Source organism: Excalfactoria chinensis, chromosome 1 (assembly GCF_039878825.1).
Source record: "Excalfactoria chinensis isolate bCotChi1 chromosome 1, bCotChi1.hap2, whole genome shotgun sequence".
Classification (NCBI taxonomy): Eukaryota; Metazoa; Chordata; class Aves; order Galliformes; family Phasianidae; genus Excalfactoria; species Excalfactoria chinensis.
This window is the reverse complement of record NC_092825.1, coordinates 61,169,031-61,457,388: the sequence shown is the minus strand read 5'-3', so window position 1 is coordinate 61,457,388 and position 288,358 is coordinate 61,169,031. Positions and strand designations below refer to the sequence as shown.

The 288,358-nt window shown below is 38.6% G+C and overlaps 2 protein-coding genes across 15 annotated transcripts; both read right to left on the bottom strand.

Moving 5' to 3' along the window:
• Nucleotides 1-37,407: 37,407 nt before the first annotated feature.
• On the bottom strand, nucleotides 37,408-87,100 carry AEBP2 (AE binding protein 2). 2 transcript variants are annotated; one of them, XM_072361421.1, is made up of 9 exons: nucleotides 86,338-87,100; nucleotides 68,612-68,819; nucleotides 65,728-65,835; nucleotides 57,763-57,949; nucleotides 50,599-50,723; nucleotides 44,909-44,976; nucleotides 41,132-41,245; nucleotides 40,803-40,869; nucleotides 37,441-39,533 (listed from the first exon to the last, which is right to left on the bottom strand). In XM_072361421.1, the coding sequence occupies exons 1-8, from the start codon at nucleotides 86,961-86,963 to the stop codon at nucleotides 40,815-40,817; spliced, it is 1,491 nt and encodes a 496-aa protein (XP_072217522.1). In that variant the 5' UTR covers nucleotides 86,964-87,100; the 3' UTR covers nucleotides 37,441-39,533; nucleotides 40,803-40,814. The 2 variants fall into 2 exon arrangements, with proteins under 2 accessions (XP_072217523.1, XP_072217522.1); XM_072361422.1 differs by lacking the exon at nucleotides 40,803-40,869 and having other exon boundaries at nucleotides 37,408-39,533.
• Nucleotides 87,101-101,929: 14,829 nt separating this feature from the next.
• Nucleotides 101,930-264,271, bottom strand: PLEKHA5 (pleckstrin homology domain containing A5). 13 transcript variants are annotated; one of them, XM_072326737.1, is made up of 31 exons: nucleotides 264,084-264,271; nucleotides 263,897-263,973; nucleotides 261,229-261,286; nucleotides 171,050-171,133; nucleotides 169,688-169,808; nucleotides 163,124-163,228; nucleotides 159,821-159,893; nucleotides 155,521-155,621; nucleotides 154,461-154,576; nucleotides 146,737-147,204; nucleotides 142,313-142,781; nucleotides 140,796-140,879; nucleotides 138,126-138,245; nucleotides 137,403-137,456; nucleotides 131,957-132,037; nucleotides 125,541-125,603; nucleotides 124,407-124,487; nucleotides 124,123-124,272; nucleotides 122,053-122,154; nucleotides 120,846-120,957; nucleotides 120,579-120,625; nucleotides 119,749-119,796; nucleotides 119,474-119,662; nucleotides 118,819-118,936; nucleotides 114,921-115,036; nucleotides 113,444-113,653; nucleotides 111,435-111,593; nucleotides 109,994-110,121; nucleotides 109,004-109,149; nucleotides 107,740-107,844; nucleotides 101,930-104,851 (listed from the first exon to the last, which is right to left on the bottom strand). In XM_072326737.1, exons 1-30 carry the CDS (start codon nucleotides 264,179-264,181, stop codon nucleotides 107,750-107,752), a joined length of 3,873 nt encoding a protein of 1,290 aa, XP_072182838.1. In that variant the 5' UTR covers nucleotides 264,182-264,271; the 3' UTR covers nucleotides 101,930-104,851; nucleotides 107,740-107,749. The 13 variants fall into 13 exon arrangements, 12 of the variants coding, with proteins under 12 accessions (XP_072182838.1, XP_072182855.1, XP_072182871.1 ...); XM_072326754.1 differs by lacking the exon at nucleotides 107,740-107,844; XM_072326770.1 differs by lacking the exon at nucleotides 111,435-111,593.
• Nucleotides 264,272-288,358: the final 24,087 nt, after the last annotated feature.

Sequence of the window (288,358 nt, the reverse complement as noted above, 5' to 3'; positions counted from 1 at the left end):
CCAGTAAAATCTTCCTCAGTCTGTGTGTTTAATCTCAGCAATTTCATCTTCCAGAACTATTTTTTATTCATCTGGCAGAAGGCAGAGTTCCTGGTTTGTACACATGCATGGATCCACAGCCTTCGAAAACTAAAAGTAGTCCCATCTTCAGAATTAAGTGGAAAAAAAAATGTTTAAGAAACCTACAGATTCTTTTACAAATAACTGCAGGCTCTGAATGAAATTTTTTCACCTTTATCTAGATGTTAGTGGTTTCCATGACAACATTCTGTCAGTTTTTTACTATTTCCAGTGGTCTTCTGCATTAAAGTTACATATGTTATTATTCAAATATTAGCTTTGGATTTTGCAGAACCCGAAATCCTTGTTAACAAAGGCTGCTGTACCTGTTTAAAAAGCGTTGAGAGTCAACTTTGATAAAAATATCACATCCCTTTTGATAGAAGCATAGATAAAGAAACAGCAGTGACCTCTTATGTCAGCATACCTGTAGCCTCAGCCACCTATTCATAATCTAGCCTGCTGTATGTCAATAAGAGAAATACTTTGAAGAAAATCAAGCAAAAAAGATAATTGATGACAATCTGAGCTGCAACAATCGCAGCTGCACCTGCAGCAGTTTCTCTTCTTCATATCCAAAAGCCCATACGATCCTCTAAGTTTCTTGAGGCCTCCCTCCAGCACTAAAATCAGCTGCAGTTCTCCCAAGTTCATAATGGTGTTGGTTCACAAAAGAGCTCGATTTCCAAATAACAATAAATAAACTAATGATAAATAATACAGAAAAGACTTCATAGGAGACAGAAAACTAGGACCATTCAACATGGGAAAAAAAGTTATGAAATATCCACAATATTATTCATCACAAAAGACATTCAATTTTCCTTTGTACAGAAGGTGGCTGGAAGAGATTTGTCGCCACAGCAAACAGCATTTTAAGACTGCAAAGGTCATGAATGAGGTAAAGAATGTGCCATAGAAGAATAGATGATGTACTCAAGAAGGAATACTACAAGGCAGCCACTCAGTGTCTCAAAAGGGACCCAGTCTTTCTCTTGACAGACACATCGTTCTATGATGAGCAATATGAGGGGAAAAAAGAAAGCAAGCCATCTAATGATTTGTGGGTATGTTTTTTGTTGTTGTTGTTGATGGGTTATTGTCTTTTTTTTTTTTTTTTTGGGGGGGGGGGGGGGGGCGCATTTGTTTAATCTTTTTTGTTGGTTTTTTTTGGTTTTTTTAAAGTGGGACATTTGACATGATGCATCATTCAGATCAGCTTGAATAGATCCATGAGCTTGAAGAGCATTTAGAATTGGCAAGTAGGTTGGAGTGAGAATTCAGACAGCTCAGCTGGGTGCTGCAAGAGGGAGAATCCAAGCAGCAGAAACTGCACATACATAAATCCACACTGCTAAGAGCAGGGAAAACCTTGGACTGACCCCCAGGAGGAAGAGCAGTGAAATTCAGTTATACAAATATGAAAGGGCAAAACACTTTCTTATGTTTGGTGCTTGATTTCTCTCAAGAAACATCTGAATCCATGAACTGGAGGAAGGAATGAAGGCACATTTGGGAAAGCCTCAGATAGAACCCAGCAATGCATATCTGTGAGTATGCACACAGCTATGTAGTGTGTCATACAGCTAAACCTCCTTTCAAAACTTTTCAAGCACGAAGACCAAACACGACAAACTGAGAGCTTCAAGCACCATAAAGGCCTGAAACAACAATTCCAAAGCTCTTCTAATGCTATGTTCTGCAAAGAACAGCAACACAGGAAGATCTTCCTTGTTCTTCTGAACTCAACTGCAGAGTTTCTTCTCAGTAACAGCCTGTCTGTGAATATCTAATTTATTTCTGAAGCAAATAAAAGGTCGCTGTAATAATCCATTGCTGATTTTGGTTTAACTACACTGATTTTAACTACCATACAGTGAACTACTAGCTACTGAGTTCCCCTCTGCACTGTACACAATGAAATTTGTTCCCTTCTGTAAAAGGGATTTATTTTAAAAGTCTGTTTCACTTCATTATCCAACATGACATATTTATTGCACTCTAAGAGATTTTAAGGCCAGGTGTCTTGATCTGGAAAAGCAAATAACTTGAGGACAGATCCAGTGGCAGGCTGCAACCTCATTAGCATAACAATAGGAAGGTCTGCTTCTCAACTGGGTTCACACATAACACAGATCTCTTTTCTTCATTATTCTCCACATTCTCTTCTACTGATGGGCCTGCAGCTGGAGATGAACCTTAATTTGCAAAAGTTTGCAGCTTTCTCCCCAGTTTCAGACTGTATAAAGATGTATGCCATAGTGCAACGCACTAGAAGTCCTTACTATTGATTTCCAATATAATCACTTAACTTGATAAATATGGACCTCTATAGCTGGAATAATACAAATTCATACTTATAATTACTGAGTAAAGGGATAGCCAGAGGATAACTAAGGAAAGACTCACCAGTGCTGAGGATTTCAGTCAAGATGGATGCTCACTAATGTCAAGGCTCATCACAAAATCTCCACAAAGGATCAATCTCCTGGAAGAGATACTACCTCAGTGGTGGTCAGCCCTTAAATGGGATCTAGGAGAGGTGGAGTTGAATTACCTTCACCTGTACTCCCGTATCTGACTCGTCGTTTGTCTCAGTTGGTTAATCAGAGGTTCAGGCTATGATTAACAGTTTCCCTTACAGGACCAAATACCTTCATGTCTCCAAATATGAATGAAGCCTAAATATATAAACATATATATCTTTTGCATGCTACATTAAAAAGAATGACCTTTAATAAGAATAAATAAATAAATAAATAACACCACCTTTCGACTTGGAAACAAAACAGCACCTTCGGTTGTAGTATGTAACCTTTTTTTGAAGAACCATGCTTGGAGTTCACATAGCAGAAATGTTTCTAGGTATGTTTGCTTTCACGAGCTGTAGATACATACTGAAATTTGCTGAATTAACATGTGTAAGATCTCAGACCATATTACCACATATTCTAAATATAATTGGAAATTAAAATGATGTCATTTGAAACTAATTCTGGCCCCTTCACAGCAAGGCCACATTTTGAACTCACATCATATTGGCCATGTACATTCCAATCTGTCCTTATCTCCTGTCTTCTTCTTCAAAGCCACACGGGTGCCTATGCATTACCTTCCATGCTGCCCCTTCTGCACAAGATGTGCTGTCCAAGACCACATGCCAAGGTACCTTCCTTGTCAACGCTTGCTTTTCATGCTGCCTGTAGGAATGAAGATGGTTAAAATATGATGTCAAATCCACATCGGAAACATGCACCTCCCTGAGCTGACTATGAGATCTTTCTTCTATGACCCTTGTTATTCCTGTCTGCTTTGTACTGTTCTGGTTTGTGCTTTTCTTTATTCCTTTATACATTCTTTTAAATTACTATTTTGTTTGTGTTTGTCTTTCTATTATTTCTCTTTTATCATAGTAGGCATATTAGGGTCATAATCTACAGACTGAATTCTTGGCATGCTTCTGACCACATACACACATACTCAGGACAAAACAAACTTAAGGAGTGTGGAACCACTTTAGCAGTTTTCTTTGCTGCTGATTCTGCTCATGTTAACAGCTGATAAGCACTAGAGATTTTTGATAAAGTTATTTTCCTTATTCAGTTACTAAACACTGAGTGAGGAGCCTATCTTTAGGCACATGTTTGTTTTAAGCCTCAGCCTTTCACTGATTGCTTCAGTTTTTTCAAGATAAATAAATGAACTTCAAGTATTATCCCACCATCAATATCTGCACTACTAAAGATAGCTTCCACTGATGAGTGGTACTTGGGTTTCCCTCCCTTCCCTAAATATGCAATTGAAAACAATAGCACTATAAACTTCCCTCCATGTCACAGATAATTAGCTCCGGGCATCTTATTTGGTAAGGTTTTGAGCCTTTTCTGCAGTTGCCACCTCAAATCAATGAAAATGTCCTTTTCATTCAAGAATCACTGCAAACAATCATGACAAGCAGTAACAAATGTCATGACAGCCCCACAACTCTTAAGTATCCCAAGCATAACTGCAGGTTGAAATTGATTAAAAAAAAACTCCATGTTACTCAGTCAAAGCTTACACAAAGCTTGTGTCAATGGCTAAACAAAATATGTAGTTTTGCTATATGATCAAAAGCAAACTGTACTGATGCTTTAGGACCTTTGCGTTCCATCCTGAAAATGCTCTGGGAACATCAGAGTATGCAGGTAAAAATAAAAATAAAATTAACAAAAAAAAAGAGAGAGAGAGAGAGAGAGAGAGAGAGAGAGCAAATTAGAGCATTTTTACTTTATTTGTAGAATAACACCTGTTCAGAGACAATATTCACAACAAGACAAAGACTTTCACCCACACAGGTTACTCCGAACTTAAATGAGACAAAGTTTCTGAGAAAAAAATATGATGATGATTTTACAGGTGAGCAAAGTGACACATGACCACCAGTTAAGCTGAGCAATTTCAAACATGGAAAGTTAGCCTCGATATTATATATATGGGCACTAATTCAATCCATGGAAGTGCCTGTTACCTTTTTGGAAAATCCGTCACCTATGCGCCTGAAAAAACAATTAAGTCAATGACTTCCTCAGCATGACAGATGGCGTCCATGACTGACGAAAGGGTGCTGGCCGGATTTTGTGGTTATGACATGCACAAAGTCATTTCTGCTCCCTAGAGTATGTCCATTATGTTTATTTGTGCACAGACAAAAAGTCCTCGTCCTTCTACTAACAGTTCCTCAAACCCTGCTGTCCTACTGTTCACAACTTCTATTTCAGCATGTGTTAATGGAAAAGATAAGGAATCTGATTTCAAGATGTTGGCAGAAAACAAATCCATATTTTGTTGCTCCAGTTTCTCCTGGAACAGATTGAAAACAACTATTTAAATCCTATCCTGAGGACTGTAACAGCAGCCAAAAAATGCTTAAAAGAGGTTCCCTATCAAGATGCTGTTTTTCTTAGGCAGTGACTCATTATTATGAATCACAGTATGTTCATCATTATGAACACTTGAAGTCTGGTAATCTTTTTTTCATTTGATTTCAAATTATTAAAATCTTTCAAAGGAAGCACATATGCAACAAAAACCATGCTAACGAGTAGCAGGCTTTGGCAAATATACTAAAGACAAGGTGATAACATTAATCATCATGCTACTGTGAATGTAAATAACTGTAATTATTAATGCTATTTGTTAAGCATAGAAAGTGTGATTTGTAAGACACATATCTGTACAAATTACTCTTTAACTTGAAACTGATTTCAGACATCACTAATGCTATGAAGACTCACGTTGACCCTAGCAGTCATGATTGCTCAAAGCACAGGTGGAAATCAAAGGTAGACTCACTATCATTGGAAGCCCCTGACAGAACAGAGATATGGCAGGTAGTTCTTTTTCTTCTGTTTATTACTAACTCTGTTCTCAGGAAGACAATGAATGTGGGCAGAATGATCATGGCTCAGATACCTAAAAATAGCAAATTTGTAGAAAGAAATTGAATGACCTTATTGCTCTTTATAACTACCCAAAGGGAGGTTGTTGTGAGCTCAGCCTCATCTCTTGTGTAACTGGTGATAGGACTAGAGGGAATGGCTTCAAGGTGTGCCAGGGGAGGTTCAGGCTGGGTGTTAGGAAATACTACTTCTCTGCAAGAGTGGTCAGGCAGTGGAATGGGCTGCCCAGGGAGGTGGTGGAGTCACTGACCCTCGAGGTGTTCAAGGAATGTTTGGACCTTGTGCTGAGGGACATTTAGTGAGAGCTATTGCTGATGGGTGGATGGTTGGACTGGATGATCTTGTAGGTCTTTTCCAACTTCGGTGATTCTGCGATTCTGTGAAGTAGAGGCACTTAGGTTACAAATGTAGTCATCTGAAGTAACAGCACTGTCACATGTGGGAATATAATTCCATGCATGGAGAGAACCTACTCACTGCAAAGGGGAACACATTTCAAAGTGATTGAGAATGGATGATGCCTTTGATAGAAGAATATGGCTGAAGGTCAGGAAGTACAGGAAAGGGAAGGTCCATATCTGTAGTATCCATTTCACAACAAAGAATTCCGAAGCCTAGAAAGCAGCAGCAGAGAACATTATGCTCAGTAGAACAGTCCTCTGGGATTTCTGGAAAATATTGGTGAGTTTATCTAAAATGAGAAGAGTTGACAGTGAATATACACCATTTATAACTGCCACAGTACCAGAAAAAATGAATCAAAAGCGTTATCGTTCTGTGACTACGTAAAGCAATATCTGAGAGAGTAACAGTGAACCCCAGGAAATGACTTGTTGATGGGAAACCAGTGGAAAAAACTTCTCTACCTCTAAAAAAATATGTTTTCCTGTATGCAAATAAATTTCAAACAAGACTGACCTAAAATAAATAAATAAATAAATAAAAATAAAAATATATTTAAGAAAGAAGATGACATCCAAGACAAAGCAAAAGCACATCCAGTAAGAGACTGAGAGGAATTTTACGGAGTGTAAATATTGCCAGTCTCTAAAACAAGTGAAATCATAAATAAATAAATAAATAAATAGAAGTGAAAAGGCAAGCGAAAGCAAATTAGAGGACAAAAAGAATATCCAGATCAGTTACCTCTATTATATTACTTCTTATTTTATGGGGAAGCGTAATGGAGAACTAGTAGAATATTCTTGTGGAAGGCTGTCAAAACTATTTTAGTAATAATATTTATTATGGTATGCCATTAGTCGTGAAGTCAAGGATACACACAATATACAGACACAAAACACAGCATAATGTCTCTGGAACAAACCATCAGATGGAGAGATTGGTAAAATTCAGGACTTGCTTTAAAGATTAATCTTGGCAGTCCAGAGTGCAACTGACAGAGACAAGCACACAGTTATAATAGATTAGAGCCTTCTAACACCAGTGCTTATGATGTATCAGAAGAGGCTTACAAGCATATCAGGAGGAAAGGAAAAAGGAAAACTTCACTGCAGTCGAAGGATCTTTTAATAAAAGTCAGAAGGATGTGTAATGAAACAGGATGGTGTTACCACCAGTGAAATGAAAAAGAGCTGACAAACATCTGAGCCAGTGGCAGTAGTTTAGGGATAGCCAAAGGAACGGTTGCGTAAATTTGGTATTAAGCTTGAAAGGAAATCCTGCAGTTTGTTGAGGGACTGTTGAGTCTGGCACAATCAAACATGGATCGATTTCCACAATTACTGAGCCTACAAAAGGCTCCTGTACAGCTCTGTAATAGCACTCCCCTGCCTCAGCTTACCACTACAGCTCTCCAGACACGCAGCGCTCATTGAAAATCTTGGCAGAGTTCTTTTTTTGGGAGCCACAGAAGAGAACTTTAAACAGACCCAGAAGGTCCTTTTTTGTTGTTGCTTTGGATTCAGGTTTAGTGGGAAGAGCAATTGGCAGAAAGCAAGTTTTAAGGAAGCAGCCTGAAATGAGGAGAAAATACAACATACGGCGTCCAAAGAAAGTGTATCAACAACATTTCCATTTCATATGTTTGGATGAATGTCACTGAGAGCTGGAGCAGAAAAACATTCTTCAAAAGCCTTTACCCAAATGTCTCCAAATTTGGTCAAAAGGGATCTTTAATCAAATCACATTAAAAGATGAAAAATAAAAGAAAAAAAGAAAATACAGAAACAGAAACTCAATTACTACTGAACATTTCAAAGCTGTATATCTAAGCCGCTTGCTTAGTTTCTCATTTTGCAGTGTGGTAATGTTTACACTAATAAAGCCAGAATGAACAGTTGCTGTTTTTTTTCTTCTCTTCCTTCCTCGCCTAGAAAAAAAAGGACTGGTCAATGCTACACCAGCCAAAGTCTAAAATAATTTGTAAATCAATTCTCTGGAGGGTGGAAGAAAGGGATGAAGGGCACTGGAGAAAATAAAGTAATCAGTTCACAATAAAACCAACAAGACAACACTGAAACGTGGCCAGAAGTGCCACATGCCACTGTAAACAGTGTGAACAAGTCTATCAGTGTAGTCATGAGCAGAGGCTGCTGTCAGATAGGAGGGCACAGCTCGGGAAGGCTACAGAAGGTCCTGCTGCTCCCCGCGGGAGCAGTCAGTGCTGTAGATCTGATCCAGTTCAGTGCAGCAGGGTCATGTCACCATGGGACAAGGATTCAGAATACAGCAATGTTGTCTTATCTAGCGAGTTTTATTTCTGGCTGACAGAACTGGCCTTTTGGGTCTCCAAAGACGCAAATCCCAGGCTCCTTTGATTTGTGAAACTGGAAACACTTGCTGTAATCTCAGCTTGTTTAAAAAATAAGCACGTTTCTATCCCTGTTCTATCCTCTATCTTTCTAAATTATCTTGACAACATATCCTGACTGACAGAGTTGAAAGCGCCGTGAGTATTTTCTTACAATCAGGTTATTTTCACAGTCAGGACAAACAAGTACCCGGAACTGACCTTAGAGATCTCTCTCAAGTCTTTTAAAGGATCACACTGTTCATTTCAGCTGTGAGGAACTGCACTGCTCTGACTACTGGGTCCAATTGCAATTGCTCACAGCTGTAACAACTCCAGTGTGCAAGCAGGGTGATGGCAAACCACTAATTTCAGGCCGGGGCTGTGGCCTGAGAGCTGGGCATAGAGGAGACCTTACAGCAGTCTCATTCCTCTGAAGTAAGTACTAAAAACCTCACTGGGCCCAGAGGAGACAAAGAAAAGAAAACACTGATCACAACCCACCATCCTCTTGCAGCTGCTTCACCCCCATATCCAAATCCTGGGTGAACTCTCCAAGACTGTACAAACCACACAGTGGTCCTGTCCAGAGCCTGTGAGCAGGGCATACCCAAGGAGTCCACACGTCCACCTTCACTGACTGACACTCAGAAATAACTCCTGCTAAAAATGTGGATAATGAAGGGTAGAAAGAAGAGAGAATTAAACATTTCTCTGCTGAAAAATCATTTCTCTCACCAGCTCTGATGCTGAGCACTCAAATACTAACACTGCTGCTTTTCAGAATCCCAGTCCTACTCCTCTGTAGCCACAACTACTGTGAGAAGCAGTGTGTGAAAGCCTTAATTATAAGGCTACTAACGAAAAAAGTGAGATAAAATGCTCTCAAAAACTGAAGAGTAAAGCATAAACAGAGTTGCCTGTAGAGGGAATTATTTGGATGTCCAGCAAGTGATTTTCTACTTTTCAAAGCTGAGCACACACAGCATGAGAACTTTAAAAATTCACCCTGATCCAGGCTTTCTGCATCTACTTATATCCAGAAACAGTTTTTGAGAAGGAAGAGATCAAATGATACTGTCTCCTCCTTGATTCTGAATTCTAGGACTACCTACATTAGTAGTGTTAAGTTCAGTAAGTTTGTTTTAATGCTTATTTCCACTACCAGTACATAACCCCTTGATTCTTTAATTTACATTGACATTGCCACAGCTCTTCTATAGCTACTCTTATTTTATTTGTATTTTGGTGGCATGAATGAACTCCCGTAGTAGTATCGTGTCATACCAGACAGTACAAAGAATTAAAAACACAGTTCAAGTCCCACAGATTTTCCAATTCTGAGTAATTTTCACAATTCTTTATTGCAATTTATTCTGTTATTGACCCATTACATATACTTCATCCTTTTTACATACCCAAATTTTCCTGTCTTCTGATGCACTCCTGCTCTTTTCAAGAAGCGTACCTTTGGTAAACTGACCATCCCTTCCTACAAACCCTTTAGAACTGTATGAAGAAGGTTCTTTAATCCTGTGACTGATTAAGATGCGACTGGAGGCCCCTTAATGCCAGCAACACCTGACAACAACTTCAGGGAGTACCTCTTGAAATATAGAAATCCTTCACCAATTAGATCTCATTTACAACTTCACTTGATGTTTATTTCCAAAATACTTTTTCAAAATGTTTTAAAATGTTTAGGCGAAAGGAAGAATTTGGCTTTTGAAGAAAATTGCATTGAAATAGAATCAATTTAATTTCTTCTGAAATGGGTCTCCTACTGTACTTTCAGCCAGGTGAAATCTAATTTGCTACAATAAGAGATCAAAAGATCAGCATACAGTTTTGACGTTGTTCTGAGAGATAACATCTGGTTGATTACATGAAGTGGTCAATTAGTTTTCGATTGTCTGCAGAGAAAAACACAGAACTAGCTGTTTAGTAAAGCAATCTCAGCTTTACTTTCTTAGGATTCCTAGAGTTAAATCTGTATGTCAGTTGTGGAGTTCAGAAGAGAAGGAAAATAGCTCGCAGACAGTATGTGGGGGTCGCAACTCCTCTTATTCAAACTGATAGCATTCTAGAGAATTCTCTTTGTTCAAGAGGCCCATGATGACAACGCCTTCAAGAGTCTCTGAAAAACTCCCACTAATGAACGTGCGTAAATAGTGAAATGCCTTAGAACAGAATTCAAAAGTAAAAGATCTTGACAACCTGAGGAACTGTATTCTAAGATCATACTTATTAATTTCTTGTGTTGTTATTGTGTTATCTGCCTGTGTGACTAATTAATCTACGGAGAATGAAGAAAAAGCTCTGTATACCAATCATAGGATTCTGTGCTCTGAGATGCATGTGGGTACAAGCAAGCATCACAAGTGGACAAGAGATTCTGAATTAGAAGGTAATTTGGATGAGTCTTTCCTCTACAGACCTGAGTCACTAAAGTTTATTAACTGATTGCATCAGAACTGGAAAGCAGACACCTTGCATCTTTCAGATCCATACACCATAACAATATGTAGGAATGTAGGAATATGGCTGAAGCCATCACTCAAAAATTGAAATGGGAAATGGTGTCAAATGCCAGAAGTATGTGCCTCCACCCCCTTTGCTTCTTTGAAATTCGGCAACTCAGTCACCAGGTCCAAACATGGACAGCAACTGAATTTCTACCATGAAAAGAAAAAAATCCTTTTGGAAAGTAGAGAGAATGACCAAAGGAATTGCAAGGAGACTAAGCTGTGTTGTCGTAACTGACAGAATATATTTATGAAAGCCAAGACCTATTAATCTCACACAAGTTCATGCCAAAGCTTTTCTCAGAGTCCAATGACTCTGAAAAAAAGAATTCAAAATGGCCCTACTGCTGTCAGCAAACCAAGTACCTGCATGAAGCCCCATCCAAGGCACACGGTGTCATTTCCATGTTAAATTTTCAAGTCTTGATGGCTGGTGACAGAATAGCACCACACTAAAATATGTTTGCAATCACTAGTTTTTGTTCATTTGTTTTAAAAGGAATGATGACACACAAGACCCACAGAACTTGCCCCAGAGCACTTTACGATGTGGAAAGCATCACGTACACCACTGATGAAGACAGTCTCAGACAGATGTCCTCAGCTGTTATGCAGGTACTCCGAGGATTTCAGAAAGCTAAAATAATCAATATAACATCCATATAGTCATAGTAGTTGTTGCTGCATATGCTGGAGTGCCAGTTATGGTTAGTATAACCTAGAGATGTACATCTCAGAAGAACTATTTGTGGCTGCAGCTAGTCTAGCAACCATTAACAAATTACATAGATTTCCTAAAAAAGGATGATTTCCCAATCCATTGTGATCACAAAAAAAATGTCAGGGTAAACTCTTGCATTCAAAGTGCCTCAAGAACACCCTTCACCCCCACCAGATTCCCTAAAGGCAGTTCTTGATTCCCTCAAGAGCTGCAGTCATACTCAGGAGTAAAAAAATAAAAATAAAAATAAAAAACCATGAAAAGCTTTTGCTTTCATCTGCTTTTTTTGGACATAGCCAAGGTCTATACAGGTGTATGCCAGATGGGCACGGCGAAACTGCTCATGTTGACAAGTGCAATATTTCCAAATGTTTGGCTGTTTTTCTTGGACAGACTTCCAGTGAATGCCTAAGATTTCTGCCATCTACTTCATTAAATCCTGGAAAATTTTAAACTCGCCTGTGAAAGCCAGGAGCAGATGAGAATATTGCATCTGGGACTGGATGTTGTTTTTCTGGAGTTTGAGGTTTTTCTCCATTCTGTCAGATAAGTGGTGTCAGAGAAACCAAGCTGTATGAGAAGATTTAATGCATCCTTTGAAACTGATGATTTTCTTTGGAAACAGAATGCAGTGCTGGCTTTGTGGGCTAACAGTAAGCATTGTACCTGGGAAGTGAGAGGGGATGGCAGTTCAGCCAAAACAATTAGCGTGATGAACAGCATTGGGGCAGAGTAGATGGAAACACAATACCTGGGGCAAGGTGCCGTGGGCTCTCCTCTGGAACCTGAGCTGCAGGGTAAGAAGTGTCTGGCAAAAGGAAAAGAGAAGTAGCAGACCCAAGTGGGGGGTGAGTAATTTGATTTCTGATGTATTTGGACCATGAGCAGAGGAACTCAGCCTGAAGCCACTTCTTTAGGCACTTGCTGGCAACATAGTTCTATCAAAACTTCTCCAGACTCCTATATTGATGTATTACTTATTTGCTAGTTTTGTTTACTTGTTAGTTGCTTTTCTTGTTTGTTTTTTTGTTGTTGTTGTTTGATTTTTGTTTTTTGTTGTTTGTTTTTTTTTTTTCATAAGAATTTGAAGAAAATTTAAGTGCAAAATAGCAATTAATGTATGTTTTGGTTGATCCAATAGTAATGCCTCGTATTTTACTATGTTGGCCCATGACATCAGAGGTGGATGTTGGTGGTATGGCAGTAGAGGTTGAACCTTCCACCAATATTCCCTTACATTCTATTGCTGTGTGACAGATGGCAGCAGAGGGGCAGACTGACAAAATGGCATCTGACATGGAAGTGCATATAAAACAAAGGTGTGTCATTGAATTTATCCATGTGGAAAAATTTGCACCCACTGATGTTCACTGATGCTTTCTGAGCACTTATGGAGACCAAACTGTGGATCTTCCGTTATAATCTGTAATAAACATACAGTTTCACTTTAGTCTACCTATCTACAGGTTCTGTAAACATTTGTTTCTTAAAAAGGTGCTTAACACTGGCAAAATATCATGTTCCATCCATTACCATTCTGAAAAAATGCAGTCATTTATTCTTTTCTAAGTTCCTCCAGAAAACTTAATTTGGACATGCTACCACAAATTAAGCTATGAATTAATACATACTGATTCAGAATTAAAGCAATCAGTTAAGTCCAAATGACTCTGCCTATATAAAGAAACAGACATAAAGACACCATTTGAACAGCAAATACAACCCCAGAACACTGACATTTGTATTAACATTGATTTAGGACAGAAGAATGAAAAAAGGTACTTTATCTCTTGGACATCAGCCCAAGGAAACTTATTTCGTTTTGCAAGAAATGAGTTCATTCCTGTAATAAGCCTTCCTTCTTTTCCAAGACAGTGGCAAAAATGACCCATATGCTCTAAATCAACACTAAAAGATGATGCTGGTCTTATCAGCATGACTAACAAGAACCAAGATCTCACTAACAGAAAAACTATCATGCAGGCTGGAGTTAATCATTTCTTTTTTTCCTTTGGAATACATCAGATTTTCTAGTGGACAACTTTTTATCCTTTGTCCACTATTCATGAGAAACTTTTTTTAAAACATGAAGTTTCTACTTACTCATTTAATCTTTATGTATTAGGATTTCAAATAAGCATGGAATACAATTTGTTTCTTATTAGATATATATTTTTTCTTAAAATATACCAAGAATCGATTTAAGACAACTGTGACTTCACTGACTTCAAAATCCAGTGTATCATATATTGCTGCTATCCGTGAACCAACACCTACAATGTCTATCTGCACTGGACTTATTTATCAATACTTCTTTAATGTCCTCCAGAGTAGCAGTATCTTTTCCCCCATCTGTAATTATACATTCTTTCATCTCTTTTGCATAATTTGGCAATTACTCAATTGCTGAAGTACTCAAGTAAAACCTTATACTCAACACATGGCACAAATTTTTCCAACCACTTCTCTTAAGAGTTTCTTCAGACATGAAGGGTTGTTGACAGTTGTTGAATTCCTGTATTTCTAGGGGTTCCTTATCATAGCGTTTCAAAGCGTTTAGGTCTCCTGCGCTTTTAGAAGACCTGCAACTTTCAAATGTGTTTGTTAGAAAAAGAGAACACTGAAGATGCAGTGATTCACTTTAAACTGCATATTTAACAACAATAATAACAATGAAGCTGCCAAAGGCAACCCTATCTTAAGCAGCTTCTTATATTGTTTTCATGTGGATATGCCTTCAAAGATGTGTAAATTGAGTCACATTTTTCTTTGTCTTCTAAGCTAAAATCTAGAATCAGATTTCTTATTGAATTTAAGGCTTTTTATTTTTTTTAAATCACCATAAATGATCGTCAACTCTCTCTTTTTTTGGCTTTTTTTTTTTTTTTAATGATTATTTGTTCTTGGCTGATCTGACAAATCAAAGAGCTATGCAATCTACTTGCAGTTATCCTAGTGTATTTTATTTCAATGTGTGCAATGAATCCATGTGTATATTTGCATGTTTTCTCATAATTAAGTCAATAATAATACAACTTAGTGGAGATGAGGGAATGAAATCAAGTTTGATGCTAACTTCCAGAGTGAATTATTTATTCAAGCCCATAATTAAGAATAGCATCAGAACTACTATCAGCTATAGATGATTTTCTTGGCTTATCATCACACTTCAAAGCTTGCAGTGGAAGGTTCTAAAATAAAATCTACAAGCACGTGACTGGCTTTCTTCTCCCCTTCCATTTTATGGCATTTTGGATCTTGTACAGGGATCCTAACAGAGGAAATATGGACAATTTATGTTCTTCTAGCCCTAGACTAATTTCACCTTCATATCTTTCACTGATAAAGACTTTTTTTACATTCTCCTCCTCAGGAAAGTCACATAACATCACAAAAGTATATGACATGGTTTTCACCAGGATGTAGGTGGCAGTATCAAATTCTCTTTTCTCTACTTATCTTTCCTGGTCCTATTCTTCATCCAAATCAGTAATTGTATCACTTACCTTGTCATTTTATTCACCTATCCATCTTTACTTGGTCTTCAGCTGAAGCTTTCTTATTTTTTCCTGTTTTTATGATGTTAGATTCCACTACTTCCTTTGCAGTATCCTCTGGAAACAGTACACACGTAACAGAATCTGAATGCACTGAATCTCATGTCACTCTCCCAGTTCCTAAACCTTTTCTTGTTACATATATCAACTCAAGCAAACCTCTTAGGAGGAAGACTTTCTGGAGGTACTAGAGCATCTTCGTATTTACTTCACTAGCTTAGATAAATCTGCAGTACACTAAGTATGGCATGTTGAACAAGAGTTTTCTTCTGTGTCAAAATGTGATTGCCTGCTGCTTTTGTGACGTCATTATAACTTTTCACTCTGCATTTTAACCTCCAAGGTGGATTAAGATACCCCAGTTTCATTTGGAAACTGATTAATGTTTGACAACACAGCTCTGGCAACCATGGTTGTGCTAGGATTTCATATTTTTGGAACCTTGTGTCTCCTTCACTGGACCTACAGGCAAGTCAGATACTGCAGTTGATTTGATATTTCCATAAAGGAACTGGGTAAAGCTAGAACATGTTGGCAGAGGTGAGACAAAACTCATTTTTCAAGAAATGACTGCTTTTCTGAGCACCAGCCCAGACCACCAGCAGAGCCCACACAGCAGGCCAACTGCAGGGCAGCAGGGAAGCCCCTGGGCTTCTGCAGCGGTGAGGTCAGAGGCAGATGATGCATGTCAACTTGTTGTTTTCCAAAAGGCTATTAAAGATCCCTGGATCTTTCCAGACTATACTTAAAACATTATTTAGTTAATCCCACTCTCTTGTTCTCCAGCCGTGTCTTCTCATATGGAAGTCTCACTCATAGTCAGGTATTATGCTGTGATGAAAAAGTGGTAAGGTCATGGCACTTCCTGCAGAATCCATACTTCTCAGACTTTGGAATCCACAGCACAAGGAAATGACCAGACATAAAGTCAACACAGGAGCACTTCTTTATGCCTGTGAATTGTGCTGTGCCTATTAAACTGCTGTAGGAGGGAGAAGGCACCAGGATAAAACAGCTTCCTAAACCTACCTGAGAGAGACAACCTTTGTTTTTGTGTGGCCCAGGAGAGGAAATTAAGTGATTTGTTAAAAATCAAACAGGGTCTTTGTGACTGAAGTAGTCTGCCTAAGCTGATCTATATTCTAAACCTTTCTATGATGTTGCGGTCTTATATTTGATGCTCTGTCTGGATTTTTAGATTCTTGTTTCTTACATGATGATGCTACTGATCATTGGTGACTGAAGTTTTTCCAAGCTGCACATGAGTGCAAAATTCTCAGTGTGGATTCTCAGCTCCACTTCTGGTAATTTAATCTCAGCAAGCAAAGCAGCAAGGGATCCCTCAAAGGCATTCTGTTTTATACCTTTTTACACAATTATCTTGGCACGATCACTACTCCTGCCTCATGCTTTGATTTAGAATCTTGTGGTAAATATTTACACTAATCACTGATGTAGAAAGAGTGAAAAAAACTTTCTTCTCCAGAAGTGCTTTGACTCATCTATTGCTGCTGCACTCACATTTTACTGTTTATCCTTTGCTAACCTGACCTTACCATGTCTAATCTGTACATCACCACCACGGTCTCAGTTGAGTATAAATGATTGAATTCAATTAATTAGTAACTGTGCCTTTCAGAGAGCTGTACCAAAAATAACTTGATTTAGCTGGCAGTTTAAGTAGCTCTTTAGCAGCACTTATCAATTACCACTGATGGAATATATCTCTACTGACTGAGGATCATCAAGGCTTGGGGTCAGTCACGTAGCTCCAGCTCGCACAAGTCAGAGCTGGCAGTTCATGTCTGGAAGATGTCAAAAATAAAATAAAATAAATAAAATTACAGGGCAAAGTCCAGTTAGAAAACCCAGCAGGAATTTATTGTCAAATCATTGGCTGAGGGACAAAAAATTCCTCCTCTATTGGTATTACATGACAGGACAGTTGATGTTTGTTTTCAGGAGAGCCACTGTAGTTTGCTTGAAGGTGCAAGAAAGTCAGAAACAACTTCTGCTTCCTCACTTTCAGACTGTATTCACTTAATATGGACAGAAAATAATTTGGACAGGTAAAAGTTACTCAAACACCAAAATATCAAATCTTGGTTTTGCTCTGGTATTCCCATGCCCCTAGGGTCACAGTAAATTCTGATAAAGTACACCAGGAAAAGTCAAATATTGCAACCTCATGTCCCAACATATTTTTCTTCACTGTCCCTTGCTCAGCACACATTGCTGATTTTCACTTTGACAATTACAGTGAAGGAGAAAGCCTGAGATCAAAGCCTTACCATTCTCTTTGCAGAGGATGCCACCTGGGTAAGAGAGCACTGACAGCCCTCTGTTAGCCCTTTGCACAGTGTTTCCCTGCAACTGAATGAGAAACTCCAAGAAGCCAATGGATCATCCACCATATAATAAACAGAACCAGGGTGCCAGCATAGTGCAGGTACAAGCTGGGTAAAAGGAAAGGGCACCTATGGAATGACTTAGATTCCTTCCTACCTGTGGGAGAGAACGACACCAACATCACTCAAAAGCAGTTGGAAGAAGCAGCAGTGCATTGTAGTCACTCACTGGGAAACAAGCTGAGATCCCAACAGCTGCAGACAGCCTTCATCACAACCCTGAAGAAATACATCACTTCAAATGAACTAGATGCTTTTGAGAAAAAAGTATAAATAAGAAATAAAATAAAAAACTAGAAAGAAAACTTTTACAGAAAGCACAAATCTGATAGAATTTCTGAAGAAATTGCATTTGCAGGTGAAGACAGTGAGTAGACTGTGAAAACAGGAATAATGCTACTCCCATGCATAATGGGCAATGAAACAGGAGGATGCAAGGCATCAAGAGGCCGGAGTGACTTGTGAGCTTAGGATAGAACAGAGAAATATGAAAAGGGCAAAGTATACAAATAGATGCACCTAAGCATATCCTAAGTATTCTACAATCTGTTAACTAAACCAAGATTCTGTGAGAGCAGGCACTACAAAAATAAACAAAAATAAGCTCAGAAGTAGAGAAATTGAGAGGAGTAGGGAAAAATAGGGTACAGTGATGAAGTAACTATCCTTAACGCAAGATTTTCAGGTGAGGGGGAGCAGAGCTGTAGAGCTTTAAACTCACATGGTAGGAGGCATCAGTACCGTGCTTCTTGTAGCTACTCCAAGAATAAACACATCTTTGTGAGAACTAGCCCATGTGACAGAGATGCACAAATGTGCTTCACTGAAGGAGATGTCACGTAGATCACAGATAATTCATTTGATGTGGCATTTGCTTGGGTAACCATGCAATTTTTTGCAAACAGCAAACTAAGCAACTGTACAAAATCTGTAGTTCACTGCTCTCATCTTCCCTGTGGCTGAATAAAATCTTCTTATTTTTTTAATGTATTATATAAATATTTGATCCATTCATGTTTCTCTTTCTTTTTTTTCCAGTTGCTCTCCCCTCTACAGGTTTGCACCATATACGAGTGCTCACTGCAATCCATTCAGACATTCTTCATTTATAGAGATGCAGTAAATAAACATATCCAATAGTCTACCTGAGATGGAAATGGCATTAAATCTCTTCAAGGAATTCAATGAAAGTCTTTCATAATTGCCTGCCGTTATCAGTTCAGCACCTTTTTAAGAAATAGGTGTTTGTAGAACCTGCAGATAGGTAGACAAAAGAGAAAACATACGTTTATTATGATTATAATGATTACATGATTATAATGGAAGACCCACTGTTTGGTCTCTAGAGATGTTCAGCAAGCATCAGTGAACATAGAGGGTGCAAATTTTTCCACTGGATGAATTCAGTGACACCCCTTTGCTTCATACACACTTCCACGTCAGACGCCATACTGTCAGACTGCCCCTCCGCTGCCATCTGTCACACAACAACAAAACATAATGGAACATCTGTGGGAAGGTTCAGTCTTTACTGCCACACCACCAACATACAACTCATGGGCCAATATAATAAAATAGGAGGCGTTACCTGCAGAGCAGCCCTTGTACAGAAATAAAGATATGCAAATGCCTAAGATTATCAAAGGAAATATCCTATAGAAATACATAGGATGTGGAAAATAACACATACACAGAAAAAAAATAAAAAAACAGAATGGACTGGTTTGTCTGGTGACTGGTTTGTGTTTGTTTGGTGGCCTTTTTTTCCCTCCTCTCTCTCCAGTGCAGCAGTCGCACATTTGATTAAATTACTTCAACTCAAAATGGCAGCTCAGCTTATTATCATGACAGGGCTGAATATAATGTTGCTTATAAAACCAAATTACAATTCTCACACACTATTAGGAGTGTATTTGAATGCATACATCCTGAGAGCTGGCAGACCGGTCAGTATTCCATGCATAGCAAAACCTGCTGGTAGTGAAGCAACTCCACAATCATCTATTCATCTTATATCCTCCTGTATGTATTCATCTTATATCCTGTATGCCCTAAGAGGTGTTTTGAAGTGCTTTCCCTGTGCTTTCCCTGTATTGCAGTAATGCCAAGCTTTGATACTGACTATACTAGAAGTGCATCTGTCCCATGAAAAATTCCTGTTGAATCCATCTGGATTAGAACTTAGCAAAATCGGGTGTCTTCTAATGTTCCCCCATTCTTTCATACAAGATAAAAGGCACTATTTGCAGACTTGAGAAAGTCTAGTTAGAAAATACAATTGTTTTGTGTGCCAACAGGAATTTAGGATTTCACAGCAACACTGAACAATAGAACACAAACCCACGCTTTGGACAAAACATATTCTCAAGCATAGGTAGGCCTCAGCAGTGCAAAAACTTCCTGTCTCTCCCTTTAGGACTTGATTGTGTTTGTTGTCTTTTCCTAAACACTTTTGAAATGTTCGACAGCTTTAAAGACCCTGACACTCAAACAGATCAGAGAGTTTTTGTGAAAAGGGGACTAGCAACATTTAGTAGTAGTGTGGTCAGCACCTAGTGCATTGCCCTGCCCATACGGCCACCTACAAAACATCTGCAACATCTAAGGAGCCCGAGGAGAAGATCTCACAGTCACCCTCCTGCCAGGTGGGAGCCACCTCACTCACAAGGACAAATTCAGAGAAGGGCAAATAGGAGGGTGCTGGCATGTAAACAGCTGTCCAACTGCAAAAAGCGGGTGATTCTGAAAATACAGAAACTCAGCTGTACACCATTCCTTGGAAATGGTCGTTTCAACTAGGTTGAAAGAATTAATTGGATTAATTCCAATTGTAGAATTAAGCTGGATTGAAAACTTCAAGGATCTCATTAGCTGGAGAATAACAGCCAAAAGAAAGCTAGATGTTTTGTATACATAATCAAATAAGCAAAAGGTTAGGTAGTATCCCGGCCACAACTCTGAAAATCCCAACACCAACATCCTGGTACACCAGTAATTCCTTTTAATAATAACAATCTATGAGTTAAATTCAACAAACTACAATAATTTCTGTTGCCAGTAGGCAAAGTTCATTATTTCTTAGTGTTTCAGAAGACTTAAAACTTGCTGACTAGTTGTTCTGTTTCATTGTGGTTAATTGAATACACAAGAAAGGAATTAAATATCTAGAGCTCCACATCAATAGATTTATGCCAGCATATCCCAACTTCTGTAGTGACTTCTTTCTAGAAGCCATTGGGACATGAGTAGGCAAGTGGATGAACATAGAAGTTGAGCAAAGATTATTAAAGGACAAGGATCCTAAGTTGGTTACACATTACTTCTGTACCCATTAATATTCTTTTTGCAGTGCTTCTAAGTCTATATAACAAACCCTAATTGTGGTTTTATGAACATCTAGAACTCAGTCAATAGCAACTGCAAACACCCTTAGCTGTTCATACATGAAGGCTTACCATTAATTGTAATCTTCAAATATTACATATGAATATCAGAACTATAACAAATGCAGAAACTCTTACATCAGAAAAATTCTACAGAACCTGTGATCCCAAATAAAAAACAAGGTAGGACTCCAGTGTTTGGACTACAGATTCCTAAATGCTAAGAACAAACTTCTTCCCACATTGTCTCAAGTAAGCAGATTTTTTCTGCTTTCAAACAAAACAGTCTGGGGGCTCAGAGGAAGAGAGATAGATTAAGTGTTGAATTAAGCTCATAAATATCTTTCAAATGCCCAGTGCTGGCCCAGAGGCCTGTAAACAACATACTACAAAATGAAAATATTGCAAATAGTCTCCTACTCTTTGATAGACATCACAATGAGGTTGCTGTGATTTTCTGTTTTCAATGCTCACATGCTCATCCTTTGGAAATTCCTCATATTAAACTCATGCTTATATCTGCTGTTTGCAACAAGTTTCTAAGGCAACAAGGAGGTCAAGCAAACAGTTTCACTTTGCACAAGATAATAGGTAATTCAAAACATCTTTTTTTCTAGCAAAGTCAGGTCATCTGCACATCAAATTCTGCAATTGACACTGAGTCCAAGAAAAGTCAACATATTCAGCAAGACAACAACAATCTCAAAGCTCCTATTAATTAAGAAGAACAGGGCTGAATGTCAGGGGCATGTCAAATATCCTGCTGCCAAACATCCACCCATTATAACCACAGGGTGAGGAAAGACTGATTAACTGTCAGTTTATTGCCAGAGAATGCAAACAACATGTAGTTTCAGCCAAGGTGAAATTCACTTCTATCCCAAAGGTCTCACTGGCACCTACATACATAGCAGGTGCATCATACAGTAGGCTCCAAGAGGATCTTATCCACAGCACAAGCCAATAGAGAGACTGCTCATGAACAATTATCATTTCTGCTGGTTTAAACTGAAGCTCTGCTTTTTGCTCAGTACAAATTAGAAAGCAAGGGCTTGGTCCCAGTAAGACACCAGTGCCTATGATTCCCTGAACTTGACAGGATGAGACCTCATTGGGACCCTTCAGTATTTAAATGAAGCTTATAAACAAGATGGAGATCAACTTTTCACAAGATCTGATAGGATAAGGGGGAATTGTTTTAAACTAAAAGAGGGAAAATTTAGGTTAGATGTTAGGAAGAAATTTTTCCCTTAGAGGGTGGTGAGGTGCTGGCACAAGCTGCCCAGAGAAGCTGTGGATGCCCCATCCCTGGAAGTGTTGCAGCATTCGTACTGTACAGCCATAATGCACCCAGACAACAGCGCTGCCATGAGCTCCTGCACAGACAATTATTCAAAGAAAAAAGGACAGCTAACACCAAAAAAAAGTTTAAGTTGATTGACATGTTTTGCTTGGAAAAAGGAGATGTTTGTTCTGCCTCACATGCTGTCGGCCTAGGTGCTCACCCTAAGTGCTGCTGGCAGATTTTCCCTTGTAATACACAGATGAATCAGTGGCCAAAGCACAAGCACACAACATGCTGCTGCTCTGGAAGAGAGCAGCTTAAAATCAGTTCCTCTTCAAGGCAGGCTCGGTGAACGCTACTAGACAACCTACAGCTTGATCCTGCAAACAGCTCACTCACCAAACAGGACCTCATTGAGAATTGCTTACAGCCTACTCTAGGCAGGATTGGGCCTTTGACATTTTCTTCCACTGCACTGTTTTCTGCTTTCTGTGTATTCAGGTGTTACTAATTACTAACTCAGCTGGTGCCAATGTCTAATGGTAAGACAGTAAAATAAGCAGTATCTGAGAATAGGGTAACAGCAGCTTTGCAAGCCAGTTACAACAGTATCAGTAAATCCTACAGACCCTGTAGAAGATATACGGTTTCTGAGCTTCTTTACTCTGGTACCTTATGATCAAAGTACATATTTTACTCCATGATGTCCAAAGTCCTTGTAAATAAATGTCACTTTCTTACCAACAATCACTTTGAAATGTTTCAGTCCTTGTGGGTCTTAATACTGCCGTTTATGACTCCCAGAATCTCTTGAAAATCTTGGTCCATTGCATGGTAAACATCTGCCTCACCCTCCCAGCCTCCTCCCATGAGGGGGACCAAGTTTGCAACACAACCGCTCTAGTCTTCTATTAAACTTTGTGATGCCTAGAAGTCCAATCACAGAAGAAAGTTCTGTTTCCCACATCAAAGCATATCTGTCTATCACGATTTCCAGTGACAATTCACCTTAGAGCCCACCACAAATCACAGGTCCTTTTGCATGGTGGGTACTCTGGATGACAGAAGAAAAGATTAGTAGATATTTCTCACTTGGAAAACAATAGTTAAAACTACAGGAAAAAATACATTGCTCTGAGCCCTGCTGAAGACCAGTATGGTCTCTAGAGGTCCCTTCCAACCCTTACAATTCTGTGATTCTCTGATATATCCACCCTATTAGGCACTAGTAGTATATACAGTATCTCATTCTCTGTTTGCTTTTGGGATAAATCGATGTTTAGAAAAAGAGTACAGAAGAACTTCTCATAATAATGATAATAATAATAACAAGAAGAAGAAGTAGAGTGTGGAACAAATAGGAACTTCCATCTTGTTGTTGGGAGTATAAGGAGCCAACACAACAGAGATCCTGAACAGAAGCACAGAGACATGTGTGATCAAAAGGACACCACTGTTCAGAAGACTACAACACCACTGTAGCTGGGGCTCACACACACTTACCAGGAGACCCACTGTGACTTGTACTGGCAAAACTGTTTTTCTTGAAAAGTCTTTTTTGTACATGTGAAGAATGGAATTACTGGCATGTCCTGTTAGAATGAAACAGAGGTACCATTGTCATAGAGCTGCTGTTAAAAAAATTCCTAGACAGAAAGAAAAACAAGTGGAGTCACAGTTGGATCAAAAGCAACTGAAGCTCTCGGGCTTGCATCCATTAGCTGGAGGTGAATTGAAATAAACTCCCCATTCCACAGAACTTTGGCAACCTCCTGGGAACTACACTCACCTCCAAATCTATAAAGAAATAAATAAAACCAGCAAGTCCAGACCTCCCGCTCCATCCTACTTGACTTCATAGTCAATGCTTGGGTGGTCTGATTCCTAAGCCAGCCTCTTTTATGACAGTGGAAAACACTGAATTATGCATGTGAAAATGGAATATAGTTCACAAAAAGATAGGAAAAAGAAATAGAATGTAAGAGTAAAAGCAAGTTAAGTGCTCAAGGAACAAGGGAGCAGAATGAAAGAAGTTGTGGTACAATTAAACTTGACACTTTCATTTTTTTCCCTCCAAACATCCCGGTCTACAATAAAATTGGCTGGGACTGTCATCTGCCCCCCACCGCAGAACCTCAATGACTCCTGATGTGCCAAACACTGAACACCTGGCATTCTCCATATAATATAAAACATTAACATTTTTGTGACCCCTTCTTCATCCTGCTGATACACATTTACCAGGGGGAAAACAAAAAAAAAGGCTGTTGTTGAGGGGAAGCATCAAAACTGTAGTGATCCCATTCTTCATTCTCAGGCTGCAGGTAGTGCTTTGTATTTCCCTGTCACTGTTATTTGAGCAAGATCTTGCCTGTGATTGCATGCAATTCCTGTTGGACTACAGACCATTTCCAAAGCCCAGGGGACATAACCAAGGAATCATAAATATCCAGCTCTTCACTGCTGTCTTATCCACAATTGGAAACCCATTCAGGGGAAAGAAAAAAAAGGAAACAATGAAAAATACATCATTTTAGGAACAAGTCTGCCAACAATTTCCTTTTAGTTCTAATTACAAAGCTTAAATGAAGCACATCTAACGTTGAATGGTTGCAAGCTCACTTTTCTCTCCTAAAGTATATAGATAAAAATAGTTTGCAATGCTGTAAAACAAAACAGAACCTCAGGCATTCCACAGGCAGGATTAAATCGTTCGTGTTATCTGAATTGTTCTTGAGTAATGTTCAGCTCTTGATTTTGCAAATTACATGTGATTTAAAACAACAGCCCCTGGGGTTACAGAGAGCTCTTACATGAGGAGCTTATGTGAGACTGCACATCATGGGGCTAATTACACGTTTTTCACCTTTAACACGAAGCTGAAAGCAACCTTGTCTTTTGATTGTTAACGAATGCTTTCATCTGCTGAGTCTTATGATCTACCGTAGAGATAATCCTGATGGACCTCACTTCCAGTCTCCCCTTCAAACTGTTTACTACCTTGTTTTCTACACCACGTAACCTCCAAAGACCCTTGTTTCCAAGTGATGCTTGTGAGTTCAAAGACACTGTATCAGGTTGGGTCTCAGGTGTGTATGAGAAGGTTTGTCGGGCTACTGTTTTCCACACAGGTTTCCAAAACACCAGGTTACAAGCACATCAGCTGCAATTGATGAAGTAAAATCATTCAACATCTTGCATAATGATTCTATGATAAAAATCATCATGGAAAATGCAAAGAATGTGGTTGCTGGAACTTCTGAACACATAGAATTTCCATGAAAGATCAGAACACTTCCTTCCAATCTTTGGATTGGAGTTCATCTCCCCTCTAATTATGAAATCAAACTTTTTGTACTCCCTCAGTCAAAATATGGCTTTTTTTTATTCAAGGCATTCCATCATCCTACCTCCTGAATTTACAAGGATTAACCTTGCTCCTGCCCGTACAGCTTTACACTCTCACTCTGAATGCAGAGCAAACAGGGAAAAATGGACTCAAGCAAGTGTTCTGTCGAGGATGGGGTTGAGCACTGTGGCATATGTAGAACTGATCAGATATCTGAAGAAAATTAAACCTAAGTAAATGAAATTTTCATGCAAGACATTCCACCAAGAACTAGGCAGCCGTTACTTAAAACACATCACTATTACCTTTATCATACGTAAAGTGGACAGGTCATAGAGTCACTGATTTTGGAAAAGGCCTCTAAGAAAAGACCTGCAGTCCAAACATCAGCTCATCCCCACCATGCCCACTAACTATGTCCCTTGGTGCCACATCCTCACAGTGCTCCTGAACACCTCCAAGGATGGTGACTCCACTACCGCTCTAGGCAACCTGTTCCAATGCATCACTATTCTGCCTGAGAAGAAAGAAAAAATCCTAATATCCAACATGAACCACCCCTGGCACAACTTAAGGCCATTCCCTCTTATCCTGTTGTTGTTACCTGGGAGAAGAAACTGATCCCCACCTCCACGCAAACTCTTTTTAGGGAGCTGTAGAGAACAATAAGGTCTCTCCTGAGCTCATCTCCCCCAGACTGAACAATCCCAGCTCCCTCATTAGACTTGTGCTCCAGACCCTTCACAGCTTTGCTCCCCTACTCTGGACACGTTACAGGGCCTCAGTGCCTTTCATGTAGTGAGAGGTCCAAAACTGAACACAGTGCTTGAGATGCAGCCTCACCAGGGCTGAATATAGGGGGATGATCATCTCCTTGCTCCTGCCAGCTGCATTATTCCTGATACAAACCAAGATGCCGTTAGCATCAAAACCAAATTTGAAGGACTGGGCATATACAAATAAACAGCAATGCAAATTGAGTTTCTTGATGATATCCTGCAAAGAACTTCTGTTAAGGACACGAAGTCTAACAGATGCTCTGTCCTTGCACTCTGATCATGCAGATAAACCATGAGTACACAGCTGTATCGTCAGGCATGTAGACAGGGTAAGCAGAAGTGTTACTGATCTAAGCACCAAAATCTTGGTTACAGCAAGGGCTGAAGCTGTACTTTGTAAATCAGTGAACCTTGAGAGGGAAAAAATATACCCAATCCAACTAAGGCTCTTCCAGGAGTAGGAAGCAGGGTCAAGGAAGCAAACTGTTGAAAGTAGGCTTTGAGGATACATACAGATGTCTGTTGTGACAGGATGAGGGTTTCGTACTAACAGAGGAGAGATTTAGACTGGATATAAGAAAGAAAGCGTTTACAATAAGGGCCATGAGGTACTGGCATAGATTACCTAGAGAGGTGGTGGATCCTTATCCCTGAAGACATTCAGAGTCAGGCTCTGAGCACCTGAGATAGCTGCAGGTGTTCCTGTTCACTGCAGGGGGTTGGACCTGATGACTTTTAAAGGTCTCTTCCAACTCAACCTATTTTATGATAAACGTGCAAAGTCTAATACAGTATATCAAAAAGGACAACTAACCTTTGGTAACGGCCTGAGTCTCAGAAGTGGCTCTTGTACTTCTTGTGCTTCGTACCTATCAGAAGAATTATCAAAATAGAATAGCTGGCATGGTTAAGCAGCTGGGCTTATCTTTGTATTCAAACTAACTCACATAATGACAAAATAAAACCTGGTGCCTTGCCACTTACATCCCATCCCAGGCACCAGACAGCACATCACTTTTTAAGCATCCAGGCACAAAGAAAAGTGATGTGTTCTGCTTGCATATCTGCCTTCAGTGCTATCAAGGAAGCAGAAGAAAAGAGACTGTCGTTTCACAGAACTAACAGCATGTCTAGGTGTAGTATCCCCACTGTTTTGTTTTTTTTTGCAGCCTGGTTTCAAACCCTGCTTGTCCTCGTAGTCTTGTACTACAGGCACATGCAATTCCCAATGCTTTATATTTTATCACTACATTATAACCAGTAGCAGTCCACTGGTCATTACTAAATGTACCCTTACGTAAGTATTACAGCCCGCTGTCCTTCATTCACCAATACACAAAACACAATTCAGACTAAGACTAGTTAATCTATCACTGTCTGAGGGCTGGAAAACAAAGCCTACACTGTAGAAAACTTAGACATTTTTCCTTTCTTATAATCATCTCAAAAGCAGCTGTTTGACAGAACAGCACTAACGCAGAGTATGCTTTGTTAATTTAGAAATCCTGGTGCAGCTAACTCCAGCATCAGTCCTAGACACGCTGTACCCTCTGCTGCTAAAACAGGATTTTCCGATAACTTGTGTTTACTAAAGACTCACTTAATGCATCAGCCCCTGCATTTCTCATGGAACCTTGCTAATAATAGTGAACAGGTCCAGAAGAATGCAGTCACTTGGGGTCATTTATCTAACAGTATTAAAACAGATCAGGAATGCAGCAAAGAGGCTGATCATACCAGAAAGCAGGAGTTCATGCAAAGGTAACTCAGAGCCCCCTGACAAGTAGGGAAAATGAGGAGCTGAAGCATTAATGGGAAATAGGTTGCCATTTAAACATTGTTTCTAAGCACTTCTTCCCCCTCAGTGATGAGAGATTTCTTCATAATAGCTAAAACCACATACTGTTACTTTCATGCTTCTGTTTCCCCCTCAACAAAAACAGCACTTTTCGTTTTGAAAGATTTACAGCACCTGGACTCCCAGATGTCAAACACTGCACGGTATAATACATTTGAACTATAAGCTGTCTTTACCCTGTAAAAACAAGAACTCGTCTGCACGCCAGTTTTGCCAGTACGGTGCACCAATCTGAGTTAAACTCGCCTACCAACATAAGCATATATGCACAATTATCCCAGCGGCTTTTCAGTCTGGCTTGATGTCATTCCTAGTTTAACTGAAGAAAACCCCCTGGTGTCACTGCAGAGAAGATTCTACAAGGAATTCGTATTTTACACTAGTCTGATTTTCCTTTATAGTATATGGAGTTGCACCAGAACAGAACAACAGCAGACAATTTTGTATGCTTCAAAACATATTTTTATATCCGTTGTTCAACAGCAAATGGTGTTTTAAGCGAAAAGGGACAGAAAGAATGTTACAAAAGGTATATTTATTTATTTTCCCCTAATTTTACTTTGTAACATTGATTTCAAGACAAAATCTTCAGGTTGTTTTTTTTTGGGGGTTGGTTGGTTAGTCATCATTTGGACAGAAATCTAATCAAGTTTGACTATGGTTTTTGCTTGGGAGCTCAAATAAGACTTTGAGCTTGGAGTCTGTCCTGTAGAACTGTGACCTACATGATGGCAGAACCCAGGCCCATAAAACTGTTTAGCTGTTGAGATCTTCTTGTACCACCTACCTCTCCTACCTTAGCCCTGACTATGGCACACATATAATAACCACAGAACCTTTTTGCTACATCCAAGTTACCTTTCTTACCAGGATTTAATTATAACTGCTGGGAGGGGGAGGGGGAGAGAAGGGCAGGTTAAAGGGAAAAGAAAAAGGGAAAGGGAAGAAAGTAGGTGTCCCTTTTCCATGAAAATCAGCACAGTTTCTTTTGTGGAAAGACAGTGTAAAGTAAAGGGTTGCAAACTAAAGACTACTATCTTCAAATGGGGAAAGAGAAAGAAAGCATGTACAAGAATATAAGGGCATGCAGACTTTGCATTTTTACACTTAAAATATAAAATCACTAAAAACACACATTATCTGTAAGACTGACAAGGAAAATGCTGTCTTTTATTATATAAGAGTCTGTGATGAAGGGCAGACGGAAGCTTGTGTACTGAGTTGGCTGCTTCATAAACTCTAATTACGGTGGATACAAAATGGATCACTTCATCTGTCTGAAACAAAAGTGGGATTATTGCTTGGCATTTTCATTCTGTATAGGACTGCAAAATATCATGCTCGTCTCTACTCTTTGGCACAACAGGTTTTTAACAGTGAAATACAAAAGAATGCAGAGTCCAGATTATCTTTTGTTTACAGAAGCGATAAATTAACAACTGGAAAGATAAAACCTGCCTGAGCAATCATTTCTCTTAACTGATCTCATGCTCAGGAACTTGGAATGAAATCAGCTTTGGAAAATGACATCTATAATTGAAAATAAACGGTGAAAATGCACACACACAATATAACTGCATATATACATACACCAATACCAATATATATATACACCAATAACTGAATTGGATTTTCAGACAGGTTTCCTATAAGTTCCATGGAAGCCTGAAGCTCTCCTAAACATGCAGCCAGTATCTAGCTGCGCATCTATATTCACCACCGCCAACTGCCAAATTACTGCCATGGATACATCACAGATCAGCTAATAGATTTGGTTTCTGCAAGAAAAAATAACAGGAACTACTGTGCTCCTTTTAGTAATGGAAGCTATGACAGAATAGATCAAGGTCTGAAGTACATCATACAAAGCACATAGTTCAGGACCATGGAAGTCTATATCACTTTGACCTGAACCACCAGTTATACAAAATAACATCAAGTTTTGTGATGCACATGCAAGTATTGGCCTAACCCTTTAATACTTACTTGTGTTTACTCAGGAACTAATTCAAATGGACACAGCTACCTGAGTTACAGAGCTTGGGTTCTGAAGTCTGAAGGGGAACAAGAGAATGAATGTATCTTATGCATCAGTGTTTTGTGAAATGCCAAAGACCCACGTGCATCAATTTGTAAAAATAAATAAATTGCACCCATTTCTAACAACAACAACAGATCAAATTACTTCTATAACTTCTGATAAGCACCCGGTTAACATTTAAGAACTGGAAAACAAACCATAGGATAAAATCTCCCAAATCATCCAAATTCTATTTTCAGCAGCAACTTCCAGTTAATCATTTGAGGCCTTTCTCATCATGGCTGAACAAGCACATAAAACCTATACTTCCGCTTTGGCAGTATTGCGCAACCATTCTGGATGACTACTGAGTTGAAAAGCAATGCTGAATTTGGTATAACAATTTCTGGCAAAGCTGTTTGCCTAAAAGAACATGAACAGAGGTTTCTGTGACATCAGATAAAGAACTGGATTTGCAGAAGCACAGAAAAGAGACTAGTTAAAAAACTTCTATCTTAACACCGTCTCTTCCCAAATCCTTGACATAGCAAGAGTGAGATTCAAGTGTAGGCTCTCAGGTGACTTCATCAGACTCATCTGATGATAATACAGTCACATTTTTTAAGCCTTCACAGTTGTGAACAGTAACCAAAAGTATGACCCAATTATACACAACATACCGACCTCTACTTGAAACTGCAGAGAGCCTGAGACTGTAACCATGAGCAGAGCAGATCAGAAACCAGAAGATGATATTGTCAGGATCCCTGGAAAGCTGTTGTGAGTAAAAGGCTGGCCTATTGTCCAGACAACTGCTAGAGGGAAAGGACTAAAACCAATAGGCAGCTTGATAGACAACAGCTCAAGTTGTACAGTTCCTCAGAGCAGTTGATTCCTGGCCCAGGTGGGGAGCATGATCCAACTGCTGCTACGTTTCTTCTGCTATGTTCAACCACATAAGATAATTTCTGAGATAACTTAAAATTGCAGGTTTTGAGCAATAAGAACATGGTAGCACTCATTGTATTATCTCACAACACCCCTGGATAGATGCAAAATAATCACCTTCTTTATTGAAACAAAAGCTGCTGCATCATCTTTACCTACTCGAGGAAAAGGTTATGTGAGTGGTTACTGCAAACCAGTAGACACAATTGGCAGGTGTTTTTTTTGTTTGTTTGTTTGTTTTGTTTTTTCATTCTTTAAATCCATGCTGAAGCTGCCAGATTTTCACTTAAGAGAGTAAAAAAGAGCCTGATCTGACTTAGAGAACTCTATACGCTTAATTCCGTCATGCTCCTTCAGTAAAATAATCAGGTGGTTAGAAGTATAGTCCCAGGTATTCCTGGGACAGAAAAGGTAATATCAAAATGACATGACCAGGCATCATGATTTGCCAGCTACATTTCACAGAATCTGTGAGTATTTGAACAATAAAACATTTCATTAATATATTTCAATTTTCATCAGTCAATTGTATTTTCGTCTGCAGCTTCTCTTCTCCTTTGTAATGTTTTAGATATAGACCAGCAAGACAGAAGATTTGTTATAACAGTACATAACTCCATCTCATACCAGCAAAGGCAGCAAGTTACCCATAAATAAACTGGTTTAGAAAAGTAAGAATACATCTGAAATAACATCACTAACAAGTGGTAAGAGAACACGGATGTGTTTAGCGTGGTGGATTGCTGCCCCCTTTTGGTTATAGATTGCTAGGGAATTAAACTTCTACCTAAAGCGCACATCGTGTGTAGATGCATTCAGTGTTATATGATGAGTCCTAGGATCCCAGAAAACAGTGAGGTGGGGCAGGAGTATTATTAATATTTTCTATACACTGCATCTACACATTTTCCAGTTTAAAATGACTTCAGGTCTTCTGCTATTGAAACCAGCTCCCATTAGGATGCATTCTATGGTTACTGAAATATGAAATGCATTCTAACAAATATATTAGTTGAAGGGGAGAAAAAGTTGAAAGATGACTCAATGCAAATAATTACATGTGGAAATACATCAGAAACCACAACGTGCAATTTGTAGAGCTTGACCTAGATGAAGCAACAATGAATAGGAGGCAATATCACAAAAATAACTAGGAGTTCAGATTAATATTTTTAATAAATAATTCCTCATGAACTTGCTCACTGGCAGCAGATAATTTCTTGACATCCTTTTATGTTTCCCCACCTCCCCATTTGTTTAAAAAAAAAAATAAATCCAGCTGCAGGCAACTGCTAATTAAATACTTTGGTTTTCAGCTACAGTTACTGTATGCACACATCTGCTACGCAATAAACACTGCTTTAAGGGTAATTGATGTATTTTCCGTGCTCTAAGAAAGAATATTTATGACATGAAGAAAGAAAAGGCAAGCCAGGTCCAAGCCCCTGCCTCTTACTCATTAGAAAGCAAAAGCTGCAAAGCGTTGTTTAAAATGAAAACCATTTAAAATGGCTTTATTGTTGAAAGTCAGTCTTTAATTCCACATTTCAATGCTTTGCTCCACAATGTATTTACTAACTTTTTGGCTTTGAAATCATATAAATTCAAGTATATTTCACTGCCTAGACACATTTCAGTGGCTCATGTTGAACCGTCTGGATTAAATGAATCCTAAGAAAAACCCCGTCCCAGTGTTTCTGATTTAACAATCTGTGTTTCAGACAATGGATGTGAATTGAGGTAAGCAAGGCAAGTATCCATAACGAAATCCTCCTAAAGTCAGTGGGATTCTAGGCAGACACAGTATGCAAGCACAAATCTCACTTAACTAACTGAATTTAGATATAACATGGATGGAACAAGTCAAAAAAAACCCATGACGACATTCAGACAAAGCCTCCCAGTGTCATCGATGGAATTAGGTTGGATGGAGTTTTAGATAATCTGATCCGAGGCCTTTCACATGGTCACATACCACATCCTCACCTTAGAGACAGATGGATTTGTAGGGTTGACTATTTGGTTGGTAAAGAAGTGGTTGGATGGTCATAGCCAGAGGGTTTTTGTTGTCAATGGCTCCATGTAAAGGTGGAGGCTGGTCATGAGTGGTGTTCGCCCCCCAGTGGCCCATCTTTAGACCAGTGCTCTTCAACATCTTTATATATGATACAGACAGAGGAAATGAGCACCCTCAGCAAATTTGCTAATGACATCAAGCTGTGTGATGCAGCTGATGTAATAGGAGGGGATGCCATCCAGAGGGACACGGACAAGCTTGAAAAGTGAGCCAAGAATCCAGCAAGATTCAACAAGAGCCAAGCAGGATTGGGGCAAGCCCACATATGCCTTCAAACTGGGAGAACTTGTTGAGAGTAGTTCTGTAGAGAAGGACTTGACTCGATGTCAAACTTTTCATCCACCAGGACCCCCAACAGTGTCAGCTTACAGCCCTAAGGCCAACTGTTTCCCAAGCTCCATCAAAAGAGGGGCAGCCAGCAGGGCAAGGGAAGTTATCATCCCTGTTTACCCCACCCTCACGAGGTTCTTCCTAGGCCTGGAGCCCCCGGCACAAGAAAGATGTGGATCTGTTGAAGCAGGTCTAGAGGAAGGCCACAAGACTGATCAGAGGGCTGGAGCATTTCTGTGAAGAGACTGAGGGAGTTGGGCTTATTCAGTCTGGAGAAGGCTCTAGACAGACCTCACTATGGCCTTCCAGTACTTAAAAGCCATATTCTCAGTTCTTCATTCCGCTATAAATGATGCCGTGACATCAAAGACCTTTTTTCCTCCAGAAAATAATCCCAGACAAAATTACACCTACATGTGTGGGTGCAAAGGGCAAATAAATATGACAAACTTGACAATGAGCAGTCAAATAGCAACAGCTGGATGAGAAAAATATGCTAGAAAGCTGTTTAAACTACATAAATAAGTAAATAAAGGATATAACACAGAAGCTTAGAAGAGAGACATAGTTAGCATTTCTTTCTTGACTAGAAATGGACCTAGTATTCCTAACACTCAATCTTTACATACTTAGCCCTCAAGTCATTTCCCCTTCCCTCTTGTTCCAAGTCTGTATGAAAGATGTCACCCACTACTGTTATGAGTTAACTCCAGTAGGACAGTTCAACACCTCAATAGACATTGTGGATATCAACAGATACCTTCCAGCTCTGCTGTTATCCCTGAAAATGATTGTAAGGTACTGTTATTACCAAAATACATATATACCTCAAAGTCATGTATGAAATTATGGATAAAAGCACATTAAGATCAAGTTACAAGACCAGTTTTCAAAAGTTAGGGCACACAAAAGTTACAGATGTATGTGGAAATTTACCTTGGTTCACCTCTGTATTTGCAGTACTGTGTACTACTGTATGGAGTAAATAGGCTACCATGGGAAGTACTTCAGAGGCCAGGTAATTTACTAAATTTACTGGGCAGAAAACAGGTGCAGTCTGGTTACCTGTGAGCTTCAATTCTCCTCATTATAAGCATTACAAGACTACAACTGTATTAATGTGACTTTATTCTGTTAGTCCCAACTCAGCTTGTATATTTGCAAGCACATGGTTTTTAGGAAAAAAAATAAAAGGGAGCCCCTACTGAAAATATATGAAGATATTCTTGTTTTTAAAATACTTTAGCATCATACTGCTCAAAGAAAACAGAAAAGGATTGGTGTGGGTTTTGCTTCTCAAAACAAGTAATTCAGAGAATTATTAAAAGCTGAAGGAACGTAATTTAGCAGGGTATTAGCATGAAGTAAGTAAATAGCAGGATAACTAACAGGCCTAAGGGCATCTCTACTGGATTAAGAAGACCCATGTGATGTTACAATCTGATGATACGAGATGTTGGAATGTTTTGTTCAGCACTGATTGCTTTACAGATCAAATTATTTATTTTCAAAGCCATGCGTACATATGGCCTATTCACAGAACGTCTATTTAACAACTATGACTGAAAGAAACCATAGATTCAGCTCCCTGCTTTTAATTTCCTGATTAGATTTCTTCTTTTTTTAATGCTTTGATACATTTACGTGGAAAAGAGAAATATTTATGATTTGTTTAATAAACCAGTGTAAACTGTCAAGGAAAGAAAAGATTAAGTGAGGATAAATCATCAATTTCAGACTGATACATTAAGATGAATCTTCTACAGCAACCAATTTACATGCTGCACCAAAAAGAAAAAAATAAAGCTGTGAGGAGCAGAAATCAAACACTGATTCTTACTACAAACAATGTAGATTTAAACATAATTAACTCATTTATTCACAAGTTACTCCAGATATAAATTGAAAACTATCGTTATCATTACTTATCATGACACAGAATCACAAGGTTGGAAAGAACCTTGTAGAGTGCAATGAGATCTCCCCTGAGCCTCCTCTTCTCCAGGCTAAACAATCCAAGCTCCCTGAGCAGCTCATTGTAAGACTTGTGCTCCAGACCCCTCACCAGTTTTGTTGCCCTTCTCTGGACATGTACCAGGGCAATGTCTTTCTTGTAGTGAGGGGCCCAAAACTGAACACGGTACTTGAGATGCGGTCTCACCAGGGCTGAATACAGGGGGACAATTACCTCCCTGCTTCTACTGGTCATGGTATTTCTTATGCAAGCCAGGAAGCTGTTGGCCCCCTTGGCCACCTGGGCACACTGTCAATCTCATGTTAAGCTGAGCATCAACCAACACCCCCAGGCTCTTTTCCTCTTCACAGTCATCCAGCCACTCAGCCCCAAGCCTATAGTGCTGCCCAGGGTTGTGTACTGGACTTATGTAAGTCAAGAAAAAAATAATATATATTAAGTGCTGAATATATTGCAATTCAGACAAAGCGTGAAAAAACAGCTACTCAAACTATACACAACAGATGTGTTCCTGCTTCAACTATTTCAGAAGTAATTTTAAAGGCAGAATGAAATCCAATATTAAACCATGAACTGTATGCTATCCTCAAATACCAGGAAGCTTTCCCAAACAAGAATTTATACTCAAGCAAAAGGCAGACACATTTTTCATTCCCAAAATTCAGTCAAAATCCTGTTATTCATGCTTACAAAGCTGTAAAAGTCAAGCCAACCCGTCACAAAAGGACTGGTGATTTTGGGCACAGGGATTTGGGTGCACTGCATCTCTTGAAAATTGGAACTTCCAAAGAACTGGGTTCAGCATACACTCTTTCAAGACATTCCAGAGATAGGATGATCTAAGATACCCACAAGTGCATTTGGCATTCCTGAAAATCTTTTTCATGTCCACTGACAACAACTCCTTCTCGTGCTATGCAGTTCTACTAATCATAGCTCCACCTGCTTAAGTAACTGCTTAGCTACTGAGACAGTGCCATTAGGTTCCCCCAAAAGACTTCTCTTATCCAGCTGAACTTGCCCAGTTCCCTCGAGCCTCATGAAATACGTACTCCAGACTAAAATTCAACTGCAAAATTACTAAACTTTTACACTTATTAAATCTAGCAGGAAACAGCTTGTGGTTAAGGGTAAATAACTATTTGTCTTGATAGTATTTCTCTACAAAGAAAATAAGCAGTCCAATGGGGAGGAGATGCATTCTCCAGGTAACTGGAAAATCTAAGTAACTGGAAAAAGGAATGTTACTTATAAACCGATGGGAGGAAGCATCTGTTACATCCAAAATTAAATAGCTGTAACTGCTCAAGGGGTTAAGAAAAGAATGATTAATGCTTTTCAAGAAAAAATTGTATGAAAAATAGAACAATATTCTCAGAATTCCTATGCAATGCCAGTTCCACCTGCCTGGTTACTCTGTCACAACTGGGATTCATAAGAGGTGGGAGGGGGGCAAAAATAATAATGAAGCACACCTTTAGAGAAGTCATCTGAAACACAAAATACTATCAAAGCACATCCTACAAATTGTGTATGTAAAAAAAATAAAAAATAAAAAAAATAAAAAAAATTAAAAAAAAAAAATTCAAGCAAAATGGTTCTCATTATTTCAATTCTATACCTTCATGTTAAAACTGCCATAAACTCACTTACCTTTTGACTCTACAGGAAACAATATATTCTTTTGTTCCCAGATGTTTTGATCTTAAACTTTTTTCTTTTTTCCTTCCAAAAGACAAGCTGGATCATGAGAACATCTGAAGATACTTTTCTCATGCCCAGGAAAAGAAAGTCACAGCTTACATGAAGAATACATGATTGAACTCCCAAATTCCCATTCAATTAAATGTATGTGTTCCACTGTTTATGGGCAAAATAAAAAAAGACAGTGACATGCTTACATTTACCCTTGAAAACTTCATTGAAATCTTACAAGTTTGAAACTACTGAGGTTTGTTTGCTTTGTTTTATTAGAAAAAATACTCAGGCAAGGTCTACAATCATCTGTCAATTATAAATGACTTACAAGAAACTCATGAAGCAATAAAATTAAAAAAATACAAATACAAACTATATCTGAAACACTTCTATTTGGCAATTTTATAACAAATTCATAAAAGAAACAAAGATTGTGGATTATTTTATAGGTACAGAAAAAGCAGTAGGTGAAGTGCTCAAGCAAAAAACAAAACAAAATAAAAAAACACTGCATTTTTTTTTTTTCCAAAAATAAAGTCACATCACTACAGATTTTATGAATAATACCCTTATTAAACAACCATTCCAGAACATCTTATATTAGTGGTGCTTTTAATCTGCACTTTATTTTGCTTGATAAGATTTTTTTATTTTTTCCATGTATATAAGTAATATTTTTAACCCATTGGAGCTAAGCAAGACTCTTGTGTCAGTACCAATGCAGAATGCATTTGTGTTATATTAGGGTATGCTCACTTCCGCAACCAAAGGGTTACTTCTAAGTTTTATTCTATTTAATAAAGATTTAGTGTAAAAACTGCTGGTTATTAGTTTCACTGTAGTAAACTCCTCCCCAATAAGGAGGACTAACTCTGCAGTTTGACTGCATATATCCATATAAATTTTACGTATTAGTTCCTTCCAATAGCAAGTGAAAAAACTAATTTTGCATTCACTATTAGAAAGGAGCGCCATGAATTAATTATGGGTACTATTCATCCCTCAAAGATTTCTGGGAAGGATGTTCAATGTGATTTTGTTCTTACAACAGATATTAACAGTAGTATATAGTCCCTTAGGTATGCAAAAGAAGGGGTTTTTTTATTGTTAAGGAAGGTGCTTTTTTAAACAATTCTTCTGGCAGCACTAGTGAATTACAATATCCTTCAATATTATTTCTACCGTAATATATACATTTTAACTTTCATGCCTCTAGAAAAACATCTACAGTACATTTCATAATATAAAAATATATTACAAATCTGCTGAAATATTTACAAGCAATGTCCTATTATCTATATGCAACATTTTTGTCTCCATACAAAGACTAACAGGTTAGACACATCTCTATTTGTCAGTTAAAAAAATCCATGGCTTCTTGCTTATTAAGCAAGAAAATGATTTTACTTTCCTTTTCAAAGCCAACTTTGGTGCATAAAGGATTGAATTTCTAGATATTTTTTTTAAAAATACCATTTTCTTTACAACTAGAAAACATTAGGCCAAATAAAAAAAAAAAAGTATACTTTACAAGTGAATGGGGATTCTACAGGTTCAAAAAAAGTAAAATAAAAGACAAATAACACTAACTGCTTAAGTAAAGGTTTTTCAAAAACCGTCCACTGATATGGATCACAACAACAAAAAAAAGATCATTAACATACTATACTACTCCTGAAAAGGGGGGATTAGACATACTGCAACACTCTTAACATCTTTAAACCGTACTATATGTATTCATAGTTGAATGGAAGAGACAAGCATTCCATCAACACGTTTTTTTTGTTTTTGTTGTTTTCTCTTAAATATTATTCAACATATTTTATGGATCTGCAAAAGGACACAAAGTTACAAATGACAAATGATTACTATCCACCATATTGAAAGGGTGACAGGATAATCGCTCTGTATCTGTTTTATTGTCTGGCATGTGTTGTATTTAGTTCACATTGATAAGAAGCCTAATAGCTTGTTAGCAGTTCTCCTGCGAATTGTGAGTGAATGGTGACGATTACTTTCTTTTCATCAATATAAACTACTGTATTCACTAAAGAAAAAAAGCAGCTTAAAGAAGAAAGCATGCAAAGCCTTTTACTTGCTTCACTAAGTTGCCAGAAGAGTGTTTGCTCAATCTCCCACTGTACCATTCCATGAAAATGTGGATATACAGTAATATATTAATATATTCCACAGAAGCATCAACTTCATTCACAGAATGTTCACACTAAGCATAAATATTTATAAAAAAAAAAAGATGGGATTTGACTAATGTGCAACTTTATTTCTAAATCCATTGTCAGTGACTAAGACTGCAGGTGTCCCCACACGCTTGGATTTTACCTCTTCAACCTCTTCTGGGGCATTGTTCTGTAAAAGAAGATAGGATACCTTTTAGAAAAAGATCCCGAGATGTAAATCCAAGTTACCTAAAGCATATTATGAAATCATGACTATAAACAATCATTTACTTTGATTTAAAGCCATTTTATGTAATCTCAAATTAGCATACATTTCAGATGATTTCAAAGTTTCCATTAGCATCAACATTTTATCATGACATTAATATCTGCGATTGAATTCCTCTGACCACTTTTTCCACATGCAATATTTTGGCCTTGAACGTTAATTCTTAATGTCTCCTAGTCGGTCCCAAAGCTCTTTTTAATCACATACTGATCTATATTGATAAAAAAACTGGTAATTGATAATGTATAGGGACCTTAATTTTATTTGGAAGAGGGAGAAAAGGTTGCTCATTTTTCTCAATGGACTTCACCGCACAGATCATTTTTCAATATTATTTTCTTTTTAAACCAAACTAATAATGTATCAAGTTCTGCAAAGTTACCTGATATAAAGACAACTAACACTCAAGTTAGGTTACAAAACAATCACCACATTAAGTGGTTTTAAAATACATAATCCAATTTCCTCATAATATTTTATCATTAACTGTTAACATCAACAATTCATACGTGATTTAAAAAGATAACACACATAGTATGAGGATTTATTTTCATATTGTGAACCAAGCTTTCATTAACTTGATTAGTTAAATACACTGATAGTAAAGGTGAACTGAAAGGCTTATTGCATATCAAGACCTCAAATTAGCAGCCTAGGAACTCCTTTAGACACTTGGCCATTGGAAGTTAAAGAAACTCTGGCTGTGGGAAAACAATTATTTTCTTCCCACCCAACACCCTCCTCCATTCCCACCATTTTCATGCATTTTTAAAATAAACCTATAAGCATGTGACATTAGACCTTCAAAAACTTAAAGAGACAATTAAGCATTTCAGATTACCTTTAAAAACTGTACACACATACAACTGTGGGTACTGACAATTATGTAAGCACATTAATACAGAAGGGGGAGGAAAAAAATAAAATCAAGAAATTATTAGAAACAAGATGGGTTAAAAGCCAATCAAATCCTAAAAACATAAATGTGAATGCAGCTTAAAGACAAGTGACATGTACCGTCCCCCCCGTTCCCCTTTTAAAGAATCTTGTATTAAAAAAATAACGGTACTTGTATACAAGTACAGATTTCAAGGTAATACTGCATGTATTACAGCTGAATATAAATTATGTAAAGATAAATTTGGACTTTAAAAAAATTGGTATACAAACCAGTATGTGATCTTAACAGAAGTGATCTTTCAGGATTCCACTGTATGTACCTCCTTTACTAGAATTTCTGTACACCAAGCACAAAAAAGTAAAATACACTTGGTAAATACACACATTCCCCGTTTCTCAGTAACTAGAGTTCAGTTCAAGAACTTAAGTAATTCTGAAACAACTTAAGACCTCAGAACTTAACTACTGGACGCTGACAGGATCAAGGCTCCCTGTTCTGGTGTACAATGCATTAGCAATTCTGATTCCCCAACGTCAAAAAGTTAAGTGAGGCTTAAGACTATATTTAAGTAATGAAAATTTCAAAATTAAGACATTACCTGTATATGTTTGGGTCCAGAAGCAAGGCAGTATCTTTTGGTAGTTTTGATAAATGAACTACTTTAGTTTTTAACTGATGTCGCTCACTTTCATTTACCCACACATCAGGCAGACTATGAATAAATAAATAAAATAAAAAAATATTCAAAAAAGATAAACTGTTTTTCTTACCATAAAATTATGTGGTAAACTAGTACATATGAAGTTTCTATATGCAATCTCCAATTTCACTGGTTAAAAATCACCTTCACCGGAGCGAGGAAAAGACAGCCAATCTTTAACATTATACTCCAAAGTCTTTCAAGTTCTCAGCATGAAAAAGATGCTAAACAGAATTTAAATTAATCCAGAAGAATACTAAACCAAACACAGAGTAACAATAGCACTACATTCTCTATTTTATGGGTAGCAGGAACTAAACAAATCTTTGAAAACACTTCATTTCACAAGGCATAAAATTTACTGCAGGCACACTAGTTTGCTCTAAGTGTCCTAATACCCTAACTCAGCTGGAGTTTAAGTACCTTCTGAGGAAATTCAGGCGATCACCATCATGTATTTTGGCTACACAACAGCTCTTACTGCTAGATGGAATAAAACCTGCCATGCTGACAGGAAGCACTGTCTCAGTGCCTCTTGCAGTGAAAACTGCTGGAGGAAAGCTAGAGAGAACATCTATGTTGATTGACCTTTTGATCTTTAACTCTTTGAAATTAAACCTGTTGCTTCTGAGTGGCCTGTTGCATTACTGCATCTTCTACTGAAAGCCAATTGAGTTGTGGATCTTGTCAGGTCGTTAAGAGTGAAACTGTGCTTACAAATGCCATGAGTGCCTCACTAAAAACCTACTTCCCACCTCTTTCCAACAGTTAGCCTGACTAAGGCTACGTAAATAGAGAAGAGATCCGTACTGCTTTCACTACTGGAAAAAATAAAAATAATAAAACGAACTAGGATTATTTTCAGCCCATGTAAAACGGTGGGGTTTTTTCTTTGATTATGTAGCTTTGGATTTTAAGTTGATTCAAGAGCAAAAAAATTCATTTCAGGCTGGGCAGAAAAAAAAACAAACAAACACCAAAAACGTTTGTAATTTGTAATTAAGAACCAGCATTTTGAAGGAAGCTTCAAATGGAGAAACAAAGCATTCAAAATATTTTTTCCCTCTAATGAAAGCCATACATAACTTTACAGACTTTAGCAAATCATTTTTTCCAGCAATGAACGTTAACTGCAATCCAAATTCAACTCTTCAGTAAAAGTACTTAGAAGAAACTATCTAAGAAAAAAAATGACTTTCTCCAATGATACTATTTTCATTTTTCAGGTGAAACTGAAAAGAAATCAAGCAGCAATCTTCCTATCCAGGTTCAAAACAGCTCATGAGTGATGAAAAATACCAGACGGATCTTGTGAAATAAAGAGGATATCAAATGTTGTGAAAAGAAGCATTTTGAAAACAATTCAATTAGAAACTGTATGCTGAAGATGCAAAATGATAAGAACAGCATGCAAAACTTCTCACAGCAAATACCACTGGAGATACGAAGAAAAACACAAGAAAAAACTCAGAATAAATTCCTGCACCAAAAAAATACATGTGTTAATTTCCTCCTTTACAGGAAATATGCTAAAGACTGTAATTTAGTTCTCCTGCAAAAATACTTAATGTACAGAAAATCTGGAGCAATTTAACAGTTTATCCAAATGACTCACAGAAGAAAAGGTTAAATTATTATTATTGGCTCCATCTGGAAGGCTCATTAACAGATCAGTACAATGGAAAATACTCATTATGAGTGCGTTCAGCTTTTCTAAAGTGCATATAAGTATGTAAGACAAATGGATGACACGTCACAGTACCTTGCCTTTTCTGTTCTTAACTGTAATAATCGGGATAAAATTAAATCTACCAAATAATTCCCAACTATATCACTCAACACAGAAAGCACACCCTGTGCCTAACCCAACCAAAATGCAAGAAATACAAAACACATAGTTACTTTGAACTTGTCAACCAACCCTACATCTATCAGGGTCATACATTAATGAATAACCTGTCTTCCCCAGTGTAAAACACCTAACACTTGAATATATTCTCATGAGTTAAAAGAAAAATATCATCTCGTCACTACACTAGTAAATAAATTGGGAATTTTGTCTCCTTCTCATGCCCTCAGCATTACATTTTTAATACTTTTTCTTTCTTCTTAAGATGTAATATTTTTTTCTTTATCTGTAATACTTCAGTGATAATAATTTTAGATCACCGTTGCATATCGTATAACAAACTGTCCTAAAAGGCAGCAAAGAACTACACTTCTGTACTACAATATTTTAATTATTTCCTAGGCTTAATTGAAACTTGGGATCCACAAATGCTGCAAAGAGCAGGTAAAGCTACAGACATTTTAAAGTTGTCAAACATTGTTTAGGTATTTTACCAGCAATCCTAGTTCTCTATAAATGAAAGCTACTATTGACTGATACTGCCAAGTTCACACTACTGCACATAGCTGATCTGGGACACCACAAAACTGAGGAATTTATATCACTTCAAAGGAGAAAGTAGAGATTATTATACTAAGGCTCTTCATTACCTTCAATCACTTCAAAAGCAGCTCTGTATTTAAAAAGATTCCTTTGCTCTATGTAGTAATTGCAGAAACTATGACTACTTCAAAAGAAAGTTGAAGTTATTGAGTAAGTTCCCTTATTAAGTTTTACCAACTTCCAACGTTACTTTTAAGAACGAACTTCTAAACCTGTGCATCCTACCTAATTATGTAGGCATTCATCCTAATGAGAGCTTATGCAGACATACGGACTCAAAAAAGGAAAAACTATTGTAACTATATTTACCTTTAAAAATATATGTTGGGTTTTTTTTTTGTTTGTTTGTTTTTTTTTTTCTTAAAAACTGTATAAAATGTGGATCAAGAAACACTTGCAAGAGCTACTCTCTTACTGACTCTCCTAAAACTGCTTTGCCTACTGTACTCCTAGAGCATAGTGGAAATTTAGCCTACTCTTCCATACAATAAAGATCATCTTTTGTCAAGAGAAAGACTCAATCCCAGCTATTTCAATGAAGTAGTTACGACTTTGTACATCCCAAGCCTACCTGAGGGCACTACTTGTGTATTGCATTACAAACTCAGTTGGAAAAGGACACAACTTTGGAACAAAAGTAATCTAATGTTGAAATAGTGTTCCAAACTTCAGTGGGAAAGCCTAAAGAAGCAGCAATAATATAAGACATGCTTTCAAGGACCATTTGAGGTTATTTTGCTGTTAAAATGTGTCCTCTACGTAAAGATTCTTGTAGTTCTACCATTATACTGATAGGTATAATATTTTTTGGTGCCTAGAAATACTTGAGGATTGTGGTAAATCAGTGGTTAAAAATAAAAATTAAAAAAATCACTGGACAATTCTTTTGTTCTTAAGTATATGGCTGGCAAAGTGATTCGATTATTAGAAGACCTCTTTATTTACATCTATAATGACAAAATGCATTTAAAAAATGCAGCTTAAAGTTTACCCAAACTAGTATCAGAATCTAAATCACAATCAATCAGTAGCTAAAATAAAAACAATTAAATGCAGAACGCGACTGTTCATTTTTCAAGTTTCTGAATTACTTTTCAACAAAATTTGGAGTTTTTTGGGTTTTTTTTAAAGCATTTGAAAAAGGCACAACAATTTAGGAACAGTTTGTTTGCCTCACTGTAAACTCCATTCATATCCTATCATATCACTAGGATTATACTCACATGTCCTCTGGTGTCCAATGCAGCAAGAGTTTTATTTTTCCAGAATCTTCCTTTCTTTTAGCTATTACCTGATAAGAGTTGAATAATTTATTAAAATCAAATCTGTGAATTTGTTGCTCAAATAAATTGTTCTTCATTTCCAACTGGACATTCAGAAAACACATACTCTTACTCCTTCATGGTTGTATTAAACCTACACATAAGTAGAACATGCACGTCACTATTTAAGCCACTCTTGTCAAGATTAAATGTTTTCACTTACTTTAATTTTTTCATAATAGAAGAAAAAGAATCATATACAGTCTTCCTTTAAAAAGGGTTCCAATTTTTAAGCAGCCACTCCAAAAATTTGAAGCGCATGCATTCCTAGATGAGTTTCACCAATATCCTCTATACTTTCACAGTTTCATAAAATATCTATAGAAAATATGAGAAACTAATGCAGCTTCTAGTTTAATTCTAATGACGTAAGAGTAAGTTATTCTCTCATAGATTTTGCATCTGGAAACATCATACTACATGTAACTTCCTAGGTAACCTTTAAGTTATTGAAAGGAATGAATAATTAAGTACTGAATGAAGCAAATGCTACTTAGAGGAACCTACAATATTATTGAGATTGTTTAATGCATACATAACAGGGAGCTTAGCATATTGCTAGTACTGCTACATAGATGGCAAGTACAAAGACTTGTCGGCAATCCACAGGGCATACATTTCCCCCAGCAAGGTTCCAGATGGCAAACTGCAAGAAAGGAGTTCTCATTTCTTACGCTAGTTCACAGGACAACAGCACACAAAACACTTCCACAAAGTAACTTTTCCAGGTATAGGGCACTGAAGCTTGACTCCCATTTTAGTCAAGATATAAAGGTAAAAATGCATGATGTATATAAAATATATATATATATATATTTGTACACAAATAAAATGCAGTCATCAAGAATGGCATTCAAAAGATTTAAAAAATATATATATAAATACTGCAGTATCCAGGAAGAGAAAAAAAAAAAGCCTGTAAGAACTGCCAGAGGATGTCATATGTGCCACAAAAATAATACGAGGGCTGAAACATCTCTGCTATGAAGAGAGGCCAGGAGAGCTGGGACTGTTTAGTATACAGAAGGCTCCAAAGGGACTTTTCTGCAATTGTCTGATACATAAAGCATCAGTGTTCAGGCACTGGAATGGCTGCCCAGGGAGGTGGTGGGGTTGCTGTCCCTGGCAGTGTTCAAGAGGTGTCTGGATGTGGAGCTACGAGATGTGATTTAGTGGCTAGTGGTAGCAATGGTGATGGGAGGACGGTTGGACTGGATGATCTTGTGGTCCTTTCCAACCTTGTGATTCTATGTTTCTATGATATAGGAGGCCCACAAGACCTACAAGATGGAGAGATATTCTTTACTGGGGTTTGTAGTGCTAAGACAAAGAGTAACATTATTTAAAATAATGCCAGAGTGGATTTCAATTAGTGGTAAGGCAATGGAACAGGTTGCGGCTGCCCCAACACAAGGAGGTGTTGAAGACCAGATTGGATGATAGGTCTTTGGGCAGCCTGGTTTAGTTGAAGTTGTCCCTGCCCATGGCATCAGGGCTGGAACTATATGAGCTTCAAATTCCCACCTCTAGCCAACTCTGTATGTCTGTCGCTACAGGATATGTTAGATAAATGTCAGAAAAAATAGTTTTTTTCCTGTAATCTTTGTGCATTAGATAAAATATAATCAACTCTTACATCAAAGATACTGTAAGATTCCTTATTTAGCCACTTGAAATATTGCTACTGCTTTTCCCTCACAGGTCTCAAGCCACATCCATAACAGGATATCCATTTTCTAAGTTTGGAGCAGAGATGAAAATACTTTTTTTTAAAAATAAAGATTGAGAACGTGTAGCCCCAGTCCCTTCCAGCTTAATGTTTTAGTCTTTGCCCAGTCCCAGATTCATTCTCTGCTGCAAATTTGAGCACATGAGCCTGGAACCAAACAAAGATACGTCAGGGCCCACTTTACATGACAAATGAAGTTCACCAACTTTTCTATTTAAAAACATACGTTTTCCTGTACAGTCAAGCTCACTCTCAAGTTACCCTCGTGTTTTAAGGATGGTTCTCTCATATAATGCAAGCATAATGAATACCATATTAAAAAGTCTACAGGTGGCATTTTAAAATATTGTTTGGACATAGTAAACTAGCTATAACCCAGTGAAAGGGAAGAAGAATCTCCACAAGCTGTTCTTCATCCTATCTAAAACTGAAAGAACAAGAGCTAGAAAATCAACCAGAATATACAAGGTCCCAAGTTTATTCTGCACCTAACTTAAAGCCAGAATTACTGCTTTTACTCTTATAAATCTTATTAACTTATGAAGTTAAAAAACAAATAAACAAACAAAAAGATATCTGTGAACAATCTGCCTCCTCTCCCCATGCTTCCAATGAAACAAAAACAACAACAACAAAAATACAAGTGTAAAACTGACTCAAGTTGAAAAATTTTGGACAATTCAATTCTGTCTGAATTACACTGCTAAGAGCAGCACTCCTATTCCAGAAGCCTAGGAAGATCTTCAAGCAATCAGTATTGAAGTAAGAGCTTGAAACAGCTTCTGTTCACACATAAAGAAGCTTAAGGAGGCAGGAAAGTAACTTTCAACAGTATGGAATACAAGCTGTATAGCAAAAGAGCTAATTATGTATTTAAAAGTCTATGACAGTGATAGCTAGGGATGCTTTCACTCAGATACACTTGGAACAAATGCAAGTTTTGCAGACTGTTCTTCATATTTATTGTCTTATCTCGTCCTTTATAAAAGCTCAAAAGCTCAGCAATTCACATGTTTTTGACTGGATCAAAGATCTTCATCCCTTACAGTAAAATGTCTGGTTTTGTTTAATATATAAGTACTATGTCAGCCTTCTGTTAGGAGACAACAGAAATCTGCATATATACATGTCTTGCTTCTTCCCAAATGTATTTTGACATTGTCAAGTTTAAAGATGCATTTTAAAAAGACACAGAAAGTATCCACTACTTTTACAGTCAGTACAACATTCTCCCACTTCCTAGGTAGGTTTGAGCCAGAAATACAGTCATGATGCAGTCAAAAAAATCAATTAAAATAAAAAAAAAAACGAAATGAATCACTATTTTGTGCTAAATCTTCACAGCATTAAGGCCAAGTCTACAAAACTTACAACTGAAATGGAAGATAACTACCATACTACCATATCTGAATAAGGTTGCTCTACAGACTTAAAGTCATTCTGTAAATAATTCAAATCCACTTACATCTCACACTAAAAAAATATAGTTCAGTATGTGAGTGTATGTACAATACAGCTTCATTTGAACAAAAAAATCTTACTATATTACCTAAATTTCATACACTATCCCTGGAACAGAAAACATATTTTGCATTTATTTCTGTGCAGGAAACCTTTAAAGATGTCTCAAATCAGAGATGGAGTTCTACTGACCTCTTCTGGAAAAAGAAACAAATGTCACTCTCCTGCACGTTTACTCACTTACTATGTTTTAGAGGCTTAAGATTTCAAAACAACGAGAACAATATCAGTGTATGTGATCACCAAACTAAAATCTCTAAAAAAAGTCAGAAGTATAGAGAACAGTTTAGCACTCAGTTATCTTGGAGAACTAACCCTATCAACAAAAAAAGATCGAGGGTAACAAGCTAGGTACATTCTTGAACAGTTTCATACCTGCTCTTCAAGTTAAAGAAAAACTGCTTGACTTTTTCCACTTTGTAGTGCAAAGAATCAATGTACCAAGAATTTGACTCCAACTAAAAAAACTAATCAGGAAAATAAGAACATAATGAAGTCATGGGTGGACTTCTGCAAAAGGCTTTGATGATCGTTTTACAATCTTTATGAAGAAGATTTAAAAGTTTAAAGAAGAGATACAGTGACTCTGTAGAAATTCTTCATATCCGTATTTTTCCAGTAAGGTAACTATCCTGTAAAACACTACGCTGTGATGAAGTTCTTATAATGAATCAAGAAATAAACCTATAAATACCTCAGTTTTCAGCAGTTTTATGATCAGATTTTTCACTTTTTGAGTTCACATCGAAACTATGCTTCTTTTTTTTTCATCTGAAGGTGGACCACAGAAACCATAACACACTTTTCCAATTCTGTGTCCTTACTTGCATCTGAGGTAACCATTCGGTCAGTATAATAACTTATACCTACAAGATTGCTTCTATTACCATTCTTACATTAAACAGACTCATCAGTTAAGTTGACGTCCAGTGCAACTGTGGACAATTGTGCATGCTAATAGGGTAGCAATGTGCAGCATACAGCTGGAATCTTAGAACAGTTCTGCCACTGAAACTCCCACAGCTGAGGTATAAGTAATATTAAGTTTCCAGACCTAATCAACCCTCTTCCCATTCTGAGTGGTACAAGCACAGATGAACTGAAAAGGTTTGCAGTGCTTCCTCCAAGTTAATTCACATCAGTTTAAGAGCACATTCCTCCCTTTAATTCCACCTCCTCACAAGTTACTGCAACAGCCAGAGTTGAGCATCCACAACTTAACAGTCTCTCTGGTTAACCCTGCAGATTAAAACAAGCTGTGAACTGGAAGACAACCTCCTCTTCTCACAGAATTTGAAATTCAGTCTTGGCCAGGAAGACTATAGCAAGGTTTAAGTTCAGCAGCAGCAGAATAAGACACCTATAAATCTCTCTTTGCAGCTGGTATGCTCAATGCAGACAAAGTTCAGGACTAACGTTTTGGGAAAAACATCTAACAGGCTAAAGAGATTTGTAACTATCATCAGTCCTGTGGAAGAAAAGGAAACACTAAGTTCCGTGCATATAAAATCATCTTTTGTTTACGGAAAGGGAATGACAGTTCAACAATTTAATCACTGGCTCAAATTAAGTCACAGCTGAAAAGAGAGCAGTCAGCACTCCTTCCTTGGACTGCCTCTGTCTGGCAATTTACGAAGTTCTTCCTTTTGTACTGTTTCTTATTTCTTTTATTCTTAATTAAGTGTCTCTACCTCTTATGCACTCCATCTCTCAATTCAGTAACAGAACAGGAGGTATTATGCTTTTTGAAATTCTGATCCCTGTATTCAAATTCAGTTCTTATTTCTCTATTTTCAGCTTTTCTAAACAAATACGGACATCAATCCTATCCACAACAGGGTACAGAAACTCAAGGTTATTTGCCCACCTGGTACCTGCCTCCTAGCAATTCACTAATATTTCACTGCTAAGTTTTTAATATGTATTATTATTTAAATTTTAAAAGGGAACAATGTATTTATTCAGTATCCCATCTTTTAAACTAAAAAAGGAATATACATGAATTTCACGTTAACACATATCAGTTACACAATTATCCTCACGGTTTTCCTTGTGATAAATAAGTGCTATGAAATGCAACTGGGGAAATTCTTATTTAGAATATTTTCTGCCTGCCAGATATTTCCCCAAGCGTATCGGGTGGGAAACACTGCAAGCTTTTCAATTTGAAACACACAATGACTAGTAGTATTTTTAAAAACTTATTTGCTAACAGAAGTGAATAACTCAACTATTTAAAAACAGTTACTTGTTTTTTATTAAAAGCCATGTTACAAACAGGAATACAGCATTAAATTATTCAGAGATGCAGGTAACAAAAAATGAACAAAGTAATACTTACAGTACTGTGAAATACAACACTGTGTCCTTTTCCTAAGCTTTCTATATGCGCTGAGAGGTTAAAGCAGATGGCTCGATGTCTTATAGCATCCAGTGTTTGTGCATCAAAGAAGTCATGAGGTCTTGCTAGAAATAAAAGAGATCCTTAGTGTTGAACCCGCTGAAAGCATTCTAACACATCTGAGCACGTAAGTAAACCTGAAGTGTCATAAGGAAAACCATTTATCTTTATAAAACTAGTGCTACTATGTCAGAGTTGCAAACAATAATTTAACTGAGAGGATGGCCTGACTCCAAACACTGAGCGGTGATCCATTGAAGTCTGGTCACAACATACTCCTAGATGAAGTAGATATTTTGACAAACTGAATTACACTTCTGAAGTTTTAACCTCAAAGTGATTTTTTTCTCCTTATCTTCCACAATTAAAAACTCACTGTTTTCGCTGAGAACTTCTAGGAACATCTATTGCTACCATTTAGTAAAAAAAAATAAAACCCCAAAAAGGTGGCCCAGTACAAAGGAACTAAAACAAGAACATAAGAAATCCAAATTCTACTTCAATGCAAAAGCAGCCCAATAAATTTCTTCTAAAGCTATACAGATTAACTGGCCAAGGCACCCTTACAGGACAGTCCATAGCTCAGGTACTACTGATATGATTTTAAAAAACAGTATTAAAATATTTCAAAACATGATAGAGCATGCAGTCAGCATGTTAAAAGACACACCTTATTTCTGAACTTTATTAAGAGCCACCTTCCCTGATCTAATTTCTAATTACTAAACAAAGTTCTTTCCAGCTGAATGCTGAGATGCTGCAAGGAGAACAGGAACACTGCAAAGAAATACGAATTTGTAGTCTGTAAACAACATGCACTAGGGAAGTCCTTTTCTATTCTGAAAGGGACTTTTATGGATAATTCTCGAATACTAAAATCCAATTTGGAGTGCATAGAAGGTCCATTAACTCTACCCTAAAAACCACTCTAGTAAAAAATAACTGCTACTAAGCACGTATTTGTCGTACGCTCTCTGAAATATCTCATTCTAAGCCTTTTAAATATAATCTGTATCATACAGTAGCAGAGCAACATGAGCAATGTACTAATGAAAGCATTAAGAGTCTTTAAATCTTATGCGAGAGCAGTAATTCAGTATGCAACGCTGAAAATAAAACTAACAATAGTAGTTAAACTACATAATGACCATATCATCCCATAATCTGCAAAAACAGTTATTTGCAATTCTTCTGTCCTGAATTAAAACAACCTGGACCTTCCTTTTCATCATGATTATCTACCCATTATTTCTAAACAAACTACCATTTCCACTTTAGACTAGTATTTTCTACACTCTGGGGACAAATTGTTGTTACACATTCATCTGTACGTTATGTTCTGTCCTTATTCTATCTCAGCTGGATACTGCCAATTAGGCAATCATCCCACTAAAATGTTTTCCTCAAAGTGGTAACTTCTCACACAGCACAAGGTCACTGATGCAAGCATTTCTTATATAGAAACCATTAATCTATCAAGTAAAAAGGAGTATGGGTCATATTTTTGTGTGTGGACTATCACTTTTCTCTCTTTATAAATTAAGTTTTCAGGGAAAAACACGACTATATGTTGTAATAGACTAAAGAAAAGATTCACATTTCATTATTACTACGAAGATATAAGCAGTAAAAGGTATGAAGCTTCCAGTGCTGAGCATTTTACAGCAGGTATCCCTCCACCCTTATCTTCTACCTCTGGAAGAAAAAAAGCCTATCTTCCTTTGGTCTGAAATTTTGAAAATCTCTACAGAAAAAATTCAAATGCTGATTTAGGAAGTTTGTTGTATCAAATGCCAGAAACTTTTGTGTAGTCTTGCTCCTATTTATAAAACAAATTCTTGTAGATTTATAACAAAAATTCTATAACACAAGTTATGTGACGTAACATACTTTGTATAACGTATAGGTTCACAGAATCTTCTAGGTTGAAAAAGACCAAGGTAAGTCCAATCACCAACCAGACCTACCAAGTCACATCATTAAACCATATGCCCGGCATGTCCAATTCACAGCCTACATGCAGGCTGGCTAAGCTAGAAATGTGGCTCACCCTGGGCAATGGGTGCGCACATGGGGTGGGGCTGGGCAGCGTTGCTTTGTTGGGATGAACTGTCACCTTGGCACCAAGTGTCAAACACTTTACTAAAATTCAGGTAAACAGTAGCCACAGTCTTTACCTCATGTACTTGGTGGGTTGTCTTGTTATAGAAGCAGACCAGGCTACTCAGGCAGAACCTGCCCCTCATACAGACAGGCTAACTGCTTCTCATCACCTGACTGCCCTATGTGCCCCATGTCATCACACACAGGGAAAGTTACAGAGCAGATTACCCTAACACTTAAGACAGACTGACAGGACTGTAATTCCCCAGAATCCTCCTCCCCACACTTCTTCCAGATTAGAGTCACATTCGCTAACCTCCAGACAACTGGGACCTTATCACTTAACCTTGACTGCTGATAGATTATTGAAAATGGCAGGGTGAGCACTATGGCTATGTCCACCAGAGTGCCTGAATGAATAAATTCTATCCAGCCTTGTTGTCTTACGAACACTCAAAACACATAGGAAGGCATGTACAGTTTTCTCAGCAGGTTATAGGGACTTCATCAGTCTTCGAACTGAAGGGACTGGGTAGCCTTGAGAACAATTGATCTTACTAATAGAGACTGAAGCAAAAAAGGAATTAAATAATTCAGGCTTATCCTCATCTTTCATAACAACACTTTCAGATCTAATAAAGATCTGGAGATTCACTTTAATCCTGTTTTTACTCTTGATGTATTTATAAAAGCATTTTTGTCATCTTTTACTCCAGTAATCAAATAGAGTTCCATGTGGGTTTTGGTCATTCTAAATTTTCTCCCTGCACAGCTTAACAATATCTACAGTCATCCTGAGATGTCTGCATCTTCTTTCAGAGCTCCGTTTGGTTTTTTTTCTTCCTGAGTTGCAGAAGCAGCTCTCTGCTCACCCTGACTCATCTCCCCTCCTTGCTTGATTTTCAGCACACTTGGTGAGACTGCTCCTGTACCTTTCACACGTCATCCTATTCTGCCCTCTAAAAATCCAAGGTATTGAATACTGTTAATCACCTTATTGACTTCACCAGGGATCAAAATCAAAGATTTCATCATTGTTATGCCCAAGATAGACTCCAACCATCACATCACCTGAAAGCCCTTCCCTGTTGACACACACACACCCAGGTTAAGTGAAGCATTTTCTCTATCACCACCTGTGTCAGGAAGTCATCCACACACTCCAGGAATCTCAACTGGATTTTTACCAGACATCTGGGAAGTTAAAATACCCCATTAGAACAACTCTAATGAGCATGAGAATTCCAGTACTTGCTTGTAGAATATTTCCTGCCTTCATCCTGGTTGGGTGGTCTATGACAGACTCTCACCATATTATCAATATTGCTGGCCTTTGCCTTAACCCTGAAAGAGTCAACCCTGTCAGTACCACTGCCCAGCTCCATGCAGTCACACTACTCCCTAACACACTGGGCTACCCTACTTCATCTCCTTCCCTATAGTCTCTCGTTAAGAGCACCAAATTCTCCAGGCACATGAATTATCACAGGCCTCAGTGAGACACAGTGGAGGGATATCACAGCCCTGAGACTTAAGTAAAACTTTCAGCTCCTCTTCCTTTTCCAAGCTCTCTGTGTTTGCATAGAGGCACTTAAGCAGGGCTCCCAGTGAAACTGTTTTGCTGGACAAAATAGCTGGAATTCCTTTGTGCTTTCTAGCTGACCAGCCAAATCTATAGCTAAAACACAAATCCCGTGTCCATAAACTGATCGATTCAGCAGACTTAACTGGTCATGTCAAAGCCTTTTCCTTTGACCAACAGAATCAAAGAAGACCATCTGTCCAGAGCCTCTTCCAGCTGCTCCAAGGACCCCACAGTCCTTCAAGATATGCCCTGGACCGCCCTTGAGAGTTTTTGGCACCCACACAAAATAACAGGTGTGGAGAATAGTCGGCTATACAAGCCTCAGTAGTTTCTTGGCAACCTCACCAGGTGGCAACAAACCTCTGGAGAGTAAGCCAGGTCAACAAATGAACACCTTGCTCCACAAAGGAAAAAGTCTCCTCCTGCTATCACCCACTGATGTTTCTTGTGTGGACTGGTCATTACACGGGCAACAGACCAAGTTGGTTCATTTAACACCTATATCTCCCCTGAGATGACAAGTCCTTCCTTTGAAGTTTAGCAGCTCTGCAAGGGCACTTCATTCAATGGGGAAAAACTCTCCCACCACCTTGCGATACCAAGCTTCCATTCCTCCATTTTCAGTATCATCTCCCGTGAGGGGAGAATTCTGGCCATGGGTTCACTGTAGACCACACATGGAACCATGTTCCTCACTCCTCTTCAGCTTTCCCAATATTGTGGTCTTCTCATCACCTACTGCAGGAGGTGCTCTACCTGGGCACAACTTTCAAAAGCAGGTTTACTGCCCATCCCTACCCCAAGAGCAAAGTCCAGGGCAAGAACAGAACAGAAAGTCAACAGGGGAGAATAGAAAGTGAATACCAAAATATTGCTTTTGGTTTTACATAGCAACACATTTTCAGGATTTACCCCTGGATAACATTCAGTGCCTGCAGAGGAAAGGTAACAATTTGTAAAACACATATGAACAGTTTTATTAGTTCTTCACTGAGTGTTAATCCCGTATCTTCAGCTCATCTTATATCTATTAAATATTACAATAATTTTTGGATCAAGACGTCTCCCTTCTTACTTAATAGTATTAAGTTCCACATACACTTCACCTACAAAAGTAAATGAAAATCTTCTGATCAGCAACCTACTAAATGAAACGCTAAGTCTTATGTAACTAATACATTCCCAATGTAAATTTCACCAACAGTTAAGTTTCCACATCTCACATACTTTTCCAGTAAACTCAACTGTTACGGCTGAGTAACATGTAAGTATGTCATCTTTTCTACAGGAAAAGCAAGTGAACACTACAGACAATCTCAGGTTCTTCAAAAGTCACTGAAGTAGCTTCAGAATAGCAATACTATATTTCAGAGACACATTGAATATGTTTGGCTTTGTAACACTGAGGGACTTCCTATAACAATGAATACAATTAAGGGTATCTAGAAGACAAAGAAAGCTACTGTGATCCTGAATTATTCTGCAACATCAAAATTCACATGATAAAGACCAGCCATTTTTTAACCACCAATGTCAACAGCAATAAGGGTGTGCATAGCAAAATATGCTTTTATCATAAAGGAACAAATTTCTAAACTTAAAAGCATAGACAAGAAAAATACTAAGATGCTAAGAAAGAAAAAAAAAGATGATATATTAATAGCCTGAATTTTCTTTTAACTTACAAAACCACATACAATTATCACATATAAAGCCACACAAGTTTTTTTTTTTAGTTTTTTTTTGTCTTGTTTTGTTTTGAATCAGCATGAATGTCTCTTAGAAGGGTGATAAACTTCAGATATAAAACAAGCCCAAGGAAGCAACATAATTGTTTTGCTGCATTTGAACCTTTAATTTCTACATAAGTATACTTCAGTTTCAGCATTATTGACAATTGATTGTCAATACAATATTAATCCATTTACGCACTGCAAACATTTCAAGGTCTCATCAAACCACAGAGATACTGACAGCATTTTTTCTGGAGAAAATTATTTGACAAAATTAATTTTCACACACTCTAAACTGAAAATACTTTATGCGGTTATTCTGGTACTTAGGCCTTTCAGTTAAGTTTCCTTGCCCTCTCTTCTTCTAAAGCTAAACTAAGAAACTTCCAGATGAGCAAAATTATACCGGCCCTTTGTCAAATCAGTGATAATCCACACCAAGTTTTAAAGGAAAGTTACTGATATTCAGCATTTTCAGAAAATGTCATCAACTTTGGATACATTTCTGGGTCACATATTCCCCAGAGAAATACATTTAATAGTCATTTCCCAATTCAGTTAGTTAGAGATGACTTCTGCCTTAAGGCAAAACCATACAGCCACCATTGTGTTTGTCTCTAGAGGTAACAAGATAAAAAAAAATTACTCAAGCAGCTGTCATTTTTCTCTGTGCAACATTTGATTAAGAGAACAGAACACACCATTCAAGTTCAGCAGTTGAGTAAATATTCCTGAAACGTTAAAAACCAATTATACTTCTTTTTCCATAGATTCATTTGAGAACTTTTTATTTACCTCTCCCACTGCCCCATGAAGATAACACTGTGCATATGTGCAGAACAAATTCAGCAGTATATTCTCTTCTTATGACTGGGCCATCTTTGAAGCCCCAACCACAATTTGAAAATTTAAGTCAATAACGTACATAAATCACTAATAAAATGCCAATCTGCATCCTACTTCTACATATACTGAGGGAGACACTGAATAAAGATGCATTAAATCAGTCACCTAAAAAAACTAATATCGATAATTATGCAAACTAAAACACAACTCGCAAATCTGTGAAAGTGAAGTAATTTGAAATGAGTAGATAGTAGATAGATTTTTAGACATCTGTATTTTGTTTGAATAACATAGTCAACAAAACAAAACAGTATTTTCTGAACCTGCCCGTACGTCAAATAAGCCCTTCTTCACACTTAAAATGAACTAAAAGTGTACTGTGAAGTGACCACCTGATTCTTCATCCATCAGACTTTCCTTTTTGAACCTTCTAAGTTATGTAAATTGTTAAAAGTGAAAACTTTGCAAGTCACAGACTGAGGAGGACAGAAATAGCATTCTAACTTCTCTGAACTTTTAATCAGTTTCAAAATTAGAGGAAATCTTGAGATTTACATTTAAGATGCATATAATAATATAATTTGATTATACATCTTTTGGGAATAACCAGGTCTCCCAAGTCTATCATTGCTAGAGGAAACAATTCTCACCTTAAATGACAATTTGTACTTCAAGTAACACAGGTTCATATGAAATTAAAAAACCTCAACTGCACACAGAAAGATCAAGAATACAGCAAATCAACTCTCCCCAAAACTAAATCTTGGCTGTGCTCATTACGTCATTAAGCTAATGAAACATGCTGTTGTGGATATAAAAACATCCAGAAATACTTACGTAATGATCGCCGTCTCTTATTCTTCAACTTTCTTCTTTTATTCATTCCAGCTTTAGATGGAGATTCCTCTTTGGCCTTTGGTTGACTGGCAACTTTTGAAGAGTTTTGCTGGCTGAAGTGTGTGGGCACATGACGGGCAAGTCCTCCCTGAGATGCAAAGCTGGCATTGCACCCACCAACTACACACTAATGAGGGAAGAAAAATGAAACAGCTGCATCAGAGCACTGCATGGCAGTCATTCACAAGGGTTTCATAGATCTTCCAATTTACTTTTTCTGGCTCAACCTCCAACACATTTAAAGAAAGATAAACTCTTAATGAGCATGTGATTCCAAAAATAGAAACAAAAGCATCTGAAATAAATTCCCATCTGAACTTTGCAACTTAGAACAGTTATTTCATGGTGCAATCACTTTTTAAAACTATTATATTCTACAGTATGGTATAACAACAAATTTGTCTTGAACAAGGCACTGAATAATTCTTCTCATAGAAAAACACAACAGAACTTTTCTCCTACAGACCAGCATTATATCTGCTTGCCCTTTCAAACACAGCACTGTTACTCTGTATTACCCCACAGTTCCGCAGCCTTCTGTACTCAATACAACAGTGTTCTACAACTCTATAACCTCTCTCTTTCTGTTGACAAAGTAAATTTTTTCAAATAAAAAAAACAAAAAACAAATCCCCAACCATGTGAAATTTGACAAAGCACTTTGTATAAATGCCATACAAAGTCAATCATTATATTTCACTTGTCTAAAACTAACTAGTTACTAACAAGTAACTTGACAAATTTATTAACACTATTCACATATATTTTGGGATAGTATAATTACTTCAGAAGTATTTAATGAAGAGATGCCATTTTCTTTGAAACAAAAAAATAAGATGAGCTCCAGTGACTAGGAAAAATACAGAAACCACAAGATACGTAAGATTAAGCTAGTAAAGCCCACAGTAACTATTAGTATTTTTGTACTTGGTTTATATTCACAATTCAGTAAATCGTATAGTTAGAGTGGAAGGCACAAAACTTTTGTGCTCTGAGCTTACAAGGGTAAAAGAAAATAGAAGTATTCCATCACGAGCTGCACAGAACTGTGTATCATCTCTTCATTGCAAAATGATGTGGCAGCTGCAACAGCAGTTCAGCAACAAGTAACGGTGCAACTATATACATAACACTAAGTTTTCTCTGAGGACTAAAGAAGAATTTGCAAGCTTAAAGTAATCTGTCCCAAGCCTGCACATTTGATTGAAAGACAAGATGACAGCAGCAGAATACCACTCAGCATGTTTTGTTCCTAACACCCAGCTGTGCTGTTTTCCAACTGTGGCTGCTCAAAAAATGAAACCTGAAATGTTTATCTCTGCCTTGCTCCTAACAAACTGTTTTCTTCAATTATTATAAAACAGGAATACAGTGTTAATAAAGAGAAACATGTTATCCCCGTTGACTTCATACGTGCTACCGAACTACAAGATTACATGATAATAAAAGACAAGAAGAGGAGGATATTTTTAGTAATTTTATTCAAATGGTTTTTAGAAAAAGTCCTTTAAGCTTGCTAGGTACTGAGCTAACTAAAACCACATAATTCCCTGACAAAAAGCTTCAGGACAACGTATGTGACTCTCCCCATCTCCTCCACTAATAAGCATCTCAAGAAACACGGTGATCTCTAACAAAAACTTACCGCCTTGCTCTGTAATTACCCAAGTTCAAACAACAGCAATATTGTACACTTACACTGTAATGACTTACAATAAGAAATAAGAACATATCTGTATTCGGTACAGTACCAAGTACTGTTATCTCATTTACATTATGAAACTTAAATGTAACATTATTACAGCGAACTAATACTGAAGACGAAAAGTTCATTGTATTAGAGATGAACAAACTCAACTCATAGATACAGATAAGTGTGTGTATTAGTTCAACTGCTATTTTTTTTCTCCTGTTCTGAAGTCCTTGAAGCACCTGCTCTCTGGCACACAAAAGCAGTTTCACAAAACTACACTAAGCAAATAAATCTAAACTTAGGTTTAACTTTCATTAAGGTGCTACTGCCAAGCTTCTAGATCTTCCTGATCCTACAAGCGCTACAAAAAGAAAATGGGCACAAAACTAAAGTTATATCCTTACGTTCAACCACACAATAGCAAATTGGAAAGATTGAACTATTAAGGTCTTCCTAGAAGTCAGAAATAACTCGACATCTTGGTACAGTGCGTTTATTACCACTTTTTCAAGTGTAGTATCAAAAAGCAGCACCTTCTGAATATACAAATATAGCAATGGCATAATTTTAAAACATTATAAAACACAACCTTGTAAGACTTTGTAAGACAAAAAGCAGCCTTATTACTGACTGCGGTTTGACCCACAGTGTCACAACTTGAGTTTTCTCTAGCACAGAAACATCACAAACACAGATAATCAATACAGATTCACTACAGAAACTATTTCTTGTTTTACCACAGTTTGACTTTTAAGTCATTAAGTCCTCCAAATATGCAAACTGCAACTGGCAATCATATTTTTCCAGAAAGACTACTTACAGTCTGCAGCCTCAGCATGAAATATCTGCAAAGATCATCACATTCAGGTGCTGTATGGTTTGACACTACCAGAACGTATCATCAAGTAATCAACAGCAGATATATCAAAGACAACAACAAATGTCTTTGTAGTAGACAGAAGACAGTAGAAGAGGAGAAAAAAGAAATTCTTACCTGTTTTTTTTCCTTTTTTTCTCTAAAATAATATATCCAGCAATCCGTTACTAATGGATAAAGTCTCTTCTCTCCAAAGATAAAGGAGCAGTTCAGGCTGTCACTTCAGGATCTCTGGACGGTAAGTCACACCAAATCAGCTTCCCACCAGATAATTATACAGATCTAGAGGGCTTCTAATAAATCAAACTCAACTACTAAGCACAACTTTACACCAGTCTCTTAACTTTTCCCCAAAAACTTTTACGTCAAAATTTTGCATTTAGTTTGCAATATAATAGGTTGGGTCCGGATTGGTGGATATGTTACTTCAAGAGAAAATAAGTCAACACATAAGAAGTTTAATTTCTCCAGTGTACACATACCCACCATTATTAATGGGCAATAGCAACTAATGACTTTAAACAAGACATTAAAGTATCTATCAATATAGATTCTTTTTTTCCTCTGAAGTTCAAAATAACCAAATGGCCTTTTTAAAAATATTCAATGTGACTTTTTTTTTTAATAAATTCAATATTACTATTTTAGACATCTGGACAAACCCTACTAACTCATCATTTGAGCATTAAAGCAGAATGCCTTCACATTTTCTATCTGCATCTGCAACGTTCTAATGAATAGAGGATATTCTGCCAAAAGAACAGTCAATATGAATTCCAAATGATGACTGAATTTGCTTGGTTTTGCCTTCCAGATTTCAACAATATGTTACTCTATTATGAGTCACATTAAGTGGACTTAACTCCGTAACGAGTTTTGAAAGTTAGCTGGTAGAACAAGCATGAGGGTTCCATTTTATTATTACTTCTCCCCCTCAGCCCTCCCCCCCCCCCTTTTTTTTTTAAAGCAAAGAACAGAACCCTGAAACAAATTTCTGTACTGCCATTTGATGTTGCTGCTGGAAGCATTCACCCTGTGAGCAAACCTTGCGTGTCTGATCTTAAACATTAAGAGCACACCCACTAGAATCAGTATGTGAAAGCAGCTGGTACCATACCCACACAGTCTTGCAGTTATGGAGGATTGCTGTCAGCAATTATTTTGCTTAAAATCTCCCACACATTTGAGCTCATTTTCCCATTTGTTCTTTCACTGTGCCTAACACTTTTTATTTGTTCATCTACATAACAAACTAAGAGCTCTTTTGGTATGTCTACAAGTAACTTTCAATGCCTTCTACAGCAGCAACTAGCAGTTCAAAAGTTTAAGTGCCAGTGCAGTGCCACAGCACAATAACTATTCAACTGTTTATTTAAAACAGCCAAATTTAAGACAATTCCCTCTTGGCTTGCCAAAGAGTTACCAGCATCAGTTTTCTAACTCAGTCTGTTCCTCTGGTTCCATCTGTCTGCATGTTCTGAAAGCCTAGAAGCTTAAGTTGCTGAACTTAAGACAGGAGCTCTACAAAACAACAATACACCTGATTTTCCACCCATTTTTAAAAAGCTGCAAAAATTATACAAGTACAGAGCTAAAGAATGTTTATATTTGTCTTTCAACTCTAGATATAAAAATAATACACAAATGTGAACATACTAAGTGTCTTCAGAGAAATGATTACGTGCTCTGAGAACACCTGTATTAAATGAATGCCTACAACAACAAAAAGATTGAAGAAATTGCTTATAGAAGTCTGGTTCTTGCTAAGAGAAAACTTCCAGTAACACAGAAGCAAAAAACTTCAGGTACTAAGAAGAGCAATGTTAACTTCAAAATGTCTAACAGCAGGCCATAGGCAGCCAGTGAAGTTCCCAGACCAGAAATACATCCCAGAAGACCAGCCTCTCTGCTCCTCTTGACAAGAACAAATTTGGGAAACAGCGCTTACCAAAATTATGATTAAAGAACTATACAGCTTTGCAAACATATCTGATTACAGACTGAGAACTAGCTGCAGTGCTGAATGCCTCATTTAACAGACATGCTTTGGAGGTTACCTTGGGAAAGAATATTTTCTAAATGAATCAGTGACGACTGCTTCAAAAATACAAATCCAATCCATCCAGTATCAAAAACTTTGGAACGGGGAGGAAATAAAACAGAAAAACAAATAAATTCTTGGGCTAAAGAGGAACTGAGGTCCAGAGTTCCATCCCAAAGATCTAGAGTATTATTTTTGCATTAGTCTAGCAGATAAGTAAGATGTAAACTATCTCCTACTTAGTAAATGTATATATGCTACTAGGAAGTTGTCCCATATATAAGCAAATGCACTTTTTCCGTGACATCTCTACTGCAGTATTCAGGGGTTCACACTAAACCACACACACAGAAACTACAGGAGGAACTTACAAAAATATGAAACAATTGCCTCTGCAATTTATAAAAGGGTTCATTTCAGAGATAAATGAACCACACAGTTATATAGTTTATGTGCATATGTGGACAAGGCAGGTAAACTCACAAAGAGCTTTTAAAATGGAAGCACAGCAGCTCATTCACAGCAGGACACAGCTTTTAAATCAAAGGACAGCATTACAGGCATCACAAAAACAGGGAATTAAACCCACAGTGGGTAACTACATAAAATGAATTTATTCGCAGACAAAAGGTAGGCAAGACAGGAACATAACCTTCAACTGAGCAGACCTGCAAAAGGCAGCTTTAGACTGCAGTCAAATCCCAACTGCTTTCTAATTTAATATTTTTGTCCCTTCTTTTGACTAGAGATGAAGGAACACAGTGCCTTGTCATATATTTATTAATCTCCTACCTTCATTAGACAATTACAGTTTGCTCATAACTTTACAAAAGTGCATTTCCTCTGCATTTTATCATCACCTCCATAGCTAACATCCTTTGCCTTTCTTAAAACCACTCTGAACAGTTCTTCAGACAACAGCACCAAGCTCTGTCACTTCTACTGCCTTCTAAGTAAACCCCTCACAAATTCTGGCATTTGTTTATTAACAAAAGCGTGAATGCCTTGGCATTTTTCACTGAGTCCTCTCAACTGATACTGATTCCTTCCTACAAGCTAGAGCTCCAGTGTGACCTTATAAAGCAACAATTTTTTTTTTTTATTTTTTAATTTAGGTGTGTTTTTTTTTAATTTAGATAATCAAGAACGAGGCCTTCAGTACAACTCTAACTTGAAAAACTTTGGCTTCTGCTAGAAATCTAAGGAATTACTATTACAAGAACAGCAAAATGCAAAAACATTTTGGTTTTGAACTGATGTAAAACAAAGCAACAGCTGATCCATCGTGTTATTTCTTAAGTGATTTTCTATCAGACAGATTTCAAAAGCTTGAAAAAGTAAGGAATCAAGTGAAGAAAGGAGTCTAGTTAACTAACAGGTTATCACAATCACATCACGTGGGCTCGGAGGACTACATTCAGGGGGGAACAAAAGAATTTTACTAAGTTCACAACACAATAATCCTACACCCAAAGCTCCCAGGAACAGAGTGGAAAATATAAAGACAAAATACAAACAGAAACACTGAAGACAACGGTAGGAAAAAAAAAACAAAAGGAAATGACACACATTGAGCCACAACAATAAACTACTGCAGTTCTAGCCTATGTTTTATTCTTTCCCCAAGTGTGACCAGGGGAAACTAGCTGGGGAAATAATCCACACTTAACACAAGATGTTTATTATCAGAACCAACTGTTTGAAATTGCAGGGCTTTAAAGGGCTTTAAAAGAGGCTAGCCAAAAAAAAAAATAAAAAACCCAAAACCTGAGATATTAATTTTACTCACTTGGCTGGATAACACTCCCAAGACTCAAGTACTCTTTTTTTTTTCCTGAGGTACACTATCTACTTTTAAACTCGCTGTCTCTTAATTGAGTTTCTTTGATCTATAACAAGCAAGTACACAAACTAACCTACCATAAGACTCGTAAGACAGAAACCTGCCACTGCACTTTAAAGCACATCCCCAGTTCTAAAATGAGAAGAAAGAAGGTACAAGTTTCCCCCAATTACTCATTTTCAAGTTTGATTCAAAGATTTGCAGTTACAATCAGATCAGTTACTGGAACAATCATATTTGAAAGCTTCTTTCAGAGATCTATGATCCTTATGCTAGCTTCCAAGAGCGTGCTAACTTAGTTCCTTTGAACAAAGGATACAATAAACTCAAGAACAGAATTTACTCCCTGCCATTCACTCTGTACGAAACATTCAGACTAAACTAAGCAGTTTGGAAGGGAAATATATATATATATATTTATTTTTTTTTTTAAAAAGAAAAAAGCACTTTCACCTGCACTGAACTATTTTCACCCTCTGCGTTTTGAGTATAGTTTTCTGTCATAGCTACTATAACAAGCTGTGCAGAAGCAGTAACTTCTGAGAGAGGTCACTGTAACAGGAAAGTATTTTTTTTGTAATAAAACTGCCCTAAAATTTAAAAAAGAGTAGATGATGTTATGCAAGAAGGCAGAAAACAGAAGCAGAGAAGCAGTGACTAAAACTTGATGGGCTTGGGCAAGGAAGGGGAAGGAAGGTATAAAATGCTACCTAGATGTAATAAAAAATACCCTCGTTCATTTTTCAAACCCTAGATGGAAGAACTTCAATCTGAAGTAGCGTGGGTGAGACTTACCATCAAGTGATCCAGGACTGACAGCTATGAACTGCCCCAACTGTATCCATAAGAGCATGAAGCAACTCATTAATAACGGATTGGTGGATATGGGAATGATAAACATTACTATACCTAGAATTGCAGGTACAGATTAGGGGAAGAAAGAAAGAGAAAGTTAGAAAATACTACGCAGGTAACACAGTCAGCTCAATGGTCCTGCATTCCTGACTCCCTTATCATTCTCAGAGAAGTTAACCACACACAGATACACTGACTGTTTCAACTGAATATTGTTAACAAAAATAGCTCATTCAAGCACAGAATGCACACCGTCAGGCACCATCCAAAGTGTGAAGCATGAGGCAAAGCAGCTCGCTGTTACACCATAAACAGCTCAACTTGGAAAAGCACAAGTAACTGAGCACAAGCATTATTTTAGTTCAGATTACCCTACTGTTCACAGGTTTAAAAGAACAGGGACAGAGAAGCAGTACCTTCAATTGTGTTTTATAACAGAACAGAATCTTTGGGTCATGTCAAAGACAAGTTTATCTCACTTGATAAGTTTTAACAAATCCTCCTGTGACAGCATTTTTCAATTAATACGTTATATAAAGAAAAATAAAGAGATTTCTCATAAAATAAAGGATAATATACCTTGCTATGAATCTTACCTTGAAAGGTTTGTCCCCACTGTGTGTCAGCATATGCCTCTGCAACCAACTTTGACTTGTTGAAGGTGTATTATATACTTTGCAACCTTTCCACAAGCAAACAAACACCTGATAAAGTAAAAACGTGGTCAGTTTACACAAGTCAAAGAAAACAGTAAAAAGAATTAATTAGCAAAGAAGCCCGCTTAAATCATTTTCAATCAAGCATTTATTCTGCAACGCACTTCTCATCTCACCAAGGCAAAAACAACTAAAACCACAAGTAGTCAAAAATAAAACATAAAAAGCCAGGCAATCCTGTAGTTAAATACAATCAAGAGCCACAGCTTGTGCTTGCCCTGTGTATCAGTATCACCCAAGCACTGAGATGTAGAATTTTTGTATGATGAAATTCATGTTTTCTGGATAGCAAAAATATAAAGGATAAAATGATTTCATCTCATAAACAAGAAATAACTGCTTTCTTAAAGAATGAAAAGTTAAAGCCTTAAATAAAACCCAGTTGTTTAAATATAAGTTTCATACTACAGAATACTGGATAACCCTAGTTAAGGTTTTAAGCTCACCTCCTGATGAATAAAGTTAAAATCTTCCATAGGATTCAAAATCTATGGGTGTTTAGCTATTTCCATGTACAGATTAGTCACACGCACAATAGTGCATTAAAGGGAGTAGAACTTACTCATGCTGCTTTTCTCTCTCCTCTCATTGTGTCTATCTATAACCTAGAGAATAAAAAAGCTCAATGAACTTGGCTTTCATCAGAAATTCCTCAACAAGCCTGTGTGTGAAGGGAGGTACAGCCCTAATTTTTAGCAGCAGAATACAGTCCCCAGGACTAGCATTGTCCAAAATACTTTCAGAATACCTTTCAGAACTGCAAGCAGCTAATTGGATTTGAGTTTCTTGTTCTCTTTCAGAGATTAAAAAAACTGAACCTTCAAAAGACTGTACTTCCAAAACAAAAGAATAGCCAGAGGAGTGCTATGTGCTTGCTATATAGCATACAGACACCCCAGCTTACTAATGCAAAGCTGGAAAACCTTGTACGCCTATGTGACTGATCAAGGTCTACTGACACATGAGGCCTAATGTGTTCTGATGCTTTGGTGTCTGCTGCTTCTCTGTTTTAAAGTCTTCCGGGAGCCACTGATTTCTGATTTCAGATTTCTGGTAACAAAACACTTCATTAATTGCCCCAGTGTCTCCATCATCAACTGCAGAGCACTCAGGAAGGAACTACTATGAAACAACAGGTTGTTGAAACGCAACCTCCTCAGAAAACATGCGCTTGGTTTTACAGCAGCCCACAAGAAACCCCAGCAAGGCTTTTTGGGAACACGTCTGAAGGCTGAATCCAAAATATTTCTAACAAAACATTTCAGGGAGGTAACACTATTATTCCACTAATTTGAAATGAATACCCTGGACATTCATGATTCTATATGGAGAAGAACTGCTATCTTAGTATTAGCTTAGAAAAAAAACACATTACAACCATAAAAGCAACATGATAAGCATGCTTGTAAGTTCCCAGTAAGCATTTACTATTTCTTTCACGTTTATAGTCATTGAGTTGATTAAGTTTTGAAATCCAATGAAAATCCCCAGAAGATGCACCACTTAATCACCTCACCAGCAGATGGCGAACCAATCCTTGGAAGAAAACAGCCAGCATCATTCCCCTGCCAGAGCGTCCAGTGGAGAAACTTTACAACTAATAAATCAGCTCCACCAGGGGGAATAAAAGGAGTGTGAACTGAACACAATAATCAGGCGCACAGCGTTACCTACAGCTGTCTCTCTCAGAAAGATGAATACAGTGACATTTTCTAAGTAAAAATATCCACAAGTCACACCAAACGTAAACACACAAATACAGCATGGAACATTTTTCAGGTTTTTCATTTTCAGTCTCTTTTTAAGGGGTCACGGATGGGACAAAGGTCACCAAAGATGCATTTATATGAAATTCCACAGGATACTGATACATCTCATCCACTTAATTGTTTCATCCAGATACACGTAACACTTTTATAAACCCACAAACAGAATTACAGAAGTCTATCTCATGGGTGACTAAGAAGCTGGCACATTGGTCAGATGATTCTGCCTGGAGTTTGGACTGAAAAAAGTCACTAAATATCAGGATGGAAGTTTAGCCATAACAATTAACATTAGCAAAATGCAGCCAATGAGTCACAGTGACGCAGCTGAAGAAGTGCAGAGTTAATATTACACTACTTAGAGATTATTTAAAACCTTACAATTGTGAGACCTACCAAAACCACACCACTTAACCAGATATTAAACTTAAATACATACTTCAGTTAAAAACAAAACAAACTAGGTGCAGTTACATTGAAGGTGTAAGACCTGCCACCAGTACTACAAACAGAACTGTTTTGCTAAGACTCATACTTCCAAGACAACCAGTCTTACTTCTATCTTATATATATCCACATATATTTTATTAACAACAAGACTCCCATTTGTAAAAATAATCAAGATGTGACTTAACCTGATTTAACACGCAGTAGCACATACACTAGAAGTTACAAGAAAATTAATTCCAAGTATTTCTATAAAAAAAAAACCAACATATCAGGATGCTGAGAAATTACTAGATCTATTAAAATTTCAATAGATTCAATTACTTTATTAAGAACATATTTTCTTACAGCTAGCCATTCAATCAAAACCACAGAATGGAAAAATAGAACGAATTGTTTAAAACACAACAGCTAAATACTCAATACCACATTGCCGAGGGCCTAATCTCTGTTGTCACTGGCTAAAGAACTGATATTTTATAACACAGAATTACTGCTATCATTGAGAAGTGCGATATCAGTAACTAAAGAAGAAAAGAAATAACACCAACCCCTCCTCGCTGACCATCCACATGTATGGAGCGAATATGATCTGCCAGATCCGGGCTGGAGCTGAAGCAAGCGTGGCAGTGGTCCCAACAACAGTTATAAGCAATGCTTTTTGCAGAGGAGGCAGGAACTCCTTGTCCATTCATCATCACCGGAGTTGAACGTCCACTGGAAATTGTGCTGTCTACATCCATAATAGTGCTGCTTATGCTGTAAGAAGAAAATTCGTGTTTGTTACACACTTTGCTTGTTCTGTTAACTTTATGGCACTGTATCAGATTCATTTAGGTCAAAAAGAATATCTTAAAATTATTAATTATGGTTCATCACCTAAAATTAAGCATTCAGCCAGGCAACAGCCACTATCACTCTACTGTATAACTCCTGGACAACAGCAACAGAAGACAGGGCTGGAAAGTTTTACCCCACTCACTAACTTGTCAGAAAATCTTGCGTGGTTGCAGCTACTTCTAAGGCACATCACTCATTCCTCATTTTTTACTCAGGGGACGAGGGGAAAGCATGTGTGGTCAGACCAGAGATGTATCTACACCTACATTCACAACTGATCCTGAAGTTTTACAGGATGTTGAGGACTCCCACACTTAATTCCTTGCTCCGGTAGCATGTCTATCACACACATAGACTAAATTAACCATTTGACCTTGTTTGGGGTTGTTGGTTTGGCAGTTTTTGTGTGGTTTTGTGTGTTGCTTTTTTTTATGAGGGTGGGGGGAGAGGGGCGTGGGGAGGGCTGGGGAAATATGCTTTTGCAAAGCAATTAGCAGCAACTGTGGGAACATATGGACAGCAGGGTCATTTTTATCAGATGGTCTGTTATGTATCACGACATACAGAGCTGAGCATGAAACTGGACTGGAAGAAAAAAAAACTGTGGTGCTCATTCCATATTAATGTAAGAATTATAAAGAATTATAAAGAATTATAGAGGTAGAAGGATGTTGTTCCTGGATAAAAATTAAATAACTACGGACACACCTTTTTTTCTAAACCTAGTAAACAAGCTCATTGCCTTTTAGAACCCTTTACGTTTGTCTTCCATAAAGCCACAGAATCAGAGGACAGCTCATCTTTGAAAGGATCTTGGAGCTAATTAGTCAAATTTCCTGCTCAAATAGGAGCAAGTAAAACCAGATTGCTCAGTACCTTCTACTTTTTAATGGGAAGTTTATGCTACGGTTGTAAACTGTTTTCCCCAAACATCTGATTAACCTCATTGTGGAAAGAGGGAAAAATTTCCTAACATCTCATCAGAATTTCTAGTGTTGCAACTTCAGTCTGTCATCATCTTCAGTTCACAGTTGACATCTCCAGCCCCTCCCTGGCTATACATTCCTTATCAGTAATGAAACCGCAATAACCCTCCCATTCTTATTCTAAAACTGAAGAAACCCAACTTCTCAGTCTCTCCAAGCACAGCATTTACTTCTGCTTTCTAAACAGCCTGGGGGCATTCCACTGGAGGCTTTTCAGTATGTCACTATCTGGGAGGCATCTGTCCAAATGGACAGAGTAATCCAGATGCAGTTTCAAAAGTGCCAGGTAAAGAGGAAGGATTACTTCTGTTGACCTAATAGATACACCTTTTCTAGCACAGTCTAGTATGTGGCAGTGATATTTACCTAAGTGTCTTTACAGTCTTCTGAGTAAAATGCATGGAAAAAATAAAAATCAAATGGCATTACTTTAAAGGAAATATTGCTCCATATTTCTGATGCCATACTCACTAGCGTTCTACAACATATTTTGACAAGGATGAAACAAAAACCGCACCACTAGTCAAAATTAGAGGGTATCACCAGCACATCTGCTCTTCTGCTTTAAAATAATTTCTCAGAATCACAGAACGATTTGGGTTGGAATGGGCCTCAAGGGTCATGAATCTCCAAATCCCCTCCCACAGGCAGGGCCACCAACCTCCGTATTTAATACTAGACCAGGCTGCCCAAGGCCCCATCCAACCTGACCTAGGGAACTCATTTCATCATACTCCTTTTCTCCTTTAACCACTGCTAGCTACCATCTTTTTCCTGATTGCAAAATTGCAATTTCCCTCATTCATATTTCTCCCCTTCTCAACCATAGGCATTTCACTCTGTTTGTCAATATCAAATTTCATGCTTTAGATAACAGACTCCCTTCACAAAGCTTTCCTGTTAGAACGTATCCTGAGCAATTTCCTTAGAAGAAAAAAAAAAGAGAATAATTTCAAAGAGCAAAGTTCCTGAGACCTTGTCAACAGGTTTTTGCTTTTACAGAAGCCTATCAAACATGAATTTGCTAAATATTATACAAATACCATCATCTATTTTTCAATTTCATAAAAAAGACCGACCCTTTACGAGGCATGCCTTCTCCCCACAAAAGACACAATGACTTCTTTCTGCTATGCAACATTTTCCCACGTGCCCCTTATTTATTTTGTTCCCTTTTCTATATCCTGAACACGTACAGCTTTCCACGCCCCACATCTCACCCCATCTTCTTTCTTCTGTACAAGTAGTAGCCTAGGTTCCTTTCATAACACAGACTTGCAGCAATAAAGCCAAGTGGCCAACAGAAGCCTACAGATATCATTTTGAACCTGTTCCATGTTTCTGTCTTTTCTCAAAAGTCTAATTTATCATCACCAGAACTTTCCAAAAACACAACTAGAGCTGTCTTGAAGTTACAGGCCCAACAACGCTAAGAGTCTTTAACTATAAAATACTAGTAACAACTGTTAGCATCCCTCTAGGAAGATACCAAACTTCATACTTTAAAGTCTGTTGCAAGCAATCACATTTTTCCCCCCATGCCAGGTCCATGATAGATGTACCAGGAGACAGACATTTCTACCTTCCTTATTTGATACCTATGCCAAAAGTTATTCTTGAAAGTCAAATCTGCAAAATCAGGTTATGAAAGCAAAAACTACTGACAGTCAGCAGTCTGCCCTTGTGGTTAAGACCACCAATGGTATCCTGGGGTGCATTAAAAAGAGCATGGCCAGCAGGTCGAGGGAGGTGATCTTACTCCCTACTCCACCCAGGCAAGGCCGCATCTGGAGTACTGTGTCCAGTTCTGGGCTCTCCAATTCAAGAAAGACAGGAAACTTCTGAAGAGAGTGCAGTGGAGGACCACAGAGATGATTATTAGGGACCCGGAGCACATCCTCAGGAGGAAAGGCTGAGAGACCTGGGGCTGTTCAGCCTGGAGATGGGCAGGAGTGAAGTGGATAGGGCCAGACTCTTTTTGAAGGTGCCCAGCAACAGAACACAAAAGGTAACGGGCAGAAACTGGAACACAGATGGTTCAATCTGAACATGAGGAAAAACTTCTTTACTGTGAGAGTGAAAGAATATTTAAGAGGCTGCCCAGAGCAGTTGTGGAGTCTCCTTCTCTGGATATATTCAAAAGCTATTTGGACACTTTCCAGTGCAGCCTGTCATTGGGAAGCTGCTTTAGCAGAAGTGTTGTACTGGAAGATCCCTAGAGGTCCCTTCCAATCCCTATGTCTGCGTGATAAAAAAATAAGGTTACTTAGTAACCTGCTGTTCCTCCAACACATCCAAGTTCAAGAGCTATCCTAAAAGTTTTTTGCAAAATCGGCATTCAGAAATAGTTTTGAATGTGTATGAGATGGCACATAGCCTAACTGATTCTGAATACATGACACTGACCCGTGGTTCCAACAGGGAGTTGCTTAATCAAGGACAGCAAAGCACTACAGGTGCCCTATTAATACAACAGCTGCTTCAGATCATTTCAAGCAGATAAATAACCATAACTTCATTATGGTTGACAGGTACTGAAGTATAGAGTTTTATCCATGTTTTAAACAGGAGCTAAAGCTTCCAAGATTTGTACACTCGAGACCATGTTTCCACATCCACTGAAAGCATTAGGACCATTCTCAAAAACCCCACACAAAGGCACTGGCAAACATTTGTCTAAGAAGAGGTATGGACCTGATAACCAGAAGCACAGACCAAAAATGATTATTCAAGCACAGCTCTCTCAAGGGTTCCCTGCTTTTAAAGCCTGGTCTAAAGGGTGAAAATAACAAGAAAGCGCAACCCAGTACAAATTCTGTGAAGGACAAAGTATGGACATCTGCGTACATGTGTTCGGTTTCACCAGTTCACAAGCATGGAATCTGAAGAATTTCTCTAAGCTGTAATACAAAAATTCATTGAGCATCCTATAGCAGGAGACTGCTAAGGAGCTACTTATAACGTAAGTGCAATGCAACAAACACTGACTCTACAATACAAAACCTCAAGTCTCTTAATTTGTACACATCAGGAAATGCAAATTCAAGGATTTCTTCCTTTTTTCTTTTTAATCTTCAAAACTGTATTCTACTTGTAGAAAACTATCCTTACTGCTGAAGAAAAACATTCAAGAGTTGGAACTAGTGATAACGATTCAGCAAAAGATACTATGATAAATAGTTATGTTAATGGCACAAGAAACCAGCAACACTTCGAAAGCTAATCTGACTGTAATAGTTTATGTTTGCCTTGTTTGGCTCTTGCAGTATAAGTGCTTGCTAAAGGCTAACAGATTGCATCCCTGGAGGTATTTAAGTCAGGTGTGGATATGATACTAAGGGACATATTTTAGTGGTGGGACTTGCTAAATCAGGTTGACCATGATGACTTTGAAGGTCTTTTTCAGTCTAGATTATCCTACCATCAAAATTGAGTATTAGAAGAACTGGAACAAAAGAAGGCTGCCCATAACATTTCAAAAGAAGCAGCACATCAAATTTCTTGGAAGTTTATCTTCAAGTGTTACACTGGATTACAGTTCTTCAAGGTATGCAAGACAAAGTAAAAAATGAAAAAGGAACTGAAATCCAGCTTGGTCATAGTAGGTCAGTGCTTCATTTAAAAGAAGTCCTGCCTCTCTTCTAGCTTGCATAACTCAGACATTAAAAGTACAGAAGAATATTGCTGCAACAGGGCCTAAACAGCTTAATTGCTTACAAAACAAAATGATCAGGGTCAGTACTTCAATAATTCATTTATTTATTTATTTTTAAAATTTTTAATCCATCTCACTTAGTGAGTTCTGGATCAGTCAGGAAAGATTGAAGAGAATGAATGAGAGGCAAGCAACATCTTTCCCCTCCGGCATGTTTTGTACAGCAGAAGCACATGCACATGTTGTCTAGTAGGCTGCACATTGAGAAAACATCAAGAAACTTTTCAGATAAAGTTTGCAGATACACTGCTGTTTCAAGATCAAGGAGAAAAATGATGATGAGTTTCATAAACAGAACTGTGGCTGCTGCTGAAGTCTACAAAGATTTAATCGCATCACTTTTTGCTCAGTCTGCTCATTTACCTGCTATTCATTGGGATTTCAGAAAGGGCATGAGAGCAAGGTGTGCACAAGGGTAGAACTGTGCACATTCTGTCTTTCTGCCTAACCCGCTAGAGTCCTGACCTGAAGCTCATCAACCCAGCCCAAACAGGGCTGGACTACACAGCAGCGGCTGTTTATCTTTCAACCCCTGAATAGGGCTTTCCAATCCAATCTGACCTTGGATCATGCTGAGTAGAAAAAGTTCTGTAACAAAAGGGAAAGTAGTAATGGTAAGTACATCTCCTTCTGCTCGGCTTTCTTTTTGCTTTCTCCTTTAATATCCACAGAGCACACAAGTGAGAGAGCAATACAGAGAACAGAGCGAAGTGAAGAAAGAAGACGTTCTGGCAAACTAAAGGTAAAGATATTGAAACAAACTGTAGCTAAAAAAAAAAAAAGAAAACCGTTTTCTTTTTTCCCTCCCCCCCAAGTCCTTTTTCCTCAGCTGCGAGATCTGTTTAAATCCTGACTGCCACTATCAAAGCAGAATGACACTAGTTCAACTTAAGCGCTTGTGGCATTCCCCTATTGCTAGTGACAGACAGGTCTGGGTTTGCTCCCGAGCTGTAAGCAGGCTTCAGCTCTATTGTAACGGACCTATAGACCATAGCCTGATGAAGAACATTAGACATTTGAGTTTCAGAGAGTTCAACTAAGGGGTCATCCCAAACAATAGAGCATCAAAAACAGTCACTGCTGGAGAGAGCCTGCATGCACAATAGCTGTTTTTAAGAAGCATCGTTCAAAAGACTGACTAATTACTAGAATTTAAAACTGTTACAGCAAGCACAACTTAGTCTTCCAGACTGTTTTTCCCTACTTTCATCCTAATCCAAGCACCAGAATGAACCTTAAGTTAAAATCACAGCCCTGAGGGCAAGAACTGAATGCTGTTCCAAATCACCTCCCTACACCAACACCTAACTTTACCAAGCCTGCAAATGCTAGCAAACAATGCCTTCCAGATGTAGCAAGGTAGAACGGAAAGTACTGCATCTTCTCAGAAGAGCTGAACCTTTTCCCTTTATTATGACCAACAACTTAGAAATGAAACTGACATTTAAAGTGTGTTCATTAATCAACGCAATTAACGTAAGCTCAGCTAAAGGAATCATTCCCTCAAAGGCACTGTTGGAGGTCTTATTTTTACGTTTTGGCTAAAAACAATCACGTTGATAACGAAGATGTATTAAGACATTTATTTAAGCATCACTTTCATGTTAAAACGTTCATACCTGCGCAGTCTATGCTGCATGTGAATCAAATGCATCTGATTAATTCAGTCCAAAGTGTATTTTGAAACCACCCTTAGACTGCAACATTAGCAGTAATAGCTAAATAGAGCAGCAATAGATAAAACACATGAAAAAAAAAAATTCTTCTAGCATATTCAATCTCGGATTATTATTCTCCTTTAAGGATCTGAACAAAATTAAGCTACTGTTGGAACTGCGTAAGTACAAGTATTTCCTTTCGAGGAAAAAAAATAAGAATAATCTCCAAATTCATCCCAATTTAAAATGCACAAATTTCAAACCACATAACTCACCACATGCTCACTTGGGCACTAACTGCTGTGTACAGTTAAATGCGAATGAAAATATAATGAGCCTGTGATTTAATGGATTACAAAAAAACGGTGTATTGCACATCATTCCTGACACGCACTTAGCTCTCGGAGTTGATTGATTTCCTCACAACTGCAAGTAATCCCTTCTATTGAATTGGATGAATGAAACGCCCCAATTTTCTTCCCCCTGTTTTGTTTTGTTGTTGTTGTTAATCTTTCAGAACATTAGACAGTAGATGTTTAGAAATAGCATCAACGAAAAAAACAAAAAACAGAAGCAGCAAGAACGGCATAACTGTATTTTCACTTTCCATGAGACCCCATTAGCCACCAGGTACCAAGCACATGCACAAAAGCCCAAGCAATTTACAACTATATTTTTAATGTCTGCTACATATATTCCCCACAGACCTTAACTGAAGTAACCTTCCCTCAGGCAAAACTCAGACCTAACAGATGGGCCTTATACCATGCCCTTGAGGGTCAACAAGCGGTAGTTCTGTCTGATCAACAGGAGCTCATTGCAGAGTTACAGTACCTCCACTGAGAATGCTCAGCGTCCATTCCCCAGATGTTCAGTACAAACGCAAAGGACCCAGATGACTGCAGCTAACATCAGGGGAAATGACTTGACAGTTCCTATAATAAATAACCTTATCTTGCAGCACAATAGTTTTAAAACCAACACAGATTTCAGGGAATATACACTGCAGTATTGCTAAAACCAACACTTCAGAGCAGACATCAAGCCACGCTAAACGTGACTGATTAATCTTCTACAATACATAATGCTGATCAAGTCGTAAAACATCAAATCTACAGAAGATTGCCTCTGACTAGATGAAAGTAGAATTAACATTCCAGAAGCCAAATACTACAAATTTCACTGGAAGTAGGTGAATATTTTAAGGTTAAAAAACACCCTGCTAGTTTCTTTGGCTTCGCTACTAGCCTGTGAAATACCTTTGTCATTTCTACATGAAGCTTCAGCTATTTTGTTCCAATCCATCTTAAAGATGACTGAAGTGGAAGACTCAGAGAAGAAATATATACATATATATATTAAAAAACAAAAAAACTCCACCAGGATAATGGAAACAAAACAACAGACATTTCTTACAACAGCTTCAAGGGTTAAAACCTGGAATTCCAACAGAAAAGCTTTTACAATGTGAAAGACCAAATCACAATTAGGTACTAATCCCAAAACAAAACAAACAGCATCAATCCGGATCATTCAATTACAAATGCCAAATCAAAACAGAACAAAAACTGAAAGGAATAAAATTGAGGTGCTTAGTGACACATCAGAGCTCTACATTATCTTCACACTGCTAGGAAAAGTCAAGAGAGAAAAGGTTCACAAGCTTCCCAACCGTCTATCCCTTTCCAAAACAAGTAGAAGTCCAGGGCACAAAACAGATCACACAGCAGCTTTTCTGCTTTTTTAAAGCCAACAAATTCAGAAGTTATTTATACTGCTTCCTATAGACTTCCCATGTAATCAATATTTAAGTGAAGACAAATCCTCACAAAGCTTGAAAATGAGCAAGTGATCAATCCTGAGCTCCTACCCTTGACAGAAAACTCAAACATCTGTCCTAGGATGTTTTTTTTCCTAACATATCAATCACCTCCAAACACAGGATCAATTCTCCAAGAAACATCACCTGATTAACTCTTATTTCATGTTCTATTCAACAACAGGATCCATAGATCAAAGCTGCTAAAAACTGAAGCAGGAGACAACTTTAGACATACAACTGACCTTAGCACTTCACAACTTAACACCCCAAATTACTAAATTGGCCCTTAGGTCAAAACAAAGAAAGAATAAATTCAAATGGTTTTGCATTAAGATTCAACAGTTGCTGACTCTCAAGGAATATTACGTAAACTTTACCACCAACCTCTTCACAGTGGTTATTCTACCACAACATCAAATACTAAGATTACCAGTATTCAGTAAACATAGTGTTAAGCACAGCTATAGACACGAGTCCAAGCAGATTTAGATTTCCTTGTGTTGTGATCTCCAAATGATTACACTAAGTTAAAAGTGAGATTAAAGCAGCTCACAAAACTAGAGACCACCATGAGCCAGCAGAATGGTGAACCTGAACACTCGCCTGATCTTTTCGGTTCTCCTTGTCTTTGGTGAGTTTGATAAGTTGTTTACACAAGCAACACATATGCTTCTATTACGAAGTCTCTAGAATTATCAATTTAATTCCCCAAATCTAGCGTTTGCGTTCCATAAGCAAATCAGCTCCCCATATTTTAATGGACGCAATTTGACTGCAGCACAGAAACGCCATAAAGCTTTGGAGCTCCTGCAAGTGTATTTTGTTTGCATGCTCTTTCATTTATCCAGCAAGTAATCCAGAGACAATCTTCAAAGCAGACAGAAAACAGAACTACTGCATTTCTAACAAGTTTTTTGTTGTTGTTTTTAATTGTCTTTAAATAGAACACATCCAAAATAATTTCTTGATTGATAATCATCATTTTCTGAATTTAAGAAAACCTACCACCACTAAGAAAAAACTAGTGTATGCACATAAAGCACAACCAAAGCAGAAACAGACTGCAGAACACTAGACGGCTGAAAAAGAGAAGGGTAATCTAGCAACAAGAAACGTGCATGGATAAAAACAAGCCAGAGCTACATGAAGTGTAAGTTCATGACTGTGCTCTAAGTTAGTATCTTCTGTTCACACCTGCTTTAGCAACTCCTATCCATAAAGCCCCCTGATAACCAAACAGCACAACTCCACAGCTGTTCAAGAGACAAGGGAAGAAAAATCTAATCAACACAAAAAAAAAAAAATAGTAGATGTCAGCAAAATTATTTTGTGAAAGTGAAGGGGAATTAACCTAGCAAGTAAGAAATGCATTCTAAAAACACTAAGATAGTAAAGGGAAAGAGTAGTACCTAATGATACAGCATTTTCCAAAAGCACCTTCAGGTTCTTTCTAACTTTAAGTGAAAAGCAACAATAAGGCTTCTTTTTGAAGCAGTAACTAATTTCAGAGTAAAGCTGTTTCTAGATTAGGTGTAAATACCAAGAAAAGGGAACAGTATTGCTAACACTTCATTTTGACAGTATTAGACCAGGAGAAAATAGAAAAGCTCTTCAAGACAGAAATCAAAGGAATTTAAAATAGCAAATACGTAGAGGAAACAAAACACAGCTGAGGAAGTGCGTTATGAATCACCACCTCTCCGGAGCTGCTTCCACTCTCCTGGATCACCTACTTTGATTATCTAGATTGTCAGCCACAGACTATTTGGGCTTAAGCATTTACAGAACAAATTCAGGTTATCTGCATGCCACAGCTCTGGTGATCAACAAATAATAAATACCATGAGGAAACCTGGAATGCAAAATGTCAGGAGAGCGGTACAATGTAGAGCAGATTAAACATGCATGTTTTGTGATATGACAGCAACAACTACATATGCAGAAGCATTACATATATCAAGAAACTGTAAATGGCTCTAGATTAAAGATACAAGTAATACTTTCATTTCTAGGAAACCATTTATTTCCAACTTGATCATCTTCATGGAGAGTCAGGAAACAGCAACAAGTGGTCTGTAATTTAAATCTTTACTGAAACACATTCAGTAGTTAAAAGAGCTTTTTTTAAAGCATGCTTTCCACTTTTGAGAACCATGTTTAATACTACATCTAGTCAGTAGTGAAGTTAAAAGCCTTCAGGTAAGACGTCAAAGAACTGCCACCATTTGTCACCAGTACTGCCTCATTCTCCCAACCTCATGATGGCTACTCCCACCCCAACCACTGAGAAAACAAGCAGACATCAAAACAAACGGAGAAAGAAAGAAAGAGACCAAAACTCCCTATTTCAGTTATCCCTCCCGTGACAGGTTAGGTTTGTCTTAGAGAAAGACACAGTCAGACACAACAGCCTTCTGTGAAGCACCAACTTCACACTTCACAGAAGAGCCGTTAACTCTCAAGCAGTAATCAAGCATCGAAAGCAGAGAAACTAGAGAAGCAGAACTCCAGTAACAGATTCAGTTTGTAATAGAAAGATCTGGAGGTGTGATTTTGTTCTGCTGGATGCTGAATGAAGCACCACTTGTATAATTCATCTAAGCTACAGTTTGGCATTCAAGTCAGCCTCAGGAAATCTACCTGTGATGTGACAAAAGTAGTTCTGTTTGAAACGAAAAAAATGCACTTAGAATTCTCTGCTTACTGCTGATACTGAAATTGTTTTCCTTGGGCTTTAAGATCTTTTCTATTTGGAGCCTGAGTTACGAATACAATAAACTGTAACAATCAAAATAAGGACTTTACTGCAGTTTTACAGGGAAAACTGGTAATTTGCACAAGGTGCCACATGGAACAACATTAACAATAAGTAGAGACTCTATGCTGTACCCTTACTAAAGTACACTTAAAAATGAAAGAGCAACTATACGTGGTGCATCCACAACTACAGGACTTCAACGATGGTATCAAACCTTTCGCTTTTATATCACTATCACAGAACTCTGCATATGCCATCGGTAACACTCCATTAAAGAAAGCATCCATTAAAACCAATCACCTGAAGTAGTTTCGGAGAAGATATTTAAGACCTTACATTCTATCAGAGAACTGCAGAGTAAAGAAAAAAGGGAGGGGAGGGTGGGGGGGAATAAAGCAACACCACACCTTGACTGAGAGGCTGCGCATTTCTTTCCTCAATTTCTTTCCTCTTTCCTTTTTACTTGTGCAAAATCACAACGTGAGAAAGGGAAACTCTGCTTTAACACACCACAAAACGAATGACAGATAGCAGGCATAGTAACTAAATGTTTACACTTCACTTTCTAAGACAGAAATATCTAAACACATCCATTTTCTAAGCACGAACAACTTTGGACACCAGGCATACAAAGTGATAAAAATGAACCAGTCATATTAAAAAAAACCTGCAACTTTCAGAGTTTTCTACAACTGGCACTTAAAAAAAAAATACAAAACAGCAAATACTTGCTGTTTGCACAAGGAAGTTCCTTGCTCTCCCCTGCTGAACGAGTTAGCAGCGTTTATGTTCCCATCTATTTCAAGGATTCCCCACAGTTATTTGCCTCCTCTATGGCAGATACTGACTCCTCACTTCCTGCAGGTTTAGATCTCACAGTTTCCTCAAGTTGTTACACATAATTCATCTCCAAACATAACAAGAAATTCTGCATGCATCTCACTTTTCTCCCCTTGCTGGAAATCCCTCCAACGTTGCATCCTCTCCCTTCTAAGTCACATCCACACTTTTCACCCCGTAGCAAATTCCTCTACCGTTGCCACACCTCAACCATGCTTAGACTTATTCCCATACTGCTCTCTTCCACGTCAGCTCTGTATATTGCTCATTCTCCCACTGCTGTTATCTAATTGAATAGCATTTTGGCTTCACTATTAAAAAAGGGTGTAAGTATATTAAAGCTATTGGAAAGACGCACAGATCTGAGTAACAGTGGCTACACTGGAATATTTTTAATGCATCACCCAGAAAGTCAGCTTAACCAATGAATGAGTAACTCCAGAAATGAATTATGTCACATCGTTGCCAAATGGTCGCTCAGGCCGCATTCAATGCACAGCTTAAGTGGGCAGTGGAGAGAATAAAGCACTGCAGTTCCTTCCACCACTACTGCTGGGAAATTCCCTTTAGTTGCTCACCAACCAAAACCTATATTCAAAAGTTACCGGGCTTTATGGTGTCATAAAATTAAACAAAATATACAGACTTGTGTAGATGTGCAAATCAAGCACAAATACCACCTATCTCATACAACAAATGGGAAAATATTTTTCTCAAGTTCTGTGAAGGGTATTTAAATAATACTACAACAGTTCATTATAGCAACATCTTTCATCTAGTCCACAAAAAGGCCTCATGTTAACCACTCAATTATATCAAGCAATGTCTCTAGTAATAAAGATAGTACCTGTTGAATATACCTAGGCTGCTTTGTCTTTCCATCAAAAGCAATTTTCTGCGCTGCTTGAACAGAACAATTACAGAAACAGGAGTTTTATTTTGCAATTTGAAAGCAAATAACCTCAACAAGTACAGACACAACACAAATACTCAGCAGCATTTTGGAGTCTCGGGTCTTCACAGCCCACTGTAACACACCAGCATTACGTACACTTAAGAAAAAAAAAAAAAAAACCCAAAAAACTAATGACTTATACACCTTGCCACGTTAATGAATGATTCTTCATTTCCTGGATAGGAACATGTGAGACTATGCAGCAGAGAGGCCTAAAGCACTTTCTAATCTGGTCACACGGATACATGAAGCATACCTATTAGTACCATATGCCTTCCTGATTATATTTCAGTTTTACTGCTCTGCCTCCATAAATATCACCCTTACCATTCACGTGTGGCTGCCTAGCCAGCCCTGAATATTATTCACTTCTGAAGGTTTACAGACACTGTTACATAAGAATCATATTTAGATCGTTAAAGTACTAATATTTTAAGATCAATCTATGTATCAAAAGCATGAAGAAACTTTCATTTTAAATAAAAGAAACCTAAGGTTAGATTCTGGATTTTTCAAGTCTAAGTTTCTTACCAGCCAACATGTTTAGTTTCACTCTGCCTCATTCCATTCCAGAAAATGAACAAACCCACAGATACCAAGTTTTATTATTAAAAAACCCACCTTCTTGAAAAGGCTATTTTCAAGATCAAGTAAAGAGCTGCTCACTTCCTAAATGGAAACAGACTAATAGCATTTCTAGAAGTATTCTACAAGTCCAATGTTCAGTTAGGTTTCCTTGAATAGTATTTCAATAAGTTTTCTTAGAAAGTCAAGGCTTCAGCCGTCACGCTGACAGTTCCTCTCAGTAATTGACTTCATTGGTGAAGAACAACAGAGGTGATAAAACCTCAAAGTGTCTGCCCTGTGAAAAAGATGAACAATACTCAGGGCTGTGACCGATGACAAGATGGGTCCAGCAACAACTAGTTATGTTTGGCCTACCAGCCGGTCAGGTCAGTGAGCACCTGGCAACCTGGGCACTGGTCAGCAAAATAGCTTGTGCATACCCCTGGCTGCAATGTACTCTCTTCCAGTGCTTCTTCCTTGGTCATTAAGATGATGGAGCAAAGGATAAGCTCCTAAAAAAGGCTGAAGATTGTGTAAGAACAAAAGACCAGAGGTAACCTCTAGGCAACGGAAGAGAAATAAAAGGCAAATTCACCAGGGTGGGAAAAAAAGAACAACCACTTCATACAGCTTCATAAGCTCAGTAATTTCTTCAATACATTTCATTAGAATTGTAATCAAACGAAATCTGAGAAAATTTCAGTGAAATTTCAGCTTTAATTACACAACCATAATAAACTTACTGCTAAATAAAATACTGCACTGATTTCAGTGATCTAATGTTAAGTATTTCTAAGTAAATATCACAGTTCAGCAATAATGCACCACTGAGCTGCAAGCACGCCCTCACTGCATTCATATCAGTTGATTTATACTCAAATCCACGCATACGTGTAGGCCTAGTTTTGCAGCCCAGTGATGAACTCAGCTGTTTCTGTAATTAACCGAATCATTACTCTCGATTTTAAAGACACATTAAATGTTTCTCAGCATTGTAGGAAGGCGTCCTGCTCCAGAGAACTGAGCAGAAAGGCATCCATCCTTTCAACACTAGAAAGGCTAGAGAAAGGCATAGGAAAATTACCAGCATTCACACACTGGTATTAGTCTTTATCTGGAGGATCGCTGAACCTGAATGCAGATTCTTATCAGTGAGACGGCAGATATGAGCTCACTCAAAAGCAGTGGACAAGCTTTAGCACAGCAGTGGGAACACAGCTCCAATCCCAGGAATAAAATGCAACGGGTATCTGCAGTCATTCCAGACTTTGCACTGAACTCTCATTACTAATCCTGCTGAGCAGAAAACACCACCTGGTTGTTCTAAATACCAGTGTGGGGTTGGCTTTTTTTGTTTCTGTTCTTGGGTCATTTCTTTTTTGGGGGGATGGGGGAAGGTGTGGAGAGAGGAGCGTAACCTGTTAGAAATGCAGTACCAAGTGAACTTGCATTTAAAAATAGCTGACCAAAATTCAGCTCAGGTTTTAGGCATTCAACATCAGATTTATTTTTTGTTTTGTTTCAAGTACCTACAGATTTCCTACTGTCATGCTCCAAATTATTTATTCTCTTTGATTAGCAGATCTCTCAAAACAGAATCAAAGCATTAGTATTAGAAGTAGCTGAACAGTAGTCATGTCTTGATTGCATGCAAGATTCTCATGCTCAAATGTCACATCTGCAGTTTACATCATAGTTCACAACACTAAACCAAAACGAGACAGACAATACATTGAAATCAGACAACGATAAAGATTGTACTGAAAGAGGAATTCGATCACTTAAGGAATTCCAGGCCCTCACCACACCCTCTTATTTATTCAGATTTGCTAAAGAGGAAACAAGAAAAAAATCCCAAGCCTCAGGGCGTAATCTGAATGTTAGCAAACCTGCCTACAACAGGAGAATCGCTGCTGAGTTCACCTTTCTAACACCTTCCTCTTGTTTAACCAGAGAACAAGAACTCAAGCACAGCAGATCATTTCTTCAATCAGAGGTAATTTTACAACACAACAGTCCACAAGACAAGACAATGTCAACTTCCTTAGGTCTTCAGTGACAAAACTGAAGTCTCCATTCAGGACACAGGCAGAAAGTAGACATCGGAGTGCTGTACAAGATACTGTTTTATAGAGAACATCACTGAGCAGATATCAATCTGTCATAGTTACATTCTGTAAATCTGACCTGTTCCCAGGTTCTCCCAGGTACTCTGCCATCCCATTGAGCACACTCTTTAGGCTTTTCCATGCCTCCCTTACCATAGGCAACTGCCTGCCTAGCTGATCACCCTAAGGACGCACATCATGTTCCAGCTGGCTTCTAAGGGGCAGCAATCATTTCCACTGATAGGCCAAGGGACCTGTTGGACTATGTGTGGCATCACTGTTTTTGCTGTCTACCCCAATGCAGCAAGGAATGTCATCAAAACGAGTTTTTCCTATCACCAGAAATAACAAATGGCACTTTGAGTGGCGTGGTTCTTTTCCTACTCAACTCAAGCAGCAGGCTATGAAATTACCATACAGAATTGCCTCTCGGCATCTCTACGTTTTCAGCATGGACACTGAAGACAAAATCTTTACAAGATTAAAACCAAAAACACAGTCCTAATTTAAAACTTCCGAACACAAAAGGCCCCCACTCCTGCAACTGCCTCTGCTCCAAAGGTACTGGAAAGGAGCAGTGAAGAGCACACACGCAGATTTGATTGTGCCACTATAACAGGAGGAGCCTGCAAACAATGACAGAGAAAGAAACTAGTACAGCAGGTCTGAAGTGTGTGAGCAAGACGTAATGGGGCTGCACTGTCAGAAAACCCCTGCAACTGATTCCTGTTATTTCCTTAACCTACAAATTGAGAGAGACTCACAAGAGATCAAGCTGCAGCACAGAGTTTGATTTGGTAGAAAACAAGAAGTGTCGACCCTAAACCTCAACCACATACCTGTTGTTTCCCCAGAAATCTACTCCCATACTTAAGTTATTTCATGTAAAAATCCACGTGAAAACAAAGAAGGAAAGCAAAAGAAAAACTCACTACCTTCTTATCTCACAGCAAGTCTGAAGGAACGAAAAAAAATCCCCCAAGTCCTCAAGTCTTGGAAGTCAGGAAGAAATCAAAAGCATGGATTTAAAATTCTTTCTTAATTTTTCCTAAGGCTTTCAGACCCACCGCATGGTTTGGGGAACTGACTCACGAGGGTTTCGTTTAACACGTGAGGCTGGACCTCGAAATGCCACGCTCCTGCAACACGGGCGTTTCCCCATCTACTCAGATTTAACCTAACATATCAACAAAGCACGTACCTGTACCAAAACAGATAATCTTCACGTTCAATAGCAAAACTATCTTCAGAAAAGTAACAATTATTATTTTTCGTACTAACTATGGCAAAGCCCAAGGCTTTCTTAAAGCCAAAACCTGAAAAGGAAAAAAGAAGTTTCTAAAACTATTCTGAAGCACTTACCAGTAAAGGAACGGACAAATTCCACTCTTACATCCCCTTTCTTCCCCCATCCTATTTTCCATTAGGCTGTATTACACATGCCCAAGAAAACCACTAGGCAAGCCTTGCTCCTAGAAGTGCCCAACCTCCGGGCTAAACGCGAACTGGGCTGTGCCGTCCCTCGAGCCTCAAGCTGGCGCCTCGGCGAAACGGGACGTGTCCCTTTTGCGTACAGACCCTACAGAAATCATCTGCATTTGACATTAAACCATCCATCCAAAAATGACTAAGTCTCACACGGCTGGGCTCGGCTTCATCCACAACACGCTCAGCCCCGGCGAAGGGCTGTTCCCTCGCTCCTTTCAGCAAGGTGGGATTTTTCCCTTGTGTTCGGCGGTTACCTCCGCTCGTTGCCCGCAGCACGTACACCCGCGGAACCTCAGGTACGGCGTGACCACGGAACAGCGCCCGGCCCCGAGCCGCAGGCACGGTACAACGCCAAAGAATCCCAGCGGCATCCCTCCGGAACCACGCCGGAACCGGAGCGGCCCCAGGGCGCGGCGCGGCCGAAAGCCCCCGCCCGGATCACGCAGCCCCCCATCCGCCGGCCTGACAGCCCCGCGGCCCTCGGGCGGGGCGAGGCCCCCAGGACATGGCGCCCGCGGGCCTCCCGCACCGGGCACTGACCTGTCCTCCGAGTCCATGCGGCTCAGCGGTTCCCCGTCCGAGGACATCTCCAGGCTGCCCCGCCGCCCCCCCGACGTGGCGCTGCAGCTGCTGCTGCCGCTGCTGCCGCCGCCGCCGCCGGTGCCGTAGCCCTCGTCGCCGCCGCTGGACACGCTGCTGGAGCTGCTCCCGCCGCCGCCGCCGCGGCCCAGCCCGCCCTCCTGGCCGCCCCGCGGGCCCTTGGGCTCCTCCTTGGCGTCGGCCTCGCTGCTGCCGCCGGGGCTGAGCGAGCGGGTCTCGTCGCTGCAGCAGCCGCTGCTCGTGCTGCTGCTGCCCACCAGGCTGCTCTCCTCCTCCTCGCCGCCCTCCTCCTCCTCTTCCTCCTCCTCCTCGTCTTCGTCCTCCCCGTCCCCGGCCTGGCTGGCGCTCTCCGGGCTGGGCTCCGACATGCTCTCCGCCTCGCCGTTCAGCAGCAGCAGCGACTCCGTCTCCGCCGCCGAGGACGGAGGCGACGACGAGGAGCCGACCCCGGCGACGGCCGCGGCTGCCGCGACCGCCGCCTCCTCCTCTTCCTCAGCCGCGGCGGCCGCCGCCTCGCCGGGAAGCAGCCCCTCCGGCTCCGCCATGTCGCTGCGAGCGGCCGCCATGGCGCCTGCGAGTCGCTGCGAGCCGAGCCGAACGGGGCCGAGCCGAGCCGAGCCGAGCCGGGCCGGGCGCGCGGTGGCGGCGGCGTGCGCGCGGCCGGTACGCGCGTGCCCCGGTTTGTGTGTGCGCGCGGCCGCGCTCCCCCCGCCCTCGCCCTTCTCACCCGCACAATCGCGCGGCGGCGCGAGCCGCAAAGAGGAGGGGCCCGAACCTCCACCGCCGCACGCGCTACGGAAGGCGCCCGGGGACAAAAAGCTGGCGGAAGGCGGAGCGCGGGAGGAGGTCGCGTCTCGCGTGCTGCGCGTCACCGGCGGGCACCGGGTGCAGGGGGGGGCGGGGGGGCGAGGCGGCCGTCATACGCCGCCCCGCCTCTGAGGCGCGACTCGCAGTCACGGGGCGGCAGCGGGCTGTGGGGCGAAGAGAAACACTGAGCGAAGAGTGGGAAGATGGTGCGGGGGGAGGAACGGCGTGCCTCCTCAAGGGAAGGGAGAGAGGCCCTCAACAAGGAGTGGGTCAGAGTGTGACTCTGCCCTGTGTGAAGCTCTAAAAGAGAGAGCTCGGCTGGGACACAAAGGGGACAGAAAGAGGTTTTCAGTGGCACTGGCAGAAAGAAGCTTAAGTGTAGCCCTGTCTTGCATCAGGAGAGTATCTGAAGTGTGGCCTCACTCCCCCTTTTGCTATAAGAAGCTTCCAGGCTGCAGCGTGGCCAAGGCTGAATGCAAAACGCACATCACTGCCCGAAGTGGTAATAAAACCTAAGAGTTAAATGTGCTGAAACCGAGGCAGTTGGTTAATATTTTCCTCATAAACTCGGGCCGAGGTTTGGAAGAACGAGGGCTGCTAAATTCGCAGAGTTGGGAACGTTGCCATCTGAAGAAGAATAGACGGGGAAGAGAGAAAGATGAGCGGGACGACCACCAATCGCATCCGAGACTTCAGAACAAACTTTGACAATTAAAGTCATTTTAATATTGGAAGAAAAGGGGTTGAAGTTGACCCGAGGTAGATCGTGCTGGTTTTTTTTGCCTTGTCTGTATGGACATCGAGAATACCTTCAGTAAATTGTCACCTGGAAATGATCAGCAATCCGTATGGGATGGGGATTTTCCATAGAGCAGGGAGGTGGGTAGCACCCAGACACGGAGATGAAAATGGGTAATCCGGCACGTTTTTGGAGGGTTGGCAGGAAGAAATGAAGCAGAAAGCACTATTTCGTATGGATTTTAAAGATTAGTCATTTTTTGAGGCAGTTTTTACTGAACTTGCCAAATTTAAAAAGAAAAAATCATGAACTGGTGATGGTTTGGCTTAAGAGCGGATGACAAAACTGAACCACAGCTCAGTCCAGAAAGACTTTGTTCTCTGTGCGACAGGAAGACTACCACCTCCTCAAGTCATAGCAGGCTCGTCTAGCATTGCCACAGAGGAACAGGAAAAGTTAGCCACAGAGGATTAAAATCTGGGGAGGGTTCTCCTGAGCCCTACATCAGCACAAGCAGGGCTGGCTGCCCGCCCATCCATCTGCACGCATATATCTGTTCGCAGCAACACCAGCAGCCTGCAGTGAGCGATGCCAGCACAGAATGCCACAGTGCTGCGGGAGCTCCACAGCCTTGGAGCAAAGGGATGTGACGTTGCATTCGTCTTTGAGAGCAAACAAATGACATCTTTAACCTGCAGAGGAGCATAAGCCAATCTGTGAGGCTAACAGCAGTAAAAATACGCGATGGCTTTCCAGATTCCTCAAAACAAGCCTCAGCTAGACACTGGAAATGGCAAGGATGTTTTAAAACACACGAGGACGGCTGTAACGCTGCTTCATCCGCATAGTGTAAGCATCGCTGCTCTACTGACTCCATCGAAACAATCACCGAACCCTGAGCTTCTACATCCTCTGCCTCCTCCTCCCCCCCCCCCCCCCTCCACCCCAGCCACCCCGAAGGAACGGCGTGCTCTGTACTTCCCTCTCAGCCTATGAAGGTGTGGCACTCCCGTGGGTGTTATTGTCACTAATCTCATCAGGCACGAAGAGCGAGGCTTAAAAAAAACACACACACAAAAACAACCTTTCGATTCAGCCAGAAGGCAGCAGTATCTGAAGCGATCGCTGCGCCTCTTCTGCAACTGATTTCCCTCTGGAGTTCGGTTGTGGCGAGAATCAGAAAGGGACCGAATCAACAGCAAACAAAGATCTAAACGGAGCGAAGTGAAAAGCACCGTTGACAACCTGACAACGAGCAGAGAAAGGAAGTAGGAAACGTATCTCAAAGAACTCCGTGCTCCCCAGTGTGTGTTGACCGAATTCATCCCACCGTGTTCACAAGCCCGTAGCCGTGTGCTTTCTTCGGAACTCTCGGGTTCTTTGAGGTCATGTGCGCTCACCGGGTTCCCAGTGTCAGTCCGCCGAGAGGTGACGGGGATGCAGACACTTCTCACTTTCTTAAGTACAGCAGTAGGGACGCCGGCTCGTTGGGTAATTTGTGTATTCGGAGAGAGGGAGTGAAACCTTAGGATAGGATGCATAGGAAGGAGGGTACGAACTCGCCTAATGGCAATCGCTTAGCGGTTAAAGCAGGAGATCAGTGCCGCAGCGGTGAGAACTGCAGCAGTCATCAAAGAAATACTTTGACGATCTTTAGTGCCCTACTTTCAGTTCTTTGAAACCACAAAATCCTGTATGAGGGCTTGGTCCGTGAGCTCCCTAAAGTGTTAAAGTCCGAATCAAGCAGAAGTAGCAGTGATGACTTCGCTCTCTTGTTACTGACATTCCTAGGTCACAGTTCAATCAGGTCAGAAAAGGTAATTCTCCCTTCTCTTTCTTGCAGGCTTTTGACTTTTTCGTACCCTGCTTCCAGTCAAAAGACGAGATCTGTCTGAGAACAGGTGAGTCTCAAACTTGGTAGTGTCACAATCAACTGCATTGGTCTGATAAAAGCCCAAAACAAGAGATAACGCTGCTAGGAAATCCATTAGAAAAAAATAACTTACACATTCAGTTACACTTCAAGGGAGGATGTTACTTTGTCCTTCACACAAAGGGCTCTGGTATGCTCAGTCTGATTTGAGGTGATCATTACAACAGGGTCAGTGCTTTAGAGCTGATGTGGTTATGCCCAAACTTAATCCGTAGTATTTGGAAGACATTCTCAACAAGGTACAAAGGAAAGAAAAGAAACAAAACCCCCAGACCAGCAGGTTAGCAAATCTTGTTCACAGCCAAAGAGCTGAAGTAGTGCTGTCCTCCAGCAGTACAAGAACAAACAGCCCAGGCAATCTGGAGGAGATTTGAATTCCTTTGCAGACACAGACACAGCAGAGCACGGGGAAGAAATGAAGAGTGCACTTTGTCTTACCTCCGGATCACAGGGGTGCAGGGAATTCACACTGACAGCAGAATCAATAGTGAGCAGACTCCAAAGCAGTTTCTTCTTTTCCTTGAGTCACAACAATTTCACGTTTTGTTTTGCTTTTTTTTAAAGAACAATTAGCTGAGATCATCAGAAGATTTGGTACATGCGGTGCAGTCTGTTTGAGCTTTTCTTCCTGGTGTTGATCAGCGTCATTATACTATGAGGCATAGTATGCAAGCAAAACAAACCATTGAGAAAGGCCTACAAAGAGAGAAAAATATGTACCGTTGGCCTAAGATACAGGAACAAAAAATGACATCCTGCACTCGTTAGGATGGCCTGGGAAATGCTGTGAAACGAGGCACTTGGTCACTGCACTCTCCTGCCTCTGCCTCCACATGCATGTCTTAAACACTGCAGGAAATTCCTGCTGCCTGCACCTCATGACTCACCTTGCTCACAACATTCTGCCTGCTCAGCAGTCTCTGGGGACTGTACCCTCCCCTTCTCTCTGCCCCACCCTTCCTCATCCAAATTCAAGGTCTTGAGGAAGAGGCTGCAATTGCCCATTGCTTCAAGTAAGCATCCAGTGCTCATTTCTCACCCTTCCCTTCAGACCGGACCGAAACCAGCTTATTCTGCAATCCCAACCCCACCCTCTCCTACAGCACTCAGTTAATTCTTCCTTTAAACTCCCTTCCACGGTGTTTTCTTCTTAAAGCTTTAATCTTTCCCTATGTTGTTTGCTTGAAAGCAGACCATGACTACAGGAAAATTCAAGCACTGTTTAGTCAAAGGAAGCCTGCTGGAAATGTGTGTCAGCTGAAGTCCTTCTGTCCCCATTGGCCTATGAGCTGTCTCTAGTGTTGGAAAACACTTTGTCAGTGTGGATTCTAGTTATTGCTTGGGTCTGTCTGCCCCTTCTCCCCTACCCAGGTCTTGTTACCGCCCTCATGGGGACACACTGCCCCTTCTGTTGTGCAGCACAGTTGGCTGGGAAGCTCATGCCATGAGCTACAACTAGGAACTAGTTGTACAACTACAATTAGGAATACAACTAGGAATTCAGTAGTAACTAGGAGAAAAAAGATATATAATATAATGCTGCTCTGTTGATTTCGAGTCAGGAAAGTTCAGAAAGCTTCAGACAGCTCTATTAAATGTAACCATGCACACTACAGGGATGGCAGAAGATGTATGTATTAAAGTGCCAGCAGTTAGTTCAGGAATGGAAAACTCCATTCTGTAGTTCTGGAACTTATCCAAAAGCACATCCTAATGTTCACTATGTTTGCATTTGAGCTACTGTAACAACCTGCAAGATCAGAGCACCCCTGCGCTGAGCCGTTTATGTACACAAACGGTAGGAAGAAGCCCGTGCTGCATATAGATTCTCTGACACAAGTGAAAGGAAACAGATATTTTAAAGATGCATCAAACCTCTTCTTTAAAATGCATTCTAACTGATGCCAAATTTGATGCCACGTGATACCAAAAGAAAATACAAAAGAAAAACAAAAGAAAAAAAAGCATGAAGATGAGTACGAGGAACTGGAAGGCCTCAAAATGTGGTTCCTTTATGTAGGCTGCTGCTTGTTGCAAAAACTGAAACTGAAGCACAGAATTTCAAGTAGGTACTGTGTAGGTAGGGTAAAGTAGCAGTTATTACAGACACAGCTGAGAACCAGCTCAGAATCTGCTGTAGAAGCAGAAGTAACTCGCAGCGCTTCTGCCCTGGTACATCTCTCTGAATGTTACTCCTGTCACCCTGTCTCTGAGTCATCGTGAGTTCCACAGACTTGTGTAAGTAGATATTAAAAGATGTTTTCCTTTGAAATCCTTCAGACAGGTGCTCACTCCGGAAAATGTACACGGCTGATAAAATACATCATCGGAGTATCAAAAAACGATATGCACAGTGCTCTGGAATAACAAAGAGTGTCATTTTGTTGTGGATATGGTCAGTATTTTTACATTTTGATTCAAGCAGTGCGTTTATATTGGTTACCAGAGACTTTTTCTTGTGCCCATAGTTCCTTGTGTGTATTTTTTACTGGCACAGTTTGCTCTTTTCCAAAAAAAGGCAGCAAAAATCCTGGTGTTTCAGAGGAATCAACATCCTTAAAGGTTGCCATTTAGATTAGTTTTACCCGGAGATAATTAACATATTTGCTTCCAGATTAAAGACTCTTTACATGCTGTTATTATGAAGAATGCGTGTTTTCTACATTCTTATGCAAAACAGAGCTGGATTCCAGCATTAAATGAAGGTGTGCACCCAACCACAAATACAGGGCTGCCACCAATGTGTCCATTTACTTTCTGCAGGTCAGTTACTGCAGACCACTACAATAAAGGTGGGGGGGAGGGGCCAATTCCAGCAGAGGGGAATTCTGCCCAAGAGCTCCAGTCAGGAAATAACAGCAGGGTTTTGCTTCTAAAAATGTAGATGCAAAGTCAAGAGCGGAGTCTCTCTTTGCACCTATGGAGCTCCTTTTCAAAACCAGAAACATAATCAAGATCTTGCAGGTTGCAAAACTGGTGTGTAACCATTACCACCAAGCAGAAATGAATAATGAATTGAATGCTAATTAAATACAAATCACAGTTTGGAAGGAGTACAAACACGCAGCAGCTTTTCCACGTTCTTCTAGGACTGCTTTGAAAATCCCTTTCTCCAGTGTATGGCCTTATCTAGAATATACATTTTTAATTGAACAATTAACTTTCTTTTTTTCTTTTTTTAATTACATTAGTATTAAAAAAAGAAAAAATAGATTAAAATCTCCCTGTAGAAACTTAGTTGTGGGGTTTGGACTTTTTTTTTTTCTTTGCTCTCAGAAGAATCTTGTGACTTTCCAAGATGAAGCTCATGTGAACATGTGTCCTTCCACCCACAGCTGTGGGCTGCAGCGGGCCCAGCCAGGGGCCCTGAAGGGACTGAAGCTTCTGCCAGATGGTGAGAGGCTGAGGGAGCTGGGACTGCTCAGCCCATGGTGTGAAGGCTGGGGCGGGGGAAGAGGGGGTGGGAAACTATAAATACCTGCTGGGAAAGGTAAAAGTTAGAGCCAGACTCTTCTCAGTGGTAAGAGGCAAAGGGGCCAGAGGAAATGGGCAGAAAGTAAAATACAGAAAAATTCTATTGAAACATAAGAAATAACTTTTTTCACTCTGAGGGTTGTTAAGCACAGAAGAGATGGCCCAAAGAGGTTGGGGAGTCTCCGTTCCCGAGAAAAGTCACAGCACATCTGGATGTGGTCCTGAGGAACTTGTTGTAGCTGCCTGTTTTGAGCAGGGGCTTTGGACTAGATGATCTTCAGAGATGCTTTCTCACCTCAACTCTTCTGTGATTCTGTAAAGCTGAGATGTTATTTCCATGTTACAGTGACACAGGCATTGTCATATCTGCAAAAACAATACATGTTTCTCTGTGTTTAGAGGTATAGCCATATACCCTGGCTTTGTCACCCACATCCACATGGGGGAGAAAGCCATGTTCCCAGCACTCATCACTTGCAGAATCACAGAATCATCACCAAGGTTGGGAAAGACCTATAGGATCATCCAGTCCAACCACCCACCCATCACCAATAGTTCTCACTAAACCATGTCCCTCAACGCAACATCCAGATGTTCCTTGAAAACCTCCAGGGTGAACCTCACGACAGGAACCAAGTGTTGAGTCCCTGCAGGTAGGTTCAGATGCAGCCTGAGATACCAATAAGTGAATTCAGAATTCCCATGATAGCACGTGTGACAAATCTAGTATCCTGCTTAATTCTGTGAGATTAAAAGTGACCAGCAGCTGAGATTATGTATTTTTTATAATTCCCAAATATGTGTGTGCTGGAGAGTAAAGGGAGAGAGAGGTTGTCCCTTAGAGAGGCATTTATCCCAGTCTGATCAGCCTCAGGCAAGATGCTGCTGTGGAGCAGTGTGTCAGACTCACCTTTCTGTTACTACAGCATTCACCAAACAGAAGTCACTCTCAAAGTAATTGAAACTGATGTAATTCCAATATAACTTTATTGTCATTTTGCCACTAAGGGAAAGTTTTTATTACAGATACCGTATTTATATACCCAGCCATCAGAATTGTGTTTCCAAGTCATAACTCTTCAAACCTTTCATGTAAGATCAGCGTGTGCCATATTCTTGGAAAATAAGCCAAGCCCATAGCAGTACAGCACCCCTCCCTATTCTCAATCAAACCTCAGAGAGAGAGGGAGATTGATGAGAACAACCTACTTTTCCGTGCATGGCATTCAGTGAATGTGAAAAGGGGTCTCAGCCGGCCCAAGAAAGTAGCTGTTGTCATGACAGCACTGGGAAGCCCAGGGACTGAAAAGATCTTCATCAGCTCACTGCAGTGATTCTGTGCCAGAGGAGCTGCATTGCTGGTCATTGTGCTGACAGCAGAGCCAGGGGAATGCTTGCATGTCAGATCTTCCCAGTTTGACTTTGCAAACTTCTCCATTCTTGCCTTTTGAAGCTGGAAAACGCTTGCAATCTGGCAAAAAAAATGGAACTCTCATGCACATTTCTTCCCCCTCCAGTGCCTCATTGACCTCCTCTTGAATTCACCTATCTCATTTGATGGGGCAGCACCTAGCATTCCCATATCCTCTTTTGGCCCTCCCTGTCAACAGAAATGTCTTGTAGAAGGCAGCAATATCCGGCAAGAAACCTATGCAAACAACAGCACGTTCTGCAGTCCAAGGCCATCAGTGTAACAAGTGTTACTCCTTTTATCTCTATGTATGTATATCTATGCTGAGATGCCTGCATGGCAGCTTTGGGGCAAGAGATGGAGAGGATTTCTGTGGCACTCTGAGCTGCTTGGGGTCATACTGACAACGCTGGGATTTTATCAGCTCAATTCTGGCCATTCTGTTCCATGTAAATGCATTGTCTTTCATGCCACGGTTTGGCAGCCTGTTGGGTGATCACCCCAAGAATCATTTCTGGGGGACCTGTGAAACTATTCCATCCACATTGCAAATTTTATTTTACCACAGTGACAGAAAATGGCTGGATGGCTGAGATCCTTGTGATGTAAATAAGGAAGGAGAAAGTAAAGCGTTTTTGACTAGACACAGGTTGATTGAGTTCCCAAACTGTTTGTCAGAAGCACTAGGAACTCCCTTTGACCTCAGTGGGAACAAAATGTCAAACAGCCTGAGCGCTGGGGAGCTGAGGAGAGAGCTGATGTAGCTGGCCTATAGAAAATGGCTGCGAGCAGGTGGGACTCAACGCACCTCATAGGGAAGATCCTAAGTTGCACTGTGACCCTTCTGTAATTCAGAATTTAAATAGTTCAGAGGGTCCCTCTCTCAGGAAGCTTGGAACACGTAGCAGAATTGGGAGACCTAAAGCCTAAATTAGCTTAATGCCCCAATGACCTGCCCTGCAGATGTGCTAATAGGCAAAGCAAAGATTCCATCTCCTGAACTCTATTCTCAGCTCAGTTGCTTGCAGACTCACCAAAGCAACTGATTATATAGGAGTCCACAAACCATTTTATCATTTTGTCATGCAGCAATTTAACCACTGTTTGGGTGGGCAAAGCAGAATCTCTTTCACATGATTGCCCCGAGGTCTGGTTGTCTGTCTTTGAACCATTCACTGAAAGCTGTTGTTACACAAGCTGCTAAGAAGACTCTGCTTGCTGCATCAGAACAAATGGTGGAGGTTTTGCATTGTGTTACACTTAGCCTAATAATTTATCAGAACCATTATCTTCAGAGTTGAATTTCTGAATGAGCTTGGCAGTGCCAAATGTTTGTTTCATCTTGGCGAGTAGTGAATTCAGATATTTAAAGCCTGGAAAATATAGGAAACATTTTTATTACAACACAGTTTAGAGCAAGATGAAAAAGGTCTGATTTTCAAGGTGGCACGTCTTATAGCAATTCAAGTGTACAGGCAAGTCTTTCAGATCAAACTGTGGATGACAGGTTGAGAAAGCTATTTGATTTAGGTTGTGCTGATGTGAGAGGCACAACGAAGAGGCACATATTCCATAACAAGTGTAACTCAGGCTCTGAGAGGCATCAAGGTATCAGCTTTGCAGAGCGATGACCTCCTTTGTCTCATTTCTCCCAAGGAAAAACTGTTTGGCCCCACTTCAGGTCCCAATTTCTCATCTCCCTGATACTTTGAGCCCCACTTCCTGATCTTATGCAAACGTTTCTCAGTGGGGGTCCCTTTCCAGTTTCACAGACAGGAGTTCCAAGTAAAGAGGCAGTGAAGCAGCCAGCTTAAAGTGGAACTTGATAGAAAAACCCACCCAACCAACCAAAACCTGTTCTTCCTCCCACCCCACTGATTTATTTTGACATGGAATAAGCACTGGATCAGCAACCACAAAACACTTGTCTTTCAGTTTCGCTGCATTAGCGCATGTCTTGGAGATCTTTTCCATGCTGATACAGTGAGATCTCGGGACTTCCTGCAATTGCTCCGGGTGACCTCAGACCACCACCTGTGCTGGACTGCTATAACTTGCTTTGGAATATCGCTTGCTCAGTCCTTTCCATTATATATAACTTAAAAGGCTCTGGGCAGCCTGGTCTGGTGGTTGGCAACCCTGCCCGTGGCAGGGCAGTTGAAACTACATGGTCTTTGAGGTCCTTTTCAACCCAGGCCATTCTGCGATTCTATGATTCTATTATTAACAACTTATGCTATATGGTAATATATATATATATATATGTATAAATTTAACCTTGTTTCTACCATGCTTTAAAAGGTATGCTAAAATAAATACTGATTTTAAAGTTGTACGCGTATCAAAATATGAAATATTTGAGAGTTACTCCCCTCATCCCTTATCTAATTATAGTATTAATGAGTAACATGCTGAATTTTGGCTGAGATGCGGCAGCCACAAGAGAATGGACTTTTGCACAGATGATCTCCTGACGTAACGCTTGCAGCAGGGGTATGTTTCACTTTTAATCATGCAAGCTGTCCACTTGAAGCCAAAAGGGCTGATCCCCCACTGCGCTCAGTCCTGCTACATGAATATGAACTCTCTTGCTTTGATTGTGAGAGACTCCAGATTAGGCAAAGAATGTATTTTTACAGTAAGGCTGGTGAGGCGCTGGAACAGGCTGCCCAGAGATGCAGTGGATGCGCCATCCGTGGAGACACTCAAGGTCGGGCTGGACAGGGCTCTGATAGAGTGGTGGGTATCTCTGTCCATTGCAGAGGACTCGGAGTAGATGACCTTTAAGGGTCCCTTCCATCTCAAACAATTCTGTGATCCTGTGATTCTCTGTTTTGCTGTACTCCTGTAGTTCCAGTTTAATATGACTGCCCACTTGCCTAACTGTTGCGGTGTAAGATCTAGCAGCAATACATTGAATACTTAGAAGTCACTTTGTCTTTATGATTGGTAAAGCGACCCCGTTTAATGGCCAAAGAAAAAAAGGCTTTGGGATGTGGCTACAACCCCACAAAGAAACTTGCTTATGCAAAGTCACATTGGGAACTTCTTTCATGTAGTTTCAAGTATCAAGCCCTTAATATTTGAAAATACACAATAAACATACAGCGGGGATTGCGGAGCATGGAAGTTAATAAAAATACAGCCCAGCATTAACATTAAAAAGGCTCTAATTTTTTTATTTTTTATTTTTTTTCTTAGCAGGTAATTAGTTCACACAAAGAAATCTCCTTTCTTATCCTGGAAACGCATGCATAAAACAGCTCAGATAACATCATTTACATACGGGCTGCTGCATACGCATGTTAATGTCTGGCTGTGAAAAGTTCAGACAAGTTTGTAATCCCAGATTTCCTGCGCGTGCTCAGCACCCAGATTCCCAGAGAGGCCGATGTGCGGGGCACCCCGTGTTGCTGAGATGGCAACCCTGTGGCCTGGGCTGCATCTGGGCCTGCGAGCTACGCGCTTTCCCAGAGTGCAAGACATCGGACAGTTGTGGGCATTTTAGCAGCAGGGCTCTTCAGACACGTATTGGTATTTGTGTGTTGCAGTTTCTTTTGTCAGTCACTTCAGCTTGTGGCCGTCTCTCTAAGCCTATTGTGCCACCTCCGCTTGCTTTTTCAGGGCTACTGTGTCACTCACTATTAGAACCAATCTGCTTTTGCATTTTAACACTATCATGTCACCCATCAGCAATCATTTGCTTTTATCCCCTAAAACTTCTACACAATGGCAGCCGCGCCACTGGGACAAAAGCAGAGGCAGTGAAGAAAAAGGAGGAAAAAAAAGGAGGAGAGAGCGGGAAGGCTGCAGCAGCAGCTGGCTCCGTGCTTTGGGGTCCTTCAGTGTGTACTTGAACTTGGACTGCGGTGGATGTGACTTTCATCTTCTGTTTCCCTCCTTAGCACAACGTACCTCTCCGGTGATGGAAATAGGCGTGGGCTGGCTGCTTCTGTGTGATGGCCAACAGGTAGCAGCGCTGTTTTTGTGCCCGCTGAAAGCTGCAGGAAAAAGGGAGGGCCATGTGAGGGACAGCCTTGTGCTGCAGTAATACTGATTGCTTGCAGCACTCCTCAAAACAATCCAGCTTGCCGGGCACCTTTAAAACCAGCAGGATGCATCCCTACTGCTGTTGGAGGAGGCTATCTGCAAGCCTGACAGCTGCGTTCAGACAAAGATGCAGTTACAGCATCAGAGGGTTTGGAAATCGTCCGTCAGGTGCAGAGTGCTCAGGATTTATCTTGGATTTGCATGTATATACAGTCGCCCTCCCAGCAGTTTAGAGCTATCAGATGAGCAGAGATCTCAAGACTTCTCAGACTGCCTGTAGTTAGTTGCCTGAAAATGAAGAAGGTGGGGGTCCTGCTCGAAGGTGAAATAACTGAAGTGCTTTAGCCTGGAACCAGACTCAGCTGGGAAAGATGCATGATAATTCATGCAGAGCACTCCTCTGAAATAGGCATGGCTCAAAGCGAGGCTTTGGACTCCCACCTTTTACAAACATGACCTTACTGTGTTTCTCCGGGGCCGTAAGATTTTAATGAGGTAAAAATGACCAAAATGTCACGACCTCTGGTTTTCTTCATCCTAAATTCTCGATAGTTAATGAAATGAAGCTCAGCTACGTTGTATTTTGCTGATTACACAGAGGGGAACAGCTTTAAGATCATGAAAGAAGAGGCTTAAATAAAATTCTGTGAGCTCAGAGTAGTTTTTCCCCCTTACACCAAAAGGATCAGATTCTATAAGCAGGGAGCATACCAGCAATTGGAGTATAAGCCCCTTCTTCACCAACATAATTTGCTCAGTGGTTGAGGCTGATTCTTCAGTAACTACCGCCTTGCAAATAACCATTGGCATCTCATTATCCTGGCATTTTGCATTTATGACAGTACTTCTTGTCTGTAGGCATGATACTCTAGAGCCAGGACTTACAGAAATACTGTAGCTGTGTTGATAAAAAAAACCCCAGCTAAATGGCTTTTTCAAAGGAGCTTCAGATCAAATGCTTGCAGGTTTCCAAGCAATCTCCGTACTCAAGAATGACCATTCAGGCAGTCCTCACTCACACGCAAGTTCACATTAGCGCCATATTGGCCCCTGCGTGTGCAAAGTCTCCCAGGCAAGAAATCAAGCATAGAAATCATCAGTCAGAAACATTAGAAAACAGTCATCAGAACGTTCCTTTTTTTCCCTGTCTAGATAAGATCTTTGCAGTACTTAAAAAGAGAAACAGCCACTAATGGCTCCTTCCAGAACTGGTGGCTAAGCATGAAAATATTACAAAATAATTTATCTTAAAAGCAAAAACATCTGAAACAGCTTCCTCACTCCTCCATAGGATTTTACCAAGAAGAAACCTGCACAACACACAGAGCGGTCTGCTGCACATGCAGTGCAAAGCCTGAGCAGAAATTCCTATTGTGGTGGGGCAACATTGCTGAGTGTTGCTGAACTTCTTTTGCCATCACTTTGAGATGTTCTCCTGTCAATCAGTGGCGGTTTCTACTTGTTTGTACCTACTGATCACACCTACTTATTATTTGATGGTTAGCCCCAGCTAATCTCTAAGTCAGGAGTAAATTTTGCTGCTCCTATGTGTAAAGTTGAATCTGCAGGGCCTGCATTTCTTTTTCTTTTAAACCACGCCGATTTCACCTTCAAAAGAGGAAGAGTGTGTTTCCATTTTTAGTCCGCAATTCTTTGAAGTCTTCCCATTCCATTGAATAGGGGTCTGGATAGAATTTGACCAAAAAAAAAAAAAAAAATCAATTCCTTATTTTAGGTTTGGTTTCAGCAATAAAGAAGTTAATGAGATCACATCTGTTTTTGTCCTGTTATTCTCTACAGCAATCCACTGGAAATGGCACCACTTGCCCACAGCCTTTTCTTTTATACCGAACAGACTAACCCAGCCTAAATAGTGTCTATAGTGTCTTTAAACACATCCATAGCAAGACTGTGACACGAATCAATCGATCACCAGCCGCCGTGGTGATGTCACTTAACCCGTAGCTACAATTACGAGTTGCCTGCAGTTTCACAACAGCAGCCAGCTGATGGATTTAGGCAGACCTTAAAAACATTTTCTTTGGCATCGGACGGAGTGGAGAAACATCTCCAAATACTACCAAGAGCTTCATTCTGTAAGTAACATTTGAACACATCTGGAACAGCTGGGTAATAAGTTGTGCGTGTCAAGTTCAGAAAACAGCTGCTTTTAGCCTTCCCTTTGGGCCAGACGTTTGCTTTCCGACACCAGAGTATATTCTATTTTATTTCGTAGCAGCTTCTTCAGTGTTCCCATATGGACAAGCTGAGCAGCTCCAGGGATACAACTGCAAGTATATACATGCCGTTCTTTAGCAGAAATGAAGGCCAGATGTTGCTTTGTCATCTTCACATGCATCTTTAAAAAAGTTAAATGAAGTTGTTTCATACATACAATTAATGCCAGGTATCGGCAATTTGCTCTTAGGCCGTTTAAAAGCCAACTTCCTAAAAGATGGAAAATAACAACTGAGAATTCAAACCCTCGGATAACTTCAGGAAAAGTACAGCAGAATGCAGGATCACAGAGATGGAAATATATTGTGCAGAAAAGACTCGGTGGCCCATTTCTGAGATCTGAATGAGTACTATTTATGCTCTTATTAGAAAAGAACTGACCTTATTGTTAAAGTGCAGCGTGAAGTTCCATGTAAAAGCTATCAAAGCCGCCATGACCAAAAACCTTCCACTCTGCTACTTTGCTCTCCCAGGATATAACCTGACCCACCTGTCCAAATGCTGGAGAATTTAATACATCTACAGATAGCAGCGTAATGCACACAAATTCTTTGTGTGTGAGCTCCTGGTTTCTACACCTTGTGGATCCAGCAGGGTGAGCAGCGATTCCTCCCCAGTCTGTGCAATTAGAGAGATTTAGATAAAAACAAACTGTTTTTCATTTTTTTTTTTTTTTCCCAGATTTTGTGAAAATTGGACTTTATTGTATTCGTTTTATGACAGACATTTATAAGGAAGTATTAACTGACGGTTACTTCTCCCCTCCCTCAGTAATAGTACATACAAAGTTTGGGCTTGCACTGCCTGCCGAGGCCCTGCTCTGTAGACAGTCCACGACATACAAAAACTGCCAAGACACCAACCGTAACTTTTTGAGTTACGTCACTTTATTGGGGGAGTGAAAAGAATCACATTCTCTAGTAGTCTTGGAACAATGCAAATGGTGAACAGAAGACAAAAAATAGATGTAATTGGTTCCGAAAAGCATGAACATCTGTAGAGAATGTGTTGCATTATTCCTAAGGACTCTTGCTTTTGAAAAAAAAAGTACATGTTCTGTATATATACAAGTGTCAGTGCAATAGCCAATAAAGCAATCGATCAGAAATATAAAAATATCCTAGATACAAACTTAAAAAGATGCTTGAAAGCCGACGATATCAGTATTCTGATATTTCTGTATCTCAGAGTACGATCACCGGGATGAGCCGTTCTGATGAGGTAAAAGACAGTAAATGCCCTGTGAGAACGCAGAGCCATTAGTTCTCTTCCATAAGACAAAAAGATTGAGCACCCAATGAAACGGCAAGTCTTCGCTGCAAGCGCCCACAGGAAGCGAAGTTACAGTCTGTGAGTGTGACTGCATTCCTGCACCATTCATACCTGCCATCTTTGCCAAGAGTTACACCAGCAAAAACTTGCAAATTCTCCCACGCGCCCCCAAGCTCAGCACAAACTGCACGCGCTGTGCAGACACACCAAACTGACAGCTGCTTCAAACGCAGACAAGATCTACAAGTGTCCAAAAACCACTTAGTCATTCTTTCCTTTATTGGTTGCAAATCTTTTCTTTTTTTTGGCAGTGAGGACAGAAAGAGATTGCAAAGCTTGACAGCAGAACAGCTCTCTGTGTAAGAGTTAGGGAGGGAACAGGGTGTGTTATATTTGTTTTGCCCCAGGTGTTCTAGTGATGCCACTGAACTTAAATCTCAGCTGGCTGAGCTATAAAAATCACATTCCTCCTGTTCTGCATTTTGGATGGAAGGACGTGCTAATCTGGGGCTCTTGTTCCATAAAAAGAGGAAGGGCTACTTGGTCAAACTTTCAGCTGCGTGCTGTCTGCCTGCATCGTGATTCATCTCTTTCCTTCCGCCACCTCTTTCACTATGACCCTCATAGCAGCTCCGCTGCTACTTTCTGCCTCCCAGTTCTTTTCAAAGAAAAAGGCAGAGCAGCAGGTAGTCAGTGTGTTCTGTGTCTCTGTGGCATAGAGCCCCAGAAAAACCTGAGAGCAGAGCTGGGAGAGGCAGGAATGTACAGCGAACGCAACCTCCTTCTCAAGGTGGTAATGATAAGGAGTTAATTTCAAACCATGTGTCAATTTTAGGCACTCCTCTTCGGAAAAGCACAATGAATTACAGAGTCTCTAGTACCTTAAGATTAACTTGAATGGGCTATGATTTGTGTGATAGAAAGAGCACAGTGAGAGATGGCAGTTGCCTTCTTAAGGAACTTTCCTTACTACTTATGGCACGCACATGCACCAAAGCACACAGCGGTTGCTTGAATCTTTAAAAGGTTTCTTAGCTTTACATCTTAGACTCAAAAGCTTGCCCTTTAAATCATTTCATTTTTCATCATTCTTTTCTAAACCTCTCGTCTCAGGCAAATTCAGACAGCTGCGTAAGAAGGAGAAGTGAAGCCAGCAACATCTGTAGGATGATGACACTTGACAAATGGCCTCGGGTTTTCTTTCGGTTTCTGGAAGATGCTTTGCAGATGTCAGAGCCTCAAGGAATCATCATACGTCTCTCCCTATCCCCGCTGAATGTGGCATTCGACGTTTCCAAACACTGTGACTGCTTGCCACACCTCAGCAAGGCGGGCTATTCCGTCTCAAATAAACAGGCAGGAAATGGAGGTACACAGAATGACTAAGCAATTATTCCATCGTGGTGATACAAGCCCGGGAGAGTCAGGAGCTGAACCTGTATTTCTTGCATCTCATTCTCACGTTGTCTTTTTGTCGTGTGTTGCAGCCTTATTCTTTCCTGTAGAGGAAGACTGGAATCTTAAGAGTCTGTCATGCTACTCTGGTTGACAGGTGGTGTCGCCAGTGAGATAAGATTGTTGCACTCCCCACATCAAAAGGTGGAATATGCTGTATGACATCTGCTTGCTGGAAGAAATACTAACCATACCAGTCCTTAAGAACATCAACATTTATTTTGTATGATATAAAAGAAATGGGTTATGAACATTCTTATCTGAACAATAAGTGGCTTCTTTACTTACATCGCGTGTGCTCATTGTATAATATATAAACAATGAACATAATTACATTTGTACACAAACTAAGTACTGGACTGAGAACCTGCTTATTGCTGTACACACGCTAACCCAACAAAGGAAAAGCCCAGTACCTCAAAATACCTACACTCCATTTTATTTAAGTAAAAGTAAGCACTGACATTGAAGTATATGTTGACAGAAGTGTGGCAGTAACTGCTGACATTGCAACCTGACCAAGGAATAATTACAACAGAAACGGAACATCTTTTACTAAGCAATAATAAAAATGGCACATTTTAAATATATCTATATGTATATATATATATAAAAATTTTACAAATAAAATGTTAAAACAATAAATTGTAGTGTTTAAAAAGTGTAAAACGGGGTTTTAGTGGTGATATGTAAAATTAACTGAGTTATGCATCTAAAAGAAGCCAAAAAGTAAACTTATGTGATCCGTACTTAAAAGAACATTAAATTCTGGAAAATAAAGTCCTGACTATAGGCTGCACACTGAGAAGAGCCTTTATTGGATGTGCACAGAAATCATAGCAGCAAGCTGGTATCAGGAGAACGATCTGAAGGTTGTTGAGTGTACATATGGGCCATTTAAAGCTCTCTTGGAATAAACATTTTCCAGGAAGTGATAAAATGATGCTCTGCGGCCAAAAGCATCAGAACTATGAATTTCATAGATTTAAAATATACTGTACAATATCTTCTCACATTTCCGTAGGTCGGGTCCATACATCTCAGGCATGAATTGTTTCAACAGAAGTCATTAGAGCTGGAAGACAGACACAGGTTAGGTTACCGTATTTTAGCAACAACAGAATATTGTATAACACAACTCCTGGGATTCAACGCAGCACGGAATGTCTGACCTCATCCTAGCAGCAGTTATCACTGATGTAGAACACAATAAACTATCTCAGAAATAAGCTGTTCCCAAGATTAGCTTTCCAGAAAATTCTTTGTCAGCAAGAAGCAAAAGTAAAGCTTTTTTACAACTTTACACAGCTAGGAAAACGTCTTTGTTCTCAGAGTTTTATCTTGTTGAACACAGCCAGCTCCAAACATCTTCCATATAGAACCAGGGACAGTGGCAAAGGCCCTCGCTGCTTTGACAAACGCCAGGTGCTGTTTCCAGCAGGACGCAGCGCTATCCCTGCATGAGGCTGTGCTGGCAGCATCACTACCAGTGTGCTGAAGTTCCTGTGCTCAGCCCCAGTTGTGCTGCCTTTTGGTTATTACTGAAGGGACTTCCATAAATAGCTGTTAGCAGTTTGTTGGTAAAAGTTATTTCTGAACTGCTAAAATTTCATTATCTCTATCCTTTTCATTATCCCTCCACTACTCGGCTTGAATGCAATGCTTAAAACGTAACAGTGTCAAAGGTACGCATCCAGAATGTGCCTCTGCAACCCAAGGGCCGTAGCAAAGAAAGCAGCTATGTGTTAATGGGTTTTCCTTAGTCCCAGAATATCCTATGCCACGGATTTCCTACGCCAAATTCTCCTGGCCCTGTACCCAGAGTATCGTTTTACTAATTGACCATGCAAGCCAAATATAGGTATTACCTCATGATTCTCTGAGATCTACCATACATTTTCCAGATGCCACATAGGAACAAGATTGATGCTGCAGCCTTCTAGTACCCAGGATTTCTTGCATTTGAGAGACACCAAGCTCATGTGTGTATCTTTCACTGTTCCACAACACCAGAGCAGAGGGGAAAGGGCAGGAACTACTGCAGGCAGGCAGACCACTTCCCTTACACCTATGCACAGTATGCCCAGTTCAAGGCATGAACTGGCTTTGGAACTCTTAAAGGCATCAAGTGCACCAAAGAAAGGTGGCGTGTATCTGCACACAGTTGAATAGTTTTTTCAACTCTATTTAAACACTAAACAGTCCAAAGGGGTATAATTTATTTTACTTTGTTATGGTGGTGCCTATATGAGCAGAGCAATAGTTTTATAACCACCAGCCCAGATACACTGTTATGCTGTAAGCATAACAATACAATTCTAAGTGTTGCAGCACCATGCTTAACACAGGAATGTTGTAGCTACATACTACCCGCGAGGTTACAAGACGCTGTGGGATGCCAAGGGTTAGCTGTTCCATTACAAAGCAGATCACTGCGTGCGCGCTTCACTTTGGCTACTCTCGTGTTTAGCATTAATAATTAAAATGACTTTGCTGAACTGATCACTGGGGCTGATGACAAGGGGTAAAAGTAATTTAATGCAACTGGTAGAAAAAAAGAACTGTGGAGAAGCTGCAGGTTGCTTCCCCTGTCAAGGCATCTGTGCTGTGGCTACAGAAGGAATGCGGCAGTGCCATTTCAATCACATCACTACCCTGGAAGTCTGTCTCAAGTTCAAAATACATAAGTGTTCCAACATCATAAATGCATCAGCATTTATACAGTGACATTAAAATCTCTGACACAGATTTCCAGAAAAAAACGAATAGTGACATGCTTTTTTAAATGGTTTTGTAACAACACTTTTAAGTGAAAGTACAAGAGTCCGAACTATATTTCATAATGATGGACCGCATACAGGAGAAAGGGAGCAGTGCTGGTGTTGGTATCGAATACAGTCTTTTTAGGCAAAAGGAGGAAAAGATGCACATAATCTGCATTAAGAGGTTCCTGCACATAATTCATGCAGGATAAAGTGATTGTGTTGATTAATGTCTAATTTTACTAAGGTGAAAGTTTGGCAATACAGGTTAGGGCAACAAATAAGAAAATGCATTTTCAGTTATCTCTGTGCTGAAAGACTGAAAAGTCTCAATATAAGGTTTCCTTACATTTAATTTATGGCATTAACTATGGCATTTGACATAATAATCATTGAAGCCAAGCTCATTCTTTTAGCAGAAAGCCTACTTAAATGGGTACTTCCTGACAACAAACAGATGTTGATTGTTTTAAATGCTGGCAAAGTGCTGTAGCATTCATGTAGGTATCATACTGGTTTCCTTAAACACCTGTACAAACAATTATGCTTTCTTGTATTTCCAATCTCATTTATTGAGTCAGTAACGCTACAGGTAAGAACACGTAAATCTAGCCAAACTTAGGCTTTCTAACTTCCTTGAAATCAGCTAAGACAGGGAAGAATACTGAGTAGGGCTATCCCCATAGAAATAAAAAAGGTCTTCACAACAGTTTTCTAACTGCTACATTTCATTCACCCTCACTTTTTTCCTTCCTGTTTGTCCTGCCTCACTCATCCATGTCTTAAGCCAGGAACTCTTTGGAGTATTAGACCATTCTCTTCAATGCATCACTAAGAGATCTAACCACCCAGATGGAAGCAGCAAGATTCATTTGCACCCGAGCACCGATGCTGGTAGCTTAAATGTCTATCTCTCTGTTACAGCCTAGGTCTCTCATGTAATTCAAAGGGCTATTATCCTGCCACTAGTGGCAAAATAAGCCAATTAGTCCTTTCTCTTTGTATTTGAGTATGGAACACATTACTTGGAAACAAGTCAATATGTTTACTTGTTTTGTTTTCCAGTTAGTTTATATACAACCTAGTAGATACCTTTGTCTTGCCAAGTACTGTCTACACATGGCTCTCAAAGATACCTACAACACACACACTCAGAACAGCATTAGAAAAATGGCAGGAGGGGTGGGAAAAAAAGACGTACTTCTCTGTAACTATACACACATGAAATGTGATCCTTCTGTGAGCTGTGGTTGTGTAGATGAAGCTGGTGACAATGACGATTCTGGTGAAGAAGGCAAACTTTTCACTGCGAGTCATACAGCAAGATAAACAAGAAAACAAGTTACACAAGGCAGAAGCTAGCTGGATTACACAGTAAACATAAGCTTGAAAATCACCATTTTAAGCCACAATCAATATAAGCAGCGCCAAATAAAAGTTACATGAGTTAAGACTTAATATCTGATCAGCACAGTGAGCACAACTTCAGGGGACAGCACAGCTGTTGTCAGCAAGGATCATTTCTTATATGAAAGAAAACATCTCAGAAAAGACTCAGGCCTATGCACAGCGAGTAGATCATCTCAGGAACAAACAATAGACACATGAACACTGATGTGTTATGTCAGAGGAAAAAATATGTACGATTTAACTACTCGGGAAACTTTCAGACCTATCTTTATATCCCAGCTCAGGTTAACTAAGTATTTGCTGTTCTGCTTGGCACTATAGAGTGCGTTTACAAGTTCTGGTTTTGATTATCAAGTCACAGAAAAAAACTGCTGACTGCAATTGCAAAGGTTCAGCTCACCTTTCATATCCATAGATTGAGCTATTTGGCTTACTTAACCACTCCCGTCACCGAATATCCTAATTATATCTTAAATTCTATAAATCATATTCCTTCTCACCCATCTGCTCCCCTCTCCTTTTCCTCTTTGCACATAGTTTAACTTTTTTCCATCTTTTTGTTCTTGCGAAGTACACCACAGGTCTTTGAACCAATCAGCTAACAGCTTCTGTTTCTTCAGCTGTTCCTGTGTCTGAAATCACGACCAAATTGTGTTTCATACTTCAAAACCTGAGGCTGTCCATCAGCCAGGAGGTGAGATCAAATAGTTCATACATATCTGGGGCTGAGATACTGTTCTATAGGATAAAGAGGGAGGCATTTGCGCCAACCAATAACTACAATATGACTTAATTTTTGGCAGTAGCCAAATAATTCCCTGAAATAAATGCAACTGCAAAATCTACATTAAAACCTCAGAAAAATGGAATTTCTGAAGCTACCCAGCAGGAAACTACTTTTCTCTACGTTGTAAAAACACATACTTAATATTCAGACCTGTTCAGCACTTCTCAAGTCATGAGGGGTTTTGAGCATCAAAAGACATCATCACAATGCAATGAAGTTTTACATATGTACAGTGCAACTTCTGTTTTAGTCAAACTCTTTTCCATACCTGCTGTTGCCTGATTTCCTTTTGAAGACTGTGCTGCTAATTCAAATGAAGCAATAATTCCTTTTTGCTCTTGAACGCTGACTGCTTCGCTTTCTTCTGAACTGGTTTTGGGTTTGTGGTTTGCAACTGTGGTCACACTCTGCAAGCTGATGGAAAAAAAACACAGGGCTTTTAGAGCACATTAACTTAATTTCAAGTACTAACTACTAAGCATAGGAGTCACAATTTAATTGTCTTTTGTTAACAAAGTTGCAACTGGTGAGTTCGTGCAATAGAATTTAAGTAGGTATTTTCAAATCCTTCTACCATGTTGAGTTAGACTTGAAAAAAAAAACATATGCTGGAAACTGAACTACTTTCCCTTGCATACTGATACAGGTTCCTGCTGTGTGATACCTGTTCTGATGAAGTACACTGTGAGAAAGTTATGGTCTAATATAAGAACTTGGGATCAGCTGTGAAACTGTAGAATCCACACAGCTTGCAATAAAGTTAGGAATCGTTAAAGAGAAATATCCAATATACAGTATTTGTCTAATCTTGCAATACTCCTCAACTGTCAAGTAAAGACCAAAAAAGCAGGAGGTATAAAGTAAACTGTTCAACCTGCCTGTAAATGCAGTGCTTTCCTGAACGCCAGTGTTAAAGAGCTTGCAATAGAAGCTCTGGCTGAAGGTTTCATATTAAACTCATACAGAGCTTGGACTGGCACTACTGAATACTTTTTCTAACACTAAGCCAGAATCAGGAACACATCTGTAACTTGGGAAGTACCTGGGAATAAACATCGCCCCTCGTACCAACTCATTACCTCCTACAGAACCCCTGCAGGTTTCTCACTGGATTTCTCTGCATGTAAACCACTCCAAAATATATAAATGTACCTTAGGAGTATTTATGACAGTATTTCATGAGTTGCTTGGTACGTTCAACTAACAAATACAATATGCAAGTTTAAAATAGTCTTTGAACATCTTGTTTTATTTTTACCTTATATCACCATCACGTGTTTGTTCTACTTTATTATTCTTTCCCTTTTCTGTTTTCTCTTCATTATTCACTTCTTTGGAGTCAGATACAACATGTGTATCTGATAAAAAATCATCGGTTTTTGTCAGCTGTAAAAAAATTGAAATCATGAAAGAAAAAGCAGTAACGCACACCGAGCGGTAGATAAGAAATACAGTATCAGGAAACAGTTTTATTAACAGACAAATTTTGCCATCATGTATACTTAGTAACTTAGAATTACATAACTTTGGAAATTTTTATCAATATCATTCAGGTTAATAGAGTTATCCTGAAACTGATACCAGAGCCAATGGGCAGGACTTGGCTTAATTACTTCCAGAACGTAACTGAACTCTTTGGACTTCAGCCTGCCTCGGTTTTCTATGCTATCCCTCTCTGCACAATGCCAAAGATTCCAGCAATTGCAGTACTTGGCTAACGAGCTTGAATACTGCTTTAAAGGTTTGATTAGCTAGGACCAATATTAGCATATTATGTAATACTCCTTTAAGTGGTTTGCATACTTAACATAAAGCAAATCTCAATAGAAAGTGTTCTAGAAGAATAACAAATGCTTGCTATTTGATTTCATATCATTCTAAAATAACAACAACCAAATAAAAAATAGGAAAGAGAAAGGAAAAAGGAGTAGGAAAATAAAAGCAATGGGAGATTAATGAGAGAATATATAGTGAAAAAGATAAAAAAGTATACACAAGATTTAAAAAATATGACACTCCAAGGAGGATATGATTACATGGAAACAGCTCTAGTGATCTATTCTCCACAGTCAGTCTGCTTTCGCTGAGTCTTCAGGGCACTTCACTACCAGAAATACAGAGGTAACTCACTGCTAATGGAGCCTGAGACTATTTCAAGACAGAAATCAATCTGATGACTGAACAGCACGGACTACAGTTACTGCCTACTTCCACCAATGAGTTGCTGCATCAGTTTTATGCTGCATCCTGCACAGGGTTTGATGCACTAAAGCCAGCCCATGGAAAAGATTCAGGTGTATAAAATGACTGTCCAAAACCACACAGATCAATGATTATTAAAGATGCATCAGCACCGGGTTTGTTTCCAAACCCAAAGAAATAAAGATCGTATATTTGTTTAATTTTCTGGTCAATCGATCAATACAGAGATAGATAAAATTAATGTGAGATTAAGTAAAGAGGAAATAAGAACAAAATTTAAGAAGACTGTATATACACATAAGAAAATTCAATCTCTAGGCTATCGACAGGCCTGATCCCATTTTGCACTTCTACATTTTTAAAATACAAAAACAGATGTTCATCTCCCAAGAAAAAGGGATTTTGCTTGGCTTCCCAAACTCTGCTGTCTGTGGTTATAATTACTTTTCTACTGCAAGATAGGCTGATGGACAGTTCAATTAAGGAGAGTTTAGTACCTCTTTAGTAAAACCTGAATTATGCTCTTGTTCTCCATCGTGTTTTACTCGCACTATTTCTTCTTCAGGACTTTCATTATTTTGTTTCAAACTGTTATCTTTAGTGGCGCTCTCTAAGTCCTTGATGTGACTATTTACAGTATCATCCTTTTTGCGATTCTGCAGAACAAAATTGATATAGAGACATCCGTTCTTAAAACAGTCATTACAGTGTCAGGTCCGAGTCTTGTGCTGCGCTAAGAACGCTGCATGAAAACCTTCAGAGTCTTAAAACATGTTTTTACATGACTGTCACCGGTTTAAAACATGTTTTTTTCTCATCCATGTGGCTTTGATTTCACTCAGAGGACTGGAGAACATGATGGCATGACCAGCATCCTTCAGAACTCTGTGCAGCAGCAGTTAGTGCTGCTGCTGAGGGTTTGACCACTTCCCCACCATGTCTCCCAGTGTGCTGGCTAGCCAGGTATGACACACATACCTGGCTGCAGTTTCCTCACCTTGAGGTATGAATTAACTAAGGAATTGGTGAGAATCATAGAATTGTACAATGGCCTGGGTTGAAAAGGACCACAGTGATCATCCAGTTTCAACATCCCTGACATGGGCTGGGTCACCAACCACCAGACCAGGCTGCCCAGAGCCACATCCAGCCTGGCCTTGAATGCCTTCAGAGATGGGGCATCCACAACCTCCTTGGGCAACCTGTTCCAGTGTGTCACCACCCTCTGTGTGAAAAACTTCCTCCTAATATCTAACCTAAACCTCCCCTGTCTCAATCTAAAACCATTCCCCACTTGTCCTATCACTGCCTACCCTCGGTAAACAGTTGTGAGGCTCAAACATGTGTAAACTGTACTACAAGAACCATCTGCAGAGCTTTGCTTTTAACTTCTTGAGAAATGCCACGTTAATCACAAAAAAGTTTGGAAGAGCTCCTCCCTTCATCTATAGCATTCATGACTTCATCCCAAATACAGATGTCCTAATGCAAAAGGAAGACTTGAGTTCAGGTTCTTCTGGGGATCTAGTGCTGTTGAAGGAACTTCCCTACAGCTTTGCAGACAATTTAGTGTGCTCACAGGGGAATATAAGAAAGCTAACGTCTATGTGAAAATAGGTACCTTCTAAAAAGTGCAATGCGTTTAATCTGGTCTTGGAGAAGCAGATGCAAAACATAAAAGGAGATATGTGCATGTTGCTATAAAAAAGAAAAAGGTCAGCATGATCTGATGAAAAAAAACAGTCTAGCAGAAGATGGAAACGATAACTCCTAGTGAAAAAGAGATCTAATTTCCTGACTCAGCAGTCAAAAAGTAGCAGACTTACAACTCTTACATGGAATTTTTTTTTGTTCAGAGATTTATTGTAGTTCTGTATTTATTTATTTATTTAAGACACACTTCCTGGTCAGTGTCAAGCAATCACAGCCTCTTCCTCTCTCCCCACCCTTATTGTGTTCAATAAACTCTATGCTTTGACTTAATTGCTTAAGAATGCATGAAAATGAAAGTGATTTTTTTTTACTGTATTTATGGACTCAAAAACCACAACTAGAGAGCACCAGTCAACAGCTATCACCATAAATATACATTCCTATCTAGAAATATTTTATAAATCATTTTATAGATGTTGGAATATGTTGTGCGACAGAAAATCTTCATAATTTATACATCAAATGAATCATGGTTCTCCCTGCTTTTAGTCACAAAGTGTGCAATTTCATGCTGTTTGCTAGATCTGACAACAAGCATTAACTGTTAACAAACATCACAATGCATAATCAAACACATGTAGATTTGAAGGACTTATTTCCCTAAGGAAGTGACTTCTATTATCATTAGGTATAAACATGAAGGTTGTCATCGCTTTCTCTTGAGTCTGGCAGAGAACTGCAACTGCTTCTCTCTACGAACAGCCTCAGTTATTAGACATACTGTCACATGACTTTTTCAAAATTATTACTTTTATTATTATTTTTTAACTGTTTTTAAAGAACTTGGACCAACCTGTGCTGATTTGAATGGGTTATCTCTGACAAAAGACAGACTCTGTGAAGGTGACTGGTCTGAAACACCAATTATGTTTAGTCCTTTCCTTTTCTCTCTCAGGCATGCTTGTTGGTGTCTTTTTATTCTTTCCATCTGTTCCTCCACAGTCATTCGAGGCCGTGTGCTTTCTGCAAGACACAACTGCTCCACTGCACTTCTTGGTCTTTCCTTAAGAGGAAGAATACACACATTCTTTAGAAACAGCAAGATCCTTAACTATTTTGCTTATCAGAAAAGACCACCTAATTATCATTGAAAAGCAGAATAGTGGGCAAGAAAAGATCTCTTGTGTATACAAACAAAGCACAAGATTAACAAATCAACACCAAAATTAAAACTAAATTGCCTTTTTGAATAGTGACATTGTAATCATCAATGCTTAACATCAAGAGAACAAGTAAATACTTTCCCAGACCTTTTGTGTGAAGCTGAAATAATTTACCAGATACTGTACCAGAGAGTCAACCTCCTTAAGACAAAAACTTAGGTGATATTTAACGCTCAAGGACATTTATACCAGTTGATCTAATATTCACTTCTGCCGTTTTATTCCAAGGAAAAGTACAGCTGGGGAATATCTCATGGCAAGCTCAGGCTGAAACGAACTGAATTTAGCAGCACTTAAAAATGTGTAGTTCTAAGCACAATATTATTCCTGAAAAAACAATAGCTTCACCCACTTTAATTCTGAAATTCACCAATTTTCAGGTTTTTCTGTCATAAAAAATACGGAACTATTTGCTTTAGGCAAATGGCTGCATTCAGTAGATTCATAGCAGCTGGTTTCATTTCTGAAAGTGGTACGCTATCACCATTCAGCATTGTCTCTCCTCCCTCATTCTTCCCACAACTATATCCTCTTCTATTCATGCTGCAGCGAAGGCAGAAATTTTCCCCACTGTTGCCTATATTACATGTAAATGTCTGTCTGCAGCCCAGAGACTGCAGGACTCTAACCTGACATGCCAGGTTTACTACCCACATACTGATTGCTGCATCTTCATTTTCTGCCTGCTTTAGGTTTTTCCCAAATCCCGTATTTCTTTTTCAGAGGCTGATAAAATGCTCCAGAACCCAAATATGCTCTTGAAAGGTTTTAAACAAAGATGCTTCGTGTCTTTTCAACTTAAGCCCAAACTTCAGTTTCCAGTTGCTTAGTAGATTTAGCATAGATTTAGTGTTATTATATAGTTCTTAGCCAGCTTTAGTGTAATGAAATCTCTGTGCAATTTAACATACATGATCTTTACAATCTTGTCATTTTCTCTACAGCTGTCTCAGTTAAGTGAATAGATTATATTTTACTTTATATCACAGTGATTTTTATGTAAAGGAAATTAAAAAGATAGCTGCAACTTTTCAAGTAACTGCAGAAGTTAAACTCAGAATTTAACACCTCACTATCCATCAATGCTTGAATACCGCTTTAAATTACCGTTCTTAGATCTATCTTCTTATTCTTCCTTAACGTGACATAGGATGCTATTGTTGAAGATTCTGGAGTTGGTGATTTGGTTCTGGGTGGTACAACTCCCACTGGGAAATGTGAGCCTGTGAAACAGTAAAGCAACATACTAAGGCCTATGCAAAGCATAATCAAACAGTACATTGTTTTCTAGTAAATGCACATTGTCAGCCTGGGGAACTACTCAAACTCTGCATAACTGTGACATCCATTAAGGTATGCAGGCAGATGACCAGCAGGTTAGGCAGAGACGAGCATGGTTAAATATCGCATATGGCATGAGAAATTGCTGGACATAAAAATAACAGTGAGTAATGGGCTGAAGTTAGACGGTGCTGTGTGCAATGGCTTAGAGTTCATGTATAGTTGAGGGAGAATTGTGTGAGGGGGAATTATGTGAAAGATAGTCAGGCTTTCATACATTCACAGGCTTCACAGATAACGGGAAGGCAGAATCTGGGACTTTCTGTGGAAGAGAGCCTGCAAGGCCAGCAGGTGACAATACCAGTACAACTATTTAAGGCCAACATTACCTAAATGATGGTACTGGAAATAATTTTTGAAAAGTTGGACTAATGCAGGAAAAGTAAATACGTGTGGATTGCTTATTTGGGGGGAAACAAAGGTTAAGAAAAGGAGGGGGCAAGGCAGATAGGAAATAACAGGCATGGCGTAAAACAGAGAGGGAATAAAAAGGCTCAGCTTTGTGTAAGCAGGCTGTTTATCAGTATGCTTGTCCGAGCCTGACAGTTGCAGTCTGTCCATTCTTCTCACTAAACTTTATTCATATGTATTTTTCATGTAGGTTTTCCTTTCTGTGTAGAAGTATGTGAGAGAGTGGGAGATAGGGAGATCATAGGGCTGGGGCCAGAGGGATGCAGAGCCTGCACGTCTGCAGGCTGGCTACCATATGGGCCATAGGTCTGGATCTGCTACCCATGAGGACCCTTCTGTCTACGCTAGATGCTAACAAACTTAAGGCAGCAAGCAGAACACGGGGTTCAGGAGCCAGGTGTCTTAAATCTGAGATCTCACTACTGGGGAGACTGGAGAAACTAAAGACTTGACTGCTAGAGGTACCATAGGTGCAGGCAGCCTTTGGAGTTGCCCATTTCTGTGCAGGCGTGAGACAAGATAACAAGCTTTCAGTTTAGTCAGCTGGCAAGTGAGAAGAAGAGGATCACATTTATCTGTGTTGTTCCGCTTTTATGTGAGTGCTGTTTTTACTTATGCAGTGTTTGCAATGGCACTGGCCTCAAAACTGTTGTTCTGTTGTGGTTAGCTGGGTCTGTTCAGAGGATGTGTGTTTGTGCATAGCGCCTGTGTGCTCAGCCTTGCAGCTCATGGGCAGGGAAATGCAGCGGCCAGGCTCTGCCTGGCTGGGAGCTGAGGATATTCTGTGTGTTGCTGCCCATCACACACTCAGCCTCTCATAACAATAATTCATCACTGGAGTTTTTCTGCTTAGAGAACCTCTGCCAAAATATAATTAGAAAGCAGAAAACTGAAGGTAAAAGTTACAAAAATATACATACATAACTAGGTAATCTGTTTCATCTTTCCCTCTTCGTACATACAAGAAATCAAAGTATTAAAAATACTGTTTTCTTGCAGTTTTTTTGCCTATAAAAATGGACATATCTTCTCTGATGGTCAAATTACCTCCCCTTGTTTTTCCTGAAGTCACACAGATTTCAGAGGACAAACTGACTCAGTCGAAGGCTCAATTATTTCTCCAAATTGTTTGATAGGCTGACAAAATAGTCTGCAGTTATTTGAATGCCAAATACATCATTCAGAAGAAAAATTATAAAACAATAGTTTGAGTCTCCTTTACACATGAAAAGGTTAAAACACAGCTTAAGTCCATTTTCCTTTTGTGTCACTTTTATGTGCCACTCAGGTCATAAATATTCCTCTGCTTGCAGAGAGCTGTATGGGTTACTTTACATAGTCCCGTTAAAATGTTTCTCTTTGATTGCTGACACTTGAAAAGGGAGGGAAGGGGCTGACAGAAGAAAAACATGAGAAATGTTTAGTACAGCAACATGCACAATGAGTGAGAAAAACATGAAAGAAGTTCCCTCTGAAATCGACTTATTTTTAAGAAGCATTCAAAATAGGAAACTATGTCATTTAAAGATGACTTCTTAAAATAGATCGGAGGTTTCAGACATGAGCTGCCTTTGAGTTTTGTTCCCCTTAGAGCCTACAAACTGTTAAGACAGAATGGCGTAAAAATGTTTCTTGGAACAGCATATGGTTATAATGACATATGCACTACAAAGAACAAACAAACAACAACCAAAACCAAGAAGGGTTGTATTTTTCCTACTGCACGGGATTGTTGTTATGAGCACACAGAACAAAAAAATAGCTGTCAGAAAATCCAAAGAATGTGGACCAAACGATTAAACACAGCTATGATAAACTCACTTCACTCTGTTTTGACAAATAGCCCTCCCTCCACTTGCTACCCTGAACTGAATAGAAGAATTTCTATTATTGCTTTCCTTTACTGAGGGTTGCTATTCTGGAAGTGGACATAATAAAGTTAACTTCCATCTTCACAGAAAACAGAAAGCAGACTGGGGTGCTCAAGAACTATATAAAGAAGCTTTATATAGTTAGCGTAGGCTTCTTATGTTGTCTCAATTAATTTCCCTCACGTCATAAATGCCTGTAAATAGTCTGAAACACGGTAGGCCAATAAAACCTAGGTATATAGTGAAAAAAGCAACTTGAGGTGATTGGTGATTAGCAAATCTCAGGCTAAACTTTTAATATTTTTGCCACTAAGTTAGACGTGATTTCATATCTAAAGTGACTGTTCCACCTCAGTAAATATCATATTCAATCAGAATTAAGTAATTGCCCGTAAGTAAGTGCAAGCTTAATTATATCATCCATCATGGGGTCATTCACACTGTTGAGCACGCAAACTGTTGTCTTTTGTTTTAAAAGCCCATATGGCTTTTCTTGTGAAAGTAATATCCTTACATGATCATAGCTCTTGGGTCAAATTCTAGTAGTATTACACCAGACCTCTACACACATGCTTAGTCAAACTAATACAAGCTATTATCTTGCTGGTACTGAAAACATCAATCATTATGGGGAAAAAAAACAAAACAAAAAGTTCAGTTATTCTGAAAGCTCTTCATGGGGTTTTTTGGTAGCGCTCAGATTGCTCTTCCTGAAGTCACCTTTAACAAACTATTCTGTGTGTTTTAACAAACAGAATTGAGGAGCACTTCCTGGTAAAAAGACTCTACCAAGCAATTAGTAGCTTTTATGGAAGCTGGATGAAGAGAAGAATCTAAAGCATTTAGCAATTGCAAAGACCTTTATTGTCTGTACACTCCAAGGTCATGATCATTATTCCTATTATATCAGAGGACAGAAGGCAATTCAACAATTACAAGATTAAAAAAAGAAAAAGACATTGTTTCTCTGCCTTATGAGAGTCTGAAAATTCTGCGGTGCTGCCTTTTTGGACGTTCCAGTGACATAACATTGGGAGCTGGATTCAAAAACTGAATAATTGTTCAGGGGCATGAACAGAAAATGGGTAATTGTTCAAGGGAATGGTGTGTGGGGAATGTGAGTGATGTGATTAGACATGGTGTCAATAAGGATTTCAGGGTTGTTGGTGAGTGTAATGTTTGATTTTTCTGTGGTGTAATTGACTGAAATCTTTCTTGTCATATAATTAAATGATTATTTTATTGTGCAAGTTGTTTCATTGTACTAAGAAATGGACAGGCTACAAAAATATGAAGGATGAAATAGCTTCTGTAACAGTTAAAGCTCTGTATTTCTTCTGAAAAATGCTGAAAGGTCATAAACAGCACTCCTAGGGACAAACCTTTAGCTGCAGATTCTGATTCTAACATTTGTTCTGTTTTTTCTTCACCATTAGATTCATCCACTTCTGCTACTGTAGTTAACTCTGGTTCACTCTTATAAAGCCTATAATCAGGACCCTGAAGAATGACAAGTTATGAGGTAAATAAACTGGCATTTCTGTATAAGCATTTCTGTCTTAAGACTCAAAACAGCTATTTTCCGATGAGACTGCTCGCTTCAGGACAGCGGCTCATTGTTCAGCTGCTCTTGCGGCAGTATTCCTTCATGATTAATTTGAGAACTGTTTGCAAATTTTCAGAAATCACAGAAAAATCGCCATAAAAATGTCCAGGCACAGGAAAAAGAATTTGTAAAAGGCTTCAGCAAGAACTGCTTCTGAGCCTGACGTTTTATAAGTACTTGGGAGTAGAAGAGTTTGATTTTTTTGAGATCGAGTTCGATACTGAACGCATCCATTTAAGTCTTAAGACATTTTATATATACACAGAATATATGACAGGAAAATGTGAAAAGCAAATGATGGAGCTGTAAATAAAACCCAAAGCCAAAAGTAAAAACAAATACAAAAGTAGCCGGATGGCAAAATAAAAATTGTGACTGTGCGAAGGAAGGGGGAATGCTTCAAGAACGATGTGGCAGTTTAAGCCACTTACACAGTGAGATCCATTTCTCTGATATCCTTGAACTTGGTGAATCTTCTTTTCTTCTGGCAGATGTACTGGGCCCCTGCTATAACAGAGCAAGGAGCTGCTATCACTGGGCAGAGGGGGGATTATGGGAGGATGCTCTGTAAAGTCATAGGACCGAGGGAGTGGAGGACGAGGTGGGACTACTTCCTCTTCCTAAAGATTGTAGAATAGTCACCTTATTTAGATGTGCACACCTGTTACAATTATTTATAACTTATAAATAAATAAAAATATATTACCGTAGCTACACCAGCTATAGATTTTTGTATGAAAGGGACAATGTCACACTAAAAAATAATTTAAAAAAAAATAAAAGGGGGGGAGGAAAAAGGGAAAAAAAGAAAGAAAAATGAAAAAAGGCCAAAATATACATTTTTGTAATTTATTACTATCATGTACAATGAAATACTTCAACGGCTTTAGTAATCAACTTGTAAAAGTTTTCAGTTCTATAATCTGCAACTTTCTGTAAGATAATTATGAACTCTCTGAATTCATCCTTTTAAAAATTAAGATTCCATATCTTTTTCAAGATTTTGATAGACATTACATTTTCAAGAAGTTCTATAAGCCACATATGTGTATTTCCCATCTCTTTAGACAACCACGACAATGTCCCTTTAAAACTGTAAATAATAGCCAGATTTTCAGAGGAACTGAACATCTGGGAGCTCCCACAATTTCAGATCCTCTCGTGGGTGCTCTGGCCATCTGAGAACCAGGCTCAATAGGTGAAGAGACACACAAAGCAATGCATTATTTCTGGTGAGAAGTGTTTTGGGGAAAAATACAAATCCAAAAATCAGGGTTTATATTTCTAGGGTAAGAGCCTGGGGAGAGGAAAAGGTGAGAAATGGAAAAGAGAAACATACTGGTGAGAATATAAAGACAAAGAACAAATGAAAGTGTTAGAATTACTAGCTGTCAGTCTTTTAAAACTAATCACAATGAGATATATTCACAGAATACATACTTTAAAAAATCCTTAACACAATGCAAATACTGTCCATTCTTATATGTATATTTGATATTCAGTGATGCTAAAATAGTAAATATGCTAAAAGCATACCTCATTTTTATATTTAATAGCAGAAAATGTCCTTGATCCCATGATGCCTGTTTGGGGGCGGCAGAGGGTAGGAGGAAAGAGAAGAATTGTTTTCAGTAAATAGTTTTATGAACACAAACTATAACCTGTTATTATTAGGCAAATACACAAATTGTCAACTTAAAATAGCAGATTCCTTCAAACATATAAAAGCAGATGAGATGCTTAACTTGTAAAAATGCATGTGATCCAATCTCACTCTGTAAGAGAGAAAGACATCCAGTTTACCTGCATCTGAAGAGCTTCTTTGCTGTTTATGTTTACTTAAACCTTCCATGACATCTTGAATTCTCCACAGTTCCTTCTGAATCTGAGCACGCTGTATCCCAGCTGACTCAGTCTGCCAGTAAAGAAACAGCACGTTTAGGTGATAAATAAGAATGTATTGTAGGAGGGGCAAAAAATAAAACCTCTTTCTCTAGACAGTACTTCATATTCTTTCGCAATACTCAAAACAAAATGCAATAATGATAGATACTCTCCCACTAAAAGGTAACAAATTAGTATGTTGTCAGACAAAAGCGGCCAGATTAAGTCATTTCAGAAACATGCACCAGTTATTTTGATAGCAATTTGCAAGCTGAAATTTCACTTAATGGAATTGCATCTTCTCCTTACAAAGAAAAGCAAAGTCAAGGAAGACCTACACACAAAGAAAGTAAAGGAATCATCAGTTCTAATCTGAAAATAGTTGCAGATGAATGTAGTGTTTGCATACTACGTATAAAATCTAGGCCCATTTGCGTTCATGGTTATGCATGCTTTGGGCTGAATAACACAAATTTCTCAGCTCTTGAATTTCCTTGTAATCCCTCTTTCATAGCAGCACAGAAAATCAGTCCCTAGAGCAAAAACATCCATTAACATCCAGTGACACCTCACAGCGTTGACCACACACACCTGTCTATTCCAGATACACATGCACACGCTTGTGTGTCACAGAAAGATTACCTCAGAAATTCAGAACTTGTATTTATTGACCAATTCTCCAGAGAAGAGAACAAATAATAAAGTAATAAGATAAGCAGGAAGAGTTCTGATGTTTAACATCTGAATAAATACTTTAATAATTTCATTTATTTTGATACAGTGATATAACTACATTTTAAAATCATGAGGTAAAAGAAGGGATTTATGTGAACACTTAATATCTATCATAGCAATGAAGGTCTGAGGAAACTTCTCTATCTGGGACACAATCACTGAAACAGAAAGAGATGGACACAGGAAAACTTACATGGTAGCTTCAAAATATAGGGAAAAGCTAAAGACCTCCTCAGAACTGATGAGCTTTTACTTTCTTTTTATATCTTATACGTTACCAGACCACACGTCCTCCCCCTCCTTTTTTCTGCTTTCCATTTTTGTAGACTTTTAAAACAAAAACATAGAAAATGAAAAAGCATTAAACGTATCTTTATGACCTATGCCAGACCTGAATTTCTCCAAGCCGATCAAGTTGCTCCTGCATATGGTTCCTTGTTGCTGTTACATCATATTCTAGTTTATCATATTCTCTCCAAGCTCTTTCCAGTTCCTAGGTATACGACAAAAAAAAAGAGCTGCATGTACATACTCAAGGTAAAAAAAATAACATTAAAAAGGTAGGCAGTTTTATTCATTCAACGGCATGAAACACCAGGGATTAATTCATAGCGACTGGCAGTAAGTATACATATAGTTTTAGAGAATGTCACGATTAAACAGCTTTAGCATTTTCTGATGATACTGAATGACATACAAACTAACAGCATTTTATCTTTTCACAAACTAAAGGACACTCCAGGATGAAATCTTCAGACTGCACTGTTATAATTAGCAGGCGTGTGGATCCTGAGATGCCCTTCCACACTTTCAGAAAACTCACAAAACAGATGTAAATTTGTCTCTTTTATCACACAGAATACATAGGTATGAGTTAAAAGCATGTGCATGTATATGCAATTTATTATGCAAGACAACTAAGTCATCCAACTTTGCTTTTAACGATACAGATGAATACCTCAGGCTTGTTAATACACTTGTTTTTACACAACGTGAAAATACAAACACCAGAAGAAGGCACAAAAAGAATCTTTGAGGTCAGTTCTGTCATTCCCCCTTACTAAGCTTGGATCATGTCCTTTATTTGTTTTAGCATAAATTTAAAAGTTTGAGAGCTGTTCTAAGATTTCTTTTAGTTTCCCATGCTTCCATTTTCCTCATCCAGCCAATCTCTTTTACAACATGCATGGGAAAGGACCTTAAAGATTATTCATCTCCAACTCCCCTGAAGTGGGCAGGGTTGATCCCAGCAGCTCAGGCTGTCCAGGGCCCCATCACCTGGCCTTGGAAACCTCCAGGGATGGGACATCCACAGCTTCTCTGGGCAGCCTGTGTCAGTGCCTCATCACCTTGTGAGTGAAGAATTTCTTCCTAACATCTGACCTAAATGTCTCCTCTTTTAGTTTAAAGCAGTTCTCTCTTGTCCTATCAGAATCAGACCATCTAAAAAGTTGGTCCCCCTATTGCTTATACACTCCATTCAAGTACCGGAAGGCCCCAATGGGTTCTCTCTGGAGCCTTCTCCAAGCTAAACAAGCTGCCCAGCTCCCTCAACCTTTCTTCACAGGAGAGGTGCTCCAGTCCTCTGATCATCACACTTTAAGCCTGTCCAGGTCCCTCTGGATAGCATCCTCTTCTACTGAGTCAACTGCACTGCTCAGCTTGGTGTTATCTGCAAACTTGCTGATAGTACACTCCACTCTGTCACCTATGTCACTGATAAAATGAGTACCAGTCCCTGGGGGACACCACTCATGACCGGCCTCCACCTGGATGTAGAGCCATTGACAACAATCCTCTGGCTGCAACCTTCCAACTAATTTCACATTCACCAAATAGTCCAACCTTCACATCCATCTCTCTCCAACTTATAGATAAGGATGCGGTGTAGAACCATGTCAAAGGCTTACATAAGTAAGTAAAAATGATTCTTTGCTTTGTTGCCTCACTACAGAAACCACCACAGAGTGAAAAAGGAGATTAAATAGAAACTCCCTCATTTTGTCTAGGGTTTTCAAAAATGCGTGACCTAAAATATCTCTGAAATATGATGGACCACTATTAAGAGAGACCATGAAAGCATAATCTTTTCTTCTTTTTACTCTGTATTTTTTTTTCTTAAAATAAATTACATATCTGATGGAATGTCTGATAAAGCCTGTTTTCTATTATTTTAGTTCACTTATTTCTGCTGTAATTAAATTCATATATTATAAAAATGAAAATTACCACACCAACTGAAGCCAATTTGCGCTCAATTCCTGGCAAAAGAAAAATACTAGAATAACTACTTGGTGAGTATAGCTAAATTTTTAGCTTTTACAAAAATATATGTGAGTAACAGACAACTGAGATTTGCTGAAATGAAATGAAAAATAAGAAAAAACTCAAACCAATTAAAAACATGAAGATAACTGTTTAACAGGTCACTGGGATTTACTAGCAAAAATGTATTACTTACTGCAGTAGCTCGCGATACTTCTCGACAAGTGCCAAGTAGTCCATTCTGTAAGTCATCTCTCTGTAAGACTACATTTTGTATGGCTGCTGGATTATCTGCATTCATTTCTATCTCCTGACTTGCTGATAGCAAAGCTTGCTCAAGCGTGTACTATTATAATAAAGAGAATTATTTTTAATGTTCTGCATCATTGGGTTGATTTTCATTATATTTCAGTTATCAATGTTCTGATAACAAGCATGTAAAATAACATCCACTTTAGGTAATAAATACAATTGTCCTACTTTCTCCTTGTGTAGCTGTTGAAGCTTCTCTTCCAGTGCTTGTACAACTTTATCTTGTTCACATAAACGGCTAAGTTTAGCCTAATATATAACAGAAAATGACTGCAATTAGAATTGTTTTTAATATCTTAAATAAGCAAAACATAACTTCATTAAATCATTACATGAGACTATACAAAATTTCTTTACCACAAAATATGAATTCTAAAGTTCTGAAGGCATCAGTGTTGTATTTTCAAATTAACCTCAAGCAACCATAAGGTACTATGAAATAAGTGGTATTGTAACTTGACACAGCATTGCTCAAAATACATCATTTATGATTCTACAACTAGATGGTTATAACTTCATAATAGGTAACAAAAAACTCTTTTGAGAAACATATTCTTCATTATTATATATAACGTTGTACACACCGCTATTTCTTCCCATGGTTTCTGTCAGGTGTTAGTTTTTGATAATTACTAACACTACCTGTGCTCTGCTGGTTTGGCTCCGATCTAGGCTTGGCTAGGAATAAATCTGTTCCCCTTCAGCTCCAGTCTGGAGTAACTGTGCAGTGGACACTAATCAGTCTGAAATTGTTTTTTGAACAACTTTCTGGTTCAGTTTGTGCTACTGCTTTGACTTTCTAACTTGAGCTTTAAAGTAACATCCTTTAAATCAGCATGCCTACGTTTACTTGCATCATGCAAACATGGCTAGATATGTACACTTGTGCATACACAGTATAACTGCATGTGTGCATTTTTTGCCACCAAGCTGACCTTAAACACTAGGGCTTGTTTCTTTAGTAGCAAGCACTTCAATGCTCTGAACTATCAGTCACATTTCCTAAGAAATTACTTCTCTAAGGCTTCTATCTGAACTACATCTACAGAGTTTTTCCTTTCTTGAAGCATTTTACATTTAAACACATATAGCACTTGAAATTTCACCCTAAAATGGAATATTTCTTGCAACTTAGAATCTTCTTTTTTAAAAAAAGTCCTATACTCTCAAGTTCACATATCAATCTCTGTTAGCAGTCACCTACATGAAGTACATTTCAAACCCAAATATCAATGGAAAGATTATTATGAAAAGAAGACAAATACCAACATTTCCAGTGAAGAAAAAATATGAATTACTTACATCAATATCCAGCTCTTCAGTTCTATATTTGTATAGTGTACCCCTACATTCTTCTTGTGTTAACTATAAGGAAGAATAATATTGCCATAAAACAACTTAATTTGACTATGAAAACAAAGCCAGTGTTCAGCTAAAGAGTTTTAATACAGCATATCACCTTTTGCATGAATGTCAGACATAACACACTGAACAATATATAGTTAGCCAAAATATATAGTAACTGAAGGTAACTAAGTAGAATGTCAAACACGGTTCGTAAAGTTATATAAACAAAATAGGCTATGCTTCTAATGCAAACTGGATTTTAAGAGAGAAATAACTCAATCAAACATGGATTCTGTAGAAAGATGAAACTGCCAGAGTACACCTAAACACAGTTATACATAATTACGCAGGTTTAAATATCTGCATTCTAGATACAGGGATTCATTCTACTTGGAATTAATCCTTCTAGATCCACTAAGATCAAGTATATTCTCAAGGAGGATATTCTTAGCGAATCTGAAATCAAAATGGAATGACCTAAGCATACAAAATATCTGTAAAGTATAACATCACTTATATATGCCCACTAAGTGTTGCCAAATACCTTTCCACCTACTTTTTCCTATGGAAAACTCCCACCCCAACAACAGAATTCAGAGCACGAACACAAATGCCACGAACAGAAATCCTTCTGTTTTTAATTTGGACCTATGTAAACCTGTATTCTCATGCCAGTCAGCATGAATGGTATCCTCTAACTACTTTAATATAGCTCTTCACACTAAGTTCTTACCTCTTTCAGTCCCTAAACTGATCTGTAACAAGATTTAAAACTATTCCTACTTTAGAATGGACTCCCACATACAGAATTTTCTTACTGTCCTATATAGTAAGTACTTGCTTAACACTATCAACCTTAATGCTCTATTTAATTAAAAACATGCGTACACTGAATCCCATCGTATTTGCTTTCCTTTCATGTGCATCACAAAATTAGGTCATCATGGCTTAATAGTGCAAGAAAGAGTATTAAAACACAAGTCCATGTTAAAGGACACTTATAAATAAAAGGACTAGGGAAGGGTTAATCAGACAGGCATTCCAAACATACAATAAATCTTCAACACACTAAAGTGTTTCATTTCAAGATGTTATGTCCACATACCTCATGCAAATGCACCTGGTGACAATTTAAAAGTATGGACAGTGTATTAAAACCACACAGTAACTTTCTTTGAAATGGACATTTTATGAAAATGAGTGTTGGAATATGAAAAAAAGCCACAGCATTTTGCACCTCATGAATGCCACAAATATTAGCGTTTTAAGACATCTATTCAACCCCATGCTGTTGTACGGTTGTGCTTTTTAAATGTAGATTTTATCATAATGAGAGAAAAATGAGGAATGGAAATATTTAAACAAAACTCATAAACATGGTCAATATAAATTTAAGGCCAAATGTCTTCAGCTCACAGTGAAAACCGAAGTATACTTCAAAACAGAAAGATTTTACAAGAAAAAAGATAATCCAGTATTAGATAAACACATGTTTGCAAGACACTGCTCAACATTTGATATGACCTGCTTGGAAAAGGAGTCTTTTTCATACTAGTATCTATTTCTTTTTCTTTAAGGAGTCATTTCTTTTTCAGCAGTTCAACCTTAATCAGTGCAAAGTTGACAAAAAAACTTGCCTGTTCAGCATCCCTGTTCCTGTCAATCTCCTGGATGGGATACATTCCAAACATTCAGAAAGTGAAAACATATTGTCAAAGAATAGTGTGCATCTGCTAATTCCTCTTATTAATATCCTACCACATCTTTAAAACTGCTGCCAACTTCTTGTTTTTGTCTGCATTTCTAGTTCACCACAACAGACAATTCCGGACAGCCACTTCCACATTGTTGCTGCAACAGTTTACATGGCCTTAACACAAAAAAGCTCTAGAAGTGATATGAAGCACTCAATCCATCTCTGACAAAACAGCGACTTCTCTTTGAGCAGCATGTCTATACATCAATTAAAGACAAAAATCTATAGATAGAATGCTATCGCACTACTGGAATGGCAAGAGGAATTGCAGTAGACAAAGCGCAATTACACATTACAAGCAAGGTTAACAATCTCATAACCCTGGAAAATGCATTATAAGAGCTCCAACGATCAAGTTATTGAAATGTATTTTATGTCACGTTTAACAAAAGCCTCCTTCACAGAACCCTTCCAGCACAGACATTCCAGGGAAAGACTGCCACCTACTGAACGACTGACTCGCCTTGCTGCAGGCTTCTATGCTTTTCCTCTACATTTCTCTGCTCGTATCTGAAGACCTTGCCTGTAACCAACTGCACTGAAATACCTTGCATGCTGATGCTAAGTAGCAGCACCTAGAATACCTCCAAACAGAACTTAGCATTTCTGTAGGGCAAACTGCACACAGCTCAGCCAAATGCATAGCTTGCATGTAAAAAAGAAAAGCAACCTTAACTGGAAATAACTTCTGTTAATAAGCCAGTCCTGTTGATTTAAATGCCCAGTTTATGTTCTATAATCTTCACCGTGAATGTGCACATACAGCAGAATTTAACCATTTCACACTGTAAAATGTAACTTCCTGGACAATTAGCTGTCATCTACTTTGTTGGGCATCATTTCTGTCAAAAACTGAGATCAGATGAGTCACAGAAGGGGACAAGACCACCGTGATGGATGCTACAAATCGTCTTTAGTGGGAACCTTCTTTTCAAATAAATGTAGATTGAGACATGAGGGGTGAGACCTATTTAAGCACCCAATATTTAAGACATTCAAGTAAAGGCATTACTGTTGCCAGATTCCACTAATAGTTTTGACTCAATAACTAGGCAGGAAGTTTCACAACCTGAATAGGCGCCAACATCTCTGCAAAATTATGGCACTCAGAAGACTGAAACAGGACAAAATACAGGGTATGCTGTGGGGAGCATGATGTTAAAGTCACGCTTCCAAGAGGTTGTTTTATTTTGTTTGTTTGTTTGCTTTCCCCCTCCAGTACTTCCAATTGGGAAACAACACAAATAGGCACTTAACCCACAGCAAGTAAGATTTTCCTCCAAACTGGCCTAATGCAGTAGATTTCATATTTGAAATACAAATTGGAAATGACAGGTTTTCAACTAAATTACAATCAACACATGCGTTCATAACAAAACCTGAGAAATACTTCTGCCTACAAATCTGAAAATGTAATATGCAGAGATGGTTTAATTTTATGCAGTTGGTTAATTTTATTTTGATTTTGCCCTGGTAAGGCCTCATCTGGAATACTGTGCCCAGTTCTGGGCTCCCCAGTACAAAAAAGACAGGGATCTCGTGGAAAGAGTCCAATGGAGGGCCACAAAGATGGTGAAGGGCCTGGAGCATCTCCCCTATTAAGAAAGGCTAAGTGAACTGGGTCTGTTTGGCCTTGAGAAAAGAAGACTGAGAGGGGACCTGATCCAGGTCTATAAATATCTAAGGTGTGAGGGGCAAAGTGGAGAGGCCAGGCTCTTTTCAGCAGCGTGTGGAGACAGGACAAGGGGAAATGGCCAGAAACTGGAGCATAGGAAGTTCTGCATGAATGTACGCAAGAACTTCTTTACGGTGAGGGTGACAGAGCACTGGAACAGGCTGCCCAAGGGGGCTGTGGAGTCTCCTGCTCTGGAGATATTTGAGACCCACTTGGACGTCTACCTGTGCGACCTGGGGTGGGGAACCTGCTTTGGCATGGGGGTTGGACTCAGTGATCCCTGGAGGTCCCTTCCAACCCCTACAGTTCTCTAATTCTGTGATTCTGCGTGATTCTGGTTAAATAACAGTGATAAAAAGAACTGGCATGCCACAAACAAGATCTCCTTATCTTCATAAAATCCAGGTCTAGTTTTATTTGTGTTTTTCGTGTATTGAGGATATTCACGGAAAGACACACGTCAGCTTGCTGCTCTCACATTGTTATTTTTCTCCCATTAGTAACCTCACACACATGAAAGGAATTGAGGATAATTTCTCTCTCTCTCTCTCTCTCTTTTTTTTTTTTAAATTCAGCAGATTCCACTTTAGAAAGAACATTACAACACTCCACATCTAGCACTAGAAAGAAGCAAATATATATATATATATAATAAAAAATAGAGGTAGAAGTGGGTTCAGGCTGCAAAAGGCCTGTATGGGAAAGATGAACAATCACAATAAAAACGTCTTTTAAATAAGACATTTGGAATAGCATACTTTTTATCTATTTTGCTCAAGAGCCGTTAAGCGTTACAAAAAAAGGAGAAGCAAAAGGTTGATTCCTAATTAAACACGAGCGTTTCTTGCTTTCCTTTGCCTAACTCTGAATACGCTAAGTCATAAAATCGATCTGAATAAACTTAAGCAAAGAAAGATCCTTTCTGCACCTGCTTGAATGTGTGTACTCATCAAAGACTAGTTCAACTTGACAACAAAACAGGCTTAAGTCACTTACATGAGGCTTCACCCAGTTGTTTTTACTTCTTTTAAACTGTACTGCCAAAGATGATCGGTGAAAACATTTTGTTATTCAAATTAAAAACTGAATGTTGCTTAAGCTTTCAAATACATTGCCAGAATTTTAAAAAGGTGTTAACTGTGCCTTACAAACATTTAGAAGGCTAATTAGGCTGTGAAACTCCGCTTAGTTTTTATCCTTTCCAGGAAGTCAGTTAATGCAATATTTTGGCTATGAAAGCAGGTCTTACTCTTCTCCTATTTATGCAACACATGAGTTCTCCTGAACAACCCTGCCAACACTGCAAATGTTCTGATCTTAGCAGACCACATTTCTGATGACAAAAGGTTATTTAATCTTCATGACCCTTCAGGTTCACTGTTTCTCTGACAAGAATGTCAAAAAAGGTTCTTATTCAGTGTCAAGCAAGAAAGACTGGGCATATCTGCAGTGCTGTTTAGTAATGCCATAGATGGCAGGATAGCTTCAATAAGAAGCACTCTGACTTCAGTGGTGTTCCTAAGGCGCCAGGTAGACCAGCCCAGGCACAGCTACATCTCCACTGCATCTAGGTCAACAGTAGATACTGAGTTAGTTCACTCTGACAGATCCAAAGCACTCCTGTTCGTTCTACATACACTGACTTATTTCTCTTACATAGTCTAAAACAGAAAAGTGATTTGCTTTAAAAAAGTTTGTAATGGCCAAGCTTCTTAAAAATAAATAAATAACAGCAAAGTCACCTTTATTTTGGACTTGAAGGCACCATACTTTTCTCATTCCTCTCCAAATGGTCCCTTCAGTTTCCATGTTAGAGCTCCTATTTTGCATATGGGAGCACAAACTGGACCAATACAACTTCCTTAGGAAAGCTGAGATGGATCTTTTCTGAATTACAAGCAAATCTACAAGATGGAGTTGACTTCCAAAACCAAAAGAACCGTGAAACTAAGCTTCAGCAGGTTTATTTAAGAACACAACAAAGCACTAAATACCAGTGAATGACTTACAGCACAGAACCTCTCATTTTCTGTGAACTACGCACCTTTATTTTAGCTCACAAGAAGAGTCCCTCAGACACTCACTTCCAACTGGCAGCCAGAACTGCACGCTTCATCTACAGTAAAATACCACCCTCATTTAAAGTGAGAAAAACATCTTTGTACCAGTTGTGGATAAAAGCTTCTAAAACCTTCCTTGATGTGACAGGAGCTACTGAACTAAGCTCCAGCATGCCTAAGACACTGCAGTGCCAACAGATACGTATTGGCCATGCTCATAAGTTAACGCAGGTCTCAAATGCTCTGGCAATATTTCCATTCACATTTTGGATTCGTCTTCCATCTTACCGTTTACAGCCGTCACTAGACACTCTGTAAGTGCGCACTGTTAAGTCTGCTGTGACTTTATTAACAGACACTGCCTTTTGGATTTACAGTCCCCAGATCAAAGTAATTTTGATCCTTCCTTTCTTCAGTGGCTAAAGGCTTGGAAGGTGCAACCAAAAACCTGTAAATCCACTTCCTAGAATGAAACAAAATTGCCAGAAATGACCAGGTAAACGCCACTCACATGCTTTTGTAGTGGTCAAAAGAAAGAAGCACCTTTGAACACTAATAGCATAGGATCATGCTAGGACAGATGTTGGAAGCTTATTGGAAGTTTCATGAATTTACTGGACAGCTGCGTAAGACACCAACTAATTAAGTAGTCCAGACAGAGTTATTTGAAGGGGTACATTTAATACTTAACAACAAAAACGCAGCGGAAGCCATGCTAACGATATTGCAGCGTTTTGTAAAGCATGGATGACTCGTGGTTTTCCAAAGCAAATAAGAGAAACACCAATGTTATGAAGAAATCTGAGGAACAACCAAAACTGTCGCTAAGGAAAATTTTCGCAGATGATAAAGCAATTTCATTCACTATCCGAGACCTTACTTGCTGGTACAGTTGCGGTCTTAGCGCCGAGTTCTCAATCATAGTGTGAACCATGGTGATTAAAGGTTCATTCTCTTTCATCTATTTCAAATCAGGAGGAGCATACAGCAAACATCAGTTTACAGCATGGCTAGATTTGAAAGACGACACTGTAAAATATAGCCTCTACTTTAATTTTTTTCTAATAATACAGTAGATTACATTTTACCCCATGCTTTTTATATATTCCATCATTCAGTAATATCAGACATCTGAAAAGTTTAATGATATCGAACAAATGAAGCAAAACCACATAAACCCACTCAAAATCAATGAGATATTAATTGAACAAACCTTTCTCTTTTAAAAAATCCTTAACATTCTTAAAATACATCTGACTTTGCAAGATACGGTAATGATACATATCAGGTTATGCAGTAGGAACACTCAAACCTTTATCAGAAAACCTTTGAAATTATAGTTTTAGTAACTCAGTGTATGTCAAATAGATAAACGCATTCCTTCAGTATACATAAGCAAGGCTCAGATTTTTGTTCACATACCACAAAATGCCCTTATAGGCTGAATTGTTTGATATACTCTGGAACTTTGAATCATTGGTCATTTCATTTATTCATCCTCATATATGGATGTGAAACTATTTTTGAGTTTTACATTTCTGAGCTGGTCAAGCATTTTCTGTACTGATTTGTATTTACTGTCATGTGTGCAAATGTAAAAAAGCAGATCTGTGGATCACTACAGTAAAAACTGAGGGCTTCGGCAAAGTATGCAAAACATAGTAGGGATTTTTTTAATTTAAAAATAGACCTTCCTAACAGTAAGTGAAAAATTACAAAAACAAACAAACAAACAAACAAAAACCAAAAAAACCCAAAACTCAAAAAACAAAACCAAAAACTTCTAATTTTCATCTCCTAAAGAAACTGAAAAGTCACGTGAACTATTTTTTTTCTTCTCCTCATAGGAAAAATGCTTTTGTTGTCATAGATACAAGACTTCTTTTTGTTGTTGTTGTTGTTGTTTTGTTAAACGTAGTCGAGTTCAGCTGGTAAGTTAATTACCCAATAGAGTATCTTATCTCAGTAAGCAAGCTGATGATGCTCTGTTTGTGCAAGGCAGGAAAAAAAAGCAAGCAAACAACTCCTCCTATTTGCTCCATATTCTACATATTACATAAACAGAAAATTAGAACTGATACAAGAAGTTGTTCTTTCTTACTTTAAATCCAACTGTTAAGACTGTTTAAAATTCATGAGAGAAATTGCATCAACCCTTCTGTTAACAGACATCAGCACAGGCAGGAAAACCTGTATGGAAGAACTGGCAGAGTAAAACAGAGAGCCATGGGCCACAACAGCAAGTCCCATGCCCTAAGTTAAAGAGAATGCCCATTTTGTGCTCTTAAAGTATTATCACGAGGCCACTCTCAAACAGAACCTGGACACTATTCACACCGAAGAAACTTCTGATAGGTCAACGAAAACTGTTTGCATGCTCATAACAGAAACATGCCCTTATTTTTCTCTCATTTAAAAAAAATTTGCTTCTTAAATTTCTGTACAATAAAGGGCATGTTTTAAATCCTGTCATACATTTGCTTTCTTTCCACTCAAAGATATCAAAAAATCTCTAAAAATTGGAATTAAGATTTTCCTTACACACAAGCAAACTGAAGCGCGAGCTGCCTGATGACACACAGCAACACATCCTGCAGCCTTAATGTTCTCCCTTGCTGTTTCTCCCCAGACACTTCATCTTTCCTTTTCTCTTTACTGACGCAGCATATGCAAGCTTTCTCATCATTTGGAAATGATGTAAAGATACCTCCTTGACATAAGACACACAAACACTTATATGACTTACAAGATAGCATTTGAGCAGGTATTTTATGTTTTAAACTGCAATGCCAAGACACTGACATTTTTTTTCCTTCTTCTTCCTAAGTTTTTTCCCATGCTATGGTAACACCCAGCACAGATGACATTGCAGCACGTGCTGTTCTGGTGGCAGCCATCGGCTGAAGTAGCAGCTCCCCACCATAACAGATGACCTAGCCGATAAGAGCGTGTGCTATGGGTGGCTGTGCTCAGATTGGCACTTTTATCTGTTTTCTCTTGGGTTTCATAAAACAAAAGCAGTGGCAATAGGTCCAGACTAAACCTTTCTCCAGCCTTTCCTCTGTTCCTCCATCCAGAGGATGTCCTCCGAACAGGAACAAAACATCAAGACAACAGGGATGCTGGCTACTGAACCTTCACTCCTCTATTTGACAACTTCTTGTTCAAGTTCTGTTTATGCACCCTTTAAAAACAAAAAGAAGCTAAAAAAATACTAAGAAGAAAATATCAGCAAAAGATAAATAAATATATGAAATATACGAACAATTCCAGACTTAAGCCATCCACATGAAGAGCCACCTCAACAAAAAGAATAAAAAGAATGTATAGAGCTTACACTGTGACAAACCAGCCTGGGATATGATGAGATTACAACAACGCACACACACACACACACACAGAATTTCACAGTGATAACTTCAGCTCTGAAGTAAGGGACTTTTGAGCCAAAGAAAAGTTGCAATGTGAAATCAAAACGTGTTCAAAGACCAGTTTGCTGGAATCTTCCGTACTAACAGAGAGATTCAAGTGGGACCTCCTGCCATGGCTGTATTTATAAAGAAGAAAAAGCAGCATGTCTAGCTTTTATCTAAAAAATATGTTCCTGCTTTCTGTTGCTGTTATTGTAATTACTGGGTACAAATTCATTCAGTAAGGAGACTGATGGCTTAGATTTAGTAATTCACAAAAAGCAACCCCTTAACATTTTGTAATGCATAAGACAGAGATTATATTTGTCCTCTTAACATGTCCCACTCTGACAAACGTATCAGCATTGCCTGGATTGCTACCTATATCCAAATAACTGCTTCCTAAAAGGCAAATCAAACCCTCTCCTGCCTCTCCAGGAAGCTTAATGCAGCAGAGTGGTTCGAAACCTCAACTGAAGAAAAGGCTATAATAATTCTCTTGGCTATAAGACATCAAAGAAACAACATGGATGGGTATATGTGCATCAGTCTCTTTAGTCTTCCCCCCCGCCCAGCCCTGAACCCCAACAACAACAACAAAAATTCTGAAAGCATAATAGAAAAACACCAAAAAGTGTAACATAAGAATTTCCAAGCATCTCAAAGGGAAACAGCTGTACTAAAAAGAAGCAAGACTTATGAAATGCTATGGGACGTTCTTGAGTTTTGATAAGAATGCCACTTAACCAGCAGACAAACAACTTAATGCAACAATATAAGTTAGTGTCTCTGCGCATGAACTTTTGCCTTTCTGAAAATTCCTCTGTGTGACCTGAGAAGGAACTTGCTAATTAATGCTGCGTACAGCACTGCAAGTATTGCATTCTTTGTGACTACAGTGTGAGAGCTGAAGATAATAGGACTGGAATTCCATCAAATGCTCTAGGAAGAGAGGGTTTTAGTTCTATTTTCAGAGATTAAATATGAATCAGGAATGGTAATGTTTTGTTTAAGTACATTGGGCTTTTAAAATTCAAAGCAAGTGACAACGCAAGTCAGTTACAGAAGCAGATAATGAGGAGGAAAGGCCTCAGACTAAGAGAAACATGGGTCTTTTCTTTCTAACATAAAGGAGAAATTGGTAATGGACAAAATAATAAAAAGACATAAATGAGACACTAGCCCTAAAGCAAAAAAAACTCCTGGGAGGATTTATTTAATGTAAGTGGATGGCTGTGTAATAGTAATACATGGAAAAGAAAAAAAACTGATGAGAAACTAGGACAAATATTCCAATCTGCTCTTCCGTGATTTTAAGATGAGTGTATTTTTGACTTGTTAATGATTTTGTAGGTAAGAAGTACTGTAATTTCTTGCATCCTTGGAAAGGCAATTATGACATGTTCATGAGATTTTGGCACTTCATTAATAACACCGTATCACATTACATTCATAAATTTCATCTGAGGCACGCAAAAAGAAAATCCTTTGTACCGCTTTGCATGTTATACAAAGGCCATTCTCTCCTCTTTATCCTGCGTATTATATTGACAAGCTTGGCTGATCAGGTAGCAGTGTGGCACACAGTTTCAAATTTCACAGCCAGTTGTTCTTCCTCAGCAATGAATATTATATTTTTGAAGACAGAATTATTTTCTTATTCCAAAACATCAAGAGCTGGAAATATTTGAGTTGGATGAAATACATTTGCCAGAATTCAGCAATCAGATAGAATCATTTTCTCCTACTTTTACAAGGTTAAAATGTTTAGAAACGCAGACCTAATGGGATCGGTCACTATTTATACCTTGATTCCAAGAGATCAGAGGAAGATGATGTCACTGGCTTAAGTGTAATGGCAAAAAATTTAATTAGGAGAAAGAATATTATAAAAAGCTCTAGAGACTTCCATGTTTTTAACTAAGTCATCTAGTCGCTTATTTTAAGTTCTTGTGATTTTCTATGTTCTGTTCAAAATTTACCATTTAAAAACTTCTCAAATACAACTTGCAAACGAGTCCCATTTGCCCATGTAACAAAGGCATAAAAACAGGAATGTGGTATCAGAATTATTCCCTGGCAGTAAAGTATATTGTCGAGGACAGAATTATATTCTTACTCCAAACATTAACAGAAGTTACACAAATCTTATTCTCATATAAATCTTTAAGAAGCAACTGAGTAAAAGGGGAAAAAAAAGTTATTTGCTAAGCTATGATTTAAAACCCTTTTATATGTGACAAAGGGGGAATGGTTTTAAACTGAGATGGGGGAGGTTTAGGTTAGATATTAAAGGAAGTTTTTCACACAGAGGAGGAGGTTGTGGCCCAAGGAGGCTGTGGATGCCCCATCCCTGGAGGCATTCAAGGCCAGGCTGGATGTGGCTCTGGGCAGCCTGGTCCGGTGGTTGGAGACCCTGCACGTAGCAGGGGGGTTGAAACTCAATGATTATTGTGGTTCTTTTCAACCCAGGCCACTCTATGATTCTATGTTTGATCTCCCTTTCATTTTATGTCCTGCAGAAACATCTAATTATTCTTAATTTGGCAAGTAAAATAATCAGAATACTAATTTTATAAACTGCACGTGTATCACGTGAGCTTGAAAATACAGTTTCACTTTCGTTAATGCTGGTAAAATGCTGCAGTCAGTATTATTATAGGAAGGACATGAAGAATAGAAAAAAAATAACTGGGAAATGGCTGTTGTATTCTGTAGAATTTCAGTTTACTTTTTTCATTGTGTGTCAAGGCTGAAATAAACTAAGATAATACGTGCAACATAAAATGGGCACGTATTAAATATCCGTCTTAATGAAAATCACTGAAAATCCTTCTTCCCAAGTATTTCCAGCTTGATAGGAGCAGGCAAAAGGCATTAAGAAATGTAAGCACACAAGAAAACTGCAAATCCCACCTGATGATCCAAATATATGGCATTCCTTTGAAGGTGATGCGAAAGAATCTCACTCTAGCAGGCAGCAGTTAGAGGAAAAAAGGAAAGGGACAGAAGGGTGCAGAATGCATGAAAAGAGCTTTTAAAGATGTAAACTAGACAGTGAACTGTTTAACACAGAAATATAATGTTACTTTGCCGTTTTGTGACATGTTAAGATTTGATCTCTAAACCAAAGTGATGAAATTTTGTCATGAATTGCCCTATGAACTACTACATTACGTTTTGGTTCTACACATAAAATACAGAACGCTCATGTGAAATGTCTACTGTATTTGATTAAGCAAGCTTCTATAAACCCTTTGATAAATCTGTTTTAAATGTCCTAATACTTTTGACAGATTGCAGTAAGATCATATTTGATACGATACAATATAAACAACAGATTAATCTCACGATCTTTTACTGCTATTTTTGCTTATAACAGTTGGTGAAAAGCCTGCAACTCTAAACAACAATATATTTAAAAATATTCCCACATCATTTAAATTCAGCTAATATCAAAAAGCTATCAGCTAAGACCTCCAAGGGTTATATATAACAGAACACCGTATACAAAACCACACTCTATTCTACACCCACAGCAGACAGAGAATCTTATACTATGGGTAAAATGCAAACTGATTAATGAATAACTAAAAGTTAGTGAGAATGGTACACGACACACATTGCTTTATAGCTGACCTTTGGGCTGTTGGCCTCAAGTTTTAGTTGCATGAGCTGTGCTAGTGTGTGTTCCCGGATACTACTCAGTTCAGCTTGCTGCCGTCTCAGCTTTATTAGCAGCAGCGTGAGCTCCTCTGGCTGAGGGAGTGCAGTATGAGAAGCCAAAGAGTAGAAAAAAGGTTAATTGGTATCCCAAACAACACTTAATTAAAATAAGGCTTCTTACATCTTTCTCTCAATAACTTTTTTATAGAGATACAACAAAAGATATACCATTTTTCCCAAATTGACCATTTTCAAATACGGAACAAAGGGTTAAGTTTTAACTACTTGAGTAGCAATTGATACTGCGTATGCCATAAAAATTGCAACTTTCTGAATATGGGACAAAAAAAGTGGGGATTTTACAGAAGAAGGTCTGTGTGGCCCTCAAACTTTTTGACATGCATATCAAATTGACAATATTGACTTAAGTGAAATCTGTACAACCATTTGAGCTTAGTGGAAGAACAAAAAGTGCCCCCAAGAAACTTTAATTCTTCAAATTTCTATGGCAAACAAACAAAAAACAAAATCCCCATGGGATAGCTGAACTATGTCAGGAGCAAGCATTTTTGACAAAATAAAACTGCACAAGCAGGACAAAAATAGTTTTCCTTCCTTCCTTCCACAGGTCCGAGGCACTGACTTTTATGACTGAGATGTACAGTACCGCATTAGGAAGGGATAAAGCACAGTATTTAAAACCCAATGAATAGAATCACACTCAAATGGGTACTTTTCAGGTAATTCTACACAGAATGGTTTAGGTCAATTTGGAAAAAGCTACCTGAGCCATTCCTGAGAACCACTTCTATTAGCAACACTTCAAAGAAAACAAAACACTCTTGACCTCACAAGTAGATGTTACATTCCTGTTTGCTTCTGTTTCTTACACTTCTCCAGAACTAAGTCTTACAAGAGGTTAGATACCCATCCAACGTTTTGATTTACTTACATGTTCCGGGAGCTTAAAAAAAATCCAAAACACAACCCCAGAAACCTGCTTGCTCTCTTCCCCAGTCTCAGAGTTTCCCCAAAGCAACGAAGTACAGAACTAGGCTCCAGAGATCAAAGTGTTAAATTACTGAAAACCAAATACCAGCTTCTTAGAATGTAGTAAGAAAAATATCTGAGGATAAGCATGGCACTGTTGTGAGCCTGTCCTGCAGTACCCACAAGGGGGAGCAAGGTATTTCCACATAGCTTCCGCTATCAAAACCATTTGTTTTGAAGGAAAGCCAGGACCAAAGTCAAGGTGCCCGATAGTCAATGTTACCTTTCTACTACTTTGTGAATATCTGGATTTCAGATGTTTGATTTCAGGAACTAAGCATAAGAACACAGACTGCTATACATGACGCTTTCAATTCTCTCCAAAAAAATGCAGCAGTGCTTTCAGCACTTTGCAAATCATCATCTTTGAAAAGCACATGGAATTTTGATTTTAGAAACAGCATCTTTGAACAAAAGGAATAACAAACCAATTTATTTTCAAGATCAAACCTTTCTTTGATACGACTTGCAAAAGCTCAATTTTAGTGCATTAATAATAAACTTACTGATAGTATTCAAATACAACATTTGCAAGCATTTTCTTTTTCTATATGGGAGTGCTAGACTTTCATAGCATTGCAAACAATGTTGTCTTTGCTGCCAATGTTGTGCTTTTGATATAGCTCCTGGCACTCTTGCAACAAACAAAACTCAAGTGTTTGCTTAAAGAGCTACCTGCAGGCTTCCTCCTTCTGGCTCCTGTAACACACATGTTGTGGGCAGCGCTTCTGTTTTGTACAGGCAGAAGCTTGGACCTCCTTGCCCCCTACCCTGCTTATCACCAGCCCAGCTCCAGCAGCCCAGCCCATGAAAGTTGAAGGGGCCAGGAACCCAAAGAAGCGTCTGCAGGAAATAGGGAGTTGAGATAAGGCACCAGCTGCCAAAGGCCAGCCCCTAAGTTGCTGAAGATGCCAGAGATTCATGCTGGGAAGTGCAAGAAACAGCAGTCTAGGCAGTGGAAGGATTAACTGGGGAACTGTTGCCCCCAGTTTTATTCACAGCCTGTAGTCTTAATTCATAAATACCTCAGAAAGATTACAGAAAAGAGATCAAAACTGCCAAAGCAATCTAATGAATTTAGGACAATCTTAGCCAAGGGTCATGTTTCAGTTAGGGAGCTGAACCGTATTCACTAACATTATTTTGATGAAATACCTATGGTGAGAGTTTCAGCTCCATTACAGAAAAATAGGGGATGTGAGAAAGGACGTCATTATTCCAAAAGTGGTTTTAGTATCCTTAAAATAGTCAAAAAAGGAAACTTTTATTTCTACGATTTTCTTAGTAAGAATTGGAAGAAGAAGCATTCTGTGAAACAGAAATGTCTGGGAAGAGGTGGAATGTATCACAGACAATTAAAAAAAATCCTTCATTCAGAAAGAAAATCTGGACTTATTGAGTAAGGGATATTCTCAGAATACAATTTAACCTCCTTTTTAGTAGCTTTAGAAAATTCCTGCTAATTAAAATAAAGGTTATATTTAACGTAAGCTTTGAACAGACAAAGACTTCAGCATTGCCTCTTTATACTTTAAAAAAAATGGTTCTAATAAATAAATATATAAGATGTACCAAATAAAAAATACGACTCACTGTTTTGCCTTGGAGGCTCTGAGGAGTAACAGGCTGTAAACTTAGAACTGCCGGCATTGACCTTCTGTCAGGCATATAGACATGCTGTACAAAAACAAAATTGCAGCGTGATCCACAGTTACCTAAAATCTCAACAGCTATTACGTGCTAAAAAAAGTTAAGCCAACTTCATTCTCATGACAAAACTGTCATATTTTTGGGAAGCCTTGGCCAGTTTTCTTCTCTCCTGACCTACCATGTCTGACACCTGAGTAGGCTACCTCTGAGTTTCAGAAATACCCCAGATTTCATGGCTCACATCATTAATAGTTCTTATAACCATTTCCATACTGATATTATGGAATGAACAATTTTTGTTTTCACCTATCATTGAAAGTTGCTTAAAATCTCTAAGATCTTTATATAGATGAGCTGATTTAAAGCTTAAGTTTACTCTGCTGATTTTATACAGCCAGCCTCCTAACCATCTACCTCTGAAGAAACAGGTTTCTGTTTTTAAGTTCATAGGAATGGTTAGCTGAGTAACTAAAGTAGGCTGGATGCGGCTGTGGGCAGCCCGGTCTGGTGGTTGGAGAACCGATACATAGCAGGGGGGTTGAAACTAGATGATCGTTGTGGTCTTTTCAACCCAGGCCATTCTATGATTCTATGATTCTAAGTACAAACTGAATGGCATGAAAAACTGAAGAATAGGGGTCTTGTATAAAAGATGCTGAGCATGAAAATAATTAGTAGCACAAAATATTACAGATGGAAAAATACCTGAAAGCAAAACATAGCTGAAATGTCATATAAGCACATGCTCTGCAGCACTGATCTTAGTAATACTTCTCAGATTTGGGAGATGAATTGATTATTAGATTTTCAGCAGAATTGAAACCTTTTGCCAAAACATACTTCTTTGTTGATAGGGACTGAAATCATAAGGACATCTGAGCTAATGATTTAGCAAAGCTTCAGGAGTATTTTACACATTCAACTCTAGGAAACTATATTCTAATTTTACATATTTCCTTGGCACTCAGGTTTACAATTTTTAGTCTCTCTTTCACTGATGATGATGATAAAGTTTATGCTAGTCAGGTGCAAAGGCTTTGTGCAGACTCCAGTTTTCTTTAGTGATCACCCTAATAACTCCAAGCATCCAAAGAAATGTCTACCCTCAGTTTTCTGTTGGAACCCAAGGCAGCCAAAATTGTGGTTGAAGAATAGACAGTAATAAGTAGAAAGAAATGCAGGACTTTCAGTTCTCTTGGAGTTCCATCTAGAAAAGCTAGAAGGAAGAATGCTTTCTCATGGACAGCAATATTAGGACCACATGTTTTTCTGCAATGTATTACAATATCTTTTATGACGTATAGATTTTAAATGCTTTTCTGAATCAAGACTTTCTCCATGAAGGCAGCAGTGCAATTTAATCTCCTTTTCAATAAAATATAGGAGTGTGAAACAAAACATGAATACTTTCTAAAAATTCCTGCAAATAAGATTTTTAATTATAAGAGCATGTATTTTACCTTAGCATGATGTGCTCTGTGTCTCCGATCAATAGTTACATCTCCTCTTTGCACTGGTGATGACACTTCTGATCTGTAGGTCCGCTGTGGGGAATACCCTTGGAAACCCGCTATTGAACCATGAGAAGGCGAGGTGGGAATTGAATGCATCGTCTGATCAGAAATGTTGATCATGGTTTTTGGGCTACTTAAAGTACTGTGCCTAGTAAGAGTTGTTTGCTTATTGTAAAACTGACGCTGCTGCCACTCGTAGAGCTGCCACATCGTGTCATCACGCATTGACCTTCGTTTTTCTTCAGCTGTCACAGGTCCTATGGCTCTGTCATAGGCTGATGGGGTCACACTGCAGAGGCTCTCTGGCCTTGCTTTGCTGTTTCGAGGCAGCGTTCTGTACCCTTCTGGGTACCGGGGTAAAGCTTGAGGTCGATGGCTTGGCATGTTTCTTGGTAACGTCTGATAGGAGATTATACTGAAACACAAGTATTTTAATTAGTACACTTGTATATTATCTTAGTTTATATTAAAATTATGGCAATAAAAAGTTATTCAATACTGATTAGATTTATCCTGCCAGCTCTTATCATTTTTGAGCACTGTCATTTTAAAAACGTGGGAAAAAAATCAAGATGATATTTCAAATGATATCAAGAAGATTTTTCTGCACCACAGCAGAAGAAACTGGATCTTATCAGATTAACTGAACAGATTAATCAGATTAACTGCTTGCCAATTTAATCCAAAATTCATCTTTTCACCAGTTTAACCACTTATTAATTCCAATTATAGATCAAATCTGGTCTACAAGCTAGATAGGACCAAGTTTTCAGCCTCAGAATTTCTATGCTGTTCCAAACATGAATTCTTCTTAAATGCTCTCTTTTTCAAAAGTGAAGAAATTTCCTGTTGCCTCTCTGAGAAAGAATTAAGCAGTTAGGAAAAAAACAACAAGAATTTGTAATAGCAGATTAAGGGAGAATAGCAATTATTGACAGAGGACAAAACTGAGGTCATAAGTATCGGTTCATTCAGCCCTTATCTAAAATTCTGATGTGCACCACTTAAAGCCATTTGCGGCTGAGGGATGCTGGCTTGAAGACAAAATCTGTCTCAAGCTGAACACGATGCAGCCATCAGAGGGCAGCAGCTTCCAGCTACACCTCAGTAAACCCAACTCAAATAGAAATCTGGAACCTGAAAGGCACCAGAGTCTGAAGTCAGCTCTGAGCAGCTTCGGTGCCAAACACATTAAAGAAATGACGTACAGCAAATGGTGAAGCTCTATGGGTATTAGATTCTTATGAAATAATTGTTAAGGAAATTGACGATGGTAAAAATAGAAAAAGAAAAAAGAAAACCACTTTTCACTGAATATAGCTGAGTATTTATAATCGCTTGTATCATTTTGGAGATGAAAACTGTGGTAAATAGCTTTACACACAAAGTCTGTGGCAGATTCTGACTCTTTCCAAGAGTTAAGAAAGTACTATCCCCATTTTATAGATTGGATTGCTTTTTATTCTCACAGAAAATGACTCTTAATCCTGTTCTCTCACTGCAAAATCTGCTTACCTGACTCTACATTTCTTTGTATAATATATAATTGACGGTAAGGGCTCTTTCTCCATCTCCATATTAGAAAAACATCAACCAAGATATTTTTGGGTCCCTCTCCTAACGTTCACAACATTGTTTTAGTTATTTGCAAATGAGGATAGTGAAGTCTGATATTGTCATGAAGGCAGCCAGTAGCTAGATGAACTTCTTTCAGTAAAGCTCCCCCTCTATTTCATTAACTGAATGGACGCTGTAATCCTGCTGATGCCTTTAAATATCTCAGTGTGAACAAGAACTACATAAAGAACTTAATATGAAAAGACAGAAATCTGAAGTCTGCATACAACTCGTTATACTCTAGAACATTTAGGAAGATAATGTATCCATCATTTATAGGCAAACCATAACTAAAATTGATCCACTTATAGTAAATGCCCTTCCAGTCAAACCCAAAAAACAACTCCAGGCAGTGCTTCAGCCTGGACTTGTTTGGCATGCAAAAGGACCATCACAGGCAGTTAAGCAGTCATGCAGCCTGCAAGGTTGCAAGCTACCATTGTCATAAATATCTCCCTATCTGTGTTTGCATTAGAAGAAAAGTTCTCCACATGAGTTCACAAACTCATTAAGAACATCCTCAGAGGTGCTGGGCAGCAATACTTGCTCTGGTATGTGAGCTGGACCACGTGGGAAAGAGGCTGATGCTGCAGTTTTGGGGCCTAAGTATTCACACATAGCAATACCTTCAGATTAAAACCTCAAAACATCCCTTCATCATAAGGAATGAAAATACCAACTGGACTAGAATATTTGACCTTTATGTGGGAAGCAAGCAAAGGGTGACAAGGCAACAATGAACAGCCAGTGCTGAGCAGCAGGCCTTCACTGCTTAGGCCACGGTGGGAAGACAGAGGTCCCACTTTGGGTTAGCAACTTCTCATCAATACACTTGGTACCAGGCAACCCTTCCTCTGTGTTTCAAACATTTGAGAAAGGTCTTATTGTAGCCTAACAAGACCCTTGTCCCAAGCTTTAACATAAACTGGAGCTTCTCTCTACTCTCAGCCACGACCTTCAGTTTCACTCAGATCCCTGTCTCCTTCCAGAATCTGAATGAACAAACAAACCAACCAACAAAAAAACCTCACACATTTTAGAGACATCACTAGGCATTTGAAATTCTGGTGGTTACTTAAGGCCTCTTCCACACAGAAGTGAAAGGGACAGCACAACATCCATTCTTTTTCAGCTTCACAGAAAACAGAGTGATCTGGTTTGGAAGGGACCTCAAAAATCATGAAGTTCCAACCCCAGCCACCAGCTTCCACATTTAATACTAGACCAGGCTGCTTAGGGCCCCATCCAACCTGGCCTTGAACACCTCCAGGGACAGGGCATCCACAGTCTCTCTGGGCAGCCTGTGCCAGCACCTCACCGCTCTCTTGGTAAAAAACTTTCCCGATATCCAACCTAAACCTTCCCTCCTTCAACTTAAAATCATTCCCCCTTGTCCTGCCATTATCTGCCCTTTCAAAGAGTTAACTTGTTAAAGCTTGTTAGCCTTCCGTAGAGTTGCAGTTCAAAGCACACTCGTGCCGTCAGTGCCTCCCTTAAAGCAGTGTCTCCATCATCAAGAACAAAATACTATTAATTAGAGAATATTCTTAATAGTGCTTCCCACTACACTGAAATCAGTTTTTGGGTATCATGCTCGCTCACAGCTCTTCAAATTTTTACCGTATGGATGCAAGATTTACAGTGCAATTTAAAAAATCTAATTGCAACAAGGAACTTCCTCAGTTCTCAGTATGCAAGCATCCACAATAAAACAAATGTCAGGTTGTTCATCTCACTCTCTGTAGTGCAGATTCATGCTTGAGCAAACTACTTACAATGAGAAAAACACATTAGCTATTCCTAATTATGTTTAATGAAAAAGTAAAGGCAGTGGGGAAGCTTTCAACCAGTTTTGGCATGTGTAAGACAAACTAGTGCACGTTTTTGCCATTTTGCAAAAACTTAAGAATTCTCCAACTATAATTTCACATTTTGGGAAAACAGGTCTTCTAAATTCAGCTTTATCATTAGCTCTGCTATCTGTCTATATGCGAAGTTCCTAACTTTCAGCTCTTCAAAGCATCTCCACTAATATCACCCCATTATTTCTAATCTTATGTCGTATTTATGATTATTTTTTACTGTTAGAGCTGCTTGTCTGTATGGCAGCCTGGAAGCAGTGCCAGAAAGAGAAACTGCTACCAGCACAAGATTCAATAGTGTCGATCATTCACGTGCAACTTCAAAGCTTCAAGAATATGCACCAGAGCTCAATATTAGAACTGGGAGATGTTTAATTTCACAAGAAGAAGAAGCTTTAAGCATCAAGTTAGTTAGATTACTCTGACTTACTCTTAGGTAAAGCTTCTGTCTCTCTATTATAGTTTGATTAAGTTTAAAAACTGACTGGAATATATTTGAAGCATTTTATATAAATATTGTTAGAAGAATTTGGGCGTAAAAAATACAAAGGACAGGGCACTTACAAGATAGATTTTAAGAAGGAAAAGTAATTTTTATGATTGATGTCACATTCTCTCTGCTAGGATAGAGTTAATTCTAACATCCTAAAGGGTTTTCTGACCATTTCTTAATAGCTTATTAATAATCATTCAGTGTTAATAAAAGGTGAATTTTAAATGTGTTCTGAGTAGGCATTCAGGCACTTCTTACAGAGAACAGTGTATAATACTTAATATTGTTCTCTATAAGAATATTTACATGACAGGGAGGGAAAATTAAAGGCAAGCAGCCAGGATACATGACTTAGTATTATTTGGAAGAAAGTCTAGTTAAAAAAAAAAATTACTTACCCTCTTGCTTCCTCCTCTTGCCCTTTTCCTCTCTGTATTTTAATCCACTGTTCCAACTGCAGCATTGAATTAGTTCTCTGCATAACTCGTTCAGACTCCATATGTGATTGAATTGCATTGTGCTGACCTCCATCTCCAGTATCTGCCAGGACGACACCAACAGCTTTATTCTCAGCTCCATTTAAATGAACTGGTCTGAAGTGTCCAGCCTGAACTGTGGTTATGGGCAGAGTCCTGTATTCCGATCCCAAAGGATTTAGCTTCACGCTGTTAATTTTTGTTAATGGTTTATCTTGCCCAACTTTCTGAAATCCATATTTTTCAGCTTCCAAAGCCTTCTTCTCTTCATTTTTGTTCACTTCTCTGTTTTTCTGATTGTTTTGTGCCTCTGGCTTAATTAGCACCCGATGGTTTGAAATATTATTGGCCTCTCGAGGTGGTGTATTTTCAGTGGTGAACTTCTCAACTCTAGAAAGGAATATACATCAAGAAAACATTCATTTATAATAATAATAAAAGCGAATCTCTTTCCTGGTTATCAGGGTAATTTCAGTGATCATCACCCGGACATCTTAAACGACTATATTTGAGAGAAAAAAAAAATGGGACATGTTTTCTCATTTATCAGTGACAGCTTCTAAATCTTTCTCTCTCCTTTTTTCCCCACACTCTCCATGCTTCTCTTTTTTTGATACCTTAAATACATTTGTAAGTTAGGGCAATTTTCTATTTAAAAAAGGCAGCTTTGTGTTAACCCACCTGATAAAACGTGCACTAAGCAAGAGCAAAAAAAGCCAGATGCTGAAAAAGCAGATGTTTGGTTCCCAGAGGGCTGGACATTTAAACAGTGGAAGTAATCAGTAGTTCTCCAAAAGCCAAGGCTTCTAGAAATCAACAGCCTAAAAATTCACAATATTTAGAAGCTATCTTTAAAAATGGTAGCAGACTACGCTGCTGAATAGCTTATAATTCACCATACTGCTGGATTTAACATGTAGTGAGATCCTTTTAAGAAAACAATTACTCAAGGTCCCTGGCATGAATTAGGTTTCTCTGGTATGCTATCTCTTCAGACATCATATGTTTTATGGGAAATAACTGTGGCTTCCCTAAGTTTAGAAGGGAAGATAGCTGCTGACTAAGGAAACTGTACCACAGACATAATGACATTTTCACCGCTTTACAGTAGTTATGCAAGTAAGGAATGTATATGGTTCAATTAGCCATTTTACTTTCAAAATTTCAGAATATCAAGAAGCTGTATCTTTTTCAGCCCTGGGACATTATCTGAACATCCAGCTCAGACAGTGATAGTTTTTAGCATGACTTTCTAGAAAGAAAAAAACAAAAAAAAAGAACCAAAAAAGCTGAAATGTTTTGGTTAGCATTTTTGGGAATGGGAGGAAGCATTTGTTTTAAGATTATATCTCTCTATAAAACCAAACAAAGAATAACATTTCATTTGAAGATGATGTCAAGCTCATCTTTCCAATTTTTTTGCATCCTTCTGGGGAGGAAACCATTATTTCTCTTTTCAGTTGTGTCCCATTCAAGTGCCTGATCTGTGTGTAGAAAGACCATCACATATATAAACGTCCAAGAGCACAAGACCACTAGTCTGAAAAGTTATCTGCTTCTGAGTAACTACACTCATAACAGTAAGCATTTTTGCTTGCCCAGTCTTGAACATGAGGCCAAAATGTATAACAAGTCTACACTTCAATGGCACGTTGTTTAAGCCATGAATTCCCAATAAGCCAACTATATGCTGGATTCAACTCCAGTAAATATATAAAGGATGGAAGACTGTAATGTCCTTATAAAACATTATCCACAATTAATAAAGGTGGGTGCTTATCTTTACGTGCACCTTCCATTATCAGTCTATAATAGAATTATCATAGAATGGCTTGGTTTGGAAATGCCCTTAAAGATCATCTAGCTTCAATCTCCCTGCTGTGTGCAGGGTCGCCAGTCACCAGACAAGACTGCCCAGAGCCACAATGAGTCTTTGCTACGAATACTCAGTAATGTGAATCTTAATGTAGAACTACTTTCTATGTAGAAGGGGAGGATGCATGTTAGAATTGCTACATCCACATCACATTTCTTATAATTTCCAATTATCAGCAAAGAAATACTATGCTCATCTCCTATTGCACTTCAAAAGTGAGGGTGAGTTTGCTTTTTTTCCCCAAGACTTCAGGGTATCCCAAGACCCAACATTTCTGACTGTGTTCCTCCTTCAGGTTACATGAACAAGCAGCTCACCTCCTCCCTTTACCTTAAAACTCTATGACCTAATGTTTTACCACAAGCTAAAGGAATTTCCCAAGAATTAAAAATGCCATTTCCCACAATTATCAAGTCAAAAAAGGCATTAAAATTTCATCTTTCAGCTAGCTCAAGACTTTGCAAGTAAACCGCTCCTTTGGAAACAGCCCTAAACACAGGCTATATTGTATGCAGCATGCCTTAATACTACCATAATGCCACCAGGTATCCCCTTACGTAACATCTTACATCAGTCTCCCTCAGGGTGCTTTGCAGCAAAGAGGTAGTTGCCATTTTACAGATGGAAAAAACTGTGTTGCAGAGTGGCATTTCTAAGGACATTCATCAAATGGACAGAGAAACCAAGCCTTAGCATAGTGTTCTACTCGCATTATCATACTACTACTTTCCATTGAAGATGTTAATTGAAAAGTAAAAACAAAAATCATGTAATAGTTTTTTTCCTATCACTCGTTGCTATGGTTATATGCAGCAGAGCCAAGTATTTCTATTTGATATTTTTTTTCTGATGATCCTTTTCATGGTGTGATATTCAAATTGATAAAAATAGGCTTTGGGGCTTGCCTTTAACACTGTGCATCAGATCAACAACATAGCATGAGCAAGAGATCTCTTTCAATACCAGTGGTTACAAGCAAGCAAGAAACATCAGAAACTTGTATGCAAATATAAGAAATAGAAATCCGTATTTATTTGTCTCCATGTCTGTATATGGCTCTCAAAGGTTTTCAACAAGGCTTGTGGGGTATGTTTTGAGGATGGAAGAGGAAGAAGGCAAAAGAGAATGAGCATCAAATGCATGTTTCATACTTTATGCGATTTATAGATTTCTACTATAAAACAAATAATATGCAGGGAATGGTTCTATGAGGAAAAATACTATTTTCAGCTTATATGAGCAAATATTATAAACAAATGAAAATTCTAAAACTGATGAGTCGGCTATGTAGTCAATTATCAGACAAACAGGAGGACTGCCCAAAGACAGCTAGAGGCATTTGAAAAGAAAGAGTCATGTTTCTCAAATTCAACACTGTCAGTAAGCTCCCGCTGTGGATGCTGTTATGCTAACAAGTGCTTATTTGGCAGCTTAGCTTATGCTGTTCAGGGAGAGTAACTACAGGAGAAGAGAATAATCTTCTCTTAGTACACGCTGCAGTGCTCAAGTGGAAGATACAAGGGCTCCAGCATACGCAGTTAACAGTGAGAGTGCAGGAAAATCGTGCTCAAATGATGGAGTGTAGAGAAATAAGCATTTGGGACAGAATGCTGGCTAGTGGATACGTGGATGGATATTCATATCCACAAACACAAGCAAGCAAGAATGAGTACAATGTTTTGCTAATCCAGACAGGTTATTTGAGATCATCTTTGGAGCGATAAGCTTAGGCAGTTCCTTGCTAATTACAATACTTCTTGTTATGATTTTGGTAAGTTCCTCAGTACATTATAAAATTTGAATTTACTACCTAGGTAAAATAAAAACAAAAACATTCAGGAAGGAGTAATTATAGTGAAGAAAATAGGAGCAATAACTATTTGTCCTTTCCTGCAATTATACATCAGAAGGGAGCTCTTCTACTTCAGGCTGCTAAACAGTTCTAAAAGACATTATTCTACTTTTCTCACCTCAGCATTTCTGTATTATATGGTTCATTATATTTGGGAAGTAAGAATATTTGATGGAAAATCTGACAAAAATAACCCACACAACTTAATGTTTCAAATGTCTGTCTTACCTTTTTTTCTCTCTAAGGAACTCTCTTGCTCAAAATATCAAGATATATTCCAGCTTTCTAGTTATTTAAACTTGACTGACTATTGGTATCGTACCATAAGAAGTGTAAAGAAGTCCCCTAATTTTTAGATGAAAAGAACAATACTGTAAAAACTCTGATAAATTAGTGGACAATTTATATTAACCAGAACAAAAAAGTGTCTCAGTTGTGTTACAGTCGAAATTTCTAATAATCCCAGACCTGGTATTTTAAGCAACTTAGTCTGTTAGGAAACTGTATTCAGTCTCACACTAGAACTTCTAGAGAAGATAGAATGGAGAGCCAAAGACACTGGCTGAATTTTTGATTCAACTCAATTCATTCTTAAATCTATGTGCATGCCAAACTCCAGGTTACTTAAAGATGAGGTAATACCATACTTAATTCTTAACAGATTCTTACAGGGAAGTATTTCTTCTGGATAAGATCACATCCTGCTACACGGTCCATTTTAAGAATTGGTCTGATAGCTACAACATGGACTCTTTAGAAACAGATGTCAGGGAGATTTTTATCCTTATTGTAGTTAACATACATGAAAGTTTCAGGGATTTCAATGGTCTTGAAGTGTATCACTAACAAACTTCTCAAAGAGATCAAATTTCTTGTTTTGTTTTTTTTTTTATTTTGCCTGAGTTAAAACAACAGGGTAGTATTACAGACTTGCTTTTCCTGTTTCTAACACTTGTTTTGTCTGTCTGTAAGCCCATTCATCTAGATAACCAGGCAGGAAACTACTGATTTTGCTGTCAAGTGTTTTTCTACTATTTCAGCATGTGCCACTGTGATTCACCAAGGACTAAGATAAGCAACTGAAGCAATGCAACGCAGATAGCAGGAGCGTGTAGCTGGATGAAAAGCAATAGATAAGCTCAGCTATACTGGGAATCCCCACTGCTTGCCTGTACACTGTCAAGCATTTGAAATGGGCAGACATCAGTGTTGGAATAGGCACTGCAGCTGTAAGAAGGGGATTGGAGCATGACCAAACATTTAGGGAAGCTGGAATATCCTTAACTGCCATGGGCTGCACATCAGTCATGCTAAAGCAATCACAGAACCACAGCCTAGAGAGAACAACTATCTCACAAAGCTGGACCAACTGTCAGGGCAAGCTTACTGCGTGCCTTGATAGGCTCTGAGGCAGCAAGCGTGACTGTTCAGCTACAGCAATATATCGAATAAAAGAGTGAATGTTTACATCAGCATTTTAATTTCATTTGTTCCTTATGTTAAAACAAATACCACAAATCATACTGTGGAGCGTACTGTAGTACATTTTAATTTGCTAAATATGCTTTGTACAATGTTGGCTATCACGAGAGACTATGAAGACACTTGTTAAGGAGGTTCTATCAGAATCATACTTTATTCCAATTATTCTTTTTTTTTTTTTTTTTTTTTTTTTAACTATAAAACTATGCTTTTAAATGTTCAGTCTTACAATACTGAACAAACCAAATGAAGGTCCCTTCATTACTTTTGAAAGATTGAGAGTGACACATGTCAATACTACTCTTCCTACAGTGTTTATACATTCAGGATCTGATTTTTCTTTGAAGTGAAGTGGGTCTAATTTGGTTTAATCATTTTTCTGTCTATAAACAATCACCAGCTATCTGCAATGCACTTACAATGCAAGCCAACCTTGAGTTTTAAATTTAATTTATTATTGACTAATTTAAAGGAGATATTTTGTCAAGGCATGCTCATTACTTTAAGTGCAATTGCTTTTGAAAAGTTCTCAATCAAGAACTTAAAAGGTAAAAATGTCACCAAAAAAAGCATCAACCTTTTCATGCTGTTTTCCCTCTCTGCTTATCCTTTCTCTCACATCATCCAGCAAATGGTGGGTTTCAGGGCACAGAACAAAACATGTTTATGTTTTACTTATTATCTTACATAATAAGACCAGATGTCATTATTGTAATTGAACCTACCTCATTTCTACAAGCTGAAATCTTTTATTTTCTGTAATTTGTGGAAAATAGACCTGATAGCTGATAGACCGATGTGCTGTTTTTCCTGAAGTATGGAGAACTTTTTTCTGTTAATCTATTACACTATGCTGTCCAATGCTAAGAATGAAATACTTCACATACTATCTAATTATTCAGAAGATATTAGACAGCTAAGGTTTCAAACTGTTGATTAAAATTTGTCACTAGAACACTGCACAGGTGCCAGTTTGGAAGTGTTTCTTGTTTAACTGTCTGAATGTTCCACAGATGGATTTGAGTAGAAATTCCAGTATGTTTGACTGAGAAGCTCACAAAACATTATAACATTTAGGATTACAAGTGTCTAACATTCTGCTTTCCATGTTACGCTTCTACCAGTACCGTATTGGAATACAGAACGCAGAAATGGCACAAACAATTTAACAGCAACAACTTACCAAAGTGAGGAAAAATTTAGAAAGACTGCATCTATTTGACAAATGTAATGTGCTCAAACAAAAATGGTAACCTTTTCTTTCTTTGGTACCTATTTCTATGGGATTTTATTTATTTTTATGCTTAAGATTTCTCAGGATTGCTGTCACTCATTTAGCTCCAGCAGAGCAGGACCTAAGGGAGTGCAGAAGTAAATCAAGTGAGAGCAGCCATCAGCAACAATTTCTGTGCCATCAATAAAGAAGAGCTTTTAAATTTACTATTGATTAGGTTTCCATTACAGATGTCACGAAGCTGGCCCAAGGGACCATAATCAGAGAGGAAACAATTTTTACTGGGCAGATAGATAATACTCAGTCTCTGAGAACACTTGGCTTCCAGTGATGACTCACTTTTTGTTATCAACACATGGACACATAAAAGATAAGTCTCCAGAATAGGCAAGTATAATTTTAATAACAGCATGATGAACAGGAATGTGCAGGTCCATCAATGCAACTGTTTCAGACAACCAGAAGCTACAACTGTGAATTTCATACTTTAAACAGGTATAAGACAAAGACTACCACCAGTTAAGATATCACGGAAGGCTCTGGGGAAACCTCATTGTGGCCCTCAAGTACGTGAATGGAGTGTATAAACAGGAGGGGGTATGACTGTTTATGACGGTGGACAGTGGTAGGACAAGGGGGAATGATTTTAAACTGAGACAGGGGAGGCTTAGGTTAAATACTGGGAGGAAATTTTTCACTCAGAAGGTGGTGACATACTGGAACAGGTTGCCCAAGGAGGTTGTGGATGCCCCATCCCTGGAGGCATTCAAGGCCAGACTGGATGAGGCTCTGGGCAGCCTGGTCTGGTGGGGATTGCAACTAAGTGATCACTGTGGTCCTTTTCAACCCAGGCCATTCTATGATTCTTTGATGATTCTATTGTTCTTCAGTGAGGAGGACACAGTAAATCAAACGTGCCTGCGCACTGCACTTGCCATTAATGGTACTTTCTCTGATGCCATAGGCTGAAGGAACTGGTCAGTTTTTTTTCCCCTCTGGCTTCTTATACTCATGACATCTGTATTAATAAAAATCTGCAAAATTTTATCCAATATTGTCAAATTAGTAGAAATTCTTTGACAGAAAGAGGAATCACCTCAGTCGATTTATGTTCTCTTTTAAGGTGTACTCTGCATTTACATAAGTCAAATTAAACAGGAGAAAAACGTGTACAATTCCACCGTTTTATGAATCTAGATTACCTTTTCACAGGCTCTGTCTGCACAAGTGCTGCATCTGTCATGGCTTTCATCCACAACTCCATTTCCTTTCCTGTATCTGTGCAGAAATAATATGTCCTCATGTTTGGATGAGCTGCCTGATTGGAAATGATATGGTCATTGCAATAAAAATAGGAGATTCTGTAAAAGAAAAGAGGCAAATTATCTTACTGTATAAATATTCTAATTTCTTTTATAATAGCATTTCTGAAAATTATACTATCAGAAAAAATATCAGAAGAAATATTTCAGTGTTTGTTACGTTTCTTCTTCATTGTATTTGTATTTTCAAAATAATGGCCTACGATATTCAGTCATAGCTGTTTCTGCATTAACACATCTGATAAAAGACCCTTACAATAATTTCTTCCATTAAAAATAATATCAATTATTAATTAATATAAATGAATACAGTCAATCAATGTAAATAAGACTTGGACATAGATTTTTTTTGCCATCTTAATGATACAGTAAATTTTAGTCTATACTTACCACATTAAATAAAAGATGTGCTGCTTAGCAGGCCAAACGAAGAACCAAAAGGAGCTCGTAAAACACAAAAAAAGCCAAGAGAGAATACTTAGTAGAGTTATTTATATAATAATTAAAGATTAGCTGTGAAACGCTCCTAAAAGTGATTCATAATTGTGATTTAATTGATAATAAAACATCATTTTTATTTATATATATATATTGTATCTAAATAACTACAAAACTTTTCATTAGTGGATAAGTTTAGCTATGGATGCAGTTTACAATTCTAATACACCCGGCAGCATTTAAGAGCAATGAACTAAAAATAAATGTAATACGTGATATTTATCCATTTTCATACTCTGGTAACTATGTCTGTATTTAAATCAGACTAGAAATGTGAATCCTCTGCTACCATATTATGCAAAAATCAATCTCAGAAGCTGTTTGTAAATCCTTATTTATTTATTTATTTATTTATTTTATAACAGCTCAGTAAAATGAGTTCTGATCACTAAGTTGTTGCGCTTTCAGACATAAAATAAAACAAAAAGTTGATTTTTCTTACTTTAAAGGCATATTTCCGGTTAATATGGTCCTCAGGAGAAAGCACAGATATCTGAAAACTAGGTAGAAGTATACTACCTAGTATTCCTTCTTCCTTCTCATCTGCAAATAAATACTCTTTGATTAGAGAAACACAAGTATTTTGATGCATGACTCATATTCAGACACTTAACTGAAAGTCTCAAATTAATAATACATGGACAGTAACAAGAAGCTTATTGGTTCAGCTGAACATGAGCCAGCAGTGTGCCCATGAAGCCAACAAGGTATCAGAAGCCAGGATGTAGCCAGCAGGAGCAAGAAGATAATTGTGCCCCTGTACTCAGTCTTGCCAAGGCCACACTTCAAGTACTGTGTTCAGTTTTGGGCCTCTAACTACAGGAAAGATATTGAGGCCCTGGAGTATGTCCAGAGAAGGGCAACAAAGCTGATGAGGGGTCTGGAGCACAAGTCTTATGGGGAACGTCTGAGGAAACTGGGATTGTTCAATCTGGAGGAGGTTCAGGGGAGACTTCATTGCTTTCTGTAATTACCTGAAAGGACACTGTTGTGAGGTGGGAACTGGCCTCTCCTTTCATGTAACTAGCTATATTACTAGATGGAATGGCCTCAAGTTGAGCCAGAGGAGATTCGGGTTGGATATTAGGAAAAATATATTCTCCAAAAGAGTGGTCAGACACTGAAAAAGGCTGCCCAGGGAGGATGCTGAGTCACCATCCCGGCAGGTGTTCAAGAAGCATTCAGTTGTGGTACTAATAAAAATGGTTTAGTGGGGAAATATTGGTGGTAGGTGGAGAGTTAGACTAGATAACCTTTTTACCAATGTTGGTGACTCTATGTTTTTGAAAGAAAACACACTGCAGAATCCCAAAGCCTGATTCATTTGTTACAAAGCTATCTGTACAAGTTTGTATGATTCTGTAAGTGTCTGGCCCAAAAAACCTGCTCAGCACAGTGACATCTAAGCCATCTGAATATGGCCACTTTTGACATCTTCCTCCAAGATGGACAAGCATAAAAAAACTCTCATGGAAGTGCCAATTCTGTAGAAATTGAAATACATGAGCTATCTTATAGAAAACATCATGAATAGCTTCACCTGGAGGTTTTTCCTGTGGATCAGTGCTTACCTGCATAAGACTTCAAAAGTGAAAAGGAGAAGGAAGCTACACCTCTAACTTCATGGCAGGAGCAATACCTGAAATCTATGGTCTCCTCAGTAAAAAAATCGACACGTTCTTCTAACCATTTACTGATACTGGGCATAGGAAGCCAGGAAATTGTTATAATTTCCCTGAACACTTTACACTCAATTATGTTCTATTTGTACAAATAAATACATGTCAGATCATTTGCAAAACAAACAAAAACAATCTTTTCACTGAACCTTGTTTTATATACAATTTAAAGAAAACGACTTGTAAATAATAAATTGACATTTTAATTGGAAACCACAACCAGCTCTCAAATCCAATTATGCCTTTATCAAGGCATAATTGGATGCAATTCACAAAGTCAATCCTAATTGTATTTCAGACATAGAACTGCAATTCACATCCCGTATCTTTGGAGATCATCTGATAAAGCTTCTCCTAATTGAAGACACTGTCCACTGCAAATGTTATGAAATTCAGATGAAAAACTGATATTTCAAGTTGTTTCAAGCACATAAAATTAATGCTGTTCCAATTAAAGATGTACAGAAAAATATATGGAAACAGCTAGAAAGGAATGTGGATTCAAACATGGATTTGAAAATCTCACCTACTCACTAAACTCTGAAAAGCTGCATCTTTCATTGGAGTTATAAAAGAAAGTTCTACCCAGATATACTTGCATTACATGAGACCTTACATATTATGCTGCCTTAGATTTTTAACTGAAGAACTTAGTATAAAAACATTTTGATTAAAAGATGAAATGCAAGGTTTTAGGTTTACTTTCAGGCACTCAACTGTCTGCTCATATTCATGCCTAATACCATTCTCCTCCCTCCAAACTAGACAGACACAAAGGAATTTTCATTTTCCCCTATCAGAATGTGTGTCAAAGCTGGGCTTTTCCACTTTATTTGGACCACTTCTGGGGTTGGGGGGGGAGGGGGAAAATATTTTCTTCTGCTGTTAGATTACACTTGAACTTGTTTACTACCATGTCACACCCAATAGTGTCACATAAAAGCATTAAGCAATGGAGGACTTTGGTCTTTACTAAAACATACTCCTACATTGCATTTCTAGATTTTTTAAATCTGTTTCCCATCAGAACAGCTTTTATCTATACGTTATACTGCCCCAAACCGATCTTTACTTGTATGCTCTGCATGAATAATTCAGGGCAAAAATAGCAGATCTTCTGTTCAGTTCAAAGGTCTTTTATTTGTTGCAACAATAACCTTCTGATACCAGAGCAAGCAGTCTTTTATCCTTCAGTGAAACAGAAAAACAGTATTATCTAAGCACTGGAAAAGTACAATGAAACCATTTTTCATCTACAAATTAAATCCAAGCATTAGCTGCTAACACTTTAACACAGTGGTAAAACTTCAGTAAGATTTACTAACAGAACGTAAAAAACCCCAACAAACCAGTAACTACCAGGCAACCAGGAATCCTGTTTGAAGACTAGGAATGCTCCCCTCCTTTCCATTTAGTCAGTATCGGAGAGACAATGAATACAAGAACTTATAAGGACAGGGTCTAATGTGTCTATTCTTTTGCTTTAATATTTGTAGCTATTTTGAAAACTTTTAAGACTCACTGTGTCTAGCAAGTTTATAAGCTTTAACTGCTTTCTAGTAAGTGATAGCTAAAAGTTAAGTTTATCTCATAAACTAGACTGCTTGGATTTCAGCTCATGTGCCATGTTAGAATGAAGTAAAGGAAACAGATTACAGAGCTGCTTGGATTTACTTTATTCATTGTTGAGATTTTTTCAATCTTTGATTTGCAATACTTTAAGTCAATTTAATCTGTTCTCCACAAGTGGCAAAGCAGCTCTTTCTTTAGAGCCTTCACAAGAGAAAGCTTGGGGACTTGTTTAAAATCAGAAAGCCCCATAAGAAAGCACGGAGTACTTAATGACCACTTGGTTAAACACAACATAATTGCAGCACAATTGATGCCTCCATGACTGAAATTACAGCTTATTTTTTTCTCCAAAACTGTTTATCTACCAACATATACTTTTTGGGTAAAGAAATAAAGCCTAATGATTATATTTCAGTAATTCAGAATTTGTTAACTAAAACGATTGCAAAGAATGAGCTTTTATATTGCATGACCTATTAGTCTTGTTTAGTGCAGAAACATGCTGCACTTAATGGAAAAGCATTTCAATTTCATCAGTCACTGCTTTCAGGGTTATTAGCATCAACACTACTTACTACCAATTCAAAAGTATCCTCATAAGCTGAAAATCTCACCCTCCACAAGGCTGCAGATGGCCTTTATTGTTCATTTTCCTCTATTTTGCCATGCCTTACTCTTCTTTGCTCTCAGCCTCCTTTAAACTATTATTGGTGTACACCTAATTTCAGAACTGAATGCATTTCCATGTGCACAAGTCCTATTTATTTATCCTCTCAGGAGCAGTACAGTTAATATAATCTGTAATGATGATATTTTCTAACGTACAAATGCTCAGACTCAAATTGCAACCAGCTAACTTTTCCCTGTAAAACACACTGATGTAGCTACATAAAGGTACTAATTGATTTCTACTTTGTTCCTAATACAGTAGAGACTTCTACTCATGTAGAACTAGACAAAATTTCAGTTTGTAAGTATATATATATATACTTATATATAAGTATATATATATATACACCAGTATATATATATATATGCCTTTTGGGAATCTAATCAGTGCTCATGAATATATATATATATATATCCTCTATATCATTCCAAAGGCAGAGTTTTGGCCCCTCTCCACTATTCCTTTCATATCTCCATTTCAGTTAATTAATTTGCATGATAGATTAGATTTAACTTGGCATATTTACTTCCTAACAACAGAAGCAGTGAGAAAACTAAAACCCGTAATATGAACATATTAAAAAGGTGGCTGTGAATGGGTTTGCCCTTTGAGCATAACCTGACAGGCAGGAAGCAATTACGTGAAACTGCTAATTAAGAAAGGAAAAGATAAAAGTTAACAGGCCTGGATATTGGCAGCTATACAACTATTTGATCCATTAAGTCAAGTAGCAGCTTCTTTTTCCTATATTTGAGTAGCATTTTAAAATCCTGCTACTTGTAGTAGAATTGGCAGGCAAGCCTTTCCTGAATGGAACCTACCTCTGTAATAGAAGAGGCACAGATCTGAGAGAACAAACCACCGCTTCTTCCATAACTTCATTCCAGTACTGTCCTGTATTAATAAAAGCAATCACATTGGTAAACGGTAAACAGCTCACAAAGTAAACTGGGTACCACAAATCTGGAGTGGTGTGTTGTTCATTTTCTTAGCTAAGTCTTATTTTAAGTATCTTTTGACTTCTCACTGCAGAGCTGACACTGCAAATCATGATGATAACGCCAGGGAGCCTGATGCTAACATAAGAGAATGGATGAAACGAGAGCCCATTATCTCTGAGTGCTAGAGACCACAATCTACACTAAAGAGTAGATTTAAACCCTTTTTATTTTATTTTATTTTAAAATGCATGAGTAATTACTTAAAAAGCCATCCTTTGTTTTCTGAAACCATGTATTAAACTTCATCTTCTACTACTATTCATGTATCTAGAGCAAATTTCTTTCCAACAAAGTTTATTCCTAAAGCAATTCCATTTTCATTTATGTTTATAACCCATTTATACCACACAACTCAGAACGAAAGATTGTCACTACTGCAGTGTAAATAAGCTAAAGCACTGCAGCATGCACACATATCCTAGCAGAATTAGATTTAATAAATATGCTAATCTTCTCCAAGAAGAACGGAACGTGTGAATTATCAATATTCTTTTGGTGAATAGGTTTTATGACAACCAAGAAGGAATCAATAATGAAATCCAGAACTTTGCCTATACTCAAGAAATTGCTAGCATTATTTTTAGCCTCTTATTTCAAACTCAAGGCACTGCTTTTGGGGTGGAAGAAGATGAAGGATGGAAAAGAAAGGTTAAAGCAAGCATTAGCTATGCAACATTATTCAGAAAAAGTTAATAAATAATCATTTGCTACAAACATTTTCATAGACAGAATAACTAAATGTTTTATAGCCTCTTTCTTCCAAGGATTTCAAAGTGACTTAACAAACACTAATGAAGTCTGGAAGCACTGTCCATAGTAGTCAGCTCCTATTTCACAGCTGGAAAGGCAGACACAAAGCGGGCAGCATAGCTTCCTCCCCTCACTGACAAGGTCACTAACTCGGTAGTGGATTAGAACATGGGAACCCTGGCCCTACGGACACCGGCCATAAAAATCAAGCTTATGATTTGAAAATTCCCAAACTTCTTCAGCATAAAGGATCACCACAAGCCCTCAGGTGGACTTGCAAAAGAAGCTGTTACACAACATCGGATTACTTCCATCACTGATAAACACCAACAGGTCTCTACATGGATGCATGCATAATTCTACCCAAAATGACCCATTCCAGGAATGATCTTTCTACCTTCATCACTCATAGCAGAAGAGTATATAAAATGAGTATGTGGTTCCCATACTTTGACTTTTTTTCCTACTTAAGAGTAAATCCCTTCTGTATCAGTAATTTACAAACTACTTTTTCCCCTCATTGTTATGATTACGTCATAATTAGAAGAATCACACAAAATTGGCATTATATTTAATGAGACAGCACACCCATAGCACACCCTGGATAAAACAAAACTCATTGTTCTCTGTGAGTGTATGAATATTCTAACAAAGTTATTATATTACAAACAGAAGTCAGCATCAAATTTTTATGTAAATTTTTGAGTCTGTTTCTTACAAAACACAGTCTAATACTTCAGCATTTAAACCATCCTGCATACAAATCCTGTCCAATGGTACGCATATAGACAATGAAGTGGACAGAATGCTGACTGAAATGCTGGGCCCAGATGGCAGTCATCAGCAGCTGGTGAGGCCAGTTACTATTGAGGTACCCCAGGAGTTTACACTGTGGCCAACACATTTTAGCTTCTTCATTAATGACCTAGATGCTGGAACAGAGTACACACACAGCAAGTTTGCAGATGGTAAAACTGTGCAGAGTGGCTGATAAACCAGATGGTTTTGCTGCCATTCAGTGGGACCTCAGCAGGCAGGAAAATTGGGCAGAGAAGAATCTCATCAAGGTTCAACACTGGAAAATGCAAAGCTCTGCATCTGATGAGAAGTAACTCTATGCACCATCACACTGGGACTGATCAGCTGCAAATGAGCTCTACAGAGATAGATGGTGGGGTCCTGGTGGACAATAAGCTGATCATGAGCCTGCAAGGCACTCTTGTGGCAAAGGATGACAATAGCATCCTGGACAGCGTCAGGAGTGTTGCCCAGAGTTCCAGGGAGGCCGCTCTCCCTACTCAGCAGTCCTGATGTTTGTCTGCAGCCCTGGTCTAGAGATGTGGACATAATGGCATACAGCAGAGGGCCTCAAAGATCATTATGGGGTTTAAGAATCCTTTGTGTGAAGAGAGGCTGAGAGACTGGAGCCTGTTAAGACTAGAAAAAAGGCAGTTCAGTGGAAATTTTATCAATACCTGATGGCTGAGTATAGAGAATATGGGACCAAACTCTTCTCAGTGGTGCACAGTGACAGGACGAGAAGCAATGGGCACCAATTTAAAATAATGAATTTCCATCTGGGCAATGCTTATTTGTTTATTTAACTTACTATGAGAATGATCAAATGCTGGTACAGATTGCCCAGATAGGTTCTGCTTAGTCTCCATCTATAGATATTAAAAACCTGACTGGACACAGCTCTTGGAAACTGGCAATAACTGACCCTTCTTGAGCAGGGAAAGTTGCAGCAGATGGTCAAAAGGTCACTTCAACCTTAACAACTCTGTGATCTTAAACGATAGCTACTTCTTCATTAGGAAAATACTACATTGAAATTGACTTTATAAGAGTAATAAAGAACACAGAGACCACGAGAGTATCTAAACACAGAAAAATCTACACCTGACGTACACTTACTACTAAAAAGCTCTGCTACTATAAAAGTTTCTATCTGCTTAGTAGTAGATTTTTAAAACTGACTCATCAACAGCATCCAGGAAGCTACCTGGGTCATAATATTCTATAAGGGACAGTAAACGATAATGTATGTTCAAAATTATATACACAGTGTGCCTCAGTAGAGTTTAAATGCAAAGTTCTAAACAGGTTCTTAGTGGATTTAAAAAACATATACCAAATACGATTGAGTTGGTTTTGCTATCTCTTGCAGGGCAAGAAAAATGGAAGTGGTCTGGTATTGCTGACTAGAAAATCTACAGTAGGTTGGGTGTGCTGCCAGTAAATAGAAATGATCAAATGCATAGATTAGTTTACTTCCAAATGATTGGGTTTTGTATATTATACATGCCACACACAAAAAAGCCCACCCAACCAACAAAAAACCCACTCCAAAGATAAGAAGGGGAAGAATACCTGTTTGTAGAGCCAGCCACGTCTAACAACTGGTGCATTAGGATTTCTCTTTATTGAGTTTGATCTCTTTCCAAAATTATGAACCTTCTTTGACGATCGCGATGTCTAAATTAAATGGAACAGGTTAAAGAAAACATCATATCAATATCTGTAAAAAATCATAATGCATTTTCATGCCTTGTTTTTTTTTTTTTCCTAAATCATCATCTCACACACATCTCTGGAGGACTGCAGAACATAAACTGTATTTCTTTTATAGATAATCACAATTGTTCTGCTGGCTTCAGCATTTTTTTCTTCCCCTTTGCAGAAAGTTTAAAGACAAATCCCAAGACAAACACTTACAGGTTTTATTTATTTATTTAAAGAAGAAAAAACAAATACCCACCTCATCTTATTATTAGGCAGGTAGCAAACCTAGCAAGGTGTACTTTTAGTTCCTTCTAAGAGAACTACTGCAATGACAAAAAAACTTACAATACCTGGACAAGAAAATTTTTATCTTTCCCGCTTCTAACAATGACTTAATGAATAAAATGTGATAAGGTTTCAACAGGACATAATTTTCAAAGGCTTTTTCTTGAGTCTCCCACTTTCCTAAAGCATGCAGCAACTTCCTAAAATTCTTTCTTCTCCTTTAAGAACCTTCTTGCTATAAATCTCTTGGATGGTTTGAATATTCAGTATTTTATCTGCCTGCACCAAGGCCTACTTTGAGTCTTTTGTCCTGAATCTCATTCCTATAGTTGCTCACACCTTTTATATCCTTACAGCTACGCAATGATCACAGATGATTTCATCCTTCTTTTACTTGAGAAAACAAAACAAATTGGAAAAGGCATAAAGAAATGTGCAGTGCTTGGCCAATTCACATTTTATTCTTTTCAGCCTACATTTAGAAAGTCTGCTCTGCAACTAAATAAACGGAATGTTTATTGTTTAATTTCCATAAGATTGGTGCCTTAAAGACCCTGCAATGGGATACAGCAAATCACCCCATTTTGCAGAGGAAGGAAAGCCCAGACAAGTTTTTTATGTCCTGTGCTTGGCTCTGCTCGAATCCCACTGTTTTAATTTGACAGTATAATCCTGTGCTTCAGCTTCCCCATCTCTACTGCTGAGACTAACGATAAGGTTATTCAAAGTTCCTAAAGGAGATGCTCAAATGGAAAAGCTAGACACACACTCGATTTCTGTTGTTGAAAATTACAGCATGAGGTTTCTCTATGAAAATTCAACATGCCTCAGCAAACTGCATGCTTGTTTATACATACATTGGAGAGAATTCCACAGTGAGTTAAAGAATCAAACTGAAAGCTGCAATTAAGAACACTGTGCAGCTTTTGTCAATGATGTCATTTACTGAAGGATACAATATATCTTAGTCTACAAAGAATGACATTACAAAACCTATGTGTGTTTTTCTGAAGGCTACAACACTATGAAACAAGGTCATTTTGTGTTTCTTTTTTTTTTTTTTTTTTTTTGAAGAATCAGCAGGGAATATAAGAACAATCAAAGTGCTTTTAATTTCCCTTGGAGACAGAGAAATTTGACTCAGCTCTGTTTGGAAAGCAAGACAGTAAGCAACTGAAGTCATAATTCAAAATGAAAGTAAAATCTTTCATATTTTCATCTGGAAAATTCTACCAGGGCAAAATGGACAAAAGTTTTTAAGTACACAAGAGAAGTACAACATGCAGGTATAAAAAAAGAAAATACAGGGAACCCCTAGCAATTCAGAGCGTATTATGTAAAGTAAATCCACACCACAAAATTATACAGTGAGAGCGGGGCAAGTCTCTTCTCACTGGTGACAAGTGACAGGACAAGGGGAAATTGCCTCCAGTTGCACCAAGGTAAGTTTAGGTTGGATGTTAGGAAACACTTCTTTACAGAAAGGGTTGTTAAACACTGGAATAGGCTCCCCAAGGAGGTGGTTGAGTCACCGTCCCTGGATGTGTTTAAGAGCAGTTTGGATGTGGTGCTCAGGGATATGATTTAGCAGAGGCTTATTAGAGTTAGGGTACTATGGTTAGGATGAGGTTGGACTTGATCTCTGAGGTCTTTTCCAACCTGGGTAATTATATGATTCTATACTTGGAAGGGACCCACAAAGATCAGTGAGTCCAATTCCAGGCTCCCATGTTTGGGGCTGCGCCTGTTGTCCTGGGCAGCCTGTTCCATGCCCACTGCCCTCTGGTGCAGAACCTGTCCCTTTCATACCCTTTTTATGCTGTGTGCCCGAACCTGCACTCAGTGCTCGAGATGAGGTCGCACAGCACAGAGCAGAGCTGGACAACACCTTCCCCTGCCTGGTGTTGGTGCTGGACCTGATGCACCCCAGGGCACAGTTGGCCCTTTTGACTGACAGGGCACTCTGCTGACTCATGTCCAACTTGTCAACAGACAGAACCCCCATATCCCTTTCTGCAGGGCTGCTCTCCAGCCTCTCATCTCTCAGTCCTTTTATACATCCATACAGACATCTAAGTTCACCTGTATGTCTACTATATGGTCATATTACACAAAAACTGTGCCAAGATTTTGATCAGAAGCAATTTGTAATGCTCATATCTTCTCTAAAGTTCAGAAGCTCTTAAGAGTTTGAAACTTCCTATGCTTGTTACATGGCTAACACATTAAGAATGCTTCTGAAAACAAAATCAGTCCTTCAAGTCTACTGAAAATTCAGACAATTTAAATTGATTTATCTGAGGTAAGTCTGATAAAAACAAACAAACAAACAAACAAACTGACTTCAATTTCACTGAGCTCTGAGCAAAGATTTAGTGGGTTAATTATACATCTTACCACTCATGAATACAAATGCCCATTAATTCAATAGAGCATCACAATTGATTTCTAATTTTAGCAAATATGGAGAACACTTTTGGTGATTTGTGATTATTTTACCATTTATGTCATAATGAGAATATCTGTTCACAATCTAAGCCTCAAGGCAATGATTATTTTAGGATATTCAAATATTGAAGGTGTTCAGTTTTCAAAATTCTTAGGCCACCTCCTCCTCCTTTGACACCTGGCATCCCTGTCCATCTTACGTTCCCTTCACACACAAACCTGACATAACGAGGAAAATGGGAATAAAGGAAATAATCACAAATGGAAGAATTAAAACACTTTTCAGCCCACAACACTGTACGTAGAGGACATATTGCACAACTCCAGCTTCTGAAGAAAGCAAAAAGACAGAAGGATAATGTATGACAGTTCTAATTACTGACCACTTGATGGAAGATGTAGAAGGCAACAGAACTAACAAACTTAGTCACATTTTATATAATTAGATCAATTCTGAGGAATGATCCCGGAAACTGGGATGTCTCTAAAATCAGAACCTATGGGACTCTGCACAGTGCCAGTAATGATAAAGAAGTCAGGAAATCCAATCAGTGATATTTACTCTTTCTCCAGTGTGAAGAAAACAAACACCAGAAAAGTCTTGATCTCTGGGCAACACCTCATTCAGTAGCTGGGGCTGAATACTTAATGACTGTTTCAGCTGCTCTTCTCTGAACTTAGCTGATGGTAGACACCGAATTTACGTAAGTCTTCTTCCCCAGTTACAGAAGTGCTAACTGTACCTAAAAACGTTCTTTAACTAACATGAAAATGATCGGTGCTAAACTTTAAAAACAAGGCTCAAGAAACATCTCAATGTAAACTCAAAAGAAAAGGATACTACATTTTTTGTAGTTTTCAACTTCTTCCTAAAAATATATTTCTGCTGTTTAAGGCTTAAATTATCCTCCAAACCACAAGCCAACATAGTCCTGCCTTCTGTATTTTGCAGGCAATTTCGGTGCCTTTCAATATTGCAGTCTTCCATGAACTGAGTGGGTTTCTGCCTCAGCACTTTAGCTTGGATTAGGAGGTTGCTCTTGAAAATAATCTCCCAACCATTCCCCCTTCCTGTGCTTTAGTTTGCTTAGTAGAGCAAACTCTATTTACTTTGGATAAGCCTAAAATGTAAAATAAGGACTAGCCTGAAGATAAACCACAAAAGCACAGCACAGATGCTTGGTCCAAAGCTCCAGTTCTGCCCTGCACGTCGCTCCTGTTTACTGTGCCATTTGCTAATGTGGATGCATCTCATGACTACTTCTGGTTAAACTGAATCTCGATCAGACGTGCACTGATGTACTAAAACTAGTTATTTAAAGCTGGACTGCCTTGAGGGCTTTATAAAATATATATAAAGTGATACACATATAAACAATCTGACACATCCTAGCTGTAATAGAGACTTCATTCCACTTGCGGTGAGAAAATTGTTAGCATGGTTCTGTGGATAATTGGGCAAGGGAGATGAACTGTGGAGAGGGGCTAGTAGCATGCCTTACTTTACCTACATATGGAAAAACTGAGCCCCAAAATTCATTTCAGAGCATGTAACTATACTGGTCTAGGTAGTGACCAATATAGTTCCTTTAAAAGGAAAGGTAGAAATATATATGTCTATAGCAGCCATAAGCCTGTGTAGATCATTTCCAAAGTCACAGGTCTGTTGGTTTCAAATTTAGAGACAGTCCAAGACAACAAGGAAGAAGTGGCACCTAAAAGACTACTCTGTCTGGGACTGTAGTGTAATCTTTGGCTACCATGCTTTATCTAGTGGGAAAGAAAGGGCAGTAATAAGACTTTTATCTGAGATTGATTTTTGTCTCACCCCATTCAGACCTCTGAACAGCAATGGACTTCAGAAGTCTTTCTGCTATAAAACAGAAATTTATCCAAGTGTCATGCCTATTCTGGATCAATAAACATTCATGAAAGGGACTACATACTTCTACACCACTCAACTATCTGAAATTTTAGTTGCAAGTATAAACTTGACCTCCATTCCTCATTATCTTCCAATATTCAGTACAATAATGAGTTATCTTTGAAAATAGGAATACCCAAAAAAGGTAGGCATGGGCTGTCCTGTGACATAATTTCTCAGTAATACTCTACTCCTCCTATAGCACTGCAATAGACATATTATATTCAAATGATGACAAGATAGCTAAGAATTTTACTCTGTACTGTTGGTGTACTGTTTTCACTTTATGTGAAAAATAAAAACAGAAGAAAATCAGTTGTTGCATCTAGATACAATCAGTAGGGAATTTCTGTTCAGTCATCTTTAAAAGCAATTTAAACCATTAGCCTTAAAGAATCACCAGAAAAGGTTGACTAAATGTTAGCTGTGGGACAGTTACAAATTATTTATATTCTGAAAGCAAAGCTTTTATAATGGTGTTGAAGTAATTCAGATAAGATTACATGTGAAAACTGATGTACAGTAATTGCACATGCAGGCACATGAATCATTAATATTTTAGATGCATTTTACATGTAGAACAAATAGACAAGAGGAATGAAGAGTAGCACAGAAGCCTTTCTTCAAAAAATAGGAGTTTCCAAAGGAAGTTGAAGAGTCATTTATCAAAGAAAGTAAGGAAATTACAATAATTGGCCCGTAGCAATCTCAATTTCCATCTTGAACACAGTGAAACAAACAGGCCAGAGAGCATTTTCAACTATCCTTTTGAAAGGAAACTATGAAAATATGTTTGTAAAACATATGCTCCTAATCTGGAATTAGCTTCTTATGTTTAATCTAAAAGCGCTTCCTAGCTGGCTCTGTTGTAATTCATTTTCTGTCTAACTATTACTGCACTCTTCAACACTGTTACAGCTCTAACAGCTCTTTCTGGTTTTTAAGATGGTTTTCCTGCACTGATGGAAACATGACTGTACAAAATTTGAGATTACAGGTTTGGTTTCTGTTTCTAACTTATCTGCAGCTCCTTTTATTTCCCCCAGCAACAACAGATTAATGCATAGTTTGAAAGCTAGAGGCTTCTTCTCATTAAATAACAGTTTTCTAATGTCTTATTGACATTGTTGGATAAAGCCAGTGAGGTTAAAATAGATATAATTGAATCCATCCTCCGGGTAAACATTTGGACATCGACCTTAACATTTTGAGCAGCTGGTTAAATGGGGAAGATGGGACACAAATTAAGGTAGTTTAGGAATCTCCAGGATTTCTCCCAGAAATTTTCTCAAGAAACCAGGATTTCTGGTTCAGCGTCAGCAAATCATGATATCTGCTCTTTCATTTTACCACAGTATCACCTTCCATCTCTTTAGTAACCACATCAATTAGAATTCTCTGTATTTTAGCAAAAGAAGTTTAGCCAACCGTTTGTGTATCTAGCAATTTCCATGACAATGCTTACAACCAGATGTCTGAGCAGTTACCCAAGATTGCTCATTCACACTTACTTGATTAGAAATGTTAAATTCTGTAAACAAGGCGTGTGCAAGTTCTATGATCTGAGATATCTGATGAAATTTGCAACTTCTGTGATAATTTGTTTCAAACACCTCAGTTACCAAATTAAGCATAATAGGAACTGAGTGCCCTAAAAAAGATAATACGCTTCATTTCTCTTTTTAAATGGAATGCTAACATAACACTGAATAGTACTTTGTGATATAACTGAATCATTTTAATTTTAACTTTTAATTTTGGACATAGAGACTTACTCTGCCCACAGGGCTCATGGGATGAGCAGCATAATCTGATGTCAGATTATAGTTAGTTGCTTCACATATCATGCTTACAGGTCTCTCCTTCTTTTCTTCAGATGTCATTGCTGCAGCAGTCCTGAAAATAGAAACAGAATATGTAATAGCACTAGAACATGCTGTGTATGCACACTGCTATTAAAAAGCACCCCCAGACGTAGCCTAATACAAGCTGCGTCCTACTTTTTCAATTTGAAAGCAGTTCACACTTCATTGTAAAGTTACCTGCACTGTGTTTTAATCTTAAATCTGTCACAGATGAATTTAAGATGTTTAAAATAGGGTTTCTTTATTATCTTATGCTTTAGGTGGGAAGGAAAAATGCTTTGATATAGAAATAGGAAGAAATGCTCTCCAAAGCCACATATGGCTTTGCCTCACTTCCCAGAATCACAGGATGGTTTGGGTTGGATGAGACCTTAAAGCCCATCCAGTTTCAACCCTTCTGCCATGGGCAAAGCTGCCATCCACCAGATCAAGTTGCCCAAGGCCCCATCCAACTTGGCCTTGAATATCTCCATGGATGGGGTATCCACAGGCTTTTTGGGCAGCTGTTCCAGTGCCTCACCACCCAGTTAATGACACAGAGTAAGCCTCTTCTCTTTCAGAATACACACATTTGTGCAACTTCATATGCTGTAGTTGTGACAGTTTGCCACTCTAGTCACAGCGAAACAGGTGTTGCAGCAGTAAATAGGACACCCAACACCCAGCTACATATGGCATCTTAAAGTCAGATATGACTACCACGCATACCATCTCACCTTTGCATTTTGTTTGTGTAAGCTACAAAATTAATGCAAAGATAGCAAATACATGCTATTACCTATTGATTCAGAAAATGCCTCTTCAGAAAAGATCAAGAAAATAACTAAGAAAAACTATCAGATAAAACAAGGTAAATTAAACACACTTGGTTGTGCCTATAGGATTCATCAGATAAAACAAGGTAAATTAAACACACTTGGTTGTGCCTATAGGATTCAAAAATAGCTTCCCTGTTGGAAGTCTCCTGGATTACTACATAATAAATACAATGTTTTTCAACACTATAGAATATCTGAAGTGACAAATGGAAATCCACACAGTTAAACAGAGTACATTTCTACTGTATAACCAGGCTGGTTTATGGCTATTATTTATAAAAAAACAAAAAACAGTATCAAGTATTTAATATTACTTTCAATTAATTTAAACAAATGAAATTATATACATGGTAATTTGACTCGGAAAAAAAATAAACATCACAATTAGCAATCAATCACAGAGGCTTATTTAAATGTCAGACAGTTTTAAAACATGTAATTCATAGCCACTTACTGTTCATTCACAACAAAAATACAGTTGTCCTGCGATGGCTGTCCCGTTACTGGATGTTTGCAGGTTACTTTCCGTTCATTATGACTGTAGAGGTGAGATAAGGAACAACTCTTAGGCATAATTTTTGTCAGTTTTCCACCTCAGCCACATTAAGCCACGTCAAGTATATCAAACCAATGAAACTGAAGTTACTCATTTAAAATGTTCAGATAATGCAGATTAATATTCAGCGATTGCAACAGAGCTGTGTCATGCTCAAGGTCTGCTTTAGTCAATGATTCTAACCCGGCACGCTGCTCCACTGCACCTCACAGCACCAGGGTCTGTCAGCACAGGCCTTTGCCCTCACCAGTACACACCAAACTCAGCACAGTATTTTTTTTTTTTGCTAAATCACAGCAGCTCCAAGAACATGAAAGAAACTGCAAAAATTCAAGGGCTCTCAGCTGCTGTCACTCACGAAGGAAATGTTTTGACTTCAGCCTTCCAGCCCAAGAGGAGACAGGAGCAAAGGGAAGAAGGTCCTGCTGTAACTGCCTACAAGACATGCCCATCAAGTGACTCTTCCATGCTGGTCCTGCAGCAGACTGGGGCTTTCCTGCAAGTTTCAAGGCCTCGCAGCCCCAGCCATATCATGAGCAAGCATGCATGAAAGTGCTGAGCTGCCAGCTGGCAGAACAACCAGCCTGGGCCACTGTGAGAAGTCAAGGCCCGAACTGCAACAACCCCTGGGAACTGCTTTCCTCAGATGCAGGGGCGGAGCAGGGCAGGTTTGCTGATGAAATCTGAACTTGGTTCAGTGACTAAAAAGCACAGAAGCTGAAATCAGACTAGGAAAGGGCAATGAGCATGGGATGAAGGTGTATTAAACAGGTATACTCGTGTTATTTGAAAACAAAGTCTCCTCACATACTTTTAACACTTTATACAATCAAAAAATATTTAATACAAAGAGTAAAACTGAACTGAAACTGAAAGCAGCACTGTAAATAATGAGGAAATAATAATTCCCTTTAAAATATGTATTTTTGCAAAGAACACGGGATACAATATGTAGAACCTTATAGAATATATGCCTTTTTTACCCCAACTTCAGGCTTAAAAATATTTGTGGACAGAGCACAAACCTGGATGAAAAAAGTGTGCTTTAGTTTTGAGAAAACAGAAGAGGTACAAAAGGACAGGAGCTCTAAAGGCCACATTTTCCCTAGCAGCTCCCTCTTTTACTGCCTGTTTGCCTAACCTTTTCGGCTTTCACAACTATGAAGCACAACTCATCTTGCAAATGTTATGCACTCTGCTCTTCTGGCTTCTTAAAACAACAGAGACTACACAAGGCTATCTTAACGTTCCCCAGGCTCTTGAATGTTCCTTTTGTTCATAATCATTTTGCAGCTTTGGAGCATAACTTAATTACAAGTTAACTTCATTCAAAAAACCCATAAAATATTCACATTTCTTCCATGAACAGTGGGGTAGTTGAATAAACCTGCATAAACCTAAGACGCAAGATTAGAAACATAACTCCGTTCTTTGCACTGTCTGCCTCCCTCTGCTGAAATTTAGTGGAATTTATAAACCTACAAATACCTAAATGGTATATAAACACGTTATGGAGCATAGTTAATGAGCTAACAAACTCTGGTAAGTAATCTTTATCTTTTCAGTAAATTCGGCAGAATTCTCAGCTCAGCTTCCAAAGCAGCTTTTGTTACAGAAGCTCATTTATAACAGTAAGGGGAACGGAGGAAGACCACAGGAGTATGTTTGTACCATTCCTAATCGCCACGATCCTGCAACAACTTTAAAGTGAAAATGACCCACACTGAAGAGAACTCAAAAATGTTCCTGAGGAACTGGGTATGAGTATTCTGCCGAAAAATTATGATAATTATGATTTGTGTTAAACCCCAACAGCCAGCTATCTGCTGAGATCCAGTACTGCACAAAGAAATGGATCAAGACTTTTGCTCAAGCACCAACAGTAACCAGGTCTGCTGCAGAGGTGTCATATCCCAGGCGCTGTGGGAATGCACCTGGCACATGCTGACACAGGAACGGGCAGGATTCAACAATCCCATGGGCAGGTCATGCAAAGCCAGGAGGGAAAACAGATAAGAGGAGGAAAAGAATAAACAGAAGAGAGGCAGCGTTTTGTTTTGTTGTTTCTTTTTTTCCAAGTCTCAAATCATATAGTGAGTCAGTACTCCAGTAGTAACACAATGTTTTTGAACAACATATGGTTTTCTGTACTGCTCAAGCTGACTTTGAACATACAGAAATGTAGCTGACATTACACACAAGCAAAAGGCAAGAAAAATCATAAAACATGAAACAATGTCCAGTGAGGTATAAAATTCCTTAAAGCATTTTAAAGACCATTACAGTCACTTCCCTTTCAGTGAGACAAAGGCAGAACAATCTTTTCTTTCTCTTCAGCTGAGATGGAAGTGAAATCTCATAAGTGAACAATGGAATTCAGCTTGAACAGAAGTGTGACTACTTTAATATGTCTTACTGGATGAACAGACTTTAAACAATTCCATTTAAAACTTGATCATTACTCATCAGAAACGTTGCATTTTTGGCATTCACTTAGCAGATATTTTGACAAGACTTCTCAAATTGCTGGTGTAAGATACAGAGTATCTTGGTAATTGTTGTCATAACCCTCCTACCTAACAGTAGTTTAAAGAATTTGTTTTAAACCAAATCATGCAGATTACAAAAAGTTTCATTAGAAGCCACGTTTAACCTAGACAGCTGTCCAAGAAATTTCACCCTGGGCCCACACCCAAGCTGCGTATCTTGTCAATGACTCTCAGGGGAAATAAAGCAAAAATATTTTCTTTTACTGCAAATTTTATTTTCCATTTTATGCAAACTCCGCTCTGCAATTCAGAATTTCAACTCTGTGTCTATGTCTTTATCACGTGATCAAGAGCGATTTACTTTGATAAAGGCAGCCAGAAGGCTGCGCGTTCACTTTCTGCTGATGCAGGGATACAGCCTCCACATCGTATATGGATATAACACACTTTTCTTCTTTCTTTCTCAGAACGGCTAAGGCTAGAAGAGACCTTTGGGTATACCTGCTCAAGGAAAGCCACACAGAGCAGGATGCTCATGATGAATTCTAGGAGGATTCTGAAGGTCTCCAAGGAAGGTAATTCTACAAGTCACCATTTCTGGTAACAATGTGTGTTGAGAGAGCAGGGTAACTATATATACAAACAGCCGTGCTTGTACCAAAGGATTTGACTGACCTTTTCTATTTCAGCAACCAGAGTCAGTTTGTATTAATGGCCTGCTACAGACCAGAGCCAAAGAGGGAATAAATTCCCTATTTTGTTAGTATTCGTTAGCAAATTCTCAAGATTCAATATTAACCATCAAAGTTTGCCAATGATAAGCATTAGACTCCAGAAATGAACACTGCTGACTAAGATCACAAAATGGTTTGGCTTGGAAGGGACCTTAAGGCTCATCTACCTCCAAACCCCCTGATGTAGACAGAGCTGCCACCCATCAGCTCAGGCTACCCAGGCACCCATCCAACCTGGCCTTGAACGTTTCCAGGGATCCACAGGTTCTCTGGGTAGCAGTGCCACTGCTTCACCACCCTCTGAACAAAAATTGTTTGCTTACTCAGAAAGGTAACAGTGGTTTGGTGTCTGGTTTATGCTGGGACTCTGAGGATTTGTGCCCCTTGCTAAAACACTACAGCATTCCCTGAAGCAAATACATTTATTCACTGAATGAAGACGATGTGACAGAGAAGCAAGGTAAGTCACAGGTCTTGCACACATCAAGATAACACTGTTCTCGATTCCAGTAGTGGCCCTGACACTGGCCAGCTGTAAAAACATTTGAAATAAAGCAACCAACCAAACAATACAAGAAAAAAGAAAAAAATCCCAACTGTACTGAAATAGCTGAAAATGGAACATGTCTCTGAACAAGCTATCTCAGTGCAAGACAGCTGAACAGGAAAATCTGACCTCCTTTTCTCTGGAATTTATATTCTTCTTCCAAAATCATTAATCTGAACAACTGCAGGCTTTAGCAGGTAGATCAGCTTTGGCACATGGACAAGCCCTTAGAGAATAAGAATTCATCTTGTTCAGGTTAGAAGATGATCACAAAGTTGAATTTGACTCATGTTATTTGCCTTCTTACTCCACTCTCTCCATTCTATTACTCAAGACGCTCACTCTCTTTAAGAAGACAGACACAAGACAATGTTACTTATTTTCACCAATGCTAAACGTGTTTAAGAAATCTTGGTTAATCTACTCAGTAAAATGTACAGTTAACAGCAATCTTTCTGATGGCCAAAAGTGACCCAAGGACTACTAAAAAAAAGCCTCGATAGATAATTTAAATATATTATCCTATCCATAGATAGAAACATAATGTACAACCCCAGGGACAGCACTTTCCAACTGTTTGTTTTAGTTTTGCCTTGTTTTACAGAATTGCTGACCCAAAAATAGAAAATTTGATCCAGTTTTGTCATTTTGAAGTTGTTTAAATCTTTAAAGTATCAGTGTTTTGTTGTTGTTGTTTTGGATAGGCAATCAACTCAGTTGATAGCAGTAAAAGCAGAAAAAATATATAATCCAGATGGTACAGGAAAGTGTATGCAATTGAATTTGAAGTGTTAGACAGTCTTTCCTCTGGAACAGAGCAGTTCACTCTGAAGTAGCAAGGAAGTTCGAAGTACAAAGGTGAGGACACTTTGATTGGGGTCTCTCCACTGTATGATTTGGTTGAGTTCCCTATCCTCTCATGAAAATGGAGCAGGGCCTGAACTCTCAAAAACACATCTGGTTTTCTCCCACTGAAATTAAAGCTAGATACCACTTCAAAGCTTCTTTCATGCCCTTTCTCTATATACTTTATTTATACAGTCCTAAAGTCTAAGACCTTCTCATTTAGTCATTCTCAATGTGATCATCAAAGCAAAGGCTGAGTTCTACTTCACTGAAAGAATACAAACAAAGCCATAAGCCAGGACATAACTTTCAACAAACTTCTTCATCTTTAATTCAGAAAGACCGTTCTTTTTGATAAAACTGAAGAACACAGAAGAATGGCATACCAGATATTTGCCTCCTGACATGTTTTCTAAGCCTTAGGTAAGATTTGCAGTCTGATGATCTAATGTATAGGCAATCTCTTTGTATCACAAATTTGCTCAGTGTACATAGAGATATTTCATAGGAGAGGCAAATGTATACATTTTTCACCTTTCTTAACAAAGTATTTTAAAGCTATGGATAAAACAAAAAATTACAAAAGTAATGAAGCTCTCCTCTCCAAATTAACGTTATTTTTTTTTTCAATGGCATTTGAAGGTAAGATTAAACTGGAAACATATATATGATGAGTCTAGTCCAGTTTTATTCAACTTATGTGCTGCATTTCATTCTTAAATTATGGAAAAATAATAAAAAAATCACATCAGCAATTGTTATGTTGTGTGCTCGCTTTCTAAGATAAGAATTCCTCATTTCTAACTGAAATAGATGCAGTAACTTAAAATTATCTAAGAAGAAGTTGTCTGGATTTGGAAAACGTAAAAGTAAATGCAGTCCCTACACAACTGTTAGCAAGAACGTGGTCTGCAGTTGCACAAACTCTTAGATTTTACTAAATCTGTAATTTCACATTGTACAGTAAACAGCACAAGGAAGCTTCCTCCCCAGTACTGCCGCTTCCTATAATTATGAAGCTTTTTTCAATTAAGATTTTTAAACAACTCAGGCAACCATATAGATTGAAACATAGGCTTCACTGGAAGACATACAAGTACAGTAATTTAACATCGGGGACCCTGTATATAAGGGAGTGTAAAGAGACAGCAAGTTTCAAAGTGCACAAAGTGCTGACATGCATCACATACACTGTGACCGTAAAAACAAAGTATTTGTATAGCACACACACAGTTGGAAGATGCAATGCAAAACTCTACTGATCTTCTTGGCAAACAATAGCACATCTAGTCTGCAGTTGCTGCTGCCACCAATTTCTTGATCCGCTATGAGTTTCATCTTTTCAGGCAAAAGCTCTTTTCTCCCTGGATTTTCTCTTTAAGCCCTCCTTAATATGAAGCAAAGATATTACACTCATACAAGCTTTGGTATCCTTGCCAGTGCTGTAATGAAAAAACACTTGAACATCTCTATACAAATGACTGTACTCCACTTTATCAGTATCTCTAAATATTAAGCATTATTGTCCTGAAAACAAAACCCTTTCTTTTCAATTGGACCAGATGTATATGTCAGTGAAAATAAAGCCTTTTCTTGCCCAAGCTGATAAAAACAATTGTTTTTCCAAAACTTTGTAGGAGGGTCTCTTTCACATGTAACATATTTGAGAATTTGCAAGATACTGAGATTCAGTAATGGCCACAAAAGTGGAGCAATCTGTGAAACAACTTACTGTGTGTCATCAAATTCAAATAAGATTTGGAATAGCATGGTTCAATAGGTAGCTTCTGGACAAGAAGTAGCACTGAATGTTCCCATCCTGTTGAGGACTGACAGACATCCTACCAACTAACACTGCCCAAAAGCCCACTTGTCCCTTACAACAACAATGCTACGATACCTCCTGAAGAGGCAGTGAAGGTAAAAGAAATAAAAGCTAAGTTTTGGAGAGGGCAACAAGAAGCCACAGACAACAGCTGTCCTAATATGAGCTAGTTCTCTTTGATGCTAAAGATAGACTAGTCATATTAGACTGTATGAAGTCACCATGTTTCATTAAGAAGAGTTCATTAGAAACTATTAATAGGTATTTACTTATAGATACATACATGTTAAAGGTTTATGGAACTGGAAACAACCTGACCCGAACTACAAGTGACATACACATGTAGGTTGTGTAACTGCATGATCACAACTACATCAAAACACCTGGAGCAATTCAGCACAGCAAGTACTGTCATTTGGAGACTGGAGAAAAGCCACAATTCTCAGCTACCATCCACAAATCTATGCACAATTTTAAGTAAAAGTTCTTCACAAATGTTTTTATACAGCTATCAAGACATCAAATGTTTTCATCAAAGATTGCTAGACAAGAGAATAATCTCTAATGCCCATCACTGAACTCACTTCTGCAAGCCTCGGCTTTCACGATTTATTATGTTGTAAGAAATACAAGTGAAATGCACTACTTTAGAGAGGTTGTTACACAGATAAGTATGAACTCAAAAATTGGTTTTGACTTTTGATTCCATTTTATTATGAATTCCATAGATATTCGGCAATAGAAGCCTATTTTGATAATTGTTCATGTTTTATAATAATTAAGCGCTTAAAAAAAACTTCTTAAATATTGCATGAGAAAGATGCATGCAAACAATTTTAAACAGTCTTTATATATGCAAACAATATCTGGTTTATGCAAAAAACAATCTTGCTGTCAAAGTATTTCCAATTGAAGTCTTACTTGGCTCTCCTACTTTCAAGAATTCAAGATGTTCCAGTGGAAATACACTGCAAAAAAGGTCAAAATTGCACCACAATTTCTTCACCTCTCAAGCACTGACAACCTTGACTATCCTGTCATTCTGTCCAGCCTCCTTCCCGCTTTTAGTTCAAATGTGAGTTCATTGAAGTTCACAGATGTAGAAAAAATATAGAAAACTCAGTGTTTCACTGAGAAACATTGTGCATTTTGTAACAGAATCAATAAATCTACTAACAGAACTGATAAATCCCACATTCATTTACTCACTTCTATTTTTTTCAGTGTTCGGAGCACTCTCTGGACAGATGACAATTTCTCCTCACAAAACGTAGCTATTCAGTAAATTGTTGTAATCTCCTCCTATTTAAAGTTCTCTTGGCTAACGATATTCCTCCCCTGTATACGTTATGTACCAGAATTCTTTTCATCTTAGTTTTCATGTCATTGTCGGGTTGTTTTACTTACAGAAAAGTACACTACGAATTTACAGTTCATGATCTGCTGCTTGATGGCTGTTTTTAATGTTTAGCACCAAAGCCCAACCTTCTTGCTCTCTTTCCCCTTCCTCTCCTTAGCTTTGTTTCCAAATGACCTCTTAACCGTGCATGTAATTCCTTCCCCAGCTTTCCACTCTTTCTGTGCAACTATTCCATGCTTTCACCGTCACATTTACTTCCTCTTCGCAGTTACTACTCTTGAATAAGAGGTTGCTGATTACAGAAATAACCCTATTTATTGGATTCTCATTCTCTCACAACTCACATTTCACTTTGCTTCCAATACTGGTCTCCTCAGCAGTTGGTTATCTTCACTCAATACTGCTTGCTTCTTAGAAGACACTTCTTGCTTAGTATTCTTTATGCCTGCATCATATAACCCCAAATCCTGCTTAGTCTCAAACTACTTACAGCAAAGATATCCTTTAAAAAGCACCATTTGAAGTTACAGCACTATTCAATCGTTCCATTAAACTCCTGCTGCACAACTACAAAGAATCAAAGCTGCTTAATTTTATTGAGTTGTAAATGCAACATATGCATACACACATTTTTATTTCAGTATATTAGTACCTCAGGATCAATGGCAAACTTTCAAGAGAGACTTGGTGAGATTGCTCTGCTTTTCCTTGCAAATCTAAGTAAGCACATCAGCAATCAAAATCTGATATGTGCTAGCAGTAGTACTTAAACACCTTATTTCTCTTGAGAGTTTTCTCTTTTAGTCAAATATATAGGAATATCTTCCCCTTACCACATCTGCTATTGTAATGTTTTATTTATTTTAAAGGTTATATGAATCCCAATATCAATTTTCAATGAAGCAAATTCCATTTTTATTTTAGCCAACATGTTATGTAGGCATGTAGCAACATAACACTGTTTTTATGACAACTTATTGTCATAAAAACAGCATTATTATTTATTGCTAGATAAGGAAATATAGATGAAAGGTGACTATATGTAGACTGCTGTAGATGAAAAAAAATAGCATTAAGAAAAAAGGAAAAATGCTCAGTAAGGACAAAAAGGAAATGAACTACTATTTTCTTTCAGGAAATGGCTTCGTTACATGGAACAAATGATTTACTGCTTAGAATTACTGATATGTTTCAACACATCCGGTCATGTATTACAAAAGGAATTCGCATCCACCTCCCAGCGCTTAAACACAAACTGTTAATCACTTTCATACCTATATGTCTTATATAATCAAACTACTGGCTCAAAAAAATCATAAAACTCCACTTGAGAAAAGCTTTTCTTGGCTGTCTCCCCTTGTACTTTCACATTTTCGGTTTCAATACTGACACAGACTGTTCTGCACTATTCAGTTCCTTCATAAATGCAAGGGAATTACTACATCTCATTTAATTTTAATTGCCATGCAGAAAACACATACAGTGAAAATATATTACAATTCAGTGTCTTAATTTTAAATCTAGACCTTCACAGTTATGTCTTTATCTCACCACACAATCGAAATAGCACACTTTTTATTAATAACTACTTGTGGCCCAGAAACACAGTCCTTCAAAGAATAACATACTAAGATGTCTCCTTTGTAATTATTGGTGAACTGCAGCAATAGAAAAAACAGTAGGACAAATGTTTCCTTTTGAACAGATATGATGCCACTGATGACCCTGCCATCGCTTTCTTACATTAAGTTCATACTTCATTGGGAACTAGGAGCTGGAAGCCATTTTTCTTCACAGATGGTTTAATTCAAGCTGTTGAGGGACTCAGGAAAGCTTCTGGAAATGTGGCATGCTGTTCAAAGTCTATACACAAGCCACCTTTGGCCAGCTCTAGAAGGATGTGCTCCCACATACTGAGTAATAAAACGCTGAATAGCATCAGTGATGACTTCTCAAGTCATAATCCCAAGAGCTAAAACTTTCTGATGTGAAGTGCACACAGCTGCCAAAGACCATGGAAATTAATGAGGGCTGCAGCAGAAGTAATGCTTCCTATTTTGTTATGTTGGCCCAGAATGGCAGAGGAAGATGTAGTTGGACTGTGGTAGAGGATGAACCTTCCCACCAATATTCCATTACACTTCATCGTTGTGTTACAGATGTCAGCAAAGGGGCACTGTGACAAAATAACACTGACATGCAAATGTATATGAAGCAAAGGTGCGTCATTCAATTCCTCTGTGCAGAGAATGGCACCCATTGACATTCACTGATGCTTCCTGAATGTTTCTGTAGACCAAACAACCCATGTGAGCACAGTGAGGCAGTGGATGGTGTGTTTCAGTAGTGGTGGCAGGAACGCGAAAGACAAGCCACGTGCCAGATGGTTATGCACAGTTGTTACACCACAAAATGAAGAGCATCTCCATTAGCTCAACTGCACGAATTGACAGAATACAACCAGGGAACTGTTTGTAGAGACAAATATCATTTTCAGCACACTAAAAATGATTGTGGCAATGTTGGAATATCACGAAGTTTGCACTAGACATGATCCGTGAATGCCCACACAGGAACAGAAAGAACATTGTATGCAAGTTTGTCAGGACCTATTGAACTAATACAAGTTTGAAGGTGACAGTTTCCTGGATTGTATCACTACTGGTGACAAGATGTGGTGCCACTGCTACAAGTCAGAGTCAAAACTTCATGAAATGGTGATGTGAATTCCTCACTGAATTAAAAGTTCAAGATGTGGCCCTCAGCAGGCAAAGCGCCTGACAAATAAAGTACTGTCTTTTATTACAGGAAAAGGGCAATCCTGGATTTCTATGAGCCCAGACAAACCATAAACTCTGACTGCTATGTCGTGACACTAACTAAGTGGAAGGCTCAAACTTCCAGACTCAGGTGAGAGAATAAAAGTCAGACTGCATGCCAGCTTGAAGAACATGGAACACACTGCCAATTTCGGCAGGACTGCTCTACCACACCCACCATATAGTCCGGATTAGGTGCCTTCTGACTTCCATGTGTTTAGTCTGACAAAAGTGTGTGCAATATTTTCTGAGCAATGATGCAATCACAGCAGATGAGGAACAGTGGGTCATTTCTACTGGTGCAGTTTTACAAGCGTGGCACGTAGGTTCTTGTTCATCAGTGATGAAAATGCATAGCTAATGGTGGTGACTGTTGAAAAACAGTGCTTTGTAGCTGAAAATTTGTTCTAGCATACAGTTTTATTGTGCACATCATAGCTGTTGTAGTTTACATGAAAAGAAATAGGAAGTGTTACTTTTGGAGCAACCCATGTATAACACAGGGCAGCTCTAACAATGAAGTATTTTTATATCACGTGGCAAAACAGTGCCCAAGACTTGCAAGTGGGATAGAAGCAACACAGGCTATCAAACTCAGACTTGAGGTCACAATAATGCAGGCACATGGCCGCTACACTGGAACCATGTGTGCCTGGCCAACAGGGATGGCCGTCATCTGCCCAGATACGCGCTATGCAAGCCCCACATCTTCAACTAAAGAACTGTAGCTCCAAAGCCTGCCTAACAGCTGCGCTGAGGAAATGGCTGCTCCAAAATGACAAGCCTACTACACCTGTATCTCTTTTGTTATCATCAGTGCTCAAAAAGTCACACTGTGATCCAACTCACACCACTGAAAATGAATCATTTTTCACAGTGCTAACTTTCCAGCGGGCACCCAGCATGGGGTGCAGCAAGGGAGATGGAACTGCGCTTCTGACAACAGCTGACACATACACTAGCTTAGCTATATACTAAGCATCAAGCTGGCAGAAGTGATGTTTTAACATCAGAGCAATTCATCTGTTGTGGTTCTAACGTTGTAGCAATTACAATGAAAAACACTCTAACGAAGACTTTCCTTTCAAGAAGGAACTCTTTACCTAACGAGACAAATCAGTTTGTTTCAACGTGGCACAACAGATGTTGGGGACAAATGGGCAATGGCTGGCAAAGATAACATTCAAAGGCAAAATGAGGGTATTTAAAAATGACAGAGTCCAGTATCACCCTCCATACTGGTGAGAACACTTTTTATCTTCTGTTAACTTAATAACTTGTTTTAGGTTTTTTTTTCTATGCTGAAGCTGGCTTTAGAATGAATTTTAAAGGACTATATATATTATACTCCAGAAGATAGATTAACTGTAATTTACCATATGGAGTATTACTCATTTCTCCTTTTACCACTAGAAAACATGAACATAAGGAAGAGATTTGTGTGGCAGTGATTCTTCACGAGAAAACCAGAAGTGAAAACTCTTTGCCACATTTCTTTCTTTCCAGATTACACATACATTCATACATTCTATCAGAAAAACAGATTTTAGGCTACGCTTCAAGACTGTAAAACAGTGTTTGTAAAAAATAATGTTTTTACAGTATCTCTGACCTTATAGACGCTTTCCAGAATCAGCAACTTCAGAGACATTTCAGATCTATAATTTATGCTATGTAGAGTTTTTTACAGTTCTCCAGCTCCTCAACATATTTCTACATGTTATGTGCCTTCTGACATAAAATTGTTTCAGAATGCTTTTCATCTAGTACATAAAGTCCTAGCATTCTTTATGGAAATCCAGCCTCTGTAGGGCAGTGCCTTCTGTCCTTGATATCAAATGGTTTCTGTTTCTGCTTAAAATGTATTTATAGCCTTTGAGTTTACAGTCACACAACACTATCATTTGAAGAAGAAAGCCTAAATGTTGAACTGAAAAGACCTCTTAGATGGCAGAAAAGAGCATTGTTCACTTGTTTGTTTGTTTTAAATTCAGATTCCTGCTGAGTCCAACAAACACTCAGGCACAGAGAAGATCTCAGAAAGGTGTTGCTGAACAGCTCTAACTCCTTATCATTTTGTTGTGTGCTTCTATTCTGATCAACTTGATGAATACATAAAAAAAGGCTTCTGACTGGAGCTGTGTGTGCATTACTGTTACAACTTAGCAGTGGACAGCAAAATAAAAAAATAATAAAATAAAATCCTATGAAGGCATTCAGCAATCCTTCTGTATCATGAACTGACCGTTCAGTAAGAAATAAGACATCACAAAATGACACCAATATTAAAAGACAGCATCTACTATTTATGGGTATTATTAATTCCCCTCCTATTCCGTTTGAGTCTCATAAAGCAAAGGTCAAGATCATTAACAGTGGAAGAAGTGAAGACTGTGGGAAGGTAATTTAACAGCAAGTTCTTGTTTTGTGTGGAAAAACTGGCATAAGAGTAAGCCAAAGAATGGAAACAAAACACAACTTGACTAACTCTTCCAAGAGAGGGTGAATGTAGAGAGTTTGGCTGTACTATTGACTTTAGCTGAGAAGTTTCCAGGTATCTGCTGTCTGCAGTGTGTGATAGCACCCAATTTGCTCATGTTCCCTTCCAACCCAGGGAAAGGAGTTTGAAAACAGACAGGCCAGCAAGAGTCAGCAAAAAAGCCCGCTGTGGTCATCGCTCTTCATACTCCTTTTCCCTGAGCAGGCCCTGAGGGCTACCTACATGTGCCCTGCAGCCTACTACCCAAATAGCCCTGCATAAGCAATCGAAACGAAAAAATGATTCCTTTCAGTACTAAGAATTAAAGTGTAATTTTATGCTAGAACTGTAGCAAGTGAAATGGAGAGCTTTCGTTTTATTTCTTCAAAACCATATGGGCAACTTAAAGAGCTGTTTGAGTATTTAGCACAGTTGTGTTCTCAAATTTCTTATAAACAAATCTTGGTAGGTTCCAGGATGGTGACAGGACTTGTAAAACATTAGTAACTAAAAAATAATTAAAAAATTCATACGAAAGGAACTTTTGTCAGAGCATTCAATATGGCTTCATTATCTTATAATACGAAGATGCTGCTTTACAAAAGGTTAATGGTAAGAGTCAGCAGTATCAAACCTTCAAAATGAGTTTAAATTTTGTATTTCCTAGGTCACTACCAAACTTTCTACTACAAACAGAATATTAACCATGACAGTGGAGACAACTGAAGTAAAAATATTCCAACTAGAAAATCCAACTTACTTTATGCATTTTAAAAGAGCAGGAAAAGCACAAGCCAAAATGTTACACTGGTAGATCTACTTTAGATAAAACTTATTTTCACCTTCAATTAGACAGTTCAAATCACATCAATGATTGGTACTGCCACATAGCTAAGTTTTTAATGACTTACTGCTAGGTTAAATGTCAGATCCCATTATATTTATTTTACATAAGCACATATGAACTTCAGTAAGGCTATGAAATAAAATCATCAGCTTCACCAAGAACAAGTGCAAACAAGTAGTAATGTTTGCCACAAATGCTGTTCATACTTCTTCTCATTAGGCAGAAGGTATTTTGAGGTAACGAATATATACAATGATCACTGCTCTAAACTATTTTACTGCTCACATGAGTAAACTTAAAAGTTCTTGTAAATGTTTGGCAATATGAAAGCTTTCACTTTTTTCCTGAATGAGATTTGTTTCTTAAGCCAGGTAAGGAAAAAACAGATCACACAGCTTGTGCTCTTTTAGAGATCCTATCATTTAGATAAAATGGCTGTTTCAATAGTAGAAGAAATTAGAAGAAACACATTTAATTGCCTCCACACACACAAAGAAATAAAACCACACACCAACAAAACACCAAAACTAAAAATCAAACCAACAACAGAAGCCAAGAAAGACAGATAGAAGCAGCTCAATTCAGAGCAAAGCCAGAAGTGTCCTTCCATCACTTGAATAAGTGTTGTGTGCCATAAAACACATCAATATATTCCTCTTTGAATTTAAATTATGTAGCCAGACAGTTTAGCAAGATAAACTTGCTCATATTTTAACTTCATTCTCTCCTCTAGCAAATAACAACAAAACTAAGTCTTCAAGAGAATAAGAAAGTTGCGAGCAAAATTGTTACTCCTATAGGTAGGAAGAAGTAACTGGAAAGTTCTAGAGATCACCACAGAAACTCAGTCTAACTGTGGCACCATTCGGTTAACCAACAAAAAAACCACACAGTTTTATATTAACCATAATGTGATAAAAGTAACTAATGTAATGAAGTATCTTTAGACCTATATTTAAGAAATGCCTTTTTCTTCCACTCCCTTTTTCCTTCTCCTGGAAAGAATTCAAGCAAGTTATCCTCAATAATTTAAGAGTACAGCCACATGCTTTTGGTAAAGAAAAGCAGAAAATTAGAAGTTTATATTCAATCTTAAATTCTAGCCAGTCGAATGGGAAAATAGGCATGCATGTCATTCACTCGCATGGCTCCTAACCTAGAAATCTACAAACTAATTTTTGGGTCCAACATCTCTACCCTTTTCCTTTTTATTACAGAACATTCAATAGAGTTCACATGTTATCAAAAAGCACAGCATACTTAAAACATTTTTAATACGTCCGAAATTCCAACATAACTGTCTATAAAAACCTATTTCAACTAACCCCAAATTACACTAAACAAACAGCTATAAAGTTGGTAATAAAAATCCACTCAGCTTAAACAAACCTAAGTAGATGCAATAAACACACTATTAAAATAAATACTGAAATTATTTTGAAGATTGTAACAAAGGTATATTTGTGACAACACGCTTCAAAAACCACTTCCCACTATTCATTGCTTTAAGTTCTGCGTTGGAAACCAACCACCTACACAAACAGCTACAAATAAACTTTCATGCGATTTGGCTGATGATTATTAACATAAACCATAAATATATTAATTATGTATGTGAAATATTATATTATCACACTATATTATCACATAAATTGTCTCAGTTGATGAATTAAAGAAATTATCCTGAGCACATGCTTCTGATAGTTAACATACACATCCATGAAGCTACCTGTGGCTGATTCAGATGATCTAAATCCAATCTGGAAATGATTTCCGGCTAGAAATCAATATCTAACTTTTATCAAGATGAGTTTCACTAACTCCCAAAATCTCCAAACAGATGAATAAAACATATTTTTGCATCTGTTCATCCACCAAAACCAAAGTGACACAGCAAAACCACAGCTTTCCTTTTTAAAATACTTTTGCGTAGATGGAGGTGCTGTCATTTTCTAGCTTTGATACGTTAAAAGAAAAAATCCTTTCAAAATTGGAGTCTGCCAAGAATTCTAAATGTAATACTGCAGCAATTTCGTAATGACACATTTAAGTGCCAGGGAGAAGAAAAGGCACGTATTTTATATCTCTTGGGCAATGCTAAAGCAGTTACCAAGTGGGAACTAGAGTGTATTTGAGTTATTTAAAACTGAAGCTGCAAACACAGTCCTGCAGGGTGGTTTGTCTTTCTCTCACCTCCCCCCCCCCCCCCCAAATTTATAAGCTGACAGATTTTGCAGCTCACTATATGACATTCATACAGAAATAAATGTTTGCCCTGGCAGACAATATACACACAGACACATAAATTCACTGGAAGCGTGTCTGTTTTTTCACTTGTTGTCCTCCACATACACATACACGATCCCCAAAATAACATTTGTAAGATGGTCAACTATTATCATTGCCTTATAAGCTATAAACTAAAATAAGGTAACTTAAAGAGTCTGTTTTGATTGTCCTTTCACTTAGTGTTGCATGCTGATTAAGAAAGCTCAAATTCCTACTGCATTCAATCTCTTAAACCTGATCCAATAGATGAGCACAGTTGAATAAAAATCTTGGAAGTTACACACAGAAAGTAATAATCAATGAGCAGTCAATTACCACTTAATATTAGGCTTGCATTTAAAATCTTAACTCTGAATGCTAAAAATGCTGTATATCACTTTGTCTATGATGATGATGAATTATTAAATGCTGGATTTGAACTGTTTTCTTTTGCCCAAAGAAGAAGGAAATGTTTTACGTCTAAAAAACAGTTAAAATGCATGTTGAAAAATAAGAATTACTCACCAGTCTCCAGGGAAATTCATTTCTTACCAAAAGCCTGACACACAAACAACAAAATACACACCAAGACGTGAGGTACAACCCTTTCCTCTCTAAAGCTGCTCCCCAATGAGCACTGCACAACCCTGACCCAGAGAAAAAGCAACTCAGCTGTCAGGACTGCTAGCCTCCAGAGAAAGCTGATACTGCGGTGATGTCACAGACTTCTGATGTGTTTCTGCAGCTCCAAGTTATCAACTCCTTTCTGCCAATAAAATCTCTGCTTCGAAATGATGGAAGACAAAACATATTTAACAACAGGATTAAATTTCAACAGGAGCTAACAGTAAAGATTTTTTAAGAGCGTGTCATGAGTTATACAGAATGTTACAGAGAGAGGAAGTGAAAAAGAACAGATGTTGGCAGCATTATATAAACACATTCTTCTAATTTACCTTCAACTCGCAAAGCTTTTATTTGTTCCAGTGGTATTCATAAACCAGAGGAAGGATCTGGAGGGAAAACTGGCACAAGACAAGACACGACAGCATGGTACATCCCTCTGCAGGGCTCCAGCTAAGATAGCTAAGAACTTCCCAACTCTGCTTTGTAGCCCTCAGCAAGGCCACTTGTCCCACACTCCTGACCTCCCCCTGCCCCAGCTTCTGCTCCTCCATCTTTTCCAGCTGCACTGTAGGCCTTGCCCCAGTCAAATGGAGCACCTGGGAGCACAAGGTAGTCCCATGATCCTCAAAAAGCACTTGCCTCATTCCACTGGGAAATGAAGGCTAGGAAACAGGCTGAAACATCAGCAGAAAGTAATCTTGTATGCTACGGTTAAGAACTTTGATACCAGAATGGATGTTTCCAAACTACTGAGACTGTGATGCCATATATGCTGTGAGGAGCATCATGGAAAGGAAAAGATCAACTGACACAGAGGGAGACAAAGATATGGACAGAGATCCCTCATACTAAAATAAAAATTAACATAGATTATCTTCCAGAATAGCTCCAAATTAATGTCACACATTTTTAAATATGATAGCCCTTAGATTCTAAGCAGCCCTGAAATAGCAATATCTAATTTAGTTTTGGCTAGGAATCAATAGGGGTGCTATGCAGCTAAGAACTGCTTTCAGCCAGCCAGACTGAGAGCAGCACAGGCATCTGAGTACAAAAGAGGCCTGAAATTATTTGTCATTGTAATAAGTATAATTATCTATGATGTATGAAGACGCGAACCCTCCATAACAAAAGAATCCAAATTCAGCAAGACAAACAATTGATTAAAAACAAAACAAAATAATGCAGTATGAGTAAGACGGGGAGTTCTAAGGAAAGTATAGAAGAACCGATCAAAAAGAAAATGCAGGCCTCTGAAATGGAGAAGTTTTAACTTGAATCGGGCAATATAAACACACCTCATACAGATAAAAACAAAAACAAAAACAAAGAAACCAAACTGGTATGCAATTAAGAAAGGGGTTCAAAGAAGAGTTAGCCAATATGGAATCCAAAAACCGACTGACATTCTAGCCCATTTTTTCCACTATGAGCACTGTCAATCATGGGAGCAGGAAGACTTGTGAACCAAGAGAAATAATGCATGTAAGCAGACTGCCAGCAAGGCAGGGATGAAGCTGATGGAGAGTGGAAGCCAAGTGCAAAACCAGGAACCAACTGATGCACAGGATATTACTGTCCAATAGCAATCATGTTCAGGGAACTAACTTTAAATTAGCATTTTCATTAGTAACCTTCAAAAAGGCACATGAAGTCTGATGGTGACAAAGCCAGGAGCATCATCAGACATACTGAGTGATATATGATCAAATATGAGAAATGCACGTGTGAGGAAATGAATAACCAAAACCAAGGAGCAATTAGAGTGCAGCAAAATTCAGGAGCTGAAATGTAAGGTGATATCCTGAACTGACAAAGTGTACTGCAAAGCAGACAAGAGGAGACGATTATTGAGAACAGCATCCAGTGTGTTTGTAGCTGTTTCTAACCCAGCATCTCTGTATTTTTGTGACTTGTGTTTACTTCTATGATATAACGCGCAAAACTCTGTACTTCCACTATCTTTTCTTCTTCCTCTTTTCTAATGGATCTACACAAGAAAGGTTGAAAGACAGAAGAATCAAACTGTGATGCAGGAATGCATCTATGACAATTAGTTATACATATTACTTTAAACTGGAGCAACAACAACAAAAAAGCTTACCAGTATAAGTATACACTCTAGAAAGAAAACTACAGGAATATGCCTCATCTGACCTAGTACAGTAAGGTGAGATAAGACTATCATATACAAAGAGGATTCAAAGCTGTATAAATGAACACTGGGAAAATTAAATAATCCTCAAGCCAGAGCAAATAGATACAACTTGTCCAAGAAATACAGGTTGGAAATAATAAGTTTCCCAACTCAGTTTTGCTCGTTAATGACATCATGTAACTTTGCTATGACAGACGTTAGCTTCAAAATCTCCAAGTGACCCATTGTGAAACAATTTCCCCTGTCATACAAAACTCACTAGCTCAAAACCCTAAGTGTTTCCAGAAAAGTACAGAATGTGAGATTTGAAGACAAATTACCATTCCAGAAATCTGACCATCGGTCACATGTTAAGGGGCCAGTATTACAGACCATGCTTCCCTCTCTCACTTGTATGCTTCCTTTTTAAAAAAACTGATCCTCTGCTTGAAATGAACTTGACAATCTCTTCCTCCTTTTTGCTAGAATATGATAAGCTTCTAGAAGCAATTAATCCCTTGTTAGTTCCAAGACATTAACGCCTTTCTTTGTAAGAACTGTGCTATTTTCAGAACAATCTAAATTTCATTAATAGCCCCCAGCCTTGATTGCAGAGTGAGATTTGATTAAGTATTAGCACATGATGTTTGGAGATAAAGACAAGCAGGTCCAAGGCAGCTGAAAATGAGAACTACTAGGTTAGCCCCATTGATATATGGTACCTTACCATCAAGTAAGAACACATTTTGAATTTGACAAAAACTCAGTATTGAATTACAATGGCTTTCTATTGTTTTCCATTTTTCCGCAGTTCTGGACAGTTGCAATAAACCACCTCAGAAAAACCCAACAAGCTGGACAAGATCCCAACTTCAATTTCATGCTTGGAACTAAATTCAAATCAAACCAGGCTGCAGAAGCCTATATCCAGCTGAGTTTCAAAAGCATGAATGGCGATTCCATGGCTTTTCTGTGCTTAAAAACTGTGTTTTAACTGTTTATGATCACTGACACTTGTCCTTTCTCTGTTTGCTTCTGCTCCTTTAGGTAGAGAAGGACTGGAATTATGTTCCTGCCTTCTCTTCTGCAGGCTAAATAAACATTTAGCTAGCTTCTTCTAGCACATCATGTGTTTGAGCCCCCAAACCAGCTTTGCTTCTGCTGCATTCACAATGGGACCAAAACAGGACACTATTTCAGAGACATTCTCAAAAGTGGTGACTTGAGCGGCTTTTAGAGAGTGGTAATTATTATCAATGTGATTATCCTTCATCACTGACTCAAAGCCTGCTCAACATGAGGATCCCAGGCCATTTTCTGTGATGCCGCTCTTCTTCCTGCACACTTGCCTGGGCTGAACTCCAGCATGTTCCCAATTGCTCACTCCCTCCAGTTTGCTGAGGTCTCTCTATGACCACACTGCCCTCTGGCACACTGTACCCTTCTCCCAAGGCTGGTGTTATCTAGGAACTCACTGAGGGTGCATCATTCAAGTCCCAGTATCAACCCCAAGGAATAACCCATTTAACAGTCACCTCTTTAAAACTCCAAACCACTGTTTGCTACTCCTTAAGCCCAGAGATATAATTAGTTTTGCAGCCAAGTCACTGTCTATTTGTCTAATCCATACTCCCTCATTTGGCTATGAGTATAGTATCATATAAGCCTACATCCAAAGGTGAATGAAATTCACTGGTTTCCCTTCACATGAAGACCTGGTCATCTGAGAAAGCAGTCAGGTAGGTCAAGCATGAGTTGTCCCTTGACAAACCCATGCTACCTGTTTCTGTTTACTTTTCAGTTCTTCAGAAAACTAGAAATAGCTTCTATGAAAATTTGTGCAGTATTTCCAGGATCGGAGTTGAAGCTGATTGGCCTTTAGGTCCCTCAATTCTCTTTTCACTTCTCCTTTGAAAAGAACCATAATGATTGCCTTTTTCCAGTCATCAGATTTATCCACCAAACCCCAAGACCTGTAATAGCTGGTAAAAGCCAGTTTCACAAGGACAACTGCAAGCTCACTGAGCACCTCAATTGCATGCAGTCTGGTTCCATGAACTTGCATGTGTAACTTGCCTAAGCAGCAGTAAGGTATCCATTTCCTTTAAACTACAAGCTGCTCATATTCATCAGACCACAAAGTTCTTTCAGAAAGGAGGGACAGTCACAATGCTCCCCTAAAATAAAACAGAAGTGTCTCCTATTTACTGAAAGAATTTCTTAAGGAAGACAACGTTTACAATTTCTGAGTAACAGACAATGAAGATGATGACATTGTGTGGATACTAATCAAGTATAGACAACATGCATGAGAACTACTAATTATTTTTAGGATGAGTTAAGCTCAGTTGAATTTGGCTCCAAATGTCTGGTTGATCATAGCAACATGGTCTCTATTTAAATTCCGGGCTTTTAATAAAGAGCAGTACTTGTTTTTGTCATTACATGTGTGTATAATAAGCAGGAAAATATTGCTTAGATTACAGCACTCTCAGAATAAAATGCCGCTGAATTGATACTGTTTGTTTTTTAATGGTTACATCCCTAAAATAAGAATTCATAGCTGTTTCAAACACAATTCAGAAAACAATTTCTAACAGAATCCACAATTAAAAAAAAAAAAAAAAAGAACAACAGCCAAGGAAAGGGCCTTTGAGGGAGCTTACACTCATCACAACTAAAATGAAGAGGCTGAACAACAAACAGTGCCATGTAACAACTATCAACGGCCAGAGTTGCAATCAAGCCCAGCAAGCAAGTATGGCTCTAAGACCTACTGGCTGGCTCCAGCTGCTTCCATTGTATTTATTAACCTGCCGTATATCTATGAGTGAAAGCACTGATTTGTTGCTCTAGCATTTAAACCTTATCCTGCCTGGTTTATTTAAGTTCTCTACACCAAAATAAATGAATTCTGAAGTAGGAAGTTTGACTGTTGGCACAACAGACACAACAAGTTATTTCCAACAGCAAAGCCCAGTCCGGGCTTGCAAGTGGCATGTCTATTTCTGCCATAAACATCCAATAGGTTAAAGATATGCAGTAGGATCTGCATGCAGCATGAACATTAATAGTTCAGCAAATGTTGCGGGGAAGGAAAGATCCCAAAATCCTGTGGGATTTTTTTTCTCAATTACGTTGACATACAAACACTGACAGAGAACCTTAAATAAGTGGTTGGGAATAAAGAGAACCAGCATTTAGAGTTACTGGTCTATCTAGAGGGAGATGTTTATAGCAACCTACAAGTACACAACTTTCAATTCTAAGCAATTAAAAAACAACAATACCCAACAATGCAGATTTTAAACTGATATAAATTTGACAAGCATTTTCTCAGGTTATGATAAGGAAAAAAGGGCACCTTTTAGAGAACTACGCTTATGATACAAGCCTTAGAAGCAATCTTCTGTTTAAGAAAAACTCCATAAATGACTGTTCACAGAAAGCAGCTGCCACACAGACACCACAGATTTTAAAAAGGCACTGTGAAATTTAGTCTGATTTTCTGGGAATACCTTATATACAGAAAACATCTATGCCAGTAGCAGCTTTCTTTAACCCAGTTTGAATGCACGATTACATCATTTCAAATGTGGCATCTAATAGGTAGTTTAGCCTTGTCTGAGAACTAACTCAGATTTTTACAACACTTATGAGAAGTGACTTCTGATCACAGAGCCCTTGAAATCTGAATTCAATATGATGAAGAAAAAAGTCATTGAAAAGCATGACTGTCGTGAATTGTGTAATATCATAGAATCACAGAATGGCCTGGGTTGAAAAGGACCACAATGATCACCTACTTTCAACCCCCCTGCTATGTGCAGGGTCACCAACCACCAGACCAGGCTGCCCAGAGCCACATCCAGCCTGGCCTTGAATGCCAACAGGGATGAGGCATCCACAACCTCCTTGGGCAACCTGTTCCAGTGTGTAACAATGCCAATGTCACCACAAAATTCAGCAACATAACAGAGGACCACCACATCATCCCCCAGTAACATTAACACTACCATTCCAAAGCTTCTGGTAGGCATATTTTAGTATTACCAAAATGTTTGGTGAAAAGTGTCGAGTTCTATTTGCTAACTGAGCAGTTCTTGTATGCTGGCAGTTAATAATAAGCAACACTGTAGATGCTCTGCTTTGGCAACCCTTTGGCAAAACAAAACAATGAGCTGCTAAAGAGAAACTATGTAGTGTATGTTCTGTCAATGAAATGAATGAAATCCGTATGGGGCAATCTCGCCAGTGTTGATGTGAGCATTGCCAGGAGCAGGACTGAAGGCAGAGAGGCAAGGTTTACACAAGGGTCAGCATCTTTTATCACACCAGTGATAGAGCTGGAACGGAGCTGCAAGGTTACAAAGCAAAAGGCATTGTTTAAACTTGAAATAAAAGCAGAAGTGCTCACCAATTCATGCAAGCTGAAAACCACCATCCAGAAATGAAACCAAGCATGTTCATCAGACCGCCTGAGAAGGAAAGAAGGTAACATACAGTGGAGGGGAGTTAGATTTACTTATTATACCGTTCGCTCTCCCACAAAGGGAATGTGAAATAATGAGAGGATGAGCTGAAGTGGGCAGGAAAATTAAGTAGTGTAAAACCGCTAAGTTAATGATTTCCAAGATCTGATAGGTGTCTGAATTTCATTACTATATTTGGAGATAGACTGAAATATTTTTCTCTGAAAAAGGGTTCAATTTTCTAAACTGTAAGTTTTTTCTTAATGACACGGAGATGTCAAAGCTTTGCAGCCTACTAACTGGAAGCATTTTAAACCTATGAAAAATATTCTGTTCCTAATATCTTTCAAGGAAAAAGCTTTACCATTTTTGTTCAGCCTTTTTAATAGATAACAGATGAACAAATCAGTTTGGAAAGCCAAAGAGCTTTCTAGATAGACCAGAAAGTAGAGAATCTAAATGTTACAAAAGCTACATCAAGATGGTGGATAACGTTTAATACTGGCTTCAGTTTACATGTATGAACACACATGCACACCACTATCTGCTCTGTGCAGTAACTCCCTCACCACCCCCCGCACTACTAGAGAAAAAGGAAGAAACTGACTATCTCTCAGTGTTAACCAATTAATATATGTAGTATCTCAGTTGGATGTAAATAAATAGAGCCAACAACAAAAACCTTAACAATGTTTACTTGATTTAAACACTAAGAAATGATAATGAAATTAAAGATAACACCCAATGGACCAAGTTATCAATCTGAATATAGCTGCAAAAGAGAATCAATAGAGAACAAAATGAGAAGGATAACTTAGGGATAGGAATCCCAAACTGACAAAGCAAGAACCTTAAATGTAATACCACGTTACCGTGACTGTTGTGTTAAGATACCAGAACCAGCTGCAAGTGAACTGGCATTTCCAGATGGTATAACACAAAGCCAGTAGCTAAAGTCTCACAAACAGTGCAGCCTGCAGTTTCCCTAGAGCTATTTGGCTTTTCTTCCCATTGGGCCAGGTGCAGCTTTGCACTGACATGCCTTTACAGTACCTGAGATATTTCACTGACAGCAGCTCAGGGATCACATCAGGCTAATTACATCAGGGTTATACGCCCTCCAGCTTTGCTTTCTGCTTCATAAGAATTTCTATGTGACCTTGGCCAAGTAAATCCTTGTTTCCATTTCCAATTTGTAATACTATGACACAGAATACTCCCCAGCATTAAAGCAACTAAATGCAACAGAAACTGCAAGACAATAATGCTGTAATGGAACAACACTGAAGTATTTTGATCATTAGAGGAGTTAAAAATCCAACTCGGCCAAAATTGATGAAGTCAATGAGTGTCTTAGTAATGGAAAACTCCAAAGGGCTCAGGTTAGCCATCTGGTATCTAGGTTTCCTTTTCTTTTTGATCAATGACCGGCTTGCAGATGTTTCCATGAGATGCATTATAGGATATAATTTTAGAGATCTAGCAAAATTCCATCACTCAGGACTATTTTCTGCAATTCACACCGCCTCTTCTTTCCCTCTGGGCAAATCCCTCTTGAACACTGGCACTGCTGTCATCTGCTGAGCAGCAGCCAGACTTCACCAGAAAGATAACAACAGCTCTTTGAGGTACTTCCAAAAGCAGCCCCCAGATACTTATTTTGAGAGTCTTCACCTGAATTTTTCTAAAAGATACGTGCCTTTTCTTTGCTCATATAGAAAACAAATGTACTGGGCAGTACATACAGCATTACAACAAAGCAGCATTACGACAGAAAATGCCACTGTTTAAGTAGTGTCTTTTTCATCTCTCCTATGTGACAAAATTGCTGGTTTAGGCTAGATTTTCTAAAAAAAAAGGCTCATAGTATATCTAAAAAAACTGAAAAACAAAGGAAAATAATCTATTCTGGATTCCCAGTTAAGATACAAAGTCTTATTTTAATCAGAGAATCATAGAATGGCCTGGGTTGAAAGGACCACAATGATCACTAGTTTCAGTTCCCCTGCTATGTGCAGGGTCGCCAACCAGCAGACGAGGTTGCCCAGAGCCACATCCAGCCTGGCCTTGAATGCCTCCAGGTATGGGGCATTTACAGCCTCCTTGGGCAACCTGTTCCAGTGCGTCACCACCCTCTGTGTGAAAAACTTCCTCCTAATATCTAACCAAATTTTAATGACAACTCTGAAAACCTTTTCACATTCCTTTGTTCTAGAAGCACGTTTTTTCCTTTCAAAATCCTTCATCATACACTGAATACATCTTCATGTACCTCAGCTGTCGGAAACCCACGGCAGGATTTGATTTTTAGGAGTGCAATACAGTCATTTTGTTTCTTTGTTAATTTAACCATGGGTCACATTAAATTCGGCCAAGAAAGGAGACCTCTAAAGACTACAAAGCAAATATTGTTCTATTAAAAGTTAAGCTTAAGGGTCATTCCACTAGTTACTTGTTTCATCACCAAACACTGGGTTTGCTCTGATTAAAAACTCTCTAATAAGTGCCCATATGTTAACTTGATGCAAATGAGGGATTCTGAACCAGCATGGTTATGTTACAGTGCCTGTGTAATTCCCTGGAAAAGAAAATCTGCACACTATTATAAATAATGGCACAAGAGCAAAGGGAGCTTGGTGAATAATATTTAAATACTGAAATAATAACTACATTAATAATTTCCATATACATAGGAGAACATGGAAATCCCTCTGGATTAAGGTATGAATATACATACAAAACATAATTTATAAACCTAGTCCAAATCATATGCCAAAATCAGCTCTTCACTCCTTCTCCTTGATCCCAGTGCTTTGGAAAAACACAAATCTGTGATGGGCTTAGAAATGAAATGAATTGCTATATGGCATGTTTTCATGAAATTCAGATCGGTTTCATGAACAATATGCAGTTCTAGTTTTCTTAGAGCCACTGAGATGTTTTACTGTCATTCCCTCACTACCACCGTACAGAAATGTGCATTAGATTGAAAACACTAAAAATATTTCAATTGTTGATGTTCTCTGGAGCATAAACTACTATTCCAAATCCTCTTAAAAAGATAGATACATGTATATAAATAAGGTGAAAGATGTTTCCACTACTTTTATGGCACTTCTCTGAAAATACATGGAAAAAAAAAATAAAATTTATATGCCATTTTGAGAAACAACACCATGGGTTGTTTTTTTTGTTTCTCCCCCTCCTTTTTCCTTCCATTTTGTTTTTTGTTAACTGATGCATGAGGAGCTTCAGATCAACAAAAAGGAATTTTTACTCTTTGTTCTCTTTCAGGTAATGTAAAGCTCTTGTATGTAATCAGTTCCTACACTTTTAGTGATGGAAATTCCCATCAAACAGCTATTCAAAACTGCCAAAATTCACAGGACTGTACCTAACACCCACTTTAAATTTCAATGCTTGGAAAACCTAGAGACAATTCTCAGCTCATTCAGCCAAGATTTAGCCAACTTCTTACTAGTATTCTCTTGTCACAAGCCAGCTAAAGATTTAAAAAATAAAGAAAATAACACAAAATGAGTAAGCAGGAGGATCCTGAAACTTTTCAGATTAGCATCTGGTTTCTGAACTCGTCCTACATACACAGAGAAAGACCTAGGAATGCCTTTGCTATTTTTCTATTAAAATCTCAGGCTCAATGCAGATATTATAGCCAATTAATTTAAATGAATACCGGTGTGCAGTTTCATTACTCGTTTTGAAATGTAAATTTAGATCATGATTGTGAAACATGGCTCCATTCCTTCCTACACTCTATTAAAAAAAAGTATTTACAAAAAAAAATGTCATTTCCCTCTTCACATTATCAGCCCGCAGAATACTGTCTAAAATGGGTCAAGACTTGCTGCAGAATGCTGACGAGGACTTTAGACACAACCTTCAGTCTAAAATTGTCACAGCTCTCCATCTGGCACATGAACAAGTGTCAGCAGTAGTAAAATCTTTCATTTAGAAGACAATCTGATAGCCTTCACTATCCAGATTTTAATCGTTCAAAAAAAAAAAATAGCTGGCAGGAAGATTGACTGCAATACAAACAAGAGGTTCCACCCCAGTCACCTCATGTCCCTAAATTCCATATCCTTTGCTAATGTTTTTTTCTTAGTTTCATGCCAACTTTTATGATAAAAAAAAAACTGAAGTGATACAAAGTTTATTTAAACATTATTTCAGCCTCTAAAATTCTGCAAGGTGCTGAAGTCTCTACTACATTCTCAGTGTTATTCAGCTATCTTAATAAAAAAGTGCCAAATAGACCAATACCTTTTGGACAACCTTAATTAATCTTCAAAAACAAAACAAACAAGCAAAAAAAACCCAAAAACAGAACCAGGAGATTTACATGTTTTACATTGCTAGTCACATGAATGGACACCTTTAGGATGCTTCCAGAAAACCTATGCTTTCTGTAAAGCTAAATGGCACGTCTACACAGTGGAGTCATACGAACTCAAACTTTTATTCTGGAATTTGACTGGAAATTACAATACAATAAATCACGGTGAAATAAAATAAAATCCCACTGATGACTGGTATGTGTAAAATGGCAGCCTGACAACAAAAACTGATAAATGGTTTTCATTTCAGTTTTCAATTCAGAATTTGGTTGCATCGTAAGCAAATGCACAACCAGCAGCCCTTGTACAGGTTCACTCAGCATATTTTTATATGTGCACACACAATATATTTACACACTCATATACACACATACAGAAATTAATAATACTAACACTGTAAAACTACAGGAAAGCAAAAGGCAGCATTCAGACATCAGATCTTCTGAGATCTCAAACTCACCTACTTTGCACAATAGCCATCATTTAAGATCACAAATTTGGCTGTTTTCCTGCATGCTACCCATAACCAAGAGTGAGCTTGCATACTAAATTAAATGGGTATAGACAAGAGCAGCAATGCAGGGTAGACAGTATCTTGCCATAAATTTCAGTTAACTCCTATAACTGTACTACAGGAATTCCACTCTTTTTTTAAACTAGCCAGAGTCAGCCTTCACTGCAAAGGAAAGGAGAAACAGCTTTCTGAGGAGTAAAATAGACAAGATAAAGCTTATAAGGATAACCTGAAATGTTTACAACTTGCAAGTTTCTGCTTACCTTGAAACTAACACTGTTCCCTTACAAACTATAAAATACCACTTTATATAATTTAATATTAGTTGTGATTTCAAAAGGACAGCTCAGGATAGACATGCTAAGCCCAAACTCCTTCAGTGATCCAAAGGAGTGACCCAAAGCAGTTTTCCATGTTATCGGTGACAAATGAACACTGCTTGAACAGCCAAATACACCTTCCTTTGCATGCACTTACCTCTTGCACCTGTTCTGCAGCCACTAGCACAGATCTTCGGCTTTCTCATCTCTTAATATCCATACGCAAACCAAGGTCTCAAATGCTCTGGGTTGGCTTTCTATCTGGAAACTCAACTCTCCTGTGGCAAATCTGTCTGACCTCTTCACGTTTTCCAGATCTCTAAGACTCACAGCTAACAGCACCTGAAGGCACCAGCACTAGGAAATTATGTATTCTAGTTACAAGGGTAAAAACGCAGTGTTGGAAATACATCATGTGCTTTGAAAGCAAGTCAGGACAAGAATACAGTTTTGCACAACACAGGCTCACAGGTAGCCCTTAGTGCCTCTCTCATCTGTCAGACAACTGCTCTCTGGCATCCTGTTTCTGCAGTCGATGTGCAGGTTTGCTGATGGGTTCTGACAACCCTCTGCCAGAGCAAGGCCTCAATTAAATGCGCTGTCCTCAGGCTTCAACAGAAACCCAGACGCATCCACCCGTTTCGACTGTTTCCCTAAGAGCTCTGTACCAGAGGGGTCATGCAAACTGGCCTCCAAAACTCCAGACCCACACGCACCAACATGTTTGTCTCCTCCAAGCTGGGAGCCCCAGGCCACAATGCAGCCTGTGGGCCGTCATCACTCTTCGGTATGCCCGGGTAGCTCCAACCACAGTGGGGGAAATGTTTAGTAGTGAACTCTTCTGCAACCTCAGGGGATCCAAGTGTGGGCAGTTTTAGCCACCGTCCTTCAACTCTTCTATCCAGTGCATTATTTTAAGGACATATTCACCACTATAAAGCATAACTCCCCCAATCAAAAAATGTCATTTAAGGAAAATAATTAAGACTTCTAATCTCAATCCAGTAATGAGCTGTATGTTAGGCAATTACTCCAGTATGTCACAACTGAAACCTCAGAACACACATGAAGTTTAATTAAAAGGCCGATCTTAAATCATCTTTATTCACTGGGGGGGAAATGCAATTAGGGACTGACTGGTAGAGGGGCAGCTATTAATGCTGTCACTACTTTTTACAATCCAAGTTTACACATTTAAAAAATACATTATCAACTGGCTTTTTTGCTACAAGTTAAAAGCCTTACATTGAGGAATTTAAAAGTCATATTGTAGATGCTCTTGGAGCAAAGTCTTCAAATCAGTTGCAAGAACTAAGCTTTGACACTGCTTCAGATTATAAATCCTACCTTCTCACAGTTCACTGAAACCGAATTAAATGTCGAGCTGTATCAAACACACATTAGCTATGATCAAGGTTAAAAATTTGTTCAGAAATTCCTGTGATAGCCCACCAAAGCGCAAAATGTCAGAGCTGAGCAATTTTTTTTTTCTCTTAACTGATTAAAAAGAAGAATTTCGTGCACATCTATTAGCAAAATTAACAGGTGACAATAGCTAACTTAAGCTGGTTGGCAATTTGTGTTGAAATGAAATACCATGACTGTCTTTCGGTACTGCCTAACATCAATGCAATTCTTTTACAAGAGTACTCAAACTCCCTTTAAATGTCAGATAGACAAAATAACCTAGATTTAAACCAATTTACTAAGGACATAAAGTGCATGAAAAATGTGACAGTTCCTTAACAAGAACTGCTGTTCCATTTGGAACAGTTAGCTAATTTGAAGTCAGAAGAAAAGACACATGCCCATTTGTTGGACTTCTGAGCTAAGCAGCCTAGCATTCCTGTTAAAAAAGCAATTCTTTTTCACTAAAGAAATTAATACATATATTACATGCCAGAATTATTTTACTGAAGCGAGTAGCAGAGACATTTCAGATAGATGCCATTATCAGAGAATAGAGAGAAGTACGAAGCTGAGCTTTATCTGACGTACCTAAAGGCATTAGAAGAGATTAATATCAACTCACCGACACCACTGACGTTCTAACAGCAAGGCTGGGCTCACATCTCAAATTTCCAGCTCCCAGAGAAATCATATGCGCACCGATAGAAGGATGACAAAAGGGCATGCTGTGCTCTCCTCTACTTCAATTGAATGACAGCTCTACTAACAGGGAACAGAGACACTCGCTGCAATATCTGAAAGAGTGGGTACTTGATATGAGCATGCTCGGTATCTCATTTAAAATGGCCTGATGCTTCAGCTCAGCATGAGATGGCCTACTTCCAAATAACTGTAGAACTTCCAAGTCAAACCTCAATTCATTAATTGGAATACATAAAACTCAGCCAACAAGTAGTATGAATCTTGACCTATCCTGTACCTGCCTTCTTTATTATTATTTTTTTTTTAATCTGAATTGATGCACAGATAATTATTTGGATTATTTCCCTGCAAAACATCTTAAGGCTTAAATACTATCATCATGTACTTCAGTGTAATTACATGATGCCACTGTAATAAACTGAAGCCCTTTTCTGGATAGCATATGATCTGAACACTAAGCAGCAGAACTCAAAAATCAGACAGAAACAACAGATCTGCTAAATATACCCCAATTGATTTAAGAATTATCCTACACAGCAATTTCTGGGCAGCATTTTTGGGGAGTGGGAGAGGCAAGAAGAGAGAGACTAGACCACTGTCTAACAAGAGGTTATGTTTAGAAGCAGGTCATCTCCACTTTAAATCTCTTTATGAATAGAGAAACTATCTAGTTTCCTAATGTAACTGTTCATGTCGATATCAAAGGCCAGGCTTATTCACAAGTAAAAAATCCATGCCAAGGAAAACAGACATTTAAAACCTTCCCTTCAGAGATTAACATCTTTTAATTCACTTAAACTCAGATACAAGCAGTACAGAGATCTGTGCTTTGCTTTTTCTCCCGCTATCTCACAGGTCTCTCTCTGTGCTTACTGTATATTCATATATCTTTTTTTCCAAATGAATGCACTACATCTTTTCCTCTTTTGTGCAAAGAGAAAAACCATGCCCCAGGCACAGGTTACTTTTTATTTTTCCTCCTCAAATGCTTTCCTGTTTACCATTCAAGCTCAGAGTAAGCCAAGCAAGCTACTTTGGAAATGCTGTATTGTAAAGGCTGCTTTATAAGCACAACACAGTCCACTTCCTGGTCTCTATCACAGTTGGGCATAGAAACATTTAGCCAAATTCAGGAAAAAGGCTACTCTTGCAGTACAGGTATCAAAGTGCTCTTTGAGTGGAGCAGACAAAGGTTAATAGAATGGCAGGCAGAAAAGCTAGGAATTATTCTTAATCTTTCCTAATGTCCAGGAGTAACATAAAAACGAGGCTTTCATATCAATGCAAAAAAGTGGTTGCATTTTGTACCAGAATCCGTAGCTTCACTCATGGTGTTCTGAGGTGTAAGGCTCACACACTGCACTCTTACACTCTTGAAAACCTCTTGGTATGAAAACCAAACATTTATTATAGAAATTAACTTAAAATTCACCCATGCCCTCTGACTGTGAACTTGCACAAAATGACTAAGCATACTTTCACTTCCAGAGCTCCTTTCAAGCATCAACCCAGATATCAGGATGCACAATGGAGCTACGCCATCATTAAACCTGATTTGCATGAACACACAAACATCCAATTTTGCATTGCACAGATACTAGTACACCACTATTAGAAAAACTAAAACAATCGCAATCATGTTACACTAACTGCAATAATTTGATTTTATCTCCTAATACCTTGATATTTCATTTTCTTATACCAATACATACAAACCCCTACCCCATAGTTCAAGGGCTGTCCAAGATGCAAAATTCAGATGCATTCTATGGTCTACTGCCAGACATCATGCATCATGATAAGAATCTCCATATTTCCCTATTAGCTAACTCTTTACAGAAAAAGGAGCACTAAAATTATATTTCACATTTTTATCTAAGCAAATCTTCCTTTATTTGTTAACTTTCAATCATTTGTTCTGTCGCTGCTCTCTGAACTTCCTCAGAGATTCAGATTAGTGCAATATGACACAAAATGAGATGCCACCAGCGTAAAAGCTGCCTTTAATGAGAAATGTTTTCATCCAGCTGTTTAATTTCTTTCTTAAAAAAATAATTAAAAAAAAAAAAAAAAGATTGCTATTGAAGAAAGATTAATTCTACAAACTAATTGATAGATTGAGATTTGTAACTGTTACGTTTGGCTGATGAAGGGGAAAAAACAGCAGCTACTAAATTCACTACAATTGTAGAAAACACTGTTCTCTTGTTCCAGGTACATTCCTCTTTGCTTCCCAAAACCCCATCACACTGAGCAATAATTATGAATATTTTCTCATTGTGGCTTTCTAATACTTGAAGGGAGAGCATAAACAGGAGAGGCAATGGCTGTTTACAAGGGTGGACTTGTAGGGAATGGTTTTAAACCAAGACAGAGGAGATTTAGGTTAGATATTAGGAGGAAGTTTTTCACACAGAGGGTGGTGATGCACTGGAACAGGCTGCCCAAGGAGGTTGTGGATGCCCCATCCCTGGAGGCATTCGAGGTCAGGCTGGATGTAGCTCTGGGCAGCCTGGTCTGGTTGGTGACCCTGCACATAGCAGGCGGGTTGAAACTAGTGATCATTGTGGTCCTTTTCAACCCAGGGCACTCTATGATTCTGTGATTTTAATTTAAAAAGTCTGCTCTGAAAATAAATTTATGCAGATGTAATCTCCCATAAAAGACTTTTTATTTCATTTAAAAATAAAATAAAATCTACATTTCTTGGGACATCTGCTCAGCTTCTTAAAAGAGTTCAGGACACCCTCAGAACAACCTCCTGAACACCTTTGCTGGTTTCCTTTTTTTTAATTCTCTCATGCATCTGTCTTTTATTCTCATTATGACCTACCAAATGTAGCTACAATGACGAAATTCTAATAGCTACAAATAGCACATAAGAGCACAATACTTTTGGTCCCATAATTAATGCAAAATGCCACTTGCAGATGAGAATGTCTCACTGTATTTCAAAGTGTTTCTTCCCTTTAACAAACATTAGAGTTTTGAGATTTACACATGTAATAAGAAAGTTATACAGTAAATGAGTAGAAATTTGCCAATTTAATAAACATCTCTTGCAAGGAAAAAAAAAAAAAAAGACACAATACGTAAACAGGGAAATATATCCTACAAACAGCATTTTCAGAAAATAAATATTCTTCTGGTTTGTATTTTGGTTTTCCCCTGACTTAGCTGGTTTTAGATTAAAATCAGAACTGGAAGCTGAAATAATTTTCTAAAGTTTTTGTATTTATATCTGAAAGAAAGCCTTGTTATCACACAGATGTAGTGCCAGATATCTCTGTGCTGCTATAAAGACTGAATTCAATCACTCCCTGAAGAGTACTACGAGTATAAGTTTCATTTCACCAAACTCAGCACACAATTAAAGGACATGATAAAAAACATTTAATGACTGAAGTTTTTCCTTCCCCCCTTTTAATATAGTTATCAAGAAATCAGGTGATGAATACTTAAAACACCTTTGCTCTTTTCTAAAAGGGTCTTAGCATCACACTCAAACACCTTTGATCATCTAGTCTGACAGCAGAGCAGCTCATCTTAATAAGATTGGTGTTCCACGTTATGTGTAGGTCTGTTTTAATACTCAATATCAAACTCAACACTATCACAAAATGAAATACTATTCACTTTTGAGCTTATAACCAGGCTTTATATGGATTTTATTAAAGCTTCGACTTACGCAACTGATATTTTTAACTAAAAATAAGTTATTCACTAAATTATATACAGCTGAGTTTCACAAGAGTTTTAAATCTACTTCTGGCATCCTAAAAAGAATTCTACAATCATATCTTTTATACACGTCTCTTATAGATGATCTCTTTCAGCTCTCTTCTTGGTTTTGGCAAGACCACACAGGCATCTTTCTTGACTTTGGTCTGCTATAACCAATAGATATTGGTTATAAGCCTCCTCAAATAGTGCCTCTCTAATTTCAAATGTCTTCCTTTTCCAGATTGTTTAAAGCTATATTCTTCAGAAATGCGCACCCATTTAAAACCTTGCTTTCCACTATATTTTGACACTGTAACCATCAGCTGACTCTTTTGTGATGGGTCACCTACTCAAGAGGAAAGATTTTTCAAACAAAACTGGAGGTCTGGAGAAATACAGAGGACATTTATCATGCAAAATTAAAAGATGAGTCATTTTATTTACGTATTATTTACATTTTTATACCTATTCATGGTTTTACTTGTGCTATTTCCAAATGTGCCAGTCCTGTAACACTTCAGTCTTCCTATGCTAACAGGTACATTTTTTCTCTTGGTTTTTCTTCTGTGATTATCCTTTCACAGCTCGTTTGAAGATACTGCCTCATCTCTCAACTATCTATTCATTCCCCCCACACACACTGCTAACAAAACTTCAAATGCCCTTCCTCAATACTGAAAGCAAATTAAATAGGTGTTGAATATTAGTTAAGGACAGTAACTTCAAACATTCAAGAACAAATATAGTTCAGAAAAAGGAAAACACATCTGCTCCACTTTTATTAATGCACAGATCACGTGGCTAGCTATATCAGGAGCTGGTAAATACAAAAATCTGGTCGAAGACATACAAACATAATAGAAAGGTAGCATTTATCTCTGTATTGTTTGCTTTTCCTCTGTCATTATCAGCATTTTCACAGCTTACCAGTGTGGTTAACTCCAGATGCTCATTATCAGACATTCAGAAGTTTAGCAGCTACAACAAACTTAAAATTAACTGATAGTCTTCAGCTGTCTTACAGAGCTTGCAGAACTTGCCAAGCCATTATAATATCTGACCCCAAAACCTTCTCCAGAGGATATTATTCTCACAGAATCACAGAATCACAGAAGTATAGGGGTTGGAAGGGACCTCTAGAGATCATTGAGTCCAACCCCCCTGCCAAAGCAGGCTCCCTACACCACGTCGCACAGGTAGGCGTCCAGGCGGGTCTTGAATATCTCCATAGAAGGAGACTCCACCACCTCCCTGGGCAGCTTGTTCCAGTGCTCCGTCACCCTCACCGTAAAGAAGTTCTTGCGCACATTCGTGCGGAACTTCCTATGCTGGAGTTTCAGCCCATTGCCCCTAGTCCTGTCCCCACGCACTACTGAAAAGAGACCAGCCTCGCCACTATAGCTCCCACACCTCAGGTATTTATAAACCTGGATCAAGTCCCCTCTCAGCCTTCTTTTCTCAAGGCTAAACAGACCCAGTTCCCTAAGTCTCTCCTCATAGGGGAGATGGTCCAGGCCCTCTCACCTCATCTTTTCATTTGAACACTTCATAACTTGGTAATTACCCAATATGGCATACATCCTATTCTTTGTTATGTTATTGCAGGCCTCTCTGATATTTTTGTGTGGTTTTTCATTCTTTGTATGCTCACAGTTAGTTCAAACAGCCACAAATTCATGCATTACCACTTATATTGTCATTTCCTTTCTAAATATAGGCATACTAAATGTTACCCATAAAACAGTTTCTGCTCTTGCCCCGAACAAGTATAATGTAAAAAACAAGGTTTATCACTGCTGTCCACAGCTTATAAAAGCACTGTGTATTGGTCTTCAGTATGTTACATACACGATTTGTCTGTAACATTGTACCAGCCTCTGACATATAAAACTACCACTGCTGCTCTGATAATGCTATCTTCCAAATTTATAAGTATTTATATTACCAGTTCTCTGAGACCAGCCCTGAACCAACCACATTTCTAGAACACGTGCTGCATACCTACCTACACTTGTCAGACTTTCTAGCCACAGACAACCCACTACCCCCCTTCAGTTTTGACAGGTTCCCCCTCAGCCATTATCATCTTAATAGATTTATTTTTCCTTTCAAATTAGCCATTAGCATTAGAAAAACACGCCAGAGGAGCAAAAGAACAACAACCTGTCCAAGAATCTCTACTTGGTAGGATAAATTCTTAAGGTACAATATCAGTGTTTCTTGAGAGCAACTTTAGTGCAGATCTGGTCTACTCCAGTTCTACTTACCACGAACAAAAGCAAAAAACAAACATTTTCCATCTTTGGACACAACACAACGCAAGCAAAAACAGTCAAATGCAAGAAACATTAAAGATCAGAAGCACTTTTGTTCCGCAAGTTATTTCCCAGTTCTTTTATTTAAATAACCACCACATGGCACAAATCCCTTTTATTAACTAAAAGCGTTCCAGTCAAAACGGCTGAGATCTCATTTGGAAAGAATCCAAATTCTCCTCTAAGTTAATAGCTCAAACTAAAGCTTCTTTGCAAGGTTCTTAAACTTACTCAGAATATCAGTTATACAGGCAACCATTAAGCTTATTCTTTATATTAATGGATGTAATTCTAAAGTAGAAGTGTTCTTTTCTAGACTTAGTATTTACATGTAAAAAATCAACTACTCAAATAACATGCTTCTCTGACAACTCACTGTGTACCTGATACAGAGCTACTGATGTAAGCTGACAAAATAACTGCAGTGTGAAAGAGAGGAAGACAAACTGTTCTGCAATATAACATTACAGAGAGAATTAACAAACAAAAAAGAAACATCAGAATCGCCAAATGGGAGAATTTTACTGGAAGAAGGAACAACTCTGAAAGTGTTCAAATGGGAAAAGGGAATACTTAGTGGTTCAGAGCTACTAGATAGGTCCACCTAGAGGATGTAAGCAGTAAAACAAAGTGGTATTTACTAACAGTAATGCAAAATGATTCAAATGAAAAAATCCCCTATGCTTTACATTTTCATTAACATGCTCTCAGACAATTATTTCTATTAGAGAATAAAACCTTAATATTATAACAAATACTTGCTCATATATTGATCATCTCTCAGAGTTCACAGACATCAGAATGCAAAACATGCTCATAAAGGCCACCATTGCAGCACCCCCACTGCCTGTAGCTTGGAACATGAGTGCAACTCCTAATGGGAGATATGACAAAGACCTTTGTGTCACTCTGGGCTTTACTTTAAGCAATGCACTCTCCATCTTGCATACTATAAATAGGTCACTAGATGGTAATGATTTTTAACAAAGACAGGTAGCAGTGCTTAATACGTGTAGCTGCAGCATGGAACTGTGTTATGACTCCAGAACAACTTGTGGAAAGTTTCTGATTGCTCAGGAATAGGTACTGAAACCCATTATGTGCAGCTAAGTACAAGATGGTACCACCACCTCCAGAGTTCACTGAACCACACATTGTTGGCTTGGAATTTTAAAAATGAAACAACATAATTCTTTTCTGCTATCTTGATTTCTGGCAATTGCTGAGAAAACTGCAAATACACTGTGATAGAAACCTCAAATACAGGACATATCCAGCTACTGCAATATCATGTCTCTTTCGTCACCTTTTGTAAAGCTCAGTAGGACTGGTATTAGCGTCAGTTTATTACAAAAGTAGAGTTCCTTCAAACTTACAAATTTCTCTGAGCAGTTTTTACCACTCCCCTGGTTTCCCCCTTATCCTTTCTGATATGAAAGGGCACGATGCATCAGGCTAGTGGTAGGGAGTTGATTTTCACTTCCAATTCCACTATCTTGCTAAATAAGACCAACTTCCTCCAGTGGGTGAAAACTTACAGACCACTTCCTGTTTTCTTGAAAATAGATAGAAAGGTAGCGATTTCAGTTGTGGAAAGGCCAGTAGTTCTCAAACCACAAATATTGAAATATTAATCCTGTTAATAGGGTAATCAAACCTCACAGCCATCTGCAGCTAACTCACAGTTCAACTTAACTAATCAATATGTAAAGATAATTTTCAATTGTATATTTGATAGAACAATCCTTGTTATTGGTTTCCCAGTGATAGATGCCTAGAACAGCATATCCATACAATATACTTGAACAAAAAATCCCAAGCTAGCTTCACTATTCAATTTTATTCTCAGTCCAATGTCTAGCGTAGTGCTGGATTAGCTGCTAATACCACGGGTTTCCTTCAGTACAAGTTGCCGCCAATTCAGCTGAGCCACCTTTAACAAGAACTTCCACTGCCAGCTACTTCAATCTGCTGAAAGTAAATCTCATCAGAGTGACAGAATAAAACCAGCACAGATGAAAATCTTCATATTACGGCTTTCCTTTTTGTTGAAGTCAATTTAACTGATTGAATCAATTTTGTATTCCTCAATATGAAAGAGCCTATATGCTTCAATAAAAAAATAGAGGGAGCAACACATTAAGTGCATTTTGTAATTGACTTTTGTTTTCAGGCCAGCCACCCAGGGATAATATCTTATTATTACTCCAGTGTTTCACATCCTTCAAAAGGCATACAATTTATACTGTTGATATCATTCAAATCAGGAGATAAGCTTAAAAGAAAAACCAAAAAAACAACCCAAGAACAAAAGAACAAAATCCACATTAAATTGGACTTCCATAACTAGCAAATATCTCTAATTTTGAATCCTACGGTCAGTTTTAGTTAGGAGAGCAATATCCAAGGATATCTAGCAAGATATTGAAATATCCACCTTTATTTTAAAGATGCATGCTCACAATGACACTGAATTAATGTATATCATCATATCCAAAGATATAATGAGGTAAACAATGGAGATCTGACTCCCTATAAATAAGTAAAGATTTATTCTCATCCGAAGCCATTCATCACAAGGAATTAAGTTCCTTGTGGAAAACAAGTGTGTGGTATTACATTCTAAAACCAAACTGCACAAACCCAAAAAGGAAAGAGAAGACAAATCAATGAGCAAGACGGCCAGTAACTGTAGTTTCAACACAAATAAGAAGTTCATAGATGCACAGAATGGCTGAGGTGGGGAAGGACCTCTAGGTCCATCGGCTCCAACCCTTGTTCAATCAGGGACACCCAAGGCAGGTTGCTCAGGTCCTGAGGATCTCCAAAGAAGACATTCTACTTCCTCTTCTGGGCAACCCATGCCAGTGCTCCATCACCTGCACAGCCAGCCGCTACACTCAGTTTTGTGCTATCAGCCATTTACTGAGGGTGCACTCTAGCATACAAGTGGACTCTTGTTCTGACAACTATGAAACAATATTAATTATGGATTAATATTCTTTACTGGTAAATCCTTAGCTGCCGCAACTATACTTCACAGATACAACAGCATCACAAAAATGCAGCATTGCATTCTTAAGTTACACAGGAACACCAGTTGTACTGGAATAGGTCCTAAGAATTATGTCACCAGAGGAAAATAAGATTGAGGTACATTTTTTCAGAAGGGCATATCACAGGTAGATATTTTCGTCAGTAATTCATGCCTGCTGGGACTAACAGGACAGTAGCACAAAACAAAATTAAATATTCACTTGGGGTTATTAATCAAGTATTAATAGTCTGAGTTTCAGTTTCTCCTAAAGTCACAACATAACCCAAGAGGAAGCAAGTGCTGGGATACACAGGACTGAAGAGTAGTGTCAAAATAAAATTCAGTATCATCTTTTCCCTGTTTTGGAGAATTAATTCAAGGGGAGGGTGGAAACTCAAATCTGCACTCAAACACTCCCCTTGAAAAAACAGGGTCTGAAATTCCTTAGCTTGTTCAGAACTGCAACTTCGATAAAGGGAAAAAAGAACCCAAAGCTGTATTTTTCAGGAAATAAGTTTCAATTAACACCCTAAATACTAAAACCCTGGTCTTTGCTAGCAATCCTGACACACAGCCAACGAAGATTAGGGGTTTTATTAACATAATGCAAGGTGTGTTCAGACGTACTTATGGGTTGTTTTTAATCCATATTCACCTAATGTTCTCATCAGACTGAAACATCAACACATCACAAGTAGTTTTCAATAAGTCGATTGTGCTGTGAATTTAAAAAAAAACAACACAGCTGTTCTCCTATAAATGCTTTTAACACAAATACATGAACCAACAGTTCTTCAAAGTATGTTTGCAGTATTATTAGTAATGACCTTAAAGACCCGCTGTTAACAAAACAAGAGTTGCAGAATTGTTTAATAACTTCCTATAAGGGTAATATTCAGATAAATCCTTCACCCATCTGCCCTCATATTTTGTAATTGTTTCCTTTAGGTTTTATAATAGGAAGCAAAGCCATCAACCTCTCTAAGCAATAATGTAGCATTCCAATGTAAATAAGAATTATCCAGGAAAAAAAAAAAAGAGAGAAAATTTATCTAAATATTTATTTCAGCTACAAATATCTAAGTTACATATATACATACAATATTTTATTGCCATTACTGCATCACCATCCCGAATTAATATCACCACTTCATACTTCAAGTACTAAACGAACATCAAGCAAAACATGATTTTCTTACACGTATGGGCATTTTGATTCTTCACCATTACTCTGTGCCATACAGTATTTTGCTTTTGTTTGCTTTGATAATAGATTCAAGATATTTGTTTGGAAGTGACTTAAGTTGAATGACAGTCATTTGAACTTCCTGTTATCTTTTGTGATTATCCAATTTATTCCTTCTGGATAAGAATATTAAAACCAAGGTATTTATTTTAAAGATTAAGCATTTCTGCTATTTTAAGCTCTGGTAAGAGCTACTCAGAAGTAAAATGTCAGCATTTAATGTTTCTCTGCAACGTTCATTAATCCAGAACTCTCAATTGCATTAAACACAAGAAGTAACATTAAATATCTAATACTCTACTGAAGTTTTCAAGTTCAAAAGCAAACGTAGACAGCCAAATTGACTACTGCTCTCCAATCGACTATTCCAACCAACCTTCTGCTTCTGAAAAATCTGCACATGACTTGTGCATCTTCATGTACAAACGCACAGGACATTTGGCAACAGCTGTCCATAACCTTCTAAAATCACCTCTTCCACTCTCTTTGAAAACATCAAGAAACTGTACTGTGAACTGTCTTTTCCAGAACCCTTACCAGTATCCTAAAATAGTTCATATTTAATTAATATAAGATAACCTAAAGAGTTGGAAAAACAGACAACTAACAAGCTTATTCATTATGGCAACCGTGATGCAATAATTAATTGTAGGGAGTACATCTGGAAACAGTTACACAAATGCTAGTCCCTTTCTTTGGCATTACAGTAATTGGCATGGCTTTTGCAACCTGAAGTCACTTCACCTGGAAAAACCCATTCCTGTGCCAAGGTGTCAAGTATCTTCTTCATTAATGTTTTAATGTGGAACATTCATAACTTATTCACTGAAGTATCTGAAAGAAGTAACTTGACCTCCAGTGTAGGTTAATATACATACAAATGAAATTTAAAAATACAAGCCAATAATAATAATAATAATAATAATAATAATCCTATTTGGATACACAGCTTCTACTGAAAATTAAAAAAAACCCACAAGTTGTAATACTAAGTGGTCTACATTTTTAAGGTATGCTTTATATGTAGTTCTGTTCTTGGTTTGAATAATAAGTGCACCAGTGCCGTTACAGAAATAGCTTAGTGCAACCACATGCATCTCAAGTAGTAATAATCAGGGTAAATTTATTTAAAATAATAACAGCAACAAAAAAAATCAACCCACAAACAAATACCAAAATCACCCCAATCCTACTCATATTTGTTTTTCTTTGGCTTTACTTAAGGTTTCAAAGACACTGAAAAAGGACCTATAAACATTTTTATACAGAGAACAGAATTTACTTTTGGAGTGTGGAAAAAAAGATATATATATATATATATATATATATATATATATATATCTTTTATATATATATATATAAATATATAATATATATATATATATATATATATTTCTTTTCTTAGCTATATATTCTAGGCTGGGACATAAGAATAGACAAAGGAGAAAGGAAGAATTAATTAAATTGGATCATGAAGTTGTATTCTTAGCAATAACAATTCCTCTACATATCCAGTATTCATCACTACAAATCTACAAATCTACAAAGATACTCTTAAACCATCAGTTACCTTTGCCTTGAAGACATAGAAGGATTTGTTCAGTTTCAGTCGCTTTATGGCCCAAAGAACATGCTATGTGTAAGATTCAATTGGAAAGTGACACATGATTTAACATTTGTGACACAGTTATTACGAAACTTTTCCATATGGTGAATGCTTCTACCAGTAAGTGAATTACGAACTCTTCAGGAGATTTCAGGGAGAAGCTAGAAGGCTTAAGCTACCTCCCTTGCCACCTCCCATACCTCGCCCCTCAGTTGGAATTATTTGAGTCTCTGTTCACACAGTCATTAGATCCAATCTTTTAGGTAAGTAAAATAAGGACATGAAACATTTTGTTAAGTACTAAAGACTGCAGTACACATTTGTAGTTAATTATCAAATTATACAAATACACCTACACGCGTTAAAGAAATTTCACATGCAATAGAAAATAGCATGTTAATATGATGCCAGTGAGAATAATTTTCCAAATTAGAAAATTAAATATTGCCACCAAAAAAGAAAAAACCCACAACCTCAAAGCCAGTCGCTAAGCATTAAGTCATTCCCCATTTCTGAGTTCTTCAAATCGTAACATACGGATCCACTGCTAGAAATAGTCAAACGGTGCTGTAACAAATAAAAGCAGCTTTCTAAAAAGCTCAGCAAATCAGGAGGATGTCAATGTCAGGAAATAAAACTCTTTTGCCAAAATCATATTTAATTCAAATATTTAGCAGCACCATCTAATCAAGCACGTCTTGTTTATGAAAAAAAAATATTCATTTCAGTTAATTGAGCTAAATTGCTTTGGAAAATGAATTAAAAGTCAGGAATGCTTTCCATATGTCATTTATAAGTTATGTAAGAAATATAGCTGCAGTCACTACCAATATGAAATAAGTTCTATCATTAGCCACCAATCATAAAATAGACTCCGGGTTTCTTATTCACAAATTCTACTTCACAACAGGAATGAGATTATGATAGTTCACACCCAAGGAGCAGATCACAATTTGTCTAGACTAACATGAGATTTAAGCAATTTGCCTGTGTGCTTCCTGCTGGTCTTACTATCCTACTTTCTTAAAGAGAAACTATTAAGAATTGCCTCTGAACGTTTTATCCCGTATTAGGGAATGATGTCTAAAGCCACAATAAACTATCCAGGTCTGTCAGGTGACAGCTCAAATAAGACAACAAACCACTTTTCTTCTTCCCTCTGATGTATTCTATTTCTTCTCTTTGTCAATTTTCAGATGTGCAATAAGGGGAAATATTCTATTCACAGACCATTCTGTTGAGATCAATTTCAAAGACATTACGAAGGAGTAACACAATCATCATGCACTTTGCAATAACGAAAAATTCAACTCTGAGTGATTTATCTAGAGACAATATTACAGAGATAATACCACACAAAGAGATGACTTGCTGGAAATAAGTTATCATAAAACTAAATGATAATCATCAGTACAACAAGTTTACATCATCTGAAGATCACTACTAATTGCAATGGTAATTTTAAGGAGCCAACTTGACACCTAATTTCTTATATACATTCTGATAGTTTAAAAATATTTTTATATGATTGGCAGGAGACATTCAACATTTTCAGTAACAGGAAGAACAAATGTGGTAAGGCACTGGAACAGGTTATCCAGAGAAGCTGTGGATGCTCCAACCCTGGAGGTTTTCAAAGCCAGGTTGGATGGGCCCTGAGCAGCCTGAGCTGGAGGATGGCAGCCCTACTATTGTGATGGCATTGGAACTTGGTGCCCTTCAAGGTCCCTTCTAACCCAAGCCATTCTGTGATTCTATGAAACATTTTATTTTTTCATTATGTTCCAAGAATTGATTTGGAGACAAAAATCAGCACTTCTGTGCCATAATTTCGCCCTGTTCTCTCTCTCTCTCCCCCCCCTCCCCCCAGCACTCAATTATTTCATATGCAAAGCAAGAGTAACTCATTTTTACTATTTCTCCCCCCTTACACGCTAACCTGTTTAAAAGCATAGCTGCCCAATGTAGTGAAGTACATTTGCTTTTACAGGAAAGAGTGAAGTACTAGATATAGAAATTCTCATCAATTCTGACTTACCTGTTTTTCCCCATATATCCTCATTTGTGTCTCATGAAATTTTACTCCACATCCTACTCACACATTAATTTTTGACCTCATAGCCTACTTTTAAGCGCATTCCAAAGTAAAAATATTAGACTGGACACAGTTCTCCCAGCAGGTTTACAAAATGGAAAAATAATACTGAGAGACTGAAATGAAGACTGAAAATACCATCTGCTTTCAACAGGCTAGATAACCTCTCCTATTAAAGAAAAGCAAGTTTGTTACTAGAAAAAAGAATCCTAGGCTTTATGTTTATTTAGATAGAGAACTTCATCTGAGTTAAACTAGTCTTAAACATACATTATCTGTGCATACTGTATTTAACGTAGGTAGGCTCTACACAGCATTTAGCATTGTGCAACAGACTAAGTTTCCTTCCTGCTTCAGAGCAGAGTTAGTCAGTCTCCTCTGAGAGCTACCATGAAATGTAGAATATGAAAAAGGAAAATCACTCCTCACTTGAGGGGCTTACAGCAAGCCAAGCCAATGCTGCAGAAAAGAGAACAGCACATCCTAGTACTCAGATCACTGCCTTGGCCGTGCTTACTGTAAGCTCAGGGGAAGATGACAAAAATGTTCCCCCTCTTGTTCTAATGTGCCATTTCTATATGAGCCACATATTAACCAGTCACTGCTTCTTCCAGCGAAGTTCTGGAACAGGAAAATACTCAGTATATGCTGCCATCTATCAGAAAGTCAAGAATTTTCCATTTCAATTCAGGGATGCAAGCGGGGAGGTGGGGAGAAGGTGGAGAGGCTTCTGTACAAACACAGCAGCCTGTCACCCAGCTATGATTTCAAAACCAAAAGCTACTTAGTAAAGCCCACAAGGAAAAAAGAATATGTTTAAAAAGTGAAACCCAAGGCCAAGTACAGAAAATAAAGAATGCAAAGGCATGATTTGGAAGGCCAAGAAAACCGCCTCTGGCATGTGGCACAAACCAGAAACTTTCTTCAAACAATCAGGAATGAATCTTCCAGAATGTGAAGAAGTGATAAAGCAAGACAAGAAAGGAGAACTTAATACAGACAAAAACACAGTACAAGAATTAGTTACATTTTTCACACAGGAAAAACTAAGCTCCCCATAAAAGTGCCAGAGCCGTTCTTTATAGCCAAGAAAGTTTTATAAACTGTCTCAAAGCAACAGCAGTACATGGGATTTATTTGGCTGGGCAAGTAGGAGTAAACTGCAATAAAACGATGGGCCATATTAGGATTTATTCAGTAACTCTAAGGAAATAAGTAAAAAATGAGTAGTATGACATGACTGCATACATCTCATAAACTGCCTTTTATACTAGAGGAATGGTATCTGATGAACAGTGACCCTCGCTGTTAAAAAGTGCCCTGATTTTGCTGTTGTTGTAAGAACAGAGCATGAAGTTTAGCTTCAGTATTGGATGAGTCATCAGGTGTGATAACGAAGAACAAGATTAACATATATATGAATATACAGGATATACTGCTAAAGTGTTATCATCACCTCTGTAAAGGAAAGGAAAATCTTGCAAATTTACTGCAATCAAGTCATACCAACAAGATTCCTACTCTTAAAAAAATATCCCATACTCAAAGTCCTTTTAAAGAAGCCCAGTTGTCATTGAACAAAACAGAGTCCTACCTATGTAGGTGCAGAATATAAGCACAGAATACATATTCATAACCGCATCTATACCAGCTATCTGAAAAAGAAAGTGAATAGCATAGGGATAATTTGTAATTTATACAAAATTATTCAGGACAGGCAGATTAAAGTAGATTGCTTAGACAGCCCCTAATAGCCTGCCTGAGATACAAGATAGCAATTGAAATCCAGCACGTTAGTTGCAACATGATTCTTGCAGAAAAGATAGCTATAGAGACAAGGATCGGGCTTTAATGAAGTGGTACTTCTCAAGAAGAGGCTGGAGACCCACCCAGTGATTTCAAGAGGTGTCAGCTCACTGGCATCCAAAAAGGCAAGCGTTATAGAAGAGTGAAAGCATTCAGCATCACTGTTGAACTCTGCATGGTCTGGAAAGCCAGTCTTCCTTTCCCAGCTCAAAATGTGCCCCAAAAATCAAAGGCCTGTCTGCAAAGGACAAACAAAATGTAGAAGCATCTGTAAAAACAGAGGCTAAAATGAGTATGACTTGAGTTTAAAGAGTGGGGGGATGACACTGCATGAAAACTGGTGCAAATAAACAAGAAAGCTGAGTTAACAAGCAATACTGAAAATGATGCTGAATAGTATTTCTGTAGTCATCACTTCTCAAGCTGTAAGAAATTAATAGCAACTTTACTGAAATGCAAATTTTGTTCAACAAAAGAAACAAATGGAGCTTTAAAAAACATTCTGAATCTCCTTAACACAAAGTATTTGGGACAGCAAAAATAAAAAACAAACCACCAAACATTAATATATGTAGAACAAAGCGCTAATACATACCATGACTGGTTGAGATTTATATTTTAGCTCAGAACTGCAGAAAAGGAAGGGGAAAAGGGACAGAACATCCTACTCTTCATAGTTACTCTATTTGATTATGCTTTTCCTGAAGGTCTTCGCATTCATCGCATCTTTTTGGTCTGGCTAAGACAGCTGTTTTGAAGATATACTCTAGAAGATCACTGATTGCAGTTTGGAAGTTGATCTCTTCTCCCACATAACTAGGGATAGAGCAAGATGTAATGGCCTTAGGTTGCACCAGGGGAGGCTGAAGTTGGATAATAGAAAAAATTTATTCTCAAAACGAGTGGTGATGCACTAGCTCAGGCTGCCCACGGAGGTGGTGGAGTCATCAACCCTGAAGGCATTCAAGAAACACAGAGATGTGGCACTAAGGGATGTGGTTCAGTGGGCGTGAGGAGAAAGGCTGACAGTTGGACTGGATTCTTAAAGTCTTAAAGGGTTTCTATGAGGATGATCTTCAGTGACGCTCTGATTTAAAATATAAAAATAATTTTAAAATCTCAATTTCTTGTGCAATTAAGATTGAGCTATAAATAAACACCATCACTTGGACTAGATATCCTCAGAGCAGCCGTAATATTATTTCCATCATAGGAGTATGAATGTAAAAGTGCAATAACAGGACATTTAACATTATAATAAAAAATTTATCTCTGAATTTGACAACACACAATAATTGTTTTGAAAATAGTTTATTTTTGAATGAAAACAGATATTTTTCGAGGCTTTTTACCCCTCTGCTTATTAAAAAATATGACATGACATGACATTCATGTCATAGCACAGAACCTACACTCCTCATTCACCAGAGTAAACTTTAATTACTAATTGCACGTTAGACCAAACCAAACTTTCAATAAAAGCCAAGATGTCGTACATCCTACAAAATACACTTTAAAACTACATGGACGTACATCCTACATTACATCACAGCAAGGTTAATATTGTAATTCAAGTGAATTCACAGCTCTTTCCAACAAGTAGATTCCCAACAACACTGAAAACAACATTTGGGAAGAGAACTAAAAGACTTTGTTTCATAGGCACTCTACTCAGCCCTTGCTTCACATGTATATAAGGGGAAAAAGCTTTAATTCCCAAAAGACAAAGCTTAATTTCCCTGCAGGAAGAACATTTACATATAAAAACTGTGTTACTAGATGAACAAAGGAAAATCAAGACATTCAGCTCCCCAGAGTGCTGAAAACACTTGCTTCAGCATGCAATGTGATGCCAATTCCTAAGTATGGCAGACAGTGAGTTACAGGATACTACTTCCAGTCTTTAATAAAGCCCTGCACAGACACTGCATAGCCTAGCTGCTTTGATGCACTGATAGCAACATAAAAGTATGCAAGCAACCAACTGTATGACAGCTTCTACTTAGGACTTCTCTCTCATCCCAAAAACCAAGTGGTGTTTTGATTTGTACACAACAAACCATAAGGAAGGCAAAGGAGCCTTTTAATAATATTATTATTTTATGACATTATTATTTATTACATAATATTATTTTATTACATTTTATAATAATAATTAAAAAAAATCTACTTCAAATAGATTATATTTAGATAGAAAATGAGGGACAGACATGCCAGAGAAGCAGATCACATGCCATAGTAAGATCAAAGCATCAGCATGCTGATGAGTTCACTCCAAGAAAAGAAAAAATGGATCAAAAATAAAAAAAAATAAACACACACACACACACAAATCAATTGAAAAGGGCAATATTAAAGAAAATAATTCGCAAGCAATGATTTAGGAAGTTTAACATGTGTGAAGTGACAAGTTAGTTTGACAGTGGGAACAGTTAGCTAATGCATGTGCATTACCCAATAAAACCAAGCTATAGCTAAATATTTTTAGTGGTTCCATCCCATTAAAAAAATAAGAATCAATGATTTGCAGGTACATTAGCATCATGCATATGTGCAAATGCAGATCAGCACATATCAAGGCTTACTGAATTATCAGGGTCTGATAATTCTTTTAGTCTGTTTTTTCTGGAGTTACATTCCCTCTCAGCTATCTCCTCTGTAGGCTGCATGATCTCTCCTCAAAGGCTGCTTTCCTATCCACCCCTCCACAAGGCTTGTAGTATTTTTTGATATCAGGTGGTTTGCACTCACTGGATATAATTTTATACATGCACTTGATTATACTTAAATGTAGTACACACACAAACTTGTGATTTGTGGGAAAAAAAAAAAAAAAAAAAAAAAAAAAAAAAAAAAAAAAAAAAAAAAAAAAAAGTGATTTGTGAAAAAGCAGGAATTTGTATATTCCAGAAGCCTTTGTTGCCTTTAAAAAGGGATGAATTTACTCCACATAACCTGTTCAGACTCCTGCTCTACTAAAATGGATTGGAGACAACTCATTTTCACAATCCAAAATTCCCAGCACTGCAGAAATCACAGTCATTTCACTTTCAACTGACAGACTCCAGGTTTCTAAAAGTAGTTGTTTTCCATACTTAGAAAACAAATCTTAAAGAATTTTATAACCTAGACAAGATTTAAACAGTGACATTGCTCAGATATCAAAGATCTGATACCCAACCACAGAGACATTTATAAACACACAGGTACCCAATATATTTTATGGAAAAAGATGTTGACTAGACCTCAGGCTCAGCTACATACCACAGGGCCCGCTGTATACTTCTGCCAACAACCTTACAGTGGAAACTTCCACTGCACATTACTAAATGTAAAGGAATTCTGCTCTATTTTTAGAGCACCTCTAACAAAAGGTCCTACAGCTGAGGACGTATCTATGTGCTGCTTTCACAGTGAGAGAAATCAATTGCACAGGAACCGCTGAGATTCAGTTTCAAGTCCTATCCAGCATGATCAATTGGTGACAAGAAAGAATACTAACAGGATTGTCCTCGAGCATGGATGTAAGAAGTAGCAAATTATTACTGAATAATTTAATAAAACCACTACGCTGCTGACAAGGAATTCAAGATGCTTTTGAAAGCCAATGAATTGCAGATAAGCTCCTACAATGTGAAGAGCTTACTGGATGGTTTACAGCAGGATAACCACCCATTGGTCTTAGAATAATACCCACACTTTCTTTTACATGAAAGAAATAGGTCACTAAAATGTAGGCAATGTATCAACATTCCAAACATTTTCCTTACCTGCACCACTTAAGTAAACACTCCATTTTTATCTTGAAAAAGGCAAACAGGTTTTTTGAGTTTCCTTGTTTGTTGCTTTCTGAGGAAAAACAAGAAACCAACCAGACACACTCACACACACACAAAAAAAAAGCCCACAAACAAAACCAAATCACAAAATAAAACAAAACAAAACTTGTGAAGCCAGTGGGCATGGTGGTTTGGGAATAGTCCAAACACTGACAAATACACTTCTAACTACTCTGAGTATTGTTTCATAACTAAAAGCATCACAAAACATCACTGGATCCATTATCTAACAATATAAATCTCTTTACTCATCCTGTGAGTGCATGTGTATATACATATACATATATATAATTTTACATATATAATTCTTTTTCTTCTTTTTTTTTTTTTTAATAAGAACTTGTTTTGATTAGCAACTGTAATGAGCACTAAATTAATCAAGTTATTTAAAGATATAAATTTCAGGTACAACAGTTGTTTTAATGAGCAATATTGGTATCAATGCAACCTGCTAATTTACCAATATCTCACTACTCATAAAACAAACAAACAAACAAACAAAAACAACAAAAACAACAGCAACAAATAACCTATGAAACAGAAATGAGAATGAACGCAGGACTGATTTACACAACAACATACAAATGGTTATTAAGAAAACACTGCTGCTTCCTTAAAGAAGTGACATCCTTTATTACTTATTACTATATTTTAGAAGTTACCTGTGTATAGTTGCATTTTTATGCAAGTGTTCACTCATTCTAGAAAACAGTGCAAATGTAGACAAGGAAATCCCATTGACAACATTAACTCCTGAAGCATTCTGAGTACTTCTTCTGCCAAAAGAGCCTCAGAGATTAGTTTTAATGGGACTTGAACATCACTTGACTACATATCAGTGTCTACAGTAACTGAGGTTGACCAAAGAGGTCAGTCTCCAGGATGTTCCTGAGAGTGGAGTGTGTGGATAGAGCAAAGAAGCAGATTAAAACATCTCCCAAAAGGATAACAACATGGCCTTACTAAAATCTAAGCAATACACTGCATCTTCACTGTCCCTCTCTTGCATGAGATGTGGTAGAGTGAAAAAATATGTAATAAGATGAATGAGGGAAGAATGGGTTGAATACAAGATTGTAGCAGCGACACGTCTGGCATTGCTATTAATTCCAGGGACTCATGATCAACTGTCATAAAAAGATTACATAGAGATCAAAAGAGGAAATCATCAAGTATGAAGTCATGCAAGAAATTATCCGGTATTTACAGAGGAATAATTTGGACATTAGCTAGAGAAACCCCAACAAACCATGTGGGTGCAATAGAAAACATGCCCAGTCCTCATCCTTCCTCTCAAATCATTGTACTTCATCATCTAGCTTAAGGTTAAAAAGCTAGACAAACTCTGAAGCAGAAATCAAGCTCCTAAACCAGCAATTAGTTCAGCCTACAGTTGATCACTGAAACACTTCAGGGCTACTCTAGCCCAACTAACCAATTATTTTATTCTTCAAAGACCTTTCCCAGACTTACAGACTGCTTTTCCCAGGTTTTCTCTTCCAATATTATGTTACAGATATTACATCTTCTCAGAGCTGTCACAACAGAAGGTGTATTCCTATTTCCCTTCAGTTTTGCTGCCATATTTCTTCCTCTGCACTGCTTTCTCATTTCCCATTTCATGCCTCTTCAACCATCTTAACTTCTCCAAGTCAGGGAAATCTACTGTGTTAAACTCACTTCTTCGATCAATTTGTCTCTTCTTATTTTACTTCTTTTTATAGCAGATTCAGCTCCCCTGATACCACCCAAATATTAAAAATTAACAAATCTAACAATCTGTACAAGTTTCCTGCTAGGAAAACAAAGATTAGAACGAAATACTGAATTTTAAAATAGCATCCCTAAGAGAACATTCTAAATTGCCTCACGTTCAACGCAGATGATTATTCCTCATATATTAGTTTGGAATTTATTTCCACAGTCAGTAGTAATGATGATCTCTTGGGACCTTAAAAGCTAACAGACAAACAAAACAACAACAACAACAAAAACAGCAAAAACTAATATCCTCCCTGAAGCCAGTTACAAGATCCTTCTTCAGGTGGAATGAATCCAAGGTGACAGCCTAAAGGCATTGGTAGCAACTTCCTCAAGACTTCATTTTTCTTCCCAAAGCATGTTTGAACACATTTAGCAATGTGGAAACAGGTTTTTGTTTATACAACTATGTGAGAAGACCACAGGGATCCAAAGAGTAGATGGAAACAGCACCCTGAAGGCGATGGTGATTCTGATGCAAATAGGAAGAGAATCTTCACCTCCTCAACTGACTCCGTGTATTTTTAAGCAGCATCACAATCTCACACTGCGCTTAACACTGAAAATGTGTTTAGTAAAGAAGAGGCAATCTAATGAGGTTATTACACTTTCAGCACTAGGATTCACCGAGTCTGGACAGCTGCTATAGTGAACTCAAGGGACTTACCATGCTACATGACATTTCTTTAAGTAGCTGTACTGCCTAAGGTGGTGTCACTGGCAGCAGCTGAAAGTCCTACAGATTTAGATTATATATCTCATTATTAGTACCTGGCTGGTGAGCAGGGACAACAGACAAATAGAGACATTCTCATGACAAGAAGCTCCTTTTGGAAATATTTTGTAGTAAGTTACAGAAGCTACATGAATGATTTCATCTGCATTTCTATTTTGAAAAACGCAGGCAATCTTGTCAAAAAATACAAAAGCATTTAAAAAAAAAAGAAGAAGAAGAACAGTAGGAAGCTATACCCAATTACAGACTGTTAAGAAAAGAATGAAGAAGCTGTCAAACGTGCTTGCAATGATGAGCTTCGCTTTAAAAGCAGCTGCAGAGAACAGCCAAGTATGTCCTTTCTGAAAGCTGTCACAATAGAAGGTACTTGAAATAACAAGGGAATCCCTATCGAGGATTTTCAGAGAGACTTTTAAGGTGCAAGCAGAGCTGAGGCATCACAAAGAAAGCGTCAAACATATCAAGTTCCATCTTGTGCTATGGTTAAGCTGGTTTCTGCATGTAAGCCAACTCCTTAAAAGCCAGTCCTGGGCTCTATGTATAGTAGAGTATACCTGTGTGTCAGCACAGGCAGCATTTTAAAAATAACCTCATAGCTTCAGGTACCTAAAAAGTTATTTTCCTTACAAATTCCAAGTCAAAACCCTAGCCAATCCGCAACAACAACATGAGTGTTGTTGACATGGAGTATCAAGAAGAATTTTTTTTGGCAGGCTAACCTAAAGCACAATTTACAGCTTAGCTACATCTACCGCACTGTTCAGTTCGGTCACTTTAATTGAGTATAAAGCAACTTAAGCTGTACTGACTGCTGACAGACGCAAAGACTAATCTGTAGGCACTTTTCAAAAACTCACTTGCTGTCTGAAGTGATGTGATTTATTCTTGGCTCTGAAATCAGGACAGCGCACTGGAGCTGATGGAGTAATAGGTTGAGAACCAGAACGTAAACATTCTGCTTCTGTTCCTAACGGATAGCAGCAACAGAACTGGGTCAAAAAAGCATTCTTGAGAAGTCAGTTACTACTGTAGTTATTACCGTTTCCCAAAAAAATCTTCCAGCTAGATAGCTCTAGATGGAGATGTTAAACACGCAAACTTTTATTGCCATGTTCTCACCCAATAAAAGACCTTTACTCAGACAATGGTACTCGGCCCACAGCACTCAAGCTATTCAAGTGGTATTCTGGAGTTTGAAAGGAAGCTGGGTGGAATCCTTGCTGGAATGCATTGAGATTTCTATGAGGCGTAAATACCCACCCATCCCTCTAAATGTACTTGGAAGCAGGGATAAAGCTGGTAATCTTGAACACTGCTGTGCTAGGACACTGCTGTGGTGGGAACATCTTTTAAGTAGGAATACCACCCTCCTGACATGCCTTAGCTTGAAATAGCAGCATTCAAAACATCTAGATACTATATTTAGTAGCTGAAGATTGTTATGTTTTCAGTGTCTAAGCAGAAATAAAAGATGATCATTGCTTCCCAAACCTAAAACTGCCTGAGGCAATGTTTTTTCCTCCTAAAAATATTAGTAATTTCACTTCTTTAACGATGCTTCGCTAACAAGCAGAGTTGAGTGAATTAACTAAACCTGAATTAACACAGGAATAACACAGTACACAAACAGTACTTCAGTCCTCCAAGTTGTAATATTTTTTTCTGCAGATAATTTTGAGTTCCAGCAACTACATGGGAGCAGCCAAATACGGAGGTACAAACCAACCACAAACTTGGTCATTTGGAGTTAATTGCCATCTTCAGTTCACAGAGTATTGATCATTCCAATAAGCGTGATGCAAGCTCATTAAAGAAGACGGTGTTGCAATGTGAGGCTTATATTATGCAACATGTGTTAATTAGCCATTTCACTGCACAGACTTCACAAGCTGCAATCTGAGTGTGACTACAATAAAGCAGTACACTCTGACTCATGGTTTTCAAAATTACATATTTTTTAAATTGAAAGTATCTTATGAGAAAAAGAACTTCCAGAAGTTTACTGAGATTCTTTTTCGACAATATTAATATGCCATTCAGCTAAGCTGTCAGACTGAGATGTTCGATATTAAAATCTCTAAATGACATTCAATATAAATCAATGTATAGGCAGCTCCTAGACTACAACTTCTTGATTATTACTCCTTACGTATCACAGCCTTGCAATACTCGAGAGGCTTTTCCAAGCCCTTCCTATTTCCCAAGAATAAGATGTAATAGTAGCTGACAATCTTCAGTATTTTTAAAAAAAAATCAAATGTTTTATTCAAGGAGAACATATTGAAGCAAGTCATTTGAAACAAAAAGAATAAATAAAACAGTAACAAACCCCATTAGGCAACAGCAGTTCAGATGGAAAAGTAGAAAGCCGTAGTGCAGCTCAATTCCACACGGGGGATCCAAGCACAACACTTAACAGCTCTGGCACAGAAAATTATTGAGGATAGATAAAGTTCTGGAAGAAGTTCAGCGTCTTTTCAAAAGGTTTTATCCGGTCAGACAAAGCATCTTTTTGATTATCACATGAGTAAGAATTACAGGTATACTAACTGAACTGATTAGGACAGTCTACTTAGAAACAGGGAGGAGAAGCACACGAACTAAAAAGCAGCCAATAGGCACGCAGGAAAAGGATAAATGGGAGATCAATTCAGCCTACAAACTCCAATTCCTGAGAAACTCAGCTCAGAATTTGTTTCTTGAAAAGCTGACCTATCACACAGGGGTGAGGAGGCTGCAGGGACTTGCCATTCCTTATCATTTTAAAACTGTATCTTAAAAGCAGATACCTATATTGCTAAAATAAGCAATCCCCAAAGAGATTCTTGAATGCTAAGACTTTTTTTTTACTTGATACTTCTTCATCGGTTGTCACATTAGATGTTCAAAAATAGTTTCTCATTTCTTCTCCCCAGAGCCATTTACTTCTTAACAGGGACTACTTAAAAGCAAAGGCAACACCCAAGAAGCTTTTTAGTATTGAAGAAAATTACTTCAAGTTGAAGTACCATAGCAACTAGAAGTTGCTATGCAGTTTTAGGTTCATCCCTTCGTCTGAATTTCCATTTATATGAATTTCCATTTATAACAAACCAGAGTGGCTTCTGTAACACCTAACACATCAGTAGCCCAGCCCTTAAATGACATTTGCAAATGGATCCTCTCTCAAGTCAAGAATCAAAACAAGAAAAAAGTTAACAACGTTGACATTTGTGTTTTCCTGACAAGAATAAATATTGAAATTCTCATGAGAGGTCCCTTGAGAACTGCTTATTGCCATAACACCTATTAACATTCTTGCCAGCTCTCCCATGTGTCAAAATAGGGGGGTCATGGAGCAGCAGCTTGTGCACACACAGAAGTGAAGGAAATGTCAGAAAGGCTTAGAACAGGAATGGGACACTGTGGTGTGCTGTAAGTGATGATACCCAGTGGAGATAAACACCTAGCAGGAATATGCAAAAATAATAATAATGTACAAGCGGTTGCCAAAGTTCTTTACAACTCCATTTACAAATATGATACAAGTACAAAAAACAGTACAAGTATAACGCAGGCTAAAATTACAGCAAGAGGACAAGCAGAATTTTTTTAAACAATATTTTTCAGGAAAAAAGCAAATTCAGAGATTTTATCGAATCTACAGTGGTGGATTTTCAGAGAAATTTGCATGCCTTGTGGTAACAAAACGTTATTTAAGGCACCTGCATGAATAAAAGTATTTATTCTAATAAACTCTTTATATTTAAGCTTTTAAATATTTATTCTAATTACTCTATAGGAAGACTAAACAAAACAAAACAACAACAAAAAAACTTCTGACAAACACCCCAGTTAACAGTGCAGCTTAAATTCATTTCTTCTGATTATGTCTCTAAACAAATATTTAGCAAAACACTTTTTAAATACTTCTGCTTATTTTTAAGCTTTCATTTACATTTTAGAGTTCTGACAAGCATGAAAAACTTCTCTGCTCTTGCATCTGAAGAGTTATTGAATTTTTGAGGGAGACACAAATACAGATAATTGGAAAGCCCGCAGTAGAAGAGTAACTTGGGTGGAAAGGCACTGCTTGTGCAACAACGTAGAAGGTCACTGTTTCAATTTATTCCGGTCCAAGCTGTGTGTTGAGATAGTTAAAAGCAGAACTCCTTGCTCGTTTACTAAAGTGAAAGGTTCAAGCAAATGAGTAAGTATGTTTACAGCTCGACTCCAAAACTGACATTTTGTATATTTGCTGCAAGGTGCAATTGGGTATTCCTCTTGTGTACAATAGGCTCCCAGCAATATATAACCAGCCAAGGAGTCAGTGTCAAGGGTCCAGAATGTATTTCAGTTCAGTGATTCTACTTAGTCTAGCCTAAAGAACTCCTAAGAAAATACTGAAACTCATATCAACTACCACCTGTGTGATAACTGTAACTTAGCCAAGAATCCATTTCATACTTGAACAGACTGCTTTTTCTTTGTGATAATTCAGCCATCCCCTCCTGCTAGTACATTGCACTTTGCAGCTCAGATTATAATCTTCTAAGGAACTCAGCTGCCAGAGTTTGTGTTTGCATCTTTGCTTTAAAAGTTAATTTGTTTTGTGAGAACAGTTCATATTTAAAACATATTTCAGCTATTTATAATAGCACAGGGAAAAATACTGCATATTTCATATTTTTGTTCTGTGTTTTTAGAGTTGAGTGTGCTACAACAATTACTTTTAATAATAATAAAAAAAAGTCATAATTATGACTGGCGTTGGCAATCTTCACGCATTTAATTAAGATAATGGATTATTTTTCACTGCTACTGCAAGTACTTAAACAAATGTATCCCAGTTACAAGCTGTGTAGAACATACTCTAGAAAACAGGTGTGCATATAATATTTGAGTAACTCTATTATTTCCTTCGTAACCACGTTCGCTGAATGCACCCACCAACCAGAACAAGGAAAGAGAAACATGTAGGCCTCAATGAAAATTCTTACCAGCCAACAAGCTAAAATGTTTAACGAAGTAATAAATATCACTTTGCTGCCCTACCTAAGTGACATTTCAAAAATAGGAAATTTCTGAACAGAAAGCAGCAGCAAGGGACCAGAAAAAGGGCATAAATGAAGGATATCAAAGTCTTACAATAAAGTACGGCTATCTGATTTCTGTAAAAGAAGTCCAAATTAGCTGAAAGGTATGCTGAATTAGAATGAGTCACTAGTCAGAAGGGCACATACCTTCATAAAATATGAATACTGAACAGACTCAATCCAAGGAAACTTTCTAATAGCAAAGGAAATTAAGCAGGGAAAAACATCATTTTATTTTGGCCACTGAATATTTCTTGCTGATATACAAGAAACAAGGATATTGTATAAATTTTGTGTAAAATATACAAGGCATAACGTGCGTTGTAACAATGACTAACGACATTAGCAAGTAGAGGAGACAAACAGCAGCAGAGCTTTAAAGCCAAACCTTCAGCGCCAACAAGCCAACGTAAACATGACACATTTCAGTTTAGTAACGCTTTAGACTATCTACGGATTAGTTCTATAGATTGAACACCTGATACAGATCAGCAAGAAAAGGTAAACGTATGCTACTGACTACTTCTTTCAGTTGTCCAGACTGGCTGGCAAGTCATTCAGATGAAGGGCTGAAAGTCTGCATTTCCTAGTGGTAGCAGTCTGCATAGGAAACACTTCACAGCCATCGCTTCAGTAACAGACTCAGCCTAGCACGTCGCAGCAACCTTTCAAGCTACCGACAGAGGGAGCTGGCCAAATTTGCATAAGTAGCTTCGCTCGGAACAAAACGAAGAAGTAAACCAACCACACAGAAGAATCTATTCACGCTTTTGTAAGGAGTTGAATTTAAACAAGTCAGCAGCCAGCCTATTTTTATACATTGGAAAACATCATGTTACTTTATAAAAAGATCTGAAGATAAGCCAGTGGCAGGATATTTCTTTTTCGATATTTTAGTTGAATGTGATGATTGCATGTGAAAGGAGTTCCATTTTGCCTACATCCTCCTCTTATCCTGTTTTTGCCTGCAAACCAAAGAAGTATGCTCTCGGAACAGCTCTTGTACAGAGTTGTGTTCTGTTCCAGCAAACAAATGCTACCTCAGTAGACGGAAGGTTTGAAACAGCTAAGATTAAGCTACGGTTTGTAATCTTCTCCGATCAGTGTGCTCGCAGGCCAAAAGGCACCATCTGATGGGGCAGTTTTACCATCCAGTGGACGAGGAAAGCAATAGTACAAATTAAAAGCACATTCCCAATAATCTAGTTTTTACTAAAAGGGATTTGTAAGGTGAAATCAAGATTGCATAACAGAAAAAAACAAAAACAAACAAAAAACCTTCAACAAAATTCTTTATCATTGCTGTAAGAGCCACAAAAGATCAGAATAAGGATGACTGCTTCGTCTTATATTTTTTCTGTACTCTCTACTAAAAAAAATATCTTGATAATAATTATCCACCAACATAACCAAGAATGTCAAGCAGTGATCATTCAGACTTCCCAACTTAAAGGGCTCGTCCTCTTGCTCCCCAGTGCACAGCACAACTCAAGATACCAGCTGCAGTGCTTTGGCCTCATTTATAAACTTATTTCAACCAACAGAAGACTAAGACATTCTCTTTAATATAAATGGGAAGATGTTGGCAGTGAAATCCATAACATACAGTGTGCATACAGCAGCTACCGGTCTTAGAACTACCAGAATTTTCAATATATTTTAAGTCCTTGAAATTACCACATAAGCCAAATCACATCCTTAAAGTTCCCAGAAGAAAGCGCTTGATACTTCAGCATTTTCATATGTACTACCATTAAGAGCTGATAAGGATCTATAACTAATTAGTTAAAATGCCATTGATATCTATTAAAGATAAAATACAAATGAGCAAAATCAGTTTGCATATGATATATCCAACCGAAGGCTGCCTTTTTCTTTTTTTATAATGTAGTACTTAGAAAAAAAAATGAAAATGTTAGTTCCTTCAGGTCATTTGAGGTTATGGGAAGACTTCCAACATACTTGTGCTTCTATACACACACTCCTTCCCCTGAAGACTATCTAGAAATTTATACACTGACAGCACAGAGATGTGCTCTGCCAATTCAAGAGCAAAACCACGTTAAAACATAGCTGCCTGCCCCACCTCTGTCATACAGAGTTTCCATTCCTGCTGCACAGGAGTCAGAATCCTAGACCAAATAACAGTTTTAACTGGAATTGACCTCTGGAAATCATTAGACCACTCTGACACTGCATAGGGTCAGCTTTGATCAATCTGCTCAGGATCTTGTTCTGTCAAGTCCTGGATGGAGATTCAACATGGAAATACGTCCCAGTCTGCATCTCCAAGACAGCTATGTTTGCCATCAACTCAGCAACCAATAAACAGGTGAACTGTAAACTGTAAGCCATGGAGTTGCTTCATGTTGTGTGGAATGTACTCATTAAGTGATCAACTCAATTTCCTTTATCTTGCAAGTTTCTAATCTTTATCCCCTACAGTGGTTCATTAGATTTATTTCTGCAGCATGTTAATGTATCCCTTTTTCAGACATATTCAGAATACATAATTCCTTCAGAAAACTTCATGTTGCAGCTTGTATCTGCCCCTTTAAGTGCCTTCTCACTCAGCAGACAGACTTAAAAGCAGTTCTGAACTATCTAACACTTTTGATGGTGCAGTGATTTAACAACTGATGGGCAGCTGAACACCACCAGGTTTCTCTCTCACTCCCCCAAATTCATCAGAACAGGGGGGAGGGAATAAGATGAAAAAAGCTTCTGGGTTGAGATAAGGACAGGAAGATCACTCACAAATTACTATCACAAACAAAACAGACTCAGCCTAAAGGAGATCAATATAATTTATTGCCTGCTAATAACAGACTGGAGCGCTGGGAAGTTAAAACAATCTAAAGCCATCTCCCCCATCATCTACCCTCTTCCACTTCCTCCCCCCAGCAGCACAAGGGAATGGGCTACAGTCAGTCCACACTTAATCTCCGCTGCTCCTTCATGGCCGCTCTCTGCCCCTGATTCCTATGGGGTCCCTCCCATGGGATGTCATCCTTCACCAGACGATCCTGCATGGGCTTCCCACAGGCTAGTCCCCACAGGAACATCTTCCCTAAATGTGGGCTCTCCCCACAGACAGCAGCTCCTTCAGGCCCCATCTTCTGCTGCACCACAGGCTCATCCTTGGCTGCATGAGATCTGCTCCATGTGGGCCTCTCCTGGGCTGCAAGGAGCTGCTGTTCTGCACCTCGGGCACCTCCTGCCCTCCTTGGTGCCTGCAGGGCTGCTTCTCCCAGTTTCTTAGTCCCCTCTCCTGGCTGCTGTTGCAGTTCCCTTCCTTAACACAGCTCTCCCAGAGCACACCTGGTGTGGCTCATGGCTCAGCTGTGGGTCAGCAGGTTCCAGTTGGAGCAGCTGGAGCTGGCAGCAGTCTGACATGGGGCAGTACTGATCTCTCCAGAGATTGCAGGTTTTTTTAAGCTTCCAAAATTATTTCATTGACTCTGGTGATTTCTAACCACTTCAAGTAAAAACTGAAATCACTTTAAGAGCATACTTAAACGAGGACAGTAACCACAAATAGAAAGGACACTCTGACACCAGCCCAAATATGAAAAAATGCTGAAAAGTTGTACCAGCTTCACCTGTGCCACATCACACTGCCTTACTGTACATCAGTTTTATAGTATTCTAGGTTGTGAAGGAACAATAGAATTTCAAAGACTCCTCATTCCCAAATCTTTACCTTCATCTCTCCCCACCCAAACCCCTAATAAATAACCTATTAAAATAAAACACAGACTAGGATTCTCGATTACTATTATTATTATTAGCAAGTATCTCATTAATATATCTACATCTAGACTTCCAGAGAGCTAAAGCAGACCGACACATTCAAACTATCCTTTGTGGCATGTGCTGGAAGAGAAAGTGTTGCATCACTAAGATCATCATTAACATAAGTACCCAGCTACAAAGTGCAAGCCACGCACTTTCCTTTCAAATGCAAAACGCGTGTCTTCCGAGAGCCATTTCCCGACGTGAAAGACGCTTGACCCTTCATCTTCCTCCACACAGGCAATCCCAAATCCCAAAATCTTTAAAACTGAACAACTTTTTATAAGCACTATATAGAGTCAAATCTTCCTTCTGCACTTGTATATGTTCTTTTTCGTGTGTGTCTGCGTGTGTGGTTTTATTTATCTTAAAATACACATTAACTAACACATAGACTAAAAAGAAGACTAAACTTCAATCTCACTAAACAAAACTTACTAAAACATTTTAAATTGAAAAGTTATAAATCCAGGTTATGTAAAGCTGTGCTTACAAAACAATTTGCACTCGTTCCTTCTTTCCTACCGACATAATGCATTATTTCTTAAGAAAGCAGAAAGTTATCACTATTACCGTTTGCATAATCCCAAATGCTTTTTATAAAGAAAGAAAACTACGCAAGAGCTTCACAGAAGCCATTAGGTGCTTGCCCAGAGGCCTGAAACAAGTTTTTCCTGTTGACCACACCAACCATGAAGTTCATAGTTTAGCAAGGAAGAACGCACTCCAATTAAGTAGTGGTGTGCAAAAAGGATGTTTACTCTTACCTCCTGCACTAGACCTTGTCCATTTATAGATTGAGGTAAGATAATAAATTGCCTGGAGTCCTCCACCCCAGCATTACTCATGTGCTTTAAGTGAGAAGTGGAACAAAACAACAAGACACTTAAGAGATGCAGTGTTTAAATCAAAGCAAGGTAAAAAACAAAGCTGGCATTTTACTGCCACTACCACCTATTTAACTACACATGGTTACGATACACTTGACAGACAAGGTCCTAAACTGGTTGTTGTAAACTGCTGTAAACTCTAAGTTCACCACCTGCACCACCACCCACGTTAACATCACATGAATAAGGAGTTGTGCAACACACTACTAATCTTAAGACAGATCTCACTAAACTTTATGTTTAGCACAGCGTCATTGCACAATTCACAATAGCTACAATATTGTTGATCTTAAAGCAATAAATCTAACTGCTGAAGAACACTTCCCATGGACTGGCTGAATTTCAAATAAAACGAGTCGCACAAAAGCAATCAACCATTTCTCTTGCTCCCAAAGACAAGCTTTTTGTATTTAACTGAATAGGCATCAAAAGGGAAACTGAGCACCTATGGAAGAAGTTTCACAATCACCTGCTATTTCATAATGTCATTATTTACCCTGACTTACGTTGTGCAAAAGAAGGAGAGGACTATGGTTTAATTTTTGGATATGCTTTCTTTTTTTTGGCTTGCATTCTTTTCTGCTTCCCCCAGTCAAAATCCAGCCTCCCAAAAAGGATAATATATGTCTTACATTCTCAAATTAGTTTTCCTCAGTTTTGAACTAATGCCTTGATAATCACTATCCTCTTAAGCAATCAAGTCATAATGTCCAGATTAAATCTTAAGGAAATGAAACCAAACCAACAGATTCAGAATAGGGCCAGGACTCCTACCAGCACAAGTCATGCAGCTTCATCTCAGAAGCTTCATGCTCAGAGTAAGGGCCGAAGCTCACTCAGCCTCCTCAGCAGCCACATATCATTTAGGCTTCAACATGCGGTACTTGAGCTTCCTTGCCCTCTGCTAAGCTGCAGTCTTATCTAAACAAAAACATCTCTAATAGAAGAGTGTTATTTCAGTGCTAAAACAAAACAGACATCAAAACACATGCACACTGAATTCAGTTTTTAAAAAACACAGTCAAATAAATTATTACAAATTAGATAAAAGATCAAAGCCTTTCATAGAAAGCGACAGTACCGCAGGTAAATTCATGCTTCATTCAGTTTCTGAAAGAGAGAGGTTTGATCAGGTGAAAAAGCTGCAGGCTCAAAAAGTAAAGAGTTCTCAATATTCTGCTCCATAATTGAGCTGCCACTACTGTTTTTTATATTCTTACAAATAATACACCATCTCTGTATGTAACAGTTACATTCAAAAAGAATCATCCCAATTTCTTTTTCTTTGGAGGCCTGGGGGCAGAAGAGAGAAAGGAAGCTCACTTATTTCCCACTGCTGAATTCAGAGCAACTGCTGCTGCTATCACCATATAGGCAGCAGGGCTGCTTGCCCCAAAACACCCAGCTTGAACTCACACATCCCCAGAAATGAATTAAGACTTCCTGTCTACTCCGCTTTGCAATACTTTTCCACTTTTGCTTCAAAAGTTCCTTCAGAAGCCTGAACTAAACCCAACTGCAGTGATAACCTTAGTAACTGAGAAGGCGCTCAAAAGTTTACCCCTCGCTCTGCATTCTGGCTGCTGATGAACACCACACTTTGGAAGGCAGATTTCTCTCTGCTCTACTAGTGGATGTTAGGCCCTTTAGGTCATGTTGCAAGATGCAAAAGCACGGTGGAAAGCTCCAACAGCGATCAAACTGGAAATACTAGCATGCAGCACAGAGCTGGTGCAGTATTCCAGTTTTGATCTGGAACTGATACAGTAGCACGTCAGAGATTAGGAATAAAACTAAACTACCAAACAGATAAACATTCCCTACAGGCTCCTGAACACACACTTGGGAAAGACTTTTTGATTAAGTAGTGAATTCTCTAACATCTCACACTAGAATGAATTTTAGGCCTCCCATAATATTTTCCCCGTGCAGCGTAGATTCTTCTACTTGGTACCTATTTTCACAATACTTTGTAGGAATTAATCATCTGTGTGCTCAACAACAGGCCTGCCTGCCTGAAATTAATTTCTTATTCAAGTCTCATTAAATGAAAACTAGAGATGCATATCAATGCATCTCTCCATAGACACATTTGCCCCCTATTAATAACATGTTTTTCTCCTTGCTTTCCTTTGGTTAATAATGAAGAGTGAAGGAAACAACAACCAAGTCAACAGTCCTCTGGCAAGTCTCAAGGAGCACTCCAGTGACACAAGTGGCCTTCTCTGGGTGACAACAGCTGTAAGAAAAAATATGGGGAAGGGAGAGATGTGCACACAGGAAGACTGGGAGACAGAAGGTTACAAAAGAAGCCAAAGGATAGCCTGCATGCTTATCATTGGGACTGCAGTTATGATCCCAGACCTTCTTTCTCAATTTAGTTAGTATATAGGTTAGGTAACTTCTACAAAAGATCCTCTGGGGAATCAAAAAAGAAATCCATCAGTTTTTTGTTTGTTTGTTTGTTTAATAGAAATTCATGTTACTCTCTTTCCAACTTAGACCCCACTGCTGTAACAGAAGGAATGGCTTATTTTTAAAATGATACAAAAAGATATGATGCAAAAATATAAAATAAACTACATTTATTTGTAATGAACACTGCAACAGACTCAGACCACAAAGGAATTCACAAAGTATAGGCCATAACAATAGGACCTCCAATTCTAATGAAGTTCTGACTCTACTGTGTTAACAGATAATAGTTGCAGCTACGCTATAATTGGAGGAAACAGAAAACAAGATTGCACTATTTTCTTCTACAAGCCTGCACAAACATTTTTGGGGGAAAAAAAGAGAAGGCTTCAGAAAAGCAAAAAACAAAACAAGAAAGCACCTGTATCACCTTAATAAACATATATAACAATGTTACAGAAAGACATTTAGTAACTAAAAGCCTGCATACATCTGAGACTTACAACATACAGCTGGTCTGCATGGATCATATCAACAAATAATCAACTTAAGTCTTAAGTCTTACCATACATAATGGTAGCATATATTTGCACCATTAGTGCATACTTGGAGCGCTGTGCTTGTTCAACATTGTTTACTGCAACTTATTTTGTGTGTATTATACTGTTGAGACTCTACATGAGCAGCAATCCCATTAACCCAGCTGTATTACTAGCTACCCAGCTTAAAAAAAAAAAAGATAAAAATCACAATTACCATTCCTTAACTCTGCCTTCTGTGTTTATATAATAGGAAAACAATATTTTTGAGAACACACAGCATGTAGCAAGCCAAAGAAAGCCCATACTTGTAACTGCAAGCAAATCAACATCATTAAATGAAAAAATATTAAATGCCCATGTGTTTCTGGTAACACCAATGTGTTTTCATAACATCCTGAAAAGCTGTCATACTAAACCCTCCTCCAGTTCCTTTTAAAATGTTTTGATAGCAAATGCTTCACAAATACACACGCACGTATAACAACATGAAAACAAAGAAAAATTAAAACTATTTGGAGTAAAATCCCAAGTTTCCTATTCATTCATTTGAAAAAAAAAAACAACCAAAACCAACCAAAAACAACCACATTAATCAAATTGAGACACATTAGACTATTAACATCCACTGTACCGTGAAACGATTTTAAGAAACATTTTCCTGCCCATGTACCCATGTTTACAACACCTAGCCTGAAATGAGGCACCTCCCCATAGTGCTCTGCAGCTTCACTGTAGGGGTCTACTTTGAAGCATATCACAAAGTGTTCTCAGGAAGAAAAGTAAATTATTGAATTCTTTTTGCTTGTTTTTGCTGTTTTTTGTTGTTTTTGTTTTTTTTTAAAGATGCATTTAGAGCTGCTGACAGTATCAACATGTTCTTGCTGTTCCATCAGTATTACAGCACAACACCAGAAAAACACACTTTGTCCTGGACAGGCCTGGGTGATGAAAAAAAAATGAGCTAATCTTGATTCATAGTATCGTTAAGGTTGGAAAAGGCCACTAACATGGTCGTACCACTAACACGAACATACTATAAGCAGTAAACACACCACACAAACAAAAAAGCCACATTCAAGGCAAGTTGACACTTTAAGTCACCTCATTAAATTTTAATCTACATTTCAACTACTATGAATTTACCTTTAATCATATCCCACTCAAATTGAAAGAGTTTTCTCCTTCACAACAAATTTCAAGTGCTCTCTTACCATCACATCAAAATCCAATACTCCAAATCAAACTGCAGCTTTTTATTAGCCCGAAGATGGGACTTGCTCTCAGTCTTCCCCTGCTCCAGACGGCATCACTTCAGCATGCTCTGAAGTAAGCAAGAGCCAATCATTTCAACTTCAGTTTCCTCCAAGGTGTACCAAGAAAAAACTCATTTCTACATTCAAAGGTTTCGTCTTTTAGTTCAAGAGAATGAAACTGAGAACTGACCTCTCCTTGGCACAGGGATCCATGGCAATCTAGCTGTGCAGTCAAGGTTTGAAAATCTCCACAGACAGACCCCACGGCAGCTTTGGGCCGGAACTGAGATGAGGTGACTCACAGATGATGTGCTTCTCAAGTATATTTACATTTTCTTATCAACAAGAGCTGGCAAATACCCATACCATTTCTGACAAAATGATAATGCTCTGTCAAATATCACTGAAAAAGGCAACAACAATCTATTTCATATAATAGAGTTTTGCACTGAACATTTATTTCTGACAATATTTTTCTCAGCAAAACCATTTCCTGAAGCTCTTTTACCAAACAAGATGTCTAATATTCAAGTGAGACACCCTTGCCAGACGTGTTTCTGTGGTGTTGATGCTGCATTATTGTAACAGGTGGGGTAAATATGGCATATACTCTCTTCCTTTAAAGCCAATAAAGACATCAAGACACATATGGAGAAAATTCTATTTACAAACAAGTCAGATAAAATAAAGGAAATGGTCATTCACTCATCTATGTGATAAATTAGTAGCGCTCCTCATGTGAACAGTTTTTTGTTGTTTTAAATTACTTTTAGTAATGAGTACAACAACCACCTAAGGGTATAAATTCCTCTGTAGCCAAGGTAAACATTCCTTCCACAATTACTTTATAACTGGGGCTTCGCCCCCACCACCCAATTGTACCTTCATTGCTTGTTTTAATGTTTGCTATCGTTTCACAGGTACGTCAATTCTCTCCTGGTTTTGCTGGAATGTAGGAGATCTCAAATGTGAATCATGTTATTCAAACATACCTCTCACCTTTTCTTGTAGTTCTTCATTAGGAACTGCTGTGTAAAATAAAATAATTAACCCGGAGACTGAAAAATCCTTACGTTTTCAAAGAGATGGCATTCATTTGCTTATGAAATTGTTAGCAATCTTCTAGGCTGCCATCTAGAAGTTTAAGAGAGGATCTGACTTAGTTTTTAAACACAAAATCTAGTACAAAATCCCAGAAATCACCAAGATTGCTTTGCGTTTTTAAACACATGAACACACACGCACTGATACACGATAGTCAGGAATAAACATCCCCAAAAATCACTTTGAAAATAAATTCTTAAAAAACCTAAGACTTGCACCTATGAGTTTAAAAACTTTGATTATACTTAATAGTTGATACTAAAGATCAACACCCTGATAGGTCAGAACAGTTAATTTCAATGCCTGTTAGCAAAACTACATTTTAGCTTCTCATCTATGTGTTCAGCTGAGTATTACAGCATTCTTCTTCAGATTCCTGTGAACATTTAGGCAAGCTGTCTAAGTCACTATTATTAATTCTACTGGAATCTAAAACTTCTGCTGATTTTAGAGTCAGCCATAAAAGCAGACTCCAAAGAATATTTTATTTTGTTATTTTATATTTTTATTTCTGGAAGCAGCACCTACTCAGTGTTTTAGCTAACCAAAGGAAACATTAGATATAAACAGAAATAGGAATGAGTTACAGGGAAATACCGAGCTGGCATTACTTGAGTACACACATAAAAACACTGCATAAAAACTACAAGCCAATCTAGGTAGAAATTTTTTCCCCCCATACAGCAGTACCGTGCAGCATGCTGTTCAGTGAGCAACATTTCACTATTAACAAACCCTCCTAAGGCAGATGGAACTATGCCAAAATTAAAGGCTTCTCTCTCAACAGCTTACACTGCCTGATAAACCGCTACTTGTAGAAGCTCTTCCTGAAAATGATACACGTCCTATCAGCTCGTATATCCTATTGAAAAATACTCCTACAGTAGACAGTTTTTCAGTTTGATCTGACTTGCCATATGACTACAAGATTGCTAAAGGTGCTAGAGAGAAAAGGGTTACACACATGACTAATGGAAGAGAACTGTCTGGGACAAGACTGAGGGAATGATAATTTCAAGCTAGTTTCAAATCTAGTTAAACTCATTAATACGTACGTATACTATAATAGTGTTCCAAAGGGCCACTAAATACTTTCTCCTCTGAATGCGTCATTATCTTTGGATCTAGTAATCCTACACCCATGCTATACATTGTTTGACCACAGTTATGAAAAAGTAACTGATTTTATGGGTTCTTCAGGTACAGGCATAATCGGATTATTTGTTACATGATTCACTTGTCTGGAATTTTTTGGTATAAAACTTCAGCACTTGAAAAAGTCCCAATTCATCGTTGCTTCAGAAAGTATGTACCAAACTAGCAGAGAAGGTGCAACCTGGAAGCCTCTCACATAATTTCTATGCACTTCTCATGTTTCCTGTATTCGAAATCCTGCATCTCTTTGAAGCTTTTTGCAAAGACCAGGTCTTCATTTTTTTATTTGATTTGATTTTACTTTTGGCAGGGAACAGAAGTTCAAAGCAAATGTAGCTGCAAGCCAGTAATTTAGCATTTTTGATACAGAAGTGCCATCACATGGTTTAAGACGTAGGCGTAAATAACTACAAGAGATAATTAACCTGTAAAGAAAACAGAACCTATTTTCAAGTAAAAATATTTTCATGTGTTATTATTTTGCACTCTCCAAAGTGGAATGCAGTTTCTATTAGACTTAGTTTGGGAAGACAGGATTATTTTATTTTATTTTTCCCTACATTCTGCTCATGCTTTTGCTGTCAGCAAGCTGGCTTAAGCAGCTGAAGACAGTGCCAAGACACTATTTGCTGACTTCTCTGCCAGACAATTCTTCTATTGTTTTTCAGGATTTAAACAGCCGTTCTGGGGGGCAAAGTAGCAGTCATAAAGCAGTCCGAATTGAAGAGTATGGAAACTGGAAAGGCATGGTAAAATCTTTACCAAGATTTGAAGATCCACTTGGTTATTCTTCAGCTTGTTTTTTTATTTTCTGCTCAGAAGTGGATTAACAATGAAAACAATAATAATAATAATAAAATTACTAAATGCCTTTTAATGCTTGGTTAATTTCCTGTCACTACTAAATTTAGGCAGCGTTGGTAGAGTGTTCTAATATTTCAGTCCTGCTTGAACAAAAAATCCCATTATATAAATTATCAATGTTCAATATTGTTATGACTTGGTACTCTTTCATATATTAGTTTCCTAGATAAAACAAGAACTTGGGATTCTACTATTATAACGTAATACGTGAACTGCTGTCTCTGTTGTCACTGCTGAAAATACACCACCCACAGCCTCACTGTGCTCACATCCACTCTTTGATCTCCAGAAATGTTCAGCAAGTGTTGATGAATGTCAACGGGTACCATTTTTTCCACATGGAGGAATTCAGTGACACACCTTCGCTTCATACTGGCTTCCATGTCAGACACCACTTCGTCAGACTGCCCCTCTGCTGCCATCTGTCACACAGCGTCAAAACATAAAGGAATACTGGGGGAAGGTTCAACCTCTACTGCCATATCACCAACATCAGCCTCCAAAGTTGTGAGCCAACATATTGTAAAAGGAGATGTTACTTTCAGAGTAGCCCTCGTACTTTTCCTTTCCAGCCAGAAGAGGAAATAATTAAATGCCAATAAATCCTAGATTAGGAAGCTAGACAGCGTCACATTAGACAGCTTTCTCTTTATAGCATTATCTTTATATTTTAAAAGATATTCCAAAAGGTATGTCCAGCAAGTTTTGGAATTCATTCTTATTTATTGAGATAGTTTACATACCTATTCATATAAATACAAGTTCAACAGCAAAAACCTTAACTTGTACCAGCTACAAAGTCTGCATTTTTACTCTTCAAAGTATTTTAAAAGGATTGACAATGTTGGTTTTTAATTTTCATTAAGAATGCAAGGTAATACTGATTCCCAAATACCAAATCCTTCATGGGAATCTTCCATTGTTCTTGTACTCTTGGTGTTGGGTGTATACAACTTACAGTCATTTACTATTAGAAGTAATGAGATGAGTCATTGTCTTTCAGATCTTATGAACATCCTTCACTTCATAATACTCCATCCTGACATCAGCTAAGGGCTACAAGCAGGGAAACAGAATTTTAGTATGAGTTGACCAACATTGAGTTCTTCCTATAACAAAGCTTTCAGCTTCATTGCTCAAATAAATTTCTATAATTCCACTACAAAAACATTTGATTTTGTAATCAAATGTAACTTTAGGCAAGCACAGTGATTAAAGCTCTACAATATCTACATCCCACTTGTTAAGTTTTCCAAAGAATTTACTCCCTCAGAAAGCAGAATAGAAAGGACAGATTTTCTTTACAAATTGGGCACTGATTTAAAGCTGAAGAAATTCAACCGTCAAATGTTAATGTGCTTTAGTGGAACAACCACATCTTTTGCAAAGGAAGGAATAAAAGAATCCAAATTGCCAGTAAGTAATCATTCATCAATTAGACTGCTGAACATCCCTCACTCTCTCCTCCCCATGCTTGTATCATCCAGGCTGATCTCCAGCTCTTTGCAGCTATTTCATAAGATTCAAGAAAACAGGCACCATTTTAAGACTTCAACTCCATTTACCATCTGAAAAACAATTCTGCTTTAAAATCTCCTTGCCAAGAACCTCTCACTTGCTCAAACCTCTTATTGAGAAATATTCATTACATCAAACCAAATCAATACCCAAATGGCAGACAGCATCTAACGATCCCATAAATTTTATGTTCAACTTGCTAAAACTCTGCATGCAGTAAAGTGTAAGAATGAATATCAGTAAGCTTTCATGTTTATAGTTTATTTTCATATCAAGACCTGTACATTACAGTACCTAGACTATTAAGCTTTTCCATACAGCATTTTATGCACACGCAGCATCCATCAAAGCTTTAGCGATAACAGCCACAGATACTCTGCAAGACTATCCCTAATAATTTGCATAACCATAACTAACACAACATTCTTGTGATTTATTACCAGAAAATGAATATTTATGACCTAGTGATTACTGTTGTTGTGAATTACTTCAGAGTAGCTGAACAAGGATCAGATGTGCAGGTAACACGGTGCGCTATTCCCAGCAGAAATGAGAAGCAAACAGCTCGCAGAGACCACAGGGACAGAAGAGTTGTATGGTGATATCTCCTGCTTTGGCAACTGTAAGACCCACAGAGATGGGATATTAAATGCCATCACCTACTTTCTTTCAGTCATGGAATGCAGATTACAGTCCATGAAATCCCGAGCTGTGACTCTGAGATGTTTCCAGGCACCTTCCTTCATTAAGTGCGTGCATCTTTCAGACCTTATGAATACAAAATGAGACACAAATGCCAACTCCTCTGGATTCTGAATTTCTACTGCTAGTTCTTTTATTGCTACATGCAGTGAACAAACAATCCCTATTCCCCTTCTTTCTGCTGTAGACTTTATCCAATACTCCTCACTGAGTTACTACAGGCATTCTTTCATCTTTGATCACTCTTGTGAATCTTCTCTGTAGTTTCTATTTTAACATTTTCCTGTCAATTCCATACTACTACAGCAGAAAGCCATGCTCATGCTTCAAGTTACATTTAACGGGAACAATTGTTATTTAGACATTAGGCCTTTGCAGTCATTTTCAACTGGTATCTAATTTTAACTGTGTTTACGCTGTGAGTCACTGCCACAGCTTCCATTTTTTTTCCTAAATGAAACTGATAAAACTTAACCTAAACATCAACAAAAGATTGTATTTTCTTTCATCTTGAAGGCACGATTTTCTGGCATTTCATAAGCCTAACATCATCTAAATGCCAAATTTTGGCTAGTACTGCTGCTTTTCAAATAGTAAAACTTGTTAAAGTGAAGCTGAAAACCCTTGGATGATAAAGGTCAGTCAGAAGCATTGGCACAACAACAAAAACACAAACAAACAAACCACGACCACCACCACACTAACAAGCAAGCAAGCCACATGCCTAAGCAGCAAGAACATTCCTCTCTTATGTTCCATATAAAATTATTCCAACTAGTGCTTTCCTAAAATTCTAGGATTCTTCCAATGCTGCAAAGAAATCATGGTGAGTAGCAATAAGCAAGAGCAGCCCTAACTTCTTGCACTCTGGCTACAAAGGACCAGGCAGCACTGGTTGCAGAAGGCTGCTTGGTGGGCACAGATATTCTGCTTCCACAGCTCTGCCACTGCATTGTGAATGATGAACACCTCGTGGTAAGTTCCAGCAGATGTCCAGGAGTTCTGGGAAGGCAACACCAATACTCCCATAATGCATATGCCTGTTTTTTTCTTTAAATACATACAGAGCTTCCCTTCTAAAACAGAAACAGTATTCACTGGGTGACAACACATTTGCCCTGAGTTTACTTTAACAAAATAGAAATAAAAGATTCAATTAAGATGTTGACTCAAAAGAGATAAAGAAAAAAACATCTTAGTTCTGCAGAAAGATACCACTAAAATTGCAGGGCCCAGTGGCTCCATAGACTGAAGTGGTAAAATAGCATCTATCATCTGTAGATTGCCAATTGCCACTATTACTGAGCTGCTCCTGGGAAACAAGGTTCAGCCTAACTTCAGCGCCCGCTTCACAAGACCTGGATCACTACTCGCACCAACTAGCATTTGTATGGAAATCTTTGAATGCCAGTCTGAAGGAATATGGGGCTTATTTTCTCCTCCAGCCTGAATGCTCCTGCTCAATTCAATATTCAACACAATGCACTGAAAGTGAGAGTGCCATTTTCTTCCCAGTTACCTTTAATAAGAAGCAGATTACACTTTGCAGGTTTTACCTCTGGTTTCTTTTTAACTTTTTAAAGGGGAGTTATTTCACTTTTCAAATCACTTCCTAAAGAATGAACACTACAAGTCAACTGAAATACTCAAACCAGGCTTCATTCTTATTTTACTTTCGGAAAGTCCCCTTCTCCAGCAAATACAAACTAAGAGAAAGTCAGTGAAACAGTCATAATTAATACCAGTCATGCAAAGTGGAAAAAACAGTTCTTAAAATGAGTTCTCTACAGAAATATTATAATTTGTTTTTTAAATGCTGAGCTACTTCATAGAATCATAGAATGATCTGGGTTGAAAAGGACCACAATGGTCATCTTGTTTCAACTCCCCCTCCTATGTTCAGGGTTGCCAACCACCAGACCAGGCTGCCCAGAGCCACATCCAGCCTGGCCTTGAATGCTTCCAGGGATGGGGCATCCACAACCTCCTTGGGCAACCTGTTCCAGTGCATCACCACCCTCTGTGTGAAAAACTTCCTCATAATATCCAGCCTAAACCTTCCCTGTCTCAGTTTAAAACCATTGCCCTTGTCCTATCACTGTCCACCCTCATAAACAGCAGTTTCCCCTCCTGTTTATACACTCCCTTTAAGTTCTGGAAGGCCACAAGGAGATAGCCCTGGAGCCTTCTTTTCTCCAAGCTAAACAAGCCCAGTTCCCTCAACCTTTCTTCATAGAAGAGGCACTCCAGCCCTATGGTCATCTTAGTGACTTACTTCCTCATGGTGATCACAAAAATATATTAAGTGATCTCTAACTTCATATTCCACCAACAATTATTTTTGTACCAAAATGAAACCCTTTCATCTACGTCTGTAGCAAGATGATTTCCTACAAACAGAAGCTTAAATTTGGTTAGACAAAAAAATTATTTGAAAGGAAGAATGTGAAATATTTAACATGAACTACATGACCTGCCTCAAAATCAGGCTATAAAGATGCAAAAGCTTTTGAAGAATTCATATTAGTCGATTCCATCTACTGCTCAGGCAGGTCATATCTTGAAAACATCTGTTTCCTTTAAGCTCAATAAAATAGTAATTGTATGTAAATTCCCGTGTAACTTTATATAGGATATTAATCGTTCCCCTCTCAGCTGCTGGGACTATAAGCTAATCCAATATCCGACTGCAGAAGCACAAAGCAATCTTCCTTGTAGTATTTATTTTTTTTAATGAATAGCATTTACTTTGAAGAGAAGTGCCCACTCAGCAGCACTCTGCCTCCCCCACTCTCAGCTCCCTGTTATTTGCTGGCATAATTCACAAAACATTTGTATTGCTCAATAGGCTGTTTACTGTTACTGACGGACATCAACAAATACTTGATCTCTTCCTTTTTGGAAAGACCATGCCTTTCTATCTGCCCACCACTCATCATTACTACGTTGCTAGGTGAGTCATAATAGCCTGAAGTAGTAACACTGGAAGATGAGTACAGCTAATTGCTGAAAATAAAATCACAGCTTCAAAGGTTGTCCCACAGTTCCACACCGTATTTGTTACAGCTTGAACAAATAAATATATACTTAATTTATAAATTACCTAAGCTTAGCTTACGGTCTAATGATGGCCTAGTGTAATTGCCAGGGGCACAAAAAGAAACTGAGAAATCTGAACACAGAGAAATAGCTCAGAGCAGTACAAAAGAAAATCTGGAACAAACACTGCCATGATATTTTGTGCAGCACAAAACATGGTCAAAGCTAAGCTTCTTTGAAAAGTGAAGAAACAAGAACAGTGGTTTTGGATGCAAATGAAAAACTAAAGCATTTAAACACATAGCTGAAAGCCAAGTTGCTATGTTACGGAAATGTATTATAAAGCTAGATTCCTCTCCCATTTCTTTTATTTGAGTGCTAAGTACCATTATATGAAATTAAGTCGAGCAATCTTTTTTTTTTTGTTTGTTTTTACCATTACCATTTCAATACATAACTTGGAATGCAACCAAAGAAACAGCGCCATTTATCTCTAAAAATAAGACCAGAGAGTTTACTGCCTCTTGATTATGTTTGCCTTACAAGGATCCCTTGCAGAAAAGTACATGTTTCAGTTTAGAACAATGATAATTAGCGCCTGCGGGAATAAAGCAAACTAATTTTTCCACAGCAATATAATTTCCTGTGCCTTTAATTTTTACACAATATTTCAGTAGTTGCTCAGATACGACGTTCTACTGACTACAGTGTGACCAGGATTTGAAACTATGAGTTGCTTTCGGTTCAATGTCCCCCTGTCCTTCTCCTCCCCCGCCCCTCCCCAATGAAAAATAAATTAACATTTTCCCCATAGGCCTTAAAACAAAAAAGTACATGAATGAAAAAGAAAAATCATCAATGGGCTCCCCTTATCTCTAAGGATACTAAGCCAAAGTCACAGGGTGCGGTTCAGTTATTAAAATGAGAAAGCCAAATAGACTCAACTTGTAATAGCATCTGAAGTGCACACACTGACTTGCAGCCATTCCTCTCTTGGTATTGCAGTAGCACATTTTCAGAGCTCCATGAATTCATCCCCAACTTGGAAGGGTAGCACTATGTCTACAGACACTAAGGGGCAGAGCTGAATTGCTGAAATACAGGTAGGAGAAATGACAGAGTACTTGTGGAGGGACATCACTACAGAGGCTATGCTCCAGCATCTTGTGATAGTCACAGGGTACATTTAAGGGCCACAGAGTTTAGATGGGGTGGGGTGTTACAAAATTGCCCTTAGACCCCCAGAACTGTTCTGTTTCTTATTGTTTCTGAAGAAAAGTGTTTAGAACCAGGATTGCAGCTGGACAGAAGGTAAGAAACTCAATCAAACTTGAGAGAGTACTACTGCCTCATTTCAAACTGAAATGAAAAATCAGTAAGTAGCAGTATGTATAAGAAAAAAGTTTCCTGTGCATCATTAAAGCTTCATCTGCTTAATCATCACACCTCATGAGAAAGATTAATTAAATACTTCAAAAGAAGCTTCAGGAAAATAAATAAATAAATAAATAAATTAAAAAGCCAACATTCTATTACATAGAAAATAAAAAACCAACTAACCCAGCATTCCCTTGTAGACTTCGTGGCCAACAACACTGGATCTTCTCCAAAATAAACACACTGAATTGCATGGACAAATGGCCACAGTGTCATTCACTCAGGAAGTTCTAGCAGCCAAAGCTGAGTTAACTCACATGCTGAAGTTATGCATGTATCAGAATTTACATCATCCTTATTCCTCAGCTCTGAGGCTCCAGACCCTCAACTGCCGTTGCAAAACACTACAAATACAAAACCAAGCCAACTTCACAAATCCCACACGCAGTGGACTTCTTCTGATCTTGCAATTAAATTCCCATCATCAAATGGAAATGAGAAATGGCTATTAGATCATTTCATAGACAACAACAAAACCATTATTTTTATTTGCCTATCAAAATTAGTTTGATACCCCCCAAAAAAAGAAAAGAAAAAGCACAGAACTGGCAGATTAGCTGCTCCTACTGCTCCTCTGCCTGAATTTTTACTTGACCATTTTCAATGGTTGCTGAAACAGCACATGGGTATCTACAAGAGAGATAGCACTTAAAGTAGATCTCCAAACAAATAATTTCCAGCATACTAAAACTTGCTGTTCAATGGCACAAAACTAAGTATTAATGAAACCATTCAAGAAATGCATTTGAGTTCCATTCTTTGGAGGGCCTGACATTCCATAATGTAAAAATGCATTTATACTTGCTTCTGAATGGGGCATTTCATAATACTAACTTGAACTTAGCATTATTTTACTTCCAAGACAGACAAAAATGCTTTCCATTTTAAAGTGTTTTATTCTTGGTTCAGTCCTGTACTTTTCCACCAATACCTCTAACAATCAGTTTCAATATACACTTTAATCCACCAAGAAAATCAAAGTGCAGCATTCAATAATCAAGTATTTCTTCATCTGAGTATCATGAAAGCCTCCCACACAAAACCACAGATGTGTTGGTAAAACTTTACCAGGAACATTAAAAAAAGCACTGTAAAGCAGTTTGGACTTATCTAATGACCACAAAAGTATTTAGCTTCTCACAAAAGCAAAACAGCTTCAATATAAAGAAAGCAAAAATTCCCCAACTGTAACTCATAACTTTCTGTTGATGTTTCACAGCAACATTATCATGATAACTTAGAGACCTGGAGATAAAATAGGGAATGAGTCTGTCTTGTCCCAGTCTGGCCAAAATAACATATCAAAGAGCAATTCAATCCCTAACTTGTTTGTTGGCATCCGTGGAACAGACGGAACTTATTTTGTCCTAGTTTCATCTATTAGATGGATTCCTTTGCTAACGCTAATAGGAGCCAGTCCTTCAGAGACAACAGCTGAGAAGACAAATGCGCCTGAACCAGGCCAACCTACTGACAGCACTACAAAGCAGAAACATTCCCACTCAGTTGTTAATCTATACCTCCACTGCTTGTGAAACAAGATGGGCTGTATCCAGACCTGAGCAGCACATATGAGCAAGCAATTGTAATCACCGTATAGCTAATTAAAAACCATCACCGATTTAAAATGAAACAGAGAAAGCACTTCTCCATAAAAATCATGATTGGTAGATTTTAACGGGCAGGTCTGAATGAAGTACGAGAGAAAGGCATAAAGGGCTATTTGGTTTTGCTTCACTAAGTGGGCTTAGCACAGTCCTCTCCCCCCCACCATTCTGTTCTGAGGAGGAGGGAAGGAGGTGAGGGTAAACACAGAATGAAACAAATGGGCTGAAGATTTTATTCACCAGCAGAAATACATTAGTACAACACTCAGCACTGGTTTAGCCACACTGCAGGTAAGCATGCATGCAGGTACACCACCTCTCTAACTACAACCTCACAAAGACATACAGTTAACCCAGCAATGAAAGTTTTAAAACATGTAAGTTAACACCATAGTGAGTTGTGCTCACAATTCACTCTCTTTTGCTTTCTATTTAGAACAAAAAAATGTAAGGTTAATTAAAGTAACAAAAAAATGGAAATTATAAGATTAACAATTAAGGTCTTGACTTCTTAATATTTAGCTTTGTATCCAAAGCGGATCCTAATTTTGTCTGAATAGCAGAAGATCCTGCAGGGTTTGTTTCAGGCTGCAGGCACTTGATACTGAACTGACCTCGCAGTATTTACATTCCCTCAGGAAAGTTTGGGATGCAGCCCAACTGGGGAAGATCACGTCTAACACTACTTGAGCTGCTAGTGCTAGAAGCAAGCAGAAAAGCACTGAAAAGCAATAGGGTGAATGATAAGGACACATATGTAAGAAAAAGTTAGAAGACAAAGTCAAACAGCAGCAGAGCTGAAGAGAGGAGCTGGGGACAACCGCTTTTCTGATTCAAAGAAGTCCTCATTTTTTTTTTCCACTAGTGAAAAGCAAAATATTTCAACTCAAAGTCAGCAAACAAATCAGAAGACGAAATATTTGTTTGCTCAAAGCCAATTAACATCTGGCAGCTACAGCTTTGCATGCACTGCATTTGGTTGCTTGCTGTGGTTGCCATATTCACGTCAAATTTGGACAAAAACAAACACACACAAATTGTTCTGTATACTCTCTTTTTGACATTTCCATTACGGTTGTGAACGAGACACCTGCTGAACCCAGCAGCTGAGTCAAACCCATGTGCACCAACCCCCCAGTCATTACAAGTCCTGTTTTAGATCTCTACTGCTGCAAAAAAAACCCAAAATCAAAATATGAATATAAGAGACTGTCAGCAAATTCTACTCATGTTTTTTCTTAGAAGTACTTACACCACACCTTGAAACAAGTGAAAAGCTGTGCGTGTTCTTTACGTACTCACTCTGTCATCTATATGAGCTATATAAAAGGCACTGTAAAATTATACAAGTATATATAAGTGATGCAAGTTTCTGAAGCAATCCCAGATTTTCTTGATTTCCTTGAAAAATTTCAATAAAAACTTCTGTAATTTCTTTGAGAGCCCTATTTCCAGTTGCACAAGGCAAATGTTAAACAAAGTAATAGAATAGCAAACAGGAGTTGTTGTAAAAGTTAACACTGATTAGAACACCTATCTAAAATGCACCTTCCACATGCATCAAAACTTTGGGAAGACTGGAGTGCTCCCCTGATTCCTTTAATGACTTACAAATACCGTCACCGAAAAGCAAGAAGAAAAAAAACACAACACAAATATTGAACAAAGACTGCAGAGACTTATATGAAAGCTAGACACTTGTAATTCCAACTCCTCAGCTGCTGCAGTCTTTCAACCCAAGCTTAAATCATGCAGCGCTGTGAAACAACAAACCCCACCTACAATAATAGGACATCACTGATTAAATCAGTTTTACTACTTCTGTCTCACTACTCACAGTTGTTTCCCCCCATGTGTAAGATTTCACATAACTTACATATTTGAGCTGCAAAACGTTCTGAAGCAGAATGCATCCGCACAGAAGAAAATAACGAAGAGGATAAAGCAGTGGAATTTCAATCGACTGCTGAATTTGATAGCACTTTCTGTTGTTTGAAACCACAAAGTAAGCAATCTGAGGCAGCAGGGATCTTGACTTTCTTGTTAGACAGGTTTGGCACTCTCACCTGAAGTTTAACAAAATCCACAACAGAGTGAGTTCTATTACGAAGGCTATTACAAAATCTATTTTGTGTTTTGCTCAGGGTACGGGAATAAAGAGCACTTTCAGAAAAAGATTCAGATGTGTCTTGACGTCTGTAAATCTTTTTATAGATTAAAACTGAAAACTAAAGTGTTCCATGTAAGAAACTTCAGGTGGGAGACTTGCAAGGAGGCATAAAAAGAAACGTGTCCTGTTTGTTGTTCAGTCTGCAGCCATTAGCAGTAATGACAGGGCCTGAAGTAGACTGTTTCATTCCATTTATAATTAAACAGAAGTCACTTTAGCCATAATACTAGGTATCACTCATAAATAATGCTAAGACTTCACCTTTTATGCTGCTTAAAACATACCACGCATTGTATTCATCTAGGTAGTTAAGCAGATTTTCTTTAAAAGCAAAACATTTCTTAAACACTATTTGTGGAAATCACAGCAGGGAAAGTTTTAATCTAGGGAAGTTTTTAGTTCTACTACCCAAAGTACCTTGCATTTAATAACTGAACTATGAGACAAGAGCTGCAGAAAAAGAAATACACGGCTCAGTACAAAATGTTAAACCATCTTTTCCAGCACTGCAATCGTATTTCCCAGTCTGCTTCTTCCTAGTCTCGGAATCTCAATCTCACGCTACTTCAAGGCAAAGTAAAAGCTGCCATGAAAAACTGTCAGCTTACATTTAGCCGAGGTTGAGCAAAAGGAGGGACAGAAGCAGAAGACAGGAAAGATGGCAAAGATCAGAAAATATTAGTATCTCAGTGTTCACCAGTCAGCTGTAGTCACTAGGTGCGCTTCCATATATACATAAGAAATCCTAAGTCCATTCGTTTGTTTTAATTTCTTATGCTGACTACACACTACAGACAGCTTCTGCAAGACCCTCAGTGCTAAGCATAACTTCTCAAGGTCTAAAGTTCTTCCAGTTTATTCTAAAGCAATTTTAATAATGAGTACCAACCAGAACAAGGACTGTTTTAGTGACAAACTCATAAAATCCACTGTATCAGAGAACATCGTGGGCCCAATTTAACCAACTTAACCTATTGGCTCAAATGTGGAATGCTTTAAGCACTTAGATACAATAAGCAGAAAACTTTAGGTTTTACTGGTTGACCTATAAATTGCACACACAAAAATAGTAACATTTGTGTGCTTTATCAACATTAAGTATTTCACTTCTCAGATCAGAGCTAAGCAAGGGATACCCACACCAAGCACAAAAAACAGAAACTCTACCATAAAAGAGATTATAAGATCAGAGAACATCGTATGAATTTCTAATGACGTTTACTTACATCTTGATTCAGATGCAAATGAATTGTTACAATAAACATTTGATGTTATGATACTGCTTTAAAACATGCTTTGGGCTGTAATTCCCATTTTCAATCTTTTGTATCGAACTTTAAAACTTCTTACTTGAAACCTCTGATGAAATAAGTAGATTTCTGTGTATATGAAAACCTATAAAGTAAACTTACAAAATGGTGCAGCCAATATACTTAAGGACATATATTTACACACACACACACACACACACACAACTCTTCCCTCCCACACAGAAACACAAGTGTTAGCCAGTTTTCCTCCCTCCATCAAGATACCATTTTGACATTCAATCAAATTAAAGGTATTTTTCCTCTCCATTGGGATTTAAGAGCACCACTTGTTTATTCTTATTGCACACTGCATTTTATTTCAGACACAGCTATCCTCCCCCTTTTTACAAACCAGGTGCAGTGAAGGACATAAGATGTTATGCCACATGCTTTTAAAGATCCCCAAAATCATTCTCAAGAATAGTAAATGTCTAACATTGGTCAGCAGCTGCTTAGTCTGTAGGATTTAAACACAAGGAAGAAAACCCACCCAAGTAACAGATATTTTTTTCAGATGAAAGTATCACTGTGTGCATTTTTTTTGCAGAACTTACACAACTTCATTAGTCCTACTTACTGAGTAGTAAAGAACCTGAGTTGAAATGCTGGAATTGAAGGATAGCAAGGGAGACACCTAAAACCAAAGGGTTAACTGAATATTTCCTCCTGAAACACCTTTGTTTACAAGGATTCCTCATATCTGGTCTGACACACTGAAATGTTTTCAGGCAATAAAACACAAATTAGTTCTTTAACTACAAATTACTATGAAATACTAGTAGCCTTTGTTAGAGAAAACACAGATTTTAAAGAACAGGTTCCTTGTTACTCTACCTTTTCTTACAATTTACTGCTTTTACTAAGTCACCACGGAGAAAGCCACAAAGAACCAAGTTGCCGAAGCATCCTGAGCATGCAAACTCTTTTTTTTATTATTGTTTATATAAAGCTCTACAACCATTGCAGGCCACACAAGCATTCAAAACACTGTCTAAAAGCCTTTTTTCCCCACTTCACAAACAAGTGTTCAATTTAAGTTTTATATGTCCAGAGCAGAAAGATGCAACACTACAAACAACCATTTGAAAACTGCCTGGCCTATTCAGTGCTGGGAAGTTGGAGCCTATCCCAAATAATTTGCTGAGTTGCCTATGAACAAGTCCCTGCTCTGAAACTTCTCCTTCTGAAGGTGGCTGCGATTGTAACCTCTTCCCAACATCGCCGTCAGAGAACACCTTTCTTTCAGCAAAAAGCAAGAAAGCAGCCATCTCCACACATTCAAAAGGAAGAAAGTAAAGAAAGGAGGAGAGAGATGTTTAAATTTAGTTACTTACTTACTGAAACACAGAAAAAACACGTAGGCTCCACGTCGACAGAAGCCCCAACAGCCAGAGCTGAGGAGCTGTGCTTCTAGTCAGCGTCTGCCTCAAGCTTCACAAGAGCTTTCTCCCTTTCTTGCATGCACAAAGAAGCCTACTGATGATCAGTCTGAACTGCCAAGCCAAAGTGTATCTCAGGTTTAATGAAAGTGCAATTCATTAGAATTAGAATAAGAGCCAGCATAACATAAACATACCCAGGAAAAACAGGCTTAGCGCAGCGCCACAACAGATGCTAGTTTTGATCTGGTAAAACAAAACACTCACAGACCACAAGAAAAAAAAAAAAAAAAAAAAAAAAAGCATGAACTATTCCTTTAAGTAAAAGCAAAACAATGTCACTGGGTCAAATTTGGACCTGTAGAACTTTCACTGAATAGTGACTACACCAATTGCACACCTCTGCTGGTAAAGCTCAGGAGGCACCTGGCTGCCAGCTCAGCCACTATTTGAAGTGTCCCTCAGCTCAAGGCACTGAAGGGCACAGGGACTGAGATAGGAAGAGAAAAAGTATCTGTATGGAATCGACGGAGCAAGGAAGGGCTCAAAATGCTTGGGGGGAGAGGGAAGAGGAACCTCTCCATAGAGGTTGTGGATGCCCCATCCCTGGAAGCATTCATGGCCAGACTGGATGTGGCTCTGGGTAACCTGGTCTGGTGGTTGGTGACCCTGTACATAGGAGAGGGGTTGAAACCGAATGATCATTGTGGTCCTTTTTAACCCAGGCCATTCTATGATTCTATGAGCCTATGAAGATGAGCCTTCACACAGCGTGGATACCAAAAATGAAAGCCCACAGAACAATTCACAGTAAATAACAAAGCACACATTATCTTTATCTGCTATTATTAACTCCATGAACACCAAAATTAGAAAAAGAAATATTACCATTTCCAAACCCTAAAATCTAAAATTGCTGAAGTTGGCTTAGTAACGTATGAGTTATCAAAAACCTTGAGTGGTTTCAGTGTCTTTCCAATGGATTTCCATGTTTCATTCTAGATTCTATGTAGGTTTTTTTTCTATTTTTTTTTAAAGTAATTACCCATTAATTCTTACAAATATTTTAAAAGTTGGTAATATTTAGAAGCAACAACAAAAAAAAATAAAAAAATAAAAAATGCAACATCAACTTCTCCACTGGTTTCAAGTCTATTTTAGTAAAACTAAAGCATTCAAGGTATTACTGAATATAGAAACACACTTCAAGAACAAGACAGCTCAAAACGTCAACCACAAAATGTCACACTCAGAAAAAGCTTTACAAGCACAAGAATCCTTAGCTTTCCCGTTTGATGTTCTACTCGCCACACTAACTTTGAAAAAGGTTCATAAGCAAAGAGTAGCAGTCCCTGTTGGGAACACAGCTCATTTCTGTAGGATGCATCTCTGTCATCTTCCCACCTGGGAGAAATCCCAACAAATGTGCTGCAAGGAAATTAATTCCCGCCCCTGCTCCTTTTAATGACTTGTCAGTGCCAACTGCCCTTTCTACCTGGTTCAGTCTCCACTCCTTTTCCAGCACATAGTCCCACCCTCTCAGCCTTCTGCAGTAGGTCACATTTCCTTCTCCATCCTCTTTTTGTGCATTCCTCTCTAAGCCAATTTTTGGACTCAGCCCTCCATCTCCTCCTCTGACCCACACTCATTTCTTCCAGTGCCAAGAACCCTTCCACCTCCGCTCCATGTTTCTGCCCAGCACCCACTCCACTGCTGCCTTTCACTCATGCTGCTGCGGCCCCCTGGCAGCTAGCCCATCCCACAGCTCCCCCACAGCAAGATTCCCTTTCTGTTCCTATCTGCCTCCACTTTTCCCTACAGAGCAAGAGCATGTGCTTTCCCCAGGGTTCCCAAGAAAGACAGCTTCATCCTTTCCACAGGGAGAACTGCAGCAGAAGCTTTAATACAGAGAGGTGTTTCACCGAGCATTTCCCAAGCAGAATGCTCCCTGAATGTATTTTGGTTCTTGAAAATATTGCAGTGAAATAAAGGCATAAATCTTAAAATACATAGCAGGTTTGCATGCAATCCTCACAAGTTCTCCTTTTCCAAACTGCTTTGCCCAAAGGTACAAGGCACAGATCAATTTGCTGTAATTTGATGTGGCAGGTCACCCATTTACCTAGACCATTACTTGAGCCAGAGGTCTTATGAAAGAAAAAGAAGAGAAAAAAAGTAAACTTTAGTCTTTCCTAACTGTTAAGAAAAGAGGTGACAGAGGTAAGCAGAGCAGAACTAAATTTCTTGGTGGAATACCGTGACTCTTACTGTTGGAGAAAAACAATCTGTTCTTACTTTTTTTTTCCCCCCCAATTCCCATTTTGCCTCTCAATAAAGGGCTTTCTCTGCAAACAGGACTAGTTGTTTGATTTTTTCTGGAGAATTTCTCAGCTGAATGGGAGACGATCTTTAGAATGCACATAAAAGACAAAGGTTCAAACAAAAGCTGAATTCTTAATGAGCAGGAGTTTATGTTAGTAAACAACAGAAACTCAAGGCTGAAAAGATCTCATCTCATTTAATCGCCTAATAGATTTTTCTTGCCTACCCAATTTTCAAACTACATGTTTGAAAGCCAATTCTATTGATGAAAGCCTCCACAAAAGCATATGAAACACCTACTTGATTCAACAGTGAACTCACCTCAGTTTCAACCTGGGTTTACCAATGCTTTTCTTCAGCAAGAAACAGGCAAAAACTCTCTGGTAAGCACAGGAAAACATGGCCTTCAACACAAAACTCTATAATCCAGATTTAACCTTTCTAATTCTTTATGTTTTTAAAGGCATTCACCTTGTGTCTTCAGTCAGCTTTCATACTGTCCAAAAATTATCAGTACTACATAAGACTAAGAAATATCAAACTCTAAACACCTTGACAGCTAATCTAAGAATACTTGCATAGAAGTCCCACGGGTCAGACCAATGAAAAACTCAAATATCATTGGATTGATTTTTTAATAACTTCATTTTCAAAGTTAATGATCTAAACAACATAAACCTGATGCAAAAGATATTCCAAAAGTACTACCATATGTTTAGTGTTACCAAAATGAGAAATGAATTAAAACATAGCAAAAAAAAGCAAGCAAATGCCCAAACTTAAATAGCCGGTTGTTTTTAAGCAGGGAAAAAAGAGTTTATATATAAATGCAGAGAAAGACATATTTATGCAATTTTATAGCACTCTAAACAAGTACAGAGGTACTTAACAATGATGCGGTAATTAAAAACATCAGGTCTAAAATTCTCATTAATTCTCATTAATCTCAGGTAAGAAGCTGAAGCCAGTGACCAAGTATGTCTCTTCTATTAAGTACCATATTTAGATTGTCACATGGGTCTATTTCCTCATACACTTATAAATAATCTAAGTAACTTAACCATCCCATAGTACTATCTAGGCTGTCCGTTCTGAAGACAAAGCCCTCAGTTTTCCAAAGCTCACAACGAGCTCAATACACTGCACATAATTCAACAGTCCACTGAAATACTCTATGAACAAAGGAAAATCCCAAGTTTTTCAACACACTACGCCATCACTTTCAAACTAAGGTGCTTTACTCCATATCATTGCGTTTTACCTGATAATACACAGGGTTTCATATTGAACTGATAATAAAGTAATAATTAAAGACCATACTTGAATTTTTCAATTCTATAGTCATACAGCTCTCCATTGCAGGTAAAAACTTCAGCTGTTTTATGAACCAAATGTTACTCCAGAAAAGTCTAATGACACAGTTTGCATTAAGTAAAGGGCTACCCATGCACACTTGTAATATTAAGGAAACAAGCAGATTTCCTCACACTCGAGGAGACAGAAAATTAACATAAACAGATCTAATAAGAAAACGTGCAACGTTATGACTTCTTTTTATTCCACCTAACAAACAATACCTTTTATCATCTGCATTTAGAGGGGATGGGGACAGACATGAGAGAAAGACACTGATATTATCTAGTATTACAATTCTTCTACTGATCCAAACCACTGAAAGTCAAAGGCCTAACTAACATCAACTTATTAACATATCCCTATTATCAAAACTAAAACCTCCTTCAGCAATAGAAATAACTCTGTACCTATCCTTGCTTCAGAATATATTGTCTTTTTAAAGACAAAACAAATTCAACGTTATGGAAAAAAAGGAGTGTCACCATTCGGTATCTACTTATTCTGAACATAAATGCATGCATCATAAGAAAAAATAAGGTGTCCTTTAAAAAGAATCCCATTTCAATGCAGTCTGCTTCCTGAGTCATTTGTTTGAAATGCCAGTCCCAGGAATGCTAAGATTTAGATGACGATTATCTCCTCGACATTATCCCAATTTGATTACACAGTGTTTACTACATCAAAGCCAGAAAAAGCACAGTAATAGATTCAGCGACACACCCACTTGGAACACTGAAGGCCTATTATTAAAGAACTATAAGAATCATTTTCAAAAGGTTTTTATTTTCAAACGTAGTCTAGCATAAGATGTTACCATAAAGCAAGGTTGTTAAATATTTTCATTCAACCCACATATCTGAAGCTGTGGCTCAGAAGCTAGGTGAAATTATTTATGTGATCAGGAAACTTGACTATCCTTCTTATATAACTCTCCTACTGGACACGTTACAGAAATTCAGCAGCCAAGTTTCACATGGTTGAACACATCAATAGAGTGTCATTAACATTCATTCCTCTGGAACTCCACCACTCATATCAGAACTCAAAACAATCCATTTATTTCAGGCCAGACCCTGAGCATGTTTTTAGTATTTTTAGTTTTAGCATAATTTTGTTTTGTTTTGATCTACATAATAAGCATTGACATTTAGCAAATACATACATTCAAACAAGCAGATTGAAAATGCCTTTGTGGGGATGCCTGCGTAGACAAGGTCATAACAACCTGTGCTGCTTCCCAGTCATGTGGGCACGCCACGGCAGCAAAGACTCAGACAACTAGAATGATAATAATCAGCACATCATCCAGAGTTACACCGCATAGGATAGTGATTATAATGTTGTCACCCTGTCTGCGTTAGCTTTTGCATCTCGCCTTGCATTCAGCTCTACTGATGCTGGAGAACTTTAAAAGGAGAAGCTATCATCAGGCACAAGCCTCAACCCAGCCTGAGTAGCTACACCTGTGAAACAACAAACACGTTTAACTAAGGATGACAAACTGGTCCAACCATCTGAACCCTTCAGTAGACTTGACAGCACTACCCCTGCTATCCTCCTACCTCGATCAAATCACAGAGAAGTGTTGTTTGTGCAACATGTTTTCAAAGAGGTGGCACAAATTTAAATATAAGCAGAGCTATTTAGTGTTGGCTATCAGCAAAACAATCAACTTAATGTCTCTTTTAACAGTTATGATAAAACCGTGAACACAAGATCTCAGGAGGAGTACACAAACAAGCTACCACTTGGTTTATTCATGCATAAGCATATCAGCTGCTCTACAATAGCTGTCCTTACACATATATTTTTATCCAAAGAAGACCCAAGATGATATTTTCCGGTTACTATAGCTAATACTCTCTTTGTAGGCTAATTCTATGATAAATTGCTCAATGCGAAGGTATAGAAAAACACTTTTCAATGTTATATACACACGTTTTAATTTTCACTCTTCTATATTTAACAATGCAAACGGAACAGCAGAGGGTGAAATCCTTAGCACGTTTTTGTCCTCAGACCTGTGCAATTCTTGTCATCTGTTATACAATACCAGTGTAATGTAAGCTACAAGAAGGCAGAACAGAACAGTGAAACAAACACGTTGTCTAGTAACGAAAAGGCCCCTTCTAGAGAGCCTGGCGCAGGTTCTGGTCACGTTTTTGAATTACTCTTCAGTATATCCTTTGGAATTTTGTTCAGTGTTAAGTTTTCCTACAGGTATGCAAAATAAACCACGCAACACTTGCCTAAAACCCATCTCACAACATTAACAATGCGACTTACACAGAGCAGCTACCTTTTGCTCAGCACTAAGACAAGAGCAAAAGCTACCTGAAGCCTAGAGCCCTATGACCATTGGTAATCTTCAACTTGCACAACTCACCCTACTGATGATTGAATAATGGAAAACTAAACACATAGCACAGTGACCAAAAATTCCTGAATGTATTGAGTAAAGCCTGAAACTTGACAAATATTAGAAAAACAGCATCTTAACTGGACCAATACCCGTGGCTGACAGTCTAGAATTTTCCAGTTAAGGACAGTCTGACTGTCTAGAGAGACAAACTTCCTAAGACAATCCGATCAACACAACCTCTGGAATTCTACACTGGAGCTCTATTTCCATGCTCCTCTTTCAAAAAGAGCATACAGCTGTTCTACTACAATGGACATATTCCTTCAAGCATACTAAAACCTGAAGAAAAAATACTGAAATTAAAATAAAAAATAATAATAATAAATACTAGAAACAAGGGATGTGCAAAGGCAGTTGCATTAAACTTTCAGAATGGCTTCAAACAATGACTTGGCTTCAAACAATGACTAAAAACAGGGCTTGGATTGAGACTCTTCTCCCAGCAACCAAGTAAAATCTTGCCTTTCTGAAAATAACACACAATAGTGCATACATATAGGAGTCAAATCCACAGAAACTCAACATCTTCTTGACTTGTACAGATATTTGCTTCCAGTTGGTCACACTCACAGCAGAAATCGCATTTGAATCCAAACCTTTAAGCAACTTTACAAGCATTAACACAAAAACTCAAGAAATGGTTTCATCTATAGAGTGTCTTTAACATAGGACTTCATATGACATCCTTGAACAATTCTTCTCAACAACATTTATCTTTAGTTTGGAAAAGGTTCAAGACTACAGCAGCGTTCAGACAAACTAATCAGACTTACAGCATTGTGACAGATAAAATTCTCAACTTACTTTACATAGTATCTTGCACCTTCAAAAGTGTAAGCTTCCTCCCAACCTGTGGGTAAGTCTGGAAAACAAGTAGCAAAGCACAGTAATTAATTTTTGAAGCACAGCTAGTTACACTGGTCTACTCCCTAACGCTAACGAAGTTAACATTTGTCCCTTACTCTAGATTTCGAAAGCTCTAGTCCTATAAAAGCGAGCATTTTTAAATTGACTCAAAATACTGTCTCATTACTTCTGTAATCCAAGACAAACAGTGCACAGAGATCTGATTTGGGTTTGTCATTCCCAAATAGTAACAGTTCAAGCCTGTCTTGTTTAACAATGTTTTCTCCTTTGTCAAGTCACTGGAACTCAGTCATCACCAGTTCTTTCTGCCTTCAACTTCAGTAGCATCAAATCACCTGACAGGGAGAGATCTAAGCAAAAATCAATGTAAGTTCGTGTTATGTGTAAGTCACAGGCATCGTAACAGGCATGGTATCAACTATGCCACAAAGCTATTTCATATTAGCATAATTCCACCGCTGATGTGACTAACAAGCGCTCCTGCAGTGTTTACAACTCTATCTAGTTTCACATGAAAATCATTTTCAATGCAAATCTAGTGGAGGAATTGGGTACATCTTCTCCCTCTCCATTATCACTACTGGGAATCAGAAGCCCACATGAAAAAAGAAAAAAATCTCACTGGAAAAAAAAAAATCCAAACCACTACAAATGGTCAGCTCCTTTCAAGTAACGGTTTCCTGATGTAATGGAAGATCTGAAGGCGTTGAACAGCACTATGCAACTCTAGATGCATCACTGCCATTAAGTTTACTCCAGTTGATAAAATCACTAATTGATAGGTGAGACTCACTCACTGAATTACAGAAGCACCAATACATTTTCTGGTGAAAGTACAAAACACTCAGCCTGGAGGATGTGATTTTCCCTGTTTGCTTATTTACTCTGCGTGGCTTTTATTTCACTGCTGTGAAATCTGAGGGAAAAAAAAAATACAGAATCAAAGCATCTTGATACTGACACAGGGCAAAGTCCGTCAAACAGGAAGAAGTATTTATGGATGCTATAAGAACTTGGCAAAAAAAAATACCCTTCCGGGGTATTTCTCCAGAAATAAAAAAGCCCTTCAGTTTATAGCGCAGGATAAGGTTTTCTTCACTGACTAGTAAACATTTCACAGTATTATTTACTAACAAGCTTCACAATGCACATTTCCAAGAGAAATTCATTCACTCAGAAATAGTCTTTTACTTTAAACTTCTTTTGAGTACATTCAGTGACGAATTAACATACACACGTACATACAGAGGATTTGCTTTGCAGGTACTTCAGTGTTTTCCAACCTACAAATCATGGCCATGGTACCCAAGGTCAGACCTCACCGAGCATTTGGAAATAAGTTTCATTTCAAAGAATCATAGAACTGCTTAGTTTGGAAGGGACTGTAAAGATCATTGAGCTCCAACCTCCTGCTGTCATCAGGTTTGCCAAAAGTTATTTACCTGACAATAAGTCCCCTAATGTTGTACCCAGCACTCCAGATGCTCTAAAGCAAGCTGTGCTTCCCTTAGAAGGGGCTTAATGGCAGAAATAAATGAGACACTGAGAGAATTACTGGTGAATCACCATCAGTCAACAGAGTCGCCGCTGACAGCTCGAAAAAAAGAATTAATGCTCAGCTAATATTAATGTCCAAGTAGCAGAGCACTTCACATACATCTGCCCCCATGCACGCCGCTGCGGATGAAAGCTGCTTTCTCGATTAATCTGAGTACTGAGAGTGGGGAAAAGAGGAGCCTGATATCAATCAGTAATTCCATTTCCCGGCATTAAATGACTCCTTCAGCATCAGCCCTTCACTGCAGATTAAGCCACAGAGTTCTGATAGCCAGAACCCACGCTCTGTGAACTCCTCCCAACTTGCAGAAGACTGTCCACAGCTTCCCAAAAGCCCATTTCCGATTCTTAAGGAAAGGGAACGCGTAATAAGCACGATGCAAACATAAAAAAAATCAACCAGCCCGGTAGGGTCCGATCAGCGAGCAGCTCTCCTGCGGTTACACGCAGAAGGAGAAGCGCTGGGAGCCGCGTTCCACCACCTCCCGGCGGCACACGCACCCCGCCGTGCGGAGATGGGAGACTGGGCTACACTCCCAGCACCTCCCGCTGCTCCTGCTCCGGAGCCGACACCGCCTTCCTCCCAACGAGTTACCCCAGCGCTCGGGTCCCCTTCCTCTCCCATCTCAGCCCCTCTCGCAGTCACTTAGAAACCACCCACGCGCTCAGCCCGGATGGGAGCGCGGGAGAAGCAGGGTATCCAGGTGACCCGCTGCCGTCGGCAGACCCAACGAGGTGACACGGGGGCACGGGTGGCAGCGAGGGGACGCCGGGCAGGTGAGCAACCTGCAGGTGGCCGAGGGCAGAGAGGAGCTCTCACGGTATCACAGCGGCGACACAAGGCGGCAAGAGGAACGCGAGGGAACGGCGCGGAGGGAAAACGCGGGTGCAAAGGCGGCGTGCGGAGAGCGTCGCGGGGCCGGGGGCAGCGGGAGGGGCCGGGACGCCCCGGGCTCGGCCAGCGGCGGGCGGGGCGGCAGCGCGGGGCCGGGCGGCCATGGCGGGGCAGGGCCGGGGGTCGCTGCCCCACCGCCGGGAGGGTTCCTACCTGCGCTGCGACGGTGCCCGGTGATCACGGCCTCTCCGGTCAGCGGGTGCAGCCAGGTCGTGCTTTTCGCCTCCTCGCTGCGGGGACGCAAACACGGACCGGTCAGCGAGCAGTCGGGCAGCGGCCCCCCAACACTCAACCCCCGCCCCGCGACCCCTCTCCCGCCCCCCAGCAATCCCTCGCTCACTTGATGAAGAAGACGCGGCCGCCCTGGCTGATCCCGTAACTCCAGCTGCCGGGCAGCGCCCGCAGCCGCTCCGCGCTCAGCTCCGCCGGGGCCGCCATGGCCGAGCGCAGCTACCAGCGCAGCCGGGGAGAGCCGAGGGGAGCGGGGCGGGGGGGCGAGGGGGGAAGCGGCGCGGGCACGAGCGAGCGCGTCCCCGCCGGCGCCGCCGACACCTTGGGGAGGGGGCGGGCGCCGCGCGCCGGGGAGGAGCACGGCAGCACGCCCCGCCCCTCCCGCGCGGGCACGCCCCGCCCGCCTCGGGGGCGCGCGCGGCTCCTCGCTTGGCAGCCCGCCCGCCCGCGGGGGCGCGCCTTCTCTCCCCCGCTGCGGCCGTTGGGGCGGGGCCGCGCGGCGAGTTCCGGCGGGGGGGAAGGGCGGGAGCGGACTGTGCGGGCGGAGCGGCCTCTGAGAGGAGTGGGGGGTTGTCCTGTAGGTGACCGGGCTCCTCCGGCTGGCAACCGTGATGGCGAGGAAGAAGAAGAAGGGTCCCTCCACTGCCGGAACGCAGGCCCGGGGCTAAGCTCAGACCTAACGCCTGTCCCGTGGCGGGATCCTGAGGTGTGCCACAGCCCCCGGCTGCCGGCAGCAGCTCTGCTGCTCGGGTCTTTACGGCACGCTTTCCTACAGGAAATTAAACTTCTGTCGAATTTCTTCCAGGAGTGCGTGTGCTCCTCTGCTCTCAACTTCTGACATTCCTTTTATTTCTCACGTGTGGCCTTCAGCAGTGAGCTATGCCACGCTTTCCCTCGTGGATGCGGCGCTGATGGAGCTCTGCCCAGCTGCAGACCCGGGGCACGGCAGGCTTGTGCATTCTGTGCTGCAGGAGGTGGTGGTGACTGAGGTGAAATCCACACGCAGAAGTGGATCTGTGTGTGTCCTTGTGTTGTGCTGAGCAATCTGAGTGGGTACGCTCGGCTTTGATTGAAGTTACAAATAAAAATTACAGATTACTTAAGCTGTGTGGTGGCTGTGATCTTTCTGAGAGAATCTTGCTTTACAAAACCACGTTCTAGACCAGAACTGGGAAGCCTGAGGTGTTCCTGTATCCACAGAGGCATTTAAACTCCCAGCTGGCCATGTTATGCGGAGCAGATTTGCTCTCGTTGTGCTCCCGTTCTGATTCAAATCTGACAAAGGGAGTTGCCATGTGGCTTGTTCCCCCACCACACCTTGTGGCTAAAGCTTTAAAACCCCATTGTCCTGCACAAGGTACTTCAGACCCAAAGCACAGTGAACATGTCAGCAGACGCTGTTATCTTTAAGTAACTGGATGTGAGATAAGAATACCTCCCTGCCCAACATTACCCTTCATTTCCACTCGACGCTGACAGCACCTGAGATTTATGGACTACCAGACAAAGATACGCTGGGGAGAACACAACTTATTCTCTAAACAGTTCCTTCTGTCCTCAGAGCAAGAGCCCTCGGGTGACGAGTAAAAGTGAATAATGTCCCTTCCACTGAAGAGCTGTGGAAGGCTGCCTGGCAACAGCATGGGGGAAATCACATACATTTTGGGCTTGTGAGGCAGTGATCACAACTGACTAACCTCATGCAGCCTAATCAAAGCAAAGAGCAATACCTGCATACCTTCTTCCATCATGCAGAATCAGCTTTCCTCACTAGCAGAAGGTAGCATACAACACAGCAAGACGTGTATTGGCCCAGACCCATAAAATAAGCTAGATGATGATAGAATTAGATGCGCAAATCCTACCGAAACTCAGCAAGTGCTTTGCTGAACACCCTCCTTCGGAAACTAAGTTTTGCCAGTACTTCAGCTTGCAGCCTTCTTTATATTTTGCTTGCGTTTGGACTCACTGCCTCCCTGGTAAAACTCAGGAGCGCAATGCATAAAGTATATCAGAGCCTGCCTGAATTCTTGGATGAAATCCTTTCCATGGAGGCCTGATAAATTGGCTGCAGTCAGACCGTGCCTAGGGAGGACTTACAGGATTAGTTCCTTTATAATTCACAGCAAACAGGTCGGTGGCAGCGTCACCACCAAGAACTGTAAGAAAACCTCTTCAGCCTGAAGGAGGAAGGGCTTTCAGAAACATGTCCTTCTCTTCCCAGGAAAATGCTTTTGCTCCATCCTCTAGGCTATTCAGAAGCTGAGACTGTTTTGTGAGTATACTGAAGGTGCTCCACCTCCCCCTTTGAAGTCACATTATTTTGCAAATTATTGGGCTATACTGTGGTAGTGTGACTTTCTGGTCTCATGAATAGGGAGATCATTCAGGGTGTGATGGAAAATCCTGGTTCTACTCTATTGTTCAGGGACTCTTACTCACTTTATGTTAAACAGTCATCAAGTAAAATCCAGTATTTGTAGTTCTGAAACATATGGAAGGCACATTTTGACTCTCCTTACAGGAATGAATTCTGCAAGATGGCATGCATCATGAATTCATGTTGCTTTGACTTAAAGGGAGCTTATAATCAGGAGGGAGAGCAACTTCTTGTACAGTCTGATGGTGATAGAACAAGGGGAAATGGCTTTGAACTAAAAGAGGGGAGATTTAGATTGGATACTAGGTGGATATTTTTTGTTAAAAGACGTGGTGAGGCACCTCCAGGCTGCAGGCTGCCCAGAGAAGTTTTGGATGTCACTTCTTTGGAGTTGTTCAAGGCCAGGTTGGATGGAGCCCTGATCAACCTGATCTAGTGGGTGGCAACTCTGGCAATGGTGTTCCATCCAGTTCCAACTAGGGTGATGGAACTGGATGGTTTTCAAGATGCCTTCCAACTGAAGTCATTCTGTGGTTCCATGACTTCTGAGGGGTCAGCATTTGATCATTTTGTGGAATGGAGCTCTTGAACAGTGTGAGTGAAATCACATTTGCACCATTTATGCAGGCTGGTACCACTTGGGTTAACAGTTTTTCATTCCGAAAGTTGCTTTTTAGTCAAAGTTTTTGCATAAGACTTGGTGTAAAAGTTTGCTAAAAGCAAATCACATGCTGAGATTTCATAAAGTTCATTAGGAATGTGCCCTTTTTACAGTCAGAGAAGTTCTTGAGTGCTTTTTAAAAAGATTTGAGAATAGTATCTATTTTTTTAAATCCGTGCCACATAAAAGGATTAAAATTCTCTTTTAAAAGCAGTTTGTATCACCATAACAACCCCATGCATATTTTAAGATATTACATATTTTACCTTTCTCATCATTCTTTTTTACTGTAAAAATGAGCTGACAATTCCAAGTGTGAAATTGGTCAGTCTGATATACAAGACTCTCATCAATCCATCAGGATGCTCTCATCTGGCCAACAGATCCTCTTCCCTGAAGAGATGAAGAGGAACTGCTGAAGTAGTGACTACTAGTGAACAACTGCTTTCTGCCTTCTGCCTCTATGGCCTGATATGCCTGCTGCTCCTATCACTGATGGGAAGCAGATGGAGGATGTGGAGTAAGTTGTTGCTGTGTGTGTGAGGCAGGATGAGGATCAGAGCCCTCCCAGCATTGTAATGGACTCTCGTCCCTGAGTTTGGGATAAAATCTGGCTCCCCTGAACACTTCTCCATGGTTATCCAATTTGAGCTCACTTTTTTCCTTCCTCTTTCACCTCTCCAAGACAGTAGCTTTCCTAGAAGCTCCCTCAGGGTCTGGGAGGACATCAGAGCACTAAGTTGGCTGATTTTTATTTATTTATTTTTTATATATTTTTTAAATCATTTCAGCTCAGTAATGCAGTCACAATCAAAATATTTAAAATACCTGAGGCAATAGAATCATGTCCACAAAAACAGTAATGGGATTAATTAAAAACCAGCACTGGGAGAGTATTCATTGACTAAGACTCAGAGAAATCCACCCACACCACTCCCAACAAGTATGAGGTGACAACAAACGGTGAGCCAAGAAGAAGAGGGCTAAACCTAAGCCAGCAACCTCTGAAGCAGGGAGAGAATGGCAGTTTTGACACTCCACCTGAAACTTGTTCACAGCCGTATGTTCATCATGAATGAAATAGGATGAGGTAGTATTACAGCATTGTCTGTGACTGTACATTTTTATGCTGTGTAGCTAGAAAGACAATATAAGATTTAAGATGACAAGAAAAGACCATTGCTGGGGGTGCAGTATTACACTGCACATTCTAATAAGGAAGCAACTTCTGAATGGTGGGTCCCTTTTGGATCACAGAAACATAGAATATCCTGAATTGGGAGGGACCCACAAGGAACACTGAGTCCTTCCTTTGGACACTCTCTTTTTCCCCCCATCCCCAAACAAGCTTTTTTCTTTCCCCCCCCCCAGCCCCTCCGTAATGATCTTGCAGTGCATGGTGAATTAGATTTGTTTGCTAATCTGGTAGAAAATACAACATCAATCCTCCCAGATGATTCCTTTCGAATTAGATTAGTAAATTGATCCAGCTCGTCCTGATCCAACACTTAGAGTGGAGAGAGAAGATCCACTCAAAACAGAAGGGGAAAAAACTGATATTCTCAGAGGTTAGACTATCTTCATGTAGATACAAGAAGCCATTCACCTAGGTCAGAGCAAATAAGAAAGAAAAGTTGTCTGAGACAGCCTATGCAGCCTGCTTCATTGGTAGAATGGAGCCGCTTTTGCTATAGAGATCCTGAGAACACTGCAGGGCTCTTGTGCAGTAGCTTTGAAGGCTGCAAGTTTTCCTAGGGGTCATTAGTCCAAGTGGCACAGTAGTCTTTTGGGTTAGTGTAGAGCATCGATCTGACTGAACAAGCTGTGGATCATTAGCCTCACAGACTGATTTCACAGTTTGTGAGATAAGAGTTAAAGCCCACGCTTACTCAGGCAATAGAAAATTATTTTACAGTTTAATTGGTTTAATAGTCTGTGCTAAAAAAAAAAAAAAAAAAAAAAAAAAAAAAAAAAAAAAAAAAGCAGTTTTGTTCAGTTCAAAACTTTTTTAAGTGGCAATTAATGATTTTCAGGTAAGGATGTGTTATGCAAAACTTTTCTTTCCCCTGAGACAATAAATCCTTGCATGAGGATTCAATTATTTTCCATTTAATTTCCTTAAAGATCCTGTCAAACTAAAACAAAGCAAACTCCAAAGCAAGAAAGTGAGATTTACTTTTCCCTGACAAGCAACATCAGAAAAGCAAATGGGCTCATTATTCTTCAGACCAGCATCATCTTGTCAGAAAAATATTGACCATTCAGTGCAATTTTGAACAGAGCAGAGTTCTTTCCTATCATTTCTTTTGCAACTTCAGAGACTCGTTTACCTTTATGTCCATGTCACGTATACCACAGTGAGTTTCTGGCCCAGTCATCCAGCTTGAGATGATGGATGCCACAGTCAGGTCTTCATGTTTTGTTTACTGAGCATGTTATATTCAACATCTCACCAAAAAAGGAGGCCTCAAGATCAAGAGCTGCTATACTAGAACCTTCTACTTTTTTTCCGCTGCTTCACAGACCTCTAGTTTGAGGTGCCTTCAAACAACCACAAGCCGTGTGGTTGCCTGTAACTTTTGCATTACAGTTGAAGCACATTTTTTATTGTATTTATCAATCAAATTAGGTTAAATTAATGTAAAGATGGAAATAATTTGTGGGAGAAATAGTGAACTCAATATCCTACCTGTCCTCTCACTGATGGTGGTTAGCCACAACTGGTTTAAGGCAACAGATTTCATCTTCTGGATAATACTGTGATTTGAATAATCTGGAATAAGATCATACCCTGTACAACACATACATTCTCTGTCTCTGAGCTGGATCACAGATCCCACAGGTCTCTTCATTTCTGGCAGACTTCAGTATCTGCTTTTTTATATACAGTTCTTTTCATTGCTACTGCCCAACTCCTCAAAAACACATTTTGTTTCAAGCAGATAATGAGAAACTTCTTGAGAAATATCCAGAAGGATTGCCATTATATATACATAGCCTCATGGGTGCAAAGTCCTGTAAGTCCTTCACTGTGTGATCTTTTCCCATGTGCATTATTTCCTGTGTTTGTTTAACAGGGCTAGTAAGAATTTGCAGTATCTTTCCATTTTCCATCCCATTAGCAACTATAGAGTAAAGGAATAGAGTTTTAAGCTATCTCTAATAAACACTTCAGTAAGCGGTAGCGTGTTTCTAGAGTAATGCAAAATAATAGCATAGGTTTAATCCTTGAGATTTTTATAGACGTTCTTGTTACAGTCTTGATGCTATTTTCCACAAAAGGTTATGCTGTGTATACCTTGAGCTTGAAGTGCTTTAAGTGATACTATTTTTACAAGATATTTTACCTCATAATCAAATCATAGTCCATTTTCTGTAATTACCACAGCTGGAATAATATGTATGCCAGCCTTTTACAGAGTAGACATATGATTACCAGTGTAGTGGTTATATTCTTTAATAATGCTACAGCAGAATAATGAGAAAAGTAATATATTTTTAGTCTGTAATTTTTCCAACATTATAGACAAATTCAGGACAGCTCTTAACTTGTTCTAAAGTTTACTTGCATAAAGTTAGATACAAGCTAATGTCTGTTCCAACACTTGTTATTAACAGCATTCGCCTTTTGTCATCCTAGCACTTTCCAATCTGGACTCTTTGCCAGAAATTCTATGCTAGTTTTTCTATATTTTCATTTACTTCATCATTCTTATGTACTTACTCTTTACAATTTTATCTTCAGGGTCTCCTGTTCTTCAATAGTATAAGCCTTTTCAATCCTTTCAGGTTTGGTACCTTTATGCCTGATTTACGTTCCAGCCACAAGTAAGAATGGTTTGGTTGCTTCATGATATGAAAGGTTTTACCCACCTGTGCTGGATGGAAATATAATGGAAAAAGTATTTCTGAAACCTTGCTTGCATAATTTTGTCCAAGTGATATTTTTGATATTTTGGTTACTGAGGTAGGAGTTTTCTGAGCAAATGAAATTGTTTCCCGAGGCCACTTTTATAGCAGCAGTGAGCTGGTCAATGCAATCAATATAGTCTAGTGGAGAGCACTCCATCCTTTAAGGCCATCTGTCACTTGGTTACACCCAGTGATCCACTATCATCTGTCTCTTTAGCGCTTGCATAATCTTAGTTGGTAGTTTGTAGTCTGGAGGTTAACCCTTATGCTTGTCTAGTTCTGTCATATTTGGTTTATTCACGTGCGGTTTTGTCATTTAGATGGTTTTCAAAGTCTTTTGATTTGTGGACCTCTCTTTTCCAAGGGGAGGTACAAGCCTGGTGTGACAGGCTTGCGTTTGCTAACAGCATAGTTAGCTTTCATTAAACACCTAGAAGCAGTTCACAGATCACATAGCCCATAGCTCCCTGGTTAAATATTGCTGTTAATACATCTCTACTTTTTTTTTTCACCAGTTGCTTCTATCTTTCCCTGCTTGTAGCAAAGGTTAACCTAGCTTGATTTTTAGGAGCTTGCTTTTATCCTCACTCTCTCAAGTTTTCCAATATTAAATTAAATGTTCTTTATTCAGCAATATTAAACTCTCTTTTTTTTTTTATTTTTTATTTTTTACCTCTTTCAGATTTCTGAGTATTTAAAATGTTTGGAATTTTAAATTAGCGTCCCTGTAGTACCTCCCTTTTGCTATTTGGTACTAAATACCTAAAAGGTACACCTTCCTTTTTTTCTTAAGAAGAATTGCTTTTGTTTCCTGCACCAAGTTCCCTAAATTTTGTACTTCAGTTACCTTGCCAGTCAGTCCATTACCACCGTAAGAATCTCACAGAAAGTAACAGTCTTCTTTGTTCAGTATTTTAAATACTGCTTCTCACTAGCACATCCATTTTCTTTCGATTTCCTTTCTGTCTTGCTGCTCCATTGATCGCACTAGTTTTACTTTCTCATTTTTCCTTCCTTTCTCAGCCTCCTATTTCTAGCTCTAAGAATGGCTGATGCCGATTCTGCCTTGAATCCTGCTTCCTCATCTTTGCCTGTCCTAGAATTCTCCTTTAACTCTCCCTCCATTGCATTTCAGCTTCTTCTGGTAGGGACCAGCATTGCACAGAAGCAGGTGAAAACTGTGACAGGATGACCTCTCCTCTGCTATTCGTTTTCCCCAAAGGCTGCGTTTTCTCTGCTGTGTTGACTGTGCACCTGCCCTCACTTGTGATAATTTCTGCAAAACTCTGCATTTCCAGATGATCCCCAGAGGAGTCTGAATGGTGATGTGAATAATGTCCCCCCTCCCCTGGTCTGCCCACTTGTTTTTCATTTTTAATGTCTATGTGACACCATCCTTCTCCCACTCCCATACTGAGCTCTCCATTACAAATGATATCTGGCTTTCCATTTTGCTCCTTTTGTAGCTGATGACTTCATTTTCTAAATGTGCTCTGTGCTCCTTTCAAGTCCAGTTCAGCTGCTTTGTTTCTCCAAATGAGTACTCTGTTTTGCTTTCCCTGGGTTGTTTCAGCATGCTCTTCTTTCCATCAACGAGGCTACTGAAAACATTAAACCCTACTCTAACTTTTTTTAATATATCAGACTTCAGAAAGAGCAAGAAAGCATATGGCAGACTTGCAAATTGAAGAGATGCTCTTCTTAAAGCTTTGCTCATGCTTTATTATTCTTGAGGCTTCTTGTGCAAAAGCCTGATACTATTCTCAAACTGGGAAGAACATGAGAAAACTCAGATCAGGCTGTTGCAAAAAGCCTGGAAGACAAAGAGAACTCTTGAGAATCTGAAATAAATTAAGTAATCCAGAATCTCAGGGAATGATAGAAAAAGAAAATAAAAATTACTAAGGAAGGGCAGGAGGGAGGGCATTCAAACAGATCCTGTAACAAAGACAACTGCAGAGGGGATTGCAAAAGCACAGAAGAATGAAGCAACTCTGCTCAATAAGAAACAGGAGTGAGCAGCAGTGTGCCAAAGGCCCTGAAAACCCAATGGCATTTCATAGCAAGCTGCAGCAGTCGAGCTCACCGTAACATGACCACCATGCCAGAGGAGATGTGTAAGCCCTAGTGGGAGCACTTTGAACACTAGGTGTTCAAAGAAGCCACAAAAGTATCAGATAAATGTCCTAATATTTGTGGTAACAGTTGGGACAGCACATTGGTTATGATACGCATATGTCCTAAAACTGAGGAAAGGAGATGCTTTGTTCCTGCTTGATAGCCAGATTTTGATTCAAGCACCACATATAAAGATTGCCAGTTGCAACAGAACAGAAGCAGAGAAAGAATGTGCTTTTTCAACAGGAGTTGCTCAGTTCTGTGTACATGATTGCGAAAGACAAATCTTTTACCAGTTCAGCTGTCCAAGAGAATCCTCTCTTCAACTTTTTTGACCATTAGTGAAAATGATCACATAAAACAGCAGCCCTGTTTATGATGCTGGCAGAAGACATAGTGTTTTTAGTATCAAATAAAGGAAAAATTAGAGAAATGAGAAAGCCATGTTTCTAGTATAATCTTAAAGCCATAGAAATGATCACACAAAACACCTTTATGGAGGAGAACACAACAAGCAGTAGAAGAGGCCATGCTGTAGGCTGCAGCCATCACAGATGACAAGAAGAAAGGTAGCACTATGTGACCACATTGCAGCAGCATGCAAATAGCTAAAAATACTGGAAAACATCCCAAGGTGGCTGACACAAGAAGGTGCTTTCCCTCAGGAGATAACATAACGGGACAGACAACACTGTATTATTACACAAAGAATTCAAATGAATTCTGGAACAGTTGTGCAAAGGACAATTGTATCAAAAGTGTGCAAACATTACAAGCATGTCTCTGAAAAGATTATGGATTCTACACTCATCCAGCAAAGCTATATTAAATGTTGTCTAGGGAGCTACTAGAGCCACAACACCAAGAATTAATGTAAGTGGAGGAAAGATAAAATTGGTTCTGGAGAAGTTGTTGCTGTGGAAAAAATATATAACCGTTCAGCTGCAGACCTGAAAAAGACCTCATTCAATTCTGCACATGTACAGTATTACTAAATATTACAAAAGAGTGTATACCTATACCTATATATCTATTAGGAATTTATAGCCACTTCCTAAGAAAAATAGAGAACAGAAAGATGTTGCAATGCTACTATGAGAAATTATCAGCTACTGTTATTTTGATTGCCAGCAATGAAAGAGTTAACTACAAAAGGAGAGCTTGGTTACACTGGTGATAGAGAGTAATCTATAAATAAATGCATTTCCCAGGTTTTCACAGAATTAGATAAAAAAGAACAAAATAAGATTGAGATAATTTGCCACTTCTTTTGTTGTCACAGTTCTACATTGCTTTTCATTATCAATGCACTGTCGTCATTTCCAAGACAGGAAAGATCAGATATGTACTTTTTAAGTAAAAGCACAATTACTTCTGTAGGTATCACAACACTTAATACACATATGCTTTTGGAATGATATTTGTATATCAGCATGTAAGATGCCTAAGTTGTCTGAAGCCAAAATGCTATTAGAAATAAGTGACACATTCAGCTTTTGGCAAATTTTCATGCGTAAGAATCTTTGCTAACTACAGCCCCTCTAATTACAATCTCACCCCTGGAACATTTCTCCAGTCCTCTGTTAGTCCTCAGAAAGAACACGTTTTATAGAGATGAGATTACCAACAAAGTATCTGGCTGGTAAACTTGACAGAGAGCACAAAGCTGAACAAATTGCATAGCCCTGCATAGGTCAAACAAGACAACCTTTTCTTGGATATAAAGAAACATGAAACATTATAATATCTATAATGAGAAGTGTTTCAAACCCTAACACATACACCTTTTAAACAGGATCATAAAAATTCCAAGATCCCTTCCCCTTCCCCTTCTCCTTCTCTTCCCCTCCCTTACTCTTCCCTTCCCCTTTCCTCTTTCCCTTCTCCCCTCCCCTCTATTCCCCTTTATTTTCAACAGATTCTCTATCAAATAAAATGTATGGTAAATCTGAAATTAACTTGGTCACTGAAAAGGTCCACGTGCTCCAGCAGCTGTAGAAAGTAATGCATCCCTGCAACATTGAACAGTGTTTCAGAAGAAAGAATAAATGCAGTAGAAAACCAGAAGCCTGTCATGTATTTCAGATGTTTCAAACACACATACAAGCCCAGCCCAGTGTTATGTCCCAGTGGAAATGAAAGTTTTATTAATAACACAGACATGTGAACAACTTACTGAGTTTGGTATCGTCTGGTTTTGTTGTAGAAATGCTTCTTTAAGCCTTTAGTGACACAGTTGAACCCAAAATCATTAAACTGTTGTGGTTTTTTTGTTTGTTTGTTTGTTTTTTTAAACCCAGAATACAGATGCTGTTGCTGCAACTTGGCAACATTATTTTCAAACTGAGCTCATCCCAGAGAAAGTAATCTTAGGGATGCGTGCTTTATCAGGGGCCTCAGTTATACTGCAACCCAATAGAAAAAGGCTTAGAATCAAGGAGAGAAAAAAAAAAGAAAGAAAGAAAGAAACAACTGAATTAAAACCAAGGCCTTTGCTGACCTTAAACAACAGCAATTTCAGCATCAGCCAGCTGACTCTAGTTAGAGACTCAGGGCTAAAAGCCCGTCAGAAACTTGCGCAAAACCGGGTGGAGCAGGAGGAAGGAGCCTCTGCCAGGTTTGCTCTCATCTTGGCAAGGAGCTGCTTGTCACTGACAGAGCGCTTCTGCACCAAGAGCGTATTTGTACAACTGCAGTGCTTTGAAAGTAAGTGCTTTCTGACATGCACGTGGGATGCTGATATAAACAAATGCAGGACAAAAATACAGCAGTCAGGTGGATGGCCTTGACCACACAGACAGATGTGTACTCTATCAGACAGCTGTAAAATATATAACCTGAAGAGAAAAACCAGGCTTGTTTCCCACCCTGCAGAGTCATTTAATGGATTTCAGCAGTGAGTAGGCCACAAGGTTGTTTTTCTGGTATGGAAATGCAGTTGTTTCTTTCTCTAAATATACAGAGCAGGCAAAAATGCTCAGAGAATGTCATCCATAAAGAAGTAGAAATCAATACTGCAATACATGATACTCATGAAGACTTGATTTGGCTAAAAAAAAGCTCTTAATTTCCAGTCTAGTCTTTCATGGCATTTTTGCTGCTGTCAGAAATCATCCCTGCAAGGATTTATTGACAAAGAGAACAAGTAGCTAAAGTAAGGCTTCTATGTCCATACTTAGTTACCAAAATAAACTGCCTGATTTTCAAGCTTGCCCAGAACCAGAAGCTTCTGGAAGAACATGTATGATTGAGAAGGAACAATTACATAGCAGATCAAATCAGAGGCAAACCAGCCACAGTCCACTAAATCACATGGGAAATGAAGTCTATACTGTCGAGTAGAATATATTTTGCTTCTTTTCACTTTTCAGTTCCAGTTCTCCAGTTTGTGACCCACAAACAAAACCACTAACTCCAGAATTGTAAGTGACCAAATAGAAAGAACTGGGAACCAATTCAACTGACCTGTTAGGACATGTTTCCAGTGCTGCACCACATCACTTATACATCCGAACATCTTCTAATCCATGGTAATGTAATGAATTCTAAATCACTATCTCCGGATATCTAACAAAGAATAATTTATGAGATCTTAAACTCGTTTAGATCAATCTCCTGTAGAAGAGAGCATCTTTTTATATCCATGCATTATCTTCAATGTGTCCTGCTTGATGCAAGCATGCAAAGAAAAGTCTTCAGAAAGTGCTGGATACCGTCAAAGTTCCATTTTACTTCTTATAGCTCCAGATGGCCAGGAGCACAGACAACTTTGAGCAGATGCTTCTGATATTTGGTATCACTCAGGTTGATGAAAGTCGCCCCCAAACTCCCCAGTAAATCAGAATGTTACAAATAATGTATTTGCAAATAAAGCTTGAAGCTCCTGTGGGCTAAAAACATTTCATCTTTCGCTAAGAAATAAATGGGAAAGTAGTGACTAGCAAATTTAGGCCTGCTTGCTACAGAAGACTTCAAATAATATTCAGGGTGAAAAACTCCTTGAGAGCAGACCTGTGGAGAAGGACTTGGGGGTCCTGGTGGATGAGAAGCTGGTCATGAGCCAGCAATGTGCGCTTGCAGCCCGGAAGACCAACTGTGTGCTGGGCTGCATTAAAAGAGCAGCGACCAGCAGGGAGAGGGAAGTGATTGTCACCCTCTACTCAGCTCTTGTGAGGCCCCATCTGCAGTACTTGTCCAGGACTGGGGCCCCCGACACAACAAAAACACAGAGCTCTTGGAATGAGTCCAGAGGAGTGCCACTAAGATGATCAGAGGGCTGGAGCTCCTCTCCTGTGAGGAAAGGTTGAGGGAACTGGGCTTGTTTAGCTTGGAGAAGTCTCCAGGGAGACCTCATTGTAGCCTTACAGTATTTGAAGGGAGAGTATCAACAGGAGGGGAAACTGCTGCTTACAAGTGTGGTTAGTGATAGGACAAGGGGGAGTGGTTTTAAGCTGAGACAGGGGAGGTTTAGGTCAGATATTAGGAGGAAGTTTTTCAAACAGAAGGTGGTGATGCACTGGAACATGTTGCCCAGAGAAGCTGTGGATGCCCCACCTCTGAAGGCATTCAAGGCCAGGCTGGATGTGGCTCTGGGCAGCCTGGTCTGGTGGTTGGTGACCCTGCACATAGCAGGGGGTTAAAATGAGATGATCACTGTGGTCCTTTTCAACCCAGGCCATTCTATGATTCTATGACCTTATAGAAAAAAAAATATAGTTACCTTTTTTCAGCCACATCTAGCCCAACATTGCTTTAAGGTAATGTTAGAAGTGTGTGTGTAGCATTTTATAGAATACTGTGTGCTAGTCAAACACTGTCAGGGATGGATATTCATAGGAAAAATATATAGAGAGTCATGTGTTGGGTAGAAGAGTAAAAAATTCTGCTCATTCTACCCTGAATTTGTTATCATTAAAATATAAAGCTTAGCTATCCTTATATATATATATATACATATATATATATATTTACATATGTAGGCACAAATTTGACTGATCGTAGGAACACAAAAAGTTAAAATTCTCCATGTCAAATGGACATACACTAACTGACTTGCACCATACAGAGTAAACGCCATTTAACTCCCATTACAGGAAAATGGGTTAGACCTGTAGACTCAACTATATTTTTGGTTTAAGTTAGTGGTGAGAGAGCATGCAAGGCTCCTTCAGTGAGAGATTTACTGTTGTCAAAGAATGACCTAGAATTTCTGCATGTAAATCTATTTCTTTATTACCATAATGTTATTCTTTTGGGGGTAGTTCTCTTTAAATTTGCGTATCTGTATGAAGAGTTCAGGCATAATCTCACCCATCTGCCCTCATATACTTTGCACATTTTTGACAATATAAGGTTCTCAGCTCTTGCAATAACATGACTCACATGGTAAAAAGCTCCACTTTGTTAGGTCTTGTATAAGCCAGTCTGCTCTGACCATTCCAGCTCAAATTTTAGGACACCTTTTTCAAAGACTTCAGCTCTCTAATTTTCTGCCAGCTACCTCTCTTGAAGGAACCTAGCATCATAGCTTCTCTAGGAAGTCTCAGCCACAGCCCTCTACTTCTCTTGCTAATTCCTAGACTCACAACCTTTATTTTGTTTAGGGATTCTGCAGCCACTCTCTTTCATTAGCTTCTTCACAGTGCAGCTAGAGTTCTTAAACCTCCGTGATACCCAAGTCATTGTCCAAGCCCAAGTCACAGCATGTATCAGAGCCCTATTGAAGACCCCTGTCTTTGCCTTGGGTTTACCACGTTCAGATGAATCACCTAATAAACATTCTCATCCTGTCCAACAGGGATTTGAACGTGTTCCCTTAAAAGTATCTTGCTATTAAGCACATGTCAAAGAGAGTAGAGTTGTGCTTGCTGAAAGACACGTGGCTATCCTGTTACAGGCAGAGAGCAAGTCAAAACATTCCAGCTGATGGGTTTTGAACGTATCAGCAGATTCGAACTTCATTCCTATACTCATGTTAGCAGCTTCAGTGCCAATGGTAATATTGTAAATGATGGCACTAAAGCCTCACAAACAAAAAAAAAATTGTAAATCAAAACAAAAAAGAAAATCTGTGATCAAATCCTTCACCAAATGTCTGTGTTTTGTTAAAGCTCAGGTGCTTATCTGAACACTCAAGCATATTAGCATTTGCACAACAGAGATTTCAGCACGCAACTTGCAGGCTGCCAGTGAAAGTTCTCATATCTGTTCTGAACATTCTTCTTAGAAATCTGTACTGAACTTGCAGGCTAAGTATTCTAACATACTTGGAAAGATACACAGTGAAACAATCCATTTGAGTGTAAAGCTTGATCCTGGCTTTACTGCTTGTTTTCTTTTCATGGACAAATGAGTTTTACAAATCCTTGAAAATAAGAATCACCGATTTATTGTGCCATTTGTGCAGCCCCGTTATTTGCTGTCCACATTTCTATGAGGAAAAAAGAAAGGAAAAAAAAAAGGGGGGGGGGGATCCTGTGCATATTCAATGTTAGAGTTTCCAGAAAACGCAGCCAGTTATCAGATTCCTATGAAGAAATGGAAAAGCACTTAGATAGACATTAATTTATTTAATTTAGACCTAGAGATGCTCAAATAATAACATGAAAAATTACTTCTTATTCAAAAAGAAGAAAAACTCCCTCAGCCTTACTTTGTAATATTTTGATATAATAAGGCAGCAGAGAAAGATCAGTCTGATTTCCTATTTCCCGTGAATATAACTCATAATGTTATTTTCTTCTTAGCAGTGTTGCTTTAAAGATATCAACAAGTGTACTCGAAGAAATTGGAATCAGTTAAGAAATGATTCATGACCAAGAAAAAGGGCTGCATTTGTAACAAAATATTCAGCCATCTCTGAACATTTTGTGTTCTCACCCCCAGCTTACCAACTAGCTTCTAGGGGTGTTTGCAGCATTCCCTGTGGAACTGCACCAGTCTGGTCTCCAATCACACCTTTTTAGTTTTAAATATGTGTATGCGCACCAAATATTTGCTTTCCAAGTCAAACAAAATGTTTTACTACATGATCACTACCCTGTCATCTTCTTTCTGGCTTACTAGGGACAGCAAACTCTTGTTTTGCTGTGGAACATATCAGGTGGAGTCCTTTGCAGGCCTATGATGTAGGGTTGATTTCACTTCTCTACCTAGCAGTAGAAGCACAAGGGCTCCTTGATGCCTGGGTTTTAAAGTGAGTTAACCACTGTGTCTTACTTACCTCTTTGTATAAGCTACAGCAATAGAGAATAAGCTTAAAGTGTGAATTATGAGTAATTTCTTACTGGCAGATCCATAAAAACTCTAGACCTTGTAGCACAGGGCACTCATACATGTACACCACTTCTGCACCTGTCATGATGGAGTCAAGTATTTCTGCAGTGTTATCTGTCACAGAGCTGGAGAAGAGGTGTTGAAACCATGATTTTGACATTTTTTGTAACAGAACCGGTAAGGGTAGGGAAATCATAGACCAGAACTCATAGACCAGGATAGGAATTGTGGTTGTGACCTGAAAGAATCAAATGCATGGAGTTTATTAAGCCTGTGATACGGTAATACTTTATTTCAACAGCAGAAAGCACCCTCAAGTCATAAGCTAATTAGAGACATTAACAATCATTTGCATGTTAGGGGATGTATTTTAGGAACAAGCTTCTTTGATCTTTAAAAAAAGCCCAATAAATGGTTGTCCTTTTCTGTATCTAAATCAGGTAACTTGAAGTTAATATGAACTGAGTTTCAGTGTGCTGGAATTTACATAGAGATGATTAACATTTCAAAGGGAACAGAGCAAACATTAAATGCAGGCATGTTATGTGTTTATGACTGGCAGGAAGGTTGGCTTATTGCTGTCCTAGGAGATGAGTCCTAGGTGACTTCATAATCTTTCCAGTAGAGTAGACAATATTCATTTGGATTCTAGCACCCCAAAAAAGGGTTATAAAAAGCACGGTGTGTTTGATATAAGTACTCAGGAGCAGAGGAGAGGAAGAGGGAGACAGATTTTGCTCTCTAATGAAGACTCTTTTCCTGATATACAATTATGGACTTTTATCCAACTCTTTCCCTAGGTTAGTATAATCAGGTAATTCTAATCTGTGTTCAGGACATTTGAGCCAGTAATAATTTGGGAATGAGAAACAATATTCTGGTCTCTCCTCAGCCTTACAGTCTTGAAAATGACTGCAGAATGTGGGCCCAAATACCTCATGTTATACCTGTGAATGAGTTGCAATCAATCCTCTGCTTTAGAGCCCATGTTTACTTGAGTGAGATTATTAAAGCCCATAAATAACAAGCAGCCTATTTGTGGTTCTCTGAGGCACAAGTTAAAATGAAGGGGGTGTATGGCACACTGTTCTCTTCAGCTGCATTTAAGAGGGGGGAAATTCTCCTGTTCAGCTTGCTGAACTGTTTCTACACTGAGCTCTGTCTCCTTCCTGGCCAATGCACTTTCTTTTTTCTGTTCCTATATTTCTCCCTACCTTTTCCGTCCGCACACCATCAGCACTATGGGGTCCTCACTCCTGCCATCCTAAGGTATTTTCCCGTTAGTGATTTATTTTACAACAACTACGCTGCCTGTCCATCTGCTTCTGATGTCATTAGTTGTTGCTACCTCTAGAGTATGTGTAACATTCTGTGTGAACCAATTGCTGCACTAACGTAGAAACTGTGCTATACTGGGAATATAAATGCTTTGGAGTACATCCCACCCACACCTAGTCGTTGCTGCTCAAATTTTGTACTTGCATGCAGAGAAATGGATGTGATAGCACAAAATAATACCAGCACCCTTTCTTATGCATGTTTAATTACTTCATAGAAAATTTAATAAATTCCTTGTGTGTTAAGAAGAGCTCTGAGTATAAGCTCACCAGAGAAATGGGTAGACAGGCAAGCAAAAATAGAGGGAAGTGAAAGATTATACTATGGAATAGAAGCAAAGAAAAATCTGCACATAATATGCATACATTTTGCATGATACAGTTTTAATCTTTTCAGCATCTCAAGCCCAGTGTCACTTTCAATTGCTCTGTAAGATTATCATGGTTGAGAAAGACTGTTTTCCTTTGACATTAGACTATACCTGTGGCCTTCTCTATTGCTTTTATTTTTTGTACATGATCAACAAGTCCTTTGAGCCTCTATAACTTGTTTGAATTCCCACTGTTGTTAATAATTACAGACAAACTGTATGGGTTGTAACAAATGAGCAGCCAACTATCTAGAACGTGATGAGGTGAAAAACAGGTCACTGCTAAGCTCCGGTCTCTTTTTGAGAACCTATAGGATTAGATTTTGTTGTACAGCTTTGACAAGGTGTTTAGTTATATTTTATCTCAACTTGTATCTGTAAACATATTAATAATTAATAACAATGCTTTACTATACGACTATTGTAAATATTAACTGCTCTGAGAGCCTCAAATGAATAGTACTGGGTAGGGACGCAGTGTTATTATTAAATATTAAATACAACAAGCGTTGCCTGTAGCACGAAGTCTACATTCCTACATTCAGTCACTCCCTTTGCACCCAGAAAACACACTGGGCAAAAGCCTGAGGTCTCCACCCAGGTTTAACTGAAGTTTTACTCAGGTTAGCCCTAGGTGAAACACAGAGTAAGCAAAAATTGCAACCTGAATGAGTCAAAAGAAGCTTCTTGTCTGTAATGGTATGATCATTGCAAAAGGAAAATAAATAGCACTCTAGCACTCTCCTCCACACTGCTTTGTGTCTTACTGAAAGTAAGACAGATCTGAAAAAAAAAAAAAAAACAAACAAAAAAAAAAAACAAAAAAAAAAACCACCCTTTTTTACTGTTTCTTTTTCTGCTGTATTTAACCCCAGAAATTCAGCTCCTTTCTACACCGCTGGACTAATGAAAAAGATAACAAGTTACTTATGACAATAAAGCTGAGGGCAAAGGTTCTTAGTCAAAAAAAAGTCTGAAATCTTGCCAGACACCCTTGTCATTTCCAGACCTTAATGCTGTTCAAGCTACCCAGAGGAGGTAAAAATCTACATGGCACAGCCAAGGCAGCAGTCCCCCATGTGTGCATGTGGTGCCAGCAGCCCCAGCACCTTCCTAGCTGTATCCTGCCCCTTTATCTTCCAGAGACGGGAGGCTGGGACCTTCAGTGCCCACTACCCTGGGAGCAGTGCCAATGAGTGTAAGTTAGAGCAGCCCCCAGGCTTCTCATCAGCCACTTGCCCTTCACTGAAATAAGAAATCTGCAAATGGCTTTGTTTGGCAACTAGGTATGTGTGACAAGCGTGGGGGTGACTCTGGATGGTTTGTAAGAGTTTGGAAAAGGCTGTCACTCCTGTGGCATGTTTGCATTATGAGCGCAATAAATATTTCACTCGGAGAAGTCTGTCTGGTTAGCAGAAGCTACGTATCTTAGCAGAAGCAAACTGTCCTTTTATCTGAATGCAAGGAGGGTCTTTGAGAGCAAATAACAGAAGGAATGCTGGAACAGGAGTTGCAAGCAGGCAGGCACAAGGAGGCTAATGGTGGGACAGTGCCTGGGTTCATCCCTGTGCTCTGCACAGAAGGCCTCATGGGAAGAGTTTGCAGGCAAATGACAGACTGGATGGGCTTGAAATGTGGCTACTGGTTTTGAATCTTTCTTCCTCTACAGCATTACTCCAACTACCACATAAGTTATTTTCCTTATGGTGGAATCACAGAACCATAGAAACACAGAATATCCTGAATAGGAAGAGACCCACAAGGAATACTGAGTCCAACTCCTGGCTCCACACAGCACCACCCAGAATCCAAACTCTATGTCTGAGAACATTATCCAAATGCTCCTTGAACTCCAGCAGCTTGTGGCCGTGCCCACAGCCCTGTGCAGCCCATTCCATGCCCAGCACCCTGTGGTTCAGACCCTTTCCCTGACCCCCAGCCGCCCCTCCCCTGGCACAGCTCCATACTGTTCCCTCGGGCCCTGTCGCTGTCACACAGAGCAGAGCTCAGCGCTGCCCTTCTGCTCCCTGTGAGGAGCTGCAGCCGCCATCAGGCCTCCCCTCAGCTCCTCTGCTCTGTGTTTAGCAAACCCAGGGCCCTCAGTCACTCCTCATACACCTTGCCCTCTTGCCCCCATCCCCATAGCCCTTCTTCGGACACTCTCTAATATTTTTATGTCCCTTATGTGTTGGTCAGCAGCTGTATGTCCACTTCATGTTATACGTGCTCAAATTTCAGCATGAATTTGAGGGGCTAAGTGGTATGATCTAATTGCACCTGTACAGACCGAGGTAGAACATAGACACATGTCAGTGACTTCTGTGGCAAGATAATAAAAAAAAAAATCATTTTGCATTACAGTGTCCTCACTCAGAGCAATGCAAGGTCCCTTCCTGGGGGATGGGGAGCACTATCAGGGGCACATAATAAGCCTTCAGGATAATAGAGGAAGAATCTTATGATTGTACCTGGAGCGAAGTGCATGGGTGCCCATACCCTAAGGAAAGACAGAGGCAGAAACGACTGTTACCATGACAATAGGCAACAGTGTGTCTGCATGCAGAACAAAAAGATTAGCAGTCATCCAGGAAAGATTCTCATCAAAACCCTACCTTTCCTACTGGCTAATGAGCTAAAATTTAACCATTTATTTCGAAGACAGTCCACACACTTGAATCATGCCACACTATCCAACCAGTAACTTAATGCATCCTGCAGCAATTACAGATTTTGTGTATTATAGCTTATTCACGTCGATCTGAAGGTGTATTAGAGAGAGCACTAAGTGTGACATGAATGTGAGGAAGGAGGAATTTCTGAAGTTTAAAATTTTGCTCTATTGCTCTAGTAAGTCCTAACTAAATTTGTCTATATACCCTTAATGCTACTGTGTAGTTGGGTCCATTAGTTCATTATTACATTTCACATATACGGTCACTTGCATAAGTATGGAATGAGTGTAAAACACTATCACGTTGATGTGATATTTTACCTCCACTTTGCATTGTTATAGTAATGATTCCAGGTTCAGGGCCCTGGTTAATAACATGTCATAGCATTTTCCACTAGAGCAGCTTTTGTGATCTTTCAGCTCTCTACTGTTGTGGGTTGAAGAGAGTGATATACCCAAGACTGGTGCATTCTAAGGCCTCAAACTGCCTACCAGCTATCTAGAAACATCAGCTTAAATTTAAGGAAATGGTAAAGGAAAGTGGGTGACAGGTTAGGTTTTGTAAAGGCACTAGATAATAAAAAAATATGAAGGTGAACAAATGATTTGAAATAAGATACTGTGTATTATTAGTATATGCTGTGTATATGCTATTGGTAATTGCTATGTAGTACATAATTTCATTAAGTCATGTTTGTCCAGCATATAGATCTCTATCCATGTTATGAAACAAGTAAAGGAAGGGAAACGCACTGATTTAGATGTACAGACACACAAAAAGAGCAGGTTGAGTGCCTCTGTACAAATACCTAGGAAGAGTTGTTTGGAATATTTATGCTAAGCTATTAGTCACCTTTCCAAATACTCATTTAGATTTTGTTAGGCTCTTAGAGGAGGTAGAATCAAATATTTGTGAATCTTACACACAGCACTGCGGGTGGAATTGTGTTTTGGATTCCCTAACATGAGAGATGAGTTACGTGGGTTGCTGCTTTGTACTCTCTAACAGGCTTTGCAAAACCTTCTAATTTAAAAGACAGCTATTATTTCCCCAAAGTCTGACACAGCCAGCATTCATGTCCTGATTTTCATTACTTTCATTTTTGGCGACTGAAAGCCTTGAACTGAGGTTTAATTTTAATCAGTTTTTTGTTAACTTTACTCAGCTATTGTTCGCATTAGAAGCAAAAAGTAGGCATGAGAATTGTATTTTCTAGTCAGACTGCATTTACATATATTGCTAATCCAGGTCTCATTAGTTTCTCTTAATACAGGACATCACTCATATATCACATCTGTGGATGACTTATGAAATATCCTAGTAGTTTTAGGAAGATACTGCTTGGGTTCACTTGCAGGCTGTTTTTTATGACATGTATAAACAGTCTATGTCTTGGAGCTTAGACGGGATTTTATTACAACAGAGATGGTAAGTAGCCATTTTATTTCAATGTGCTTGGCTTCCACTGGAGACAGTGGAAGAACTACAACCATCAAGACTAGTATACATGTTCTGCATAAAAATCTGTTAAACCATTGTAAGAAAGAAATGATCATTCTGTTTCACAAACATAATAATCTTTAAATATCACAAGGAGGATTGTAAGCTACATATGAGGGGCAATTTCTGCAATATAAAAATTGGCAGATACAAAACTTGCCTAGAGATATGGATAATATACCACTTACAATCCACACATAGTGTTCTGTAACCAATTCTTCGTACACCAAAGTGAACAGAGGTCGTTGTGCAACAAGGGTAGATATTGTACAGGGCTTAAGTGTGCACGTAACTATTTTCAAACAGCTACTTCTGTATGTCTCAGATGCTCAAGATGTATTGGCACAAAAATCAACAGTCTAACAAATTCAGAATCCCAACCCAGTTAAACACATAATAGGATCAGTTCATATTTGGTCTAAGAATTTAATGGGTTTTAGAGCACTGGACCCGACTTGGACTCAGCTTAAATTTGAGCATTAAGTTGAACATGAGAAAGCCATAAAAATACTGCAGTATTTTGGAATCTCTCCTTTCTATGTCCTGCAAAGAGATCATTCAGAATACAGAAATATGGATGGATAATTCAGTCTTGAAAAGTACTCCTTAAAACGCTGCCTTAACTACTATTTAATTAAACAAGGTGTATGAATTTTGAGTCTCTGTGAGTGTCCCCATATCTCAGGATCAAGTGCACGTCCAGTCATGTCTGGATTTGTCTTCAGGATTAGACCTGGGTGCGCACCTGTAAAAACTGGATGCACGGGCTAGAAGAGAGCTGCAGCGCTCTGAAAAAGGTCAAGATAATTAGCAGGCCAAGAGGGTAAAACATATCATGGAGCGTATCTACCTTACAATCCAGTCAGTGTGGTTAAGACTTAGATACCTAACTGCTTTAATTCCCCTTGAAAATCTTTTGATAGTGGCCATAAGAAGGCAATCATAAATCTCAGAGCATTTTTTGTTTTGTTTTGTTCTGGTGGCATTTAGATATGCTTTTTGTTGTTGTTGCTAGAGATCTTTAGTTCTCAGTTTATCTTATTGTAAAAATATCATAATGAAACCCACTTTAAAAATGAAGAGTTAATTTTAGGACTGCTATATTACTCTAATGCAAAATGTTGAAATGTTTAAAACACTACAGCTGTGTTAGCAACACATGTGAACCATTGTTCATGGAATCACTGGTGCATGTTGCACAGCAGTCCTGTTCTAATGAGCTATTCTCATATTTCAAGATAGAAAGTGCAGAAAATAATCAGCTGGGATTCTGATTACCTTTGTCTATGTTATAATAAGACCTTTGTTAAAACAGAGAATCTTGGACAATAATGTGTCTGTCATCAATAGCCAAGATTAAAAGAAATATTCAAGAGCTGTGTTTGGAAAAGCCCAGTAGGCTGATTTTCCAAAAAGTGATGTTGCCCAGAACCAACTACTGCATTTAAGGTGCAATGAATAGAGAAAGATAAAATAAGTTATTTACTCATGAGTAGTCAAATTGGAAAAAGTTAGAAATCAGCTTTTATAAAATGAGTGCTTCAATAATCCACAGTCAATAACAGCTTTAGCAGAAAGGAGACTAAATTTACTAGTATATATGGAATGAATGATTTAATCTGTCTCTGAGCGGCTGCCAGTGCTGGGATGGAATGCAGCAGATGTTTTTCATGGAAACTTTAAACATCATTTTCTAAAAGAAAGTGAAGCACAATATTTGCTCTAATTGAAATAGTAGGAAGAGCTTCAGTAGGTCCAGTAACTACTGTTTTCCTCTTAGTAACACCATTTACAGCCAAGTATCTCGTTTCAGTTTTAATCATTTGTCAGCTTAAGAATCAAGATAGTTTTGAATAAAGTAAATAAATCATCAGAGTAAGCTAAAATGGAATTAATTCTGTACAGCAGCAGCAGAATTAGCTATGCTGAAGTGAACAAGGTTGTGTGTGTAGTATGCAAAGCCTACTTACTCATTTAGGCCTTGTTACTTATCTCAGCTGGTACACAGATGGGAGAAAGAAACAATGTGAGAAATCTACTTCCCAGTTGCAGCCCTGGGAACTACAGGCAAAATGACAATACACAATTTAGGTACTAACGAGATGTAAGTATCTACATTTGATAAAGACAAAGAAATACCAAATGAGGTACTGGCAAT

Coding starts and splice junctions, on each gene's coding strand:
- AEBP2 (XM_072361421.1), bottom strand. CDS start 86,963: ATGGCGGCCGCTCGCAGCGACATGGCGGAGCCGGAGGGGCTGCTTCCC. Junction 50,724..57,762: donor TAAGAGACGGCGATCATTAC/GTAAGTATTTCT, acceptor TTTTATTTCTAG/CAAGACCTCATGACTTCTTT. Junction 41,246..44,908: donor CATTGGACACCAGAGGACAT/GTGAGTATAATC, acceptor ATTTATTCATAG/TCTGCCTGATGTGTGGGTAA.
- PLEKHA5 (XM_072326737.1), bottom strand. CDS start 264,181: ATGGCGGCCCCGGCGGAGCTGAGCGCGGAGCGGCTGCGGGCGCTGCCC. Junction 263,974..264,083: donor GGCCGCGTCTTCTTCATCAA/GTGAGCGAGGGA, acceptor GCGTCCCCGCAG/CGAGGAGGCGAAAAGCACGA. Junction 147,205..154,460: donor CAGACAGAGCCTGTGAAAAG/GTAATCTAGATT, acceptor ATTCCTTTCTAG/AGTTGAGAAGTTCACCACTG.